Genomic DNA, 288358 nt, shown 5'->3' with positions numbered 1-288358 from the left:
TATCTTAGACAAAGTTCATTATAACTTTACCGTACTTCTACCTCCCCACAGCATTTAAAAAACGAATGCACTGAAATTATTGAGAAAGACAAGTAAAAGCAAAACAAAACAAAACAACTCTCTATTTCACACAAAAACTTCATGGAATATTCAATATTTAAAAATTTATATTAATTTTGATCTTTATATATTATTAAAATGTTATGAATTACAATTATTCCTCTCCTTAGCTGAGACCTAGGCAAGTAGCCTAAAACCCAACAGTAAAGAGTGGTTCCCAAGTCTCATTCAAAATATGAATGGAGAACACAAAGGTGTCGCATGGTCTCCCATGATTTATTCTCCTGCGTCTCAATTCTGAACAACCATGAGACTAAATAAATGTATTTTTTGATGCTCTTCTGATTATTTTAAGATTTCCAATACAAATTCAAGAAAAATGTCTTAGAAAGTTAATTCTGTTGTGAAATATATAATCTCTAAAATGAATCCTGTATTTGGGTTTCCCCAGAAAATTTGTATATGTGTCCAGTAAGATCTCATAAAGCAATATGTTTAACCAATCTATAAAATGTTAATTAATTGCATAAGCTGTAGAGTCAGACATACCTAAGTGGTTCCAATCCACCTTACTGACTCCTCTAACTCAAGTTCTCTGTGCTTAAATGTTCTCACCTGATAAATTGCTAATTCTAGTCCCTCCCTCAAGAGTTCTGGGGTGAATTAAATAAGATAAAATGAAGTGTTTGGCACAGTACCATAAATATAGTCAGTCTTGAATAACAATAATTGTTATTATACTTGGCTATATGGCAATACATAAAAAGGAAAAGGAATAAATGATTGTCCCTACCTTCAAGAATGTTATCCTCTCACTGAGATTTTGACATATGTACACGAAAAGTTAAATATACTGAAAATCAGAATATGATTCAATGAGTCTTGTAAAAGATTTAGACTTCCAAGGAGAGGAAGTTGCTGTGGAATGCACTGGCCTAATATGACTTTAAGGGAGAGAAAGGATTTGAGCTGGAGCATAAATGAAATGTAGGATTCAGATATTGAGAAAGGTGTGGTTCATTCCAAACATGAGCAGTGAAGGGAAACAGTTTTGGGGATAGTACTTTGGGGGACACTTTTAGACAAATGAATATGCATGCGTGTGTGTGTGTGTGTGTGTGTGTGTGTGTGTGTGTTTGGCTAGCACAGAGTCATTCTTGTAAGGGAGAGCATGAGAAGATTCAGAAAAACGGGTTTGAATGTGTTTAAGGTCCTAGGTATTTTTGAGTAATGGAATGAGACGATTCAACAACAATTAAGGAAGACTTATTTGATTGTTTCTTGTTGGATGGGCTGAAGGAAGGATCTGATAAAGGGATATAGGTTAAGAGGTAATTTATGTGTGGACCAGGATGGAAGTTGTATTAAGCCATTCTTGCATTGTAATAAAGAAATGCTCAAGACTGGGTAATTTATAAAGAAAAGAGGTTTAATTGACTTATGGTTCTGTAGGCTTTACAAGAAACATGACTCTGGCATCTGCTCAGCTTCTAAGGAGGCCTCAGGAAGCTTACAATCATGATGTAAGGCAAAGGTGCTAAATCATTCAGGAAGGACCCATCCCCATGATCAAATCACCTTCCACCAGGCCCCACCTCCAGCACTGGGGATTACATTTCCACATGAGATTTGGAAGGAACAAATAGCTAAACCATATAATTTTACCCAATGCTCCCTAAATTTCATGTCCTCTTATTTCAACATCAAGTTGAAAGTCTGAAATCTCATCTAAGACTCATCTCTTTCCACCTATGAGCCTACAAAATCAAAACAATTTATTTACCACCCAAATACAACGGTGGTACAGGCATTGGGTAAACATTCACATCCCAAGGGAAGAAATTGGCCAACAGAAAGGGGCGATAGGCCCCATGCACATCTGAACCCCAGCAGGGCAGTCATTAAATCTTAAAGCTCTAAAATCATCTCCTTTGACTGCATGTCCTTTGACTCCATCCAGGGAACATTGGTAAAAAGGATGGGTTCTCAAGGTCTTAGGCAGCTCCACTCCTGTGGTTTTTCAGAGTATAGACCGCACAGCTGCCTTCATGGGTTAGAGGTGAGTACCTGCAGCTTTTCTAGGTACAAGGTGCAGGCTGCTGGTGGATGTACCATTCTGGGGCCTGGAGGACATCAGCCTTCTTCCCACAGCTTCACAAGACAGTGCCCCATTGGAGACACTGTGTGGGGCTCCAAACCCACATTTCTCCTCCACATGGCTGTAGTAGAGGTTGTCTGTGGAAGCTCCACCCCTACAGCAGGCTTCTACCCAGGCACCCAGGCTCTGTCACACATCCTCTGAAATCTAGGCAGAGGCTGCCAAGCCATATTTACTCTTTCCCTCTGTGTACTTGCAGGCTTAACACCATGTGAGAACTGCCAAAGATTATGGCTTGCATTCTCTAAAGTGGCAGCCTGAGCTGTACAAGGGCCCCTTTGAGCCACAGCTGGAGCTGGAGCAGCCCGGATGCAGGGAGCTTGTCCCAATGGTGTGCAGGGCAGCAGGGACCTGGGCCTGGCCCACATAGCCATTCAGTCCTCCTAGGCCTCAGGGCCTGTGATAGGAGGGGCTGCATGGGAAATCTCCAAAATGCCTTTGAGGCCTTTTTCCCATTATCTTTGTTATTAGCACTTGGCTCATTTTTAGTCATGTAAATTTCTCTAGCAAGTGGTTGCTCCTCAGCCTGCTTGAAATCCTCTCCTGAAAAAGCTTTTTCTTTCTTTGCCACATGGCTAGGCTGCAAATTTTCCAAACTTTTATGCTCTGCTTCCCTTTTAAATATAAATTCCAACTTTAAGTCATTTCTTTGCTTCCACTGTCAGAAGCAGCCAGGCCACATCTTGAATGCTTTGTTGCTTAGAATTTTCTTCTGCCAGATACCCTAAATCATCACTATAAAGTTCAAACTTCCACAGATCCCTAGGGCAGGAACACAATGCAGCCAAGTTCTTTGCTAAGGCATAACACATGTGACCTTTGCTCCAATTTCCAATAAATTCCTCATTTCCATCTGAGACCTCAGCAGCCTGGACTTCACTTTCAGCATTTTGGTCACAACTATTTAGCTAGTCTCTAAGAAGTTCCAAACTTTCCCTCATCTTCCTGTATTCTTCTGAGCCCTCCAAACTCTTCCAACCTCTACCCATTGCCCAGTTCCAAAGCTGCTGTCACATTTTCAGGTATTTTTATAGCAATGTCCCATTCCTTGGTACCAATTTATTTTACTAAGCCATTCTTGCATTGATACAAAGAATTACCTAAGACTAGATAATTTATAAAGAAAAGAGATTTAATTGGTTCACAGTTTTGCAGGCTTTACAAGAAGCATGGTACTGGCATCTGCTCAGCTTCTAGGGAGGCCTCAGGAAGCTTCCAATCATGGCAGAAGGCAAAGGGGGAGCAGGCACATCACATGGCAAAAGCAGAAGCAAGAGAGAGAGAGTTGTGGGAAGGAGCCACTCACTTTTAAGTGACCAGATCTTGTGTGAACTCAGAATGAGAGCTCACTTCTCACTAAGGGGAAAGCCCAAGTCATTCATGAGGGATCCACCCCCATGATCCAAACACCTCACATCAGGCCCCACCTCCAACACTGGGGATTACATTTCAACATGAGATTTGGGCAAGGACAAATATCCAAACTATATCAGAGGTCATGAGGTTGGAAAGAGAAACTAATGATAATACTAAATTAGATAATGCAGTTAATCACCTACTTTAATCCTCCCCATAACCCTAAAGAATAGATATCATTATTTTACCCATTTTATTGATGAGAAAACCAAGGCTATCAAAGCTAAGCAATTAGTCTGATAAAACACAGCTAGAAAGTGAAAATGTTGGGATCTGAAGTCTGATTGCTTTTCTAATTCCAGAATTCAAGTACTTAACCACCATGGCATACTGCCTGCTATATATGAGAAAACAATGGTTTCAGGAAATAATGTCGTGTTTCCTTTACCAAATACAGCTTATTTTCAGATCAAATGCTAGCTTGATCAATAATGTGGGAATAAAAACCAAATTAGAAAAGCCAAAGCTATTTACTTTGAGCTTGCTATAGTAAAGAAGTTAGCCATCATTGCTTGCACTTTGGCAAAAACTCAAAGGCAGGCAGGAGAGTGGGAAAGCTTTGTAGTTGAAAAAGGGAAGGCTCTAGGTATGCCCTGATGGGAGGCTGTTTCATGGGGAAGCTGTAAGCAGGCTAACTAGGGGTGGGGCACCCTGTGTGATTGGTTAGGGGTCCATATTTAACTTTCTCTGATTGGTTATTAGTTGGAAATGAAGTGGGGAGGCAAAAAATTGGAAAACTGTCAGCTATTAATCAAGTCCTGGCCATTTGGGGCTGATGGTTACAAAAGTTATTGTTTAGCTTCCTGGATTGTCACTGGAGATAGTAATGTGGCTTCCTGTGAATTTGACTTTTAGCAGGCTAGCTTCCTGGGTTGTTTATTGCATGTTTATTGCATGTAAGGTTTATTACATGTAAGGTTGGTTACCTGAGCAGGTTGCTGCAGGTTATGGGTCAGAATTCTTATTTTGTATATGTTCTGGCCATTGGCTGTTTGAATATTCAGTCTCAATACTTTTTTAGGGCTTACTGACCTTCAAACTTCTTAAGATACTTTCTGATTCTGGTGAAAGAAACAATAACATCATTCAAGACATAAATGTTAGAAATGTAATTGAAAAATTTACTTGGGAGTACAAAATTGAAACTGAGTGTTTGAGGTTTACAGCCATACAATATTTTACCCCAGAGGCAAAAACATGACTAATATACAGGTATCTAGGTATATATTTCAACTTAGCCTGTGCCCACTCTCTATACTTTCCCTTGCCTTGCGCGGGAGAAGCCTGGGAACTACACTTTCCAGAACCCCTACCCAGCAGGTTGTAGGTTAGATTCTCTGATGAAATGGCCTCCCTTGAAATATAGAAAGAAGAAAAGCTATGACTAGTATCTTTTCTTATTTTTCTTTATCTTCCCAATGTTTAGCATAAAACCTAGCACAAATTAGTCACTCGATAATAATTGTAAAATGAAGTCAAATTAAATAAATTGATGAACAGATAAAGAAGCAGGAATTTTGAAGCAGACCAACACAGAAAAGTAGCTGATCAAAAATAAAAGTAAGTATAAGAAAGAAAATAAAATCATACGTGACAGTTAAAATACATAGCCTGCTAATAAGGCCCTTCCACAAAGAGAAACTGAGGACCAAAGTATTAATGAGGAGCATTCTTAGAATTATCTTACAGTTTATTTCTGTTGTAATTTGCCTTTTAATGCTGTTCCTCACATTCCTTCATTTCATTGCTCTTAATTCCCTTCAAACTAATCTCAAATCTGTTCACTTGCAGCCATCTCTATTGTTACTATCTTAATCCAAGCAGCCCTTATCTTTCTCAGGAACTTCTGAAGTAATTTCTGAACTGGGATCTGCTTCCACTGCAGTCCCCTCCACTTCATTCCAGTGAGCTTCTCTGTCTAGTATGGTGCTAGTGTGAACTAAGAAGTGCTGTAAGTATAAAATACATATTAAATTTCAAACACTTCATATGAAGAAAGAATGTAAGATGTCTTAATAAAATTTTATGTGGATTATATAATGATACAATAATACTTTGGATGTGTGGGGTCAAATAAACTATATTATCAAAATTAATTTGATTTGTTTTATTTTCCTTTTTAAAATGTAACCAATAGAAAATTTAAATTTTCAATGTGTCTTTCAATATATTTCTATGGGACAGCTCTGCTCTGACCAAAAATTAGTGATCTTTTAAAAAGGAAGAATAGCTGATATTACTACCCTGCTTTAAACCTTGCATTTAGGATAGAAACCACCCAAATGTTGGAGGTGGTGCCTGGTAGGAGGTGGCTGGATCATGAGAGTGAATGTTGATGCTATTTTCATTATAGTGAGTGAGTTCTCATGTGATCTGGTCATTTAAAAGTGTGTGGCACCTTCCCCCAATTTCTCTCTTGCTCCTGCTCTGGCCGTGTAAGTCATGCCTACTCCCTTTTGCTTTCTACCATGATTGTAAGTTTCCTGAGGCCTCCCCAGAAGCAGAAGTACTATGCTTCCTGTACAACCTGTGGAACCATGAGTTAATTAAATCTCTTTTCTTTACAAATTGCCTAGTCTCAGGTATTTCTTTATAACAATGCAAGAATGAACAAATATAGCATTTTTATTAGGCTCATGTGATTTCAGACAAACAAGGAACATTAGCTATCACCTAGACAAATATTCTTGTTTTAGATATGAGGAAACTGATACAGTATTAATTTCAGTAAGAAAGGGGGGAAATTCTTTTCTATGATTTGTATATTATGGAGGCAGTCACCTTTATATTGAGACACTGTAACATATGATACACGAGATGAGATGATCCTTCCACACTCCTACAAGGAATGCACAGGTTTGCCATCTACCACCGTGTTATATGGTATGAATCCACGCTAGGGCACTATGTGTGAGGAAAAGTCGGGGAGGATGAGGCTTTATATTTCAGAAAAGCCTGGGCATCCTTTGCTAATTCTAAGTAATGCAAGTATTTATTTGTTTTTTTTTTTTTCAAATAATTTAAATTATATCAAAGGAGTGAAGCCAATTGCAGATGTCTGTTATTTTTCATCTTTGTTTGTCTGAGAAAAGTCTTTTTTAAGCCCTGATTTCTGAAACATACTTTCACTGTTTATAGAACTCTACATTGACAAGTACTTGAAAGATGTCAATTGTTTTCTTTCTTATCTTTGTTTCTCTGTATGTTGTGTGTCTGTTTTTCTTTGGCTGCTTTTAAGATTGTTTATTGTTAGTTGTCAGAAACTTGATTATGATGTGACTTGCCATGGTGTTCTTTATGTTTATTCTTCTTTGGGTTTGTTGAGTGTCTTGGATCTGTGGGTTAATAGTTTTCGGCAAATTTGAAAAATCATTAGCCATTCTTTCTTCAAACAATTTTTTCTGTCCCTCTCTCTCTGATATCCTCTAGGACTCCAATTATGCATATATTAGGCTATTTTATACTGTCTCACTGGTCATTTTCAGTTTAAAAAAATCTTTATGCTTAATTTTGGATAATTTTGTTGCAATGTCTTGACATTGATTGATATTTTTCTTTAGCAAGCTCTAATCTACTGCTAAAACCATACAATAAAGTTTTTCATCTCAGATAATGCATTTTTTAATCTCCAGAAGTTCTATTTGAGTCCTTTTTATATTTGCCACTTCTCTCCTTATCATGATTATGTTTCACTCTACCATTTTCAACATATGGATCACATGTATACTAGCCATTTAAATATTCTTGGCTGCTGGTTTCATCATACCTGGGTCTGTTTTCTTGATTGATTTTTCTCCTGGTTAATTACCCTTTTTTGCTACTTCTTTGCATATTGGTAATTTTTAATCGAATGCTAGATACGGTGAATGTTACATTGTTGGTGCTGGATTTTGTTGTGGTTCTTTAAATAGCATTTGGTTTTTATCTGCATACAATTAACTTAGTTGGAATCAGTTAGTTCCTTTAGAAACTCAATTTTAAGCTTAGCTAGAGTAACTTCTGAGCAGCCTTCGGTCTTTGGTTAATTTAGCCCCACCACTAAGGCCTCCTGATAATTCTTCCCAATGCTCCATGTGTACGGCAATCTTTTTACTTGGCTGGTGGGAACACAAACTATTCCCAGCCCTGTGTAAGCTCTAGACATTGTTATGCCTATTCCTTTCCTTTCTTGTAGCTTGTGCTTTCCCTAGCCTTGGGTAGTGTTCTCCCATGCATGTGCTGATTAGCACAGAGCTGAAAGACTCAAAGGGAACCCTCTACAGATTTATTTTTCTTTCTCTTTTTTTTTTTTTTTTTTTTAGATGGAGTTTCACTCTTGTTGCCCAAGCTGGAGTGCAATGGTGCCATCTTGGCTTGCTGCAACCTCCGCCTCCCGGGTTCAAGCTATTCTCTTGCCTCAGCCTCCCCAGTAGTTGGGATTATAGGCGCTTACCATGATGCCTGGCTAATTTTTTGTATTTTTAGTAGAAACGGGGTTTCACCATGTTAGCAAGGCTGGTCTCAAACTCCTGACCTCATGTGATCCTCCCACCACCTCAGCCTCTCAAAGTGCTGGGATTACAGGTGTGAGCCACCATGCCCAGCCCCCTCTAGATTTCTAGAGCACTTCTTCTCTCTCTCTCTCTGCCTCTCCTTGTGTCTGTCTCTCTCTCTCTCTCTCTCCACTCTGGCACTCTGCCTCATAAATTCTAGTCATCTTAGTCACGTGGAACTCTGATCTCTGTATCGTCAACACAGCAAGACTACCATGCTATGTTAGATCTATCCCTGCTCTGTGTCCGGGACACCCTCCCAAGGCAGTAAGCTAGTGCAGTCCTAGGGCTCATCTGTGTCTCTTCTCACAGGGAACACAGTCCTTTGGTTTGGTCTGTTGTCCAATGTCTGAAAACTATTTTCTCACACATTTTACATTTCTTTCTTTTTTTTTTTTCTAGAGACAGTGTTTCACTCTATCACTCAGGCTGAAGTGCAGTAGCGCCATCTCAGCTCACTTCAACCTCCACCTCCTGAGTTCAAGCCCTTCTTGTGCCTCAGCCACTCGAATAGCTGGGATTAGGGATGTGCACCACCACGGCCTGCTAATTTTTGTGTTTTTAGTAGAGACGGGGTTTTGGCATGTTGGCCAGGCTTGTCTTGAACTCCTGGCCTCATGTGATCTGCCTGCCTTGGCCTCCAAAAGTGCTGGGATTATAGGCGTGAGCCACAGTCCAGCCTACATTTATTTCAAGTGAAGAAAATCAGTTCCCTGGTACTTCGTTTTGGCCAAAAACTGATATCTCCAGTTGTTTGTTTTCTATAAGAAGAAACCATGTCTTTTGCACCTCATAGACTCCAAGAATTTTGCAGCTCAAGGGACTCCTAGTCTAATTGATGTCATTATAGGTAGCTGGTAAGTGATACTCATGGAGGAACAAAATCACACAAAAATATGACTTTATGCTACACAGGGAGACATTTTACTCCAGCTGTGTAAATAACAACAGTCACACCACAATTATTAAATAGAATTGATCAATGATGACATTAAGGCAGAGTAAGAATGTTCTGGGCATTGTCACCAGTTGAATTGTCTTTGGGAGGTGCTAGTAATTATCTGTATAACAAAATGTTTCTCCTGAAAGGTTTAAAGAAGAACAAAATCACAATTTAGTTCTGTTGGCTACTAGTTTCCATTTCTATCCAATGGGCGTAGGACTCCTTTTCCTTTCCAGGTACCATTTAAGTAATTGGACAACTGCAGTACCTAATTGCATTCTTGCTTCTTTTTTCCTTTACAGAGGTGCTGGTGGTATTTCACTGATGCTTATCTGCCTGCTATCTTAAAAGTAACTTCAGTTTGGTTTAAAATGCACCTGAATCTAAAATCTCTTTACTGCTAGCCCTCCTTGTTCATTAACCAGTTTCTTACCAGATGGTATTCTCTTTAACACCAACATTTTTGAGAGTTTCGGAGTAGTCTGCTAAAGTGAAAACTTGAAACCTGAGGGTGTTGTCAAATGCTAGTACTAAAAGGGGACTTCAACTTGGGAGGGCCCTACTCTTTCTTTTTTAACATAGAAACACCATGATGGAAAATGGACTTCTATTGCAATCCCATAAAGATGTTAGTAGTAGTGTATATTTTCCATTACTAAAAAATATATATACACAATGGTTTAAGATGATTGCAAAGAATTCCAGCGGGTTTTCTAATTCTTTCCCAATCCCTGCCTTCTCCTTTCCAATATGCACGTGTTTTAGAGCAAGTTATTGTCCTGCTATCATTTTTTAAAAAAGAAATGAGGAAATTATACCTACATTGTTTTTCCTGTTTTTCAACCCCAACCCCTTTAAAAATTTTTTTTCAATTACTCAATTGATGGACTTTGGGGGAAATGCAATTAAATTGTTTATTAAGCCATTGTTATATTTAATAAGAACAGGTAGTTTAAACACGAACATTTCAAACAGTTTATATCTAGCAACAATGTCTGGATTCATGTGTTTTATTTAGAATGAGACTCTCTTGAACATTATGTACAGCTAATCTTGTTCAGCACCAGTGACTCACCTCTAATCAGACAAACAACATCTCCTTTTAGACCAAAATATAATGTTGGTAAAAGAAGTCTTGTCAGGTCCCTGATTGTCTGTAGTACATGGCATCAAATTTAGAGATTATGCTGTAATACAGAGTACCATCTGGGGTGCCTGAAAGATGACCATTGTATCTGCTAACACATAGCTATGATGCATATTTTAGTCTTCAGAGTTTCTGTGTATTATGAACACATATTTGTAGTCTGCTTATGTGCATGAATATGTTATAAATCAGAACTGCAAGTATATATATAACCCTGAAATTTTCAAAACCCCTGCATGGGGTTAAGTTTTAGCATGGGAGATTGCTCCTTTGTCACAACCTAAAATGCTGTCAGGGCTTGAGGCATGGAAATAAAATTCCTGTCCCTGGAAAAGGATAAAAGGATAAAAAGACCCCCATCTGTGGATCTGAAGCAGTCAGGAAGACTAAAATTTACTTGCATTATATCTTCTTCAAGTTGGGTATTATTTATAAGTAGCCCATCTTTTTAACAGAAAATTTCAGGCCAACTATTCTATTATGTCGTTTCTTTGCCATTTTTTTCCCCTTTCAATACAGTTGTGGTTTTGGCTTTTCCATGTAGTTTCTTAACTGAATTGTCAGCAAGATCTAGTCTCAATTACTTCACACCTAAGCACTGTTATAACTCTATTTCTCTTTATCCATCTCATCACAAAATCCTGTAATAGTGACCAAAGTCTGATTTCATCATTCATCATTTTATCAGCAGTCTTTTGATGACCTAAGGGTCTAACTGTACTACACTGATGTAGAGCCTAAGCTGTTGGTTCCACTGTGCAATCTGCATCAAAATATTCCAGGAGGCAGATATAACCTCAAGTTTAAATGGAGCCAGGACAAAGCTGTATATTATGCTCTCTCCTTTTAAATATACAGCCAAACAACTTGGTACAATCACTGTATAAATTATGTGCATACGTACCACCAAATAAAAAAAAGTGTCTGATTATTCTAAGAGTCAGAAAATTATAATATTTGGGCTTAAAAATAATATATATATATTTTTAGATGAGGTCTCACTCTGTCACCCAGGCTGCAGTGCAGTGGCGCAATCTCTGCTCACTGAAGCCTCAACCTCCTGGGCTCAAGTGATCTTTCCACCTCAGCCTCTTGAGTAGCTGGGACTACAGGTGGGAGCTGTGATGCCTGGCTAATTTTTGCATTGCTTTTAGAGACAGAGGTTTCTCCATGTTGCCCAGGCTGGGCTCGAACACCTGGTCTCAATCCATCCAGTCGCCTTGGCCTCCCAAACTGCTGGGATTACAGGCGTGAGCCACCATGCCCGGCCAGTGTTTGTTACCCTCGGTCCTCCTAGATGTAGATGCCAAGACAGTTTAAATGGTTAAACGATATATAATTCAGAAAATGCCTGCAACAGAACAAAGGAAGGGACCCAGAGAAGACTGAGCCTTCTGGCCACAATGTAAGCAGAATGAGTGAAAAGAAGGAGTGAAGAGTGGATGCAAGTATTCTAGATGACCGTGAAATCTAAGGAAGGTTCAGGGAGGCCAACAGGGAGTCCTCAAGGCAAAGTTGACTGTCAAAGGTGAGTCTTGAGTCTCTCAGGAGCGGGCTGTCTTAGTGCCCCTGCTGCACTCAGTCCTCACCTGGGAGCAGCCAGTGGGAAGGATGGCCTCAGTGCAGACACAGGAATGGATTTCAGTGAAAGGCAGCTGGGGCCCTTATCAATTTCAGTGTAGTCAGAGGTCTGCAAGGCACATCTTATAATCACCACAATTACTCTCTTAAAATACTAAATATAGTTCAGGATTCAGGAATTTGTTTCATATGAAATATGAACAAGTGCACCTAACTATAAGTTCTATCATAACAGGACTTCAATATAATTACTTTAAATAAGATTTGACACAATATGAAGTACAACTAGGTCTCAAAACAACATGTACTTCACAAACCTGGAGCAGAGGAATATTGTTGCCAAGGTCCCAATGACAATGCAATTTCATTTATACTTTGAATCTGATTATGCTTAGCAGCTTAGGCAAAAAGAGGAACACATTTCTTTTTATGACAAAAGAAAGTCAACTAATTTAACATTAAAGGCCATCTTTTTTTGCTAAAGCTAAACTCAAGCTGTAATGTATTACTCATCCTCCCTGTGCAAAGAACACTCGGTAACATAATGGGTCATATCTCCAATTACAGGTTTACAAAAGGATCAGAAATTCAGTTCAAGGAGATAATTCTTGCACTGACCTTCTCTAATGGTAGAGGACTCAACATTAAACTGTAACTCAGTCAAGGAATTTCTATGTCTGGCTTTAATAATATGACTCAAAACCTATCCCTTCAAATATAATACTTGGACAGAAATTAAAGAATGTAGAAGAGAAGCTTGCTCATTAGACTCAGCTAGACTTTCCCCATTATGTAATATTTTAGAGAAATCTTTGGCCAGTCGTTGAGGGTAGTCAATTTATAGCAGAATTTATAATCAGTGTGGTATGCATATCACTCATAGCCCAGGAGATGTTGGAAGATAAATGAAACTTTTTTATTTTCATAATTAAAATGTTACTTTACTATGTTTTAGAAAAAAATATAATTAGCTCATTGAGTTCACAGATAAGATTAAGTAAAAAACTTTTAAGACAAATATTAAGTAAATAGTATTAATAGTATATTGGTAAGCAAACACAGCAAAAATCAAATGGTGAAGGTGATGTGGTAGAGTAGATAATGGTCCCTGAAAATGTCCACAAACTAATCCTTATGTGGTGAAGGGAACATTGCTGATGTGATTAACTTAAGGATATTGAGATGGGGAGATTTTTCTGGATTATCTGGGTGGCCCAGTGGTGTAATCACAAGAGTCTTATAATAGGGAGGCAGGAAAGTCAAAGACAGAGGAGTGGGAGTTGCGATGAGGGAAGCAAGAAGCTTAGAGTGACTGGAGGAAGAGGCCACAAGCCAAGGCATGCAAGTGTCCTCTAGAAGCCGAAAAAGACAAATAATAATTTATCTCTTAAAGGTCCCAGAAGGAACAAGCCCTGCCAATGCCCTGATTTTAGCCCCATAAGACTGAACTTTAAGTAGCCATGTATGACAAGCAGCTACCCTATGGGACAGCATGCTGTAGATGATGCCATGAAACTGATCATTAGTGGGTTGCTTTGTGCAGCAGCCCCAAGGGACATGCACTAGATAGTAGTACGATTGCACTCTCGTATGACACTCAACCCAGCAGCTTTATATTCTGTATCTGTTGTTATACTGACAAGGCTGTATAATGAGGTTATCCAGGAATATTGATATGATCCATCTTTATCACACTCAGGAGGTCAAAGGATAGGATCCATGATGCATCTCAGAGAAATATGTTATTTAACTTGTGTTTTAAGTCTGAGTTTCAGGAGGCAGATAATCACATCCAAATGAAAACACTCTAGTAATTAGTTCTTTGTGGTGTTCCTACTGAGATGTAAGCAGCTGTGGGTTTTAGGTGTATAAAAAATAAGCCCTTTTGACCTAGCATGGTGTTTTAGTGAAGTTAGGGATGTTACATCAAATTAAGTTCCAACTTGGAATGAGAACTGCTGTAAAATTTTCCGCTTTAAGAGAAACCCAGGGAACTGAAGTTTGCTTTATTATATCAAAGTGAGCAGTCAGCAGAGAGAAAAACACATTACATCCTAAAGGAGAAAGAGAATTTTCTTGAATTGCAGAATGTTGACACCATACATCTGTCCGACATCAAAGCTGTTGGTTATAAATCTTGCAGATAACCGTTCATCCCAAATCCACAAAGGCAAAAGTTAAAAGAGAAGTTGGAACATCAGAAAAGGCACAAGAAACTCCGCAGCCCCTGAAGGAGTTGAAGCCGGTTCCAGTGTGACATATATCATGAGGTTTCTGCAGGACTTGGCTGTCCATTTAAATGCTAATGTGCAATTCTGGCATATCCTCAGAATGAAAGTGCTGAAGCAAGCAGCAACACTGGAAATTTCAGAACATTGTTGAATATTCAGTATCCATGCACTAAAGAGCTCAGGTAGACTTAAATATCAGACAACAAACCACAGTTCTCACTTCCATATGCTTGGCTAAGAATTCTTTGGCAACATGCTACTTTTTAAAGAAAGGTTCAGTGAAGTTTTGCATTTCCAAGTGATTTTTTTATGAAGTTAATCTGACGAGCAAAGCAAGAGGTCATCGGCTGCAATTCATACATAACGTATATATTAAAAGGCAAATTCAGAAGTTCTTCCTGGTTGTTTTCTCTGAAGTCTCAATTGTCTTCACCTGTGAGAACTGAAACTTGTCAGGCATTGAAGGGAAATTTCAAGGTTTTGCCTCATTTTCTTACTCTGTATTTATGAAGTGCATCAAGCCATATTAATATAACATCACTGAGCCAGCAATAAGCGGGCACACTGAGGGGCAGTAATAACTGTTATTGAAATTGGTGCCTTGAGAAAAAGAAGAAGCTATTCAAAGATGGAGAGTGAGTTTCTAGAAGGACAGTTATATAGGAAATTTTAACTGTTATACGGATACTTACTACAATCTCCAGAAACATTCCTAGTATTCATTAAACACATATGTAAAGATCATCTTCAATTGTTAGGCATTAAGATAGGTGCTGGGGATATAATAATAATAATAATAAAATAATAGTGAACACCAATATACTGATTTCCCTGTAAATAATACTATGTAACTGTTTTACATATACAGGAGTCCATAGTCTCCCCTTATTCACTGGGGATATGTTCAAGACCCTCAGTGGATGCCTGAAACAGCAGATAGTACTGAATCTTATATATATCATGCACAAATTTATTTATTTTTTCACAATTTTATGGATAAAAGATTCAGTCTTACTATAGATCACAGCAACCTCAGCATTGGAGAACTTTCACTTTTTCACTTAAAGGAAGTACGTGGACTACTGTATATGCATTTGTATTTATGTAGTGCATCAAAGTCATATTAATATAACATCACCAAACCAGCAATAAACAGGCACACTGAGGGGCAGTAATAACTGTTATTGAAATTGGTGTCTTGAGAAAGGAAGAAGCTATTCAAGGACAGGGAGTGGGTTTCCAGAAGGACAGTTATATACAAAATGTTAATTGCTATATGGATATTTACTACAATCTCTAGAAGAGAAATTTTACACCAGTGTACAGAAAGTGCAGTTTATACTTTGTCTTTGGCATATCTAAATTGCCAGCATCACTACTCTTGTGCTTTGGGGCCATTATGAAGTAACATAAGGGTTCCTTGAACACAAGCACTGCTTTACTGTGACAGTGGACCTGATAACCGAGACAGTGACTAATGACTAACGGGTGGGCAGTGCCTACAGCAGGGATACACTGGACAAAGGGATGATTCACGTCCTGGGAGGGATGGGGTGGGATAGCTCCAGATTTTATCACACTACTCAGAACAGAGTGCAATTGAAAACATGAATTGTTTATTTCTGGAATTTTCCATTTAATCTTTTCAGACTGTGATTGACCACGAGTGACTGAAACTGTAGAAAATGAAACCATGGATAAAGAGGAGTACTGTATTAACTCATTCAACCCTGTAAGGGTGTAATCCTGTAAGAGTGTAAATACCCTTATGAGATAAATATTTATGGATGGGGAAACTGAGGCACAGAGATTCTGTAACTTGACAAAGGTGACACAGATCATAAGTGATGGAGAAAGAATTCAGACTCGGAAGAGACTGAACCACAAGGTACGCTCTTAAAATCACTATACACGGTGCCTTAATCCCACTTTCCAGTGACATTTTGAACAATCTCCTATTTCAAATTTCTTTAGGTATTTACAAAAATAAAAGCCTGCTTCTCACCAGCTTATAAATACCTTGAGGTTTTCCTCGCCGTGTGGTGGCTTGCCCATATTCAATGTTCCACAAATGTTTGTGGTGTAGGCAGTATAAGAGCAAAGGTTTGGGGGCAGAGAAAGCTGAATTGGAAACTCCACCCTACTACTTCCTTAAGGTGTGAACTCAGCTTTTTCAACTACAAAATGGGAATCATGGAGTTATCGTGAGCACTAAACCTTACAGCTGAGGAAAGTGAGGGTCAGCCACACTAGAACTCTGGCCATCTAATATCTACTCAGATCTCTTTATCCAGGAGACCTCCTTCTCTCCTTTCCTTCATCCTTTCCCTCCTCCTGTTACTTTATTCACTCATTAAATATACTTTTTATTAAGTATCCACTTTGTACTGGGCCTTGTGATAAAAATAAAGTAAGTGGTGGGTTTCCAATCCTGACTCAATTTCTGCTATAGCAGTAACTCTCTGATCATGGACCCTGAACAAGCAGCATCAGCATCCCTTGGTGTGATGGTTCATTTTAATGTGCCAACTGGGCCACAGGGTGTCCAGACATTCGGCCAAATATTATTCTGAATGTGTCTGTGAGGACATTACTGGACGAGGTTAACATTTGAATTGGTAGACTGAGTAAAGTCCATTGCCCTCCCTCCTGTGGATGGGCCTTATCCAATCAAAGACCTGAATAGAACAAAAAGGGTGAGGAAGAGAGAATCCCTCCTGCTTGCCTAAGCCAGAACACTAGTCTTTTTCTGCCTTCAGACTCAAACTGAAAAGTTGGCTCTTGGGTCTTGAGCCTGCCAGCCTTCAGACTAGAATGTACACCATTGGCTGGCTCTCAGGACTTTGGACTTAGACTGGAACTACACTGTTGGCTCTCCTAGGCCTCCAGTGTGCTGACTGCAGATCTTGGGACTGCTCAGCTTCCATAATTGTGCAGGCCAATTCCTCAGAACGTATCTCTTTAATACTCTGTGTCTCTCCTATTAGTTCTGCTTCTCTGTAGAATCCTGACTAACACACTTGGGCAGTGAGTTCAGGCTCCACCCTGAGAGTGAGGCCCAGCAAGCTGTGTTTTAGCAAGCCCATCAGGTAACTCTGATGCCCCCTAAAGCTTGAGAACCACTCTACTTGAGATATTCTTGATTGACCTCACTAGTGGGAAGCACAGCATTTCATCATCAGCAGAGTTAAACTCCCGAGTCACGACTTCTTTTCAGATACCACAACTGAAGGTCAATTCTCTGAACGAGTTCACTTTGACATCAGACCTTTCCTACAAGAGCAAATAGGAGGCCCTTGTTGTCCAATCTCTTAATGAGCTTAGTTTATAAATATAAATGTAAATATGCTGGATATTTGTTGTTGCTCAGCATAAATATATTCTAAAGACTGACTGAATTAGGTAAGAAAGCTCCCCTCAAACTCTTAAAGGACTGTAATTACTTTACTTCCAGTGGATGATGGACCTTATCTAACGAAAGCAAGCTACAGGGACAATAAAACATTCTTACACTACATTGCATTGAGTGGAGTCTGCCAGAGTTCCTCGGCACTCCCTCCCCAGACATCTGATCTCTATTATTTTTTCTCCATGATTAAACATGCAGGTCTGCTTTCCAGCTCCTCAAGGACACCAAGAGGGGCTGCAGGAATTCGCATTCTGTTGTTCCACTGTGAAAACACACTGTCCTCGGGGGTATTCACGATTCCTGCGAACTGTGGGTGGTGAATGTTTGCCATTTTCATCCAAATCAAGATCAGTAATGAAAGTCACAGCCTTTTCTTTCTTTCTTTTTTTTTTTTGGGTGGGTTTTTTGCTTCAAGAAAGATCATCTAGAGTTTCATTTCTTTCCTATCAGTAGGGGAACAGGAACAGATAACAGATGTTTTGTTCCAAACACATTGTACCAGTACTTGATCCAGGTATGTTCTACCCATAGAAGTGAGACAGACCTCCAGTCAAAGAGCATGCTCTGGAATTCTTTGCGGGCAGAGCAGCAGTCTATTTTTTAGTAAAAAACACACAACAAATGGATTACTACATGTTATCAAGCAGTTCAAACATAAGTTTATCATCTACAAATATTCATTGAGTGCTACTGTTTACTAACCAGTGTCCGATTACATGGGACACAGATACACACAAAGATATTAAATAATCACCATAAACACTTGCTATATATTGAGGGCCTACCATGTACAAGCTAGTGCTAAGCTAGTGCCATAGGCAGTTGTGCACAGACACACAAAAAATAAAAAGTCACTTATTGAATACCCTTATACACTGAGTGCTTTTATTAAGACACTGTATTAACCCATTCTCACACTGCTCTAAAGAAATACCTGAGACTGGGTAATTTATAAAGAAAAGAAGGTTAATTGGCTCATTGTTCTGCAGGTTTTGCAGGAGTCATAGGGGCTTCCTCTTCTGGAGAGGCCTCAGGAAACTTACAATCATGGCAGAAGGCAATGGGGAAGCAGGCACTTCTTACATGGCAGAAGTGGGAGCAAGAGAGATGGGGGGAGATGCTACACACTCTTAAATGACCAGATCTCATGAAAACTCACTCACTATCACGAGAATAGCATCAAGGGGGTGCTAAACCATTCATGAGAAACCACCCACATGATCCAATCACCTCCCACCAGACCCCACCCCCAACATTTGGGATTACAATTTGACACGAGATTTGGTGGAGACACAGAGCCAAACCTTATCAGGTACTTTATATATACCTTACTCATTATATCCTCTCAACATCACTATGAGGCAGGCATTATTGTCATCATTCTAGAAGAGAAAGTAATGTACTGAGATGTTAAACAATTCACTCAAAATCACTTCGTTTGTGAAATGGAAGAATCAGATCTTAAATCTATTTCTTTCTAAATCCAAGCACTGTAACATGTTTTCTCTGTGCCTCCAGTTTTTCTCTAAAAGGAAAGTCAGAACTTATACATTTAAAAACCTCAATAGTAATGCAAATCTGCAAATACCAAGTGGCAGGGGTGGGGATATGAAGAGTAAGCATTAAGGAAGCAAAGATGGATACGGGCACTGTTCTACCAAAGTCCAGCCAGGAAAAACAGAAAGGATATTTTAACGAAGGTATTTTAGAAGAAAATGAAGAAATTAAGAAAGGTATTTTAATGAAGAGATTGGTCAAATGGGTATTTGAGCAGTGAAAGTATGAAAGGGAACCGTAGGTAACTGCAGGAAGCAGCTCCCTATCCTAGACTGTGGGAGCAAAGACAAGGGGTTGGAGTTACTAGGACTTAGCTCGGAGGAGGGGCCCTGCCAAGCTGGAAGCCAGTCTTGTAGGCGGGGCCATGACTGGCAGGTACTGGTCATTCTCAGATGGTGTGTTCAAACTTGTTCTGGGAAGGTGAAGGGGGAAACCTGAAAACTGCAGCCTCTGGAACAACTGCTGAGAGTGAAAAAATGTTTCCGATGAGACACTCAAAGGAATAGGAAGCCACTAGGATGCTAAATGGAAGCAGATGGAGGAACAAGTCCCCTTTTCCTCCGTCTGCCTTCCAGGCTGCCTCTTACGCCTGCTATTGGCAGAGCCTGGCATGGGTCCAGCTGGCAAAGCAGCAGTGTCTGCTCCTGAAATCCTCACTGCTCCTGGCTAAGTACATCCCTAAGGGGAGGTAAACCACATGCTGCCATGCCTCTGCACTGATCAGTTCATGAACTGGAGGAGAGGCCCCCTGGGTGCAGAATTCACTCTCACTTATACCCTTGGCTCCATTTGGCGCAACTGTACTCATGATCTTTGCTCATTTCACTCTTGTGGGATCAAGGAGCATTTTCCAGGTTGCCCACCTCATAGCTAGAAGTTTCTCAGGTTTTCCATGACTTAGTGTCTAGTATGTGAGTCCACTGACTTAACCCTTTTAATTTTACTAATTTCTCTGGATATATTTCCCCCTCTAATAGAATAGATTTCATCTCCATTTAGTACATCTCTCTGATTTTCATCTCTCTACAAAGAGAATCCCACTTCTGTTTATTTTTTCCTTTTCCCCATTATTACCTTCTGATAAGAACTACTCATTCTTATCCCAAGTTGTAGATGAAATTCCTGCGAGCTGAGATTTTAGAGAGAAAGTATTTATAGCAAAAATAATCCTCAAGTAAAATAAACCAGAGTTCCCCAGACTTTGGAACAGTGCTGGTCCAAGATGAAGTTTTCTCTAATGCAAAATAAAAGCGATGCCAACAACTATGAGAAGCAAATTTGAATTCTGTCTCCCGTGATTTTTGGGAAGTTACTTTACGTCTCTGTGCCCAAGTTTTCTCATATTCTGTTACTATTACAACTAATCTACAAATTAGTCATTAATAAGCACATAGACCTCTAAGTGCTCAATAAAGGCTAGATAATATTATTTTTGGACAGTTTAAGGATGCCAACTGTCCTTTCATGAGAAGGATTGACCTATATTCAGAGATGACATCAATCTTAATTTTTAAAATTTGGAAATGCTTTCTTGTATAAAATGCCATTAACAGTAAATGCAACGAAACCTAAAGGTCTGAAAACACTGCTATGAAAGACTCCTAAATTATATAAAGAAATGTTTTAAAAAAACAAACAAGTGTTTTATCAAAGCTTTTGAGGTTTTTGTTTTTGTTTTGTCTTGTTTTTGATATGGAGTTTCACTCTTTCACCCAGGGACTGCAGTGGTGTGATACTAGCTCACTGCAGCCTCCGCCTTTTGGTTTCAAGAGATTCTCCTGCCTCAGCCCCCAGAGTAGCTGGGATTATAGGCGTGTGCCACCACGCCCAACTAATTTTTTTATTTTTAGTAGAGACAGGGTTTCACCATGTTGGCCAGGCTGGTCTCGAACTCCTGACCTCGTGATCCGCTTGCCTTGGCCTCCCAAAGTCCTGGGCTTATAGGCGTGAGCCACCACGCCTGGCTGAGTTTATAAAATATTAATTTACTAGTTTCACAAAGATATATTAGGTGCCCGCCTTGTGTGGGACCCTGAGATGATGCTAGAAATGCCGTGATAAGTGAGACAGACACGGTGTCTGGCCTCAGAGAGGCGATACCTAGCAGGGCTTTTCATACAACTTATTTAATTTGATCCACATAATCAGCCTGGGAAAGGGTATCATTATTATTACCTCTGTTTTAAAGAGAAAATTGAAGTCTCATGAAGGGAAATAACATTCTTTGCATCACACAACAGGCAAAAGTGTGGGTTCTTTTCCCCGTAACACAATGATCGCAGGCCTAGCTCTTCTCTCAGGAATTGCATCTCTGTTCTTATAATGAAAACGGCTGGCAACATGTGCTTAATAAACGTGTACAAAGGCTCGCTTTTAGGAACACATCTAGTCTGTGAAACAAGACCGGGTATAGATTCAGAAGCCCCCCACCCCCCAGGTAGAATAATTGACTCAGGAATTTAGCAATCAGATCTCTAACCCTCTCACCTCTTCTCATTTGTTAAGTGAGCAGAGGGTGTGAACTGTACCTTTAATGCCTCTAGCCTATCCTTTCCACCCTCTCTGGGCCCTTTTTACCCATCTATTCCTCAAGGCGAGACTTCACTATGCTAATATGCCTTACGGGTCTCTGAGTAGGGAAACAAAGCAAACCGTGTTCCTGTTGTCTTTCTACCCATTTTTTCTCCCATTATCTTTGAAACAATGTATGCTAAGGGATCATTTGATACCCACTTAAGGTGACAAAAATGTTAAGTCTCAAAGGAAAGGAACTGTGAAAGGATAGGCAAGAGCATCAATGATTTTATGTACGTACCCTCCTCAAATCATAGCACAATACATTGGCCTCCTGATTTTAGTTTTAGTCTTGTTCTATTAATCTAGAGCCACTGAAGTGAGATTTTCACAATGATCTTTTGAGGTAGTATGGCATGTGCCTTTCATGCAGAAGCTTATAAATCCTTATAACAATGCTAACAGGTAGGTACTTGCTATACAAAAGAGGAAACATGGATGTGCACAATGGCTCACGCCTGTAATCCCTGTGTCCGAAATTGGTGGGTTCTTGCTCTCACTGACTTCAAGAATGAAGCCGCAGACCTTCCCAGTGAGTGTTAAAGATGGTGTGTCCAGAGTTTCTTCCTTCCAATGTTCGGACGTGTTCGGAGTTTCTTCTTTCTGGTGGGTTCATGGTCTCACTGGCTTCAGAAGTGAAGCTGCAGACCTTCACGGTGAGTGTTACAGCTCTTAAGGCACTGCGTCTACAGTTGTTCATTCCTCCCCGTGGGTTCATGGTCTCGTTGGCTTCAGGAGTAAAACTGCAGACCTTCTTGGTGAGTGTTACAGCTCATAAACGCAGTGCTAACCTGAAGAGTAAGCAGCAGCAAGATTTACTGCAAAAAGCAAAAGAACAAACCACCCACAGCATGAAAAAGGACCCAACCGGACTGGTGTTGCTGGCTCAGGCAGCCTGCTTTTATTCCCTTATCTGACCCCACCCACATCCTGCTGATTGGCCCATTTTACAGAGAGCTGATTGGTCCATTTTGACAGGGTGCTGATTCGTGTATTTACAATCCCTGAGCTAGACATAAAAGTTCTCCAAGTCCCCACCAGATTAGCTAGACACAGAGCACTGATTGGTGCATTTACAAACCTTTAGCTAGACACAGAGTGCTGATTGGTGCATTTACAAACCTTGAGCTAGACACAGAGTGCTGATTGGCGTGTTTACAAACCTTGAGCTAGACACAGAGTGCTGATTGGTGCGTTTACAAACCTTGAGCTAGACACAGGGTGCTGATTGGTGAATTTACAATCCTTTAGCTTGACCTAAAAGTTCTCCAAGTCCCCACCAGATTAGCTAGATACAGAGTGCTGATTGGTGCATCCACAAGCCTTCAGCTAGACACAGGGTGCTGAATGGTGCATTTACAAACCTTTAGCTAGACATAAAATTTCTCCAAGTCCCCACCAGATTAGCTAGATACAGAGTGCTGATTGGTGCATCTACGAACCCTGAGCTAGACACAGAGTGCTGATTGGTGCATATACAATTCTCTGGCTAGCCATAAAAGTTCTCCAAGTCCCCACCTGACTCAGGAGCCCAGCTGGCTTCGCCTAGTGAATCCTCTGCCAGGGCCGCGGGCAGAGCTGCCCGCCAGTCCTGCACCGCACCTGCACTCCTCAGCCCTTGGGCAGTCGATGGGACCGGGCACAGTGGAGCAGGGGGCAGCGCCCATCAGGTAGGTTCGGGCGTTGCAGGAGCCCACCGCGGGGAGGGGGGAGCTCAGGCATGGCAGGTTGCAGGTTCCCAAGCCCTGACCCGCAGGGAGGCGGCTGAGGCCCGGCGAGAATTCGGGCGTTGCGCAGGCGGGCCAGCAGTGCTGGGGGACCAGGAGCCCCCTCCGCAGCTGCTGGCCCGGGTGCTAAGCCCCTCACGCGAGTACCGCCCGCAGCCGTAGTTCCCAACTGCACCTCTCCCTCCACACTTCCTGGCAAGCAGAGGGAGCCCGCTCCAGCCTCGGCCAGCCAAGAGAAGGGATCCCACAGTGCAGCGGCGAGCTGAAGGGCTGCTCAAGCGTGGCCAGAGCGGACGCTGAGGCCGAGGAGGTGCTGAGAGCGAGCGAGGGCCACCAGTACGTTGTCACCTCTCACCAGCACTTGAGGAGGCTGAGGTGGGCAGATCGCCTGAGGTCAGTAGTTCGAGACCAGCCTGGCCAACATGGCAAAACCCTGTCTCTACTAAAAAATGCAAAAATTAGCTGGGCATAGTGGCGCGCACCTGTAATCCCAGCTACTGGGAAGGCTGAGGCAGGAGAATTACTTGAACCCAGGAGGTGGAGATGGTAGCGAGCCAAGAGCATGCCACTGCACTCCAGCTTGGGTGACAGAGTAGGACCCCGTCTCAAAAAAAAAAAAAAAAAAGAAAGAAAGGAAAGAATAAGAAATTGCCTCTAAATCTCCCATCTCTCCATTTTTTCAAAAAAGTTACATCATAGGAACTTCATTAAAGTATTACTGATAGGTTAAGTAAATTATCCAAGTCACTCAGCTAAGAAGCATTGGAGCTAAGATGTGAATCCAGAGCTCTCTGGCACCAAAGTCTGTGTTTTTCCGTTTACTAGCACTTCCCAAACTTTATATAGCTAGACGTGAATTCCACTAGGTATTAGTAATGTTATCCCTCCAAAGGCATCCATGATCAAGGATATCTGGGAAATAGTAAATGTACTTGATTCCTTTGGAGTTCACACTGTCTATATTTACCAAATTAAGACTCCAAGAAGCTCTGAAGAATAGGAAAAAACCCTGTTTATTTGGCTTAGCTTAGCATTTGGGTTTCTGCTCCTTTCCTGGGTTAAACACTTAAAACAATTGCTGTAGGATGGAGAAAATGAGACACTGCAGTGCATCAGTCAGAACAACGAGAAAATCATGACAACTACTAGACTTGGATACAAGACAGCCCATTGGAGCCATAGTTGCTGTCTGGGACAAAATGATCTGCTTGAATCTAGAAGGTAGTATTAAGAACAGTCTCAGGAATAGAAAATGTCATATGGGGAGCAGAAAAGATTTTTTTAAAAGGGAGAGAGGTCTAAATGGAAAAGAGCCCATTTAGCTGGAAATACTGTGTAGTTATGGTGTGTAAGTGGGCAAAAAGAAGCTAGTTAACAAAATATTATCAGGTTATAATTTTATATATAGTAATAATTGAGTCTTTTGTTATTTTGCAGATCAATACCAATGAGAGAGATTGACTCGTTTCCTAGGCTGACCACCCATCTCAGTTTGCAGGACTTTCAGTGCTAAAATTGAAAGATAATTTACTAAAAACTGATTATTTGCAAAGATTGTCACTAACACTCAGGTACCACATCTATGTGATCTTAACACGTTTTTAAAATTCATTCAATACATTAAAGGAAAGTTCATTACACAGATTATCGATAGTGTAGTTTTGATGTAGAGTGAAGCATTCTTGTGCATTAGATGTTAATGGTATGGTTTGGGATCTATCAGAGACACAACAAATATTTATTCTTAGCAAGTCAGAGCAGAGGGCAGTGTTGTTAATCTGATATTCACCCCTTAGTAATATAGGCCTGGCCCAAGAAGACCTGTGCCAATTCTACGGCTGATAGGATGGATCCACCAGGGAGGCAGAAAGCACCAAGATTCAAGGTTATAGCTGCCTCCAGCAAATGGGCAGCCACCAAAGTCCATGATGCAAGTCTAGAGAGATTAACAGTCTGCATCCAGTTGGCCTGTGTAGAGGAATTAAGGTGCGTGCAAAAGTAATTGTGGTTTTTGCGTTGTTGGAATTTGCCATTTTATATTAGAATACATTCTTAAATAAATGCGATTATGTTATACATCATTTTAATGGGCATGCCTCCCTTTATGACTTTTTGCTAATGACATATTACTTGCTGTTTATTTTATGTTTATTTTAGGCTATGGAAATAATGTTAGAGAAAAAGCAAATTCAAGCGATTTCCTTATTCGAATTCAAATGGGTCGTAAAGCAGCGGAGACAACTGGCAACATCAACAATGCATCTGGCCCAGGAACTGCGAATGAACATACAGGGCAGTGGTGCTTCAAGAAGTTTTGCAAAGGAGAGCCTTGAAGACCAGGGTAGTGACCAGCCATTGGAAGTTGACAACGACCAACTAAGAGCAATCATCAAAGCTGGTCCTCTTACAGCTACACAAGAAGTTGCTCAAGAACTCAAGTTTGACCATTCTACGGTCTTCTGGCATTTGAAGCAAATTGGAATGATGAAAAAGCTTGATAAGTGGGTGCCTCATGAGCTGACCTAAAAAAAAAAAAATCATCGTTTTGAAGTGTCATCTTCTCTTATTCTACGCAACAACGATGAACCATTTCTTGATCGGATTGCGACATGCAACGAAAAGTGGATTTTATATGACAACCAGCGATGACCAGCTCAGTGGTTGCACTGAGAAGCTTCAAAGTGCTTTCCAAAGCCAAAAAAAAAAAAAAATGTCATGGTCATTGTTTGGCTGTCTGCTGCCCATCTGATCCACTACAGTTTTCTGAATCTTGGCAAAACCATTATATCTGGGAAATATGCTCAGCAAATCGATGAGAAACACTGAAAACTGCAATGCCTGCAGCCGGCATTGGTCAACAGAAAGGACCCAATTCCTCTCCAAGACAATGCTCGACTGCACGTTGCACAGCCAGCGCTTCAAAAGTTGAACTAATTGGGATATGAAGTTTTGCCTCATCTGTCGTATTCACCTGACCACTCGCCAACCAACTACCAATTCTTCAAGCATCTCGACAACTTTTTGCAGGGAAAACACTTCCAAAACCAGCAGGATGCAGAAAAATGCTTTCCAAGAGATCGTCGAATCCCAAAGCATGGATTTTTATGCTACAGGAAAAAAGAAACTTATTTCTTATTGGCAAAAATGTGTTTGATTATAATGGTTCCTATTCTGATTAATAAAGATGTGTTTGAACCTAGTTATAACGTTTTAAAATTCACAGTCTGAAACAACAATTACTTTTGCACCAGTCTAATAGAAGGGACCTTGGCCCTGAATTGAAATGCAGAGCAAAGCTTTAGTTCTCAGGCAGCAGAGTCAGCAAGAGCAAAGGAAGACTGGTTCTCAAAGGCAAGGCAAGTACAAGAGGCCCATTGTCAGAATGGAGACATCACGGGGGAGTGAGAGGCAGAGTGTGGACCAGCATGCTGGAGCCTTGCACCCTGATGGAGGGCAGGCAGCGAGATGTTTACCAACATAACAACAAGCCAATGGACCACCTCCAAGGACATTTAGCATTACATTTTTCCTGAGTGTGACGAGATCAAGGGTCCCAGGTCCTTTAAATACTCTCTATCTGGGAAAGGTAGTACTGAACATCTATGTGGGAAGATCATCAGAACCAGACGGAGGAAGAGGGGAAGACAAGAAAAGGCAAAATGGGATTCACTAATTGCCAAGTGCAGCAAGTCCTCCTTCAGTTCCTGAGGGTTTGGGAGTTCTGAGAATGGAAGAGCAGAGAGGCCAATCCTGGAGTCACAGGAGGCTTCCACCCACTCACTCAGTGGGTTATGTATATGGAGTAAATGTAAAATATTGCATTGACACACGTCACCCTCTTCTGCTCCCCAATCTCAGTTCTGCTGGAGAACAGGTGCTGGGGGTGGGTAGGATTCCTCCTGGGACAAGGGCTTGGAGACTGTGGGACTTGGGCATAGAGCTCCATGTCACCTGACATGATGGAGGCAAATGCCAATAGGTGTTTAATCCCTAAAGGGAGAGGAAACGAAGGGACTTGGCAAGGCTGTCATCCTTTCTCGTCAAGTAGAATCCCCTTTACAATGAGGTCAGCAGTCTGTTTATTTTCTAGTTAACAAAACGTTTGGGGTGGGGAGGAAGGGAGCTGCGCTTTGTAAAATTTCAGTGTTGGGGTTCACAGTCCTGTATATTTTTTGAACCCACATAGAAACACATCTGATTTGAAGTAGGCTGGTGTGGAAATATGATGCTGTGAACCACACCACCACACACGAAAACCTTGTAGAATAAAAGGCCTTGTAAAGTCCCTGTTAAAATACTATGTTTTGTACAAGGGCATCTTATGAACGTTTCAAATGACTGGAGGAGAATTACAGAGATTAATCATCTTATAAGCACCAATTAATGTGACTTCATGTTATTGGTGTCTCACTGGACAATCAATTTTTAAAAAGAAATAAAAATTTCTGGGAGCTGCATTGCTTTGCCTCAGCTAGTGACTGTTTATTATTCCTTGGCTGAACTACTTGCTGATTTATATCCTTAAAACTGAATCCTTACAATTATTTCCTTTATTTGGAAATCCAGTTGTAGATTTAATACTCTGCAGTCAGTTTTCTTAAAGGGAAGATCTAGAAACAAAGAAATAATAGAATTTTCCAGAGTCGACTCTGTAGATAAAGTTTTAAGTGTACATTCTTTGGGCATCTACTTCCAGGTGTCCTTTCACCCCCAGGCTTCCCCTGTTACTCCAAAGTCCTGCACCGAGGTCACACTTTTTGCTACCCCTTTAAGGTAGATAATCCTGGAGTGTTACTATCTTTTTTACTCTCTTCATCTGTTTTCTCTGGACCATCTACTCAACAGCCATTGCTTCAGCTAACATCGCTAAACCGATTACTCCAAATTTATAGTTCTACCTCAGACTCTCTCTAAAGCTCTCAACTGCCTTCTTGATACCTTCCTGAGAAGTGTCATTGGCACCTGAAATTCAACATGCCAAGACCAGACTGGTCATCATCTATTTCTCTTTTATTCCCTATTTCAGGAAATGACATCACCATCAATTGGCTGGCCAGGCCAGAACTTTGTTAATTGTTTCAGACTTTGCTGTCCCTACAAAATTACCTTCCATAACAAGCATCTTTTTACAGTCCACAGTGAGGGTCTCATAAGAGGTCCTGCAAATTCCCTCCTGCCAAGTGTGGCCCCTGATACTCCTCATACTAAAGAACCAGTGTTCTTGCAGTGCTAAAGCACTCTCTGGGTCATGGTGTCTTAGAGAAAGTCCAAAGTGAAACCTTCCCCCACCTCATTTTCTCTTTTTCTTATCAAGATATGAGCTCATGAGGACAGAGGGACTTCTGAGGATAGCTACCAAACTGCATGCATAATCATTCCTCTCTTCTAACTGCAAATGTGTTTCTTGATCAAGCTGATCATTCTGACTCTTTAAAAGATGTTTTAGGCTGTCGCTTTCTCACACATGTGCAGAATGTCTGAACCACTTTGGGTTCAGGCTAGGATGTCAATCTTGGATGTAGATAAATGACAGGTGTACCTTGAGGCTCTAGACAGCACCTGGATATCCTTGTTTACCAGGTATGTAGCCATGATTCAGGGACTGGTTGGAAAATGATGTTTACCTGTCAAATAACAGCAGTTCAAGTAGATTTCCTCATACCAACAATGCTTTGACATCTCACATCAGAAACTCAGAAAGAGGCTCCTTTCCCAAGATGCCTGGAAGTACAGCTCTTTGCTAAGCAATCAAAGTCATTTTAGATACAGTTCTTTAGCGAGCTCTGCCAGAACTCTGCCCACTAGAAGAAAGGATTATGAACACTTACTTTGTATGATGTGGTCTTGAGGCAGCAGTAACTTATCCCTAAGGCTCTGTTGAACAAGGGCTGTGTCACCCACTAAATAGGGACATGTGAAAACATTTATTGCACATATTGTCTGGTGATTTCACTTTGAGTCGTTGCTGCATTTCAACCAACTTTCAAGTGACTTTTTTGTTCTTCAACAACTACCCTAAATGTTACATTATTATCATAAAGCGAAAGACCTGAGAATCCTTTCTGGCATTTTTGTATGAAAGTAATTTAAGCTTTGCAGAAATTTGTGGCCCTTTCGTATTAACAAATACATATCATCTTCAATGCCTCAGTCATTTCACAGCCATATATTGAAATATTCAACTTAAGATATTTCTAATTAAATGAATGAAAAACTATGGATACAGCTAACTAAAAATGGCTTTTCTCTGACAACTTTACTTGAATCACCATACTTTTAAACAAAGGCCATTTCATTTTTCCTCCCTGCTTCTTGTATCAAGTTTAAGAATCAATGCCAGCATTTTTTTCTTACCTTCGACCATTTCCTCCTCTTTAACTCAATATCTCTTCCTTTTGAAGTCCATGATGTCTGATTGTTTGACACCGCCCCACATCCTATCTCTGCCTCTGTTGGTCCTTCATCATCTCCATGTTTTTGAAGAACAAGAAGGCCATGTGCTCAGAGAATAGAGAGTGGATTATGCCAGGTAAATTGGAGATGTTAGAGGGCTAGCTCATAAGGACCTGGTGGGCTGTGTTGAGAAGTTTGGTCCTTATTTTAAAAGCAGTCAGAAACCTTTTAAGGTTCTTAAAAGGGTAAAATGATACCTGATATGATTTTTTTTTTTTTTTTTTTTTGGAGACAGGGTTTCACTCTGTCTCCCAAACTGGAGTGCAGTGGTGCGATCTCGGTTCACTGCAACCTCCACCTGCCAGACTCCAGCAATCCTCCCAACTCAGCCTCCTGAGTAGCTGGGACCACAGGCGCATGCCACCACACCTGGCTAATATTTGTATTTTTTGTAAAGATAGGGTTTCACCATGTTGCCCAGGCTGGTCCTGAACTCCTGGACTCAAGTGATCCACCTGCCTCTGCCTCCCAGAATGCTGGGATTACAGGCATGAGCCACTGTGCCCAGCCAAACTGATGTGATTTTTTAAAGACCACTCTAATTGCAACACAGAGTATGAATTGAGTCAGGTAGGAATGGATATGAGGGAGCAATTAGAGTTCAAGGCCATAAACAGAGCAAGAGGATGACAGTGGCTTTGACAAAGGTGGTAGCAGCAAAGGTGGGCAAAGAGTTCGGAGAAAAAATGGGCAGAAGTTGCAGATTATTTAGATGGGGTTCAACAAAGAGAAAGAAGGATCTAGGATGACTCCAGTGTTTCTGCAAGGAGCAACAGAGGGTGTGGTGGTGTCATTGCCTAAGATGGACAACACAAGAATGGAGCAGCTTCTCCTGGGAGTGAGGGCTAGCTCATATTTCCTCCCCATGAACTTTCCCAACACCTGCCTGGCAAGTTCTAACTGCTGCTACTGTTCTCAGACAGGTAAGTGTCACCATGGAAGATAATGCAGTAACTGGCTGCACTTCACATACATCATGTCCAATGCCCGCTGGTCCTCCAGGCTCTTTGGAAATGTTTTTATCGATTTCAAATTAAATCTTATTCTATTTTTTATGTTGTGTTTTTAAAATGTTTTCACTCTTCCCATACTTCCAGTCCTATCTTTCCTTCTCAGTTTTAGCCAACCACTTTGCCTCTTAGTTTACTGAAAATAATAATAATAATAATAATAATAATAATAATAATAGAGGCCAAATGATGTGATTTTCTCAAATTCTCTTATCCCTACTTTAAAATTTTTTGGAATCTTCCATCATTCTCTTTTCTTTCCTGTGAGAGATGCTTCCTTTTCTGCCTTTTAAGCCACATTCTCTACCTGTGTTTCTGATACTGCTCTCTTCCATTTTTCCAGCACATTGTTTCAGAGACCATCCCCAATTTCATATCTCGTATTGAAGAAAAATAGTTTTATTCAGAACCCAGTATTAATATACTACATGTAGAAAATTTGAAACGTACAGAAAGGAGCAAAGATGAAAAAAAACACCTATAATCACATAGAGAAAATAATTTTAAATTTCTAATTATTAAAAAATTTCTCTTTCCATTGGTTCCCTGTCTCCAGCCTGAAAACATGTTTAGGTCTTCTCTTTTCTGAAGAAGACTCCCCTCAGTTTTGCTTTCCTTTCAAGCTACGAGGAGAGCTCCTTCACAGCCCCCTACTCTCCTAGCACTTTACCTGGAGAGCTTTAAGATGCTTCTGGAGTGAAAAAAAACTGCTCCAGGCTCTGGAGTCTGGGCTATGACAATGAGCAAGAGACAGGTTAAACTATACCTATATCTCCTGGACCTGTCCTGTTTCCTCACTGCTCCAGCTGGTTCCTTCTGGATCTGGGATTTTGCCTCATATGTGTATGTGACTGTGCCTGTCCATTACCAGCCCGCTGTGTTCCCACTCCCTTTCTGCCACATCCAATCCATTCTCATAGCTTCATTTATATTTCTATATGGGCGATTTCAAGTTGATATCACTAGCCAAGACCTCTCACTGGAAGCCAGAAAAACATTTCCAACTGCACTCTGAATGCCTCAACAGGGTGTCTCACCAGGAAACTCAACACATCTAAAACTAACTTTACTATCTATTCCGCCAAACCTATTTCTCCTCTTGTATTTCCTATTTCCATTAGTGGTACTATATATTTTTTTCAACCAAAGTAGAAAATGTGGCGTCATCTTTGACTCTGCATTTTCCTCAATTCAAATCAAATGCTATAATACTTTCTTAATATCATATTAATTACTTATTTGTTTCAGGGACATTGCTAAGTATTCATGAGGTACATTTTCTCAATTGATTTTTCAACTACATGCTGCATTATTCTTATTTTGCAGATAAAAATAACAGAAACTTTGAGGTTCACAGCTAAGTGACAAGGTCAGTATTTGACTCAAGCCCATTTGTTTTCAAAGCTAGTGTCTTTATACGTCTTTTCAATTTATCCTTTCCTCTTTGTTTCCATTGCTGGTGCCCTAGTTCTGGTCACTATGGTAGAAGCTCTGTCAGCAATCCCCAGTTAGTCAAGTCACCTTATTAACTATACTCTCCCATCCTCTTTCACACTCGTCACTGGAGGCTGGTAGGGAGTGATACGTTGGGTTTTCCTGGTTCCATCAATTTAGCTGTGAGTTTGCAAAGAAACACTTGTATTTTGTTTAGAAACTGTTCTATGCAGTTGTGTTTATTATGTTACAAAATTTAATTAAGTACTATGTAAACCAGTGCATATGAATGTAAATGAGGGCTGTTCCTATGAAAATTAAATGGAAGACTTTGGAGAGACTTGAAGAGAGTGGGCGGCTTAAAATATTATAATCCAACTAAGTATTGGGAAAGAGAAACCAAAAATGGTTGAGAAAAATGGTTTAAAAATGTCTGGAAGATTCTGCACTCAGATTGCCTTTGGCTGCAATTTAACAAAACAGAAACAAAAATGTGAATGTAGCTTATACAAGAAAAATGGTAGAAAACTCTAATTAGCAGACCTGTATTCAAAGTAAGAGTCTCTGCATTCTATCATACAATTACTGGATGAATGTACCCACATATGTCTTAGGTGAAAGTATAATGTGTAAGAGAAGTGTGTATCATTTTATTCCCTGCTTTAACGATTTTTACAAATGATTGACCACATTCAGTTCCCAATTTCATTTAACAAGAGACCTTCTACCTTATCTCCCATTATCTTCCAGACAGTAACAGTACCTTTTATCTGAACCGCTAGTCTTGAGTCATCATTTCTCCATTCAGTTAACAAATATTTTTAGCAGCCTACTTTGCAGACATCATTAGCCAGAATTACCTGCTTAAAACTCAGATCTATGCCCATCACTCCCTTATTCACAAAAACCAAATGACTTCCCATTGTCTACAATGAAGCTGAAAGTACTCAGAATACTACAGACTGCAATGATCTGATTTCCCCCAACCTTTTTGGCCTCAGCTCTTAAGACAGCACTCCATACGCCCTGAGCTTCAGTCATTCATACTCTTGCTGGTGCCCACATACACCATGCCTTTCAGCATTCATTCAGAGAGCGCTTGTGGTGAACTCCACATTGGTATCTCACATACTTTAACTCACTGTTGAAAATAGTTGTTTATGGTGGGAAATATATTGTTCATAGAAATTATACCTTACAGAAAATGCTGAAATAACTGAATAAATTTAATTGAATAAATTTCAAGTTGTAATGTCAAGAATATTCCACAACATACAGGGTGGGGTGGGTGAGGAAGTGCTAACTTGTCTTCAATAATCAGAAGTTTAGATTTTCTTCATACTCAAGATAATTTAGCAAAGGTTTAAAAGTCTGCATGGAATGCTCCCTGGTGTCCAATCAGGAAAAGTGCCTGGGTCCTGGGTGACAGATATCAATGGACTGTTGTGTCATTGTCCTTATAAGTCTTCTCTTGCCCTCGTTCATTCTTACCCTAGGAAGCCTTTGCCTGTGGATTGTGTTAGCTGCTGCTGATGCAGTGAACTCTTTAAATGCCATTGAGCCAGAGCATCTTCGTTAGCCCTATTCTTCTCTTTTCAATTGCTTTTGTATATTTTCACTTGGCAAACTGTCATCTAACATTCCAAACTGAACTTCCCCCGACAAACTCATCGTCCTCTGCTTTCTGTCTGTGGAACCATCATCTCCAAGGTGTTGGATTTATCCATGGCTCTTGGGTGGGGGGCATGATTTGCTCTTTGCTCTTCCTTAGCCCACGACTAGTTGCCAACTATTTCTTCCCATAAAGACTGAATGTTTAAGGGCTTTGAACATTAAACATTTTGTTTAATGTTTAATGTTGAACATTAAACATTCAAAAGGTTGGACCCCTTTATGGTCCAACTACTCAAAATATTTGTCTACACTCATTGTATTCATTTTACCTCCTATTCACGTCTCAGCCAGAGTAATATGGCTCCTGTCCCATAAATTTTACTGAAGTTGTTCTCATTGAGGTCTCCAATCACTTTCTTAGTGCTAAATTTAGCAGCCGTCTTTCAGTTATTAACCTAACTTGTTGTGGAGTTAGATAGTTAGACCAGTCTTTCTACTTGAAATAAATTCTCAGCCTCTATGACACCTCTTTGCCTCTCAGGCTGCTTCAACATAGACTTCTTTTTAGGTTCCTGTCTTCTGCCCTTTCAAAATATCTGTCTGTTCTTCACAATTTTAATTCTTCTTGTCTTCTCCCTCTACACACTCCTCTAGCAATCTCCTCAGTTTCCCAGGTTTAATTACTACCACGATGACAATGAACACCAGCTCTGTATCTCCAGCCCTGTTATTCATCTGACCTGTGAAATGCAGCTATCTAACTGACTGTGGCCATCTCCTCTTGAATATTTCACAGGCACCTGGACTTCGATCTGCCTGAAACTGAATTTACAAAAATGTAAGAGTGCTCCTCCTCTCACTTTCCCTATCTTAGTGAATGCTACCATTGATTATCCATTTGTTCAAGCCTAAACCATAGATATCAGTCTTGACTCCCCGTCTTCCTCATCATCTTTCCAATCAATATCAAAGCTGTGTCAATGATACTTTTGAAAAATTTCTGAAATCTACCCACTGTCTGCATCACTTCTGCACTATTATGGTTCAACTCAGGGTAATATCTCCCATAGATTTCTGCAACAGTCTTCCAAATGGGCTCCCTGCCTCTGGCATGTTGCCTCCATGCTGGCATCTCTCCAAACTTTTCCACATGGCAGCAAAATACTTGCTTCTTTAACCACATCACTTCCCATCTTTTCTGTTGATGTCTCTGCGTTAATTCTAATCTCTCAGTGTTAATTCTAATCTCTTTCACACAGTTTAAGGAGCTCTTTGTGATCAAGGCTGCTCTCCTGCGGAGACCCTCTCTTGCCACTCCCTCACACTCTGTCATGCATCTTAAGTTTCCAGACTGCTCAACTTCTCTGCCTGTGAACTTTGACCGTCCCCATGAATCTGCTCCCCTCTATCAGGCTCTCCTCTCTGCCTATGATCTCTGACACTTCTCCCTGCAAATTATTTATTCAACATATTTTTGAGCACTGATTATGTCCCAGATGCTATTCCAGGCCCTAAGACCACCACAGGGAGCAAGGCAGGCCCATCACTGCACTCATAAGGCTCAGTGTCAACTGGACAGATGGACAAGCACACTTAGGTCATTGCAGATCTTTATGATAAGAGGAGACAGGGGGACCCCCACGAGCCTGGATGAAGTTGTCTCACTCAGGCTGGGAACAGAAGGCTGCTTCCTAAGGGCAATGTTATTTAGAGTGTTAGACTTGAGACAGAGAAGTAGAAAGGTAAGAAGCCAGCAACTTTAAGAAAGACTTTAAAATGTACATCATTATGATGACTTTAATTTTTTCATTTTCCTTCTCACTCTTCTTAACTCTTGTCCCCTTCACATCCCACTCCATTCTTTAAATAAACACTTTGGTTGATTCTTAATGTACTCCTAGAAATTAACTATTTTTTCTTCATTTGTGGCAACCATGTTCATACAAGCACACCCTGGCCTGTGGCAAGCCCACCAGCTCCCCTTCTTCAAGTCTCTCCTCAAGGTGAAAATGAAGAGACTTCATCATGTATAATAGTCACATCATCTTCCATCTCTTGGAGAAAGGTATCAGCTAAGTTGTAGCTAACTAGGGCCATGCACAGGTGTTCCTTTTCATCCTTCTGCTGTACCTATTTTCCAATTGCCCATCTGTATTTCCACATTTTCAAATTGTCTACAATGTCAAATTGTCCAAATCATTTATCTAAGAGGTAGACAACCCATGATATCCTTCCTTGGTCCAAAATGATACAGCATAGATCAGGTTTAAGAAGCCTTTGCTTATAGCTTTGAAATTCGTAGCAGACCTCAGGCTCTCCAGATTAGCATAATGGTGAGGTTTCTAGACTTTCTTTGAGCTTTATTCTAGGCCAAGCTTCTCTAACCTGTGGCCCGTGGGCTGCATGCAGCCCAAGATGGCTTTGAATGTGGCCCAACACAAATTTGTTAACATTATGAGACTTTTGTAGTTTTTTTTTTTCTCATCAGTTATCATTAGTGTTAGTGTATTTTATTTGTAGCCCAAGACAATTCTTCTTTCAATGTAGCCCAGGGAAGCCCAAACTGGACACCCCCGTACTAGGCCACAACAGTACCTTTTACATATAGTAAAAATTACTAATCAACTAATCTTGTCCCACAAATCTCTTACCTTTCTACTTTTAAAAATACATATCACATTAAAAAAAAAATTAGTTCCCTAAGGAATTGTTAGTTTACATAGCCCTCCCAGTCAGTCAAATAGTGGTCCCCATTTTAAAAGATTTTAATAAGATAAAAAATATACTAGAACAAATTTGTGGTTACTCAACCTCCCATTCTTCCTCTGGTGAAGAAGAGGGTGGCCTTGGCTGGATGCGGTGGCTCACGCCTGTAATCCTGGTACTTTGGGAACCTGAGCCGGGCGGATCACCTGAGGTCAGGAGTTCGAGACCAGCCTGGCCAAAATGGCGAAACTCCATCTCTACTAAAAGTACAAAAATTAGCCTGGAGTGTTGGCGGGCACCTGTAATCCCAGCTACTCAGGAGGCCGAGGCAGGAGAATTGCTTGAACCCCAGAGGCGGAGGTTGCAGTGAGCCAAGATCGCGCCACTGCACTCCAGCCTGGGTGACAAGAGTGAGACTCCATCAAAAAAAAAAAAGAGGGTGGCCTTACCTGTGATTGGTCAGTGGCTGCAGGTGACTCTGCCTTGCATGGAGAAGGTCATTATTTTCCTCAATCACTACTGCCTGAAGATTCTGAAGCAGTGAGGGTGCTTATGTATAGCAGGAAACTAATTACTTCATTTCATTCTTTTGTTGGATCGTTTTCCTACTCACTTACAAATAATCTTCCCTTTCCTTTAACAGCGTCTCTCTGAGGAGATCAACAATAGCACATTCATCAAAAGAGCTGCAGTAGGATCCCAGGAGACAATGGAAGGCTGGGACCAGGGGAGCCAGGCTAGAGGTCAGCCTCCATGGCTCCTGGGTAATTGGCCTCCCCACCTCTCCAAAGGGAGCTCTTAACCGATGCAGATGGAGACTTCCATTTAATTCCTTGTATGTAGAAAAAATAAATAATATGTAATTGTTTCACCCATAAAAGGAGCCATGTTTTTATAACAATGACAATTCAGGGCATTTGAGAGTCATTATTGGTAGTTCTTGGGGACTTTATGAGCAATCATTTCCTTGATCTGAAGCAAAAGAAGAAGAATCAGAACATAAGGCTGCTTTTAAAATTTTTGTTTCAGGGGATTAAAAAAACTGCACCTGAGTTTTTTCAGCCATAGGCACCTTTGTGATAACACTGGACACAAGATGCTCTATGCATCCGTGACCTGTAAGCCAATAACACTTTAGCCATTTTTGACACCCTTTCACAGAGAACTTAGTTAATAAAGACAAATCTTGGCAAAGGCAGTTAATAATACCAAGGGGTAAATACTTTTAAATACTATCTGGCAGCTGTTGATACTATAAAATGACTGGAAATTTCAAAAAAGGCTTATTCGTTCTGAGAGAGATTCTATGTGTATTGTTCTTTAACGTTTCTAGTATACATTTGGACATTTAAGAACAGAGCTGCCAAGGATGGGATCTGATCACAGAAGTGAGTAGGGGTGAATAGGGCCAAAATCCAGCTAGTGTCCCAGACAACAATTCCCATGGCCTGGCTTCCTCCAGTGCATATATATTGACTAGTGAAAACTACATTTAAGAGACTGAATAATAGAAAATTGACAAATAATCCAAACATCCAATAATAAGGTACTCATTGAAAAATATGCATAGAAACCATAAATGTAATCATTAAAACAAGGGCATATATGTATATAACTAAATGAAAAAGCAGGTAATAAAATAAAATATATACCGGGCGTGGTGAGTCACGCCTGTAATCCCAGCACTTTGGGAGGCCAAGGCAGGCAGATCACCAGAGGTCAGGAGTTTGAGACCAGCCTGTCCAACATGGTGAAACCCCGTCCCTTCTAAAAATACAAAAAAAATATTTAGCCAGGCATGGTGGTGTGCGCCTGTAATCCCAGCTAGTTGGGAGGCTGAGGCACAAGAATCGCTTGAACCTGGGAAGCAGAGGCTGCAGTGAGCCGAGATCACACCACTGCACTACAGCCTGGGTGACAGAATGAGACTCTGTCTCAAAAATAATAATAATAAAAAAATAAAACATATAACCCCATTTTGTTAAAGTATATGTAAATACACAGCAATATAAACACACACATATGTATACATGTCTGTGTGTATGTATACACACATACATTCTACCACCTGTCTATTCAGGGGAAAAACATGAAAGAATACATACGAAAACATTGACTGAATTTGCTCTGTCTGATTAGTTTGGAGTGACTTGACTTTTTAGTTCTTTTGATTAAAATGTACTATTTCATTTGTGTGTGTGTGTGTGTGTGTGTCTGTGTGTGTATGAGATACAGTTATTTTTTATGTAATAAAAAGTAACAACTAATAATTGTTATTTTAAAAGAGATAGATACTATGAGCTAAAAATCGGCAATAAGTTTTAAAATCATCTGGGCAAGTTATAAGGGAAGTCTAAACAATCCAAGGACAGAGTATTATTCACTGTTTGATTTGGCCAGTTTTCTAACTATAATTATTATAGCTTTATGATAACATTTTCATAAGCCAAGAATAGGTGTTAACGTGAATCATCAATTTATACAGGTAATTATAAAGTAATTCTACTCTGATATTGATTGCATTTAATGATCCCATTCAGAAGAGTAATACTATACTTCCTTCACTCTAAGTGATTTGTTACTACATTGTTCAAAGAAATATAGTATATAAAAGCATTAGGCATTTGGGACTCTACCTTAGTTTTGTTAGGAAAATTAGGGAAAAAAATGTGTTTACATGTGGCTTGTATTTCCTGACTTCTCCCTTTGGGATAATTACATTCTGGTTAATCCTTGAAGAAGAGGCCAAGGTTAATATTTACCGAGCACATATCACAGTATTTTTCTGGCATTGTACTGGTATATTTAGTATTCACACAATCCTGCGAGGCAGGTTTTTACATTTTAAGAGATTGAAGCTCAGAGAGATTTCTAACTTCTCTGTGGCCACAAAGCGAGTAAGGTGGTGATACCAAAATTCAAACTCAAGGCTTTCTGACTCCAAAGATTCTGTTCTTTCCAATCGGTCAGAGTTGTAACATCCTATGGTGATAGACTGTACTATTTTTCAGAATTATTCAATCTCCTTTTACCATAAGATCATATCTCCTGCCTCGTTTACTCTCGGCATGGCCGTGTAACTTGCTTTGACCCTTGGAGTGTGAGTGGATGTGATGAATACCACATCATTTTAGAGGCACCAGGGGCTTCTGTCAACTCACTTGCTCTTTTCCCTGTGCCATATGAATGTGGCAAAACATTAGAGGGAAGGAGGAGAAAGAGATTATGTTTATCCCCTGTACACACACTGCTCCCTTCCTGCCTCTTGGAGTTCTAGGCTGACTGCATTTCTCTAAGGCCACAGGTCCTCTGCAGCTGTAGCTCCAATAACACCTTTAAACCTAAGAATGATCATGATTTCTCATTCATTGATGCTCCACCATCCCTTGCGTTCTTAACCCAGTTTGTATCTCTGTAGGTAGTTCCTTTATGATACTCTCTTCAGGTTTAAGCCCTTTGAGTGGATCATCTTTTCTTGAGATGTCTCTGATGATAGAGAAAGAAGCCCAATCAGACTTTTAAACATGATGCAGAACAGAAATCAGTATCAAACACTGGAGGCCATAGAGAACCAGAATCAAAGAGATGAGAGGGAGGAATGATGAGTCATAGAGTCCTATGAACATTTTCTATGGATCAGGTACTAAGTGCTTCACATGCATGGCATTTAAACCTCATGATGACCCAGTGAGTTAATAGGATAACTACCAAATTTTATAGGTGAGAGAGTGGTTAAGTAATTTGTTATGGTCACTCTTTAGTCATTGGCAGAGCTAAGATTTGAATCCCAAGTCTTTTGCTTCCCAAACCCAGGCTCCTAACCATGTACTATACTTAACTTTCTACTACAGAAACAAGACCTATAGTTTACTGCTTGCTTTACATACTTGCAAGGCTTGGTATGTGTCACGGTTAGCTGTCTTTAAAGGGCAGATAGGGGGCAAGTATTTTGGCGATAGTCAGCAAATGTAACTGAGTGTTGATGAGTCCAGTGTTGAAAGGCTGCCATGGAAACACCTGACACCCTTCTCTGTGTCACTTCCTTCTTTCAAAGCTTAGGCAACTCCTCATTGGCCTCCAGATAAAATCCAGCCTTCTTTGCCTGTCATTTCCTGTTCTCTGCAAGTGTGCCACATCTACCTTTCCAGAATTGTCTTCTACCAGTCACGCACTCAACATGCTTCAATCAAACGGACTCACTCTTTGTGGTTCACTGGTTTCTTCATGAAGTTGCTTTTACCCCATTTTTTTCCCCTGCGAAGCCCTCTGGAGCCCGTCTGGCCCTTAAAGTCACTTAAAAGCTACTCCTTCCAAACCAATCTCTCCTTATTACCCAATCACAAGCCATCATCTCTCCCTACTCTTAATATCAGCAGCTTTGTTTAGCTACTTTTGCTGCACATATTATACACAATAATTTTAGTTGTCTGTGTTCTCTTTTACTTTCCTATCAGATATTAGGAGCTTAGACAATGGGGAAAGCTAAACTGTGTGAAACAGAACCCCTAACCCAAGAAGAACTGTCAACACAAAGATCTCTAAACACCAGTGCCTCTATGTACTTAATGTGGCAAATGATCAATACTTTGGGCATTTAAGAGAGTGAATGTTCACATTTAGGTGAGGGGACCGAAGAAGTTTTCTTGAAAAAAAAATGCCATTTGGGATATACCTGGAAGTCTGGCAGGGCTGTCAAATGGCATAAATTGGGAGGCTCATTCTTTGAGGATTCCATGGAGCATGAAATGGCTTTAAGAATATTGCCTCCATTGCGCTCAACCATGCCTCCAGTGTTTAATGATACTAATAATAGCATATTTCATTTACTGAGTGCTCAACACATGTCAGATTGTGTTAGACACTCCCTTTTATACATTACCTCATTTAATTCTCATAAGAGCATTTAAGATGACAAAAATCAATGCTTAAAGAGATTTAGCAACTTTTCCAAAGTGGACCAATAAGTCAGTGGTGGAGGTGAATCTTATACTCACGTCTAACTGATTACAAAGTCTAGATGACTAAATGAGGCCACGTTGCCTTTATTTTTCCAACCTGATATTTTACAAAATCCTTCTTTATGTATCTACAACTGACATTCCAGGGAAAATGCAATCCCTCAAAAGTCATATGGAGTCAATACAATCCTTAAATAATATTTATAAACTGACAAATTTTAAGGAATCTAGCTGTATACAATGCAACTCTGTAGAGTTTTGTGGGTTTTTTAAAAAAAACAACAACAACAGTATTCTGAAACAACATTCTAACTATCTTACGACTTTTATATTGGGGCATTAAAGTTGTGGCTCTTTAATCTGAGGTACACAACAAATTCCAAAATCTCTGAGTGATGATATAGCTCTTCACGTGAAATATTTTCTAAAACTAAAATATGGTCCCCCAGTAATTATGTGAGTCACCATTCAAACTGAGGTCTCCGTTTAAATTCAAACCTGTATCTAGTAAATGAGATTTTAAAAGTTGCTCTTTGCTATTTTTATCAGGATAAAAATGTGACACCACTTTCCAAGTCTACAATGAAATTAAGTTCAGGGATATGAAACTGTTATACATTGTAGAATATGAGAGACATTTACCAAAAACAATGAGCCTCTGTTTTCCAGGTGCTCAGACACTCCAGTAATAAGCATTAACACACCGGAGTTTCCTGGGTGTGAGTTATAAACTAGCATGAGCTGCAAAGGAGATGTCAGTATTTTTTCATTGTTGTTAAATCATAAAAACATTTATTTCCCAGATGTTATGAAATGTTTTCTGTGCCCTGTGTGAAAACAATAATGAATTTTCATACCAACAAAATATGACTTGAGGACAGATTGCTAGCAACATCTGTTAAAATGAGAGAGAGAGAGAGTGAGCACACAAGCACACACTTCCCAGGGGCAGAATCTTACCTACTGATAGGCAAAAGACTGGCAGGTGTCCTTCAATTACAGCACTGCCAAACAGAACATTCTCCATAGAACCTCTTGTTAGCTGCATTGTATTGGTGCAGAGCAGCAGCTCTGGAGAACTATAGGAAAATGTTAGTTTTAGCACACACTGCTAAAAATTTTGGGGGAAAAAAATCACATCTGAAAGACATAAAGTTTGGAATTATCCAGACTTTCACTCAGTTCAGAACTACCAGTAGCCAGAAGCAAAAGGGCAGTGGAAAACGAAGCATTTGCAAGTTTGTCAAATTGCTATTTATGTATGCATCAACATATGGACTTTTTGGCAATTCGCAGACATTTTTGAGATCATATATTTTTGTAAGAAATGGAGAGGGCTGAAAATGTTTCCCAGAATGACCACAATAGACTATTGTCACACTTGACAGACCATGAAGTGGGTAAAAGTATGATTTGTTTAAACTATTGTTCACGTTCTAGACAATGCCAACTAACATCATGAATGTTAGTAGCTTGGTAAATGTAGCTTATCTGACTGAACAATACCAACCATTCTGGTTTTCTTGGGACTGAGGGGTTTCCCCAGGACAAAAGACATTCAGTTCCACTGAAATTGCCACTAAAGTAGTATAGTCCCAGACAAATGGTGGTTGGTGACCACTATAATAAGACAAAATATTTTAGTTCCTGTCTTATATGCCAAATTCATATGAAATTTAAAAGTGCAAAGGAAAACAAAAACCTTGCTCTATTATTTTTAAGCCACAAACTTCTTATGTTCAATTTTTTAAATCACAAGTTTATTGAAATAATTTAAGTGATTGTTTTAAAAAGTAAAATAACACAATAAAATATTTCTTTAGTAAACTGAAGATGTTTTTATAGCTCATAAGAAACAGTGGAATCATTTCATCACCCTAAAGAGTTTCAAAACTTTTGCTTTAAAAATAAATAAACTAACAAAAAAAGCATGAAATAAAATGACTCCTGAAAATGAATAGAGCAAAGGAGAGGCTATAATGATATGAGCCACAGCCAATGCATTGGTGATGCTGGTGGTAATTTTGACTGGAGCTCTGACCCGGGATAAATTAAAAACAAGAGTTCAAAGAAGCTTTGAGGCACTGTTGTATTGGGGGATAGAGAAGATAGCTGCACATGTGAATTGCTGAAAGAAATGATGGGACTGGATGGGATGAGCCACTCTATGCCACTTCCTTAAACTGAAGCCTCCTTGACAAAAGGACAAGCCATAAATGAAGTGGAAAGAATAGGTCAATAGAACCTTAGCAGGATTCACCAAGACCTGAAGATCATCCTCTTTTTGTACTTCAGAGTACAGCTTCAGGCAATTCTGTTTATTGCATCAGAGCTTAATAATAGCTGAGTGGTTTGAAAAAATACATTTTAGAAGGAACAGTGCACATGTTTGTTATTAATTTTAATTTAAAATATAAGGTGTTCCATTTTAATTCTTTGCTTTTATATTGTGCCTGCTGTGGGAAAATGGAAAATGACTAACTCTTATCAAATGAAAGGAGGCGGATGCAAAGCAATATGGCTTTTGCAGCTTTTATTTTTTTAAGCATATTTTATATACACTGAGAAAAAACAAGTAAATTAAACATACTAAATGTTATTAATGTAAGTTATTTTTGGGTGGCAAAATAATAAATTTTTATTTTATTTTTTATTATGTCTAATTCCTCTAAATTTTTAGAGTAAGATAATAATTTATCAATGTAATAATAAAGTATTATAAGTAATAATTTACCAAACTTTATGTTCCAAGTAAAATAAACCACCATGATTACTTTCAATATCTATTAGAGAAAGTGAGCAATTAATAAGCGTTTTTTGACTATTGGGTACAAATAAAGAAGAAGGCATGACCCATGTTCTCAAAAAGTATAAAATACGGAAGGGAAAGAAAAAATCATAAACATTTATGATGATAAAGGCCAATGTGATTCATTTTGTGATTAAAAAGGATATTGTTACTCAAGTTTATGTATTAAAACATTAATTTTGATATTCTTTTGTGGCATATACTACTTTATACATACATTGAAAAATATCACTGATTATTAAAATCTGCCTAGAGTATGAAATATATTTAAGAACCCCACTTCCAAAAAAAGCTTTATGCATATTTTCAAAATAGCATTCAGGGGATCCTGTTCCAAGACGGCCAAATAGGAATAGCTCCAGTCTGCAGCTCCCAGCATGATCAACACAGAAGACAGGTGACTTCTGCATTTCCAGCTGAGGTACCTGGTTCGTCTCACTGGGACTGGTTGGACAGTGGGTGCAGCCCACGGAGGGTGAGCCGAATTAGGGCAGGGCGTCGCCTCACCTGAGAAGCTCAAGGGGTTGGGGGATTTCCCTTTCCTAGCCAAGGGAAGCCATGACAGACTGTACCTGGAAAAACGGGACACTCCCACTCAAATACTGCACTTTTCCAACTGTCTTAGCAGACAGCACAGCAGGAGATTATATCCCGCACCTGGCTCGGTGGAGTCTTGCTCACTGCTAGCCCAGCAGTATGAGATTGACCTGCAAGGCAGCAGCCTGACAGGGGGAGGGGTGTCCACCATTGCTGAGGCTTAGAGTATGTAAACAAAGAGGCCAGGAAGCTCGAACTGGGTGGAGCCCACCGCAGCACAACAAGGTTTGCTTCCTCTATAGACCCCACCTCTGAGGGCAGGACATAGCGGAACAAAAGGCAGCAGAAACTTCTGCAGACTTAAACATCCCTTTCTGACAGCTCTGAAGAGAGCAGTGGTTCCCACAGCATGGTGTTTGAGCTCTGGGAACAGGCAGACTGCCTCCTCAAGTGGGTCCCTGACCTCCATGTAGCTTGACTTGGAGACACGTCCCATTAGGGGCCGACTGACACCTCATGCAGGCAGGTGCTCCTCTGGGACAAAGCTTCCAGAGGAAGGATCAGGCAGCAATATTTGCTGTTCTGCAGCCTCTGTTGGTGATACCCAGGCAAACAGGGTCTGGAGTGGAGCTCCAGCAACCTTCAACAGATCTGCAGCTGAGGGGCCTGACTGTTAGAAGGAAACTAACAAACAGGAAGGAATAGCATCAACATCAACAAAAAGGACATCCACACCAAAACCCCATCTGTAGGTCACCATCATCAAAGACCAAAGGTAGATAAAACCACAAAGATGAGGAGAAACCAGATCAGAAAAGCAGAACATTCTAAAAACCAGAGCGCCTCTTCTCCTCCAAAGGATCGCAGCTCCTCACCAGCAACGGAACAAAGCTGGACAGAGAATGACTTTGACGAGTTGACAGAAGCAGGCTTCAGAAGGTTGGTAATAACAAACTTCTCCAAGCTAAAGGAGGATGATCGAACCCATCGCAAGGAAGCTAAAAATCTTGAACAAAGATTAGATGAATGGCTCACTAGAATAAACAGTGTAGAGAAGACCTTAAATGACTTGATGGAGCTGAAAACTATGGCACGAGAACTATGTGATGCATGCACAAGCTTCAATAGCCGATTAGATCAAGTGGAAGAAAGGGTATCAGTGATTGAAGATCAAATGAATCAAATAAAGTGAGAAGAAAAGAGAAAAAAGAGTAAAAAGAAATGAACAAAGCCTCCAAGAAATATGGGACTATGTGAAATGACCAAATCAACATTTGATTGGTGTACCTGATAGTGATGGGGAGAATGAAACCAACCTGAAAACAGTCTTCAGGATATTATCCAGGAGAACTTCCCCAACCTAACAAGGCAGGCCAACATTCAAATTCAGGAAATACAGAGAGCACCACAAAGATAGTTCTCGAGAATAGCAACCCAAAGACACATAATTGTCAGATTCACCAAAGTTGAAATGAAGGAAAAAATGTTAAGGGTAGCCAGAGAGAAAGGTTCGGTTGCCAAAAAAGGGAAGCCCATCAGCCTAACAGCAGATCTCTTGGCAGAAACTTTACAACCCAGAAGAGACTGGGGGCCAGTATTCAACATTCTTAATGAAAAGAATTTTCAACGCAGAATTTCATATCCAGCCAAACTAAGCTTCATAAGTGAAGGAGAAATAAAATCCTTTACAGACAAGCAAATGCTGAGAGATTTTGTCACCACCAGGCCTCCTTTACAAGAGCTCTTGAAGAAAGCACTAAACATGGAAAGGAAAAACTGTTACCAGCCACTGCAAAAACATGTCAAATTGTAAAGACCATCAATGCTAGGAAGAAACTACATCAATTAATGAGCAAAATAACCAGCTAACATCATAATGACAGGATCAAATTCACCCATAACAATATTAACCTTAAATGTAAATAGGCTAAATGTTCCAATTAAAAGGCAGAGACTGGCAAATTGGATAAAGAGTCAAGACCCATCAGTGTGCTGTATTCAGGAAACCCATCTCACGTGCAGAGACACACATAGGCTCAAAATAAAGGGATGGAGGAAGATCTACCAAGCAAATGGAAAACAAAAAACAGCAGGGGTAGCAATCCTAGTCTCTGATAAAACAGACTTTAAACCAACGAAGATCAAAGAGACAAAGAAGGGCATTACACAATGGTAAAGGGATCAATTCAACAAGAAGAGCTAACTATCCTAAATATATATGCACCCAAGACAGGAGCACCCAGATTCATAAAGCAAGTCCTGAGAGACCTACAGAGAGACTTAGACTCCCACACAATAATAATGGGAGACTTTAACACCCCACTGTCAACATTAGACAGATCAATGAGACAGAAAGTTAACAAGGATATCTAGGAATTGAACTCAGCTCTGCACCAAGCAGACCTAATGGACATCTACAGAACTCTCCACCCCAAATCAACAGAATATACATTCTTCCCAGCACCACACTGCACTTATTCCAAAATTGACCACATAGTTGGAAGTAAAGCTCTCCTCAGCAAATCTAAAAGAACAGAAATTATAAGAAACTGTCTCTCAGACCACAGTGCAATCAAACTAGACTCAGGATTAAGAAACTCACTCAAAATTGCTCAACTACATGGAAACTGAACAACCTTCTCCTGAATGACTACTGGGTACATAACGAAATGAAGGCAGAAATAAAGATGTTCTTTGAAACCAATGAGAACAAAGACACAATGAACCAGAACCTCTGGGACACATTTAAAGCAGTGTGTAGAGGGAAATTTATAGCACTAAATGCCCACAAGAGAAAGCAGGAAAGATCTAAAATTGACACCCTAACATCACAATTAAAACAACTAGAGAAGCAAGAGCAAACAAATTCAAAAGCTAGCGGAAGGCAAGAAATAACTAAGATCAGAGCAGAACTGAAGGAGATACAGACACAAAAAACCCTTCAAAAAATCAATGAATCCAGGAGCTGGTGTTTTGAAAAGATCAACAAAATTGATAGACCACTAGCAAGACTAATACAAAAGAAAAGAGAGAAGAATCAAATAAACACAATAAAAAATTATAAAGGGGATATCACCACTGATCCCACAGAAATACAAAATACCATCAGAGAATACTATAAACACCTCTATGCAAATAAACTAGAAAATCTAGAAGAAATGGATAAATTCCTAGACACATACACCCTCCCAAGACTAAACCAGGAAGAAGTTGAATCTTTGACTAGACCAATAACAGGCTCTGAAATTGAAGCAATAATTAATAGCTTACCAACCAAAAAAAAGTCCAGGACCAGACAGATTCACAGCTGAATTCTACCAGAGGTACAAAGAGAAGCTGGTACCATTCCTTCTGAAACTATTCCAATCAATAGAAAAAGAGAGAGTCCTCCCTAACTCATTTTATGAGGCCAGCATCATCCTGATACCAAAGTCAGGCAGAGACACAACAAAAAAAGAGAATTTTAGACCAATATCCCTGATGAACATCGATGCAAAAATCCTCAATAAAATACTGGCAAACTGAATCCAGCAGCACATGAAAAATCTTATCAACCACGATCAAGTCTGTGTCATCCCTGGCATGCAAGGCTGGTTCAACATATGCAAATCAATAAACTCAATCCATTACATAAACAGAACCAATGACAAAAACCACACGATTATCTCAATAGATGCAGAAAAGGCCTTTGACAAAATTCAGCAGCCCTTCATGCTAAAAACTGTCAATAAACTAGGTATTGATGGAACATATCTCAAAATAATAAGAGCTATTTATGACAAACCCACAGCCAATATCATACTTAATGGGCAAAAACTGGAAGCATTCCCTTTGAAAACTGGCACAAGAGAGGGATGCCCTCTCTCACCACTCCTCTTCAACATAGTGTTGGAAGTTCCTGCCAGGGCAATCAGGCAAGAGAAAGAAATAAAGGGTATTCAATTAGGAAAAGAGGAAGTCAAATTGTCCCTGTTTGCAGATGACATGATTGTATATTTAGAAAACCCCATCATCTCAGGCCAAAATCTGCTTAAGCTGATAAGCAACTTCAGCAAAGTCTCAGGATACAAAATCAATGTACAAAAATCACAAACATTCCTATACACCAATAACAGACAAACAGATAGCCAAATCATGAGTGAACTCCCATTCACAATTGCTACAAAGAGAATAAAATACCTAGGAATCCAACTTACAAGGGATGTGAAGGACCTCCTCAGGGAGAACTACAAACCACTGCTCAATGAAATAAAAGAGGACACAAACAAATGGAAGAACATTCCTTGCTTATGGATAGGAAGAATCAATATCATGAAAATGGCCATACTGCACAAGGTAATTTATAGACTCAATGCCTTCTCTATCAAGCTACCAATGACTTTTTTCACAGAATTGGAAAAAACCACTTTAAAGTTCATATGGAACCAAAAAAGAGCCTGCATTGCCAAGACAATCCTAAGCCAAAAGAACAAAGCGGGAGGCATCACGCTACCTGACTTCAAACTATACTACAAGGCTACAGTAACCAAAACAGCATGGTACTGGTACCAAAACAGAGATATAGACCAATGGAACAGAACAGAGCCCTCAGAAATAATGCTGCATATCTACAACCATCTGATCTTTGACAAAACTGACAAAAACAAGAAATGGGGAAAGGATTCCCTATTTAATAAATGGTGCTGGGAAAACTGGCTAGCCATAGGTAGAAAGCTGAAACTGGATCCCTTCTTTACACCTTATACAAAAATTAATTCAAGATGGATTAAAGACTTAAATGTTAGACCTAAAACCATAAAAACCCTAGAAGAAAACCTAGGCAATACCATTCAGGACATAGGTATGGGCAAGGACTTCATGACTAAAACACCAAAAACTTTGGTAACAAAAGCCAAAATAGACAAACGGGATCTAATTAAACTAAAGAGCTTCTGCCCAACAAAAGAAACTACCATCAGAGTGAACAGGCAACCTACAGAATGGGAGAAAATGTTTGCAATTTACCCATCTGACAAAGGGCTAATATCCAGAACCTACAAAGAACTTAAACAAATTTTCAAGAAAAAAACAACCCCATCAAAAAGTGGGCAAAGTATATGAACAGACACTTCTCAAAAGAAGACATTTATGCAGCCAACAGACACATGAAAAAATGCTCATCATCACCGCTCGTCAGAGAAATGCAAATCAAAACCACAATGAGATACCATTTCACACCAGCTAGAATGGCGATCATTAAAAGGTCAGGAAACAACAGATGCTGGAGAGGATGTGGAGAAATACAAACGCTTTTACACTATTGGTGGGAGTGTAAATTAGTTCAACCACTGTGGAAGACAGCGTGGCGATTCCTCAAGGATCTAGAACAAAAAATACTATTTGACCCAGCGATCCCATTATTGGGTATATACCCAAAGGATTATAAATCATAGTTCTATAAAGACACATGAACACGTATGTTTATTGCAGCACCATTCACAACAGCAAAGACTTGGAACCAACCCAAATGTCTATCAATGATAGATTGGATTAAGAAAATGTGGCACATATACACCCTGGAATACTATGCAGCCAGAAAAAGGATGAGTTCATGTCCTTTGCAGGGACACAGATGAAGCTGGAAACCATCATTCTGAGCAAACTATCACAAGGACAGAAAGCCAAACACCACAACTTCTCACCCATAGGTGGGAATTGAACAATGAGAACACTTGGACACAGGGAGGGGAACATCACACACCAGGGCCCATCGTGGGGTGGGGGGCTTGGGGAGGGATAGCATTAGGAGAAATAGCCAATGTAAATGAGGAGTTAATGGGTGCAGCAAACCAACATGGCACATGTATACCATGTAACAAACCTGCACATTGCACACATGTATCCTAGAACTTAAAGTATAATTTAAAAAAAAAAAGAAAAAGAAATCATTCAGTCCAAAAGAATCCAGTTTGCCCCAAACATTTACAAATGCTCACCCTCCCTTCAATCACTTTCACTCTCTTCATTTGTTACTCATCTTACTAATAGGCATCTATGTTGAGCCTACTTATTTTATGGAGTCATTGGAAAAACAAACCAAATGTGAAGAGAGAAAGTGATTATATGTGCAGAGCTTTAAAAATCACTTTTGAATTTTAACTGAATCCACTGTGACTACAATTCTGATCATTGGATTCAGTCATTTTCATTTTAGACTGAGATAGACCAACCATGTGACATTTTTCTTTCCCCTTCTTTAAAATGGGAAGAAAGTTGATTATGTTTCTTCCTTAAGGAGCTATCAAATGAAGGTGATGCTGTTTTCCACTTGCTGATAAAGGGTATATCCTCTAAAACAAGGCTTTGTTAAAATTAAACATCAAGGTGATTTATAATAATTGGACACTATGTCTTTTAAGGATAAGAGAGTCTTTTCTTCTGCCTGAAAAAAATACAAATATATAAAAAAAGAGATCATTCTCTCAGTTTTCAACTGAGAAAACTGAATTCTTGCCTTATTAGAAAGAAATCAAGCTTGCAATTGTTACTATGGCAACAAATTGTCAGTATGAACACTGGAGTTTCTCTGGCCTGGTTGATCACTAAACAGAAGGCAACAGAAGAACAATTTATTCATTATTTTTTTAATCAAAAACATTTTGCTTAAGAATCTATGTCTGTAAGCTCTCCAAGGTTGGGAATACAGGTGGAGTAATAAGAACCACATTACAAAAGCAAGTTAAGCCAGAGGATGTTAAGAAAGTGAATTAGACCTTGGGACAATGAGTTTGCCATTTGTAACCTGTTAGTGGCTGGCAGAGACCTCTTGATTGGCCTCACTGGACTCTGATTTCCTTTACTTGGCCTTGTTGCCCTCTCTCTGGTATTCATTTCTCAACTGGGAAATGCTGGGTTTGTGACAACATGTGGATAAAAATCTATTTATTCACCAATTAAAAAGTGTTTGTTGAGTGCATGCTATATACCAGGCACTATTCAGCATCAGGGGGCACAGTGTTTGAACAAAGAAACAAAAATAATGTCTTCATGGACTCACATTCTTATGAGAGAAACAGGCCAAAAAAAAACAAAAAAACCCAGAGAAACCCATACATAATGTCAGATAGTAATAGCTGCTATGAAAAAAAGTGAATTATATTAAAATAGTTGTAGAAAAATGTTTGAAAGAACAGGGAAACACTAAACCATACAATATTTTACCTTACCTATAACTAGGCCTGATAGACATAGATTACATGTGAATATATTCATTCATTCATCTTTCTAAATAAATATGGACTGGATGGGAGCCTTCTATTTGCCAGACATTGGGATCACTCCTGGGAAGAGGGAAATACTGACCTGGTTTCAGAGATTGAAATATCATGAGCCCTTAATAAGGCTAATGAAAGCCTTCAATTTGAGACCTTTGATTTTTTTCAACTCCATATTTTATATCTCTCTTGGGTAAATTCCTTGACATTTTCCAAATATGCTTTATTGCTCTAAAAAATGCCTTTGGAACATTTTAATGCAGTTTCTTACAGAGAAAAGAAGGCTTAAACATTTTGCTCTCCGGCTTACAAGTTCTCACAGCAAGTTCCTTAAACATAAATGGATTTGAAGAGAATCTGTTTATATTTTCATAAATGGCAGAGCCATTCCAACAACTAAGGGGAGTTTAAAGGTTTGGAGTGTGTATTCTGCTAAGGAGCCTACAAAACAGAGGCCCCGCCATGAGACTAAGAGAACTAAGAAAGGCCCTCCAGTTAGGAAGGACGACCAAGCCCGCCCTTCCCTGCCAAGGTTGGGCTGGCAACAGTGACTGAGTTGCATACCCTCTGGACCACCCAGTGTGGCAATTTCTGTGTTCTTCCCAGGTTGTAGTTATTCTTTATTGTCTCATAAAGAGCCTGGCACTGACTTGGCAACTTTGTGGGACAGCATGTTGGCATCATATTTTTGTGTTGCCAGAAGCAACTCCACTGATTGTGGTAGAGCAGGCCTGCTGCTTTTTTGATGATCAACATTTAGCATGGATTATAATTGAACTGTTCACTTTCTTTTCCTGGATTGAAGATCACATTCTGCAAATGATTCTAAAGTGCTTTATAAATACAAGGCAGCCATATTGAAATGTTGGTTTTTACAGTAGCTGGGGTTAAGTAAAACAGTGCAGGTTGATCACCAAGAAGTCTTCGGAAATCTGGATTCTAGACCACATAGATGAATTTTTAAGGATTACAAGCTGCTCTATCCTTCCTCTAAACGTTGTTTTGTTTTGTTTTTAGTTTTATTTTGTTTTAAGTGCTTGTTAAACTTCAGAATATCAGAGTTATGCCCTCTTGCCCTTGGGTTAATCTATCCCCAGTTGGAACTCAAGGCTGTTGTGTCAAATGACCTCGAGGACCTCATCAAGCTGAAAAGTTGACAAAGCGACACCCGTAGAAGTTCTGATGAAACACTAAAAAAACGATTCACCCATGAGCTTGTCAGGCTGTAGCCCAGTGCTCGGATGTCTCTTCCACTTCCATTTCACTTTCCCACCGCCGTTAATTCTCTTTATTCTGAAACCCTTTTGGTCCCTTCCAATTCACAGGATATTGGCAATGGGTCCACCATCACATTAGCATGAGCCCTTGGTGGTAGAGCACCTTGTTTCAGCCCATTTCTCTTGACAGTACAGCCTGCATCAAAACAGGCAGCAGGAGCCTTTTGGAAGGTCCCATTAGTGAGTTAATTAGTGGCAGAGCTCAGATGTGCTCCAGGGATTTTATGACATGTCCTTTCTGAAGGGTTATTTCCATTCACATTCTAAGCCTTAAAAAATTGAAGTCAAAATGTTAATAAGCTAATAAGCCTGACTGTAATTTTTTCAGGTTTAGAAACAGATTTTTCTTAAAACTGCAGAATTAACACATTCCTCCTTTTCTTTCAACATTAATTAGTTTATTCTGAAATACAGACCATTTTTAAAAGGACATAAGAGGGTCTTTGGAGTTCTAACTGCAGCGTGGAGATTGTGTAAGTTACAATTCACACCATCTCAGCATTGCCCTGTGCTTGCTGCGGGCTTACAGCGTTCATCTGCCTCTTTCAAGTTCTCTTTGCTTTCCTTAATTTCCAGCTTAGCTTACATATGGGCTAATTTGCCTTTCTCTTTTATTTATTCACCTTCTACAATCTACAATAGCTGACTAAGGATCAGCTATTTCCCTTAGCTGCCATCTCTTCCTCAGAAGAGCAAAATTCTACCTTCATTTTTGAAATATTTTGTCTGTCTTCAATACTTTACCAGTTTATATTATTGTGGTCAGGTTATCTTGACATACTGCATCATTTCTTAAGTTGTTTTCTTACATCCTTGCCTGCAATTCTATTTGATTAGATATAAATGACAAAGTAATTTGGGCTCACATTTGAACAAAAACCTGTGTGTGTATGTGTGTGTGTGTTTGGGTGTATTTATGGTAAAGGAGAGTGGTGGGCTGAAGGGGTAAAAGAGAGATGTTGGGGTGGAAATCTTCTCAAGCTGGTGGTATGAGCAGATTCTCCCAATCCAAGGAGGGATTTGAAATATTCCCTCAATCCCTTGAGAGACTCCATAATGGAACTGGACAATTTCCCATGGAGATTTCCCAGGAAACAGGGAGGTTTCCTTGGAAACTTCTATACAGGCCAGGCTAGGTTTCTTCCCAAATCCAGAGAATCTTGGGGCTGTGTGGCAAATAAAAGCAAAGAGAGTACTGGAAATAGGCATTTGGTTTGGTAAAGCCCAGTACTCATCCAGATTTATTTTTCAGTTTTCATGCTGGTAAAACTGGTTAATCTAAAAAAAAAAAAAAAAATCTCTACAGGACCCCATTCTGTGTGGGGAGGAGCGACCTAGTGAACCAACAGAAAAATTATATAGATATTCAACTGTTATTGACTTGAGACGTATGAAAGTGAGCAAGTCAAGATCTTTCTTTTCATTGAGAGCGTATTGAAACTAAATGAACTGTGCACAGTTCTGCAGTTCTCAGACAATGTTTATTTATTTATTTATTTATTTATTTATTTATTTATTTATTTATTTTCTTAGTAGAGACAAGGGTCTTGCTATGTTGCCCAAGCTGACCCTAGCTTTGAGTCATCTCAAACTCCTAGCTTTGAGTCATCCTCCCACCCGGGCCTCCCAGAGTACTGGGATTATAGGCATGAGCCAGTGCCCCAAGCCAGAAAATGTTCAATTTAAAAACATGTTTATTGCTTACTAAAAAGGCTTCTGGTGTGTATAAAAATATATAAGCTAAAATATTTTTGAAGTAGCCTCCAGAGCTCGGTAAGCAACAATTAGGCAGAGAGGTGCACTAACCAGTGTTCAGCAGGCCCCAATGAGAAACACAGGATTATCCTGTTTGGTGAGTTCTTCAGAGGTCACCAGCTGGCTGGTGAACTGGAATCTCCCATGTTCCTCTCTAATTTGGTTCTAGGACCCCAGGCTTTGAAAGATCACCATGAAAAGTGATCCAAGCCCCAGGTGCCAGGGTCACTGACCAGGCATGACCCTTCCCACACCCGCTTAAGCCCCTGAACAGTTCCAGGTCCCAGCAACTCAGTCCTGGCCAGGTTATGCCTACAGGCTATCATCCTTACTGAGCCACACCTAGCTGGAGTAAGAAGCTGGGCGGAAGCTATTTGTCTTCTGTCCACTCCTACGTTCCTTAGCCCCCCTCCTTTGTACTCACAGAAGCATTTCCCCTGAAGATGTAGCCTGGCCTATGCCAATCAAACCAGGACAGAGAGAAGCTGAGGAGTCTTCGCCCTGTCTGACTCCTCCCGCCCCAGCCTCAGCAGGTGAAGCTTGGAATTAGTCTTGCAGGTCTAAATAAGAGATGCAGAAATCTAGGACTAATCTCTAGGCTGTATTGTGCTGCACTGGCCCCTTCTGTATGACTGTGTTTATGTCCTGGACTTCCATTGAACACATCAGTTCCTGAAGTCTTCCTTTCTCTTATGGACTGAATTGCGGCCCTCCCCACCACCAAATTCATTTGTTGAAGCCCTAACCCACAGTGCGACTGTATTTGGAGATAGGGCCTTTAAAGAGGTCGTTATTAAGGCTGGGTGCAGTGACTCACGCCTGTAATCCCAGCATTTTGGGAGGTCGAGGTGGATGGATCACTTGAGCTCACAAGTTTGAGACCAGCCTGGAAACATGGCAAAACCCCATCTCTACAAAAAATACAAAAAATTAGCCAGGTGTGGTGACTCGCACCTGTAGTCTCACCTACTAGGGAGGCTGAGGTGGGAGAATCACTTGAGCCTGGGAGGCAGAGGCTGCTGTGAGCCGTGATCGCACCACTGCACTCCAGCCTGGGCAATAGAGCCAGTCCCTGTCTCAAAAACAAAAAAAGTAATTAAGGTTAAATGAAGTTATAAGGATGGGGCTCTAATCCCACTCGACTGCTGTCCTTGTAAGAAGAGGCAGGGACACCAGGAGTGTGCATGCACTGAGGGAAGGCCCAGAGAGGACACAGAGAAGGCATCACCTACAGGCCAGGAAGAGAGGCTTCACAAGAAACCAACCCTGCTGCACCTTGATCTTGGATTTCCAGCCTCTAGAACTGTGAGGAAATACATTTCTGTTGTTTACACCCCTTGGTCTGTGGCATTCTGTTATGGCAGCCCGAGCAGGCCAATACAATCACATCTCAGTTCAGGTGGCTACCTGGGCCCTGCCATCCTCCTAACTTTTTTTTCTTAGCCCTGTGGCTGTTGCTCAGCCCTGTTGCTTTGTCTGCAGTCTTTAAGCAGCCTGACTGATCCATTGCAACAGGAGGCTGCTCTTCACCTGACCTCAAGAGTCCTCCCTGCCTGGAATCCCACTGGGTACCTATGTACCCAAATCAGACTTGATTTGCCCACACCCACTTTTTTGGTATGAGGCATTATTTATTTTTTAATTATCTTTATTTTCTCAACCCTACAGTGTAAGGTCTGTGAAGACAGAGACCTCTTATTCCATTCACCATTATATTTCCAGTCCATTTTTTTAAGTTCAGGGGTACATGTGCAGGTTTGTCCTATAGATCAACTTGTATCACAGGGGTTTGTTGTACAGATTATTTCATCACCCAGGTGTTAAGCCTAATGCCCTTTAGTTATTTTTCCTGATCCTCTCCTTCCTCCCATCCTCCACTCTCAGGTAGACCCTAGTGTCTATTGCTCCCCTCTATGTGTTCACACACCCACTTTTGCCTGTGTATTTGGGCCATTGGCCACTTTCTTGCTGGGAGGCCAGAGCCACAGTTCTTGTTTCCTCTTCCTGCCAGCTGGCATGTGCAGGCAGGATGTACGCGTTCACCCCATCTGTGTCTAGGATGAGAGGACACTTCCTGCTTTTCTGCTTGTTAGTGCCATTACCCCGACCCACTGCCCAGACCTCAGGCTGCCTCTTCCCTGCGGCAGTACTCCCCAGACAGACCCCCACCCCGGCCTGGCTGGTCCCTGGTGCCAGCCCTCCTAGCTGAACCTTTCCTGGAACTAGTTATGTCCTGATGACGAAAAGTCCTTTCAGGCCATTGTTTTCTTAGTGATTTTTTTCATTTGCCATTAAATGTCCTGATACACTCCACCATCTTTACATAACCAGATGAATCTGGCCGAGCTGCAACAGGGATGTCAGTGCTCGATAAAGATCTGTTGCCACTGATTTGATTTGATTTGCCAAATTGTAGTGTCTTATTATAAGTCAGGCTGTCTCTAAGAAAATTCAATGAAAAAGAATTGAACTAAGACACATGAATTGCATGAGTTGATAGCTTTAAAATTGAATTATTTATGGAAAAAATCCAGGTGTTCCTTCATATAGAAGCTTCCTGGTGCATTTCTTATCTACTGACAGAGTGATGGAGGGGCAGCGGAACAGTGTTAAGAACATTACTAATTGAAAGTTATGCGGACGTAAGGACAAAGCATATTTAATCAGCAGAGTTTGATTTCCAAAGTTCATTCAGCCACAGCTATTCTGTAAGAGCTAGATTAAAGTAAAACTGCATGAGAGACTCATTTGTATATATCACAGATGAGAATTTCTACAGTCTTCTTAAACCTCCAGCTTCATGTCATCTGACTGCCAGGACAAAAGGAGGTCTCTGCCAATCTCACCCTCCATTTCTTTTTCTATCCCCACAGTCTCTCTCCACCAACTCCTCAGTCTTTTTGTCTGGAGACAGTGTAGCAAAATGGGGAAAAATCATGGGTTTGGGGTCAAAAAGACTGGGTCTGCCACTTATTAGCAGAATGGCATATTAATAAGTTATTTAGGCATAAAATAGATTTGTTTAAAGACTTCTATAAAATGAGGACTACCAACTAACTCACGGTGCTTGTAATGACCAGTTGATGAAATCTACGTACAGTACCATGCAGAGTGGCCAGCTCAATAATACACGTTTCTTATTCTTTCACTCCCTGCTTTGTACATTCTTTCAAAGGAAGGGGAGCCCATCACCAAGGCTGTTGTGCCTCTAGTGCTGACCTATTGCCCCCGGCTCTCCTACATCTGTTCCCTCACAGGTTTGCCCTGTCTTTAGTATGAGCAGTATCCCCTCTCCCCAGGCTTCTTCTTTTCTGCCTTTGATGGGCTCCATACATCAGATTCTAGAGAATAATTTCTACCTATTGTTTTTCACATTCTAATGATCTTCTCTTCAAAGCCAATATACAAAAATGAGTGGTGTGTTTTCACCACCAGTTTTCTTACCACCTGTCATCTCTTTTAATCTTAGCAGCTTGCAGATTCTTTCAAGTCCCTCCAGAGGGAAATTCCCAGAGTCTGAAATGCTGTGCTTCTGGCTTGGTGGGATTATCCATAACTGAGGCATCCTCCATGCTTATCCGGCTATAGGAGTGCTTTCACTGTGTAGGGAGTGAAGTATGTTAACACTATTGCACTGAAAAGGCTGCCCTCCAAAAAAAGGAAGATATAAGAAATTCAGGTCATAGAATGTTTAAATTATGTAATCATATATTTTCATCAGCACTAAAAAATAATTTTTGGCTGTAAGGTATCATTTCTAAATTGCCCAATATAATATCCCATAGGAAGGGAACTTTAGATATAGATAGATTATTCAATTGTGTTAGTACCCCTTGAAGAAACATCTGTTATTATTTTGACCTGTTTTGCATAGACTGAAACCCTTCCAGAAGCCTCATACATTATACATGTGGTAAATCACAGCACTTTTACCTAATTGCTCCTTTAGGAGCTAATGACCCCCTTTGCTGCTTTGTCTCAGACACCTGATGCAATCAGCATGGAGAGGGTGTGCTCAGTCTCATCTGTTGCCTTGTAAATTCATATTTAGTTCAAAATTAAGTGCAATTTCAAAGCGTTTAGTTTAATTTTAATCAATCTAGTGTACTGTAAGCATTGCTCAAACTTATAAGTTTATTCAAGTTTGTAAAGGTGACTTTGGTGAATGAATTTTGGCCTTTAAATAGATTCAGCTTGCTGTATATGCAGAATAACTTGCACAGAATCAACCATGGAAATTCACTGAATATGCCCTTTGCTCTCATAATATTGAAAATCACAGCATAACTTGAAGGACCTCGTTCAGGTAAGAAATCAGTGCAGGATTTATAAAGGTACCATATAGGAACCTGGTACCATGGGCTGGTATGTTTCTCTATTATTATTTGCAGAGGGAGATTTGTGGATTGAATTTTTTTTATTTCTGAATACATAATTGATTTCTTAGCCAATTAAAAATGTGTAAGGCTGGGCCCAGTGGCTCATGCCTATAATCCCAGCACTCTGAGAGGCTGAGGTGGGTGGATCATGAGGTCAGGAGTTCGAGACCAGCCTGACCAACATGGTGAAACCCCATCTCTACTAAAAATACAAAAATTAGCCAGGCGTGGTGGCATGTGCCTGTAGTCCCAGCTACTCGGGAGGCTGAAGCAGGAGAATCGCTTGAACCTGGGAGGGGGAGGTTGCAGTGAGCCGAGATCACGCCACTCCACTCCAGCCTGGGTGACAGAGCAAGACTCCGTCTCAGGGGAAAAAAATTAAAAAATTTAAAAAATTAACTAAAATAAAAATGTGTAAGCTTCATAGAGCTTAAAAATAATTTTCTATAAAAAGATGAATAATGTAGTTTAAAACTACTCTCTAGTCTTAAAAATTGAGAATGAAGAGTTGGAAAGCGACTAAAAAATAATATATTCCAATTTTCTTATTAGACAGGGGAGCAAAGAAAGGCCCAAGGCCCTTAGCAAGTGACGTGCTAAGGTCTGTTTTCCCCTGCAAGTTGATGACTAAACTAGGACAAATACTGAGTTATGAAAGACTTAATTTTATGGAGGAGAGGCACGGACACAATTATGACAGAATTTTTAAAGAGTTAAAAAATTATTTTGCCCACTTCATAGCAATATAATAAAGAAGAAAACAGATATAACATGGAAAAGCATTGTTCTAATTAGCTGATTTTCTGTATATATAAATCCATGTAGCATTCCTTTCTAACTGCATTTTGTATTTGTTGTCATATTTCTTTTAAATGAAAAGGAGTAAATCAATAATTCTGTTCATTTGGAGTTTCACAAATTAAGGACTGAATTAGTTCCATTGATAGAAAAGAAATTTGTGAAGCAAGTGTGATGTTTGAAATTTATAATGAGGCCGGGTGCGGTGGCTCACGCCTGTAATCCCAGCACTTTTGGGGGCTGAGGCGGGTGGATCACAAGGTCTGGAGATTGACGCCATCCTGGTCAACACGGTGAAACCCTGTCTCTACTAAAATACAAAAACTTAGCCGGGGGTGGTGGCGTGTGCCTGTAGTCCCAGCTTCTCAGGAGGCTGAGGCAGGGGAATTGCTTGAACCCGGGAGGCAGAGGTTGCAGTGAGCCGAGATCACGCCACTGCACTCCAGTGGCCACTGCACTCCACTCTGGCAACAGAGCAAGACTCCATCTCAAAACAAAAAAGAAAAAGAAATTTATAATGGGAAAGTTTACCTACTTAATCTAATCATTTGCAAGTGTTCTCTGTTTATATCTAAATATAGCCACAGCCATAGAAGTGGAAATCCAGCAGTGCTAAGGTGGCTTGTTGGTTTGCTAATTATGAACTACACTTATGTATTCATTATGAGAGATTTTCTAGTATGTTTGTTAAACCTAGTTTTGGTGGATGCGTATAACCGAAAATAATGAAAGTGGTACAATTGAATATAGACTATTCTGGATTCTAACTTTACACTCATACCAGTCTGTATCACAGACATATGATATGACCAGTAATTGGACTGAGATTCAAGATTATCAAGAAGATTATTGGAATATGGTTTTATATCAACTCTCATTAATGAGCCCTAAATATATATACTGTGCTTTGAAATATTAGCTGACAGTAGCACATATTAATTATTTTTTAATGCAAATACCGGTATTGGGAGTGATTGTTTTAAAATGCTTCCTATAATGGTGTACAATTATACAAAGTGTTGGGACCTTTGGAGACCTGCCTAGACAATGAGAATATGCTATTCACTACTCTCTTCCTAAAGCTTATCTCCTTAAGCTTCTTTGCAGAATAGTTTGTGTAATTACAAAACCATCACAAAGGAGAATCAGCAAAACATTTGGAAACAATTGGATGGATCCAATTGTATAGATTCAGAAACATAATTTGTTAACAGGCTCGATATTCTCTTAGTATCTCCACCAACACTGTCCAATGGAACAGTATGCAATGACAGAAATGTTCTGTGTCTGTGCTATCTGGTATAGTAGCCACTAGCTATGTTTGTCGAGCACTTGGAATGTGGCTAGTGTGGCTGAGAAAGTAAAGTTTTAATTGTATTTAATTAATTAAAAATTAATGGCTGGGCACGGTGGCTCACGCTTGTAATCCCAGCACTTTGGGAGACTGAGGCAGGCAGATCACGAGGTCAGGAGTTCAAGACCAGCCTGGCCAACACAGTGAAACCCTGTCTCTACTAAAAATACAAAAATTAGCTTGGTGTGGTGGCAGACACCTGTAATCCCAGCCCCTTGGGAGGCTGAGGCAAGAGAATCGCTTGAACCTGGGAGACGGAGGTTGCAGTGAGCCGAGATCACACCACTGCATTCCAGCCTGGGCGACACAGCTAGACTCCGATACAAAAAAAAAAAAGAAAAATAATTTAAATAGCCACATGTAGCTAATGCCTACAGTATTGGGCAACTCAGTTCTTGAGAGAGATTACAGAGTCCCTTCTAAGATCCCCTAGCATTGAGCACAGTGCCTGATACATATTAGCTAGATGAAATGAGAAATCAGGAAATGCAGCATATATACAGGAAGACAAAAACCCCCAGGCACACACACATATCGTTGAAATGACACAGAACTCATTAACCTAATATGGAATTTAAAAGGAATTCACTTAGGAAAATAATCATTGAAAGTTCTTTGCTTGCTGACTAATTCATATAGGATAAAAGTAAAAAAAATAAATTTTCTGTATGATTAAACTGGGTTACCAAGCAGATAAGATCCTATAAAACCCGTAAAAGCTTGTTAGATCCCTGCCAGGGCATGAGATCTGTAAGCCCATGGAGTGACTTCCTTTTAAGGCGACGGCCCCTCTGGGTGAGGCAGAAGCCATTCCCACCTCCCGCTGTGTGTTCTAAGCCTCCTCCCTGAGTCAGCGACAGGCACTTCAGGGCAGCGGCCTGTCCTGTCACTAGTGTGTATCTAAGGAAACCTGGCTGAACGCACTGTTACTATGGCTCTGTGTGCCAGATCTCCGGGGCTGAGTATAACAGAAGAAGCTTAAGGACACTACATGCAACAGCCAGCGAGAGCAGGAGACATCGGTGTTTCCAGAGTCCAGACCCACCATAGTAAGTGAGAAATGAATGCTGGATTTTCCCCATCAGGCAATTCACTGGCTTCCCTCATTTCCTTTTTATACTAACACCTGACACTTTAGAAAGTGGTCATATCTGTCATCACTGAGATATAAGAACAATATTTTTTCATAAACGTGAAATTTCTAAAGTAATAAAAATGGCGTGAATTGAGATGCTGTTTTTGAGTGAAACATTGTAGAGACTATTGTGAAGTGAAAAAAGAATGTTTAAGTGGTATGTGTAGCAGGAACCCATGACTATAGAAATGAATATGTACGTATAGAATAGACATGAATGACATATTAGTGTGTAAAAAGAGGTATCCTACAGAAGTAACATTTTCAGTGATTTTTATTGTTTCTTTTGGCTTGCCTATGTTTTCCAAATTTCCTCCAATAAATATGCATTACTTTTATGATGAAAAACTTTACATTTTTAAAAACTACATTCTCTGTCTTGACTAAATAATCCTTTGGTAATAATAATAGTAACATAGTAATATAGCAGGGAAGGAAGGAAGGAAGGAAGGAAGGAAGGAAAGGAAGAGAAAGCGAAAACATCCTCAGATAATTTGTCCTGAAGTCTCCACTTTTACCAATTTTGAAAGTTATTTGACAGTTCCTATGAAATTGGCTGTTTTTACCAATCTGTAATAGTCAAGAGGAACCATTTTGGTCAACTAGAGACAGATTACCCAGTTTCAAGATTTCAAATGAAATAAATTTAATGTAAAATAATAGCAAATTCTTTTTATGTATAATACTGAGAACTCAGAAGATGAATTAGTAATTGGTGTATTCATGTATTTATTCAACTGGTAAATGTTAGAAACCATGAGACATGCTAGAGATAAAAGAATGAATAAATGAACACAGATTTAACTATACATTTTATTTTTTAAACTTATATTTTAACTACTTCCAAAAATGATTTGTGCTAGATTGTAGAAATTTTATTTTTTCATTTTTTACTTTTATTATTATTTTTTAATACAGGATCTGGCTCTGTCACCCAGGCTGGAGAGCCGTGGCTCATTCTCAGCTCACTGCAACCTCTGCCCCCCAAGCTCAAGCCATCCTCCCACCTCAGCCTTCAGAGCAGCTAGGAAGGACTACAGGCACAGGTCACCAAGCCCAGCCAATTTTTTTGTATTTTTGGTAGAGATGGGTTTTGCCATGTTGGCCAGGCTGATCTTGAACTCCTGGGCTCAAAGCAATCCACCTGCCTTGGTGGGATTACAGGCATGAGCCACTGCACCCAGCCAGATTGTAGAAATTTTATAAGAAAAATATTTATTATTGTAGACAACACAACATTATTAAATAGTCAAATGATCTATTAGATATAAAGGCATCAAAAACCTATTCAATCATTTTAGAAAATGACATTGTAAGGATTTAAGAAGTCACCAGAAGAAAATCCAAATTATTTTCATCCCAGAATACTAGGAAAGACATTTTAAAAGTACGCCACTTTAATTCTGCTTTTTATTAGTTAATGGGTCTTAAATAAGGTATATCAACAACCTCTCAAATTTAATAGATCCATGTCATAGAGAAGTTTTCATGTTATTTGAATTTCAAAGTTGAAAGACTAAAATGCAAATACTCTGAAAGCAACACTGCTGGCAAACAGCTGGTTTGCATTTACATTTTCTAAGCTCCAATAGATCCCTACCTACCTTTTAAGGGTTTTCTAAGGCCACCAGGACATTATATTTTTAAACATTGGCAGCTTACTACCGTTCGAATTTTGTTTTGCCCACCTGTTCAATCGGTGGTGACCTATCTCTGAACTATGGTTGATGCTTCCTTTCTGCATACTTCCAGGCTACCTTTTACTCCAGCAATCATCAAAGCCAGGGAATACTGAAGAACCAGGGACTTTGGGTTAACACACATGAGTGGCAGACCTCACTCCTCTTGACCCAGCTGCCCCTCTAAGGGGCTTTGAGAAAAGCACAAGAGAAAAAGAATTGATCCTGGGGCTAGGTTGGATACTGGCAGTCCCTCAAGAGGAAAGCAGAAGACCATTGGAAAGAGAGATCAGATGCTGGAAACCAAGATGAATCTGAGAAGGCAGAACAATCAAATGACAAATCAGGGGCAGGTGAGGGGCCAGAGTGATGGGAGAGGCCCAGGAGAGATGAGAGGGAGCTGAGAGGAAGGTAAAGACTAGGATGGTTTTGGAACCCATTTAGGGACACTGAGCTCTACTTTCCATATGCTGTCTATGAACAACAGGCCTGTTCTTGGTGGGCAAGGGGTAGGTCTTCTACCCCATACCATCTTGAACAATGCCATCTCTCATAGCTTGGGGTTTACTATTTATTTTTTAAAAATTAACCCAGGTATTGTGATTTTATTTTTGACCTCTACACTGTCAATAGCCAGCAAACAGGACTTCAATCCTATCATCAGAATTATTAGATACAATGCAATAACCAACCCAGGATTTGTCCTCATCCGTGAGGGCCCTACAAGGAGAATCCTTTCATTGTCTTTCTGAGTGTCACATTCCTTCAACACCTACAAGCTTCCCAAAGTGACTCCAAAACTGCCATGCAGCAGTAGGGCCATGGCTCCTTATTTTCACAGTGATTAATATTTACTGAGAACCTGCTATTTACAGGCACTTTACATACATTATCCTTCTCCGTGTGCATAACAACCCTGTGAAGGAGGTAGCCATATCCCAGTTTAGAAGGACAATCTGAAATGCAGAAGGGTTCAGAAAGTCTGAAACACATACAGCTGCTACATGTCATGGCTGGGTTTGAAGCAGGCCCCAGTTCTTTTCCTTATGCTGTGATGTTGCTGTATTGTTCAGATCTAATGTTCTGTGGCCCATTTTTCCATGGCATCACTGAATTAGCACATTATCAATTCCCTAATCACATAGCTCTTCTTAGCCACACATAATTCTACTCTATGTTAGTGAGCTGGGCTCAGCAGTTACTTTGATCTTTTTTTAAAGGCTGCAGTGAACATCCAGTAATAATGTATGAGCAACCTAACCTTTCAAAGTGGAAATATGTCTAATGGTCACAACCACCTCTCCTTTCAACTCCCTTACCCTCACATCTCCATTGCAATTATTCCTTAATTATTGAAACCTCTAGTCCATTGATGCTGTCGCTCTTTCACCATTTTCACTACTCTTGAAACCTTGCTTCTCTTTTTGCCCAGTTTACAATTCGTGACCCATTTCTAAAATCATTTAATTGAAAACATGCTCAATTTTCTGGCCCCACTCTCCCTGTACTTACCTGGCTAGACTGCAACTCTTCATGAGCCTAACTAGCCATTTTCTCTATGCCCAGAGATTAATCACATCTGTTGTCCTGGCTGCACTGTAAATTTGCAATCTTGGGCCTCAAATAGGCCCTTAGTACTGCGAAAGAGTCCTACTAGTTTTCCCTAATAAAGTTCCCCTTTGAGTCTTTGAAATGACGATTTCACATTTCTTCTCTCCCAAAACCTCTCACACTGTCTCCCTCCCTATTCATAGCTGATGACTTAGACTCACACTTCATTGAAAAAAAAATCTAATATTGGACAAGAGTGCCTTCATCTCGTCAAATCTATGTACCTCAGTCTCTGTGCCCATATTGTCTCTGCCTTCCCTGTTTTCAAAACAGGAGAAATGTGTCTGCTCCTATCAGAGGTGAATCCTTCCAGTCCTACTCTGATCCTACCCACCCTTACCTTTCCAAGGATTCTTGTTCTTACAGTTAAACTCCTTCTATTCTGCAGCATCTATGGCTTTCTCCATATGGTGTCATTCCAGACAACATATATGCAAGGTCTGTGAACTTCCAAATTACAAAAACCAAAAAAACCTCAAAATACTTCCTTGGTTTTCTTCATTCTCTTTTTTGATTACTCTATCAAGATTCTGTTTTTGTTTGTTTGTTTGTTTTGGTGGTCGTTGTTTCTGTGTGTGTGGATTTTTTTTGTTGTTGTTTGTTTGTTTGTATGTTTGTTTGTTTTTGAGACAGGTCTTATTATGCTGCCCAGGCTGGAATGCAGTGGTGGCGCCCTGCAGCCTTAACCTCCTAGGCTTAAGCGATCTTCCCACCTCAGCCTCCTGAGTAGCTGAGACCACAGGCACATGCCACCATGCTTGGCTAATTTTTTTTTTTTTTTTTTTTTTTTTTTTTTTTTGTAGAGAAAGGGATATCACTATGTTGCCCATTCTGCTCTTGAACTCCTGGGGTCAAGTGATCCTCCTGCCTTGGCCTCCCAAAGTGCTGGGATTACAGGCATGAGCCATCACACCTGGCTTCAAGCTTCTACTTAACCATTCACTGAATCTGCTCTGTCAAGGCCACCACAATCTTAATATTGCTAGATCCTATGTGCACTTCTCCTGTTTTCATTATACTCACCTTCTTCACAGCCACAACTGATCCAGCTGTCCAATTCCTTCTTGGAAAACTTTTCTCTCTTGGCTTTTATGATGAACGCTTTCCCATATGTAGCTCTGGCCAATCCTTTCTTTATTTCTTTTACTTTATCTGATCTCAGTACTGGACTGACTTCTAAATCTATGTGCAGTCTCTCCAGGTGATCTTGTCTAGTTCCTGACCATAAATGTCAGCTATGTGCCATTTGCCATTCATCCAACACCCTGAATTTCGGACTCACAATCAACTGACTACCTGGTACCTCCATTTGATAACAAACATTGACTTCTCTGGCACTTGCCATCAGGATCCTGTCCAACAGCCACTCCTCCCTTCTTCTTTGCCATCAGAACCTTGATTTTATGCAGTTCCCAGGGGGCCATGGTCTTCAGGGTGACTGGTCATCCAAGTGACACTCGATTAGTCATGGCCCTATCTTGGTAGCTCAATTCCTATTGTCAGCAATTGGTTTAAAAATTGGAATGCACATGTGACACAATTCTGGCCAATGAGTTGAAAGGAAAATCTGCTACAGAACTTCCTGGGATATTTTCCTTGCTATTAAAAAGGAATATGTAAGTCTCTTCCTTGTTTATCCTATATTCTATTGTCTATAAAGCCCTCTATCATCGGGCCCTTGTTAATCTTTTTCATCTCATGTCATTCTTTCTTTGCTTACTCAGCACACTGGCCTCCTCTCTATTTTTCAAACCCACCAGGTGTCGGGGTCTCTGGCCTTGCTGGATGCTTCCCCTGAATGCCTTTCTTATAGTTCTTTGCATGCCTTGCTCCTTCTTGTCATGCAGGATTCAACTCAACTGTCATCTGTTTAGAAAGCCTTCCCCTGCTCATCCCATTATAATCATAAATGATAATGTAAGTTATATTTATATTTCTGTCATGACTTGCTGTATGACTCTTATTACAATCTAAAATTACAATGTTATATCTTTTTTCTGTCTCACTCAAGGATCATAAGATCCTAGAGAAGCTTATTCTTAAAGGACTATTCATCCTTCTTCAAGGCTATGATCTTGTGCTATATTTTCAGAGCCTAGAACAGTGCTTGGAATGTTGCATTAACTGAATTGTTGAATGCATACTGACCTCTAATATCAAAAATATATCATAGACATGGCATGACTAAATAGAAGATTTGAAAATACAGTCCTGAGAAATCTGACTTGTGGGACACATATAAAATTCCAATTGGCTGTATTGAGCTCAGGTTGGGGGTGTGGCACCAGAGTGAAGTTAATCCACTGAGCATCAGCTAAGGTAGCTCTGACTCAAAATAATTTCCTTAAAAACAGGCTCTCAATGCTTTTCTTTTCTGAAATGAGGAGAAAGAAGATTAAAAGAGATTAAAAGATTTTAAAAGCTTAAACAAGTTTAAATATTTTTTGAAAGGAAGAAAGTTATATTTGGAGAATAAAGCTAATGTCAATTTTTGGCACCTTCAGTACTAAAGCAGAGATGGCCAAAGAGAGAGGGAGTGTTGTAGTCCATTTGGATTACTTTAATAGAACATCACAGACCAGAAGGATTAAACAACAAACATTTCTTTCTTACAGTTCTGGAAGCTGGGAAGTCCAAGATCAGAGTGCAGCATGGTTGGGTTCTTAGTGAGGGCCCTCCTTCTGGTTCATAGATAGCTGTCTGTCTTCTCATGAGATCCTCACACAGCAGAGAGAGAGCCCCAGTTTTCTCATCCCCTTATAAAGACATATTTAATCACATTATGGGGGCTCAACCCTCACGACCTCATCTAAACCTAATTACCTCCCAAAGGCTCCACCTTCAGATACCCTCACAGTGGTGATTAGAGCTTCAACAAATGAATTTTGGGGGAAAGATCACAAACATTCGTTCATAAGCTTCCTTCTCTCAAGGCCCAAAACAAAAGTATAGTTCCTTACCTGGACTCTTTAACATATATTATTTTGTAAATGGCATCTAAATCATAAAATTCATTCCACTAACTTTGGGGAAATGTTTTTTAGAGATTCGGATGGAGTATGGTTGGGTTAATGAGGAGACTGTACAGTAAGGAAAACTCTTGGGTTGCTGAATTGAGTTTTTGAATTTCTGATTGCAAATTCGCAAATTTGTTTTAGTATAAATAATTTCAAGCTACTTTTTAAAAAGGGAAAAGTTCTACTATGGTTGTAAGTAATAGTACAAATAATAATGTTATATTTATTATTCAAGAGTAAAAAAAATTTCGGATGGGAAAGCAGAGAAGCCTAAATGGATAAGACCAGGTTTTCAGCAGTTGTTTAGTTTAATTTCCAAATTGTGTGTCTCTTATATTATATTCTGTGGAACCGCAGAGTTTCATAATGTTTCTTTTATTATTTACTACAAAGTTTGATGTGACATATGAAATATACATTTTAAATGTTTACCTTTGTGGATAAATAATAGTACAAGCAGTTATTATATTACTTTTATAAAAAGTATATCTATTTGAAGTTAAGCTTAATAATCATAACTTCCATTTATTGACCATTATGCTGGTTTCTAAATACACATTATTAATAATCTTACCAAGTAGGAAAGATGTTATATTATTCCCCTTTAACTGAACAAAGGCTTAAATACTTACCTCAGGTCACATTGATAGTAAGTGCCAGAGACAATATTTGAACCCATTATTTTTTTCCTGACAGTAAACCCCAGAACCTTTCCATGGCACGTAGCTTACTGTATCAGCCAATAATTTTGTTATTGCTGTTCATTTTTTTCAGCCAAACTGCTGGTTTATACATCCACCTTATAAAGGAGAGGAAATCAAGACATCAATATTACCTAGTCTTGGTAAAATTCAAATTTTGCTACATTAGTACAGCCTTATGAACATTAATAAAAACAGAACACTATTACCTTCTTGCACTTATCAGATCTATTCTATAGTCATCCATCCATCCATCCAAAACATACTGGTTGAGTACATACTATATGCCAAACACAGTATTAGTTGCAGAAATTATTTTTCATCTGAGTATTGCTAGTACCAAGCACTTCTTGATGTCCTGTAAATGTTTGTAGTATGAGTAAATGAACAGAAAAGAAAACTAAATATACTTCAAATTAAAAACACTTTTCTGGCCGGGCCCGGTGGCTCACACCTGTAATCCCAACACTTTGGGAGGCCGAGACAGGTGGATCACAAGGTCGGGAGATCGAGACCATCCTGGCTAACACAGTGAAACCCCGTCTCTACTAAAAAAATACAAAAAAAAAAATCCGGGCATGGTGACGGGCACCTGCAGTCCCAGCTACTCGGGAGGCTGAGGCAGGAAAACGGCGTGAACCCGGGAGGCAGAGCTTGCAGTGAGCCGAGTTTGCACCACTGCACTCCAGAGCCTGGGCGACAGAGCAAGACTCCGTTTCAAAACAAAACAAAATAAAACACTTTTCTTCAATAAGCTGACATTTTATTACAATTGTAATGTCATGGATAACTAATAAATTTTTAAATAACATTATTTAAAGTAATTAATGATTCTTAATATATACACAGAGTTGTGTGGTCACCATAATATAATTTTAGATTTTTTTTTTTTTTTTTTTTTTTTGAGACAGTCTCACTCTGTTACTCAGGCTGGAGTGCAGAGGTGCAATCTCAGCTCACTGCAACCTCCACCTCCTGGGCTCAAGTGATCCTCCAACCTCAGTCTCTTGAGTAGGTTAGGCCTATAGACATGCCATGCCTGGCTAATTTTTGTGTTTTTTGTAGAGACAGGGTTTTGCCACATTGCCCAGGTTGGTCTCGAACTCCTGGACTCAAGAAATCTGCCCGCCTTGGCCTCCCAAAGTGCTGGGATTATGGGTGTGAGAGCCACTGCACCCAATCTTAATTACCTATTCTATTTTCTATCACCTCTAAAAGAAACTTCACACTCATTAGCCGTCACTTCCCACTCCTGTCCCCGCAAGTCACCTAGCTTGAGGCAATCACTAATCTCTTTTCTGTCTCTGTAGATTTGCCTAATTTAGACTTTTCATATAAATGGAATCATATAATTGTGGTCTTTTGTGACTGTCTTCTTTCACTTAGCATGTTTTCAAGGTTCATCCATGTGGTAGTATGTATCAGTAGTTCATTTCTTTATTGCTGAATAATATCCCATTGGATGGATATGCCACATTTTGTTTATTCATTCATCAATTTGTGGACATTGGGTTGTTTACATTTTTTGGCTATTGTGACCACTGCTACTATGCCTGTTCACATATAGCTTTTGTGTGGATATGTGTTTTATATTTATTGTGTATAGATCTAGGGGTGGAATTGCCAAGTCATAAGGTAACTCTATGTTTAACACTTTCAGAATGCCAAACCGTTTCCCAAAGCAGCGACACCATTTTACATTCCCACAAACAATGTACAAAGCTTCCAATTTGTTCACATACTAAATAAGACTTGCTATTTTCTGTCTTTTAAAATTATACGCAGGCTAGTGTTTGTGAACAGGATCTTATTGTGGTTTTGATTTCCATTCCCCTAATGATTAATGATCTTTTTGTGTGCTTGTTGGCTATTCATATATCTTTTTTGAAAAAATGTCTATTCAACTTCTTTACCCATTTTTAAATTGCATTGTCTTTTTATTGTTGAGTTGGAAGAGTTCTTTATGTATTCTGGACACGTGATTGTTACCAGCTTTGGAAATATTTTAATTCTGTGAGTTGTCTCTTCACTTTCTTGATGGTGTTCCTTGTAGCAAAAAAGTTTTCAATTTTGATGAAGTCAAATTTATCTATTTTTTTATTTTGTCACTTGTACATTTAGTGTCGTATCTAAAAAGGCTTTGCCCAACTCAAAGCCACAACAATTTATTTCTACATTTTCTTCTCAAAGTTTCATAGTTCTAACTCTTACATATAGGTCTATGATCCATTTTGAGGTAATTTTTGTGTGTAATTTGAGGAAGGGTCCAACTTCATTCATTTGCATGTAGATATTTAGTTATCTGGGTATAATTTGTTGAAAACACCACTCTTTTTCCCTTGAATTGCCTTAGCACCCTTGTCAAAAATCAATTGACTATGAATATAGGAATTATTTTTGGAGTCTCAGTTATGTTCCACTGATCTATATGTATAACCCACTGCCAGAGGACCACGCTTCATTACTCTTTGTAGCAAGCTTTGAAATCCAGAATTGGAATCCTCCAACTTTGTTCTTTTTTTCTCCAGATTGTTTTGGTTATTTTGGCTCTCTTGCTTTTCTACATTAATTTTAAGATAAACTCTTCAGTTTCTGCAAAGAAAAAGGCAGTTGGAATTTTCCATTGACTTTGTAGATCAATGTAGGGAGTACTGCCATCTTAAAAATGTTATGTCTTCTTATCTATCAACATGCAATGTGTTCCATTTATTTAGGTCTTCTTTAATTGTCTTAATATTTTATAATTTCCAGAGCACAAGTTTTGCATTTATTTTTTTAAATTTAGTCCTAAGTACTTTATTCGTTTTGGTGCCATTGTAAATGGAATTATTTTCTTAATTTTGATTTTGGATTGCTCATTGAAATTGATATAAATACAATTATTTTTTGTATATTAATCTTTTATCCTATCATTTTGCTGAACTTATTTATTCTAATAGGCTTTTAGTAAGTTGTTTAATATTTTCTACATACAGGATCATGTTATTTGCAAATAGATAGTGCTACTTCTTTCTTTTCAATATGGATATTATTTAGTTTATTTTCTTGCCTAATTTTCCCTGACTATAACTTCTGGTCTGATATTGAATAGATGTGATGAGAGTGGACATCCTTGTCTTGTTCTTGATCTTAGAGGGAAACATTCTGTCTTTCACAGTTAAGTATGTTAGCTGTGAGTTTTTTTGTAGATGTTCTTTATCAGATTGAGGAAGTTCCTGTTTATTCATAGATTGTTAAGTCTTTTTGCCAGAAAAGGGTATTTGGTTTTATCAAGTTTTTTTTTCTATTTTTTTATTGAGGTGATCATGTGTTTTTTCTTTGTTTTATTAATGTGGTATATTAAATTAACTGATTTTTTAATGTGAAACAAATCCTGCATTCCTGGGATAAATCTCACTTAGTCATGGTGTATGTGTTGCTATGTTCAATTTGCTAGCATTTTGTTGAGTATTTTTGCATATATGTGAATATGGAATATTAGTCTGTGGTTTTCTTGTGATGTCTTTGGTTTTGTGTAATATGGCTTCTTAATGTGGTTTTGATTTCCATTCTCCTAATGATTAATGATCTTTTCATGTGCTTGTTGGCTATTTGTATATCTTTTTTGGAAAAAAAAAAGGGTATATTCAAATCCTTTACCTATCTTTAAATTGCATTATTTGTCTTTTTATTGTTGAATTGGAAGAGTTCTTTATATATTGAATGTAAAGAGTTCTTTATATATTGAATATAATATGACTTCTTAATGAAGTTGGTGTGCTTAATGAAGTTGGTGTGCTTAATGGTGTCCTACAGTTCTCTGAGGATACATTTTCTTCATTTTTTTTCTCTTTGTTCTATGTTGCATAATCTCTATCAATCTATCTTCAGGTTTACTGATTCTTCTGCCAGATTAAATCTATCGTTAAAGTTCTCTAGTGAATTTTTCATTTTAGTTACCATATTTTTAATGCCAGAATTTCCTTTTGGTTCTTTTAAAAATAATGTTATTTCTTAATGGGTATTCTCTATTTGATAAGACACTGTCATCATGCTTTCCTTTAATTCTGTAAACTTGGTTTACTTTATTTCTTTGAACATATTTATAATGACTAAAGTCATTGCCTACTAAGTCTGACATCTGGGTCCTCTAAAGGCATTTTCTGTTGCTTGCTTTCTTTTCCCACCTCCCCATGATGTATGGGTGACCTTTTCCTGTTTCTTTAAATGTCTCATAATTCTAAGATTGTAAATGGAACATTTTATTTTAATTAATTAATTTATTTTTCTATAAGTTATTGAGGTACAAGTAGTATTTGGTTACATGAGCAAGTTTTTTAGTGGTGATTTGTGAGATTTTGGTGCACCCATCACCTGAGCAGTATACACTGCACCATATCTGTAGTCTTTTATCCCTCACCCCCCTCCCATTCTCCCCCCAAGTCCCCAAAGTCCATTGTATCATTCTTATGCCTTTGTGTCCTCATAGCTCAGCTCCCACATATCAGTGAGAACATATGACTTTTGGTTTTCTATTCCTAAGTTACTTCACCAGAATAATAGTCTCCAATCTAAGTGAAGATTGCTGCAAATGCTCTTAATTCATTCCTTTTTATGGCTTAGTAGTATTCCATCATATATATATACCACAGTTTCTTTATCCACTGATTGATTGATGGGCATTTGAGTTGGTTCCACGATTTTGCAATTGTGAATTGTGCTGCTATTAACATGCATGTGCAAATGTCTTTTTCATATAATGTCTTCTTTTTCCCTGGGCAGATACCCAGTAGTGAGATTGCTAGATCAAATGGTAGTTCTCCTTTTAGTTCCTTAAGGAATCTCCACACTGTTTTCCATAGTGGTTGTACTAGTTTACATTCCCACCAGCAGTGTAGAAGTGTTCCCTGATCACTGCATCCATGCCAACATCTACTATTTTCTGATTTTTTTATTATGGCCATTCTTGCAGGAGTAAGGCAGTATTGCATTGTGATTTTGATTTGCATTTCCCTGTTCATTAGTGATGTTGAGCATTTTTTCATGTTTGTTGGTCATTTGTATATCTTCTTTTGCCTTAGCCCATTTTTTGATGGTTTTTTTTTTTTATCTTACTGATCTGTTTGAGTTTGTTGTAGATTCCGGATATTAGTCCTTTGTCAGATGTATACATTGTGCAGATTTTCTCCCAGTCTGTGGGTCATCTGTTTACTCTGCTGACTGTTCCTTTTGCTATGCAAAAGCTCTTTAGTTTAATTAGGTCCCTACTATTTATCTTTGTTTTCATTGCGTTTGCTTTTGGGTTCTTGGTCATAAAATCTTTGCCTAAGCCAATGTCTAGAAGGGGTTGTCCAATGTTATCTTTTAGAATTTTTACAGTTTCAGGTCTTAGATTTAACTCCTTGATCCATCTTGAGTTGATTTTTGTATAAGGTGGGAAATGAGGATCCAGTTTCATTCTCCTACATGTGGCTAGCCAATTATCCCAGCACCATTTGTTGATAAGGTGTCCTTTCTCCAATTTATGTTTTTGCTTGCTTTGCTGAAGATCAGTTGGCTGTAAGTATGTGAGTTTATTTCAGAGTTTTCTATTCTGTTCCATTGGTCTATGTGCCTATTTTTATACCAGTACCATGCTGTTTTGGTAGCTATGGCCTTATAGTATAGTTTGAAATCAGGTAGTGTGATGCTTCCAGATTTGTTCTTTTTTCTTAGTCTTCCTTTGGCTATGTGGGCTCTTTTTTGGTTCCATATGAATTTTAGAATTGTTTCTTCTAATTCTGTGAAGAATGATTGTGGTATTTTGATGGGAATTGCCTTGAATTTGTAGATTAATTTTGGCAGTATGGTATTTTCAAAATATTGATTCCATCCATCCATGAGCATGGAAGTGTTTCCATTTGTTTGTGTGTCATCTATGATTTCTTTCAGTAGTATTTTATAGTTTTTCTTGTAGAGGTCTTTCAATTCCTTGGTTAGGTATCTTCCTAAGTATTTTATTTTATTGCAGCTTTTGCAAAAGGGGTTGAATTCTTAGTTTGATTCTCCACTTGGTCACTGTTGGTGTATAAAAGAGCTACTGATATTTGTACATTAATCTTGTAACTAGAAAATTTGCTGAATTCTTTTTTTTTTTTTTTTTGAGACAGAGTTTCACTCTTGTTGCCCCGACTGGAGTGCAATGGTGTGATTTCGGCTCACCACAACCTCCACCTCCCGGGTTTAAGCGATTCTCCTGCCTCAGCCTCCAGAGTAGCTGGGATTACAAGCATGTGCCACCATGCCTGGCTAATTTTGTATTTTTAGTAGAGATGGGGTTTCTCCATGTTGATCAGGCTGGTCTCGAACTCCTGACCTAAAGTGAGCCATGGCCTCGGCCTCCCAAAGTGTTGAGAATACAGGCATGAGCCACCACACCCGGCCTGCTGAATTTTTTTTGTAAGTTCTAGGAGTTTTCTGGAGGAGTCTTGAGGGTTTTCGAGGTAAACGATCATATCATCAGCAAACAGTGACAGCTTGACTTCCTCTTTGCTGATTTGGATGCTCTTTTTTTTTCTTTCTCTTGTCTGATTGCTCAGGATAGGACTTCTAGTACTATGTCGAAGAGGAGTGGTGAGAGTGGGCATCCTTGTTTTGTGCCAATACTCGGAGGGAATATTTTCAATATTTCCTCATTCAGTATTATGCTGGCTGTGGGTTTGTTATAGATGGCTTTTATCACATTGAGCTATGTCCCTTGTATGCCAATTTTGCTGAGAGTTTTAATCATAAAAGGATGCTGGATTTTGTCGAATGCTTTTTCTGCATTTATTGAGATAATCGTGGGATTTTTGTTTTGAATTTTGTTTATGGGGTGTATCATATTTACTGACTTGCGTCTGTGAAATCATCCCTGTATCCCTAGTATGAAGCCCCCTTGATAATGTTGGATTATCTTTTTGATAAGTTGTTGGATTTGGTTAGCTAGTATTTAGGATTTTAGCATCTATGTTCATCAAGGATATCGGTCTGTAGTTTTCTTTTTTGGTTATGTCCTTTCCTGGTTTTGGTATTAGGGTGATGCTGGCTTCATAGAATGAATTAGGGAGGGTTCTTTCTTTCTCTACCTTGTGGAATAGTGTCAATAGGATTGGTACCAATTCTTCATTGAATGTCTGTCTAGTAGAATTTTGCTGCAAATCCATCTAGTCCTGGACTTTTTTTGTTGGTAATTTTTTAGTTACCATTTCAATCTCACTTCTTATTATTGATCTGTTCAGGGTATCTAATTCTTCCTAATTTAAGCTAGGAGGGTTGTATTTTTCCAAGAATTTATCCTCTCTTCTGGGTGTTCTAGTTTATGTGCATGAAGGTGTTCACAGTAGCCTTGAATGATCTTTTGTGTTTCTGTGGCATCAGTTGTCATATCTCCCGTTTCATTTCTAATTGAGCTTATCTGGATTTTTCTCTATTCTTTTCTTGGTTAATCTTGCTAATGGTCTATCAATTTTATTTATCTTTTCAAAGATAAATTTCAAAGCTTTTTGTTTCATTTATCTTTTGTAATTTTTTTGTTTCAGTTTCATTTAGTTCTGCTCTGGTCTTGGTTATTTCCTTTCTTCTGCTGGGTTTGGGTTTGGTTTGTTCTTGTTTCTCTAGTTTCTTGAGGTGTGACCTTCGAATGTCAGTTTGTGCTCTTTCAGTCTTTTTGATGTAGGCGTTTAGGGCTATGAAGTTTCCTCTTATCACTGCCTTTGCTGTATCCCAGGGATTTTGATAGGTTGTGTCATTATTGTTGTTTAGCTCAAATAATTTTTAGATTTACATCTTGATTTCATTTTTGACCCAATGCTCATTCAGGAGCAGGTTATTTAATTTCCTTGTGTTTGCATGGTTTTGAAGGTTCCTTTTGGAGTTGATTTCCAGTTGTATTCCACTGTGGTCTGACAGAGTGCTTGATATAATTTCAATTTTCTTAAATGTATTAAGGCTCCTTTTATGGCCTATCATATGGTCTGTCTTGGAGAAATTTCTATGTGCTGTTGAATAGAATGTGTGTTCTGTGGTTGTTTGATGAAATGTTCTATATATATCTGTTAAGTCCACCTGTTCCAAGACACAGTTTAAATCCATTGTTTCTTTGTTGACTTTCTGTCTTGATGATCTATCTAGTGCTGTCAGTGGAATATTGAAGACCCCCACTATTATTGTGTTGCTGTCTATATCATTTCTTAGGTCTATTATTAATTGTTTTATAATTTGGGAACTCCAGTCTTAGGTGGATATATGTTTAGGATCGTGATATTTTCCTGTTGGACAAGGCCTTTTACCATTATACGATGTCCCTCTTTGTCTCTTTTAACTGCTGTTGCTTTAAAGTTTGTTTTTTTTCTGATATAAGAATTGCTACTCCTGCTCACTTTTGGTGTCTATTTGCATGAAATGCCTTTTTCCACCCTTTTACTTTAAGTTTATGTGAGTCCTTATGTGTTAGGCAAGTCTCCTGAAGGCAACAGATAGTTGGGTGGTGAGTTCTTATCCATTCTGTAGTTCTGTATCTCTTAAGTGGAACATTTAGGCCATTTATATTCAATGTTAGTATTGAAATGTGAGGTACCATTGCATTCATTTTGCTATTTGTTGCCTTTGTACTTTAGGTTTTTTATTTTTTGTTTTTGCTTTTTAACCTGTATTTTTGTTTTATAGGTCCCATGTGACTTATGCTTTAAAGAGATTCTGTTTTGATGTGTTTCCAGGATTCATTTGAAGATTTAGAGCTCCCTTTAGCAGTCCTTGTAGTGGTAGCTAGATAGTGGTGAATTCTCTCAGCATTTGTTTGTCCAAAAAAGACTGTATCTTTCCTTCATATTTGATGCTTAGTTTCGCTGGATACAAAATCCTTGACTGATAATTGCTTTGTTTGGGTAGGCTGAAGATATGGTCTCAATCCCTTCTAGCTTGCAGGGTTTCTGCTGAGAAATCTGCTGTTAATCTGATTGATTTTCCTTTATGGGTTAGCTGGTGCTTCTGTTTCACAGCTCTTAAGATTCATTCCTTCATCTTAACTCTGGATAACCTGATGACAGTGTGTCCAGGCAGAGAGCTTTTTGCAATGAATTTTTCCAGGTGTTCTTTGTGCTTCTTGTATTTGGATATACTAGCAAGGCCAGGGAAGTTTTCCTTGATTATTCCCCCAAATATGTTTTCCAAGCTTTTGGAATTCTCTTCTTCCTCAGGAATACCAATTATTCTTAGGTTTGGTCATTTAACATAATCCCAGACTTCTTGGAGGCTTTGTTCATATTTTCTTATTCTTTTTTCTTTGTCTTTGTTTGATTGGGTTAATTTGAAGACCTCGTCTTCGAGCTCTGAATTTCTTTCTTTTATTTGTTCAATTCTACTGCTGAGACTTTGCAGAGCATTTTACATTTCTATAAGTGTGTCCAATGTTTCCTGAATTTTTTATTGTTTTTTCTTTAAGCTCTCTATTTCCTTGAATATTTTACCCTTCACTTTTTATATCTTTTTTTGGGTTTCCTTAGATTGGGCTTCGCCTTTCTCTGGTCCGTCCCTGATTAGCTTAATAACTAACCTCTTGAATTCTTTTTCAGGTAAATCAGGGATTTATTTTTGGTTTGGATGCATTGCTGGTGAACTAGTGTGATTTTTGGGGGGTGTCGAAGAGCCTTGTTTTGTCATATTACCATGGTTGGTTTTCTGCTCCTTTCTCATTTGGGTAGGCTCTGTCAGAGGGAAGGTCTAGGGCTGAAGGCTGTTGTTCAGATTCTTGTGTCCCATGGGATGTTCCCTTGATGTAGTACTCTTCCCCTGTTCTTATGGATTTGGCTTCCTGTGAGCCGAACTGCAATGATTGTTGCCTCTCTTCTGGGTCTAGCCACCCTTCAAGTCTACCTGGCTCTGGGCTGATACTGGGGGTTGTCTGCACAGAGTCCTGTGATGTGAACTGTCTATGGGTCTCTCAGCTGTGGATACTAGTGCTTGTTCTGGTGGAGGTGGCAAGGGGCAGGTGCAATGGACTCTGTGAAGGTCCTTAGCTTTGGTGGTTTAATGCTCTATTTTTGTGCTGGTTGGCCTCCTGCCAAGAGGTGGCGCTTTCCAGAGAGCATCAGCTGCGGTAGTGTGCGGAAGAACCAGCAGTGGGAAGGGCCCTAGAACTCCCAAGATTATATGCCCTTGGTCTTCTGCTACCAGGGTAGGCAGGGAAAGATCATCAGGTAGGGGTGGGGCTAGGCATGTCTGAGCTCAGAGTCTCCTTGGGCAGGTCTTGCTGTGGGGGATGGGGGTGAGATTCCCAGGCCAATGGAGTTATATTGCTAGGCGGATTATGGGTGCCTCTGTTAAGTCATGCAGGTTGTCAGGGAAGTGGGAGAAAGCCAGCAGTCACAGGCCTCACCCAGCTCCCACTCAAACTGAAGGGCTGGTCTTACTCCCACTGTGCCCCCACTAAGAGCCCTGAGTCTGTTCCTGGGCGGTGGGCGAGACAGGCTTGAGAACTTCGCTACCCAGGCTACCCGCCTCCCAGCTGCGAAAGATAAGAGCTTGTTTCTTCCTCTGCCTGTGAAGTCTACTCAATGGATTTGTGCCCTCCCCCGAGTTCTGGCCACGAGGCTTCTCGCCCCATTCAAATTGTTACAAAGTTCAGCTGGAGATTTCCTCCTCCCTGTGACGTTTTCTGCCTCCTCTTCCTGCTCCTCTGGTCACCCTCTCAATGGATCCCTGTGGTTCCAGGCAGGAATGGGCTGCTTGGGGACCCAGCAAGCTCACGGGGCCTTTCTGCTGCTTCCTCTACCCCTGTATTTCACTCAGCTCTCTAAATTGACTCAGCTCCAGGTAAGGTTGGAAACTTCTCCTGCAAACAGACCTTCAGTTTCTCCAGTGGGGGTGTGTGTTCGGGAGAGGAGGCTTTCTTTCCCACTTTTGCATTTGGGGCACTCACAGTATTTGGGGTGTCTCCCGGGTCCTGCAGGAGCAGTCCACTTCCTTCAGAGGGTCTGTGCGTCCTCTCGGGACTGCTGGTTTGTTCTTGCAATTGACCAGGAGCTAAAATTCACAATGCGAACCTCCACATGCTGCTCTGTCTGTCCGAGTCAGAGCTGCAATCTCGTCCTGCCTCCTGTCCACCATGATCCTCAAAAATGGAACATTTTAGATAATTTATTGTAGCAACTCCAGATACTGATCCTCTCCCAGGGCTTATTATTATTGTTGTGTACTTATTTGTTTGATTAGCTGGTTGGGTTAAGTTTCTTTCCTCCAGAGCATATAGCGTTGGATGCTCCATAATCTTGAGCATGTGCAGGCATCCTAACCACTACTCATTTCCTCCTCCCTCCAAAAGTGGCAATGGTTTTAGCCAGGATCTTTTTTACTGCTTATTTCCCTGATATCCCTATTAAGCATCTAGTTTGGTCAGCTTCCATTGGTTAGCATCCACGAATTGCTTGCTAATTACTCTATGGTTTATGACTATGTCCTGGGTCACAAATTAGTTCACAGTCTGATCTAATTAAAGTCATATCTCTTTGGGGTGAGTTTTGTGGCTTACTCCAACTCCATGAGGACTCTTTTCAACTGTCTCTCTCTATATATATATTTCTCTTTCTCTCTGTTAAGCTTCTACCTGGTCTGCCATTTTGTTTATTGCTCTCATGGAATTAGTAGCCGTGATAGCAATAAACTTAATTGCTCAATATCAAAATTTCCATTATTTTCAATAGTGCACTTAGGCTTGAAATTCCTCACACTCTGTTCCAAATAAAATCAATCCCCTTAGAGAGAGATATAGAGCTCTTTGTTTTTACGGTCTGCCTAATCCCCAGAGGCATAACCTCTGCATTACTGATTTGGAACTGTAGGAGGGACAGCATCTACTTCCCTTGGATTAACACCACAGTCTATGAATAGGGCACTTAGTGAGGGTGGTAGCCACTGGTCCTCTTGGATTGTTTCTCTTGGTATGAAACTTTTCATCCTAAAAGCAACTTGGATTGAGGCTGAATAGGACTCAGTAGTCTTGACTTATCAAGCCTGAAGTAAAACTTCCACTTTACGAGTTAGGGGCTTGGTGAAGAGCAGGAGCCCCAGACTTCTTGTTTGCACTTATCTAAAGTAGAGTTTCTGCGGTAAGGAGATAGGAGAAAGTAAGAAATATTGGTGACCTGGGCCACTCTGTGAGAAACTGTAACTCTACTATCGTTGAGAAGAAAAATGAACTCATGTTCTTGGCCTCCATCACACTGAAATTGGAGGTGGAGAGCAAGTTATGGCTCGAATCCCAGAGAGTCGCTTTTCTTAATAAGATTTAGTTATTTTTCTTTAATAAACATTTCTACATCTTCAGTATGTTGTTAGGATACCTTCCAGACACTTTAAATGGTTGCTGTTTTTACAATTTTCATTATTTATAGTTGTTTTGCTGGGAAGAGTGTCCACAGAGCTTCTTATACCACCTTTGGGAAGTGCTTCTCCCTAACATGATGAATTAGCCTCCTATGGCTGCTTTAACAAATTACCAAAAACTTGAAGCCTTAAAACAATACAGATTTATTCTCCCACAGTTCTGGAGTCCAGAAGCCCAGAATCAGTTTCACTAGGCTAAAGTCAAGGTGTTGGCAGGGCTGGTTCCTTCTGGTGATAAGGGGGGAATTCATCACTTGCCTCTTTTAGCTTCTAGAGGCTGCTGGCATACCTTAGCTTGTAGCCACATAACTCAAATCTTTGCTTCATTGTCTCATGGCCTTCTCTCTGACTCTGACCCTTGTGTCCCTCTCATAAGGACTCCTATGATTATGTCAGGCCCACCAGGGTAATTCAGGGGAGTCTCCCATTTTAAGATTTTTAACTTGATCACATCTGCAGTGTTCCCCTTGCCATATAAGGTACCATTCTCAGGTTCCAGGAATTAGTATGTAAACATCTTGGGAGAAGTGATTATTAGAATCTACAGTTTTAATGTTTGGAAAGTGATTTAGTCTTTTTAGATGACAAAACCATAGCTTGGATTTGTTACATACTGAAAATCATTTAGCTAGTGTGAGATGTAGCTAGAATTAGGCCTCTGAACTCGTGTTTTGGGATATAGTTGAATGATCCAAATAATAATAATAAAATCCATATTATTTATGAATTCTATTCTGAAATATAGATATAAAAATGGTGAATTATGGAGGCACAGATTGGTTTTTATCAAAACTAACTACCTGAAGTCAACTTCAAGTAATGTATGCAATTCAATCATTGCATTCAAATTTCACCTTTTATAACATCCTTTGCCTTTTAAAGAAAAGGATTGGCGGCAAGAAAGATGTTTTCCCAAAGTGAATTTAATTCATGTTCATGAATATGTGCAATAAAATGTAGTTATTACCACATGTGCTGTGGAATAAACATATGCACATTTAGTTAATTTATGGATAATGTGTCCTGTGGTGATATCAGATGAGAGAAAGCATCCACACGTTCAGAAGGAACCTGGAAAATTTAGGTGAATTAACTGTGTGTGACATGTGAGGATCTCTCTCCCAAAATATTTTCACCAATTCGAGTTTACAAAGCGTGATCCCTTCCAGCACTTTTCTCTAGGGTTGTTTTATCCCCCAGCACCTGAAGGACATTCAGGGCATGCTAACATTTCTCTTGTGACATAAAATGACCCGTGAGAAGAACTGATTAACGATTGAGCACAGTACTTTGGGGAAAAATGTCATCATGAAAGTTGGAACAGTTCCCTTTAACAACAATGTCTGCGCTTAGAGTTTTTCAAAGGTATTTCACTAAAAAAAGAAAAAAGAACTGAAAGAAAAAAAGAACAAACCTCCCTCCATGGATGCCTTTCAGAGGCTCATCCTCATCACTGAATAAGAAGATGAACAATAAGTTATTGTGAGTTATAAACAATAGTTACAGAGAAAGAATCTGGCCCTTGAAAGGGCTAGAATACACTGCCAGATTTGACCTAACCCTCTTGTTAGCGTGTGCAATTACCTTTGTGGTATCAGCTCAGAGAGTGGGGAGAAAAAGTTAGCATGATGGTGTTTTCTGGGTGCAGAACTAGTTTCTGTGGAATAGATCCTTTTTTATTGTAGAATGTTCTTTGTCTGACTTACTAATTTACTACGATTCTATAAAAACAGTGCAAGAGTGCATCAAACATTTCCTTAAACGATTGCATTTAAAGGCCTCCTTTAAAAAAATCACAAAATAAATCTTTTTAATCAAGGAAAAACATTATTTGATGTATTCTCAAGTGATGGTCAAGCTCATTGAGAACAGGTTTTTGAGGTTTCAGCTTGGGTGGGAGCGATCTTTATGTTTATTCTGCTGAAAGTTCTATCAACTGCCTAGAATTCCCCAGCCCAGAAATAAATATGTAGAAGTAGTAGGTGAAACACATGCTAAAAAATTATAGAACAAGGTTTCCAACCTCCATTGTATCCTATCTTTTAAATACTATGTGCATTCCCTTTTCAGGAAAGGACAAAACTTTTAGCTTTTACTGAGTACTGTTAGGAAATTCAGCCTAAAGTATCACTAGGTATATTAGTCAAATTATACTGAATTCAGTTCACAAAAAAGTCATAACAATCCCTACTCTTATGGAAGTAAGAGTTATAGTTACTGTTTGTAATGCATAAGGGAAAATATCCTTGATAGCATTTTCAAATCATGGTCTGTTCACTTAACTTTTAAGAATGTCTTTATTGAAGGATTATATATATGTATGTATATATATATGTGTGTATGTATATATACGTATATGTATGTGTGTATACACATATATATGTGTGTGTATATATATATACATACATACAACAAAATAGAGATATCATGAATATTCAGGTCTGTTAATTTTATCAAACTTAACACATCTGTGGAACCAGCACCTAGGTCTAGACACAGCATCTCAGGAACCTCCTTCATAAAATTTTTTAAAAAGGAATTTGATATTGCTTGTTTAGAAATGTGAAAGGCTAATCGAATTGCTGTTTTTCTGACACATTGTTTTAGACAGTTTAGAGAGACCCAAAATATTTGTCATACACTTTCAAACAGATGAAAATGTACAGCCCCATGCTACCTTATTTTTTCCCTGAAAGGGAAGAAGAGATAAATATAATGCTACTTTTCCATTCAGTAAAGGAGGAGGAATTTATAGAAAACCACAAGAGAAATAACCGATTTGTGAAGAGGCCTGAATCATTCGTTTTAAATTGAAAGCCCCTCTAAGTCTGTGACCTTGAGGAACAAGGGCTGTGCACAGCCCAGGCGGCAGGGGGCCGCCACAGGGGGAGGCAGAGGTGCCATCCCAGGCTCTGGGGCTGTCTCTCCAGCTGTCACTCAGGCCTGTCTTGGTGGTGGTGAGGCCAAGGCCCAGCAGTCATGGGTTTCAACAAACCCCAGCCAGGCAAAGCTCTGGCAACCACCACGTCAGACAAACTTTAGGGACAAAGGAAGTCCTCTACTTAGATGATGACAGAAAGATGAGTAGTAAGCCAGGGAGTCTGAAAAGAACTAGCTTAATAGGCTACACAGGACCTGAAGGCACTTGAGCGGGGGGCTCAATTGGAGAAGGCATGGAAGGTTCTAGAACCCCCCAGAGACAGCAGACCAGCTGTGAGGTGTAGGACATATGATTGTTCAGTGACCACCCTGACATCATAGATGCAGAAACACAGGCCTAAGGGATGTCCCCATTTGCAGGGGTGTCAGTGGTGAAACTCCACCCAGAATACCCATTTCCTGGCTTTCAGAGCTCATTCTGTTCTTTATTATTACTCAAGTGGAATCATTTTTACCATTTGGTACTAATTAGTTGTGGTGGAATGATGTTATATGTAATTTAGGGGCCTGAAAAATGCAAGTTGAAACCAAGGATGAGGCAGTGTTGAAAACTATTGGTTGAGGAAGTTTTGAAGGGTCAGTGTGAAATCATAGTCATATTATTACTTAGAGTTCATCATGCTCACTTTATCCTCAGTTGATAAGAAAAAATGAGGAGTAGGTGAAAACGAAAAGGACCTCGCTCCAGAGCTATGCCCATGAAAACTCTACTCTGACGTATGTGTGTGCGTGTATGTGTCTGGGATATGTGTGAATGTGTGCATGTGTATACATGTGTGCCCAACACTGTTAGCTCTATTGTGATTATTGTAATGCTATTATTCACTTTTGGTTTACAGGACTCAGTTTTTCCACATAGCAATGAAAAATAATAAAAAGTTTGCATTGCAAGGGCAATTTGTGAATGCTGGGATACTTGCTTTTGTATTTGCCTTTAGATGGAGGATACTAGTAACTTATTTGTAGAAGTGATTTTGTGGTCTGGAGGTATTTTAAAACCCAGGTCATATGGTTAAATGTAATTAATCCTAAGCTAATGAGTACACAACTAAATAATGCAAATAATAATAGTGCAATCCCCTTTTACCTTGAACAACAATTATAATAACTTCAGAAACTTATAAAACTTATGAAAACCTTATACTCTATTTGAATGTGCCCAGTTTACTCAAATGATAGGCAATGACTCCTAAAAGTCCTGTAACTGAGAAGTAGTACTTTATTTTCTAAGCGAAAATGGGTGATGTGGGCTGTTCATATAAATTCACACCGTCAGGCTCTATAGTTATGGCTGGTGAGCTCTTTTTTCTACTTTAACAGCCGAGGTCATTGGTTTAATCTTTATATTAATCCTTTAGCTTTGCTCTGTATCACAGTTATGGAATGGGTACCTTTTCCTAGTTATCTGTTTCATAAATGAGCATTTCTGAAAATAAGGGAAACCAGTGAAAATCAGGAGAGTTTGATAGCTTTGTAGGCAGTATTCGGATTAAGACTGATGGCAAATTTTAAGGATTATTTTAACTCAAAGATTTATGATTCTATGAGTTAACTACTTTTGAAAAGAACACATATTTGAGAACTGTTCATCTTGCATCCCTATTGACAGTACAATGGTTGTGTCTTTTTCATATGTGAAAGGTGTTTTCAGTACATGTTGAAGATAAGAACAGTCAATGAGCATTGCTGGAGGTCCAATCCAAGTATAAGTCAAGTTTATGCCAAAGATAGGTTGGGCTCTGAGGCACACAGGCCCAGGAGGAAAGGATGATTAATGCCTATGTGCACACATCATACTCAAGGGATGATGAATTCTGAGCACCCAAGTCAGAACCAGGGAAGCTGAATTCTGCCATCAAGTCCAACCTGTGAGTACAGGCAGCAAAGAGCAGGCCACGGCAGTCAGATCCAAAGCTGGCTAGACCCTGGAATGCAAATGGGAAAGACGAAGGAGGCAGGTGATATAAGAGGGTCTGCCACCATCTCTGTAAGCAGGAAGGCCTATCCAGGGGTGTGTTTTTAGCATCTGTTGGCCATGGGTGTTGCACACAGGCAAGAGTGTGGGATGGTAGCAGATATCCAATGTTATTGGAGAATGAGGCATTTCATTTGGGTGGACTTTCTAAATCCCAGAACAAAATTCTTTTAAATGCATACATTCAGCATTTTCAGGGATGCCTTTTGAGTGGATTGCATGCTTTCTCTCCTTTTTTTTTTTTTTTTTTTTTTTGAGACAGAGTCTCACTCTATCACCCAGGCTCGAGTGCAATGGTGCAATCTTGGCTCACTGCAATCTCCACCTCCTGGGTTCAAGTGATTCTCTCACCTCAGCCTCTGGAGTAGCTAGGATTACAGGTGCATGCCACCAGACCCAGATAATTTTTGTATTTTTTTTTTAGTAGTGACGGGGTTTTACCATGTTGGCTAGGCTGGTCTCGAACTCCTGACCTCAAGTGATCCACTCACCTTGGCCTCCTAAAGTGCTGGGATTATAGGCGTGAGCCACCACGCCCAACCTCTCTCCTTTTTAAGCAGTTTATGAGTTTAATGTAAGCTTTACTAGATGACCAGCCCTGACTGTACTGTGCTTTAAAATAGTAACACCTTCAGGTTTATTGAGCTCTGACAGGCTTCTTGGCCATACAGGAAACGATAGTTTTCTCAGACTGCCACATTAAAAAAAATTCTTGTGTTATTTGTGTGTCTAATTTTTTTTCCTCTGGCAGGGAGACAGCATTTCTTATTACATCTAACTCTTCTCAGTGTGCCCATCTCTATTAGAGCTTTTCTCCTTCCCCGTCGTCCGCCAGCTTATTTCTGATTTATCTGTTTGGGGCTAGAAAAACAGATGTTTAGGCTCATTAAAATGGTGTGTAAAATAAGAGAGGCCATCCTGGCAAAATGTCTTATGAATTCAGCACAGAAACTTAGTGTGTGGACACCAGACTTCAAACATCTATTTTACCTACTCAGGACCCTTTTTGCGCCTTTGTGTTTTGTTTTGTTTGTTTTCACAGTTGAGCTTCAGAGGGATCATCTCTGAATATGTGAGGTCAGAGTGTAATCTTAAATGTTGTTGGACACTATACATCTGCTGTCACGTCTTTTGTAGGACTCTGACTGGCATAGAGTAAAGGCTTATTAAATATTTGTTGTACAAATAATATAATGATGAATGAGGCAGAGTGTGCAGTTTCTGCTCTACTAAATTCAGCTGCATACACAGTTTAGTAGAAGGCAGAAAATATGTAAGTGTTAAGGACAATGTGGATAAAAGCCAATGATGTTGATATTATTTTGCAAGGAGGGGGTCACAAACTCAAGGTCAAGGGCAACAGTGACCAGTGCAACTTTTCATTTTATGTTAGTGCCTGTGGGTCATGCATGAACTCTCCAGTTCACAGGCTGCACCACTGCTTTGTTGTTTTACACTTGGCTAAGTCATACAGTGAAGTTAGCTGTTTGCTGTACCCTGAGGGTGTTTGGATTTTCAGGCCCCTGAGGAGCTAATAGAATCCTTATTGAGTGTTTTTATCATGCAAGGCAATACCAGATGATGAGAAGCATATTCGAAACCCAAATTCTTGACTCCCCTCCAATCCCAAGCTTGTTCCTCTGCAGCCTTCCCCGGGGATGCCCCCTTCTAGTGCCCAAAACCTTGGGGCTGTTCCTCTCTTTCTTTCATATCCAGCATTTGCTCCATCAGCAAATCATATCATTTTTGAAAGGTATAGAATTTAAATATTTCTCATTATCCCCATTGCTACTACCTTGATCCAACCCACTTGCCTCTGGCTCAGAATACTACAGTAACTTTGATTGTTCTAACAGCAGCCAGGGTGATCCTCTTACTATGGAGGCAATCACATCAGTTTTCTGTCCAGAACCCTCTGTTGATTTCCCATCTCATTCAGCATAAAAGCACAAGTCTTCTCCATGGCCCACTTCTCTTCCCTGTCTTTGCTGACCATATTTATTAGTCTGTCTCCTGCCTCAAGAGTGTAATCTTCTTAACAGAAGAGACTTTATTCATTTTTATATGTCAAGTGTGTAGAATAAAGCCATGTTTTAGGGGTTCAACCAACATTTGTTTAAGGTACAAACAAGTGAATAACTGAAAGGAAAAATAGGGAAACAGAATTATTCATTTAAGAAATATGAATAATTTCTTATTCATATTTCTTATGAATAAGAGGAGGTGTTGGTCAAATGATACAAACTTTCAGATATAATATAAACATGTTTTAGGGATCTAAGGCACAGCATGAATGGTGATGAATGTGTTTATTAATTTGATTGTGGTAATCATTGCACAATGTAAACATATATTATGCTATATACCTTGAATATATACAACCCTTATTTGTTAATCAAATATTTAAAATAAAATTTGTTTTAAAAATTACGTGGCTGTGTGCAGTGGCTCACATCTGTAATCCCAGCACTTTGGAAGGCTAAGGTGTGAGGATTGCTTGATCCCAGGGGTTCATGGTTGCAGTGAACCGTGATCACACCACTGCACTCCAGCCTGGGTGACAGAGCAAGACCCTGTCTCTCTTTCTCTCTAAATAAAAGAAGTTACCCCTGCCAATGTATTAACATGTTAATAGATGTAGTTATTAGTTAACATGTGTTAACTCTAAGCCAGGCACTGTTCTAGGCCCTTGGAATACTCCAGTGACCAACTCAGAAGAAACTTCCTCTTGTGAAGGTCAACAGGCAATGAATAGAGATGAAGACAGCAGATAAGGACAGTAGTTAGGAGCCCAGTGTCTGATGTCAGTTCACCTAGGTTTGAATCTCTTCCCTGCCACTTACCAGACTATGTTCAACAAGTTACTGAAGCCTTGATTGCTTTGGTTTCTCTCCATCTGTAAAGTTGGGGTAACACACCTATTGCATAGTGTTGGTGGGGATTATGATAGAATGATGGCAGAACGCATCTAACGCACTTGACATGTGGCAAGAATTCATAGATATTGACATTAATAGAGCAAATGAAGACATGGAAGCTAAACAGTAGTAGCTACAGAGTGGAGTACAATCCACAGGAGGCTTTAGGAGAGAAGCAAGGACCCAGTGCCTGAAGTTGCGGTGCTCAGTTTAGCACTTTCAAGTTCAACCTAAGGAAAGAAAATCAGCTCATAGAAAAGAAAACTGGCCTTGCTCTATGAGAAACTCATGTATACCTGGATCATAGACACGTGGAAGAGTCACATAATAGCAGCAGAGTTTTTGATGTGGCAAGAAAAGCTAGAAAATGTACTCCTATCTTGTTGAAGAAAAGAAGCATTTATATTGAAAAAGTATACTTTACCACCTTTCTCATCCTTCAGAGAAACAACAAAAAAGAAACTAGAAATTTATCATTTTAAAATTATAGAAATTATATATTTAAAATACTTGTATTTTAAAAGTATATTTTATAATTTTGTAAGTTATAAAATTTGTTTTGCTAACTGTAAAAATTGGAATTGAGAACAGACTTAAATGGAATTAGAAAATTGTGGAGTTCCATTAACATTAAAAAAGGCCTTTTTTGTTGAAGTGCCCTTTGAAAACATTGCATGGGGAATCACTGGTGGTGTTGCTATTCCATCTAAAACGCAATCACTTGTGGGAAAATACAGTTTCCTCTGGAAGAGCAGCTCTGTTGTAACTCAAACTATGACAGTAGCTAGTCCCTTTTTGTTCTTTTAGTGTAGTACACTTGAATTTAAAGCAGAGTTAAAAGAGAGTCTAAATTATGGAATAACATGGTCACATATGTATATATTGTGCATCTGAGTATTTATAAAGCTAAGGCTTTTGGAGATACTAAGTTCAAAGGATCCCCTTGAAGGGCTGGGCACTTCTATTCAAACTCTGAGTTATTAAAGCCAGAATTTACATGTAGGATAAAAGTCTTATAACCAACGTTTCAAAAAAGGAAGAACTGGCAAATCTGTGATCAGTCTTGGTGAGAATTCTTTCGCATTAGTTATGCCCAAGACAACTTGACTATCCATTTTGCCAAAACTAGTCCATCCCTGGGGGATGAGCAGGGAAGGGAGAGGCAGAGATGGCTGTGTGGGCTCCAGCCCCACCCACCATCCTGCCCACAGAGCACTGGGAATTGGCTTTGGGAAAATGGCAGAACAAGCACCTGCAGTGTTAGATCATTCTTTCCTGGATCACAGCCTGCCTACCAACAGCCAGGCTGCCCCAAGGAACCATCTGGAGATGGGAATACTCTCTTAAACTTCACAGAGCAAATGCAGACAAGAAAAGAGGGCCCAGGCCTCTCTCAACTGTCTTGTGAACTGATTACAAAAGGCAAACTTAGAAATTGAAGTTTGTTTATGGTGCATTTAACATGCACTGGAAAGAAGTGAAAAGGGCTATAATGTGTTTTAACTTTGTTGTATGTTTTGCATATAGAACTTTTACATTTTAAGTCAAATTGATAATCTCTTCCTTTAGGTTTTGCTTTTTGTTTTATTTGGAGTAGAAAGTTGAAAAACTAGTTAGCTATATATATATATAGTTGAAAAGCATGTAGCCCTTACCCAGCAATTCTACTTCTACAGATATATTCTAGAGAAACTCCTGTACAAGTACACAGGCAAGCACATACAAAGGTGCTCTTTGCAGTATTTTTTAATAGTAAAGAAATTGAAAATGATCTAAATGTCACTGAATGGGGAAATGAATAAATAAATTGAAGCAAATTATAGAATGCTCTTACAATGGCAGGGCAAAGACTGTTAACCCATTACCAGACCTGTTTCCTATTTTGGGGTAAATCGTTTCACATTGATTAAGTCAGTTAATGAATTTCACTCATTCAGTGAAATTCAGTGAATGGCTATTAGGTTTTAAGTACTGTGCCATGTGCCATGGATAAGGCAAGAAGCTCATCGCTTAGCCATCTTTGTACTTTACCAGCCAAAATATGATGTTGAAGCTTATTTAGGCTTATCATTAATCACATCATTTTAGCAGTTGGTTTGATCTTGGAGTCAATTATTAAATTATTAATATTCAAATTGATGTTAAATTCTTTTACCAAGTATAGAGTAAATTCTTGTTTTCTGTTCAACCTTGGCTTCTCTGATTCCTATGTTCTCTTTCCTTTCCAGGCCTAGGTGTGCTAATGCCAGCCCCTCCCACAGTCTCATCACAAGGAGAAAGGAGAGTTATAAAATCACTCCCACTAAGGTCTTTGTAGAGTCTTAACATGTTGCCCCAACCTAAAGAGCAATCTACATTTTAAGGAGAAAATTCTTAAAGCAATGGTATTGCAAGTATCACTAAGGGTACTGCAAGTATCAAATTCTTCTATCTGCCCCTTAAAACCCTTTTCTTTCACCTGAGTGAGTGGTTCTCACTTGCAGCTGCACAGTAGAATCACCTGGGGAATGATTCTAAGAAGACTGATGCCTGCTCTCCAATCAAGAGCAATTAAATCAGAATTCCCAAGGGTATAGCCTGGCGCTTGGAACTTTCTAAAAGCTCCCCTAGTGACTAATGGGCAGGCTTGGCTGAGATCAATCAAAATGTCCATTGTGAGTAAAATCCCACACTTCTCTGACACACACACAACCACAGAGAGACAAATAGGAAGTTACAAAAGCAGTTTTTAAATTTTGGGGATAATTGTCAGAAAAAGTAGAGATTGGGTAAATAATTGAGAGAGCATGCTCAGGGGTCAGATGAGATAAGTTTGTGTCAGCACTGCACACACTGGCTGTGTGAGCTTGTACATCAACCCCTTTCCTGTACAATGGGGACAAAAACGACACCTACCTCTCACAGGACCCTTATGAATATTAAATACATAGAACAGTGCATCTTCATTACTGTTGTATCCTTCAAGTACTGCTTCAAATTTCACCTGCTCTGTAAAATCTCTTGCCTCATGCAAGAAGAATAAACCACTCCTTTCTCTGGCCTCACACACCATCAATCAAGATTAATATTATTTACCTATGTATCACGTGGCATTGCAATTGATAGAGTTTCTTGTCTGTCTTCCCATCTTGATCATTTTCTGTTAAGCATGGTGAATTTTTGAAAGAAGGAAGATCATTTTATTATGTTAAGGAAATATCTATCAATTCTTACTGTTTCGAATATTTTTGTTTGTCCCCCCTTCCCCATTTTCACTCTCTAGAAAAATAGAAACCATCAGATGGGCTCTTCTGCAAGCTCCCACCACCTCTACCTGCCACCTGCCTCTGTGTCCGTGTACCCTGCCTTCCCTCTATTACCACGGGTAAGCTGCCCATTCTCCTGCTAAAGGCCAACCCCTCCACTTGTCCAAGAGATCACATCCCCCTCTTGTCTATAGTAGACACCTGCCTTATGGGGTTGACTGATGTCAGTGAAGTGTCTGGTTTTGGTGGCACCTCAGAACCAAGAGGCAGATAGTACCCAAGACTGCACAGGGACACTGGAGCTCTGTAAAATTTACCCATTACCTAGGCACTACCCACTAAAGTGAATAAACATAAACTCTGTGCCCATCAGGGCCTCAGCATAAAGTTAACATTAACATTAAATACTACAGCTAATTAAAGTCAATATTAGCAGCTAGGGAAAGAGCAAGGCTGACTCAGAGCTTGTGAGTCTTACTAGCCGTGTAAGTTATTGAGAAAGTTATTTTACCTCTCTGAGCCTCTGTTTCCTCCTTTGTGAAATAAATTAGTCCTTATTTTAAAACAGCTATATTGAGTTACATAATGTAAATTATATTGAGGTATAATTTACATACAGTATAGTTCATCCTTTTTAGTGTACAGTTCTGAGTTCTGATAATCCCATGTTCATGTAACTATCACTAGATTCAAGATACAGAACATTCCTGTCACTCCAAAGAATCACCTTGTGCCCCTTTGTAGTCAACTACAAGTCAACCTCACCACCAGCTCCTGGGAAACAGAAATCTGTTTTCTGTCCCTATAGTTTTGCTTTTTTCCAGAATGTTATTATATAAGGGAATCATAACATATGTGGCCTTTTTATTTTGAAATAATTGTAGATTAATATGCAATTTAAGAAATCACTCAGAGAGATCCCCCATACCCTTTACTCAGTTTTCTCCAATGGTAACATCTCACAAAACTGCAGTACAATATCACAACCAGGTTACAGATATTGATCTGGTCAAAATATAGAACATTCCCATCACCACCAGGATCCACTTCCCTTCTACTCTGCCCCCTCCTTAACCTCTGACAAACTTGAATCTTGTCTTCATTTCCATAATTTTGTCATTTCAAGAATGTTATGTAAGTGTAATCATACAGTATGTAACCTTTAGGGATTGGCTTTTTTTACTCAACATAATTCTTTGGAGATTTATCCAGGTTGTTGTGTGTGTCAATAGTTCATTCTTTTCTATTCTTGAGTTGTTGTAAAATAAGTTATTGCAGGGATTAAATGATACAAAGCTTAGCACAATGTCTGCCTAAATAAATATTGACTATTATTATTGATTCATCAATAATATTAATTAAATATTTTTCTTAGAGACTTCCCCTACCACCCTGTCTAAAAATAGTCAGCTATGTTACCCTCTTTCTCTTACCCTGCTTTATTGATTTACTTCATAAGCCTTCTCACTATCTCACATTGTGTGTGTGTGTGTGTGTGTGTATGTGTGTGTCAGGGTGGGAGGGTGAGGTGTAGTCTGTCTCCCCTACTAGAAGTAGACTTCATGAGGACAGGAACTTAATTGGTTCACCACTGGGTCTGGAATGGTGCCTGCTACCTGGTAGGCATTTAATAAATGTGTGTTGAATATGCATGAGTGAATAATGATCTTCCACATATAACTTTAAGCAGAATCATGCTAAAATCACTGAAATAAAGAATAATTTATTTTAAAAAAATCTACCTTAGTAAACTCCAGTTTTAACAACTTACACTGTTAATATTTTCTTACGACAACTCAAGTTCTAACATTAAGAAATAATTTATGACACTAGGCTGGGCGCCATGGCTCACACCTGTAGTCCCAGCACTTTAGGAGGCCAAGGCAGGCAGATCGCTTGAACTCAGAAGTTTGAGACCAGCCTGGGCAACATGTTGAAACCCTGTCTCTACCAAAAATAGAAAAATTAGCTGGGTGTGGTGGCACACACCTGAATCTCAGCTACTGAGGAGGCTGAGGCAGGAGGATCACGTCAGTCTGGAAGGCAAAGGTTGCAGTGAGCCCAGATCATGCCACTGTACTGCAGCCTGGGTGACAAGAGTAAAGAGTGAGACCATGTCTCAAAAAAAAAAAAATTTTTAAAAAAAAAGGATATGGTTCTACTATATGGCTCTCTTCTGAACATTGTCCAGAATCTTCACATCCTTTTCTGGCTTGGAATTCAGAATTGGAAAGGTGCTTCCAATTACTGCAAAGGGAACTGAATTACCTCACGCACTCTACTCTGTTTCTCCTATTTCTATATCCAGGAATTGTGCTCATGTGTTTTACCGCATCATGTTGCTGACTCATGGTCAGCATGTGACCCACAATGACCTCATCTTCTGCATTCACCCATCCCCATCTCTCATCTGGTGAGCAAGAAGCTTGTTCTGCTACCTAAATTTCTCCCTTTTAGCTGAGCCTCATTTTGTTTGGCCACTATTACGGGCTGGATTGTGCCCCCCTGTATTTATCGGTTGACATCCTTTCCCCCAGTACCTCAGAATGTGACGGTGATGCAGATAGGGTCTCCACAAAGGTAATTAATTAAAAATGATGTCATTAGATTGGGCCTTAATCCAATATGACTAATGACCTTATAAGAAGAGGCGATCAGAACCCAGACATCAACAGAGGGAAGACAGTGTGAAAACAGGGAGAAGATGGCCATCTTTAAGCCAAGAAGAGCCTCAGAAGAAACAAACCAAACCTAACAATACCTTGGTCTTGGACTTCCAGTTTCCAGAAGTATGAGAAAATAAATTTCTGTTGTTTAGGTCACCCAGTCTGTGATACTTTGTTGTGGCAGCCTTAGCAAACTAATATAGCCACTTTCCCTATTTGCCAAGCACACTTTCAAGTCTGATTCTGTCTCCCAAGGTGCTAGACTCTGCAATCTGCCAAGTCTGTTCTACTGCAGTTAACCTCTGTTAACAGAAGAGAAACACTGTTCTCTTCTGGGTTTCTGAAAATTAACTTTAGGAGGAAAACACCCCAAAAGGAATGGGCACAAAGCCTATTGCATGTGATAGTATCGTGGAGGGTAGATTAAACTCCAATCTTGAACTCAGTTCATGGATGACTACTCGGCAAGATGTCTGGAGAAGCAGCTTCTCCAGATGTGCTGAGCTGGAGGTCAGCATTTAAGGTGTCTCCCAGAGACCTGGTAATTGAGGATTTGGGATGTAGGGAGCTCATCAAGGGAATGTGTCTGTGCTCAGTACCAAGAACTGAGCTATAGAAATCCCCAGGGCTGGTGGAGGCAAGAGCAAGAGAAGTTGGAAATGGAGCAGAAGAAGCAACTGATGAGGCCAGAAGATAACTAGAAAAATGCATAGGAAGCTTAACAAGGAATAGACAGAAAAAAAAAGAGGACATCCCTCACCCCACCCTTCAATCAGTCTCCCTACTCCCACTGGCCACTGATGACTTGCCTTGATAAACCCAATGGACACTTTTTTAAGACACTTTTTTTTTAACCCACCAGCAGCAATTGACATTAATAATCATTCTCCTTCATTTTGGAAACCACTCTCTTCCTTTGTCCATGATACTCCTCTCTGCTTTTCCCCTTGTCCTTCCGTCTCCTCTCCCAATGCTTCCCCCTATCTTCTCCCTTAGTTGCCCCTCAGCTGCCAGCTCTATTTAGGAATCTGCTTGAATCCCATTTCTAAAGGAGCCCCATTAGACTCCACACCCTCCTCCCACATCATCCATCTCTTTCATAGGTGGGGTCCTGTGAAAAAAGTGAAAGTATTTCCAAATACTTTGTCTCTTTCCAGTGTTTACTTTTCCTATGACCTGTTGACAGCATGATTCTATTGATATTAAATATTTTTTCTAATAAGCTAATTTAATTTATGCATGCATTCAATCATCTGTTCATTCCCTTAACAAATATGCATAAGGTTTTATGTGCCAGACACTATTCAGAGCACTGCACTACAATGTTAATTATCAAATGAGGCTCATTTACATTTTGCCAGAAGCCTTCAATTCCCAGGTCCAAAGAAGTAAGTCAAGATCATAGAGTTAACATTTTTGTTGCAGTTTACATAATGCTTTTGTGTAATTTATGCCATATAATGCTCATAACAACTGCAAGAAGTAGATTGATCAGGTATTGTTTTAACCTCAGGAAACCAAGGCCCAGTGATTCCCACTAAAAGATCTAGCTAAAAAATGGTAGAGTCAAAACACACACAGGTCTTTTGGCTCCTAAGCTTATCTTGATTTCATTTCTACCCATCACAATGTCAGAACCAGCAGTAAGAGTGCTTTAAAGTCTAGAAGGAGAACAGGATTTGTGTGGTGCATTGACTTTCTGTTGCTACTATGACAAATTACCACCAACTTCATGCCTTAAAACAACAGACATTTATTCTCTTAAAGGTTTTGGATGTCAGAAGTCCAAAATGAGTGTCTCACTGGGTTGAAATCAAGGTGTCTTCAGGGCTGCACTTCCTCCAGAGCTTCCAGGGGACAATCCCTTTCACTGCATTCTCCTATATTCTGGAATCTTTCCTCATTCCATGGCTCATGACATTGCTCTTTCTCCTGCTGCTGCCGTCATCCCATCGCCTTCCTCCTCTTCCAGCAGATCTCCCTCTGTCTGCCTATGAGAACACTTGAGACTACATCACAGGACCCACTCAGGTAATGCAGGAAATCACCTTACCTCAAGATCCTTAATCTATTCACATCTGAAAGTCACTTTTTGCCATATAAGGTAACTTTCACAGGTTCCAGAAATTAAGACCTAGATGTCTTTGGGGCCCTTATTCAACCTACCACATATGGTAGCCTTTAAACTCTATACACGGGGGACATTTAAAAATATATATATATAAAGTCATTCCAGCTCTAGACTCCTTTTTCTGTTTCCCTGCATTTAGGTCAGTTCATCAGAGCTTCATTCATTCAGCCAAAGGGATTCAGGCACCATGCTAGATACTGGGCATACAACAAGCAGATAACAGTGGTGAAGATAAAAATAAGATCTGATTCAAGTTTACGTTACCTGAGTGACTCAGCAAAGGTTTCCTAGACATAAAATTGCTTGACCTAAGCCTTGAATAGCAGTAGGAGTTTGTTAGGCAGATATCAAAAGAAAGAAGTCTAGAAAAAGGGACAGAGATGGTCCAAAGCCTAAAAGTGTAAAATCCACAGTGAATTCCATCCAGGCTGTGAGTAGTGCTTCAGTGTTGTTGACAGTGGGAGATTGTGTGTGTGTGTGTGTGTGAGGGACCTTAGAGACTCAGATAGAACTGGTTAATCGTAGGAAATGATATACTTTTTTCCAGGTTGTTCATTCATTTGTTTTAACAAGAAGCATTTGAGTTAATCTAAAAATTTTTAATTTTGCTATCTCTCCATCTAAAGCCACAGTATTTTTCTTATTTCTTTAGTTGGCAGTGAAAAGAAAAGCCCTCTACTTCACTGAACACACACAAAAACCTTTGAATAGGTACGATTATGTTAGAGGCTAAGATGGTAAAACAAGCTTAATAAGCACTCTATCCCTGGATGGAAATTTTTTGCTGTTTCATGAAGAAAATACTCCAATGGATAGAAGTTTACTCTTAAATTCCACCACACACAATAAAGAGAAAGCAACCAAAGAGGAAATGTTAGGGATCAGAACTGGCAAGCAAAGGAAATCCAAATGTATAAAGAACCATTTAAATCAGACTGGCATAAAATGAGGTCCATTCTAATCTAACTTTTGAATGCATTGCTATTGCTCGCTAAGGAAATGGGATCGGGCTCATTTTCCAAGACCACTTGACTGGAAAAATAAAATCAAATAAATATTTTAGCAGTACTCATGGCTATGACTGTGTGTGTGTACATATGTGTATGAGAAAGAGAAAGGGAGTCAATCCTTTACTTCTCAATTATATTTTGGAAGCATTCTCATTATGTTTTTGTTCTTTAAGGCAATATACTGTAAATGTTCTGAAATGGAATACTGGAACACTGGAGCTAAACCATTATACCTGAGTAAAATGATGAGTGATATTAAACTTAACCATCTGAACTCAGCTACGTAGTCGAGGATTCCAGTGTGGACAAACTTCCTTCATCCTAGTCCCTCCTCATCACTGTATTCCTCACAGCCTGTGCTTAAATGTTCCCATCCTAAACAAAACAACCCCTCCTAAAACCATCAAAACACCAAAGGCTTCCTTTGATCCTGTTAATCCTCTTCTTGCCCTGATTAGTAATGTTTTTAAAAATTATTTATCTTCGTGGTCTCCTTGCCCTCATGATCTAATCATATCATAACACCTAAACATAGGATTTCTGTCTCCAGTACGCCACTAAAATTGCCCTTTAATAACATTTCTTCTTAATCACCAAATGCGATAGCTTTGCTACAATTTTGTCCTCTTTGACTTCCCTGGTATTTGAGGTTAAAACTTTGTCCTTCCCTTGACATCCTGCCCTGCTTTATACTGGTTCTCTTCATTCTCTTCACTTTCCTTCTCTGCTTCTTTGACTCCTCTATGCCCCTAGAAATAGGTGTTACTCAAGGGGTCTCTGCTCTCCTTAAAGACGTTACTTGAGAATCTCTCACCCCTGCAGTTGTGACTGTTAAAGACAAGTGGCTTCCCAATTTTCCTTCAGTCTGAGCCTCTGCTGTCCTCTCAAATTTCTTATGCCCAAACCAAACCCAACACCTTCTTCTGAAGCTAGCTGAGCTTTGAGACTTCCTTATATCTAATCAATGAGACCACTATTCTCCCAGTCCAAACTAATAACCTTGGAAGTTTCTGTGGTTTCTTCTTAACCCCTGATTAGTGAGATGCCAAGCCCCATGGTGTCTCCTTTACTCTACCCCTTGGGTCCCCTCCACTTCCATCTATATGATCACCACTTCAATTCAGCCTCTCATTGCCTTTCTCCTGGACCACAATCCTAGTTTCCTAATCATCTCCTCATCTTTCATTCTTCTCTTTCTTTGATCCATCCTTAACCCACTGCCAGCTGTAAAAAACATTAATAGCCTTGTGTTGTCCAATAAATTAAATCTAAATGAAGGTGCAGGGTCCGTTCCAAGATGGCCAAATAGGAACAGCTCCAGTCTGCAGCTCTCAGTGTGATTGATGCAGAAGACGGGTGATTTCTGCATTTCCAACTGAGGTACCTGGTTCATCTCATTGGGACTGGTCAGAAAGTGGGTGCAGCCCACAGAGGGCAAGCTGAAGCAGGACGGGATATTGCCTCACCCAGGAAGCACAAGGAGTCAGGGAATTTCCCTTTCCTAGCCAAGGGAAGCCGTGACAGACTGTACTGGGACACTGCCACCTAGACACTGCACTTTTCCAACAGTCTTAGCAAATGGCACACCAGGAGATTAAATCCCATGCATGGCTCAGCAGGTCCCATGCCCACAGAGCCTTGCTCACTGCTAGTCCAAGATAGAACTGCAAGGTGGCAAGCCTGGCTGGGGAAAGGGTGTCCGCCATTGCTGAGGCTTGAGTAGGTAAACAAAGTGGCCAGGAAGCTTGAATTCAGTGGGGCACACTGCAGCTCAACTAGGCCCACCTGCCTCTGTAAACTTCACCTCTGGGGGCAGGGCATAGCTGAAAAAAAGGCAACAGAAACTTCTGCAGACTTAAACTTCCCTGTCTGACAGCTCTGAAGAGAGCAGTGGTTCTCCCAGCATGGTGTTTGAGCTCTAAGAACGGACAGACTGCCTCTTCAAGTGGGTCCCTGACCCCCGTGTAGCCTAACTTGGAGACACCTCCCAGTAGGGGCTGACTGACACCTCATACAGCCAGGTGCCCCTCTGAGATGAAGCTTCCAGAGGAAGGATCAGGCAGCAATATTTTCTGTTCTACAATATTTGCTGTTCTGCAGCCTCCGCTGGTGATACCCAGGCAAACTGGGTCTGGAGTGGACCTTCAGCAAACCCCAACAGACCTGCAGCTGAGGGACCTGACTGTTAGAAGGAAAACTAACAAACAGGAAGGAATAGCATCAACATCAACAAAAAGGACATCCACACCAAAACCCCATCTGTAGGTCACCAACATCAAAGACCAAAGTTAGATAGAACCACAAAGAAGAGGAGAAACCAGAGCAGAAAAGCTGAAAATTCTAAAAACTGGAGCATCTCTTCTCTAAAGGATTGCAGCTCCTCACCAGCAATGGAACAAGGCTGGACAGAGAATGACTTTGACAAGTTGACAGAAGTAGGCTTCAGAAGGTCAGTATTAACAAACTTCTCCTAAAGGAGGATGTTCGAACCCATCGCAAAGAAGCTAAAAACCTTGAAAAAAGATTGGATGAATGGCTAACTAGAATAAACAGTATAGAGAAGCACTTAAATGACCTGATGGAGCTGAAAACCATGGCATGAGAACTATGTGATGCATGCACAAGCTTCAGTAGCCGATTCAATCAAATGGAAGGAAGGGTATCAGTGATTGAAGATCAAATGAATAAAATGAAATGAGAAGAGAAGTTTAGAGAAAAAATACTAAAAAGAAATGAACAAAGCCTCCAAGAAATATGGGACTATGTGAAAAGACCAAATCTACGTTTGATTGGTGTACCTGAAAGTGACACGGAGAATGGAACCAAGCTAGAAAACACTCTTCAGGATATTATCCAGGAGAACTTCCCCAACCTAACAAGGCAGGGCAACATTCAAATTCAGGAAATACAGAGAATGCCACAAAGATACTCCTCAAGAAGAGCAACCCCAAGACACATAATTGTTAGATTCACCAAGGTTGAAATGAAGGAAAAAATGCTAAGGGCAGCCAGAGAAAGGTCGGGTTTCTTTCCCATCAGCCTAACAGCAGATCTCTCGGCAGAACCCCTACAAGCCAGAAGAGAGTGGGGGCCAATATTCAACATTCTTAAAGAAAAGAATTTTCAACCCAGAATTTCACATCCAGCCAAACTAAGCTTCATAAGTGAAGGAGAAATGAAATCCTTTACAGACAAGCAAATGCTGAGAGATTTTGTCACCACCAGGCCTGCCTTACAAGAGCTCCTGAAGGAAGCACTAAACATGGAAAGGAACAACCAGTACCAGTCACTGCAAAAACATGCCAAATTGTAAAGACCATCGATACTAGGAAGAAGCTGCATAAAGTAACCGGCAAAATAACCAGCTAGCATCATAATGACAGGATCACATTCACAGATAACAATATTAACCTTAAATGTAAATGGGCTAAATGCCCCAGTTAAAAGACACAGACTGGCAAATTGGATTAAGAGTCAAGATCCATCAGTGTGCTGTGTTCAGGAGACCCATCTCACATGCAGAGACACACATAGGCTCAAAATAAAGGGATGGAGGAAGATCTACCAATCAAATGGAAAGCAAAAAAAGCAGGGGTTGCAATCCTAGTCTCTGATAAAACAGACTTTAAACCAACAAATATCAAAAGAGACAAAGAAGGCCATTACATAATGGTAAAGGGATCAATTCCACAAGAAGAATTAACTATCCTAAATATATATGCACCCAATACAGGAGCACCCAGATTCATAAAGCAAGTCCTGGGAGACCTACAAAGAGGCTTAGACTCCCACACAATAATAATGGGAGACTTTAACACCTCACTGTCAATATTAGACAGATCAACAAGACAGAAGGTTAACAAAGATATCGAGGACCTGAACTCAGCTCTGCACCAAGTGGACCTAATAGACATCTACAGAACTCTCCACCCCAAATCAACAGAATATACATTCTTCTCAGCACCACATCACACTTTTTCCAAAATTGACCACATAGTTGGAAGTAAAGCACTCTTCAGCCAATGTAAAAGAACAGAAATCACAACAAACTGTCTCTCAGACCACAGTGCAATCAAATTAGAACTCAGGATTAAGAAACTCACTCAAAACCACTCAACTACATGGAAACTGAACAACCTGCTCCTGAGTGACTACTGGGTACATAATAAAATGAAGGCAGAAATAAAGATGTTCTTTGAAACCAATGAGAACAAGGACACAATGAACCAGAACCTCTGGGACACATTTAAAGTAATGTGTAGAGGGAAATTTATAGCACTAAATTCCCACAAGAGAAAGCAGGAAAGATCTAAAATTGACACCTAACCTCACAATTAAAACAACTAGAGAAGCAAGAGCAAACAAATTCAAAAGCTAGCAGAAGACAAGAAATAACTAAGATCAGAGCAGAACTGAAGGAGATAGAGACACAAAAATCCCTTCAAAAAATCAATGAATCCAGGAGCGGGTTTTTTGAAAAGATCAATAAAGTTGATAGACCACTAGCAAGACTAATAAAGAAGAAAAGAGAGAAGAATCAAACAGATGCAATAAAAAAGATAAAGAGGATATCACCACCAATCCCACAGAAATACAAACTACCATCAGAGAATACTATAAACACCTCTATGCAAATAAACTAGAAAATCTAAAAGAAATGGATAAATTCCTGGAAACATACACTCTCCCAAGACTAAACCAGCAAGAAGTTGAATCTCTGAATAGACCAATAACAGGCTCCGAAATTGAGGCAATAATTAATAGCTTACCAACCAAAAAAAAGTCCAGGACCAGACAGATTCACAGCCGAATTCTACCAGAGGTACAAAGAGGAGCTGGTACCGTTCCTTCTGAAACTATTCCAATCAATAGGAAAAGAGGGAATCCTCCCTAACTCATTTTATGAGGCCAGCATCATCCTGATACCAAAGCCTGGCAGAGATACAGCAAAAAAAGAGAATTTTAGACCAATATCCTTGATGAACATTGATGCAAAAATCCTCAATAAAATACTGGCAAACCAAATCCAATAGCACATCAAAAAGCTTATCCACCACGATCAAGTGGGCTTCATCCCTGGGATGCAAGGCTGATTCAACATACGAAAATCAATAAACGTAATCCAGCATATAAACAGAACCAAAGACAAAAACCACATGATTATCTCAATACATGCAGAAAAGGCCTTTGACAAAATTCAACAACCTTTATGCTAAAAACTCTCAATAAAATGGTATTGATGGGACGTATCTCAAAATAATAAGAGCTATCTATGACAAACCCACAGCCAATATCATACTGAATGTACAAAAACTGGAAGCATTCCCTTTGAAAACTGGCACAAGAGAGGGATGCCCTCTCTCACCACTTCTATTCAACTTAGTGTTGGAAGTTCTGGCCAGGGCAATCAGTCAGGAGAAGGAAATAAAGGGCATTCAATTAGGAAAAGAGAAAGTCAAATTGTCCCTGTTTGCAGATGACATGATTGTATACCTAGAAAACCCCATCATCTCAGCCCAAAATCTCCTTAAGCTGATAAGCAACTTCAGCAAAGTCTCAGGATACAAAATCAATGTACAAAAATCACAAGCATTCTTACACACCAGTAACAGACAAACAGAGAGCCAAATCATGAGTGAACTCCCATTCACAACTGCTTCAAAGAGATTAAAATACCTAGGAATCCAACTTACAAGGGATGTGAAGGACCTCTTCAAAGAGAACTAAAACCACTGCTCAATGAAATAAAAGAGGATACAAACAAATGGAAGAACATTCCATGCTCATGGATAGAAGAATCAATATCGTGAAAATGGCCATACTGCCCAAGGTAATTTATAGATTCAATGCCATCCCCATCAAGCTACAAATGACTTTCTTCACAGAATTGGAAAAAACTACTTTAAAGTTCATATGGAACCAAAAAAGAGCCTGCATTTGCCTAAGCCAAAAGAACAAAGCTGGAGGCATCACACTACCTGACTTCAAACTATACTACAAGGCTATAGTAACCAAAACAGCATGGTACTGGTACCAAAACAGAGATATAGACCAATGGAACAGTACAGAGCTCTCAGAAATAATGCCACATATCTACAACTATCTGATCTTTGACAAACCTGACAAAAACAAGCAATGGGGAAAGGATTCCCTATTTAATAAATGATGCTGGGAAAACTGGCTGGCCATATGTAGAAAGCTGAAACTGGATCCCTTCCTTATACCTTATACAAAAATTAATTCAAGATGGATTAAAGACTTAAATGTTAGACCTAAAACCATCAAAACCCTAGAAGAAAACCTGGGCAATACCATTCAGGACATAGGCATGGGCAAGGACTTCGTGTCTAAAACACCAAAAGCAATGGCAACAAAAGCCAAAATTGACAAATAGGATCTAATTAAACTAAAGAGCTTCTGCACAGCAAAAGAAACTACCATCAGAGTAAACAGGCAACCTACAGAATGGGAGAAAATTTTTGCAACCTACTCATCTGACAAAGGCCTAATATCCAGAATCTACAATGAACTCAAACAAATTTACAAGAAAAAAACAACCCCATCAAAAAGTGGGTGAAGGATATGAACAGACATTTCTCAAAAGAAGACATTTATGCAGCCAAAAAACACATGAAAAAATGCTCGTCATCACTGGGCATCACAGAAATGCAAATCAAAACCACAATGGATACCATCTCACACCAGTTAGAATGGCGATCATTCAAAAGCCAGGAAACAACAGGTGCTGGAGAGGATGTGGAGACATAGGAACACTTTTACACTGTTGGTGGGACTGTAAACTAGTTCAACCATTGTGGAAGTCAGTGTGGCGATTCCTCAGGGATCTGGAACTAGAAATACCATTTGACCCAGTCATCCCATTACTGGGTGTATACCCAAAGGATTATAAATCTTACTTCTATAAAGACACATGCACACGTATGTTTATTGCGGCACTGTTCACAATAGCAAAGACTTGGAACCAACCCAAATGTCCATCAATGATAGACTGGATTAAGAAAATGTGGCACGTATACACCAAGGAATACTATGCAGCCATAAAAAATGATGAGTTCATGTCCTTTGTAGGGACATGGATGAAGCTGGAAACCATCATTCTCAGCAAACTATCGCAAAGACAAAAAAGCAAACACCGCATGTTCTCACTCATAGGTGGGAATTGAACAATGAAAACACATGGACACAGGAAGGGGAACATCACACCGGGGACTGTTGTGGGGTGTGGGGAATGGGGAGGGATAGCATTAGGAGATATACCTAATGCTAAATGACGAGTTAATGGGTACAGCACACCAACATGGCACATGTATACATATGTAACAAACCTGCACGTTGTGCACATGTACCCTAAAACTTAAAGTATAATAATAATAAAATTTTAAAAATAAATAAATAAAGAACCATGATTTTTAAAATGTTTAAAGCTGACTTCAATACTTGAGTAATTGTCCTTTGGAAAAGGACTTCTTTTGTCCCATGTGCCTCAAGAGGTAGAATTTAAACAAAGAAGTGAAAGCTGTAAGAAAAAGGATTTTAAGTCAATATAATGAAAAAATAGAACTAAACAAAGTTGGTGCAGGTACTCTTAAGAGGAAGCAGATTCTCTGCCACTAGAGGTGACCATTTAAACTAGATGGCTTTGTGGGAATGTGATAGGGTTGATTCACAAATATGACTCTTCGAATCATGCAGTTCTTTTTGTTTGTTTGCTTGTTTGCATAGCTCTTTATTAGCCTGACATGTAAGACTGATCCACTTGTCAACCTTCCCCCCCAATATTCGTATGTGTCCCTGGTATTTCTTATATCTACAATTTCCCTGACTTGCAGTTTCCCCTTTTAAAATTTCATGCCATTTTTCGGTGGTCAAATCATATGTCACTTTTTGAGAAAAATTTCCCTTCTCCCCACTTCAGATACCACCACAAATAGATGGGTTCTATTCCAAAACTGCAGACTTCATTTATGCATTTTAAGTCACTTATTATTCTGCCCTATGCTATTTATGTGTATTTATTATCTTACATACTAGCATGTCACCTTCATGAGGACAGGAATTGTCTCTGTATTGTTAATCCCCTATAAGACCTAGTATAATGGAATTTCTTTATTTTTTCAACAAATATTTCTTTTTCTTTAGAATGAACAGACTATACTTACCTCTTAGGGGCCTTCCAACTTAAAAAAGCTGTATTAATCTGGTTCTAGAACTTATTTCATAATTAATAATACAAGGACCTCTTTATTGACTATGTGTACAAACAGTCAGATATACCAATGAGAAACTGGTTCTGTAAGAAAGTGTTTAAAATCTGACTTCAAAAGGCAGATAACTCCCATGCTGATCAGTAGTAGGATTGCGCCTGTGAATAGCCACTGTGCTCCAGCCTGGGCAACACAGTGAGATCCCATCTTTTAAAAAAGGTAGATAACTATTTTTCAAACATTTTGCAACATTCCTATTGGGATATTCAACACACATGTTCCTGATAGAATTTTGAATATTAAAAGAATTGTACATCTGGTTATATTCTTACAAAATTAACTGACACTAAATCAAGTGCTCCACAAAGTTAAAGATAATATAATTAAGAACATCATCAATGAGGTAAGCAATGAATCCTGGCAAGACTTAAGAGGGGGAACACCTTATTGTGATGTATCAGAATTTTTTTACCACTCACCTCTACCATTTCTTCCTGAACTTTGTAGTCTTACAGAACATTTCCATTGCTGCAGGTTTCTGTTTGGCAAATTGCTGGCAATACTCCAGATGTTTTTCAGTGTGAATTTATAGAAACGTGCATTGTACAAAATTCAAAGGAAGGGCTGTTAGAATAGGTTAGATAAAACAAGAAGAAAACCAGAGCAACTAACATTGAAAAATAAGCCTGAATTCTTTGTTTGTTTCAGCTGATTTTTTTTTTCTCTCCTCTTCCCATCTGCCTTTAGTTCTCTATTGACTGAAATTAGCAGGGACTGAAAGTCATATCACAAGTTGACATGCTTAACTGTAGCCTCCAGAAAAATCCAAATGTATAGGAGTCTAAAGGCAGTTATATCAGATCAGGAGTAAGAGTTTTTACTCTTGGTATTTCTTGGGAAGTAAACTTCTGGATCTTTTGACTGTCAGCAATTAAAAGCCCTTTAGAAAAATTCCCAGAGAAAGCTCTTTCATGTGGGTCTGAGGCAGTTGTGGACCTGACAAGAAAAGGTAGTCCTATGACTTCCTGACCATATCAGCACCTGGGGAATTAACGAAAAATCGATTATTTCCCTCTAGGCACATTTTGGGCTTTCTGCTACTTTGCCCTTTTCTCAAATGTCCCCTTCTTTCTCCACCTAAACAGAAGAAAGTCAATACAATGTGGGTCAAGAACAGTCAGCAGGAAGGTTGAAGTTTTTTTTTTTTTTTCTTTCTTTTTTCTTTGGATGCATGCCCCCTAAAGAAAGAAAAGAAAGAAAAGAAAAATTTAGGATTAACAAGTTGCAACCAGAGTTATGCTGCCTAATTACAGGTCTGATTTCATGCTTTTCTGAGAGATTTATGAAGAGGCTAAAAGATACTAAATTATAGCCCAGTCCCCTTCTTTCTGGTATCATTAATTAATTAAGACAAATTTCTAAATATAAAAGAAGCATGGATAGATATAATCAAATTTTCTGACATTATTACCTAAAACATGGTTTCTAACATTATAAAGTAGGCATTGATACTTTGGTAAAAAAGTTATAATTAACAATAATTTATTGTACATTTAAAATAGCAGAAAATATTTGTAATATTTCCAACACAAAGAAATGATAAATGTTTAAGGTGATGGATTTACCAACTACCCTGATGTAATCATTACACATACAGGTGTCAAAATACCAAATATACCTCCAAAATATGTACAACTATTATATATTGATTAAAAAGTAAATGAATTAATAAATTAAATAAGTCAAAGAAAAGGATTAACTTATTTTGCAGCAATTGTGAAGCATAAGGTGATTGTTAAGTATTGATTTTCTTTCTTTATAAACTTCTATCTTGTGTTCCAAAAGCATTAGCTTTGTTTTAGAATGGAATCTTCTCTGGGATTAAAAAAAAATTTTATTTTAATTTTTATGGGTACATAGTAGGTAGATACATATATTTGTGGGGTACATGAGATGATTTGATACAGGCATGCAATGCTTAATAATCACGTCATGTAAAATGGGGTATCCATCCCCTCAAGCATTTATCCTCTGAGTTACAAATAATACAAATATACTCTTTAAATTATTTTAAAATGTATAATGAAATTATTATTGACTATAGTCACCCCGTTGTTAAGATTATATCATCTGCAAACCAGGATAATTTGATTTCTTCCTTTCAAATTTGGATACCCTTCATTTCTTTCTCTTATCTGATTGCTCTAGTTAGGACTTCCAGTACTATGTTAAATAACAGTGGTGAAATGCTTGTCGTGTTCCAGATCTTAGAGGAAGGGCTTTTTGATTTTCCCCATTCAGAATGATAGCAGCTGTGGGTCTGTCATATTTGGCTTTTATTATGTGTAGATATGTCCCTTCTGTACTCAGCTTTTTTAGGGTTTTCATCACGAAGGGATGTTGAATTTTATGAAATTTTTCTTGAGCATCATTGAAATGATCATTTTTTTCCCTTCATTCTGTTGATATGATGTATCACATTGATTGATATACAAGTGTTGAACCATCCTTGTATCCTAGGGATAAATCCCACTTGGTTATGAAGAATGATCTTTTAAATGTATTGTTGAAGTTTGTTTGCTGGCATTTTGTTGAGGACTTTTGCGTCAATATTCATCAGAGATATTGGCCTGTAGTTTTCAATAATACTGGCCTTGTAGAATAAGTTTGGAAGTTTTCCATCCTCCATTTTTCAGAATAGTTTGGATAGGATTGGTCTTAGTTCTTCTTTAAATTTTTGATAGAATTCATCAATGAAGCCATTGTGTTCTGGGCTTTTCTTTACTGGGAGACATTTTTTTTATGGCTTCAATTTTGTTACTTGTTATTGGTCTGTTCAGGTTTTGGATTTCTTTCTGGTTCAGTCCTGGAAGGTTACATGTGTCCAGTAACTTGTCCATTTCTTCTAGATATTTCAATTTATTAGCATATAGTTGCTCATAGTAGCTACTCATGATTTTTTTTTTATTTCTGCAGTATCAATTGTAATGTCTCCTTTTTCATCTCTGACTTAATTAATTTGGATCTTCTCTTTTTTTCTTAGTCTGGCTAAAAGCCTGTCAATTTTGTTTAACTTTTCAAAAAAAAAAACTTATTGTTTTATTGATCCCTTGTATTGTTTTCATTTCAATTTTATTTGTTTCTGCTCTGATCTTTATTATTTCTTTTCTTGTACTAATTTTGGGTTGGGTTTGCTCTTACTTTTCTAGTTCTTTAAGATGCATCATTGGACTGGTTATTTGAAATTTTTCTTCTTTTTTTGATGTAGGCACTTATAGCTAAAAAGTTCCTTCTTAGTGCTGCTTTTGCTATATTCCATAGGTTTTGGTATATGTGTTTCCATTATTTGTTTCAAGAAATTTTTCAATTTTCTTTTTAATTTTTTCATTGACCCACTGGTCATTCAGGAGCATATTGTTTAATTTCTATGTTGTATTAGTCTGTTCTCATGCTGCTAATAAAGACATACCTGACACTGGGTAATTTATAAAGGAAAGATGTTTCATGGCCTCACATTTCCACATGGCTGGGGAGGCCTCACAATCATAGCAGAAGACGAAGGAATGGCAATGGGTTGTCTTACGTGGTGGCAGGCAAGAGAGCATGTGCAGGGGAACTCCCTTAATAAAACCATCAGATCTCATGAGATTTATTCACTATCACAAGAACAGAATGGTAAAAACCCACCTCCATGATTCAATTACTTCCCACCGAGTTCCTCCCATGACAAGTGGGGATTATTACAATTCAAGGTGAGACTTGGGTGGGGACACACAGCCAAACCATATCACATGTATTTGTATAATTTCCAAAAATTCTCTTATTATTAATTTATAGTTTTATTCCATTGTGATCAGAGAAGATGCTAGACATTGTTTCAATTTTTTTGAAAGTTAAGATTTGCCTTGTGACTTAACATATGATTTATCCGTGAGAATGATCCATGTGCTGAAGAAAATAATGTGTATTCTGCAGCCATTGGGTGAAAAGTTCTGTAAATATTTATTAGATCCTTTTGGTCTATAGTGTATATCAAGTCTGATGTTTCTTTGTTGATTTTATGTCTGGAAGGTCTGTCCAGTATTGAAAGTGGGGTGAAGTCTCCAGCTATTACTGAATTGGAGTCTATCTCTCTCTTTAATAATATTTGCTTTGTATATCTGGATGCTTCAGTTTTGAGTGAATATATGTTTTAAATTGTTATAACCACTTGCTGAATTTACAACTTTATCATTATATAGTGACCTTCTTTGTCTCTTCTTACAGATTTTGTCTTGAAATCTATTTTTTCTGATATAAATATAGCTCTGCCTGCTCTTCTCTTGGTTTCCATTGGCATGGAATGTCTTTTTCCATCCCTTCATTTTTAGTCTATGTGTGTTTTTATACATGAAGTGTGTTTCAGCCACTCTATGTCTTTTGATTGGAGAGTTTAGTCCATTTACATTCAATATGATTATTTATAACTAAGAACTGACTTGTGCCATTTTATGTGGTTTTTTTTTTTTTGGTCTTTTCGTTCTTTTTAGTGAAGATTATTTTCTCTGGTGATATGATTTAGTTTCTTGCTTTTTATTTTTTGTGTATCCATTATCTGTTTTTGTTTTGAGATTATCATGAGGCCTGTAAATACTATCTTATAACCTATTATTTTAAGCTGATAACAACTTAATGCTGTTGTGTAAACAACCTAACAAGCAAAAAGAAAACTAATAGACTGTGCCTTAACTATGTCCCCAATTTTTTTCACATTTTGTTGTTTCTATTTACATTTATTGTACTGTCTATGTCTTGAAAAGTTGTAGTTATTATTTTGAATTGGTTTGTCCTTTAGTCCTTCTATGTTAAGAGTAGCTTAAACACCACTGCTACAGTGTTACAATGTTCTGTGTTTTTCTGTATATTTGCTATTACCAATAAGTTTTGCATCTTCAGATGATTTCTTTTTGATCATCAAAATCCTTTTTCTTTCTACTGAAGTACTCCCTTTAGCATTTCTTGTAGGACAGATCTGGTGTTGAAATCCCTCAGCTTTTGATTGTCGGGAACAGCATTTATTTCTCCTTCACGTTTGAAGAATATTTTTGCTGGATATACCATTCTACTGTAAACGTGGCATAAAGGAATGCTGGCTTTTGTTGAATGCTTTTACTGGGTCTATTGAGACGATCATGTAATTTTTGTTTTTAATTCTGCTTATGTGGTGTATCATATTTATTGACTTGAAAATGTTAGATCATCCCTGTATCCCTGTTATGAAACCCCTCTTGATCATGGTGGGTTATCTTTTCGATATGTTGTTGGATTTGGTTAGCTAGTATTTTGTTAAGGATTTTAGCACCTATATTCATCAGGGATATTGGTCTGTAGTTTTCTTTTTTGGTTATATCCTTTCCTGGTTCTGTTATTAGGGTAATACTGCTTCATAGAATGATTTAGGGAGGATTCCCTCTTTTTCTGTCTTGTGGAATAGTGTCAACAGGATTGGTACCAATTCTTCTTTGAGTGTCTGGTAGAATTCTGCTGTAAATCCATCTGGTCCAGGATCTTTTTTTGTGGGTAATTTTTAAATTACCATTTCAATCTCACTGCTTGTTATTGGTCTGTTCAGGGTATCTAATTCTTCCAGATGGAAGCTAGGAGGGTTTTATATGTCCAGGAAATTATCCATCTCCTCTAGGTTTTCTAGGTTTATGCATGTAAAGATATTCATAGTAGCCTTGAATGATCTTTTGTATTTCTGTGGTGTAAGTTATAATATCTCCCATTTCCTTTCTAATTGAGCTTATTTGGATTTTCTCTCTTCTTGGTTAATCTTGCTAATGGTCTATCAATTTTTGTTTTTCTTTTCAAAGAACCAGCTTTTTGTTTCATTTATCTTTTGTAATTCTTTGTTGCTGTTGCTGTTTCAGTTTCATTCAGTTCTGCTCTGATCTTGGTTATTTCCTTTCTTCTGCTGGGTTTGGGTTTGGCTTGTTCTTGTTTCTCTAGTTCCTTGAGGTGTGACCTTAGATTGTCTGTTTGTGCTCTTTCAGACCTTTGATGTAGGCATTTAAGGCTATGAACTTTCCTCTTAGCACTGCCTTTGCTATATCCCAGAGATTTTGATAGGTTGTATCACAATTGTCATTCAGTTCAAAGAATTTTTTAATTTCCATCTTTATTTCATTTTTGACCCAATGATCATTAAGGAACAGATTATTTAATTTCCATGTGTTTGCATGGTTTTGAAGGTTCCATTTGGAGTTGATTTCCAGTTGTATTTCACTGTGGTCTGAGATAGTGCTTGATATAATTTTAATTTTCTTAAATTTATTGAGGCTCATTTTGTGGCCTATCATATAGTCTGTCTTGGAGAAAGTTTCATGTGCTGTTGAATGGAATGTATATTCTGTGGTTGTTGGGTAAAATATTCTCTATACATCTGTTAAGTTCATTTGTTTCAGGGTATAGTTTAAATCAATTGTTTCTTTGTTGACTTTCTGTTTTGATGTCTAGTGCTGTCAGCAGAGTATTGAAGTCCCCCACTATTATTGTGTTGTCGTCTATCTCATTTCTTAGGTCTCTTAGTAATTGTTTTATAAGTTTGGGAGCTCCAGTTTTAGATGCATATATATATTTAGGATTATGATATTTTCCTGTTGGACAAGGCCTTTTATCATTATATAATGTCCCTGTTTGTCTTTTTTAACTGCTGTTGCTTTAAAGTTTGTTTTGTCTGATATAAGAATAGTACACCTGCTGGCTTTTGGTGTCTATTTGCATGGAATGTCTTTTTCTACCTTTTTACCTTGAGTTTATGTGCATCCTTATGTGTTAGGCGAGTCTCTTGAAGGCAGCAGATAGTTGTTTGGTGAATTTTTATCCATTCTGCAATTCTGAGTCTTTTAAGTGGAGCATTTAGGCCATTTACATTCAACGTGAGTATGAGATGTGAGGTGCCATTCCATTCACCATGCTATTTGTTGCCTGTATGCCTTGTTTTTTTTGTTTGTTTGTTTGTTTGTTTTTGTTTTTTTGTTTTATAGGTCCTGTGAGCTTTATGCTTTAAAGACATGCTGTTTGGATGTGTTTCCAGGATTTGTTTCAAGAGTTAGAGCTTTTTTAAAATCAGTTCTTGTAGTGTTAGCTTGGTAGTGGCGAATTCTGTCAACATTTGGTTGTCTGAAAAAGACTATGTTTCCTTCATATACAATCCTTAGTTTCACTGGATACAAAATTCTTGGCTGATAATTGTTTTGTTTGAGGATGCTGAAGATAGGGCCCCAATCCCTTCTAGCTCATAGGGTTTCTGCTGAGAAATCTACTGTTAATTGGATAGGTTGTCCTTTATAGGATACCTAGTGCTTTTGCCTCACAGCTCTTAAGATTCTTTCCTTTATCTTAAACTTTAGATAACCTGATGACAATGTGCCTAGGCAATTATCTTTTTGCAATGAATTTCCCAGGTGTTCTTTGAGCTTCTTGTATTTGGACGTCTAGGTCCTAGCAAGGCTGGGGACATTTTCCTTGATTATTCCCCAAGTATGTTTTCCAAACTTTTAGATTTCTCTTCTTCCTCAGAAACACCAATTATTGTTAGGTTTGGTCGTTTAACGTAATCCCAGACTTCTTGGAAGTGTTGTTCATATTTTCTTATTCTTTTTTCTTTGTCTTTGTTAGATTGGGTTAATTCAAAGACCTTGTCTTTGAGCTCTGAAATTCTTTCTTTGGCTTGTTCAATTATATTTCAGAGACTTTCCACAGCATTTTGCATTTCTATAAGTGTGTCCATTGTTTCCTGAAGTTTTGATTGTTTTTTGTTTATGCTATTTATTTCATCAAATATTTCTCCCTTCACTTCTTGTATCTTTCTTTTTTTTTATTTCCTTAGATTGGGCTATGCCTTTCTCTGGTGCCTCCCTGATTGACTTAATAATTAACCTTCTGAATTCTTTTCCAGGTAAATCATGGATTTCTTCTTGGTTTGGACCCATTGCTGGTGAGCTAGAGTAATTTTTAGGTGGTGTTAAAGAACCTCATTTTGTCATATTACCAGAGTTGGTTTTCCAGTTCCTTCTCATTTGTGTAGGCTGTGTCTTTGGGAAGGCCTAGGGCTCAAGGCTGTTCAGATATTTTTGTCCCATGGGATGGTCCCCTGATGTAGTACTCTCCCCCTTTTCTTAGGGATGTGGCTTCCTGAGAGCTGATCTGTAGTGATTGTTATCTCTCTTCTGGATCTAGCCACCCAGCAAATCTACAAGGCTCCAGGCTGGTACTGGGGGTTGTCTGCACAGAGTCCTGTGATGTAAACCATCTGTGGATCTCTCAGCCATGGATGCCAGCACCTGTTCTGGTGGAGGTGGCAGGGGAGGAAAATGTACTCTGTGAGGGTCCTTGGCTTTGGTTGCTTAATGCACTATTTTTGTGATAGTTGGCCTCTTGCCAGGATTGGAGCTTTCAGTAGAGCATTAGCTATGGTAGTATGGCGGTGAGTGGGGCCCTAGAATTCCCAGGAGTATATGCCCTTTGTCTTCAGTTACCAGGGTGGGTAGGGAAGGACCATTAGGTGGGGGCAGGGTGAGGCATGTCTGAGCTCAGACTCTTCTTGGGCGAGTCTTGCTGCAGCTGCTGTGAGGGGTGGGGGTGAGATTCTCAGGTTAATGGAGTTGTGTTCCTAGGCGGATTATGACTGCCTTTACTGTGTCATGCAGGTTGTCATGGAAGTAGGGAAAAGCTGGCAGTCACAGGCCTCACTAAGCTCCCACACAACCCAAAGGGCTGGTTTCACTCCCACTGTGGCCCACCCCCTACAACAGCACCAAGTCTGTTTTCAGGCAGTGGGAGAGCAGGGCTGAGAACTTGCCCCAGGCTACCCACTTACCAGCTGCAAAACCAAGTAGGATGTTTGTTCTTCCCAGGCCTGTGGAGTCTGCACACTGGATTCATATCTTTCTCCGAGTCCTGGCCAGGAGACTTCTCAATCAGTTCAAACTGTTACAAAGTTCAGCTGGAGATTTCCTTCTCCCTGTGGCCTTTTTCCAGTGCCTCTGACTGCCCCCCACAAGGAGCCCTGTGAGGCAGGGCAGAAATGGCTTGCCAGGGGACCCAGTGAGTCCACAGAGCTTTTCCTGCTGCTTCCTCTACCCTGTATTTTGCTTGGCTCTCTAAATTGATTCAACTTCAGGTAAGGTCAGAATTTTCTGCCATAATCTAGACCTTCAGGTTCCCTAGTGCGGGGATGTGTTCCAGGGTAAATGATCTCCCTTTCCCACTTCCAAAGTTTGGGCACTCACAGTATTTTGGGTGTCTCCCGAGTCCTGCAGGAGCAATCTGCTTCCTTCAGAGGGTCTGTGGGTTCTCTTGGCTTTCCTAATGTACGCCTGCAGTCATTCTGGAGCAATAGTTCACGATGCGAGCCTCCACGTGCTGCTCTGTCCATTCAAGTGGGAGCTGCAATCTAGTTCTGCCTCCTGTCCACCATGATCCTCTCCTTCTGATATCATGTTTTTCTGCATGATGTTGATCCTTGTAGATATTCTTCAGTGTGTGGGCACTGAAGACTTAGGTGTTCCTTGTAATCCTCTCACTCTGGGCTTGTTTGTACCTGTCCTTCTTGGGAAGGCTTTCTAGATATTCAGGAGAACTTAGGTGTTATAATTTAAGTTGTATCTGCTTTAGAAGGCACCACAAACCCAATAACTCTGTGGTTGTTGCAGACTCATAGAGGTACTACTTTAATGGCCTTGGACAAGATCTGGAAGAATTATCTGGATTACCAAGCAGATTATTGTTCTCTTCCCTCACTTTCTCCCAAATAAATAGAGTCTCTCTCTCTCTCTCTCTCTCTCTCTCTCTCTCTCTCTCTCTCTCTCTGTTCTGAGCTATTAGGAGCTGGAGGTTGTGTGACAGAAGCACACCTGGAGTGTGCTGGGTCAGACCTGAAGCCAGTACACAGCTGGGTCTTGCCTAAGGCTTGCTGTAACCACTCCCTGGCTATGCCCTATGTTTGCTAAAGGCCCTGGAGCTTTATAAAAGCAGGTGGTAAGGCCAGCCAGGCCTGTGTCCTTCCCTTCAGGGTGACAAGTTCCCCCAGGCCCTGGGCATGTCCAGAGGTGCCATCCAGAAACCAGGGACTAGAATCAAAAATCTTAGAAGTCTATCCAGTGTTTTGTTATATTGTTCTGCAGCTGAGCTGGCACTCAAACCACAAGACACCGTCCTTCCCCCTCTTCCATCCCCTTTCCAAAGGCAGAGGAGCCTCACCCTGTGGCCACCATCACCACAGGCCCACATGGAGTACTGCTGTTAAAGCCCAAGGGCTCTTCAGCCACCTTGTGGTGAATGCTGCCTGCCAGTGCAGTGCTAGTGATGGTAGCCACAGGGGTGCTTATGTCACATCACTCCCAGCTCCAGGTGGCTCAGAACAGAGTGAGAGACTCCATTCATTTGGGAAAAGTAAGAGAAGAAAACAAAGATCTTTGCCTGGCAACCCACTCTGGCCTAGGGCAGGTCCAGAAATGCCATCCAAGAGCCATGTCCTGAAATCTGGGACCCCAAGAGCCTGCTTCATACTCTACCCTGCTGTGGCTGAGCTGGTACCTAAGGTACAAGACAAAGTCTCCTTTGCTTTTCCCTTCACTTTTCTCAAGTAAAGGAGTCTCACTCTGTAGCCATTGCAGCATGTGCTAAGCCTTAACTGTAGCCAGCCAGTGTTAGAGTCTTACTCAAGGCCCTCAACATAGTACCTGGGTATTGCTGCTGGTTATTCAGGACCCAAGGGCTCTTCAGTTAGCAAACGATGAATTTTTCCAGAATTAGGTCCCTCCCTTCAAGACAGCAGATTCCCTTCTGGTCCAGGGTCCTCCCTTTCCTGGAGCTAAGTCCTGGAAAGGGGGCCTCACAACTCTGACTGGTGCTCTTTCCTGCTGTGGGCTGAGCTGCCTATCACAGCTCTATCCTGCTGTGGCTGATGTTCAAGATGCCAGACAAAGTCCTCCATACTCTTCCCTCTCCTCTCCTCAAGCTGAGGCAAGGGGTCTGTTTTTAAGCCACAAGCTATGCAGCCTGGGCTAAGGAAGGGGTGATGCTAGCACTCCCTTAGACACCTGGCTGGTGTCTCAGTAGGTCACATGACCCCCTAGTCCACTGGCTCTGGGCCCAATCCAGCACTAGGCCTCACCTAGGAGTTGCAGTCCTTGTGGCCTAGACTGTCTTTCAAGTTTATTAAGGGCCCCAGAGCACTTTAGCCTGCAGTGGCAAGGCTTTTGGGAACTCAAGTTTGGACTGCTGAGACGGGAAATTCCTCTCTGGCTAGGGCTACTTTAAATGCTTTCTCCACGGGTGGGCATCAATAGGGTAGGTCCTTTTTTTTCTGTTATAACAAGGCAGCACTGAGTTCAATGCCTCACAAATGCTGTGATATCCTTCTCCCACGCACACTGAAACACTCTCCTCACCACACTGCTGCTGCCAGGAAGTGGGGGACGGTTGGTGTCAGCGATTAAAGACTGTTTTTCCTACCTTTTCAGGGGCTCTTTCAGCAATATGAAGTTAGAACCAAGTACTGTGTGTACTCAGCTGATTTTTGGTTCTTATAGAGGTGCTTCTTTTGTGTATAGCATGTAGATAGTTGTTAAACTGGTGTCTTTGTAGGGGGCATGTTTGGTGGAGACTTCTCTTCCACTGTCTTGCTCTGCCTCTTCTCTGGGTTTGTAATTCCCACAAATGTGCCAACTCCCTGTACCTAGTAAACTGGGTGAGACAGGTGGTGGCTACTTCAAGCTCAGCCTTGGTGGATAATTCTTTTTCTGCAAATGCAGATACTCACAGAGAAACTGGTTCTAGGAGATCTACACAATGAATAATTTTTACCATCTGCACTCTCTTCAGCCTAGTTTATAGACAAGAAAACATATTTATAGTTATTCTGTGGAGAATATTTGTGCCGTGAAGATTTTAAATCTCATCATCCCTTCCTGGAAATTTGGCTGGTCTGGAGCATCAAAACAATAATCAAATTCCTAATTTTTAATGTAAAAAATATAAAATGAAATAGATAACATATTGAGAAAAGTATACATAAAGTATATGTAATTTAAAAATAAGTAAAATGAACAAACTCATGCCTACCACCCAGCTTAAGAAACAAAACAGATACAGCATTAACTACGTCTTGAAGTCACCTGTGTCTCCCTCATCCCCAATCCCAGCCCCTATAAAAGGCAATCTCAGCCATTATCCTGAATTTTCTATTTATCAATTCCTTGCTTTCCTTTGCAGTTTTACCATAGTTGTATGTATCCCTAACATATGCATATATATGTGTGCCTATAATTTTGTAAGTTTTTAACTTTATGTAAAATACATCACATTTTTCCCAATGATTTGTTTTCTTTAACATGTTTATGAGATTCACTCACGTAGGTGTGTGCAGCTCTAATTAATTGATTTCTGACTGTTATATACATAGACATTTTATTATTTTTCCTGTTGATGAACATTTGTGTTGTTTCCAGAACTTTGCTATAATAAATGATGTTGCTATGAACGTCATTGTACATGTACCTTGGACAGTAATGGCTGAGTTATGAGTACCTATGTCTCCAGCTCTGTTAGATAATCCCTAGTTGTTTTCTAATTTGGTTTCTAGCAATGTAAGAATTTCTGTTCCTCTATACCCTTACTAAGACTTAATGTTGTCTTATTGTGACTTTTAAAACATATTTTATGAGTATTAAATAGTATCTCATTGTGATTTTAATTTGAATTTCCCTGGATACTAATAATGTTGAGCATATTTCTTATATTTAATGAGCATTGAGTTCTGATTTTTTTTCCTATTTTCTTCTGAGTATTTGACTTTTACTTATTGATATATAGGCTTTCCTCCCTTTTTAATTGTGAAATAATTTGCAAAAATACATAAAACGTCTATGTACAGTTTAATAAATAATTTAAAGGAAATAGCTGTGTAAGGACAACCTAAGACAAGAAATAAATATTTCCAGGACCTCAGAAACCCCACATGTTTTGCTAATTCAATCCCATCTTTTGCTCTAGAAGGAATCATTACCTTGATTTTTTTTGACAATCAATTCTTTGCTTTTTTGATAGTTTTACTATGTATGCATCCCTGAACAATATAGTTTAATGTGGTCTATTTTGAACTGTATGTTATTTTTATACTTTTGGTTTTTACTTCTTTACATCAATATTATACTTGTGAAACTTAGCATGATTTCATAGCTCATCTTGAAGTGTCCAGAATTTGTGGTCCACCTTATTTTAGCCCTACAGCTTGGCCTGTAACTCAGATTTACATGGGATTATCTGAGTTGAAATTTAAATAAACTTAAAACAAACTAATACTCATCTAATTCCACTTACGTCTCCCATTTTACCCAAATTTACAAATCTCTCCATGTTAATTCCAGATGAGTCAGGAGATTTGATTAAATTTCTAGTTAGTTGCTATAGTAGCAGATTTATTTTTGTTTTATTGCTACCTTATTCCTGAACATTTTCCATTTAGTATAATCAGTAATTAACTTTTATACACCCAAGTTCACATTTACTATCTCTGAGGCATGGCCAGTTCTTTCATTTTCTTTTTTCCTTAATACCAGTAGCCTAACTATGTACCTTAGAAGAACTTCTGGTTCTTAGCATGAAACAGCCAGATAAGTTATAAGTAAACAAATTTGCTGCCCAAGACCATGGTGCTTGGTAAATATTAATAATTAGGGCCCAAGGATGTTGCCAATTATACATAAGTAAGTTAACTTTTTAAAAAAATGTACTGATATTCACCTAGCTTTCTTGTTTCTGATCTTCTTTCCTAAAATACCCTCTGAATTTAATTCATATTACTTCAGTTCAACAAACAATTATTGAGGGCCTAGGCAATATGCCCTCCCTTAACCATTAAAAAGGAAGAAAGAAAAAAATAGTGATTTCTTCTTCGATGGATTCGTAGTCGCTATAGTTGGATGCCCTCTCCAAATCTCTTGTTGGCATGTAATCCCCAGTGTTGAAGGTGGGGCCCATTGGGAGGTGACTGGATCATGGGGGGCAGATTTCTCATGAACGGTTTAGCACCATCCCGTTGGTGCTGTCCTCACAAGAGTGAGTGAGTTCTCATGAGATCTGGTTGCTTAAAAGTGTGTGGCACGCTCCCACCTCTCTCTTGCTTCTGCTCTCACCATATGACGTGCCCTGCTTCCCTTTCTGCCGTGAGCAAAAGCTCCCTGAGGCCTCCCTGGATGCTGAGCAGATACTGGCACCATGCTTCATGCACAGCTTGCAGAACAGTGAGCCAATTAGACCTCTTTTCCTTATAAATTACCCAGCCTCCAGTATTTCTTTATAGCAATAATAGAACGAACTGACACAGAAAATAGTCCAGGAAAAGAGACATATGTACAGACAACATAGAGTACAGGGGCAATAATAGAAGCAAGAACAGGTGAAAATCACATAAAGGAGAGAGAAATTCACTCTGTTAGAGGTCAGTGTGTTAAGAAATGACATCACAGAAGAAGGAGCCATCCAAGATGGTTTTAAAAGGTTGAATAGAAACTTTCCAGCTGAAAGAAACAGGATGGGCAAAAGCCAGAGCTTACAAAGGGTTAAGTGAACAACATGTGGTTCAGTGCTGCTGGATCTTTAATCACAAGCGGAAGCCTGAAGAGAGATGAAGCTACAGAGAAGTCTTAAGTCAGGTCACAAAGGGCATGCTATGTGGTTTGTCAAGGAGTTTGTGTTTTAGAAATATAACCTCCAAGATGTTGTGGAATTTAGATCATCAGCTATACACTAAGTGTTAGGATTGGCTTGACTGACAGTAACTCATCACTTAAAAAAGCTAGTCCAGAGATCCAGTTCACCATCATATCAGAGACTCAGTCCCTTCCTATATTGTTGCTTGTTATGTCGGCCCTAATCTAATGTCTAGGAGGGCATCCACAGTCCATGCAGCAAGCTTAAGCAGGGACAAAGCAAAAGAGGGCAAAGTGTGCCTGCCAATGGTCTTTCTGAGAAGATCCTCAGAAAGTGCCGCATGACTTTTCAACCTACCTCCCATTGGCCAGCACTTAGACACATGGTCACACCCAAATGCAAGGTAAACTGGGAAGAGGAAAAAAAGAAAGTGGAGGACAACTGGCAGTTTTTGCTGCTAAGAAATAAGACATTGGAAACAAGGGAGACCAATAAAAAGATTACTGCAGTATTTCAGTGGGAGATAACAAGGGCTGCACGAAGGCAGTGTTGGTGAGAATGGAAAGGGAAGCAGGACCTGAGAGCTATTTAGGCAGCAGTGTGGTTAAGAGTTGGTGATCTAGTGGATGGGGTGATGGCTTTTGGTTTTTGGCTTGAGTAGCTGAGTAGGTAGAGGTATCACCAAGGGGAATTTTCATCATAAAACAAACGGAAGGCGAAAAAAAAACAAATATTAAAACAAGAAAAAAAATCAAAATAGTACTTTTATTGTATAAAGTCTACTTGCCTTTGATACTACCCTTCCCCTAGTGCTTCCTCCAAAGGTTTAGATAATCCTTACCAGCAGAAGGGAAGACACCAACATCCAAATGACATAGAACACTGGGCTTTTTCTTTCTACTCAAGACAGTGAGATGGGAAAACTGAATTCCAGACCTAACTGTCACCAACAGGACCAATGACTTGAGGGCAAGTGAGTTCATCCTTTGCAACTCAGTTTCTTCATCTGTAAAATATGAAAGTTGAACTAGCTAATGTTTGTGATCTCATTCAGCTATAGGATTCTTGGATTCACTAATCATAGCAATCACCCACGCTAATCAACATCACAAAAAAATGATCAACCTTGTGTCACCCCAGCCATGCATAACTCATCAATGAAAAAAGATAACTGAGGCAATAACTTAAAGGTCAGGTAAAACACAGTTTCCTAATTAGACATCACATCTCTTCAGCTGGCTGTTGGAAACCTAGTTTAGTGTGGTCTGTTGGTATTAAACTTTGGCAAATTTACAAAGTATTTTATTAAAGTGAAGAGGGTTTTGCCAATTGCATTTCAAAATCACTTTAAAAGATTTTACCTGGGGGGAAAAGGATTACTTTTCCTATTATGTGCATAAGCCTACATGTGGTTGCTGAAAATATCTCCCTTGAGTTAAGAAGTTTTTTCCTTTTGGTTGGTCAAGTACATAATGTTCCACCTACTACAAAGGATTAAAATGACCTGTTTCATCACAGAGTAAGGTAATCGCAGCAGCATGTGATTTTTGGCAGAAAGAACACTTTGTAATTGCTAATTTCCTACATCTAAATTCAGCTGAAGGTTGCAGCCCCAGTGCGTAGTATTTCACAAGTCTTAACAAGCAGAACCCAAGGATGCTGCCAGGTTTTTAGACTGCCAGTGAAACTGGAAGAGCAGAGAGTTTGCTGAGGGTGAGCCTTTATGAAGGAATGTTCAAATCCAAGACGCTGAATGTCTTACAGACACACATGAAAGAGTCCACAGGACACAACTGTCAGACTCGGGTGTTTATTTTGGCCCCAGACTCTCTTCTCATCTCCTCTGTGCTTTCTGCCAACTGGCAGCTGTCCTCAAGGTCAGACCCTTTATTAAAAAATCAGCAACTTAAATAAAAACCAGTAATGCTTTCAGCAAGTATAATCCGCTTTACTTGAGAGGTGTTTCAACTAGTATTTCTTTTGATGCAAAGAAAGTTTGAAAATATGATATAAATAAAATATTTTAGAACTCACATCTGAGACCAAATTTGTATTTTTCAGCCAAAGAAAAATACTCCTTACTGAATAAGTATTAGACCCCAGTCTATGATGAAAATATACATTTTCCAGGTGGCCAAAAGAAAACAAATGCAAATAATACCATCATTATATAATCGACTTTGAAGCTATGATTTTATGTTCCTTAAGTCTCCAAATAAGTTTTAACCCTGTTAGTTGTATTTTAAAAGGAATCATTCTTTGCAGATGTCAACCCAGATGTTAAAATGCATTTCTTTACTATTTGTCAAAGCATTACATGTAGTCACGTTTGCAAGATAGGAGACCTGGAGTTCTGGAGTTCTGGACTAGAGCTGGCAACCTGGATTCTGCATACCTGATTAGGTCTATAAAATGACCTCAAGCATATAAAATCCGTGCATTAGAAGTCAATTCTCGAAAGTAAAAACATCATATAGGACTTTTGCTGACCGAAAACTAAAGGTGTGTGTAGGAGCTGATGTGCCCTAGCTTAAAGAGAACAGGTTCAGTGGTTACACTGAGCAGTGCTCAAGGCCAAGCTTGTCCCTTCTTAGCAAGACAACCTTGGGTAAACCACTTAGCCTACCTCAAAGTTAATTTTTGATTGTTTCAATTGTACTTTAAGTGAGAAAAATCCTAAATATATTGTATACATCATATATATTCATCCCATATATTATTGATATATATAAATTGGCAGCTCAATTCCTCTCATTGCTCAGGTCTAAATCCCTGGAGTCATCTTGTCTTCTCTTTTCCTCTTACATTTCCTATTTAATCTGCCAGAAAATTCTGCCAGCTTTGCTTTCAAACTATATCCAGAGTCTGAACACATCTCATCACCTCCATTGCCACCATTCTGGAGGTTGGTGCCATAGGCTCTGCCTGGATGATGGAAGCAGTCTCATTTTCTCTGGTCTCTCTGCTTCTTATTCTCTTAATTTCAACACAGAAGCCAAAGTAGTCCTTTAAAGACACAAGCCAGATCATGACACTCATTGGCTCAAGGTTCCCTGGCTTGTGATTTTCCTTCTCTCTCAGAGGAAAGCCAAAGTCCTCCCCCTGTACTGATAAGACCCTGAGGCTCTGGCCTCTCCATCGCCTCTCACTCATCTCTTATCACTGTCTAAGCCCATCCCCATCACTCTCTGCTCCCTCTCCCAGCCTTACTAGGCTCTTTGCCAGGTCCTATCTCAGATCGCTGCACTTGTGGCTCCCTCTACCAGTGGAGGCTGGTGCATTAACCCAGGTACAAGATTACAAGGACAAAATATTAGAATTGAATCATTGAGATTCAAAAAGATACGGGGAAATCCAAGGCACATTTAAGAATGAGATATGATATCTCAAATAGGAGCAAGGGGATTAAAAAGGGTAAAAATAAAATCTGTGTTCCTATATTGGCTAAAGATATTTTTGGCCAGGTGTGGTTGCCTGGTAATCCCAGCACTATGGGAGGCAGAAGGAATGAGGATTGCTTGAGCTCAGCAGTTCAAGACCAGCCTGGGCAACATAGTGAGACCTCGGCTCTACTAAAATTTTTTTTAAAAAATTATCCACGCATGGTGGCATGAACCTGTAGTCTCAGCTACTCAGGAGGCTGAGGCGGGAGGATCATTTGAGCCCTGGAGGTCAACGTTGCAGTGAGCCATGATCGTGCCACTGCACTCCAGCCTGGACAACAGAGTGAGACCTACTCTCAAATAAATAAATAAACTGTTTAAATAACTTATTATATATTATGTGACAAAGGTTTTCAGGTATAGGTTTCATGCGCCTTTCAAAGTTAGCATTGCAAACTATCTCCTAAATCTAAAATTCTATAATTAGCAGATACTATAAAAATGATTGTGTAAATCAAATACAGATGATTTCTCACATAACTCTGCTTATAGAATATTGACACAGTCTTATTTAAATATCAAATTTAGGTTGTCATATTTTTAAAAATTTTTTCCAGATGTATGGTTTCATGAGAAGCCATCTGCGACTTCCAAAAATTTATTCGGAGCCCATTAAGTTTTAATGTTTCTGCACTTTGAGGTCTCCTATTGAATATTCCACTTTTCTCATGATCTAAGCGTTTTGTTTGATTCTTTATAGGCTTCTGAGCAAGATCACCATTTGGAGACAGACTTATCTAAAGTGAGTTATAAATTTGTATGCAATTTACTGATTAACAGGTATGAAAAATAACAGCTGATTTAATTATTACATCATAGGATGATAAGCTTGGAAGTGAGCTTTGCATAATATTCCCTGTCACAACCGTCCTCTGTTGACACAGATTCATAGACAGGGTTATTTGTGGCTGTAGAAAATGTGAAGCAGACAGTACTTGGAAGTGAAGAGAAGAAACCACACCAAGATCTTGCCTGGAATTCTTCTTTTGGTCACTCTGGCATCCTAGTTAGATCTTGAAAATCCATATGGAGCTACCATATAATCTTCCTCTTCCTTAGTGAAGAAACATTTCAGACCTGTTGGCTGTGGGACCCATGATACCAGGCTTTTGTCCCTTCACATGGATGAGGATGAGATAGAAGTTGAGGAATAAAGGAAGCCAGGTGTAAATAAAAGTAAATACAGCCAAGTCCTGCATAAAGATCTTTCAATCAATGACGGACTTCAAATATGACAGTGGTCTCATAACATTTTATTGCATTTTTACTGTAGTCTTTCTATGTTTAGATACACAAATACTTAGATTGTGTTACAATTGCCTGCAGTGTTCAGTACAGTAACATGTTATACAGGTTTGTAGCCTAGGGGCAATAGACTATCCCATATAACCTAGGTGTGTAGTAGGCCATACCATCTAGGTTCGCATAAGTACACTTTGTGATGTTTGCACAACCAAAATCACCTAATGATGCATCTCTCAGAACTAGAACATATACCCATCATTAAGCAACACACAACTGTATATTTTGTAATCTATATTTAACTCTTTATAATATCAATTATATTTGTCAGTTTTTATGTCAGAATTTGATACCTATGATGATAAAGTTTAATCAAAAGAGTAATATATTTGAAACATAATGGCTTCATTATTAAATTCTGTGATTTAGAGGTGCTCAACTTCTTGTCTTAGAATCGCCTTTCCTAATCTTAATAGGTTCATAGAGTCAGAGAAACAACATAACTATGATAACATTACCCATCTTGACAGCTGACCAGCCAACTACATTACCTTGTTGCTCCTCATATTTTATCAGCAAAAGAGATGCCTCCATTGAAAATGAATCCCGATGTTTTAAACGTAGATGCTTTGGAGATAAAACAACAGTAGTTCTGTTTGACAAATGAAGCACTGCCCGGGGCCTTTAGTTTATCCCTAATACATAACCCTGGCCGTATGACCATTTCTCAGCAGCACAGTCAGCACTGGCTCATAATAATAGGCATGCAGTCCATTGTGATGTCTTATGTATGTTGCTACAGGATGCTTCCAGGAAATATGCGCCTTATCTGCCTTTTCCTCCTCTCTTTTGATTGGAGAGATTGCTGTTCAGAATAGAAAGCTTCTCTACTAACTTAAATTAGTTCCAAGTAGGCTAAAGCTCACTGTTCATGGGGGATTATATGCCATGTCCTTAAATACATGGTCTTACTTGTTCTCATAACAACCTGATAAGGGAGGTATCCATTTCCCCATTTTGAAAAAGAAGAAATAGATCTCAGGGAGGTTAAATAGCTTACCAAAGTCTCATAGGTTTAAGAGATTGCTCTCGATTCAATTTCAGGTTTGTCTGATTTCAAAGTCCAGGCTTTTCCCACCCAGGTTCAAAGAAGGAAAAGTCATGAAATTACCCAAACTAGAGGTTACTATATCTGACCTCTGAACTTACCAAATCCATAGTGTAGCTTTGATCATTAAACAGGTTGATGATAATTTTGGTATAGATCAGGCAAATTTCACAATTATTTAGATAAAAGTAATTCTGTTTTAGAATTACTACAAAGACTGTCTATATTTTGTTCATTTTATCAAACATATAAGGGCACAACTATATAAGGATATTATGCCAGTCTCTGGAAATAGGATGAATAAAGCACAGCCCTTGCCCTTAATCTCATAGCATCAGGGTAAAGATAGATTTAAAATAATGGCAGCAACTGGGAGTGTTATGCATAATATTTAATACTTGTGCTGAACAAGTACCCACCAATCAGAATGGAGACTGGCTATACAGAGCTAGTATGGATGGCCACAGTGCAAATGATTGCATATGAGCTTTGCCTTAATAATGGAATCAATACTGAAATAGAGATACATGAAAACATCGATGGAAAGGTGGATGGAAGAAGGGGCCAGAGGGGATCATGAAAAACTACAAAACAGAGATGATGCATGATCTGAACCTTAACAGATAAGTGGGAGTTTTCCATTGGATAAAAGAGGACATGGCATTCTAGGCAGAGGACACAACTAAATTGAACAAAGCCTGGGTGGCATAGGGAAGTGTCTAGTAGCCTACTGTGGTTAGATCACAGGGCTTGCAGAGAGTAGTGGCAGATGATAATGAAATTTGTCTTAGGCCCAATCATGAAGGGCCTTAGCAAATGTAATAAGTTTTTACTTTCTTCTCTGGGTATCAGAGAACCCAAACAATTACATCTATGCTTGAGATAATTTGGGGGATACGATAGAGAATGCACTGGCAGGGGAAAACCACTCAGAGTCTCCTTGGGTAGTTCAGGAGAGATGCAATTGGAGTCTATACTGGTATTGTTGAAAAGAGAAGGGGATGGATGCAAGAGGCATTTGATAATATGCAGTGGTTGGTTGAGTATATTGAGAGAGGGAAAGGAAGAATCAAGAATGAGTCCAAAGCTCTTGGCTTGAGCAGTTTAGTTGGTTTTTACTGAGATAGTGCAGGAAGATGGAGATAACATCTCCAGGATGTTTGGAAATTGAGCAAGATAATAAGCTTGGTTTGGGGCATAGTGTGCCATACAGAACACCTAGATAGAGAAGTCAAAGAGGCAATTAGTATTATTATAGACAACTGATATCACCTGCCCTATTTATTAGTTGATGCCTTGTATAGTCATCTTTTGGTATCCATGGGGGATTGGTTCCAGGACCTTCTGAAGATGCCAAAATCCTTAAATGCTAAAGTCCCTGATATAAAATGGTGTGATATTTGCATATAACCTACATATACCACCTGTATACTTTAAATTATCTCTAGATTACTTACAACAGCTAATACAATGTAAATGCTGTATATATAGTTGTTATACTGTGTTGTTTAGGGAATAATAGTAAGAAAAAAGTCTGTACATGTTCAGTACAGATGCAACCATTCATTTTAAAATATATATATTTTTGATCTGCTGTTGGGTGAATCCACAGATGCGAAATGCACAGAAATAGAGGGCTGACTGTGTATATTTACACTTACTTGACAGATAACTCATAGCCTGGGAAGGAGAAACTTGAAAACTAAAATATGTAATTACTCCTCCTTTAGGAGAAGTTATGTTGAAAATAACATGTATCAGGTTAGTGCTTTGAGCATAATGCTATCTTTTTCCACCATGTTTTCATTTGTCTAAGAACGGAATCGGGATGCTGAACAGATCTGCCTAAATTAGATCAGCTTAATTTGGTTAGATGGTTTGGGTCAATTTATAGATTGCACATCATATTTTATAAATATCAACATGTATTTTAAAACTTAATTTTGCTTATTTGGATTTCATTGTACTGTTAAGGCCAAAGTTAGATTTTGACTGCTTTACAGGTGAGTTTGATTTGCAAAGATCCCTGAGACAGGTCTTTGAAGGATGTTTTCATTATTTTGCTTTAGTGAATTTCAAGATTGCATATGCTGTGATATAGTAACAGGCTGTACATGAAAATTCAATGCTGACTTGGCAAATGGCAACTGTGGGAATTGCCGAGTTTTGGTTCATAGTCTGAATCTGCACTAGTCTACACAGTGGTAGTGAGTCTTCATATCAAGGAGCAGTATAGTATTAAACAGATCCCTCATTTACATGGTTTTGCATTAAACTGATTCACATACATATGTAACACATTGTGTGACTGTATCTCAAATCACATTGAAATCATATTTTACTTTTATTTGGTTACTTGCTCCTACGAGGATCCCCAGGAAAAAAAAAGCTATGGAGTTGAGTAATTTATTTTTGGCACATTCTCACCTACTGGTGCCACTATTTTCCAACCTACAGCCCTTAAACTAGCTCTACTTACCCAGTAACCATCACTGCAGTATTTCACCTACGTACACAGATCACCTTTGCTCCTCCTCCCTAGGTGTCATTTAAACTCATATTTAGGGTAAATGCTATATTTTAGGGATTTCAGTTTATTCACAGTAGTGTAAACATGATTGGACAATCTTCCTAAAATGTGTGTTTGTGTGCACATGTGCACCCCATAACATAGAATGCCTTCTTAGATGAATGAGCTGCTTCCTGTTGTGTTCTGCAAAATGGGAGAAAGGAGGACAAATAAGCATGTGGACAACTAGGCAGGTGAACAAGGGAAGAAGCCTGTCCATGGAGTGAAGTCAAGGTGCTAGTAGGTAGGAGGATTCAATCCAATGGGATTAGAGAAACCCATTCTCACCACCTGCTACCAACCCCACATATGCTCCCACCTTGGACATGATAGGACAGGGCAGTGTGATCAGCACAGACCCTGATGCCTCACATGCTCAGAATCTATTTACTGAACTTAGAAAATAGAGCTGGGCAATCTCATACTGAATGGGCAAAAACTGGAAGCATTCCCTTTGAAAACTGGCACAAGACAGGGATGCCCTGTCTCACCACTCCTATTCAGCATAGTGTTGGAAGTTCTGGTCAGGGCAATCAGGCAGGAGAAAGAAATAAAGGGTATTCAATTAGGAAAAGAGGAAGTCGAATTGTCCCTGTTTGCAGATGACATGATTGTATATTTAGAAAACCCCATTCTCTCAGCCCAAAATCTCCTTAAGCTGATAAGCAACTTCAGCAAAGTCTCAGGATACAAAATCAATGTGCAAAAATCACAAGCATTCTTATACACCAATAACAAACAGAGAGACAAATCATGACTGAATTCCCATTAACAACTGCTTCAAAGAGAATAAAATGCCTAGGAATCCAACTTACAAGGGATGTGAAGGACCTCTTCAAGGAGGACTACAAACCACTGCTCAATGAAATAAAACAGGATACAAACAAATGGAAGAACATTCCATGCTCATGGGGAAGAATCAATATTGTGAAAATGGCCATACTGCCCAAGGTAATTTATAGATTCAATGCCATCTCCATCAAGCTACCAATGGCTTTCTTCACAGAATTGGAAAAAAATACTTTAAAGTTCATAGGGAACCAAAAAAGAGCCCGCATTGCCAAGACAATCCTAAGCCAAAAGAACAAAGCTGGAGGCATCATGCTACCTGACTTCAAACTATACTACAAGGCTACAGTAACCAAAACAGCATGGCACTGGTACCAAAACAGAGATATAGACCAATGGAACAGAATAGAGGCCTCAGAAATAACACCACACATCTACAATCATCTGATATTTGACAAACCTGAGAAAAACAAGCAATGGGGAAAGGATTCCCTATTTAATAAATGGTGCTGGGAAAACTGGCTAGCCATATGTAGAAAGCTGAAACTGGATCCCTTCCTTATACCTTATACAAAAATTAATTCAGGATGGATTAAAGACTTAAATGTTAGACCTGAAAGCATAAAAACCCTTGAAGAAAGCCTAGGCAATACCATTCAGGACATAGGCATGGGCAAGGACTTCATGACTAAAACACCAAAAGCAATGGCAACAAAAGCCAAAATAGACAAATGGGATCTAATTGAACCAAAGAGCTTCTGCACAGCAAAAAAAACTACCATCAGAGTGAACAGGCAACCTACAGAATGGGAGAAAATTTTTACAATCTACCCATCTGACAAAGGGCTAATATCCAGAATCTACAAAGAACTTAAACAAATTTACAAGAAAAAATCAAACAACCCCATCAAAAAGTGGGCAAAGGATATGAACAGACACTTTTCAAAAGAAGACATTTATGCAGCCAACAGACACATGAAAAAATGCTCATCATCACTGGGCATCAGAGAAATGCAAATCAAAACCACAGTGATATACCATCTCACACCAGTTAGAATGGCGATCATTAAAAAGTCAGGAAACAACAGGTGCTGGAGAGGATGTGGAGACATAGGAACACTTATACACTGTTGGTGGGACTGTAAACTAGTTCAACCATTGTGGAAGACAGTGTGGCGATTCCTCAAGGATCTAGAACTAGAAATACCATTTGACCCAGTCATCCCATTACTGTGTATATACCCAAAGGATTATAAATCATGCTACTATAAAGACACATGCACACGTATGTTTATTGCGGCACTATTCACAATAGCAAAGACTTGGAACCAACCCAAATGTCCATCAATGATAGACTGGATTAAGAAAATGTGGCACATATACACCAAGGAATACTATGCAGCCATAAAAAAGGATGAGTTCATGTCCTTTGTAGGGACATGGATGAAGCTGGAAACCATCATTCTCAGCAAACTATCGCAAGGACAGAAAACCAAACACCACATGTTCTCACTCATAGGTGGGAACTGAACAATTCGAATGCTTGGACGCAGGGTGGAGAACATTACACACTGGGGCCTGTCGTGGGGTGAGGGGAGGGGGCAGGGATAGCATTAGGAGATATACCTAATGTAAATGACAAGTTAATGGGTGCAGCACACCAACATGGCACATGCATACATGTGTAACAAACCTGCACATTGTGCACATGTGCCCTAGAACTTAAAATATAATTATTAAAAAAAAAAACAACAGAAGAAAATAGGGCTGGGGTTCTTGCCTCACTTGTTGCTGGAAAAGAGGCAATTGACCTGGTTAAAATGTCAAAGAAGCAGAGGTTTGTTTTTATTTTATATCTTCCCTATTGAGCTATTTGCAGAACTTTCTTTGTCCTTAATAGAAGCAACATACAGCATTAATTCTAAGATGACATTTTTTCACAATTTAACACCTCTGACATTGGGTTGCATGGTACAATCAATGGCATTTTGTGGCATTGTTGTTGCCCTGCATTGGATTTTTTATGGAAGCATTTATTTCTAACAGTTAACTAGGGATACTACCAGTCACAGACCAGTTCAAATTAAATTCTCTTCTAGAGGTTTTTAATCACACCAATAGCGTGTATTCAGACTTCATGCTTATGTGACTAATGGCTTGAGGTTCAAAATCTCAGAGGAGATTTTTATTTTCTCCGTCTTCTCATTGCAAAGGTTGAGAAATAAAAATCCCTTGGGGTGCGGGGTGTCCCAGCTTCATGCCAGAGTTTCCTATTAGACTCCCTATTTTGGGGCTTTTTTTCTTGGTAGCTGATAGAATAATGGTGCATCTTATAGTCAAAAGAATGGAAGAAATTCAATATAAGAAGTGAAGAAGTTCACCAGGGACAAAAAGCCTTGCCATTTTCTTACTTCTGAGCAGCAGCAACGCCTTCTTCAGGTCTTTGCCTGTCTTTTAGAGCCTGCCAGCACCTCTCAAAGAGCCAGGTAATCACCCTCCAGATGAATGATTCACTATGTAATTTGTAAGTATAATGGGATTTGTTAATTTGTAATTTCATCAAGATGTAATTTGTGAGTAAAGATTGTACCAAAGCTATAATTACCACTGTGGTGATTTTGTTCCTTCTTTTTGCAAATACTTACAAGGTGTCTATTCTGTGGCACTGGAGGAGGAACAAAGATGCTCAATAAACGATCCATGACCACAGGGAGCTTAGGACCCATTATGATTAGATAAGGCATACACAAAAACAACGGTAATGAAATATAGAATTTTTTCATTATGGGGGGGATGGAATAGCAAGTGTGCCCCCATGGATATTCAGGAGAGAGGAATTATTTCTAGTTTGGGGAGAATCAGAAAACACTTTAGGAAAGAGATGAGTGATAATCATATTAACATTAATAATAATAATTATATTTCAAGTGCGTTACTCACATTATTTAATCTTTCATGACACAGGTGTTAATTTCATTTTACGGATTAGAAAACTGGCTTTGAAAACTGAATACAACTTTGGAGTCAGAAGCAATGTGGGAAAAATGTTGTCATCCATGAGAACAGTCAGAATAAAGGCCTAGATGGGGGAGGGCAAGGGTCACTGACAAAGACACCACACAGATGCATTTGGTTAGAGGATGAGCCGGGTCAGTAACAAGAGAGATAAAAATGAATATTTTGTTTGAGCTAGGTAATGGAGGAACAGATGGGAGTTGTCATGGAGATGGAATAAAATAAGGTGGCAAAGGGTTGGTTCTAGAGTTGCAAAGAAGATAGTTTGTCAAAGACAAATGATTTGGAGATTGGGTGTCTGGGAAAAAGTGATATGAGGAGAAGAACTAGTAAACACAAGAGAATATGGGACATTGAGTTCTGTCCTAAAGAGCTGAACTATAAATGTCCTGATACTGGCTGTGCTAGTTGAGAAAAGGCTTGAGGGGAGAGGCAAGCAAGGTCTGAGTAATAATCAACAGTGGTAGGTTTATAAAAGTTCTGAACATTAAGGATAGAGTCTCCCTAGAGGGATATCTAGGGCAGGGTGAGGCTAACTCAAGTCCAGTTAGGCAGGTCCCACGATGTTCCCAAAGCGAGCCTCATAGCATGAGACATGGAGAGTCATGTGGTAGGTGAAGATTAACTCATCAGGGAAGATTTTCAGGGCCTGATGAAAAAAGTGAAAGTTCAAAATCGAGCCGCAAGGAAAAGGATTGATTTAGGCTAAGAAGTCAGTTTTATCCTCCCCATTACAAGTTGCCAATTTCCTAGGGAACAAAGATACTCCCAATTCTGTTCCTAGTGAACTGGCAAAAAATAAAATGGGCATCATGGACCTGGGCAAAAGGACCAGCTAAACACCCTTCAGGCATGATTTTGCCCATCTTTTTCATCTTTCCCTGGCATGTTTTTTCATCTTTCCCTGGCATGTTTTTTCATCTTTCCCTGGCATGTTATGTTATTGGCCAACTTAGGGCTCTGTCTGTTTCAGAGTGCTCAGACTTTAGGCATGGGGAAGTTGAAAGACACATTATTTCTAGATCCTCTTTGTTCATAGGCAAAGTAGCTGACATCTCCTGCCAGCCTGAATTCTCATTAATTCTAGGACTGGACTGGGCTCTGCTGCCTCTAGTGAGGTACCTAATAATTAGAGACAGCTGAGAAGGGTTGGAAAAATCTGGAACTTGTAGTAGGCAATTGGAATTGTTAGACTAGAGCTTAGGAGCCACGTATCATCAGAGACTTTAGAGTCAAAAAGATGTAATGGTTGAAGATATGAAAAGGAGTGAAGTTACTGAAATAAGAAAGGAAAACAAACAGAGAAAAGGCCAAGGACTGACCAGATGGATTCTCTGAATTTGGAGAAAGACAGGAGGTTGGGGAATTGGACGAGAATTTAGAGGAGAAAAACAAGAAAGAGTGATATACACAAACAGAGGAGAAAGTGCAAACAGAAGAGGGATTAATCATGTCAGTGCTGTAGGAGACTGAGGATTAAAGCCATTGGATGGATCTACTAGGAGGACACTGGGACCCTGAGAGCAGGCGTGACTTACCTCCAAGGGAAGAAAGCATAGCACAATGGGAAATGTGGGTGAGCAGTAAGGAAATAAAGCAGTGTAGCTGTTTTTTTTCCCTAAAGTTATCTGGCAGAAGGAAGGGAGGGAGGGAGGGAGGGAGGGATGGAATGGGAGAGGGAGGAAGAGAGGAAGGAAATATGCTAGCACAGTAGCTCTGAGGGGTTTTTTGCTTTTTGATTTTCAGGTCTTTGTTCTAAGTCTGCAACCTCTAATTTTCCATTGTCTTACTGCCTCTACTTCATGTCACGTGGCAAATTTTTGTTAGTACTCTCAACTCTCTCCCTTTTTCATTCCTTCCCCTCCTCCCCAGTGTAACCCTGCAGGTTTCAATGTTGTGAGTTTGGATTGTTTGCTGATTGGAATTATCTGTATATGGTCTTCATTTGACTAGTGACACTATGAAAATGATGGATTTCTGTACACACATAGGTTTCTCCAACAGGATTTTAATTTATATTGATGCTTTGGAAAGAATATAAAAACATTCTTGTATGCCATCAAATCATTTGAACAGTCTCACAAATAGACACAACTTAGCCATTTGCATCAAATAAAATTAAATCACAATACTCTGAATATAATGGAAGGGGAAATACTTTTTCCTTTTAGCACTAAAGGACCTTCCCCATAATGTTCAAATGGTTAAAGTTAATAAGATGGATGATTAAATAATAGGTATGTTTTTGAGTACCTAATTTATGTCATATTCTTATGACAATGCTCTTTCTATCCCCGTTTTACAGAAGAAGAGATTGAAACCTATGAAGTTATTTTACATAAGTTCTCATAGCAAATCAATGGAGGATCCCTGATTTGCACTGGAAGGTATCTGGCTCCAAAACCTAGGGCAGGAACCTCTGGTCTCCATTCATGCCACCTCCACCTTTCCTACCTTTATAGAAATCCACTTGGTTGAGCTGGGTGTGGTGACTTATTCCTCTCATCCCAGCACTTTGAGAGGCTGAGGCAGGTGGATCAACTTGAGGCCAGGAGTTTGAGACCAGCCTGGCTAACACAGTGAAACCCCTTCTCTACTAAAAATACAAAAAATTAGCTGGGCATGGTGGTGGTCACCTGTAATCCCAGCTACTTGGGAGGCTGAGGCACGAGAATTGCTTGAACCCAGGAGGCGGAGCTTGCAGTAAGCCATGATTGCACTACTGCACTCCAGCCTGGGCAACAGAGCAAGACTCTGTCTCTAAATAAATAAATATTTTTTGAAAAGGTTGGGCATGGTAGCTCATGCCTGTAATCCCAGCACTTTGGGAGGCCAAGGCAGGTGGATCACGAGGTCAGGAGATCGAGATCATCCTGGCTAACACGGTGAAACCCCGTCTCTACTAAAAATATAAAACATTAGCCGGGTGTGGTAGTGGGCGCCTGTAGTCCCAGCTACTCATGAGGCTAAGGCAGGAGAATGGCGTGAACCTGGCAGGCAGAGCTTGCAGTGAGCCAATATCGCACCACTGCACTCCAGCCTGGGTGATAGAGCGAGACTCCCATCTCAAAAAATAAAAAAGTAAATAAAAATAAATAAATAAATAAAAATATTTTTTTGAAAAAAGAAATCCCCATGGTGACTGAAGCTAAAAATCATTTCACATTGATACGAGAACAAAATCTTTCAGATCTTTTATTTTTCAGGAATATCATTTACCTTAATTTCCTAAATAACTAAATTTATTTTTCATTTGCTGAGGTAATTTGTCTCCTATCCAAAGGGGCCAATTTTAAAACTGGTCTACTCAGAACTAGTTATAGAATTTACGGGACCCCTTGTTAAAAATTACTAAGGATTTCAAGGCAGCAACAACAGATCATTAAACCAAGCATGGGGCTCTGCTGAGCACTGAGCCACCCATGACTGTACAGGTCACAGGCCCATAAAGTGGGCCCTGGGTGTACTTTTAAACATGATTTGTTAAGGCTGCTCAGCATTTACTCCATCCTATCTATTCCTAATAACAGCAGAATGAATTTTACTCCTACTGAACTAACAAAGAGGACCTTTCCCATAATGTGCAAATGATTGCTTGTAGTATTAATGCACTGCAGAGCCTTTTAAAGAGATTGCCTCTAGAGCCACCAACCGAAGAATGGAGTGGGCTAGCAAAAGTTTCTTTTAGTATCCTATAATTCATCTAATTATTGATCCACTAGGAACAAACACATGGTTACATAATGCATACTGGGAATGCATTCAACTCCTAGGCCTGGTGTTCAAGGCTCTCCACAGTCTGGTCTTCCGTGTCTCTCTGGCTCTACTTGGCACTCCCCACCCACACCATCTCTTGCCTCAGCCAATTAATTCATCTTTGCTGTATCTGCTTGTACTTTCATCCCTGCATTTTGATGCATGCCAGAAAAGTACAAAAAACACTGCCTAGCCACTGCACACACTTAATACGTGTATTTGTTGATTGAATGCATGCATAAAGAAATTAGTTAACAAATGCTTTCCTTCCTGTTCTCTACCTTTCAAAATTCTATCCAACCTTTGAGGGCCAATCGTATGTCACCTCTTCTATAAAGTCTTTCTAACTACAACAGTCAAAGTAATTGCTTCCCTGAGTTATTTGAGCCTTTGAAAAAACTATTCCTTTCATTCTTATCACATTCTGTCATGCACTATATTTATTTTTTATTCACAGATACCATAGTTTCATATAAATAATAAATTCCAGAAGACCAAGGTGCATGCTTGAAACATGTTTATATATTATAGAGTATCTATTCAACTGCCTTGTAAATGATGGCGCTCAGTATTTTGCAGGAAATGGTATAATATAATGATTGAGAATGCAGCCTCTGAAGTCAGACAAAACTGAACTCTGGTCCTGGTTCTGCTACTTTACAGCTGTGTGGCTTTGGGCAATTATCTGACTGCTAAAGGCATCAATTGCCTCATTTGTGAAAGGCAGACAATAATACATCATATATTAGGCTGTTCTTGCATTGCTATAAATAAATATCAGAGACTGGGTAATTTATAAATAAAAGAGGTTGAATTGGTTCACGGTTTTGCAGGCTGCACAGAAAGCATGGCACCAGTATCTGCTTCTGGTGAGGGCCTCAGGGAACTTACAATCATGGTGGAAGGCAAAGAGGGAGCAGGCATCTCCCATGGCGAGAGTGGGAGCAAGAGAGCAAGGTGGGCGGGGGGTGCTATACACTTTTAAACAACCAGATATCATGTGAAATAACTGAATGAGAACTTATCACCAAGGAGATGGTGCTAAACCAATCATGAGCGATCTGTCCTTGTGATCCAATCATCTTCTACCAGTCCCCACCTCTTGCACCAGGGTGGGGACAAATATCCAAACCATATCATTCTGCCCCTGAACTCCCAAATTTCATGTGCATCTCACATTGCAAAACACGATAATCTCTTCCCAACAGTCCCCCAAAGTCTTAACTCATTCCAACATCAAGTTTAAAGTCCTAAGTCTCATCTGAGACTTGTCTCCTTCCACCTATGAGCCTACAAAATCAAAACAAGTTATTTAGTTCCCAGATACAATGGTGGAACAGGCATTGGGTAAACATTCCCATCCCCAAAGGGAGAAGTTGGCCAAAAGAAAGTGCCAATAGCCCCATGCAAGTCTGAAACCCAGCAGGGCAGTCATTAAATTTTAAAGCTCCAGAATAATCTCCTTTGACACCATGTCCTCCATCCAGGGCACACTGTATAATGGGTAGACTCCTAAGGCCTTGAGCAGCTCTGCCTCCATTGCTTTGTGGGGTGTGGCCCCTGCAGCTGCCTTCATGGGTTGGAGTTGAGTGCTTGTGGCTTTTCTAGGCACAGAGTGCAAGCTGCCAGTAGCTCTACCATTCTAGGGTCTAGAGGGCATCAGCCCCCTTCCCACAGCTCCACCAGGCAGTGCTTCAGTTGGAACTCTGTGTCAGGGTTCCAACTTCACATTTCCCCTCAGTGTTGCCCTAGTAGAGGTTCCCGTAGAAGCTTCTCCCATGTGGCAGGCTTCTACCTGAGTTAGGGGTTAGGCATAAGCCTAGGAGGCTTTCTGATACATCCTCTGAAATCTAGGTGGAAGTTGCCAAGCCTCCTTTACTTTTGGATTCTGTACCCCTGCAGGCTTAACATCATGTGGAAGCTGCCAAGGCATATAGCTTGTGCCCTCTGGAGCAGTGGCCTAAGCTGTATCTGGGGCACTTTGAGCCATGGCTGAAGCTGGAGCTGCAGAAATGAGGGGAGCAGCACCCCCAGGTGATGCAGGGCTTTGGCATTCCAAGCCTGGCCCATTAAACCATTCTTTTCTCTAGGTCTCTGGGTCTGTGATAGGAAGAGCTGTCTCATAGGTCTCTGAAATGCCTTCCAGGCCTTTTCCCTGTTGTCTTGACTATCAGTACCTGGCTATCTTTTAGTCATACAAATCTCTCTAGCAAGTTGTTGTTCTGTAGTCCACTTGGATTCTTCCCCTGAAAATGGGCCTTTCTTTTCTGCCACGTGGCTAGGCTGTGAATTTTCCAAACTTCTAGGCTCTGCTTCTTTTTAAAATATATGTTCCAATTTTAAGTAATTTCTTTGCTCTCACATCTGAAAGTAGGATGTTAGAAGCAGCCAGGCAACATATTGACTGTTTTGCTAGTTAGAAATTTCTTCCAACAGATACTCTAAGCCATCACTCTTAAGTTCAAACTTCCACGGATCCCTAGGGCATGGACACCACGCAGTCAAGTTCTTTGCTAAGGCGTAACAAAGGTCCCTTCCTTCCCTTCCTTCCTTCCTTCCTTCCTTTCGACGGTCTCCCTCTGTTGCCGAGGCTGGACTGTACTGCTGTGATCTTGGTTCACTGCAACCTCCCTTCCTCAGGCTCCCGTGATTCTCCTGCCTTGGCCTGCCAAGTGCCTGGGATTGCAGGCATGCGCCGCCATGCCTGACTGGTTTTTGTATTTTTGGTGGAGACAGGATTTCGCCATGTTGGCCAGGCTGGTCTCCAGCTCCTGACCTCGAGTGATCTGCCCACCTCGGCCACCCAAGGTGCTGGGATTGCAGACAGAGTCTCGCTCACTCAGTGCTCAATGTTGCCCAGGCTGGAGTGCAGTGGCATGATCTCGGCTCACTACAACCTCCACCCCCCAGCCGCCTGCCTTGGCCTCTCAAAGTGCTAAGATTACAGTCTCTGCCTGGCCGCCCATCGTCTGGGATGTGAGGAGCCCCTCTGCCCGGCCGCCCCGTCTGGGAAGTGAGGAGCGCCTCTGCCCGGCTGCCATCCCGTCTGGGAGGTGAGGAGCGTCTTTTCCCAGCCGCCTGGTCTGGGAAGTGAGGAGCGCCTCTGCCCAGCCGCCCCGTCTGGGAAGTGAGGAGCACCTCTGCCCGGCTGCCCATCGTCTGGGATGTGAGGAGCACCTCTGCCTGGCCGCCCTTCATCTGGGAGGTGAGGAGCGCCTCTGCCCTGCCGCCCCGTCTAGGAAGTGAGGAGCGCCTCTGCCCGGCTGCCCCGTCTGGGAGGTGAGGAGCGTCTCTGCCCAGCCGCCCCGTCTGGGAATTGAGGAGCGTCTCAGCCCGGCCGCCCCATCTGGGAAGTGAGGAGCGCCTCTGCCTGGCCGCCCATCGTCTTGGAAGTGAGGAGTGCCTCTGCCTGGCCACTGTGCAGTCTTCCAAGTGTGAAGTCACAGCCTTTCTTCAGGTGTACCCAACAGCTCCGAAGAGACAGCAGCCATCGAGAACGGGCCATGATGACGATGGTGGTTTTGTCGAAAAGAAAAGGGGGAAATGTGGGGAAAAGAAAGAGAAATCAGATTGTTACTGTGTCTGTGTAGAAAGAAGTAGACATAGGAGACTCCATTTTGTTCTGTACTAAGAAAAATTCTTCTGCCTTGGGATGCTGTTAATCTATAACCTTACCGCCAACCCCGTGCTGTCTGAAACATGTGCTGTGTCAACTCAGGGTTAAATGGATTAAGGGCTGTGCAAGATGTGCTTTGTTAAACAGATGCTTGAAGGCAGCATGCTCGTTAAGAGTCATCACCACTCCCTAATCTCAAGTACCCAGGGACACAAACACTGCAGAAGGCCGCAGGGACCTCTGCCTAGGAAAACCAGAGACCTTTGTTCACGTGTTTATCTGCTGACCTTCTCTCCACTATTATCCTATGACCCTGCCACATCCCCCTCTCCGAGAAACACCCAAGAATGATCAATAAATACTCAAAAAAAAAAAAAAAAAAAAAGCTTAAAGAGGGCTTAGAGAAAATACCAGTGCAGCCTGCATGCCAAGTCAGAGATTACCGGACACTGAATGTCACCGGCACCCACATTTGTCCCCACAAGAACAGCCATTCTCAGTCTTTGAAATGGCCATAGTTGGGAACCAGTTGGCCATGCCCTCCAGCACGACATTAAGGTACAGGAAGATGCAGGGCCGTGCACTGATTTGTGTTTCTGTGGGTGCTTGTTTATCACCACCTTGGCATCCAGCCAGGCGTTACTGCTGGGATTTCCCATGGCCTCATTTTTCTGAGTGTGTTTCTTGCCCCAGGCCCCAGCACACTTTCAGCTCCATTGAGCCTGGTCTACTGAGTCACATCCCCTCAATCCTCCTTTGTAATGAAAAACCACTCCCACTACTACTAGTTGTGTTTTTCTGAAGCATTTCACAAACCTCTTCCTTCGTCTCATCCAAACATTTATGTTCTATGATCAACCAGAACTTCACATTAAAACCATTATAACAACAACAAAAAAAAGGTGACCTTTGCTGCAGTTCCTGTTAAGTCCCTCATTTCCATCTGAGACCTTTTCAGACTAGACTTCACTGTCCATGTCACTATGGACAGTATTTTGTGAAGTAAAATACAGTGAAGTATTTTGGTCACAACCATTTAAGTGGTCTCTAAGAAGTTCCAAACTTTCCCTCATCTTTCTGTCTTCTGAGCCCTCCAAACCCCTCTAACCTCTGCCCGTTACCCAGTTCCGCAGTTGCTTCTACATTTTCAGGTATCTTTATAGAAACACCCCACTTCTCAGTACCCATTTTCTGTATTAAGCCACTCTTACATTGCTATAAAGAAATACTTAAGACTGGGTAGTTTATAAATAAAAGAGATTTAAGTGGGCTCACAATTCTGCAGCCTGTACAGGAAGCATGGTATTGGCATCTGCTTCTGGTGAGGGCTTCAGGGAACTTACAATCATGGTGGAAGGTGCTGCAGAGTCAGCATGTCACACAGTGACAGTGGAAGCAAGATGGCAAGGGAGGAGGTGCCACTCTCTTTTAAACAACCAGATGTCACGTGAACTAACTAAGCAAGAACTAACTTATCACCAAGGGGATGCTGCTAAACCATTCACGAGGGACCAATCCCCATGATCCCATCACCTCCCACTAGACCCCTCATCCAGCACTGGGGATTACAATTCGACACATTTGGAGGGGACAAATATCCAAGCCATATCACATCATTATAAGAATAAAATGAGATAATATATGTAGAGTATTTAACACATATAGGAATCATGGTAAATAATAGCCATATAGTAGTGGTGGTAATAGTATTTATTCACTATTGAGTATGGCTGGCTCTGAATTGTAGAAGTATTTACTCAGAAAACTAAGGGAGAAACAGAAGCAAACAGTACAACAATGAACACTAAGAATAATAGAACAGCTGAAGAAAATTTCAAGAAAATAAAGATGTCTGAGTTGTCTTTCTTCTACTGCAGACTAGTCCATATCTGACCATAGGGTTCTTAGAGTTCAGTTTCCTAACAATGCATGAATTTTCTTATTCTATCTCAGATGTCTGGTTTTTCACATCTTTCTCACACACGGTCTCAAACAAACAACCAGGGTCATTTCAGACACTATGTTATCCACTCTAGTGCTCTTTTTTCTGTTCCTAGTGAAAGTTGGAGGTGTCCTACACTTACAAAAGACATAACTCGAACCTCAGGGCCTTAGTATCCTTAGAATTCTCCCAATTTCTTCCATTCTCTCATTTGCACACAGGGGAGATGTTTCTATTTACCAACCTAAATTTGTTTACACTTCAAATTGTCAAGAGAATAACTAAAATAGCTTCATTTAGTAAATAGCATCATGGAATTCTCAAGAATAATCTGCCTTTGGTGAACTGTATCCTTCATTGACACCCATTGCTATCGTCAAACAATGACAGGATTGTTCATCAACAGTGAGCAACCCTAACAGCAAATCCTAACTTCAAATTTGTTATATGCATGGTTACCAGGGAGGAAGAAAAGACAGGGTTGAGGCCTCTCCCTGCCTGTGTTTTCACACTGGCATTGGTTGGGCTCAACACAGTCTTATATTTGTGCCTAAAGCCATTGATAGAGCTCATGCTGGTGGGAATGTAAACTAGTACAACCACTATGGAAAATAGTGTGGAGATTTCTAAAGAACTAAAACTAGAACTACCATTTGATCTAGCAATCCCACTACTGGGTACCTACCAAGAGGAAAAGAAGTTGTTATACAAACAAGATACTTGCACACGCGTATTTATAGCAGCACAATTGGCAGTTGCAAAAACGTGGCGCCAACCCAAATGGCCGTCAATCAACGAGTCGATAAAGAAACTGAAGCCAAGCTATTTGAAAATACACTGTCAGAAGAGACAGAAGAAAAAAGAATAAAAAACAATGAAGCACACTTATAGGAACTAGAAAATAGACTTGAAAGGGCAATTCTAAGAGTTATTGGCCTCAAAGAGGAGGTAGAGAAAGAGATAGGGGTAGAAAGTTTATTCAAAGGGATAATTAAAAAGGACTTCCCAAACCTAAAAAAGATAGCAATATGCAAGTATAAGAAGGTTATAGAACACCAAGCAGATTTAACCCAAAGAAGACTACCTGAAGATATTTAATAATCAAATTCCCAAAGATCAAGGACAAAGAAAGAATTCTAAAAGCAGTAAGAGAAAAGAAATAACCTACAATGGAGCTCCAATATGCCTGGCAGCAGACTTTTCAGTGAAAACCTTACAGGCCAGGATAGAGTGGCATAACATATTTAAAGTGCTGAAGAGAAAAAAAACAACAAAAATGTTTACACTAGAATAGTATAACCAGCAAAAATATTCTTCAAACATGAAGGAGAAATAAAGACTTTTTCAGACAATCAGAAGCTGAGGGATTTCAATGCCAGATCTGTCCTACGAGAAATGCTAAAAGGAGAACTTCAATCAGAAAGAAAAAGGATGTTGATGAGCAAAAAGAAGTCATCTGAAGATACAAAATTTACTGGTAATAGTAAATATACAGAAAAACACAGAACATTATAACACTGTAACAGTGGTGTTTAAGCTACTCTTACGTAGAAGGACTAAAGGATGAACCAATCCAAAATAATAACTACAACAACTTTTCATGACACAGACAGTACAGTAAGATATAAATAGAAACAACAAAATGTGAAAAAGTTGGGGACAAAGTTAAGGCACAGAGTCTTTATTAGTTTTCTTTTTGCTTGTTAGGTTGTTTATACAACAATGTTAAGTTGTTATCATCTTAAAATAATAGGTTATAAGATAGTATTTGCAAGCCTCATGATAACCTCAAAATAAGAAAACAGATAATGGATACACAAAAAATAAAAAGCAAGAAACTAAATCATATCAGCAGAGAAAATAATCTTCACTAAAAGGAAGACAGAAAAGAACAAAAAGACCACACACAAAAAAACGAAAAACACATAAAATGGCAGAAGTCAGTTCTTAGTTATAAATAATAATATTGAATGCAAATGGACTAAACTCTCCAATCAAAAGACAGAGTGGCTGAAACACACTTCGTGAATAAAAACATACATAGACTAAAAATAAAGGGATGGAAAAAGATATATGCCAATGGAAACCAAGAGAAGAGCAGGCAGAGCTATACTTATATCAGACAAAATAGACTTCAAGAGAAAATCTATAAGAAGAGACAAAGAAGGTCACTATATAATGAGCCAATTCAGCAAGAGGTTATAACAGTTTAAAATATATATGCGCCCAACACTGAAGCACTCATATATATAAAGCAAATATTATTAGAGATAAAGAGATACACTCCAATACAATAATAGCTGGAGACTTCACCCCACTTTCAACACTGGACAGAACTTCCAGACATAAAATCAACAAATAAACATCAGACTTAATATACACTTAGACCAGAAGGATCTAATATTTACAGAACATTTCACCCAGTGGCTGCAGAATACACATTCTTTTCCTCAGCACATGGATCATTCTGAAGGATAGATCATATGTTGAGTCACAAAACAAATCTTAAAACATTAAAAAAATTGAAATAATGTCTAGCATCTTCTCTGATCACAACAGAATAAAACTATAAATCAAGCCGGGCATGGTGGCTCATGCCTGTAATCCCAGCACTTTGGGAGGCTGAGGTAGGTGGATCACGAGGTCAGGAGTTCTAGATCAGCCTGGCCAAGAGGGTGAAACCATGTCTCTACTAAAAATACAAAAATTAGTCGGGCGTGGTGGTGGGCACCTGTAATCCCAGTTACTTGGGAGGCCGAGGCAGGAGAATTTCTTGAACCCAGAAGGCAGTGGTTGCAGTCAGCCAAGATTGTGCCACTGCCCTCCAGCCTGGGTGACAGAGCAAGACTCTGTCTGAAGGAGGAGGTTCCAAGATGGCCAAATAGGAACAGCTCGTCTGCAGCTCCCAGCATGAGCGACACAGAAGATGGGTGATTTCTGCATTTCCAGCTGAGGTACCGGGTTCATCTCATTGGGCTTGTCAGACAGTGGGTGCAGCCCATGGAGCAGGGCAGGGCATCGCCTCACCCGGGAAGTACAAGGGGTCGGGGAATTCCCTTTCCTAGCAAAGGGAAGCCGTGAAGGGTGGTACCTGGGAAATCGGGACACTCCCACCCTAATACCTAATACTGCGCTTTTCCAATGGCCTTAGCAAACGGCACACCAGGAGATTATATCCCATGACTGGCTCGGAGGGTCCCATACCCACTGAGCCTAGCTCACTGCTAGCACAGTAGTCTGAGATTGAACTGCAAGGCGGCAGCGAGGCTTGGGGAGGAGCGTCCACCATTGCTGAGGCTTGAGTAGGTAAACAAAGTGGTCCAAAAGCTCAAACTGGGTGGAGCCCACTGCAGCTCAAGGAGGCCTGCCTGCCTCTGTAGACTCCACCTCCGGGGGCAGGGCATAGCTGAACAAAAGGCCGCAGAAACTTCTGCAGACTTCAACATCCCTGTCTGACAGCTTTAAGAGAGTAGTGGTTCTCCCAGCACAGAGTTTAAGATCTGAGAACGGACGGACTGCCTCCTCAAGTGGGTTCCTGATCCCTGAGTAGCGTAACTGGGAGACATCTCCCAGTAGGGGCCGATTGACACCTCATACAGCCGGGTGCCCCTCTGAGAGGAAGCTTCCTGAGTAAGGATCAGGCAGCAACATCTGCCATTCTGCAATATTTGCTGTTCTGCAACCTCCGCTGGTGATACCCAGGCAAACAGGGTCTGAGTGGACCTCCAGCAAACTCCAACAGACCTGCAGCTGAGGGTCCTGACTGTTAGAAGGAAAACTAACAAACAGAAAGGACATCCACACCAAAACCCCATCTGTACATCACCATCATCAAAGACCAAAGGTAGATAAAACCACAAAGATAGGGAAAAACCAGAGCAGAAAAGCTGAAAATTCTAAAAATCAGAGCACCTCTTCTCCTCCAAAGGAACGCACCTCCTTGCCAGCAATGGAACAAAGCTGGATGTAGAATGACTTTGACAAGTTGAAAGAAGAAGGCTTCAGATGATCAGTAATAACAAACTTCTCTGAGCTAAAGGAGGATGTTCAAACCCATCGCAAAGAAGCTAAAAACCTTGAGAAAAGATTAGACAAATGGCTAACTGGAATAAACAGTGTAGAGAAGTCCTTAAATGACCTGATGGAGCTGAAAACCATGTCATGAGAACTACGTGATGCATACACAAGCTTTAGTAGCCAATTTGATCAAGTGGAAGAAAGGGTATTAGCAATTGAAGATCAAATGAATGAAATGAAGCGAGAAGAGAAGTTTAGAGAAAAAAGAGTAAAAAGAAATGAACAAAGTCTCCAAGAAATATGGGACTATTGAAAAGACCAAATCTACGTCTGATTGGTGTACCTTAAAGTGATGGGGAGAATGGAACCAAGTTAGAAAACACTCTTCGGGATATTATCCAGGAGAACTTTCTCAACCTAGCGAGGCAGGCCAACATTCAAATTCAGGAAATATAGAGAATGCCACAAAGATACTCCTCGAGAAGAGCAACTCCAAGACACATAATTGTCAGATTCACCAAAGTTGAAATGAAGGAAAAAATGTTAAGGGCAGCCAGAGAGAAAGGTCAGGTTACCCACAAAGGGAGGCCCATCAGACAAACAGCGGATCTGTCAGCAGAAATTCTACAAGCCAGAAGAGACTGGGGGCCAATATTCAACATTATTAAAGAAAACAATTTTTAATCCAGAATTTCACACCCAGCCAAACTAAGCTTCATAAGTGAAGGAGAAATAAAATGCGTTACAGACAAACAAATGCTGAGAGATTTTGTCACCACCAGGCCTCCCTTACAAGAGCTCTTGAAGGAAGCACTGAACATGGAAAGGAACAACCATTACCAGCCACTGCAAAAACATGCCAAATTGTAAAGACCATCAATGCTAGGAAGAAACTACATCAATTAATGAGAAAAATAACCGGCTAACATCATAATGACAGGATCAAATTCACACTTAACAATAATAACCTTAAATGTAAATGGGCTAAATGCTCCAATTAAAAGACACAGACTGGCAAATTGGGTAAAGAGTCAAGACCCATCAGTGTGCTGTATTCAGCAGACCCATCTCACATGCAGAGACACACATAGGCTCAAAATAAAAGGATGGAGGAAGATCTACCAAGCAAATGGAAAACAAAAAAAAGCAGGGGTAGCAATCCTAGTCCCTAATAAAACAGACTTTAAACCAACAAAGATCAAAGAGACAAAGAAGGGCATTACATAATGGTAAAGGGATCAATTCAAAAGAAGAGCTAACTATCCTAAATATATATGCACCCAATACAGGAGCACCCACATTCATAAAGCAAGTCCTGAGAGACCTACAAAGAGACTTAGACTTCCACACAATAATAATGGGAGTCTTTAACACCCCACTGCCAACATTAGACAGATCAATGAGACAGAAAGTTAAGAAGGATATCTAGGAATTGAACTCAGCTCTGCACCAAGCAGACCTAATAGACATCTACAGAACTCTCCACCCCAAATCAACAGAATATACATTCTTCTCAGCACCACATCACACTTTTTCCAAAATTGACCACATATTTGGAAGTAAAGCTCTCCTCAGCAAATCTAAAAGAACAGAAATTATAAGAAACTGTCTCTCAGACCACAGTGCAATCAAACTAGAACTCAGGATTAAGAAACTCACTCAAAACTGCTCAACTACATGGAAACTGAACAACCTGCTCCTGAATGACTACTGGGTACATAACGAAATGAAGGCAGAAAAAAAGATGTTCTTTGAAACCAATGAGAACAAGGACACAACGAACCAGAACCTCTGGGACACATTTAAAGCAGTGTGTAGAGGGAAATTTATAGCACTAAATGCCCACAAGAGAAAGCAGGAAAGATCTAAAATTGGCACTCTAACATCACAATTAAAAGAACTAGAGAAGCAAGAGCAAACAAATTCAAAAGCTAGCGGAAGCCAAGAAATAACTAAGATCAGAGCAGAACTGAAGGAGACAGAGACACAAAAAACCCTTCAAAAAATCAGTGAATCCAGGAGGTGGTTTTTTGAAAAGATCAACAAAATTGATAGACCACTAGCAAGACTAATACGAAAGAAAAGAGAGAAGAATCAAATAAACACAATAAAAAATTATAAAGGGGATATCACCACTGATCCCACAGAAATACAAACTACCATCAGAGAATACTATAAACACCTCTATGCAAGTAAACTAGAAAATCTAGAAGAAATGGATAAATTCCTAGACACATACACCCTCCCAAGACTAAACCAGGAAGAAGTTGAATCTTTGAATAGACCAATAACAGGCTCTGAAATTGAAGCAATAATTAATAGCTTACCAACCAAAAAAAAGTCCAGGACCAGGTGGATTCACAGCCGAATTCTACCAGAGGTACAAAGAGGAGCTGGTACCATTCCTTCTGAAACTATTTCAATCAATAGAAAAAGAGGGAATCCTCTCTAATTCATTTTATGAGGTCAACATCATCTTGATACCAAAGCCTGGCAGAGACACAACAAAAAAGGAATTTTAGACCAATATCCCTGATGAACATTGATGCAAAAATCCTCAATAAAATACTGGCAAACCGAATCCAGCAGCACATCAAAAAGCTTATCCACCATGATCAAGTTGGCTTATGCCTGGGATGCAAGGCTGGTTCAACATACACAAATCAATAAACGTTATCCATCGTATAAACAGAACCAAAGACAAAAACCACATGGTTATCTCAATAGATGCAGAAAAGGCCGTTGACAAAATTCAACAGCCCTTCATGCTAAAAACTTTCAATAAACTAGGTATTGATGGGATGTATCTCAAAATAATAAGAGCTCTTTATGACAAACCCACAGCTAATGTCATACTGAATGGGCAAAAACTGGAAGCATTCCCTTTGAAAACTGGCACAAGACAGGGATGCCCTGTCTCACCCCTCCTATTCAACATAGTGTTGGAAGTTCTGGCCAAGGCAATCAGGAAAGACAAAGAAATAAAGGGCATTCAATTAGGAAAAGAGGAAGTCAAATTGTCCCTGTTTGCAGATGACATGATTGTATATCTAGAAAACCTCATCGTCTCAGCCCAAAATCTGCTTAAGCTGATAAGCAACTTCAGCAAAGTCTCAGCATACAAAATCAATGTTCAGAAATCACAAGCATTCCTATACACCAATAACAGACAAACAGAGAGCCAAACCATTAGTGAACTCCCATTCACAATTGCTTCAAAGAGAATAAAATACCTAGGAATCCAACTTACAAGGGATGTGAAGGACCTCTTCAAGGAGAACTACAAACCACTGCTCAATGAAATAAAAGAGGACATAAACAAATGGAAGAACATTCCATGCTCGTGGATAGGAAGAATCAGTATTGTGAAAATGGCCATACTGCCCAAGGTAATTTATAGATTCAATGCCATCCCCATCAAACTACCAATGACTTTCTTCACAGAATTGGAAAAAACTACTTTAAAGATCATATGGAACCAAAAAAGCACCCTCATTGCCAAGACGATCCTATGCCAAAAGAGCAAAGCTGGAGGCATCACACTACCTGACTTCAAACTATACTACAAGGCTACAGTAACCAAAACAGCATGGTACTGGTACCAAAACAGAGATATAGACCAACGGAACAGAATAGAGGCCTCAGAAATAACACCACACATCTACAATCATCTGATATTTGACAAACCTGACAAAAACAAGAAATGGGGAAAGGATTCCCTGTTTAATAAATGGTGCTGGGAAAACTGGCTAGCCATATGTAGAAAGCTGAAACTGGATCCCTTCCTTACACCTTATACAAAAATTAATTCAAGATGGATTGAAGACTTAAATATTAGACCTAAAACCATAAACACCCTAGAAGAAAGCCTAGGCAATACCATTCAGGTCATAGGCATAGGCAAGGACTTCATGACTAAAACACCAAAAGCAATGGCAACAAAAGCCAAATTTGGCAAATGGGATCTAATTAAAGAGCTTCTGCACAGCAAAAGAAACTACCATCAGAGTGAACAGGCAACCTACAGAATGGGAGAAAATTTTTACAATCTACCCATCTGACAAAAGGCTAATATCCAGAATCTACAAAGAACTTAAACAAATTTACAAGAAAAAATCAACCCCATCAATAAGTGGGCAAAGGATATGAACAGATACTTCTCAAAAGAAGACATTTATGCAGCCAACAGACACATGAAAAAATGCTCATCATCACTGGTCATCAGAGAAATGCAAATCAAAACCACAATGAGATACCATCTCATACCAGTTAGAATGGCAATCATTAAAAAGTCAGGAAACAACAGGTGCTGAAGAGGATGTGGAGACATAGGAACATTTTTACACTATTGGTGGGATTATAAACTAGTTCAACCATTGTGGAAGACAGTGTGGCGATTCCTAAAGGATCTAGAACTAGAAATACCATTTGACCCAGCCATCCCATTACTAGACATATACCCAAAGGATTATAAATCATGCTGCTATAATGACACATGCACACGTATGTTTATTGCGGCACTATTCACAATAGCAAAGACTTGGAACCAACCCAAATGTCCATCAATGATAGACTGGATTAAGAAAACGTGGCACATATACACCATGGAATACTATGCAGCCATAAAAATGGATGAGTTCCTGTCCTTTGTAGGGACATGGATGAAGCTGGAAACCATCATTCTGAGCAAACTATCACAAGGACAGAAAACCAGACACCCCATGTTCTCAAGGGTGGGAACTGAACAATGAGAACACTTGGACACAGGGTGGGGAACATCACACACCGGGGCCTGTCGTGGGGTGGGGGCGGGGGGAGGGATAGCATTAGGAGACATACCTAATGTAAATGACGAGTTAACGGGTGCAGCACACCAACATGGCACGTGTATACATATGTAACAAACCTGCACATTGTGCACGTATACCCTAGAACTTAAAGTATAATAAAATCATTATAATAATTATGCAGGAAGTATAGTGATTAAATAAAATTGGGGGATTAGCATCTAAAAAAAAGACTGTCTCAAAAAAAAAAAACTGTAAGTCAATGACAAGAGAAATTTTGGAAATTATACAAATACACGTGATATTGTTTGGCTCTGTGTTCCCACCCAAATCTCACTTTGAATTGTAATAACCCCCACATGTCATGGGAGGGACTCAATGGGAAGTAATTGAATCTTGGAGGTGGGTTTTTCTCATGCTGTTCTTATGATAGCGACTAAGTCTCATGACATCTGATGGTTTTATAAAGGGAGTTCCCCTGCACATGCTCTCTTGCCTGCCGCCATGTGAGACAACCCTTTGCTCTTCCTTTGTCTTCCGCTATGATTGTGAGGCCTCCCCGGCCATGTGGAAATGTGAGGCCATTAAATGTCTTTTCTTTATAAATTACCCAGTGTCGAGTATGTCTTTATTAGCAGCATGAGAACAGACAATACAACACAGAAATTAAACAATATGCTCCTGAATGACCAGTGAGTCAATGAGGAAATTAAAAAGAAAATTGAAAATTTCTTGAAACAAATAATGGAAACACATATACCAAAACCTATGGAATATAGCAAAAGCAGTACTAAGAGGGAATTTTATAGCTATAAGTGCCTACGTCCAAAAAAGAAGAAAAATTTCAAATAACAGGTCTGATAATGCATCTTAATAACTAGAAAAATAAGAGCAAACCAAACCCAAAATTAGTAGAAGAAATAATAAAGGTCAGAGGAGAAACAAATGAAATTGAAATGAAAACAATTCAAGAGATCAATAAAACAAAAAGCTGGTTTTTTGAAAAGTTAAACAAAATTGACAAACCTTTAGCCAGACTAAGAATAAAAGAGAACATCCAAATAAATAAAGTCAGAGATGAAAAAGGAGACATTACAACTGACACTGATCTTTCTTACTCCTTTAATCCAGTGCTTCTCTCATAGGTTAAAATTTTTACATATTTTAAACAGGGTTCCTAGGGGGCGCTAGTGTTCCATAAGCTCGAGAATCAATATTTGGCTGTTATGTTGAATAATGACTGCCTTTATCCTGTTTGCAGAGGGAATAAAAGCTAATGAATAGAATTTCTCAATTCAAATTGTTCTCCAATAACGTTTTACAGGCTTTGGCTCCAGACTACTTTTCTGCTAGAGATTGCCCATATATGACAGAAGAAAATGAAACTGCAAATATATATCAATAGGAAACCTCAAAATTATCCATTTGCTCTTGGTTCAGTCATTTGTTGGGTGTTATTTTAAGACACATGGGCTAGTGGTTGTGATTTCATAAGGTAGATTAAAAGTGTATAGGTGAAATAAAAAATGTATTGGTTTGCATTTTTTTAAAAATTACTATAGAGGATATAGTATTCTGCAAATAAGAGCAAATGTTATGAATCTTTGTCCCCTGAACAAGTCCGAGGTGTCCTGACTTGACTTGGAAAAATAAGTGCTATATTCCTCTAAAGAGTATGAATAGAAAAGATTTGCGGACAAAGACTACTCCTAAAATACATGTAATGTGTCGAGTAATTAGACAGTTATTTTGAACTATTGCTAAAATTGGTATGTCTGAGGATTCAAACCAGTGTTTGAGACTCAGCCTCAGAAATGCAGATCTGAGACCTTAGTGTTGTTTTTCAACAGGATTTTGTGATTGGGAAGCTCCATTAAGATTACTTTGAAGAAACTGTCTGAAACTTGAGACTTCCAATGCACGTCCTCTAGCCTGTCTTTAAATACCCCTAGTAAGAGTTTAATGTGACTCTAACTTCAAGGTAAAATAATAGCATCTGTGTCTCAGGCTATTATTACACGTGGATCCGTGTGAAAGAAATGAATTGACTGAGTACATTTTTGGACTAGCAAAAGGCTTTATAATAGGAATTTATACTATTTTTATGTGGGTGTAAATATGAAATTGAATTCCTACAATTGTATTCCAAACTCTTTGAATCTTAGATAATGGAACATGTCATAGTGTTTAAAATTGTAGTCCTGAACTGATTATTACTCAACTGCATATTACCCATGGCCTGAGAAGGGAAGAAAATTATCTTTATATATGCTGCCTCCATTCACACAAGACATTTTATTTGTATTACCAATTTAATAAAATCTCTTGCTGTGCAAATCTTCTCCACATGTGGAGGCAGAGAACTAAAGTATATAAAGCCAGTTCTTTGTGTTCTTCAAATCTTTAAAAATTATGTATATGTAATATTTTGTCTGTTTTTTAAACTTAAGAATATGGAATTTTGCCACTTTTAATTTTTTCTTAAGGTAGAAATCTCACAACGTGAAACTCAGTTTTCATTACCCTATTTTGACCCATGTCTACTCTTATGGGTCTTCAATTCCCCAGCAAAATTCTGGTATTTTCCCAACGCGGGGTAAAGGCAAAAAGAATTGACAGAGGGCCAAGAAGACAGAGGAGAGAGTGATTTGAGATGATTTGAGACCAGACCAGAAAAAGCAGGGTAAAGCTGGTTCAGGAATGGACAAGCATTTAGGCAGATACCACAGAAAAAGGAAGATATGGGACAAGAGTAAAGCAGAAACAGCAAGTACAGTGAGGAGGTCTCTCTAACAGATGGTTGAGACTAAATCTTGGCTCTGCCATTTACTGGCTGTATAACCTTGGAAGAGGTATTTCATCTCTTGGAACTTCCACTTCCTCATTTGGAAAATGGGGAAATTCTCATCTTCCAGAGCTGTGGTGAAAGAACTCTATAAAGATTATTGCACTGGCACAATGGCTCACACCTGTAATCCCAACACTTTGCAAGGCTGACGCAGAGAAATCACTTGAGGTCGGCAGTTCAAGACCAGCCCGGCCAACATGGCGAAATCTCGTCTCTACTAAAAATACAAAAATTAGCTGGGTGTGGTGGCGCATGTCTGTAGTCCTAGCTACTTGGGAGGCTCAGGCAGTAGAATCACTTGAACCTGGGAGGCAGAGGTTGCAGTGAGCCAAGATTGCACCATTGCACTCCAGCCTGGATGACAGAGCGACATCCATCTCAAAAAAAAAAAAAGATTATTGCACCTCATACAGTGTTTCTACTTCTTCCTTTCAGTTCTTGCCGACCCTCTCCTTCCTGAGCAGAGACAGCCATGTTGATGACACCATTAACATTTGAGTCTGTGCATCCCAAACTGAGCCTTCTATTTTAGTCTTTTTGCTATGGAGAACTTCAGATATTTACAGTCAAAAATAATCATAATCTATAATGAATCTTCATATAACTATTACTCAGCTTTAATAATTACACGTCATGGTCCAATTTTTTCATCTACATTCTCATCTGCTTCCTACTGTCTGTATTAATTAGAAACAGAGGATGTCATATCATTTTATCTATAAATGTTTTAGTATGTATCACTAAAAGATAAGGACCCTTTTCAAAAAACATAATCATGACACCATATCACACCTAAAATATTTACCAGTTATTCCTTAATATCATTAAGTACCATGTGCTTAAGTTTCTACTGTCTTAAAAATTTCTACAGTTTGCTTGAATTAGGATATGTTATATTTGCAAATTTCAAAAAGTGTCTTTTAAATTTCTTAATTGATTAGCTAATGTGCTCTTCTGTTTCTTGAATTACATTTAAAGTAGGGGATTCATCATATTCAGGTTGATTTTGTTGCTGCTGATGGTATTATTGCTACTGTTATTCTCTGTCCAATAAGTTGTATCAACCACATGAATACTACCAAGTTGTATTGCTATTGGTGATGTAATTTTTTCAAAACTGATTGGAAACTCTTGGAAACGTCTGAAGAAATCAATATACAGTCTTTCCTGAATTTAAACAATAAATAGTTACATCCTAAAGACTTTGGTATATATTAAAACTGTAAAAATATTTTGTATTTATATAACATATAGAGCTAGGCTTTAGGCTCATATAATTCTAATCTTTTTTTTTTTTTTTTTTTTTTTTTTTTTTTAATGACGGAGTCTGGTTCTGTCACCCAAGCTGGAATGCAGTGGCACAATCTCAGCTCACTGCAACTCCACCTCCCCGGTTCAAGCGATTCTCCTGCCTCAGCCTCCAGAGTAGCTGGGATTACAGGCACCCACCACCACGCCCAGCTGATTTTTGTATTTTTTTTTTAGTAGAGACGGGGTTTCATCATGTTGGCCAGACTGGTCTTGAACTCCTGACCTCAAGTGATTCACTCCCTTTGGCCTCCCAAAGTGCTGGGATTACAGGTGGGAACCACTGCACCTGGCCAGATAATTGTAATCTATTTTTCACCTGCATGAATGCCTAGAAAGGCATGTGTCATGTGGGAACGTTATTTACTAAGTAGGATTATCTGCCACATTGTGGAAAGTCTAGCATCTCTGGGTTCTGCCTACCAAATGCCACTAATACCCGACCCAAATCTTTAATGACTACTATCAACATCCTCTTACATTTACAAAATGCTCTCTGTGGTTCACTTTGTCCCCTGTTGAAAACCACTAAATTAGTTTAAGCAACAACGAAAGAGGAAATTGGTTTTCATTGCATGTATGCAGTAATTTAAGAAAAGGAAATAAGAAAAATGTCTAGTATGGGGAATGAATATTGAAACACTCACAAATTTAAAGCCTTCAAAAGTTTTTCTCAGCTGACAGAATTTTATTTCTCCAAAATATGTTGGAAAATATGAGCAGGCTCTCTGATAAAACCAATGAGGTCATAATGACTTTATGCTAATATATGCAGTTCAAGTACAGAAATTTTTAACAGCTAGAAAGCCATCCAGACTGGTACAGGTAGGGAGACTGGGAGAGTGACAAGAAATGACAAGCCCATTTTTAATTCTTTACTAAGTGTAAGTAAAAATTTATAAACCTTCTGATGCTATATTTACATAATTGGCCCATAATGGTCATAAGGAATTGCACTTCATCTCTGAGAGGGAGGAAATTCAGTCAAACGTTTACTTCCCTTTAACTTACCTTATTATGTGTTATACGTCTTGACTTTTTCTTTTCAGTTTTTTAAAACAGTTACTTTATTGTCTTTAAAAATCATTTTCAAATCTATATTAGAAGATATTTTAGTATTATTTCTGAAAGCAGGTATTGTTTATTCATGGTACCTAGCCAGTTTTTAAGAAATAGTAGAATCTTATTAACTATTTTTAATAAGCTCACTCATCCAGTAATCATCATTTATATATCTTATTACTGTATATAATCATGTACTTTCATATTTATTATTTTTATTGTCATACTATCATTATCATGAAACATTAAGTGTGAGTGTTTTACACAGAGGAGAAACTGAATTAAGTGATTTCTTCTAAATCATACTGCTGGCATAACTAGGAGAAGAATTTAGGTGTTCTGGCTTTGATTTGATGATTTCTACCAATAGACTTCGTTTTGCATTGAAGTTTTATGGTTTCTATTCTTGCTGCCTAGCTGTTTCCATGTGCTCAAAGTATTTGTCGAGAGAGAGACAAAGAAAAAAAGAAGAAAAGAGTTGTGATTAATTTCCCCAGTATGTACATACTGGCCTTGACTCTTAGAAATACAAAACAAGATATCAATAATTTTGGTGGCAAAGTCTAGTGGAAGATATGGCTTTCCTAAGAGCAAATTATTTAATGTCTGCAAACTGCAAAGAAGGTACAGCATCAACATAGTAATTGTTCAGAAGCTGGAATTTGGTTACTATGGAGCCATTACCTCATAGTTCTAAGAGGCGGTGTCGGCCAGATGCAACAATTGTAGTCACAAAGGTCTCTTTGCCAAGTTACTGCCCTCTCAAGCTGCTTCCAGTGAATGCTACACACCTTCACCATGGTTTGTCCGATATCCTTAGCCAGGATCAGGATTGGCTATGTTGGTACTTACATATCCTCATTAGAATTCTGGTTCTGGTACTAGTTTGGTAAAGAAATTATTAAACCTGGCTGACGCTTGAAGGTAGTTGGATTAACAGGTGAGATCACTTTGAAAAGAAAAATCTGCCTTGAACCTCAGCGATATTCATCGTCTGATGTCATGATCTGCTTTCCTAGGAAAGAAAAGAGACTTCTTTTCTAGCCAAGATGAAAGATACACAAGACATTCAGGAAGCTTCGGAGGCAATGCAGAATAAAGTCCGTGAGGAGGAAGATAAGAATGAGAAACAAAAACAGTGAGCATGCGTAGATGCGACGAAAGCAGAGTTAGAGCTGAGTTATAGAGGAGGAGTGATGGCATGTTTGACCTCTTTTGTTTTAATACTCTTATGAACCAGTCAGAACTAGAATACATCTCATAAATTTTCTAGAAATAATGGACTGTAGCATACAACTACTTCCACAACGACTGTTTTATAAGGTTCTAGTCCTTGGGAAGTATAAAAATCCACCTGGACAGATCTCCATAGTGTAAGACCTAGCTGAGATTCCATCCAAAGTTTCCTTTTTTTTTTTTTTTTTTTTTTTGAGACGGAGTGCAGTGGCGCGGTCTTGGCTCACTGTAAGCTCCGCCTCCCGGTTTCACGCCATTCTCCTGCCTCAGCCTCTCCGAGTAGCTAGGACTACAGGCGCCCGCCACCACGCCCGGCTAAGTTTTTGTATTTTTGGTAGAGACGGGGTTTCACTGTGGTCTTGATCTCCTGACCTCGTGATCCACCCGCCTCGGCCTTCCAAAGTGCTGGGATTACAAGCATGAGCCACCGCGCCCAGCCTCCAAAGTTCCCATTTAATATGTTAAGGCAATTTACAGAAATAGTTTCTTTCTAGAACTGTTTTACAGAACTGGGGACAAAAAAATTATCAGAATGTTGGTTTTAGAAATGTCTGTGAGAATGTTATATAAAATTATAATCCCTATTTTTACATTTAATATAAATCATTCATCAACTAAAGCATTAACATTAGTTTTCCAGTGTTTTCTTTAAAATTGACTTATTGAGTATACATAATTTAAAGCTATTGTTACTTTGGACCTAGAAGTCCTATGTTTATTGTTCAGTCCAAGTCCATTTTTAAATATTTGTTCTTAGAGGTCCTCTGAGAAATGATTGTCAATATTATCAGTGCAGCGTCTCCCCAAGTAACATTGAAATGCTAGACTTGAGCTTTTGTAACTGCCCCTGGTTTAATGTTAATCACTTACGGAGGGAGTGAGATACCAAGAAGGGGCTTAGAAAATTACTTATGCTTAAGGGAAAGTTAACTAAGCACTGAGAAAAATCTCTCATCTTCCAAAAGAAAACTAATAGGTAGGCAAGTGGAAGGTTCAGATGAAGGGCTGTATCACACGAATTTGTTCCTGAAATGTTTCAGCTCTTCCAAAGATGTGTGCAGCCATTAGAAATTTCTTATTCGGCCAGGCATAGTGGCTCATGCCTGTAATTCCAGCAATTTGGGAGGCCAAGGCAAAAGAATCACTTGAGGCCAGGAGTATTAGAGACAGCCCGGGCAACATAGCAACACAACATGTCTACAAAATTTTTTTCAAAATTAGCAGGCATGGTGCCATGTGCCTGTAGTCTCAGCTACTTGGGAGGCTGAGGTGGGAGGATCACTTGAACCCAGGAGTTGGTGGTTGCAGTAAACTATGATTGTACCACTGTACTCCAGTCTGGATGACAGAGAAAGACCCTGTCTCATAAAAAAAAAAAGAAAAGAAAAAAAAAGAAATTTCTTATTCACCTACCAAAATAAGAACACCCTATAGCTCCAGGACAGGTTTCTGTGATTGCAAAGATTTTGTTAAGGCTTCTTGGGAATCTTTTGTGGAATTAAATTTATTTTAAAGTGCTATTGTTTTACCAGAGGAAAAAAGTTGAGATCTTATAAAATGAACATGCTGAAAAGAATAGCCAGTCTGTTATGACGCCCAGATATAAGGAATGTTGAAAGAGAAAAGCATTTCTCTGCTGTTGTAGTCAATGTCAGGGAGAAGTCCTATCTTACAATCCTGTCTCATGTTGAACAAAGATGAAATATCTGTAATCTGACAATTTACCTCCAAAGTCTCCTTCCCACTACCTCTACGGTCATACTCAATAGTGTATCTTCATAGGTTAGAGCTTTTCTGACAAATATGAATGCTTGGAGTGTCAGCAGGATGTTAAGTGCACATGCTTATTAAGCACTGGGCTAGTAATCATGACATTTTCAAAGCCAATGCCATTTAATTATTTTAAAAATTTGCCTGAGATGTCTGTGTCTGCTGAGAGGCACATTAAGAGCAGTCTAGTTTTGAATACAAAACTCTCCAGGTGTAAGATTTCTGATAAAGGAACTTTCACATTGTAGAACAAAATGATTGTGAATACCTCTTGGTAAACAAAGAGATATTGAGGGTGACAGCAGCAGGATGGCAGAGTAGGAAACTCCAGGCCCTCATTCTCCTGTAAGAACCTGAAAGAACAAGTAGAGGTTGGCTAAAATAACTTTATAAGAGCTCTGGGAAATAGATCAAAACAGAGATAATTCATGGAGGCAAAATAATTAGCTCCTGACTTATAGTGGATAGATATGTGGACCCCCAGAAAGGGGATGGTTGAACTGGCCATTTGTCTCATTTTTCGGAGAAATAAAAGGTTTAGATTTGAGGACTTTGTTCACAATTTAAGCACTGAACACGTGTGCATACACACATGCACCCAAAAAAATTGCTTTGGGGTCACTGGTAAGAGCCTCAATGTGACTCATAAAATGAAATGTCCTAAGTCTCTTCAGGATTCATGTCAATGAAGTGTTGTTTAACTTGTAAAATAATTGTACTGAAGCTTATGAACCTTGTTCAAATGATTGTGCACTAGTTAACAAATGTTTTTATAGTTATAAAAAAGAAAGGAAATCTTTGTTCATAATAAGATTCACTTATAAAAATAGTACGTGAAAATGATCTTTCTTCTCCCTCTTTTCTGTCATTCCCTCCAATACATATACACATGCACAAACATGTACAGTTTATTTGAAGGCAGACATTCACTAAACAATCTTAATATAGAAAAGTTAGTTAAGCAGCAACAGGAATTAAAGGAAAACCATATAGGAAACAATGATATATTAAACCAGAATTATAATCATGATTTTATGATAATGGAAAGGGGAAATATGATAAGTGATCAAAGTGGAGGTATAAATGGCTTATAAAGTCTCCACTTAGAGTAAAAAATACATTTAAAAGCCTGGAAGGAGATGGTAAAATGTCTTGTTGGTGGCATTGTAATGATTAGTATTATCTTTTTTCTACTTACACGTTTTCAGAACTATCTACAATAGAAATTTGTTAATTTTCAAATATTTTTAAAGCATATAATAAATTGATAATGAAGTGTTTTATTTAGATTGTTAAAACTAGAAATACAAGATGTTATTGTGCTTGTGTTGGATGCATATTACCTTTGAAAAGCAGAATTCTGGGTAATAATGATAGCCCATGTTTCTTTTATTCACAGCCACTTTTACTTTCTTATTTATTTATTTTATTTATTTTATTTTTTGTACACAGAAGAGAAGACAAACTTGGAGTATATTCTTTAGTACATTTTTCCCCAAAGATGTTGGGTTCAGTTGCCACAACACTGCCATTGTCATCTTCAAATTCCAGTGGAATGCCTCTTGGTTACTATCTGTCTAGTCCTCAGATTAGTAGAGTAACTATATCAACAACTGGACAATTGATTTCTAAAGCTACTGTAGGTAGCTGTTCCCGAGTGGAAAACAGCTTGGGTAAGCAAAATATAGACCCCATATTTTTAGAGTACTTTTAAAGCTTATATTTCAATAGATTGCATATATGACTCTCAGCCAGAATGATGTTTTATTATTACTCCCCCAAAATGCTAACTTCCTAGCATCTTATGAAAAGTTACTTAACTATGGTCATCACTGATCCTAGAACTGGGGTATTAAATTCAGGCCACATACATGCATGTGCCAGATATATCATCCTTATAATTAAGATATCTTGAGTTATGTTGGTTCATGAGTTGACTGCTAACATACATTAGAATTGCTAGAGAATTAAAAATTCCAATGTATAGCATTAACTGCCCTTCGTCTGAACACTACCAGAAGGGTTAAATACCAGAAGGATTGTGTATTTTGTGCCTTTAGGAGATGTATGGCTTAAGTAACGAATAGACAGATAGATGAGACAAAGAAGTAACATAAAGTAGGTATAAAATAATGGAGAGAAAATGGTAAAACAATAAAAAGAACTTGAAGGAGAGGAAAATGAAAACAGTACTATGATGAGAAAAAGTAAAGTTTTGACTATTATCAACAATGTGCTCAGCAATACCCATGCTCTAGGGTGTTTGTTTCTCACCATGTTTAGGGAACTTTGAGGGTATGTTTCCGTGGTTTACTGAAAACACTATCATCCTTTGAAACACAGGACCTACTGTTTTTCTATAATGTTAGGCATCAGGCAGAGTACTTAACATCTCTGCATCTCATTTTCCACAAATGCAAAATGGGGATTAAAATAGAAATGTCACAGGGCTATCCTAAAGATTAAATATTTATGAAAATTACCTAGCACATAATAAATACTCAATAAACATTAGTTATGAATCTGAACGTACCTGTAATCACCTTCTTTTAAAATAGACGAGATTTGGGGTTTGTGTTTCAATTGCCAATCAACTAACAAGTTTCAAAACTGGTAGCACAAATAGTCCAGTGACTATCTGATGCCTCCATTATCCTCTACCATTCTGTGCCCATTTACAGCCTGGCTGCCCCTCATCTATATTTCATTTTGTTTCTAATATATTTCATTTTGTTTCTGATATTTTAAAAAAAATTTTGACACGGGTTATATAGGGGTTTTTTTCTCCTGCCATTATGGCCATATTCCCTATGTTTCTTTTTGTATGACGAGTATAAAATTTCCCAAGAAACCTCTTAAGTTTGCATTGACCTTTAGGATGACCAAAACTCATATACTGAAAATGAAAATAAAAACTTTAGATCTGGGAAGAAAAGATTTTCTATCATTCATCATTATATCATCATGGCATATGTTCTATATTTGGGTTAAACTTGGCTCCTTGAAATACAGTGGCTTCCCCTTACAGTATGGGAGCTGAATTGGGATGTAGTCTTCCCCTTCCATTACTGTAGATTCCACTTCTCTAGATAGATGTATAGGTTCACTGAGATTTGTTGCACTTGGTTCATTGCCATCTTTTGTTCTGGACAAAATAACAACTGAGACCAAAGTTAATGTGTCTTCTTTTCTTTGGGAATACCAAGGCTTTTATTTCTCGAGATGAGCTGTTAAGAAAGATGCTGTATATTATCCTTCCCCAAAGGAATTTAAGGATTAAGGAAGTACTTGACTGAGAATGAACTAATGTAATTCCAAATGTTTTTTTTTTTTTTTCTCAACAAAATACTTTCAGGAATCTTCTTTAAGAACGATGATTTTATTCCTTTATATCTTTCACCTTGTTTTGGTTTTGCTAAAGATGTAAGATTTAAATTGTAGATTGTCTTAATCCTTTGAGGATTTTGGACCGAGAGTCATATTAACCAAAACTCTGTACTGTAATAATAGCTATCATTTATTGGCAGATAAATATTAAATATTATGCTGACACCTACATGATCTCCAGCTCTCTTATCTCCTTACACAAGGTAGTGATATCTTTATTTTATGTTCAGGAAAACGGAAATTTGGAAAATTTACATCACTTGGCTTAGTAAATTGCAGAACTGAAACATAATTACAAGTCTGTCTAAATGCAAGACACGTTGTTCTTTCCACTTCATCACGATGCATCTTTGTAGTGTAACTCTCTCTTTGTGGATATATTATTAGATTTGACCAGAATGGCTCTTTATGTTTAAAATTATGAAACTTATTTTGTATTTGAATCAAAGTAGTGAGGATTTAAAAAAGCAAACTTCTAATAGGACTCTAGAATCTGATTAAGCATTACTTTATCTTTCTAATAAACTATTTTAATTAAATAGAGGAAGTTTAAGTCTTTACCTGGCAAGAGTACTAACCATTGTAGGAAAGGATTCATATGAGGCTTTAACTTATGGGTAGCCATTTGGGAATTTTAGCATACATGAAGTAGAGTAAGGCTATATTTATATGTAACATATCTAAATTTGACAGACTCAAACATTTTCCCTATTTCAAAATTGATGATGCTTCTAGTACAACTAAATAATCAGTCATTATTCTAATGATATAATTTATTGTTTAAGATAACTGAAATACTCTCTAGGAACTGAAGATGTCACTATAAATATCCACTTACTGATTATTTTATAGACTTTTGTTTAAAGCTTCTAACTATTCTCATTACGTTTGCTAGTGATATTAAAATGTAAAAATATAATTTTGTAGAAGCAGAGAATAAAGATAATGGCTTTAGGTCCTTTTAATGTCATTTTATTTACTTCTCTCCTGGTTACTTCTTTCTTTTGTTTACTTGAAAGATGCCAGCCCCTTCTCGGTTCCAAAGAAACAGGATGAATCACCCATGATTGGGGATGGAGAAGATTATTTTCTTTCTTTGTTTGGTGATTCAAAGAAACTTATAGCACACTCAAACTACACTCAGAAAACTTTAAAATACTTTTCTATGATTCTTGAAGAAGTTGGCCAATTTACCTCCAGGTACATATTTTATTTGAACTACTTAGTATCTTCTGTCGGGGTAGGACCAATAAATCAGCAGAAAACAAAGTTCTAATCTGTAGTTATATGCATTATTTTATCTAAAACACTAATCAGTTCATTGAAATATAACTGTTTCATCTTCTGAGCAATTAAAATAAATTGATATAATGGTCTAAAGAACCAAACAAGAAATGTGAATTCTTCAAAGATGCCAGAGTAAACAGCGCTACATAATCTTTACTAATAGGGTCAACTCAATTATTCAAGACACTTTTTTATTGTTGTTGAATTATTTAGATGGATCTAATATATATATTTTCTTCTAGTAGCTCTTGAGTTCAAGACAGAAGGAGAAAGATAAATTTTTACTTCATTGATCCATTTTTATGACTGTTAGTATCTATGCAAAAAGAAATTGATCAGGAAGAAAGTTGATATTAGGACTAAAATAAAAGAGTTATGATCTATTCATTTATATTAATATAACCATGCCTTATTACATGAACAACATATTGAATTTGAAATGCTAGTAATAAGCACATGTTGATAGAAGTCGTTAGATGGCTAAAAGAAATCAGAGTTGAGGGTCAGATATGAAGGAAATTTTCTCTCCCTTTATGCCATGTTTCCTAAAATCAATCACCCATGCCCTATTACAATTTAACAGTGGAGAATACCTAAGCATTTGCTCTACTGTCTAAAAACACCTCATCAGATCCTTCATTCAGTACCTACTATGTTAAAATGATGAGCAGTTTGGAACAAAATAAAATGTTCAAAGCTTTTGTTAAAATGCAATCCTATTAAAAATGGTGGTGTAGAAGCAAGCTGTCTTCAATCCCTATCCAGCCACCCCAGAAAACAAAAACAAATATACAATGCCAAGATTATCATTATCATCAGCAGTATCTAAAAACTCAAATATGAGGATGAGACAATTCCTGAGGCCACAGAGAAGTGAAAAACACTCATATAATAATTAAGGTCTCCAGAGGTCAAGGACAAAGAGAAGAACCTAAAAGCTGTGAGAGAAAAGAATTTGTCTAGCAACAGACTTCTCAGTGGAAACCATGTAGGTCAGGAGGGAATGAGACAATGTTTTTAATGTGTTAAAACCCTGCTATCCAAGAATAGTGTGTCCAGCCAAGCTATTTTTCAAATATGAAGAGATAAAATCTTTCCCAAACAAAAGCTAAGAGAATTCACCACCATGAGACCTATCTTATAAGAAATGCTAAAGAGCGTTCTTCAATCTGAAAGAAAAAAACACCAATGTTCTGGATGAAATTGGAAATCATCATTCTCAGTAAACTATCGCAAGAACAAAAAACCAAACACCGCATATTCTCACTCATAGGTGGGAATTGAACAATGAGAACATATGGACACAGGAAGGGGAACATCACACTTTGGGGACTGTTGTGGGGTGGGGGGAGGGGGGAGGGATAGCACTGGGAGATATACCTAATGCTAGATGACGAGTTGGTGGGTGCAGCGCACCAGCATGGCACATGTATACATATGTAACTTACCTGCACGTTGCGCACATGTACCATAGAGCCTAAAGTATAATAATAATAATAATAATAATAATAATAATAATAATAATAATAATAATAAAAAGAAAAAGAAAAAAGCACCAATGTTCAAAAAGAAAACACTTGAAAGCATAAAACCTCTGGTGAAATTAAGTACATGGAAAAACCCAGAATTGTAATTGTGGTATACAATCCACTCATTACTCTAGCGTGAATCCCAAAAGACAAATCTATCAAAAACAGTAATAGCTACAGCAATCTGCTAAGAGATAGGCAGTATAAAAATATGTAAATTGAGAAAACTAACAGTCAAAATATGGAAGGATGGAGTTCCAGTCTAGAGATTTTTTCTTTGTTTCTATTCTTTCTTTTTTTTCTATCCTTTCCTTTGTGATTTAAGATAAGTATTCATCTCTTTGAAATAATTTGTTATAGCTGTAAGATGTTTTTTGTAAGCCTCATGTAACCACAATGCAAAAACCTATAATAGATTCACAAAAAATAAAAAGCAGTGAATTAAAATATACTACCAAAGAAAATAACCACAAAAGAATATAGTAATAAAGGACAAAAGGAAGAGACAAATTATAAAACAACCCAAAAACAAGAAATAAGTTCTTCTTTTCAATAATAATACTTAATGTAAATGGACTCGATACTCAATTTAAAGGCATAGAGTGGCTTAGGGATCAGGAAACAAAATCCAGCTATATGCTGCCTAGAAGAAACCCACTTCACCTACAAAGGCACACAGACTGAAAGTGAAGGGATGGAAAAACGATTCCGTTCAACTGGAAACCAAAAAAGAGTAGGAGTAGCTATACTTATATCAGATAAAATAGACTACAAATCAATGACTATAAAAAGAGACAAAGAAGGTCACTATATAATGATAAAGGGGTCAATTCAGCAAGAAGATATAATAATTATAAATATCTGTACACCCAACACCAAAGCTCCCAAGTATATAAAGCAAACATGAATAGATTTAAACAGAGATATAGACTGCAGTACAGTAGTAGGGCACTTTAACATCCTATTCTCAGTAATGGACAGATGAACCAGACAAAAAAATCACAAAGAAACATCAGAGTTAAATTGCACATTAGACCAACTAGGCCTGACATGTGCAGAACATTTCACCCAATTGCCGCAGAACATACATTCTTTTCATCAGCACGTGGAACATTTTCCTGAATAGACTCTCTCTTAAGCCACAAAACAAATATCAAAAAAGTAAAAATTATGTCAAGTACTTTTGTGACCACATTGGAATAAAACCAGAAATCAATTCTTGGAACCTAGGAAAATACACAAACACATGGAAATTAAGAAACACACTTCCAAGCAACCAATGGATCAGTGAGGAAACTGAGAAGAAAATTTAAAAATGTCTTGAAACAAATGGAAATGGAAACACAACATACCAAAATCTCTGGGATACAAAAAAAAGCAGTACTAAAAGGGAAGTTTATGGCAATAAATACCTATATCAAAAAAGTAGAAAAGCTTCAAGTAAACAATCTAACAATGCATGTCAAGGAACTAGGAAAGCAAGAAAAAAAACAAACTGAAAATTAGTATAAGAAAAGAAACAATAAAGATCAGAGAAAAATAAATTAAATTGAGACCAAAAAAATATATCAACAAACAAAAAGTTGGTTTTTTTCCATGATGTTGGATTGTATCAAATACTTTTTATGCATCTAGTGAGATGATCACATAGTTTTTCTTTTTTAATGTTAAACATCCCTTCACTTTTACAGTAAACATTTGGTCACAATGTTTATGTTTTATTATAATGTTTGAATTCCATTTGTTAAAATATTGCTTCAAACTTTTGCGTCAATGTTTGTAAAGATTATTGGTCTGTAGTTTTCTTTTCCTGTAGTGTCCTTGTCTGTTTTGGTATCAGGAACCACTCTTTATGGAATGAGATGGGATATAGTCTCTCCTTTATCTTTTTCTAGAAGAGATTGTGTAGAAGTAATTTTTTTTCATAAATATCTTATAGAACTTATTGGTGAAGCCACCTGGGCCTAGAATTTCTTTTTGGTAAAGTTTTAAAATTATAAATTGTTTTTAAATAGATATTAGGCTATTCTAATTATTTCTTCTTGAATAAGCTTAAGTAGTTTGTGTCTTTCAAGAAATGTGTCCATTTTAATCTAAGTTGTCAAAATTTTTTGCATAATGTCATTTATAATATTCTCATCCTTTTAAGAACTGTAGAATCTTTATTGGTGTCACCTTTCTCATTTCTCATATGGTCATCTGTATCTTCTCTTTTTCCTGATCATATCACTAGAGATTTAGTTTTATTGAGCTCCTCAAAGAACATGTGTTTGGTTATATTGGTTTCCCCTATTTTTTGTTTTTTATTTAATTGATTTTCATTCTGGGCTACATTCCCTTTCTTCTGTCTCCTTTGGGCTTTATTTGCTTTTTTTTCTCCCCTAATTTTTTAAGGTGAAATTTGAGGTCATTGATTTGATACCTTCTTCTCTTTTGATACTACAGGTATTTGGTGTTATAAACTTTCCTCTAAGTACAGCTTAGTGGCATCCCACAAATTTTAATATGTTGTATTTTTATTTTCATTCAGTTCAAAATACTTTCTAATTTTCATTTTCTTTTTTATCCTTGAGTAATTAAAAAGTGTGTTATTTAGTTTCAAAGTGTTTTACAGATTTTTCAGTTCCAGTGATTTTCCAGATATCTTCTTGTTATTGATTTCTAATTAAATTCCATTGTGGTCAAAGAACATACTTTGTATGACTTGAATCTTTTTATATTTACTGAGACTTCTTTTATAGCCAGGATAGTAATTATTCTGGTAAATGTTCTAGGTGCACTTGAAAAGAATATGTATTCTGCTGTTGTTTAGTAGAGTGTTTCATGTCAACCATGTCATGTTAGTTGATAGTGTTGTCTACTGCCTTTTTGCTGATTTTTTTGTCTACTTGTTGTATCAATTATTGAGAGAGGGGTATTAATATCTACCAAAGTTGTGGATTTGTTGATTTCTCCCTTGCAATTCAATCACTTTTGTTTCATGTATTCTAAAGCTTTGTTATTAGATGTAGAAACAGAAACATTTAGGAATGTTATATCCTTCTGATGAATTGATCCTTGTATCATTATGAAATGACTTTCTTTATCTGGCAATATTCTTTATTCTGAAATATATTTTGTCTGATATTAATATAGCCACAGGAGCTTTCTTTTTACTGGTGTTAGCATGGTATATATTTTTCCATACTTTAACTTTTGAATTATTTGTGTCTTTAGAGTGCATGTTTTATAGGTAGCATATAGTTGAGACTTGCTCTTTTAGCCAATCTGAAAAATCTCTGTCTTTTCATTGGGGCATTTAAACTATTTACATTTAAGGTTATCATTAATATGATTAGGTTAAGTCTACCCTCTTGTTATTTGTTTTCTCTTTGTCCCAGTTTTTCTCATTTCTTCAATATTTTCAAGATCTTGCTCTACTACCTTTTGTCTAAATTGTTTCTAATAAATTTTCTGTCATTCTTACATTTGCTCCTCTGCACACATATGTCTCTTTTTTCCCCCTCATTCTGCTTTTAAGATGTTCTCATTATCATTGTTTTTGGGAGATTTGATTATGATGTGCCTGGTGTAACTTTCTTCAAACTTCTTATGCTTGGTGTTGTTATACTTTTTTTATTTGCATATTTATAGATTTTGAATTTTAAAAATTTGGAAAATTTTTTACCATTACTTCTTCAAATATTTTTTGTCCCTGCTTCCTCTCTCCTTTTAAGGGACTCCAATTTCACATATATTAGGCCACTTGAAGTTGTACCATAGTTTACTAATGCTCTGTTATTTTTTATCTTTTTATGTACTTTTTCCTCTGATTGTTTCTTTGTGGATGGTATATATTATTATGTCTTCATGTTCACTGATCTTTTCACCTGCAATGACTACTATTATGTTAATCCCATCCAGTGTATTTTTAAATTACAGTCATGTCTCTACATTTTGAACATGCAAATACAGTTATAAGGATTTTTCCTTTTCTACTATTTCTAACATCTGTGTCAGTTCTGCATCATTTTTGATTGATTTTGCCCCTTGTTATGGGTTGTATTTTTCCATTTATTTGCATGCCTGGTAATTTTTTATTGTATGCCAGAAATTGTAGATTTTACCTTGTTTGGGGGCTAGAATATTTTTGTATTTCTATGAATTTTCATTTCTTGAGTTTTGTTCTGGGACCCACTTAAGTTACTTGGAAATAGTTTGAGGCTTTAAAAACTAGCTTTTACAGTTTGTTAGGTGGAAACAAAGCAATGTCTTTACTTTGTTATTAATTATTCTCCACTACTGAGGCAAAAGTCTCCTTAGTACTCTATGCAAGGCCCCATTAATTATGAGGTTTTTCAGTCTGGCTAGTGGGAACTTCCTTACCCTGTGAGAGCTTCAAGTACTGTTCCTTCTAATCTTTTCAAAATAGTCTTTTTCTACAGTCTTGGGGCATTTACTCAAATACATGTGCTGATCAATCTTCTGCTAAATACTCAAAGGGGACCATCTGAAAATCGCCAGCACTCTTTTTGCAGCTTCCCGTCTCTGATACTCTGCTTGTGACCTCCAGCCACCTTGGTCTCCCCAGACTCTCAGCTCCATCTCCTCAGGTCAGAGAGAACGCACCCTCCATGATGCAGCCTGGAAATTTTCTCGAGAAATAATCTGGGGAAATTTTAAGTCTCACTACATTTCTCTTCTGTCTCTCAAGTATCACTATTATTTGTTGACCAGTATCAAATATCTTCAAAAATATTGTTTCATATATTTTTCCAGATTTTTAGTTGTTTCAGATGGAAGGCTAAAGTCACTTCTTGTAACTTCATCTAGGCTGGAAACAGAAGGTGATTCTCAATTTGGTTGTTTTCAATCAAAGCTGTTGTTTCTTTCCTACTACCACCCACTATCTCTAGGGATTTGTTTAATATCTGCCAGCAGAAGGAAAAAAAAGGAGTTGTAGGCAAACAGGAAACAAAGTAGAGACACTATTAGGATTTTCACTAGTTACACATGCTCCCTGTCCCTATATCCAAGATTTTACCTTGGCTTCAAGTTTAGTTCTAGATGTCTCAGGTGTGATCAAACTATATTAAGAAGGCTAACTTCTCATTCATCCTCCATCTCAACCCCCAAGAAATTCTGCATCCTACAAGTCTAGAGTCAAAATGATAGTAAGCTCTGGATTCAGATGGACCTCACTGAGATCATGATAAACACACGAATGGTTCTGGTTTAAAACAATTTTGAGGCTGCAAATATCCTCATCTTCCCAAAGGATTCTTGTTCAGACTAAACCCCATTTATTCTTCCCTTGGATGATTTAGAACCTTGTAGTAGTGATGTACAAATTTACATCTCCATTACATTAAGGATCTACCTTCAAAACTTTTAGGCATGAGGGCTCTTATAGTACCAATGAACTGAATTAAGTTCCCTGAGTCTTTCTAACTTTGTCCTTTAAAAATTTAAGGACTCTTAAATGCTGTATCCCCTCATCAGCCCATATGCCCCCAACTATAAACACCTATATAGGAAATGTTAGGTACATACAGGTTGGAAGAACTGGAACTTCAAAGATAATTTTAGCAAACTGCAGAATATCAGAAACCTAAAAGCAGACGAATAGCATGGAGCTATCAAGGAGAGCCCAACAAATAGATAAATTAGTGCTTAAATAATGGAAAGTAATTTTGTTTAAAAAGTGACATAGCCATGTTTCTCCTCAATCTCTTTACAAATAGAGACTGTGCAAAGGCTACTGATGGTGATTGCAACATCACTCTCCACTCTCAGCCAATCACAAATTATAAGTAGAGGTCTCAGGTCACTTTCCTATTAAAGATAAATGGGAAGGCTGGCAGGGAAGAGAAAAAGATAACTACTAAAGGCTGTGTGACAGCAGATTAACAGCCTGCCTCTGTGAATTTCCATGCATTGATCTTATATCAAAAAGAAGGCAAATAAAGTGCTCTGATATGGACAATGTTGTTTTTTCCTTCAGACAAGAACATTTATTCTATGTATATGCATCAAATAAAAATTTAAGGTTAATGAATAAGCACTTCGCTTGTATAATGAAGGATTTTTGAAAAGCAACTGTAAATATCCAGCTATATGTGTAATAACAAAGGAATAGCTGAGCTATTCCAGGGTCTTATCTGTTTAAAAACAAAAGTCAAATTAGTGCTCATCTTCCCAGGCAAAAAAAGCAAGTCTGAAAAACAAAAGAATGTTCTGTCAAAAAATAAAAACATCCTGTAGAGAATTTAGTAACAGTAAGATGAGGATGACACAGAGGAGTTCCAGGGATGTCAAAGAGTAAAATGTTACATCCAAAATTTGGTAAGAACCATAATGATAATGCAAAAGAAAAAGAAGAAAAGAAATTATGACATAAATTGTTCAAAAGTGAACCTCTATAAAAAAGGCATTCTCATACAATGCAGGTGAGACCACTATTTTGAAGGGAATTTGATAATGTATATCAAGAGATTTCATAGAAGGTTACACCCATTATTTTCATAATTCCTCTTGAGAGACAAAATCCAGAGTGATAGCCTGACATTTAGAGCCACTTTTCTCCTCAAAACAGCTGCCAATTTTGAAAGCCGCAACTAAGAGACTGAGAAGTTAGAAGTTTTTCTCAAGATTCATATGACTGGGCGAATAAAAGTTGGCATTTAGAGCCTATAAAAAAAGTGGAGGGTCACTTGAGGCTTTCAGTTGGAACTTCAAGGAAAGATGGAAGAGTAAGGCTATATGCAAAACAGACCAGTACAGTGTCCAGTTATTTCACATTTAATTTAAAGTGATTTGTTCCCAGCTTAGATGCCTACCAGAAGCAAAAGTAAATCTTGAGTGAAAAAATATACAGAACCTTAAGTTATCTCTGCAGTTTTTTCTCTGTAATACTAGGCACTAAACAAAAACAAACAAACAAACAAAAAGTATACAAAAGAAAAGAGCTGACCAAACACGAAGATTAAAAATGGACACCAGAAACAGGCCTAGAAGGTCCAGACATTGTAGTCATCTGACCAGGATTTCAAACTAACAATGACTAAAATATTCAAGTAATTAAATGACAAGATAAAAATTTTAACGTAAACCTGGGAACTAAAAAAATCATAAACAATTTCTAGAAGTAAAAAAAATCCAGTAACGGAAATTATTATTTCAATAGGTGGGTTTAACATTACATTTGATATAGCAGAAGAGAGAATTACTGAACTGGAATATTCTCAGAAGTAAATATCTAGACTGAATCACAGATAGCAAGGTTATAAATAAGTATAAGAGACAAATAAGGCAAGATTTTGTTTTAATCTACTTCTAATTAAAGTCACTGAAGGAGAAGAAAGATTGAGGTAGAATGGTATTGATGGAAATACAAAAGAAGATTTTCCCAGACTAATGAAAGACATCAAGCCAAATATTCAAAAAGTACTACCAACATCTAGCAGGCTAAAAGACAGAAAAAAAGCCAGCAAACAAACCAGGTACATTGTTTAAAAAAAAAAAATGAAAACAAAAACAAAAACAAAAAACACTTTTTAAAACAGAAGACACAAAAAACGTCTTAAAGTCAGCCAGAGAAAAAGGACATTTACCTTCAAACAAACAACAAAAATATCGGCTGGCAGTTGGTTTATCAACAGAAAAATAGAATAACGAGACACTAGACTAAATATCCAATGAAAACATTGGGACTGAAACTGTAGGCCAACAGGGCAACATTTCTGACAAACTGACTCTAAAAATCACAAGAAATATATATTAGTGTCCTATTGCTGCCATAACAAATTACCACCAACTTACTGACTTAAAATAACATGAATAGCACCCACTTATTAACACATAGTTCCCTAGGCCATAAATCTGGGTTGTCTCAGCTGATTTCTCAGAGTTTTACAAGGTCAAAATTAAGATGTCAAATAGGCTTTTATCTAGACACTGAAACAAATATGCTTCCAAGCTCTTTGAGGTTGTTGGCCAAATTCAGTTCCTTGCGGTGATAGTACTTCCTTATTGTCAGCATGCAGTCACCCTTAGCTTCAAAAGGCCTCTCCCCAGTCCTTGCAGATGAGCCGTTACATCTCAGAACCAGCAAGTGCATCAAATCCTTCTCGTGCTTGGATTCTCTCTGACTTCCCTCCCGCTGCAGCTCTCTTCTGCTTCCAGTTGGAGTAAATTCTCTAATTTTAAGGTTCATTTGATTAGATTAATTCCACCTGAATAACCTAGGATACTCTCCCTATCTTAACATCCATAACTTTAGTTATATCTACAAAGTCCTTTTTGCCATCTAACATAACATATTCACAGGATCCAGAGATTAGAGATAGACATCTTTGGACAGCTATTTTGCTTACCACAAACGGTTAAAATCTAAAAAGAGTTAACACAATATTGGAAAAGAAAATGAGAGGGGACTTGTCCAACCAAAATCAAGACTTCATCTAAAACAATATAAATTAAAACCATTTGGCATAGACACAGGTTGAACAGCTAGATCAACGGAACAGCTAGGAAGCCTTACAATATTCAGAAACTGGCTGTTTGACTAAGGTGACATTACAAATCAGCAGGGAGATGATGGACAATCTAATTAAGTAGGAAAATTAGCTCCTTATGTGAAATACACTCTCACACACATATATACATACAAACAAAGCTGTTCAAAGCAAATTATTGAAACATTTAAAAGAAAATATGACATAAGAGCAGGGAAATATTTCTTATATAGGACACAAAAAGCAGAAACTATAAAGAAAAAGATTGATAAATTTTATCACAGTAAAAATTTTAGAAATGTAAACTATACCATAAGAAACATTATAGACGAAGTATTTTTTAAAGTCTCTTCTTCCAGAAAATATGTGCATATAATTAAGTACTATGCTACGAATACCATAAATCAATTACAAAAATGTGAATTCAGAAAAGTGAATGAAATGATATGAACATGCAATTCATCAAGAGGAAAACTGTGTAGCCAATAAGCAGCTTGTGCAACTGCACTATAATCAGGGAAAAACAAATTTAAATACAATGAGATTCCATTTTGTACCTATGATAGGAAAAAAAATAAGAAGGCTGAAAATTTGAAGTGTTTGTAAGGATATGGGAAACAAGAAGAGGAAATAGTATTGTGCATATGGTGAGTGAAGCCTGCAGCAGCATGAATTATGCTCTTACAAAGAATTCTTTATGGTTGCAATTTCAGCATAAGGTAGGAAGTAAGGAAAAAGGGGTTAAAGAAGCTGACAGATAAGGTAGGGCTTTGTTTGAGTGCTGTGATGTTTGTGTTTTCTATAGAAGGAAATGGTAAGATATTGAAGGATTTCCAGGAGGGAAGCAGAAATAGGTTTGGATTGTACAAAGATTGCTCTGGAAGCAAAGTGGAGAATGTTTAGAAGGGGGTAAGACTGAAGACAATAGTTAGGATGCCGATTCAATGTCTCACAGAGATGATGAGAGCACTATAAAGGCAGCAGTCATAGGGATGGAGAGCAAATGTAAACAGATGCCACTAAAGAGGAAGAATCAGCAGAACCTGGTCATGAATAAGGAATGAAGGATAAGAAACTGGAACAGTAATGGAAGTTTCAGGCTTGGCCAACAGGGTAAATGATGCAATTCACTGGAATAGTTTCCTGGTTGGGAGAGTAAATTTACAACAGGCCAAAGTGATGAGATCAGAGGTACCTTTTAGGATCTTGTGGTCAGTTGTTTCTGTGGATCTGAAGCTCAGTAGGTAGGTCTAGGCAAGAGATTTAGTTTTAGCAGTCATGAGTGTATTAATGGTTAGTAAACACTGTTCATGGATAAGATCACCTATAAGGATAAATGGGGAAAATAAAAGAGAGCTAAGAACAGAATCCCAGAGATCAACATCTGGGAGATGTGTGAAGGGGCTGGGTGAAATCTGAAAAAGGGGTTGAAAAGTAACAAGACTGATAGAGGCAAAACAGTTGACTTCAACAAGCAAAGGGAAGAGTTTCCTAAAACAGGGCATATCTGGCAGAGGCCAATACTGAAGAGGCATGAAGATATAGACTAACAGTTGCCACTCAATTTACTGATTGTGAGGGACACTGGTCATCTAGGTCTTTGGCAGAGGTAGGTGGTTGTGAAGTAAATAGAGGTGATTAATTAGTGACATAGCCTTTTCCAAAAGCTACATTGTGATGGCAGTAGGAATTGTAAGCTGGAGAAGGCCTGTTCTCGTTTTTCTTTTTTAAGGTAGCAGCCCCTCAAGGATATGTACCTTTCTGGGGGAAACAGGTAGTCCAGAGGGAGAAGTTGATGTTAAAGGAGAAAGGAAGGACAATGAGGGGACTGAGTTGCTGAAGCATCAGGAGGAGTTAGTGACCAGAGGGCTTCACTGCAGATGGGAGAAGGGGCCTCTTCCACGGAAATGGGGTGGGCTACAGAGAAAAGGTAGGCTCTGCTATACGATAGCCTAGTAGAGCCTGTTTCTAAGTGGGAAGCAGGGAAATGCACTAGTCTCTCTGATGGCCGTGTTTTCTTAGTGAGATAATTTGCCAAGAGTGAGAATAGAGATATGGGGCAGGGATTTAAACATTGTTGAAGGATGGCAGAAGCTGCTGACTTGGCTCATGAAGATGACAACTTGCTGTCAATCAGCAAGGGCCCAGGTGTGGTTGGAGACCACTAAGTTTTTGGTAGCAGCAATCTGTGTGTGTGCGTTTTCTAGCAGAGTTCAACCACCGTGGTGTGTACAGAATTTAAACAACCTGAATGGTTAGGTCAAACCTATTTGAGATTTTACTCGTTGAGTGACGCAGAAGGACAAGGATTAACATTTATTGATTGACCTTGTACATGGGAATTAATTTCTCTAAACCTCAGTTTCTCTATCTATAAAATGGGGCTAAAAATACTACCTGTCTGAGTTGTTTTAAGAGTTAAATGAGATAATACAGTGTTCCTCACATTTTTTTAATATGACCTTCAGTAAGAAATATGTAGAAGTATTTTAATGAGAAATTTGTATGTTATTGTGAGAATTATATGAGTTACCATGAGTCCACAATGCCTTCACCAAAATACTTGGGGACTTACATATTTCCAAATTCAGAATTTTGACAATTTTAGGAAAGGAAATTTTAGAACACATATCATATAACACCCTGTCAGGGATTACAGAAGTATCAAAAATCAAACATTAATCTTTTCACAGAAAAATATATAAATATTCACATAAACCATGAACAAAGACTATAAATAGCCTCACCTCAGTTTTGGACCAGGCTTTGCTTCAAATATGTTTTAACAATTTTTTTTTTTTGGTTTTTCAGAGCTTTTTGGATTTTGGAACTGTGATAAGAAATTGTGGAGAACTATATATAGAGATAGGTAGATAGATAAATAAATAGAAACATAGACATAGATATACATATAGAGATATTAGATATATAGTGTTTTTAAGTGCCTGGCATATAAGTAGTATTGTTATTATTATTGGTACAAATATATCTTATTTTTAAGATGAGGGGCCCCACTTACCAAAGTGATTTTTGAGCTACTAATAAGTTGTGACACACAATCTGAAAAACACTGATATATAATGATATATAAATGATTAGCCTGGTCCCTGGATCATATATACTTAGCTCTCAACACAAGTTAAAAGGTGAAAAATACCATCTTATGTTTATACAATGTTTTTACCTTTCAAAAATCTTGTAATCACATAGTTGCTATTTATCTTCAGTCACTTTATCAGAAATAAAGTAAATGATTTGTCTCTTGATCTACTTTTGAGAGTTTCATGTCTCAATGATTTTATCTTGAACAGTAGGAAATTTAAACTATTATAATTCACAACTTCCTGTGGCTTTTATACCTTGACACCTAAAATACTTTTTAAGTTTTCTTTATTTTAAGTGACATAGATTATTTTATTGCACAGATAAAGAAATAGAACTAAAAACTCAAGCCATTTGTCTGAGGTTACAAAATATACTATTTCTATATAGAATTTGCCCAATAGAATATACAGTTTAAGAACAACTTTCAAGCAGTTTATTATTCACTTCTTAAAGTGAGTCAAAGACACTCTTATCCGAAGGCACCTTACAATCTTTGTGTTTTATTTTCTAGTTCTCTTGGAGATGTTGAAATAGCTGAAGTGAATGTCAAGGGTTTGTTTGTGAAGCTCATTAACTCTTCCCTTGACAAAGAAATGGCAATTGGAGATCATATTCTCCAGCAAAATGTGAATGGACAAACCATTTCTTTGTACCGATTCCTTCCAAATATGGTAATGCAGGCAAATTCCACAGTAACAGTGAGTATAAGAGTATAAATACTGTACATTAGAATTGTACAGGACAAACTTGTTGACACTGTCAGTCTGTGGCTCAGCACTGTCTCGTTATCACTCTATCTGGATCTGTACATAAGATGTGATTTTGTTGTTGTTGGTTAATTACCACACTTTGTCCATCTTCTGGATGTTAATTAATACCCACAGTTAAATTTCCACAGCTGTCTTCAATTTTGTGTGCAATATCTTTTGTTTTTATAATTTAAAATGAAATTCTTAATGAATTTCATTAAGAATTCATTCTATTAAATTCATTCAGAATTTAATAGAAATTCTGAATTAATTTCTATTAAAATGAAATTCTTAATGAATTTCTATTAAAATGAAATTCTTAATGAATTTCTATTAAAATGAAATTCTTAATTTCCTGAAACCAAGTAAATATAAACCTGAAAAGACAAACAAAGAGATTATTTGCTTAGAGAACAGGTAATTAGCTCATGCAGGAGGGGGTCCTCTCTTTCTTGTTTTTTCCTTTAATCCCTGTAGAGTAGCTGTTCGGTGTTGCATAGCTTGACATTGTATATGATATAGTCATTATATTTTAAAACCTCATCTGTTCAGAAAGATTATGTTGGAGTAACCCTATGACATTTACAAAATTGTGTTCAACTCCAGTGGCATTTGTCATTAACAATTTTATTACAGGTATGGGCAGCAGCATCTGAAGCAAAGCATCAACCTCCATCAGATTTTCTTTGGAAGGAACAAGACAAGTTTAGAGCAAGTCCTGATTGTATAACAATCCTGTGCAAACCGAATGGTCAAGTTAGTTTCTGGTTCTTAACAATAGTTTTTTAAAAAATATTGTGCTTATTGAGCATATCTGTATTTTTTATTCTTTTTATTTTATACAATGTGTCTAAGTGCATAAATGTCAGTAAAATCGACTTTATGCCTAAAAGATTATTTTATTGTCAGGTTCTTATAAATTTATTATTTATTTAATTTCAGTAGTTTTGGGGGAGCATGTGGTGTTTGGTTACATGGATAACCATGTTGTCAAATGGAAGAGCACTCATTAGTTCTTAAGTGGTGGTATTCCATGGTATGTATATACCACATTTTCTTTATCCACTTGTTGCTTGATGGGCATTTGGGCTAGTTTTTCATAGAATGGATAGTTATCCTTATGTTCCCCATCCTCTTAGCACACTTGATTTTTTTTTTATCCGTAAAGCTTGGGAAGAACCATCACTAAATGCCACAACACATCAGGCAAATCAACAGCATTCTCTTCCCAATGTCAAAGGGCCCAAGAGTTACTTACAATTTGGCAAAAATAATTTTGATATCTCATATTCCTAAGAAACCTCTTCAACTTTCAAAGTCAAGGGAAGATTTAATTTGTGATATTTAGCCTGAAAAGTGGGGTAAGGAAGGTACTCGATACAGGTCTTTTCTATTTATCAATAAATATTTGAGATGTGAAAAAATACTCTTCTCTATTTTAGAGCTATGCTAAGTACTGGGAGTATAACAGATTAAGACCTGCACCAAGGAACTAATATTCTAATGAAAGAGCTTACAGTATTAATTTGAAATGACTACACTTTACTCCTTATAAAATTAAGGGTATTAGCAATAGCTTTGTGTAATTTGTTCCCAGTATTTGACAGTTTTATATTTTCACTCAACCTTTCTCTTGGTATGATATTAGCATAAATATATACCCATGGACCTACCATTAAGGTTCAAAGGTATTTCTTTTTACAACAACAAAAAAGTTAATCCTTTTTCAAAATGATTTTTAGATCACTTTTACATACCTGTGTCTCTTTCTTACCCTCAGTCTAATTTACTATGTCATATAACTACTAACAAAATATGTTAAGCAGAATCTATCTCTGAGTTTCTTTTTTGCTGCATTATAATATATGTTGAGACTGAATTTCCCTTTAAAATAGACTTGGCTGATTTCTTAAGAGCCATTTACTCTCTTTCTGCGGGAACAGTTGTTGTTAGATGAGGAGAGCACCCATGAGATATAACTTAGCAGCCTTCACCTACTCAGCTTTAGATTTCCTTGTGGGCTCGAACTGAATTTTATAATACTTCTCTGATGGGAAAAGTAAAGCTACACAATCTAAGTTATTTACTTAGATTAATTTTCACTGATGGGGAAAATAAGGATACACAATGTGAGTTATTTACTCAGCCTCATAAGAAATCATTAGCAAAACCAAGCTTAGGATTAAGGCATTCTTATCTCAGAACTTTCATCATAGTTATCCACTCTGTAAACCAGTTTGTGATTTCTACTTTGTATGTACATTGCTCCAGGCACTGAGCGTTGAACCAGACAGACCAGGTCCCTGAGCTCCTGGAATGCAGATTTTAATAAGTTTTCATTTGTTGCAACTGAATTAGGCTTTGTACTTAGACTGTTCTTTTTACCCAGTGATTTTAATGACTTTGCACATATAGAATCAGACCGTTTCTCTGGGGTGATGTAAGCACAAATAACTGTGCCTGCTAATGAAAGACTGAACCTAACTGATTGATCCATATGGAAAATATTTAAATATATTTCACATCTGTCAGGAATGGCGCTAGGTGCTAGAAAAAGGAACATAAGTATTGCACACTTCTTGTCCTCAAGAAACTCAGAGTCTGCTAGTAGAAACTGATATGTAATAATAAGTAATTGCAATACAGTGAAACAATGCTTTAATAAAGTATGGGCAGCCCAGGTCAGAAATATCAACTCTGTAAAGGAGAGCATGAAAAAAAACATTGAGAGGAAGAGCCATGTGTTGTGAATCTGTAGTGGAGAGGAGTTTGCCCACCTAACTTGAACCATGGTGATCTTGCCCCTTTTCACCTTCTGGACTCTCCTCTCTCCATCCTTCTTCATGCACTCTGTTCTAGCCACACTGCCCTTCTTCTCATACTACTTTAACTTTCCAGTGCTTGACTCCTCCTTCATGCCACAGGGCCTTTGCACATGCTCTTGCCTCTCAATAGACTCTCTTCCCTCCCTTTTTACCTATTAAATCCTACCTGCCCTTCAGAACTCAGCTCAAGCCTTTTTTTTTTTTTTCCTGAGTCACATCCTATTGGAAATTCTACCTTATGGTAAAGCCATATGCATTATTTAATTCGACTAGAAAATATTTCCCTTAAGTAGGTGGAAATGTGACTTTAAAATCGGCTTGAAACCCTAAAGTAAGTATAGAGTTCTTTTTCTAATAAATTCATTTTCATTCTCACTTTAATAGCACTGGATATTACTATCTGCAACCACCAGGTAAATTTTCCTTAAAAAGACAATTTACTCCCTTCCCATAGACATGCTGAAACACAGACTCATAGTGTCATCATGACCCTGCAATTGCTTTCTATTTGTATGTAGAAAATAATCCATATCTTGTGGAAAAAGTCACAAAGCCTGTAATCTACTGTCTAAAATAATAGCCAGCTATACAGATCAGAATAGACCCTGTTTCTGGACTTGAATAATATTTTATATTTATAAGATGGGGCAAAGAGAAGTTATATTATGGGTCATTTTTAAAAAGAAGCCTAGGGCGGTGCAATGGCTCACGCCTGTAATCCCAGCACTTTGGGAGGCCGAGGCGGGCGGATCACAAGGTCGGGAGTTCGATACCAGCCTGGCCAACATGGTGAAACCCCGTCTCTACTAAAAATACAAACATTAGCCGGGCGTGGTGGTGCCCGCCTATAGTCCCAGCTGCTCGGGAGGCTGAGGCAGGAGAATTGCTTGAACCTGGGAGGCAGAGGTTGCAGTGAGCCACTGCACTCCAGCCTGGGTGAAGAGCAAGACTCTGTCTCAAAAAAAATAAAAATAAAAATAAATTTAAAAAATTAAAAGGAGGCTAAGATAAAGTGTGTCTTAGACTACTTTTTGAGTCATCTTATCACTGACATGGCAGTGGTTAATATTTGATACACCTACAAATCTTATGGCTTAATATAAAGGTGGCTTTTAGTTTTGCTTTGCCATGTATTAACTATATAACTGTTATTCTACTTTCTCATCTGTAAAGTAAGAGTTTGTATAACATAATCACTAAGACTCCATGAGTCTATGGATCTTTAAAGCAGGGATAGGTTTTGTTTTACCAGTCATGTTGTTGTCTCATTGGGATTTGGAGCCTCTAAATTACACGTCAAATAATTAATAAATGTCTTATGTTTATCAATGCCTGGTACTTTCCCAATACATTGTTTTGCATTAGAGATCCAGATGTAGAACAGACCAGTCCTATACAATAGGAACTTATTGAAGGGCTGTTTATATATGCCTTATTACATTTGATTCTCAGTAATGTTTCAGTATTTTGGGGAAAAAAATGGGGCTTGGAAAGTTAAATGGCTTGCTTAAGGTCACATGATAAGTAATGTGATAGAACTAAAATAAAACAATATCTTCTCTCAATAATTTTTCTATTTTGCACTAAAATTAGTTTGCAAGGTTCATGTGGCCAACTTTCTAGAGCTGAGGCTAAATTTTATCACATTATCATCATTGTCATCGAAAATGTTCTCAAGTTCCTACAATACAGGGAAAAATAAAATATTGCCTTGTCTAGGAAAGGCACACATCTCAATAATGGAGATCATACTAAGAAGATCATGAACATATTTTCAAAATATAATATGTTTGAGCTACTAAAAAGGGAGGATTCATAACTAATGATCTATAGCAAAAGTCCAGTTTTTTGCTGTAATTTATGAAAATAAACTTTTTAAAAAAGAATTCATCTTTCTTCCTCTGCTAGAAGCTTAGCCTAGCTGAAATGACCTTGTGTTGTCTTTATGTCTATGTTATTTGTCAAGCCAAGCATAGGGATGTTCGAAGGTTACAGTGTGAAGTCCAAACCTCTAATTTGGTAAACTAAAAACAGATCACTAGAACAAGTAGAATGTTAGGGCACGTTTTTCATGTTGAATAGAAATATAACTGTTAGTGTCTATACAGGATTTTCCTGAATAATTTTTGCACGTGTATGTTGTGCGCATGTCATATATTCAGAAAATCCAAACAAACTCCGGCTTCAGTGCTTATGGGTCTCCTTAATACTCTTACCTAGGAATGTAGCCTGAAGAACATGTTTTCTTGTCCATGTCTCTAGCTCTACTGTCCATTTTCCCATCTCAAATAAGACACACTCACACACACAGTGTCTTAAATGTTTAAAATCTTAACTTATTCATGTTACCATTACTTTTTGCACGGTTCTTTAGAGTTGTGAAATTCAGTAGCTGGATGAATTTTACAACACTTCGATAGAGCAGTTCCACCACTGCCCTCTCAGTTTTACACATGAAGTCACAGTTCAAGTTAGAAAGTAACTTACCTATCTGAGATTATGCTGCTTGTAATTTTCAGAACAGGAAACTAAGGCCAAGATACCTTACTCTATATCCTCATCATGTAGTTCGCTAAGCCACACACACAGGTAAATGGCATTATATAGTTCAGTTTTTAAATTCTGTTGTACCATATTTTACATGGTAAATAAAAAACAACTCAAAATGGATAAAAGACCTAAACATAAGACCTGAAACCATAATACTGCTGGGAAAGAACATAGGGGAAAAGCTCCTTGACGTAGTCCTTTGCAATGATTTCTTGGTATCACACCAAAGCTCAGGCTACAAAAACAAAAATAAAAGTGGGTATGGAGTATGTCAAGCTAAAAAGCTTCTGCACAGCAAAGGAAACAATTAACAAAATAAAATAGCAACCTACCGACTGGGAAAAAAAAAGTTTGCAAACCTCGTATCTGAGAAGGAGCTAATATTCAAAATATATGAGGAACTCTTACAACTCAATGGCAGAAAAGCAAATAACCTGATTTAGAAAACAGCCAAAAGACCTGAATAGACATTTCTCCAAAGATATTTAAAAAATGGCCAACAGATATATTAAAAGATGCTCAACATCAGTAAGCATCAAATAAAAGCAAATTAAAATCGCTATGAGCTATCACTTCACACTTCATAAGGATGGTTATTCCGAAAAGACAGGAGATATAATGCCAAATGTTGGTGAGAGTATGGAGAAAAGGGAACCCCAGTACATGGTTGGCAGGAATGTAGATTGGTGCAGCCTTTATGGAAGACAATATGAAAGTCCCTAAAGAAATTACAAGTAGAGCTACCATACAACCCAGCAATCCCTCTTCTGGGTACATACCCAAAAAAGATGAAATCACCACCTTGGAAAGGTATCTGCACAGCCACCTTCATTGCAGCATTATTCACAATAGCCAAGATACGGAAACAACCAAAGTATCAGTCAACAGACAAATGGATAAAGAAAATGTAGCTATACACAATGGAATATTATTCAGCCTTAAAAAAGAACATGGAGGGACCTGGAGGACATTATGCTGAGTGAAATAAGTCAGACACAGAAAGAAAAATGTTGCATGATCACACTTATATGTGGAATTTTTGAAAATGTCAAACATACAGAGAAAGAGAATAAAACTGGTTCACAGGGATGGGAGCAGGGGAGGAAATAGGGAGATGTAGGTCAAAGGATACAAAGTAGCAGAGATTTGTAGGATGAAGTCTAGGGATCTGGTGTACAACATAAGGACTATAGTTAATGAAATTGTGTTGGGGATTTTTGTGAAGTAGATTTTACCTGCTCTTGTCATAAAAAAGTAACTACGTAAGACAATAAATACCTTAATTTGCTCCACCATAGTAACCATTTTACTATCTATCTATCTATCTATATATATATATATCTCATAACAGCATGTTGTAAACCTCAAATATACATAGCCAACATTAATAAATCATTTTCATTAGGCCATTGCCTGGTACACCCCTATCCACTGGAAGCAAGCATGGGAAAAATTAGATACTGACATTGAATTTAACAGATGTTCAGTAGTATCTCCAACATTCCGAAAGCATGTGTTTCAGTGGACAGCATCTACAACTACAATAACTAAAGAAAAACAAGATCAACCTAAGAAAGATATCTCAAATTATCAGGTGGAACAAGCTCAAGTTCTTCTTAAGAGGTAAGGGTTGTTTGGTTTGTTTGTTTTAATGGGTCCTTCCCACAATTAGTAACTGAGCATGTGGGAACGACTAGATGACAAATGGATGTGTGATGTATAAATTAAATCAATAGTGATTTTTGGAAACTACTATTTTGAATAGAACTCATAGGAACAGCATAAAAACAGAATGAGCAGGTAAATACTTATAGGGCAATGAAGGCTGGCGATCTTCACTAGGTAGTATTGAGACCCCTCTGGCCATTTCACTTTTTTTTTTTTTTTTTTTTTTTTTGAGACAGAGTCTTGCTCTGTCGCCCAGGCTGGAGTGAGTGGCGCGATCTCGGTTCACTGCAGGCTCCGCCCCCCGGGTTCACACCATTCTCCTGCCTCAGCCTCAGGAGTAGCTGGGACTACAGGTGCCCGCCACCACGCCCGGCTAATTTTTTTTGTATTTTTAGTAGAGACGGGGTTTCACCCTGTTAGCCAGGATGGTCTCGATCTCCTGACCTCGTGATCCGCCCGCCTCGGCCTCCCAAAGTGCTGGGATTACAGGCGTGAGCCACCGCGCCCGGCCGCCATTTCGCTTTTCCTGGGCGCTGTTATTAGAGGCAAGGCTGCTGCAGAGAGGTGAAGAGGTGAGGTATCCCCAAGTCTTTAGCAGTGCTTAGGTGGAGGGAGAGGTGCATTATCCAGGAATTTTATCTTGGATCAAGAGCTGCCTGTGGACAGAGGTGCAGAATATATTATTCATTTGTAGGCAAATGCTTCAGAAGTTATAACAAAACTTCTGCTCACAACGTTTAAAAAGTCATATTCTCTTGGTCTTGAAATATGCTTCCAATTTAATTGTGCCTTCAACATTAACACCACAGCATAAAATGGCTTTTGAGTTCCATTTAGGCTTTTTTCTTTTACAGAGAGAAGGAAATCCCACCAACCGTTTTCCCCAATCGCAGCCCTTGGTGCCAGAATCCCTATGTCTCTGCACATCCTTACTGTCCTTTGATTGAACCACACAGTATATCCACCGCTGGAGGCAGCTTGGATAGACAGCCCAGGTCTCGGTCAACCAGACCTAATCGAGCCTCAGGTCAGTTAAAAGAGTACTTGTTCCAGTGGAGAGTGCGTGTGTGTGCATACACATGTGTTAAGTAGTGGGTTAAGTGGTTAAAATGTGCTAAGTGTTAAAGATGATTCATATTCTCAAGAATAGATGGCTCTTAAAGGAAGTATTGTTAACCATTCCCTTACATTTCCCCTAGCACAGTGTCTTCCACTGTGCTAGATAAATATCTGTCCTTGATAAATACCTGTTGAATGAATCAATGAATCAAAAAGAACAGCGTGGCTAGCAAGAGTATGTATGATTCTTGAAGTTCAGTGAAAAACACTTTTTGTTTTTTCATCAGGCAGCAAAAACTGTTCTTACAAGTTATGCTGTGTTGAAAAAAATTCCATCTTTTCCAAACACACTCTAATGTTAATCTCCAATTCTTTCTCCGTCAGAAGTTTCTTAAGTCCTCTAAATAAAGCTTTTAGAGTTAGTATGATTAACACAGCCTCTGTGAATGGATTTTAGGAAGTCCATGCGCTTGCTACATTTGGCACAAGATTGTGTGTGTCTATATGATTTTTTCTGGGGAGAGAGTCCATGAAGTTCACCAGATGTCCGCAAGTATTTAACAAGAACTGGAATAGAAGAACATAAAGCCAAGAAGGAACCAGACTCAACTATTGGAGAAAGCCTGTTTAATACACCAGCAATATCCTGGTGAAGCTGTGATAATTCACAAACTTTGACTTAGGAAAAAAGAGCTTGTTTTTTTAAAAATGAAATCTTAAGCGAGATCCCAATGTATGAAATGCATAAAAACAGATCAGCCCAAGGTGAGGAGGATGTAGCAATTTCCACTGCTCATGACCCCCTTATTCTTCCATTTCTCTTTGCCTGTGATCTTTAAGACACCGCGAAATCACAAGATTCTCCATGAAACAATATGACAACCATTGTGTTAATATGCTAGCACATCATTGGGAAATGACACCCCCAAAATAGTACCTTTTAGAAGTGGAATGATGGAAATTTTGTAAATTACTGAATGTATTTCTTTTTCATAAAATTGTGTACCATGTAGCAATATGTCTGAGTTTCCTCGTCTGTAAAGATATGGGTCTGAAATTGAAGGCCTCTTTAGCAATAAACTCTGTACATGCGTGTGAGCTTTAGATATAGATGTAGATATATTAGATAGATGTAAACAACTTTAGCCCTTTATAATCTTTAGTACTTTATGACTTAAATTTGAGGCTTTCAAGAAGTACATTAATTTATGTTTTTCTTTAATTAATGATAACGTTCACTAGTTTACTTATTCAGAACAATTTATTTTCCAAAGAAATTTGATTTCAAAATTTTTGAGGCACTTTTCTATAATATAATGGTGGCAACTCATCTTGATTGTTCAATAACATTTGCTATTCAACACAAAACACTTCACTGTATGTGCATATTTTGTAGTAGTAATTCAAAGATGGTTGCTTTGATACCTCTACAGTCTTTATATATCGTTATATAACTTTTTTTCCATTCACTTAATTTTCAGTATGAACAGATATACATCAGAATTGTATGATTTTTTCTTTGATTTCTACCACAAAAGATGGCCACAAAGAAACAGATGTTATGAATGTGGTTGCTGATTGATTGAATCAAGTAATCCCTGAATTACCAGTTCATCTCCTTGAAAGGATTTGTAACATGATTCTTCCAAGGGAAAGTTACATGGTTTGTTAATTATCCACTATCTTTTAAATTTGCCTGCTACTGGAAAATTTGCCACCGTTAGCACACACTTAATAGTTGGCAAAGAAAAAAAACAGACAAAACAAAAAATAATTATACTTGGAAGTTGTTCAATCCTGCTCCATTTACCCTAAAATAATAAATAGGCTAGTTTGCTGAGTTACAGAAGAATCTTAGATAGAAAGAAATCTATCTTCTGTCTGAAAATTGTTGCCTTGTTTTAAACTGTGTCTCTCAAATATGCTACAGAGGAGCCTAGAGACTAATAAAGAGGATAATTTTAAAGAAACATCTACATACTGTACTTCCAACTTACGCTAAACCCATTTTGTTTTTAAAAACGTTAAAATACAGCAAGTATAATGTTAAAAGTACCCATATATTAATCATGCAGAATGAATGCATGTTAACATTTTGTTGTATTGTTTCACATTACCAAAAAGCAAAATTCATAAATTTGAAGTTCCCTTTAATTGTATTTGCAGTTCTGATCTGATATTGGAATAAATCATTCTGGTTCTCATTTTATACTTTGTTTACATGCATATGGATCCATATACTTATATTTAAAATAGTTTGTGTGTTTTTAATTTACATAAATAGCATCATGCTAAATGTGCCAGCTCTTTTTGACTTACTATAATTTGGGGGATTTAACTATAGTAATATAGAGAGACCTAATTCAGTCACTTTAACTATTATGTAGTATTTCATTATACAAATTTACTGTATCTTATTTATTCCCCTATTAATGTTTTTCTCATCAACAATGTAGGTGAAAAAATTTTTAATTTTTTTAATTTTCTTTTTTACTTTAAAAAAAATTTACCAAGTCTTTGAATGCATCCAAGAAAATGTTATGTCTATGGCAATGATTATCCTTGTGCAAGTCTACTTGTGCATACATACAAAGGTTCCTTTGGGGTTCATACCTAAACTTTTAAAATCTTCTAAAATTCCTACATGTACTTATTCAGTTGTATGGTACCTGTATCTTCAACTTTATTAGATTTTGCTTAACTGCTCTAGGAAGAATTTTGCTAATTTATACTCCCACCAACGTAGTAAAATATTTCCCGTTCCCCTTATTCTCACCTAACTTTATATTGCCAGAATCTTAAATTATGTGCCAATCTGATGGACATTAACTAGTAACTCATTATCTTAATGTGAAGTTCTTCTTTAATAGTGGTGTTGTGCATCTTTTCGTATGTAAAAAAATCTTTCCCTATCTCATAATAATTCTCATAATAATAAAGTTATGTGCTTATATTTATTAATTTTGGGGAGTATCCATTCCCTCAAGCATTTATCCTCTGAGTTACAAACAATCCAATTACACCCTTCAAGTTAGTTTAAAATGTACAATTAAGTTATTATTGACTGTAGTCACCCTATTGTACTATCAAATAGTAGGTCTTATTCATTCTTCTTTTTTTGTATCCGTTAACCATCCTTACCTCCCTGCCCCGCAAAGACTCCCCACTACCCTTCCCAGCCTCTGGCAACCATCCTTCTACTCTCTATGTCCATGAGTTCAATTGTTTTACTTTTTAGATCCTACAAATAAGTGAGAACATTGTGTGTTTATATTTATTTCTGATAGTTTTTCCAATTTGCTTTTTGTATATGTCTTTAATATATTTGAAGTTGTTTTTATGTATGGTATGAAATAGTGACCTCAGATTTCTTCCATATGGGAAACCATTTGTCTCAACACCAGAGAGTGTGTCCATCACGTGCACACTGATTTCTAGTACCACCTCCCTCCTATGCTTGGGTCTGGGTCTGTGCTCTCTAGAGTGTTCTATTGATCTATCGCTGTGCCAATAACATTGTTCCTGTTGTTATCGGTACGTAATCATTCTTTTGCTCTCTTCTTGCTCTTCCCTTTCAGTGTGATTTGGCTTTTCTTAAGCTTTTTACTCCTCTTTACAAGAATCATTTTTATCAAGTTTCACGTAATAAAACCATCTTGTTGGCAGTGTGATTAAAATGAAAAGTATTTTAAAGGTCATGTTGAGAGAAAGTTGATACTTTTATGATACTGAGTCATGGTATATGAAATCAATTGTCAGTTCATTCAGATTTCTTTCATGGCTTTCATTGATATTTTGTCATTTTTTCCATAAAATTCTTGTATATCTTTTGTTAGATTTCTCACCCGGGCAGGTGTATTGATTTGTTATTATTGTTGCTACTGCTTTTGAAAATGCTATCTCTTTCTATAACATTATTTTCACTTTTTTAAAGAAGAGGAAAATTATCTTTGTATATTGCTCTTGTTTCAACAAATTTTCTGAACTTTTTGGTTTTAATAGCTTGTAGTCTCATGGGTTTGTTTGCTTGTTTGTTTGTTTGCTTGTTTTTGAAACAGAGTCTCACTCTCTCACCATAGCTGGAGTGCAGTGGCACGGTATCAGCTCACTGCAACTTTTGCTTCCCTAGTTCCAGTGATTCTGGTGCCTCAGCCTCCTGAGTAGCTGAAATCACAGGTGTACGCCACCACACCCAGCTAATTTTTGTATTTTTAGTAGAGACAGGGCTTTGCCATGTTGGCCAGGCTGGTCTCAAATTCCTGACCTGACCTCAAGTGTTGGCCTTCCAAAGTGCTGAGATTACAGGCATGAGCCACTGTGCCTGGCCACATGGGTTGTTTTTTCCCCCTCTGTATTGTACAAATATGTACAAATGACATCCTTTCTTTCCAATGCTTATAAATTTATATCATGTTCTTGCATTATTGCATTGGCAATAATGTGAGATAGTTCCAATGAGCATGGCCAACTTTCTCTTATTCATATTTTTAATCGGGATGCATCTAAAGTGATGTTATTTAGTGGAAGGTTTGCTGAAAGTCACCACTGAGCATTCATTTTGCTGAGAATTTGTTCCTGTGGGAATTAGCACAAATTTGGGGGAATGTTCTGAATTCTACAATGTATGGGGTTAGGAATTTTATTCAATATAATGAAGATCAAATGCACAGTGCCTCTAGCTAACTTTGTGACTATGGATTATTAAAGGATTAAATATGATGTGACACTCATCCTGCCCCTTGGGGTTCACAACAAACTAAAATGCCGGAAACCACTCATGGGCAATAAATGTTTCTGATGATTTGGGAGTCATGAGAAGAGGTTTCATTAAAGCCCCCTCCCCACACACACACGAAAAATTGTGAGTAGATTCTCCTACGAGTCTTTTCAACTGGCCCCAAGAGGGATTACCCTTGGTCCCTCATGCCATGCACTACCGAAGCTCTTGCCATAATTGCCCTCTTTGTCTCTTTCAGAAGAGCTCTCACTCCCATAACTTCAGGAGTCACCACATCTTCTACCAAAAGCCTGGTAAGGTATCCTCCCCCTATCCTAAGAGGAATCTGATAGCAGATATCAAGAGGAAACATTTTTCACCTCCTTATAAATTCCACTATTATTTTGACTTCACAAATAAGAATTTAGTAAGTGATGGAGCTAGAAAAATTCTGCCTTTGAATCTTTTTTTAATGTTATAAAATACAGAAAGAACAAAAAAGACACTTCTCTACCCACTTCCCCAAATGAAAATATTAATATATTGTCATATTTGCATTAATTATTTTAAAAATAAGCATTACGTGTCAAAAGTCTCCTAGATTTCTTTTTCTAGTCCTAGTCCTATTCCCCTCCTTTGCTCCCTAAAGCAACATCCATGACCTAGGGATATTTTTTCTTTTTGCTATTGTCTCGTTTTTTGCTGCTTAATGCAAATCTAACTTCAAATTCAAACATTTTTCCACTATCAACTGTTGAAGCTCAAAAAACTCATCTGTAGCTGCAAATATGTATTTCAAACCTACATAACCAAAGCAAATGTTGCAAAAGACAATATTGATCTTTCTAAGTATAACAGATTCTGATATTTCCTACTCTTTTATTTCATTTTAAAATACTTGCCATGACCTTCTAAATTTATATCATAACCAATAGAGAGGGCAAGATTTGCTGTTTAAGAAACATTGCTTTAGAAATATTTATGAAAAGATGAGAGCAATGGAAAAGGCTCAGGGGAGATAGTATTGGAACTAAGGTATTGAAGGTCAAATAGGAGTTATTCAGGTTGAAAAGAGGGTGGGCAAAGCATTCTGAGTAGAAGAAACAGTACATATTAAAAGCACAAGGAGGCAAGAATAAACTTTGGGTTCAGTGAAGAGAGAGAAATTGTATCCGACTGAAATATAAGTAGAAATTGAGGTGTTAGTCCAGAAAGTTTGGTAAGGACTAGATGTTAGAGGTATTGTACACCACCATGTTAGAGTTTCGACTGTATTATGAAAATACTGAAGAGGCAACAATTGGATTTTAAATAGGTGTTATAGTTAATAGTTATAGTTAATAGTCTCATATAGTTAGATCTGTGTTTAAAAGAGAATTTTAAAAGCAATGTGAAAAATGCAATGGAGTAGGAAAGATTCCAAACTCTTTATCTCCAGCCCAACATTCTATTCTGAACTTCTGATTTATGAGGCTAATTACTTATAATCTCTAGCTGGATGCCCTACAATTGTCGCATTCTCAGAATGTTCAAAACAACTCATCATTGTCTTTCCCTCAAAATCTGTCATTCCACTGATTTTCCTTATATAAGTGAATGCCAATCAGAAACCCGAGGTATCCTAATGGCCTTTCTCTACTCCTTTTCCTTCCTCAACTCCGAAGTATAATCAATCTTGTTTATGTATCCTAAACATTTCTTCTCTTACTTAAAAATCTTCATTTTCTCCTCATTGTCCTCATGGTGGAGTCCAAACCCATAAAATCGTTTAAGTATCTTTGAGCCTGGGCTGTCCTATCTCATCATGCATTCGCCTTCTTGCATTCCATGCTTTAGTCATCTTGAAGTTCTTTCAGTTCTTCAAACACACCTGACTACCTCCAGGCCTTCACACATTCTCTCACCCATCCTCTTCTCATGGATAATTATTTTTCATCCTTAAAGTTTCACTTATATGTCACTATCTCCAAAGAACCCTTCTCTGGTCCCCACCAAATGAGTTTTTTGCTCCTAATATGTGTTCTCAGTAATATCTTACACTCACCAAGCAAAGCGTTTATTCCACTGTATTGTAAATTCTCTTTTATCTCTGGACTATAAGTGTTAAATTGCTTTTATTTTGCTCGTCTTTTTGTCACTTGCACCAAACTCAGTACATGACACATAGGAGTTAATATGTGTATACTGAAGGACAGACTGAAAAAAAGACGCTGAAGATTTTTAAATGACATCTCATAGAGTTAGACTGGTATTTTAATGAGAATTTTAGAAGGAATATAAAAAATAAAATGGAATACAAAATATCCCCAAATCTAGAAAAAAAAAAGCAGTAAGGGAGCAAAGGATAAGGAAAGAAAGGAACAGCAAAAAAAGATTAGAGAGAAAGACTGAGCACAAGTAAGTCTAGTAGAGTTGTAATTTGAATCCCAAAAGGAGATAATGGAGAGGTTGGGACAGAAACAATATTTAAATAAATAATGGCAAAAATTCTCAAAAACTGATACAAAGACATCAAGCCGCAGAATTAAGAACAATAATAAATCCCAAGCAGCATAAATACAAAGGAAACCACATCTATGTACATCATAATAAAACTTCAGAAAACAAAATATGGAAGTCATAAGATAATGGAATGATAGCCTCAATGTGCTAGCAGAACTTCTAATCTTGAATTCTATATTGAGGAAAAATATACCTGAAAGGATGAAGGTAAAATAAGGACATTTTCTGACAAAAAAAGAAAAAAAAAAAAAAACTGGAAGGATTCATTAATGGCAAATCCACACTAAGGAAATACAAATGGAAATACTTAAAATAGAAAGAAAATTATCCCACATGAATGCGCACAGCTATAGGGAGAAGTAAAAAAAAAAAATGGAAACAATCAAAACATGAACAAACATAAATATTTACTACACAAAATAATACTTATGTTGTCTTATAGGGTTTTAAATTTAGATAGAATTTAAATACATGACAACTGTATAGTTTCCTAGGGAGGGCTACTTTCACAAAGCACCACAAACTTGATGTCTTAAAACAAAAGAAATTTATTCTCTCACAATACTGAGGCAGAAGTCTAAAAGCAAGGTGTTGGCAAGGCCATGCTCACTTTGAAGACTTTAGAAAATTATCTTTCCTTTCATCTTCTTAGTTTCTAGTCATTGCCAGCATTGCTTGATACTCCTTGACTTGTTGATCCATCGCTGTAATTTCTGCCTCTGTCTTCATATGGCCTTTACTTCCTGTGTGTCTGTGTCCAATTTCTCTCTTCTTTATAAGAACATCAGTCATTGGGTTAGGGCCTATACTAATCCACCACGACCTCATCTTAACTTTATTACATCTCCAAATACCCTATGTCCAAATAAAGTCATGTTCGCAGGTTCCAAGGGTTAGGACATATCTTTTAGGGAGACACAATTCAATCCATTACAACAGAAATAGAACAAAAGTTGGGAGATGACTAAATGAAGTTAAAGTATTCTAAATTTTATGTTTTTCCAATAAGTTGTAAAAATAGCAACTTATATTAGACTTTAATAAATCAAAAATACATGTTGTAATATAGGATGGAAACTAAAAGAATAGTATAAGAATGTCAGCCTGGCACAGTGGCTCATGCCAGTAATCCCAGCACTTTAGGAGGTCGAGGCAGGCAGATCACCTGAGGTCAGGAGTTCGAGACCAGCCTGGCCAATGTGGTGAAACCCCATCTCTACTAAAAATACAAAAATTAGCTGAGCATGGTGGTGTGCACCTGTAATCCCAACTACTCCGGAGGCTGAGGCAGGAGAATCGCTTGAACCTGGGAGGCGGAGGTTGCAGTGAGCCGAGATCGCGCCATTGCACTCCAGCCTGGGTGACAAGAGTGAAACTGTCTCAAAAAACAAAAAGATATATGTCATAGTTTCATTATCATTCAGTTAAAACTATATAATTTCCAACGTAATATCTTCTTTGATACACGGGATATTTGGGGATAATATATCACCAAGAAATTGAGTTTATTTCAGGAATGCAAGGCTGGTTATAAAGAGGAAAATTATATAATCATCCCAATAGTAAAAGCATTTGATAAAATATTCACTCCATACCCACGAGAGGAGAACCTTAGAATATTAGGACTAGAAAGAACTTTCTTAATCTGACAAATGATATTTGCAAAACTCCTAAAGCAAACGATATCATACTTAACGGTGAAGTAGGTGCAGTGGTGAAAGTTTTTTCCTTGAGGTCCTGAGCAAGACAAGAATTCACTTTATGATGACTTTTATTCAACATTGTACTAGAAGTCTAAGTGAAATAAGGCAAGAAAAATGAATATGCACATACTAATTACCCCATAAACCAGCAGTTTCATTCCCAAGAACTATATATATATCTAACAAATATATACATATATGCACCAAAATATACATACAATAATGGTCTGAGTGACTGTATTTGTAGTAGCCAAGAACTAGAAGCAATCCAGGTGTTCATCAATTATTTAATGGATAAATAAATTATAATATGTTCATACAATCCCATAGGCAATGAAAATGAATGAACTACTGCTACATGCAATAATATCAATGAATCTCATAAGCATACTATTGAACAAGAAGTGTCAGACAAAAAGGAATGTGTATTGAATGATTTTGTGTATATAAAATTCAAAAACATACAATATTGAACCATGGTGTCAAAGGTCAGAATAATAGTTATCTTTGGGAGAAGAAAGGAGTAATATTTAGAGGTTACCAAAAATGCTTCTAGAACACTGACATGTTCCATTTCTTGATCCAAGTGGTGTTCACAAGTATGGTTTACTGGTTTCACCATGCGGTAAATTGTGATTTGTGAACTTTCCTTCATGTATATTACACTTAAATACATTTTATTTTTAAAAACTTAATGAGCAATAAAAACTGGTAAGGGAAGAAAGCATGGTTCCATTAATGAGCATGGACAGCTTATATACTGACAAGGAAGGACAAAGAAAATCTAAAAAAAAAACACATTGATGAACTCAAAATGAATATTAATAACATGAAGCTTATTCAGTGTAAGAGAAAAACAGTCTTAACCATTAATAAGCTTAAACCCATCATTATGTTGCAGTGTCTTGGGAATTAATTTTAATATAGTTTGTCATAGCTCAGTCATTTCCAGAATACCTCATAGCAGAGAAAGCTAATTGCAGCCCTTAAAATATTCTTCCTTTGTACATAAGATTCACAGGTCCAGGGAAATCTAGACACATGGCCACCAATAATAAGGCCTATTTTTCTCAGCCTCTGCTGCAAATAGTAGGATTATGTGTCAACATCCTGTATAATGGAATGTGAACAGAAATTGTGTCTACAACATCTGGATCATGCCCCGGGAGTGTGTGCTCCCCTGTGCCTTCTCTATGGCATGACCATGGGGCTAGAGCTGCCATATTTCAACTGAGAGATGAAGCCATGACCTGAGGATGGAAGAGCCACCCAAAGTGCCCTGTACTGGCACATCTCCAGACTGTTAAATGAGAGAGTAATACTTTTGTTTATGCCATTTTTAAGTTGGATCTTTGTGTCTGAGCCAGATGGCCCATAGAATAATGCTACCATTTCAAGATTTAGTTTCCCTTAATGGGCTATTGGTTAAAAAGAAAACAAAAATCACAGCCAGAACAGACATTTTTTAAGATAATTAGGTGAATTTGAATACAGAATAAATATTAGACATGAAGTCATTGTTCATTTCTTAGGTGTGTTAATTGTGTTGTGGTTATATTGGTTGTTCTTAGGAGATTCATACTGAAATCTTACTCTCTAATGGTCTGGTCATGTAGGCATATATGATAGATATAAGATAATGTGTCTGGGCACAGTAGCTCACACCTGTAATCCCAGCACTTTCGGAGGCCGATGTGGGTGCATCACTTAAGGTCAGGAGTTTGAGACCAGCCTGGCCAACATGGTGAAACCCCATCTCTACTAAAAATACAAAATTAGCAAGGTGTGGTGGAGCGTGCCTGTAATCCCAGCTACTCGGGAGGCCGAGGCACAAGAATTGCTTGAACCCGGGAGTTGGAGGTTGCAGTGAGCCAAGATCATGCCATTACACTCCAGCCTGGGCAACAACAGCAAAACTCCATTTCAAAAAATAAATGAATAAATAAGATAATGCAAATATGGCAAGTATTAATGATTAAATTGGGGTGATAAGTATACAAATTTGGTTGTATTATTCATTGACATTTTCTTTATGTTTAAATTTTTCACAATAAAAATTTGAAATAGTAAAATAAATAAGACAGATTTTTTGATAGAATCTAGTATGTACCCGGAGCTGTTAGAGCACAAAGGCAAGGCCCTGAGTACAGCACGAAGGAGTCGTCAGAATGAAGGCTAACGGCCCTTTAACACAGCAGATAGGTTTACACTGTGTTGCCATTATTCATCCTACACCTGGAGAGAATGTGCTTTCTTCTTGCTCTGATTAGCTTGTAGATTATCGACAATTTTGCCAGTGTTCTTCTGTAATTCAGGTTAAATGACAGAAACTAGTCTGAAGATAGTATTTTGTATTGTTTCGAGTTGATATTGTGAGCATGTTCAATTTAATGTACTTTATTTGTTCATGGTTGAATGCACTTTGCCTATCTTCTGCAATCCATCTCATATACTGCAGTGGAATTCATCTTCATTGTGGACTGTGCACCTGCTACCTGCTACTGTCTTCTATGTAAATGTTATCATAGTAATAATAATGATGATGTTTCTTTGTTTGTGAGTGTGGCAAAGCCACACTGTGAAAAACTAACTGCTAGAAAATAAATAAAAGCAGAACATAGATAACCTTATGCAGGAATGAAACACTTAAAATCTCATCAATGTGAGCTCCATATTAAGATCACATCCACAGAATTTTACTTAAGCTGGACTATGGGCTCATTATAATTTAATAGATCTGACTTACCTGTCTTAGGATCAAAGTATATTTTTCCCATAAGAAATTGCCTCCAATACAAGTTTGAGATTTTTGAGTTTTTCTTTATATATTCCTCAGATTAGTATCTGTTCTGTTTATTGATGTTTGCATGTATTGCATGGTTTAAATTTGTCAGACTAGGAATTTGGAATAACATCATGTTTCTGTGAATAGGCAGAGTATTAGTCAATATTATATACATATAAACATATATGGCTAAATTAGTCAATGACATAACTAGAAATTATATGAGCTAATGTATAAAAAATGTTAAATGAAAAAAATCTGACTATCCAGAGGGATAGAAAAAAATAATTAATGTATTGGGCCACTTATCATCAGACTGAGTAGAAAACAATAATTTGAAGGAACATTGCAAAATACTAAGGGGTCCTGTGCATATTCTATTATCAAATAATTGTTCCAAAAAATTAGAAACTTTTATATAAAGGAAAATTTTACTACATCATGTATTCAAAAGTAATAATTTTTCTCTTCTCTTGCTTACTTTCAGAAAATTTAGATTAAAAAGTCACCATATTTCTGCAGGACTTTTTAAAAAAAGAATAGACAAGTGAGAACAATTTATGTGCTGCTGCTTACAGTTGAAACAAACGTTTCTTCAATGGCTGAATAATGAATTCCAAAGTATTAGTCTTAGTGACAGAATAATTAGGTAACATTATGACCAGATATTTTATTTCAAAACATTTCAATATTACAAAACAAATGTTTTAAATTGTCTTTTAGTTATGAAAGAGTGTAACCTTCTTTACAGAAATAGATGTCCATTTCTTTACACAAGTGTACCCTAAAACCTAAAGTATAATAATAATAAATAAATAAATAAATAAAAATATGATTTCAGAAATTCAGGGGATTCAGATTAAAGTTACTAGGTGCTAAATGCTTGAGGCTCAAAAAAACCCCCAAAATTGCCATTACCCACTGACATGGAAACAGACAGACACCACCACTGCTGACAGTCCTGTCATTCAATTTCAAAAACTTGTAGATGGGAATTTTCTACAAATGTTCGTAGCTCTAAAATATAGAGTACAGCATTTCTTGAGGATAAACTTTCAGGGTACAATTGAAAACCTTCATTCTCAGATTAGTCAGTCTGGAAGGACATACATAAAATATTTACAAGGTCTATTTCATGCCAACAAACTGCTCTAGAAGATTAGCCAGAGTCTTCTTATATCTAAGCCACTGCTTATAGTAAGGAAAAGATCTTAGAAGCCTATTTATATTCTAGGTTCATAACTTACTATTTAGCAAGTTTATACTGTGATGTGCCAAACAGCATCCTGATTCTTTAGATTCAGAATCCTATTTGTGGCTAAGAAAATTACCGTGATAACCAGAAACACTCTTCATTTTTGTTAATCTTCTTTGCAGATCACATTTTCACTTCCAGCTTTGGATATTGTTTCTCTGTAATAAAATACCAGCAATTTAACTTGATAATTTTTCTGAGCTCGCAGAGAAAAAGAAAGGCTTAGGTATGACTAAGGAGATTTTCCTGTTTTGTTTTGTTTTTTGCCAAAGGAGCTCATTATCGTCTATACCTAGGATATTATTTCGTTTTCTTCTCTTTTGTATTACAGGAATAAAAATAACATTCATCTTTGGTCTAGAAGTAATTTGTACTTGGTATCATTCAATTCAACACTATTTCAGTTTGATACACTTGCTTCATATCTGGAAGTTATATTTAAACAAAGTGACTTTCAATTCCTGCTTAAGTAGTTGAGAGTGAGGAAGGCCACCATATCTGTCATCTCATTCATCACCAGGCTGGAGTTGACTGACATAGCAGGCGAAGCATCATCCCCTTCTGTCACATCCCTCCTGATGCAGCCGATTGCTGGACCTCCCTCCCCTAGCTACTTTGTCATTATGGCAGTTCTACGTATAGAAGGCATTTGAGGAATTTTACAGGCTGGTAAAATTATTCTGCAAACCTCCATTTTAAAAAATATATCTTCCAAATGGATATTTTCTGTCTCAAAGTTTTGACTAATTATGTCCTGAAATATATGCTTCCTTTTAGAATGATTCATTGGAAACTTGAACTTCATAAGAATCAAATAATACTTTTCAGGTGGTTTTTAAACCACTTTGTTCAAGTCTCCACTAAATACTATCCATAAGCCACAAATTTCTTCTTCAAGTGAAAGAAAATCCTTTTGTTGTTAGCTTATTCCAGGATTTGTTTTGACATGGAAAAATCAATACTTGGAATACTGGACTGAACTCTTGCCCTTCCCTACCTATCCTCTCTCCTTTTTTTTTTTTTTTTTTTTTTTTTAATTTTCAGGGACTAAGAAAAAGAAGACATCTGAGTCACAAAAGCAATAAGCAGTCAACTCAACCTTTAAAGGTAAGTAACAGTATTGCAAATTTGCTTTCTCCACGGAAAAATAATATGACTAAAGTAATTGGCAGAAATGTCTTTGAAAGTCATCAGTACACGGGTTGTCCTAATATATTCCATAGTCACTAATTTTCTGTTAAATATTTATGTTGCCTTTAGAGCCATCAGTTTTTGTCTTCATGTTGAATGATAAACTTTCTAAGAATGGGAAATTGGAAATGTCACATCTTTACTTTTTGCCCCATATCCTCAATTTATCATTGTTGATGGCTAAGTAATGAGCCCTTGAACTCCAGAGTCACTTCAAACACTCAAAAAACAACTCTGCCACTACACCAGTACATTTTAATTCCTATGAGCAAGAGAGTATTAATTATATCACAGAAATCATTCTGGCTAATGAGACTGCAGCGGTTCTCACTTGCAGTCTCATTTAACGAGTATCATTTAACGAGTCCATTCCTATGTTGCGTCATCTCTTTTTCACGATGATATCAACTAAGTAATTGAGGAATATCTCAACAAAGTTGGTTTTCTGTCTCTTAAGTGGTTGAGTTTAAATGCTTCCCTAAATAGCTAATGACAAGGTGGTGTTTTGATGAAGATTCCTTTTAGTTGGTGTCTTTCTCTAGTTCACATTCTTTGCTGCCCTCATTCACTGCTAGTCTATTTATATGTTTTCTTGTTTTTGTTTTTGTTTTTTTTCTGCCTAGTCTTCCTATTCATTCCTTGACTTAAGATGAAAACTACAGCCACGTGAACCCTAACTTGTTGGTATTCTGTACTCTTCTGGTAGAAATGACTTAATTTTACTACTCCATGCAGCCTACTGGCTCTCCGGGTTTCTCCAGCTCCCCTCATGTATGTGCAAGCCTTTCAGGTTCTGTCTGATTGCTCAGCTGTCCAGTTTCTTTCAGCCTCTCTCCCTAGATTTTCCCTAATTGTCATCTTCTATTTTTCTGAAAGTCAACTGCTCTTTGTGAAGCCCACTCTCTCCATTCCTATAGCATCATATCCTTGAACTGCCAACTTCCTAAAAATGTGATAGCCACAACTTCTCTATTCAAAGCCTCCTTCACAGACATTTCTAGGACATTGGGACTGAAAAGGGACTTATCCAACCATTTTCCTTTAGGGCAAAAGAAACTGCAGTCTGAAGAGGTTAGTTACCAAAATTAACCAGTAATTAACCACAAAGCCAGAACTAATCCCAAGGTATTTTAATGGCAAAGAATTGTATTACTGGGAGCCAAGAATTCAGACTTGGCTCCTAGTAATATAGTTATTGCTCTCAAAGATCCTGAGTTATGTCTACCCGGTGATCAATTTCCTTCAGTTGTCATAAGCTTTAGTAGTGTGCAATTGAAATGCAAAGAATGAGGTCTGAAATCTGCCCAGGCATTTAGCAACAGCACTTCCATAATTTGGTTACGTTTCACTCCCTGTAGCCAGAGAGAATTCTACTGAATTTGCATATGAGTTGGAAAGGGGACATTTTATTGTATACAAAAAAAAATGGGAATTTTTTTGTTTTGGTTGGAAAAAATGTTCTGAATCGTCCCATTGGATATTAAATAACAATTTGGCAGAGGTTTTTAGCCTTTGTTGATCTTCCTCGGTTATTATTTTGCTTAACTACCATGGTAAAAGACTTGTTCATTGATCCTCTCTGTGGCATATTCTTTGGTAGCTTTGATTTTTTTAAAAAAATCTACCCACCCTGTTTTGAAAAGTTCTGGGCCTCCTAAGACGCCATACTTCTGTTTTCTCAGAGCTCCCACCCCCATCTGGTGGTATCTTCAGGTTGATCATCAATGTGCCCTTCACTGTGCCCTTCTGAAGCCTTACTGGGAGCAAAATTTTACTTATTCAGTTTAAGTGTTCATGAGTGGATAACTTATCTATTGCTATCAGCTCCTGAGTTGGACTTGTCAGTTTGTGGAAAATTGTTCAGAGATGAAGCAATTGTTTGTTTGGTTCTTACTGGTATCCATGAGCATCCTTGGCAACCTGTAATGCTGTACATTGGGATAGCATTTCATGGCTTTACATTATGTCACTTGAGCCTTTGAGGTAGGCAGGGCTGATACTATCTCCAGTTTATAGCTAAAGAACCTTTAGATCAGAGAGATTAAGTGACTCGCCCAAAGTCACTTAGATAGTGAGTAGCAAAGTTAAGACTAGAATCTCAATCTGATGTCATTGCTCTTCCACACCACTGTGCTAATTAACCTTTAAGATTGTCTTTGTCTTTTTTCCCCACTCAAATTTGTCTGAAAGAAAGAGACACCACACATTTAGAAGCAGGACCAGAAGAAACATTTTCATTCACAAAAGGAGGAGTGGGCTACCACTGTTCCAAACTGCAAGAAAGATTTAGGTTCTACTTCTAAAATTGCTAATTTAACAGAATGCCAATTACAGAGACAAACAAGCAAATGAAAGTTCGATCTCATGGCTGGTCACAGTGGCTCACACCTGTGAGGCGGATTACTTGAGGTCAGGAGTTCAAAAGCAGCCTGGTCAACATAGTTGAAACCCCATCTCTACTAAAAATACAAAAATTAGCTGGGCATTGTTGCACATTCCTGTAGTCCCAGCTACTTGAGAGGCTGAGGCAAGAGAAATGCTTGAACCCGGGAGGCAGAGGCTGCAGTGAGCTGAGATCGTACCACTGCACTCCAGCCTGGGCAACAGAGTGAGCCTCTGTCTCAAAACAACAACAAAAACAAACAAACAAAAACAAAGTTCAATCTCAAGTTTATTTGACCACTAATCACATTTCTAGGCAACAACTGATTAAAAGCATGCAGTGTGCTCAGAGTCAGGCTCTTAAATGCTCTCCTTACTCAGTACCTTACAAAGAACGTGTGGGCATTCTGTTGTGTGACTAATGAACAGTGTCTGTGGGCGATGCCACAGAATGCCACAGAAACAGAACTTTTTGCAAGTTAGAGAATTCTGGAAAGGCCAGGTAATTTTCCTGTGTGGCTGCCACCTGTCATGTGAACTTTTAGACTTGCTAGGAAATACTGAGGATTCTCGAAAAAAGTATAAAAATGGAAGAAAGAGCAGGGGAACAAATGGGTCTTGTTACAATTCACCAGAACTGTCCTCAAGAGTATGCAATTGCTTAGGACCCATAGAAAGCACCAACATTGCAAACACAGCATATAAACTCAAAACCAGTAAACGCCCTTACACATAGGAGGCATTCCTAATAAAAGTGCTGGTGATGGAGTCTTTTTGTGAACTGAGCTATGTTCACGTATCTCTTACTGTCCTCAGGGTCTAAACTAGACAGTCCAAACATGGGATGTCCTTCTAGCCCTCCAAGGAGTGTTCCTTGGGACCAGACAAGAAGTTTTTATAACAGTTTATCTTGGGGCCACTTTTTGTGAATGGGGAGTTGGTATTTAACAGCCCAGAGAGAGGGACTAATATTTAATGCTCTTTAACGTGAAACCTGCCCTAAAGGAGTTTTGAAAGTCTAATAGTTACATTTTCTGATATTAGTGTTTTCTATCTCTACTTTGTGGCATATTCCTTCAATCTCTGCACTGATAATGTTTCTCCTTTCAGCCCCAAACTGATCTATCAATTTCCAAAATTTTTCATTCAGTTGAAATTTCATGAATTTTTTTTTTTCCCACAACCTCCTTCTTTCAAAGAAGTATACTATGCACTTCTTGTTAGTTACCCTGTTCTCGTTTTCCCAGCTTTACCTTTATGGTGTCATGGTTCAGTTGTATGGAAGAGTAAAAAGACCTGCAATCTAGGCTCCCTGCCATGCTGGTCAAAGACATTCCACAACTTAAAGAAAATCAAATGCCTGAGCAAATGTAGCGGGTTCCGCTTTCGTAGAGGAGGCATAGAACACAAACATCTCAGGCTGTAATGCCTCCTACTAAGACTTCTCCAGAAAATTCAAGCCTGCTGCACACAGGAAAACAAAGCTTGTGTTTTGTTTTGTTTTGTTTTCTATCACATTTTAAGTATGTTACCTGGTTTCTTTCAAGTCTGGGGCACACCTGAAATATTTAAAGGAAAAGATAATTAGGCACTACTCAAGTACCACCAAGAAGAAAATGAAGGGTGTGAACATTTAAAAATGGGTCAGTAAACTGGCTGCCTCAAAACCATTTTGATCCCCATATTCAAAACCAGAAGTAAATAGTATCCATACCCAGATAATGAAATATAATAGCTAAGCTGTTTAGGCATAAAAGAGCCCTGAACATCATAAATCACCATTAAACTGTAAACTAAACAAGTGCACATTACAGAGTTGAGTTCACAGGGAAAAAAAATGAATAATCCTTTCACCTTGGCAAAAGTTGAGTTCTCATAATTTCCTCCCATGGCTGGGCACTGTGGCTCATGCCTGTAATCCCAACACTTTGGGAGGCCAAAGTAGGAGTTCAAGACCAGCCTGGGAAACATAGTGAAACTCTGTCACTACAAAAAAAATTTAAAAAATAGCCAGGTGTGTTGGCACATGGCTGTAGTCCCAGTTACTTGAGAGGCTGAGGCTAGAGGATCTTTTGAGCTCAGGAGGTTAAGGCTGCAGTGAGCTAAGATCATGCCACTGCACTCCAGCCTGTACAGCAGAGCGAGACCCTGACTGAAAAGACAACAAAAAAGAATTTCTTTCCTGCTGTTACTGTCATGCATCTGTGAGTATGATCAAGACCTGATGATTCTGGGTCTTAATTTAAGGTTAATATGAATGGAAAGACTCTGAACACCTCTACTTCATATTGCTATAACAACTGAAGCATTCCGGTCAGAATTACATTTCACCATGCATTGCCTTTTATTTTTTTGCTCAGGACAATAATATCCAAGTCTAGAGAAAATGAAGATGCTTAGCATGTTGCAACCAACCTTCATCACACAGGAGGAAGCCAGCAGCAAGCAAGCAAGAAAATAGTTTCTTTTAGAAAAAAAAAAATAATTTCTTAGGACTTTACTGTCACCATTTCTGAAAGAAAAAGCTAGAGTTAGTGGACAAGTTAAAGTATTTGTTTTCTAAGCAGTTGAGAAAAAAACATTGGTCAAAAGCAAAACCAGCACAGTCTTTATTTTGTTCACATGAAGTGCCCTTGTGACTTCAGTCTTTTATAACCCACCCAACTATCAGGTCTACAACTTCCACGGTTTCTACAGATGCATTTTCCAAAAGCGTATGTGTCAGGAATTATGAATCTTGGAGTCTGTCTGATTCTCTACAGTTGGAATCTGTCTCCTTGAAGTATGGGGTTAATTCAGCTTCCTAATGAAGTAATGAGTTAAATTTCTACGGAGTAACCAGCCGGGAGTTTTTAAACCTGCCTACACTTATCTAAAATTTGCCAAAAGAGTCTCACCTTTCAGCTTGTGATACTTACTATGTGCAAAATCACATGGACAGAACAGGAAATGACAAAGGAACAAAAATATTTTAATTAAATAATGTAATGGAGCTACCTTTTAAAAATGCCATCCTCAATCCTTATTCTACAGCTATCTTATTCTATACCTATCAACAGTCTAAAAGTTTAAAAAATGAAATATGCCAATTATTAATGTTGACCCTATTTGTAGTGAGAAAGTATGATTGCTTCAGATTCTGTGACAATATCCTGCCTATACCTTGTAGCTCTATTTAAATTGATTTATGTATATTTATATAGCATATACAGGAAGATATGGTGCATACTTTCTTGGAGTTTGAGGGGAAGGAAAGAAGTGAGAATTTTTCCCCAATATCTTCTTTTAAAAGATTAAAAGTAAAATAACCCAAAAATTTTATCAGTGGTGACCATGAAGAGAAATTCATTGAGTTTTGTTGGTTTATTACACCCAAGCACCAAGAGCTAAAAATATATTTTTAAAAATATGCCAAGGGATTCAAACATATGCTTTTTTTTTTTTTTTTTTTTTTTTTGAGATGGAGTCTCGCTCTGTTGCCCAGGCTGGAGTGCAGTGGTGTGATCTCCACTAACTGCAGCCTCCGCCTCCCAGGTTCAAGTGAGTCTCCTGCGTCAGCCTCCCGAGTAGCTGGGATTACAGGCATCCGCCACCCTGCGTGGCTAATTTTTGTATTTTTAGTAGCAACGAGGTTTCACCATGTTGGCCAGGCTGGTCTCGAATTCCTGACCTCAGGTGATCTGCCGGCCTCGGCCTCCCAAAGTGCTGGGATTACAGGCGTGAGCCACCGTGCCCGGCCCAAACATATGCTTTTGTTGCAGGACTTTTCCTTAGTTTAGCTAAAGACGGGGTTCTTGTCCGTTCCACAGCCATGAAAATTTAGGCTCGCAGATGGTTAAAGGGTGAATAAAGCAGGGTTTTATTGGGTGAAAGGGGGGTTAAATGGGGGAAACAGGGATCCTCTGCAAGGCCAGTCCCCTGCTACAGTGCTTCCCGCCAGCTGTTGAAATACCAGGTTCCACACAGGAAGAGGCGGGGCCAGTCTCGTCCTGGCTGCAAAGGGCAGGAAGGAACCCAAGGCTCCACCTCGGTGGCAGGCTGATTGGAGTTTTTCCAGGGAACCCTTCCCACCTGGCTGACTCACTTTTGTACTGGTGTTCATAGAATATTATTCACAAAAGCCCAAAAATAGAAACAACACGTGTCCATCGACAGATGAATGGATTTTTTAAAATCTGGTGCATAATACAATGAAATGTTATTCAGTTATTTAAAAAATTAAGTTCTAATACATGCTACAACGTGGATAAACTTTGAAACATTATGTTAAATGAGATAAGCCATACACAAAAGGATAAATATTATGTAATTTCACTTATCTGAAAAAAAATAGAGATGGAAAGTTTAACAGAGTTTACTAGGGGCTGTGCTGGCAAGGGGAGAATGGAAAGCTGCTATTTAATGGGTACAGAGTCTCTGTTGGGGATGATGAAAAATGTTCAGGAAATGGATAGAGGTGATAGCCGCACAACATTGTGAATGTACTTAATGCCACTGAATTATACACTAAAATGGTTAAAATGGTTTACAAAGTACTTCTAATAAAATATAACTAGTATTTCCAAGATGGAAGAAAATCATATTCTAGTCTCAAACCTCTGAGAAGATATCCATTGCTCAACAAAACAACTTTACGTATACTTTCTGGTTATACTGCAGCATAAATATTTTCTAGTTGCTGGGCCACATCGTTCACATTATTCCCTCATTTTTGGACACTCCGGAACAGACTTGTACATTTTCAGAAAACTGTCAATAACACTTTTTGCCACTTTGCACCATTAAGTGTTGTTTTTGAATCAGGTGTTGGCCAAATCGTGTAGACTGCTGTTTTTGGTTCATGGTTACTATGGAAACTGCGCAGTCATAATGTTTTGCGAAGACTAGCAGGAAATTTAAGAGTGTACAATAAAAGTTAACTTATTTCATGGTTTAAAATTTCTTCCAGCTGTCTCCATTTGTGATGATTATCATGTTCACATTGGGAGTATAAACATACAACCAAAAGGGCTCTGGTGACTATGGCCCATAAGCCATCTCACCCCTAACAGACTTCCCTCCCAACCTCTTTTCCTCAAAGATTTGTAATAGGAACACGTGAAACAAGTGGTATGTAAGGCTCAGGTGTTTTCAATTATTTTCCTCCTATGAACAGAGGTTTCCTGGATCCAAAACATGTTTCAGCTCAAAGGGTTTTCCTTATTTTTGAAGATGGTGTCATCTCAGGAAAATTCCATCTACGTATCTCTGATTCACTGATCTTCATCAATAAAGCATCTCCTTGGAGCTCTTCTACACAATTATTTCCTCCATGAGTGGCCAAAAATGTGGTATATTTAAGTATTTATTTTGTAAAATGTGCTCTTAGAAAGTATATAACCTTTGCCCTTGCAAGAAAGAGAGAAATGAATGCTCAGCACTGGGATTTGTGGTAGATTCCTTGTCAGTTACATCACCACAGAGCATTCCAGCACAATGCCTCCACTATCTTGCTGCTCAGGAACTGTCTAGTATGGCATAGGTGAGGGAAGATAGACTCATTTCTGATGGTATAAATAATTAACTGCCTAAATGTTGATGGTCATGCAGGACTATTCAGGCATTATAAAGAAAGAATGTGTTTTTGCAGCATTTTATTTTCCTAAGTTTCTATGAATAAAAGCTAAAAGATTGATTTTTAGATTTCAACAGACTTAGATAGCAATGGGCTTTATCTTATGGTGTCAGAAATTTGCCACTTCATCATCGCCCTCTGCAAGTTAGCAACAGCACTCTGTTTATAAATATCTTGCAGGAATTGTGAGCATTACTTCATTAACATTTGAATGAGTAGCATTAATAATACTCATTTTAGGGAAACAAATTCATCTACAGATGGATGAACTAGATGAATACAATGAAAAATAAATCCAAAACTTTACCTACTGCTTTATACCCCCAAATAGATAAACATTTTAAACTATCCTGCCTACACACACACACACACACACACACACACACACACACACACACACGCACACACACACACACGCACACACACACTTCATGATTTTGGCAGGAAATAATAAAAGAAAATATGAAATGGTAAGCAGCACTGGTCCTATGATAATGTTTTTGATTAATTACCAATGAGCTTTGAAGAGAAATCCAAATTTTCAGATAAGTATCAGGGCTAGAGTTCTTTTAAAGGGCGAACTTTTGCTATTCTTGGCCCTTACTCCTGTGTCTAAGTAGAGGGGACATTAGCACTTAACCAATCTAAGTTTTACATTCGTAATAACAATACAACTTTGCAGCAGTTGTTGCTCAAAGGGTACAAAGCTTCAGTTAAACAGGATGAATAAGTTCTAGAAATCTATTTTACACCCCGGTGACAGTTAATAATGATGTATCGTATACTTGAAAGTTGCTAAAAGAGTAGATCTTATATGTTTTTGCCACAAAACAAATGTTAAGTATGTGAGCATAAATGTTATTTTGATTGAATTAATCATTTCACAATATATAATTAATCATTTCACAATATATACATACCTCAAAATATCATGTTGTACACTGTAAATATATACTATTTTTATTTTTCAATCCTATCTTAATAAAGCTGGGGGAAAAAACTAATATGACTTTGTGCTTAGACAATATAGATGGTTGCCACTTAATTATCTATGCTTATGAGAGTACTGACTTAAAATATATCTATATAAATTTATTCATAATCATATTCTTTGGAATACATTATAGAGACAAACCAGAGACAAGTAGAAATTTTGTTTTATTTTTGAGGTTTTGCTTTCCTAAACTTTTACTTTTCGTAGGCTGACGATAGTTTCAGTATATTCAATGCCATAAGATTATCAGCCTGTTATTTAAATTTTACAGCAATATGAAAAAATGTAAAACTTCTGGAATTGTTTGAGAACAGTATTATTCTGTCCTAAATAAGTTATGTATGTATCTGGATTGTGGTCCTGAAAATGAGGGGAAAAGTTCTCTAAATAAGAAGTCAATATGATTACAAAGTGACCAAATTTTATCTTAATACCAATGGATTGCAAAGGTCAGTAATAAAACTCTTCTCTACCTTCTATCTGCATAGCACATTGTATTTTATATTAGTCAATGAATAGAGTTCAGACAGAAGGAGGAACGTAGTCACAGGAGCATAACTACCACGAGAAGTGGTTTTCAAGTTTACGTCTTATGCCTCCTACTATGCAGAAAACAAGGAGCCTCCTGGATAGGTTGGGATGGGGAAGGAATCCACTTCCAAGACTCCCCATTCACATGGTTGGCAAAGCGGTCCTGACAGCACATTCCTATCCACAACATCCTCTCCTTAAGGCAGCTGGGGCTTCCTCACACCTGGTCCCTAAGTTCCAAGGGTGAGTGATCTAAGAAACAGGAAGTGAGAGCTGCCTATTTCTTAGGGTGTGGATGCAGAAACCAACAGCATCCCTCAGACATGTTCTATTAGTCAAGCAGTTACAGAGCCTAGGTTCAAAGGGAGGGAATATAGACCTCACCTCTCTGTAGAAGGCCTGTCAAAGGATTGTGTGCCATTTTGAACCCATTATTATTTGTAAATTGCCAATCAATTACACACTACTTTTCAACTTGATCTTGCCTTTCTAAATGCATTGGGAATGGGAATGTCTGCCCCAATCACTGACAATAAAATATATTCCAAGTCCACCCCAAATTCAGTTGGTGGACCCATTGAATCCTGATGTTTCAAAGAATCAGAACAGGGAAGAAACTATGGCCTTTTATGTTTTGGGTGGCTATATTGTGAATTTAATTGAAACAAGGAGAATCTGTTTGAATATTTCTCTGAAGCAACAATTGGTTCTACAGATTATAAATTAACTCTTAATTCCTTGCACCACCTTTCCAGGGCCCCTCAACACCTTTCCCTCTTCCTTTAGTCACTAAAATCCACTGGGATTAGCTGCAGATATACTGTGAAGGGCTTGTAGTTTTGTTTAGTTTTTACCTTTCAAGCTTATTTTTCCCTGTTATGCATTGTAATCACCAGATATTTTTTGATCATCTATTATACACTAAGCATGAAAATAATGTGTAAGAATAATACATTGTTCATGCCTTTAAAGAAGTCACAGACCAGAGGGAAAGATACTTGTAACCAAATATTTAAAGAATCATAGAAGTACTACAACAAAACTAAATACAAAATCCTGAGGGTTCTTTGAAGAACAATAATTGCAAATAGGTGCCAAGGAGCTGATTTTAAGAGACAGGCTAGATGTTTCAGGCTAATGGAGAAAAGGAAGGCTGATCAGGACATGCAGCAAATACATGGAACACACTGGGCAGCTTTAAGGAATGGTCATTTATATTGGTACATTTAGAATATGGAATAAAAGAAGGAACAAGGAGATGAGTCCAGAAAGGTAGATTGTGAGCTTTGTGTTCTGGGGCCAAGTGTTTGAACATGCTCCCATAAGTTACAGAAGAGAAAGAGTAATCCTAGCTTCTCCTTTGGAATCCAGCAGCACGTAGGATAGTGAGAGATGAAGATAGAATTTGTTCCACTATAAAACAGTGGTTATTTTTCTAAGAAACCTCAACTATTTCAATCTTGCTTTTTATGACTTGCTTGGAAAAAGGTTTAATAAAAAAAATATGGATCATAGCATTTCTAGCTCACATGTATAGATATAAAACCTAAAAATTATTGATTGATCAAATACAGTGATGACATCTAGCTTTGGCTTCAGAGTAAATGTCTGCCTTTGTTATCAGCATAGACTTCTTAAAATTCTTCTCTCCTTTATCATCTACCATCAGAATGAACAAAGCATAAAATATTCATGACAGGTTTTTTTCCCCTAAAAATTCAGTGTTAAGCCAATATCAATCTATACAATGCAACTCATGATCCCTAATTAATAAATTACACATTGTTCCATCTCCACTATGAAAATATGCTATAGGGAAATTGACATGTGCAAGGAGCTGTCTCAGGAAGTAAGAAGGACATCCTTTGAGAGTATCAACCTAAATTGAAAAGTTGGTTTGAATTATTATGCTAAGCCTATGCTATAACATTTTCAGGTAAAAACTTGATGGAGGATGGGGTAGTATTCCAGTCTTAAGACTTGAAAAAATGTGTTCATAAGATTGACTGATATGCTCTTCTAAACTTGTTCTACTGGTTTTGCCAAAATGCTGCACCATTTAGTTCACATTACTGTTCAAGATCCCACAATGATTCTTACTTTCCCATAGTTTGAAATCTAAAGTAAACTCTAATGTTTGCTAAGTTTTCTGGTTGATTTCTGGATGTATATCTCTCCCTTCCGTATTTAGTTGTGCGATCACTGCCTCAATTAGCACCTTATTTTATGTGAATTATCAACTCCCTAAATGTTCCCAAGGATTCCAGCTTGCTAAAGTTACCTTATCCTTTTAAAAGGCTAACAAAAAATTGGCTTGTAACCTGCCCCCACAATGGGAAACCTATTGTCTCTCCTAATAACTCTGAGGAATGTTGATTGTTTAGGGGTTAAGCTTCCCTGGTCACTAATGACCTCCTGGTGAATTCCTCATGGTCTATCCTTGTGTTGCCTTCTGTGCATGCTGTTCTTTCCCAGCAGCACATCACCATCAGGCTGGCAGCCCCTCAAATCCTCCAGCACCAAACTACTTTCTACACAAGACTGTATGTGTCCAGCCCACATTGCCTTGGGGCAATAGAGAGAATTTATGTTACTTGGTCTATAACCCAGCAAATAACTTAGAACTGAATGTTTATTGTCTCTGAAATCTTTGGGCATTCCCATCTCTAGCAATTTCTCAAGGACTTTCTCCCCATACAGGCACGTTACGTTGCTCCATCAACCTTCCTTTCTCGGCTCATTTCCTTAGCTTCATAGTCCAGTTCTAGCTCCTCCCCACCACCCCTCTGTAGACTTTCCTGTTACTTCTCTTATAGAAAATTTCTCTTTCAAGCTTCTTTGGTTAAATAAGGTTAGTCTTGTTCCAAAAGAAACACATTTCAAATATAATGTCTGCTTCATACTGCATTATACCCATTGCCCCACTCTCTTGATCAACATTTGATTTTCTCCGTATAAAATGCTAAGTTTCCTTTGGTAATTATTTTATAGAAAAAGGGGGAAAAATGATCAAGCACCTACGTGGTAATCAGCCACTGAACTGGATACTTTTAACTAGTTCTCATTTCATCCTCAGGCGGCACTGGGCCCCAACACCAGTAGCCAGCTAGAGCCAGCTAGCTGCTCCATCTCTATCTGGCAAGGGCCATATGGTTTGCCTCAGTCAATCGTTGATTTCACTTTTATAAAGGCATGCCACTTTGCCTTTTGTCACCCTGGAATTGTGTTTGTCAAAGACTAGTCCTTACAGCAGTTGCATTGCATTAGGTGGGAGTTTGTTAGAACTCCAACATCTTAGAACCCACCCAGACCTACCAAATTAGAATCCACATTTTAACTCTTTCCCTGGGTGGTTAGTGTGCACATCAGATTTAGAGAAGCATGAATCTCCATATATTACTAGGTTCACAGTATCTTTATAGATTCTTGTTGATTAACGTCTGTATTCAATTAGGATTGCTGGCTCAGCATTAGAGGACATTGATGACCCTATATTTCCAGAAGAAGAGGCAAAATAACTGTGCAAAAATAAACGGAAGGCTTTAGTTCTGAATTTAAACTATTTGCAAAAACTTAAAAACTGATTTTCATGTTTATAGTTCCCTTCCGCACCTCTGTAAAATGAGGTTTCCTTTTTCCATACCTTAAATGTAAGAAGATAAGGGCTTCACTTCTAACTTTTATAGAATGATCCATTCCACCTAGATAATAGATTTACTACTTTTGCTCATTGGCAACTAAAGAGTATATACCTTGTTCGGATTTGTAATTGCCAAGTGTTTCAGAAATGAGGCCCTTGAAAAAGGATATTATAGTTTAAACTTCACTTAATGTTAAAAAAATGTTGTGGTCAATAGACCCTCTTTGAACTTCCCAAGTGGAGTTTTGCTAGTTTTTGCTAGTTCTTTTGCAACTAGCAAAAAACCCACTATGAATATCTGTCATTTTCCATAGTTTCTTTGCTAGCTGTAGGTTTGTTTGCTTGCTTATTTCTTGCTAACTTTTTAAACGGGAGGGATTAGAGAAAAGTAAGGGATAGTGTAACAGAAGAATACATTACACATTATAGGCTTATCCAAAGCCTTCAGATACTGAACAAATTGTGGGGTGGAGAAGCAGAGAGTTAAAAAGGGTATTTGCTGAACTGGTTCTTATTTAAAGTCAAATAGTTTAAAAAGAAACTAAGCCTTCTGGTTTCCTTTAGATTTTTATCAGTACCATTTTTACAGTTTCTCTTTGGCATCAAAATAAATCTTTCTGATATATTACTTCAAGTGAAACCAATAAATTTATAGCCACAACATAAAGATTTTGGAAGCTTTTTCAACATAAAGATTTTGGAAGTGCTTTCAAATACTTGAAATCAGTACATACAATCCTTATATCCTGAATCCTCATTCACCTTTTTATTTTTCAATAATATCGTCAGGTTTTCTTTTGTAATTTCATTTCTTTTGCAATTTCATTACAAGCGTGTCTCTTCATAACTACTTAAAATGGCTATTGGGTCAATTCTCTCATAATGTACTCACCCATTCACCTACGAGATATTTAAATTCCTTACCAAATGTTTCTTATTACAAACAATGCTGGGCCAGGTGCAGTGGCTTACACCTGTTATCCCAGCACTTTGCAAGGCTAAGGCCAGAGGTTCATTTGAACTCCGGAGTTCAAGACCAGCCTGGGCAACATAGTGAGTCCCTGTCTCTTAACACAACAACAACAACAAAAAAAACAATGCTTCAAGAAGCATATTCATGCAAATTATTTTTCTACGTAAACACTTATTTTAAAAACAAAAACAATTTAGAAAGTTGACTTTAATCGAAAACTCTAATTGGATAAAATATATTTTCTAAATATGTCTCTTTCATTCTCAACTCCCAACATTTTTTTTTAATTTACAAAAGAAAAACACAAAAGTTAACTATTCAGGTGACTTAGATACACTTGCTTCTCAATCATCTGTCAAGTTTGAGGTTAATTGCTTTTTGGCTGAACTTTGTGTAAATAGACATAACCAATAAAGGTTAGTCAGCAAGTTAAAGCTCTTGGTCCTCTGTCATATTTAGCTCTTCAGACTATTTATGTCCAAGTGTTTTAACCAAGGAGTTAAATGGTTAGATTTCTCATTCATAGATTGTTTGGGGTTATTACCCGAGGAACTTAAGCTTTAACCATCAACTATGCATTCTTTTTTTTTTTTTTTTTTGAGATGGAATGTTGCTGTCACCCTGGCTGGAGTACAGTGGCGCAATCTTGGCTCACTGCAACTTCCGCCTCCTGAGTTCAAATGATGCTTCAACCTCAGCCTCTTGAGTAGCTGGGACTACAGGCATGCGCCACCATGCCCAGCTAATTTTTGTATTTTTAGTAGAGGCGGGGTTTCACCATGTTGGCCAGCCTGGTCTGGAACTCCTGACCTCAAATGATCCACCCACCTCGGCCTCCCAAAGTGCTAGGATTACAGGCATGAGCCACCATGCCCAACCTAACTACTCATTCTTAAAGGCCCACATTGATATTTCCTTTTTAAAATAATTGTTTAATATAAATTTTTTGAGACAGGATCTCCCTTTGTCACCAAGCTGGAGTGCAGTGGCATGATCATAGCTCACTGCAGCCTCGACCCCTGAACTCAAGCGATCCTCCCTCCTCAGCCTCCCGAGTAGCTGGAACTACAGGTGCACACAACCACGCCTGGCTAATTTTTGTATTTTTTTAGAGACAGGGTTTTGCCATGTTGCCAAGGCTGGTCTCCAACTTCTGAGTTCAGGCAATCCTCCCATCTCAGTCTCCCAAAGTGCTGAGATTACAGGCATGAGCCACCACGCCCAGCCCACGTTAAGACTTCTTATATCCATTTTAGTCTCTGCTCTTTGTCCTTCATTTTTAAGGGTTGTGTTAAAATGCAAGGTAAACACAAATGCTGAAATAAGTGATAAGCAAATACCCTAAAGTTAGGAGGCAGAGATTACTGAACTGTGTGGCAGTTGTTTTATCTAGTTATTGTCACTGCTTTGAAAACCTTAATCTTAAAGATACTTTACCAAACTAGATGGCTCCTGTAAGTGAACACATGCTCTGAAGTGCACTGTGGCCCGACAGCATTCTTTTCCGTAAACACAGACTTTCTGGGCCTCAGAATGCTGTTGACAAATGATAATTAATTTAATTGTGAACAGCTGTTTCCTAAGTGTGTGCCTCTTCAAGTGAGAGGCAGGACATAAACACACCAACTCAGCACCAGGAGGATTAGAGAAGGGTCCTGCAGACATTCTGTGCTTGCTCTGGACACACAAGAGAGGCTTCTGGAAAAATTGAAAATAAGATGGATACCACTTCCTGTTTCTTCATTTTAGGAGCAGCCACTTGTTTCTAACTCTTGAATTTTATGACTGATTGACACTTGGAAACATTTTCAAAGATATATTCAAAATTTAGCTGATTTTGTTCAAAGGAAAAGAGACATCCCCAAGTCATTGTCAAAAAGCATAATGGGTCAACAGATCTGTATTAATAATCCCTTATTGTAGCACTTAGATTTGTGTTAAATCCAAGGCTCCAGTTTCTTTTTTTTCTTCATTAAAGTAGATGGACTATCTTAGAACTTTAAGATTAACTGTCTCTGACAACTATAAAAAAATATAGTTACTGGGGGATGTAAAATTAAAGCTGATGGGGACTGCTGAAGTTAATGTGGTTCTGAGATTAACACGCAGGGTTAAGTTATTTGTTCTTAACATGTTATCTTCTATTGATTCCAATCAAACACAGCCAGTTCATCACTTTACCTCATAACTTTCAAATGTGTACATGCTGATGACAGCAATTGTATAGCCTGAAGTTTAAAGCAGAATATGAGAAATTACTTCTTCATTTTTTGCCTCCATTTTATTCTCATACTTATTGTGAAATGTTTTCCAAATTATTTCACTTATTTCTATAGTCAGCTATTTTCCATTACCAGAAGGGAAGGAAAATACTGCTGAAGAGACTTGGGTTTCAAAGAAACATTATTGCTTGACTGAGCATCTTTAAATACAAACCTAGAGAAATTTTTCAACCTTCTTTCACTATGTGTGTGTGTGTGTGTGTATGTGTGTGTGTGTGAAGAGACAATATATTACTATATGTTGATGACCTCACTTAAGTAAACTAGGTAGTTAGGTTGTGATTTGAAAGAACCTAAGTGCTCAAGAATCTCTCTACAGCCACAGCCATCACACAGGATACCCTCTTCAGAGATTTAAAGAATTTCTATTGGGATTTAGCCTGTTGTCTATCCAGCCACAGTTTAGCAGTGATAAGTTCTATATTTTACAGAACAATCCTGATTTCAAATCACCATTTTATTGTCTTTGAATCCTCAAAATTATCCCAAAATATGGTAGCATTAGTGCCCAAAGTCTATGTTGAGGCTGCACAGAAATCTGGAGGTGACTTTAAAATGTCAGACGCATGTATCAAATTTTGGTTTAGAAAATACTTTGGTGGTTGTACACACAATCTAGGAGAGTAATATATGAAGTTATTTGCAAACAATTTAAATATAGAATGACTTGCCTGCTGTGTTCTCTGTGCTTGGGAGATCCTGGACTGGTGCCAAGGGCAAGAAACAGACAAAATTATCTGTCTTCATGAAGCTTATGCTTTAGTGATGGGAAACGAACAATATACAAAATAAATACTTTAAGATAGCATGTTAGAAGGCAGTGATATGCTGGAAAATAAACAGAGAAGGATGATAAGGAACTGCTGAAGGAGGTTTACTGTGATTCAAACAGGATGGACAAGGAAGGTGTCACTAAGAAGGTGACATGTCAGCCAGTACTGAAGAAGGCAAGGGAACAAGCCACGTGGGATGTGGAGTGAAGAGTTCAGCAGTAGACATGGCAGGCCAAAGACTCTGTGGTGGGAGGAATAAGAGTGGTGTATAGCTGGGACCAGTGAGTATGGGAGGAGAGTAGATCAGAGAGGCAAGCAGTGGAGCAGGCCTTGTAGAGCCTTGTGAAATAAATTACCTTGATGCCTAAGGATTCTTGACTTTACGGAATAGTATAGGCCTCAGTTATTTGGACAGCAAGCTAGACAGGCCCACCTGTGAGATAGGGTATCTTTACCTCATGGTTGACCCACATGGATCAATAGTGCCTTGATGGCTCAACTAGCTTTGCTGTTATCTGTGGATTTCAAATTATTTAGGGACTATAAAGACATATGCATCTGAAAATATAGTAATATTAATACAAGGTAGTGCCTTGTTAGAAGCAGATAAGGTGCTGGTGAATAAACTTAGCAGAGAAAAATAATCAGGCATTCAATTCTGGAAAGGATTTTAGGATAAAGGGAGAACGGGGCTAGGTTTTTAACCATCCTTGGTATTTGGAAAGAGCAGCACAAAGTAAGACGATCTGCATTAGCCAAGACAGAAAAGCACAGGTATATTGAGCAGACAGAGGATTGACCTTTTTGACTACAGCATAGGATCAGGAGCTGCCTTGCATCCTTCCACCCACTGCATTATTTCTGCTATCCCTCTGCACCTAGGGCTGCCACTAGGCCATAGAACACCTTCCTGCAAGTTTGAGAAAGGCTCAAGTGTCCCTTCAAGAAACTATTTTCATCACTGGAAAGCTGTGGCATACTGATGTTGTGAGAACAAGATGCTTTACTGCCATCTGCCAGAAAATCATGATAAAATACAAATGCACCATGCCTACAATGGGAGTGCATGCCCTCAAGTTGCACATCGCACAAACCATACAACCATGTGTGGCAGCCCCATGTGTAGAAGGTGTGAATAAGTCTGGATAGGAACTATTTAATTTGAATATGAAGGTATTTGTATTGCATGTGAGTGCTCACCATTGGGTGACCTCAGCAGAAGAGGATTTTAATAATCAAGTAGATAGGATGACTCGCTCTGTGGACACCACTCAGCCTCTTTCCCCAGCCACCCCTGTCATTGCCCAATGGTCCTATGAACAAAGTGGTCATGGTGGCAGGGATGGAGGTTATGCATGGGCTCAGCAACATGGACTTCCACTCACCAAGGCTGACCTGGCTACGGCCACTGCTGAGTGCCCAATTTGCCAGCAGCAGAGACCAACATTGAGCCCTTGATATGGCAACATTCCTCAGGGGATCAGCCAGCAACCTGGTGATAAGTTGATTATATTGGACCTCTTCTATCATGAAAAGGACAGAGATTTGTCTTCACTGGAATAGACACTTACTCCAGATATGAGTTTGCCTATCCTGCACATAACACTTCTGCCAAGACTACCATCTGTGGACTCATGGAAGGCCTTATCCACCGTCATGGCATTCCACACAGCATTGCCTCTCACCAAGGCACTCACTTTACGGCTGAAGAAGTGCGGCAGTGGGCTCATGCTCATGGAATTCACTGGTCTTACCATGTTCCCCATCATCCTGAAGCAGCTGGATTGATAAAACAGTGGAATGGCCTTTTGAAGTCACAGTCACAATGCCAACTAGGTGACGATACTTTGCAGGGCTAGGGCAAAGTTCTCCAGAAGGCCATGTATGTTCTAAATCAGCATCCAATATATGGTACTGTTTCTCCCATAGCCAGGATTCATGGGTCTAGGAATCAAGGGGTGGAAGTAGAATTAGCACCACTCACCATCACCCCTAGTGATCCACTAGCAAAATTTTTTATTCCTATTCCCATGACAATACATTCTGCAGGCCTAGAGGTCTTAGTTCCAGAAGGAGGGACACTTCCACCAGTAGACACAACAGCAATTCCATTAAACTGGAAGTTAAGATTGCCACCTGGACACTTTGGGCTCCTCCTACCTTTAAGTCAACAGGCTAAGAAGGGAGTTACAGTGTTGGCTGGGGTGATTGACTCGAACTATCAAAATGAAATCAGTTTACTACTCCACAACAGAGGTAGGGAAGAGTACTCATGGAATACAGGAGATCCCTTAGGGCGTCTCTTAGTATTACCATGCCCTGTGATTAAGGTCAATGGGAAACCACAACAGCTCAATCCAGGTAGGACTACAAATGGCCCAGACCCTTCAGGAATGAAAGTTTGGGTCACTCCACCAAGAAAAAAAGAAAAAAAAAAAATCATGACCTGCTGAGATGTTTGCTGAAGGCAAAGGGAATACAGAAGGGGTAGTAGAAGAAGGTAGTCATCAATACCAGCTTTTTTTTTTTTCTTGAGACAGAGTTTCACTCTTGTTGCCCAGGCTGGAGTGCAATGGCACGGTCTTGGCTCACTGCAACCTCCGCCTCCCAGGTTGAAGTGATTCTCCTGCCTCAGCCTCCCAAGTAGCTGGGATTACAGGTGCCCAGGAACACACCAGGCTAATTTTTGTACTTTTTAGTGGAGACAGAGTTTCACCATGTTGGCCAGGATGGTCTCGAACTCCTGACCTCAGGTGATTCGCCTGCCTCGGCCTCCCAAAGTGCTAGGATTACTGGCATGAGCCGCCTTCTTTTGTTAAAAACTTGTTTGTGCATGTATATACTTGTACTAAGAAAATATCTTCATTTTATTTTCTTTTATCATGATCATGTAAGATTTATTGACTTCACATCAGCATTTAAGTATTGTTAACTTTATGTAATAGTATTTGGGTTAGGGATTGGTGCGTTTCCAGTTGTATGAAGGATAGTTATGTTAGGTGTAATTACGACCTTATTATTGTCTTTATTTGAAGATTATGATCTCAGGAGATGTGTATGGGTTCAAGTTGACAAAGGGTGGACTTGTGATGGTTAATACTGAATGTCAACTTGATTGAAGTATTGATCCTGGTTATGTCTGTGAGGGTGTTGCCAAAGGAGAGTAACATTTGAGTCAGTGGGCTAGGAAAGGCAGACCCACCCTTAATCTGGGCGGGTGGGCGCAATCTAATCAGCTGCCAGTACGGCTAGAACATAAGCAGGCAGAAAAATGCTAAAAGAGAGACTGGCCTAGCCTCCCAGCCTACATCTTTATCCTGCGCTGGATGCTTCCTGCCCTCAAATATCGGACTCCAAGTTCTTCAGTTTTGGAACTCAGACTGGCTTTCCTTGCTCGTCAGCCTCCGGACAGCCTATATTATGGGACCTTGTGATTGTGTGACTTAAAACTTAATAAGTTTTAATAATAATAAGAGTCCTACCACTCTTGCCTTCCAAATCCCTGCATATATATATGGCATCTCTCAGTATTACCATGCCCTGTGATAAAGGTCAATGGGAAACTACAACTGCCCAATCCAGGCAGAATTACAAATGACCCAGGCCCTTCAGGAATGAAAGTTTGGGTCACTCCACCAGGAAAAAAAACAAATCTTTGTTCTTCTATCCCAGCTGGCTTCTCATGCTGGTGGCATCCCTCAAGACAGCTTTTCCAAACTTGTCTACTTTTCTCCTGATTTTAATCTCATCCCTGATCTCTTACTTTTAAACAGTAACTTACGTTTCAATTTTTCTTCCTTCCAACTATTATCCTCTATCTTCACCATCCTCTCCTTTCTCTCAGGAGAAAGAGTTGCCCCTGTTGCTTTCTACGACCAATTTTATCCCCACCAATCCCCACTAGAACAATGTTCTATTGACTCTTTTCCTGTTATTTCTTCACTTTCTCTCTCTCTCTCTCTCTCCCTCTCTCTGTCGCCTTTTTCCCCTGAAGTCAAAGATGTCCCCAGCTCCTTTGTATGTTAAAATGAACTTTCTGTCAGCCCCACTTTCCCTTCAAGATATCTTAACCATGTTATTCTCTCTTCATTGACAAACTTCTTTTAAAAAATAATAATAATGTAGTAGTTCTCCATAGAAAAGCTGTCAGTTTCCTCTCAGAAAGACGTTCATATAGCCTACATTCAAATGTCTCATCTGCTTTCAGGAGGTTAATGGATTCCGTGAGGCCCATGTGTTGATTCTCCAAGGGTCTGGGGACGGGCATAGAGGGAATATAGGTCACGCTGCCTCAGGAAACTCGGTGCGGTGATAATGGCCCTGGATTACCCTGGCCATGGCAGTAGCTGCACCTCGGCTACCTATTCGATTTGCCCTGGAGACCCTGGGAGATTTTTTAAAAATTATTTCTGTAAATAATTCCAACAACGTAAACACTGAGGACATTATTCCATTAGTCAGTTCTCCAGGGGTGTGTTTCCTGCTTTCAGTCAGGAGTTCTGCCCAGCGTGCTCATAGATGACTTTCCAACATGGTTTAAATATCCACATTAAAAAAACTCTAGAAGTCAAGGTCAAAACTGGGGAAAATCATAGAAATCCTTTAGTCTAGAGCCCTCAGTTCTACCAGTTCAACGCACGCATCCATGCAACCGTTGGTCAGTGTCAATCTCTTTCTTCTTTGATTTCTTTATCTGTAAAATGAAGAGAGTAAGCACATGTACCTCATAGAACTATGGTATGGATTAAATTAATTGAGACAGTAGTGTAAAGAATTTAGCATAGAGTCTGACACATAGAGCTCAATAACAGATCACTCTCATTTTGTATAATTACTAGTAATCTAGTCCACCCTCAACCAGCTACTAGAAAAGCAAAAGAGAACTCAAATCCCCGAGGCCTGCTCTGCAACCTCCCTGCTATTCCATGAGAGGGTGAAGACATCACATTTCTATATGGAAAAAGGATCCAAAATTTGTATTGCTGTAGAATTGGTGAATTATAGATGCTTGATGAAATAACGAGTCCTACCGTTCTTGCCTTCCAAATCCCTGCAGAAAACAAGCAGATGGTTAGTATTATTCAATGGATAAAATTGCTATTTGCCTTAGATTTCTCTTTTTGTAAACAAAGTTATTTTGGGTACAGACCTCACAAAAGAAGAGCATGTGCAATTGTTTAACCATTTTACATTGACTGATAAATCTCTTTTTTCCATAACTGTGCCACATTTCATTAAATATTCAGTGGAGGTTTTGATTCCATTATGGGATCCGGATCCATGCATATTCCCAAAGCTGGAGTGAGTAATGTTGTTCCCAATTTTTTCAGATTGTTCTCGACCTACATGCTCATTTTTACTTAAAGGGTAACACGATTTTATTATTGTTTTTGTTCCTGTTGTTGTTGTTGTTATAAGTACACCAAACAAATTATATAAGAAATGAATAGTACAGAATTCCCAAGCCAGTTTAGAGAAAATATTCAAAAATTGTTTTCTGGATATACATACAGTGAGAGCTATATTTCAAATAAATTTAAATGTTTTGTTTTTTTTAAGTTTTTAAAATGTGAGAACACTATATAATACTAATAAATAATAGTCATTTGCTAAATATTTTAAAAATCCAGTAAGAGCTATTTAAACTTAATTTCTTTTCTCCTACTAGATTTAAAAATCCATTACAATGTAATCTAGTTAATACTCCTTCCTTCAGAAAGGACCATATTTAACACCAACTTAGCCAGATATATATTTTTTCATTAATAAAAGTCCCCAGAGGAGATTCTGTTGTCTTTCTTTGCCTCACTGGCAAAAGCAAAACCAACCTACAAACAAAAACACATTGTCTCTTCATGCTCTTAATCAAAGTAAGGTATTTCTTTTCCTTTCACTTATCTTTTGTATTTTGAAAGAGCATGGCACTAAGGAAGGTGCCCCTACAGGAGTAATCTAGAGTTCCTTATGCCAGGTAAGGCCTGTCTAACACCTAGTATTTCTCAGATACAGTTTTATCTCTACAGTCTTCTGTGTCTTTCTCTGGTATCTATCACATTGCTACACAGCATTGGCCCAACACGCCTGAGCAAAATCCAGAATTTTCCTAGGGCCTTGAAAGATGTGGCAAACCTTTTTAATGCCTACTTCTACCAATTTTCCCATTCCTTAATATAGCCACAATTCCTATGGGGTGGCCATATTTCCCAATAAAATCCTGGCCTGTGAGATGTAAATGGAAGTACATGTGACTTTCAGGAAATCTTTCTAGACAGAGGTGGCATGCCCTTCTTTCTTCCCTCCTGCTTCTAGCTTGTAACGTGAACATGCTGTCAGCTAGATCATTAACAACCATGCCGAGCCACAAAGTGGCCACAGAAATGGAAGCCATGTGCTTAAGATGACAGATAGGAAAGATAAAAGCTTGTATCTCTGATATTACCTTTAAGATATCATGTTATATCCCTAGACTGCTTAAGAAACATACATTTCTGTTGTGTTTAAACCAGTTATTTTTTTGTTTGCTTCATATTGACATTTTGTCATGTGGAGCTGAGCTTAACCCTGAGACACGGAGATCACCTGCAAGTTATAGAGAATGGGGAGAAAGCAGCAGTGAGTTAGTACTCATTCATTATGTGCTTATAAAGACAAGAGCAGAATTAGAACACATACATAGGGAAATAACAGTTTTGAATGAAACTTTAAGATATAGTTATAGGCCAGGCACGGTGGCTCACGCCTGTGATCCCAGCATTTTGGGAGGCCAAGGTGGGTGGGTTGCCTGAGGTCAGGAGTTCGAGATCAGCCTGGCTAACATGGTGAAACCCCAACTCTACTAAAAATACACACAAAAAAATTTAGCTGGGCATGGTGGTGGGTGGCTGTAATCCCAGATACTCGGGGGGCTGAGGCAGGAGAATCGCTTGAACCCGGGAGGCAGAGGTTGCACTCCAGCATGGGCAACAAGAGCGAAACTCCATCTCAAAAAATATATATATATACAGTTATAACGTATTATGAATTGGTTTAAGAATTTCCTATCATGAAAAGATTACTGAGATTATAGACAATAATGAAAGCAGAAAACTACATTATAAATTTATCTTCTCAACTAAAGAAGCTCCACCCATAAATGTAATTTTATTGCCACTTAATACTTTCTGAGTCCCTTAATCATGTGTTTGTGGGTTTCTACCACTATTTCAAATGTAAAAAAGAAGATCTTGATTAATCAATAATATGTATGCTAATTATATTTTATTATTATAGAAAAAATAGTATTGCTGAAATGTGGCTCCTAGTTCTAAGAAAATATTTTGCTGTTCTACATTTTCTCCTTCAATAAAAATAGTTGAATTCTTTTTATCATAACATAAAGGATAAAAGTTATTTTAAAAATGCATAAGTTTATAGTAGCATTATCTGTGATAGAAAAGAATTGAGAATAGCTAAATGGTCTGACAACAGAATAGAGGATGTGTGGTGTGTTCATATGTTGGAACACTCTACGGTAATGAAAATGAACAGCTGCACACAAATACATAGATGAATGACAGTATAATGCTAAAGAAGATTTTTAAAGTATATGCTGTCTGGATCCATTTATATAAAGTTCAAAATAAACAAAATGAATTTGTTGTGTTAGTAATTAGGAGTCTCCTTCCTGCGAAGCAGTGATCAGAAGGCAAGATGGGGCCTCTGAGGAACTGTGAATGTCCTGTCTCATCATCTTGTAAAAGGACAAGTTTGTAAAATGACAAGTTTGCTTTATCACTTGTAAAATGTAAAATGACATTTTGCTCACTTTGTAAAATGACAAGTTTGCTTTATCAAAATTCACCTAGCCATTCATTCATGATTTAGTACTTTCATGTGTGTACAATATTCTTCAATAAGAAGTCCACTTTGGAGCTGGATGTGGTGGTTCACACCTGTAATCCCAGCACTTTGAGAGGCTGAAGAGGGAGAATTGCTTGAGACCAGCGGTTTGACGCCAGCCTGGGCAACAAGGTGAGGCTTTGCCTCAACAAAAACTAAAAAAAAATTAGCCAGGCATGGTTAGTCCCAGCTACTCAAGAGGCTAAGATGGGAGGGGCTTGAGCCCAGGAGGTCAAGACTGCAGTGAGCTGCGTTTGAGCTACTGCACCCCAGCCTGGGTGAAAAAGCAAGACCATGTCTCAAAAAAAACCACCGAAGTTTACTTGGAAAAAAGAAAATTTAAAAACAAAACACCACCTGATTCTGATTTTCCTATCCTTGCTTCTTAAATCCAGTTGAGAGGTTAGAATGTTCCTCATCTGCTATAGTCCAAATGTGTCCCTCAGAATTCATGTGCTGGAAATTTAATCCCCAATACAACAGAGTTGGCAAATGGAGCCTAATGGTAGGTGTTTAGGTGATGAGGGCTCTGCCCTCATGAATAGAGTAAAGACATTATTTTAAAAAGCTTTTGAAAATGGGTTTACTCTCTTGCACTCTCACATTTTTGCCTTCCACTATGTTCTGATGCAGCAAGAAGGCCCTAGCAAGACGCTGACACCTTAGTATTGGACTTTCCAACCTTCAGAACTGTAAGCCAATAAATTTCTATTAATTATAAATTACCTAGTCCCAGGTATTCTGTTATACCAGCACAAAACAGACTAAGACACCATCTTACCCTACAGCCAGTACCAGGATTTTGAATGACAGAATGATAACCTCATCATCCTTTGTTTTTGCTGGCCAGTTCCATATTTTGAATGAAAATCACCTGGCTCCTGTGAGTTATTTTGTATCCTCTCTAACTTATCCTTCAGTATCAAATTTGAAGGATTGTTTTGAGGGGTCTGAAATTCTCAGTTTTTGCTCTATCTTGTTTCTCCTTTTTCCGTTTACTCCCATTGACACACAGGGAGTCTCAATTGTACTTTCATCCCAGTCAGCAGCTGCCCTAAACAAGAAGACGTGCACCATCATTAGTGGTGCCAGGTGCTGGCTTTAGCAGAACATATTCTAAATGTAACTGATCAATGGCTTATATATTATCCGAACAGTTTATTGCAGTTGGAGTTCTCACTTTAGATTAGCTCCCCTAGAGGGGTTTAAAAAAAATTATACATACAGCTCTGTTATAACTGTGGCTTTTAAAGGTCTTTTTTTAATTGTAAATGTTCTCTGGACCCTTACTACATTTTTAATAATTGACAACAGAATTCTAAAAGCCTCCACATCCATGCTTAGGGGACCTTGTAATCAAAGGACATAATCTAATCCGTGACAGCATCTCTTAGGAGCCTCAGGAGGCCTGAAGATGCTGGTATGGTGCTAAAAAGAAGAGATCAGCAGTATCAGAGCTGATACTGCTGATCTTCTTCAGGGAATAAGAGAGGACTTTAGCCTACAAAGCGGGTGCCCTTATCCTCACATAAATTCCTCTGCTGATAAAACAAATGACAGAGCAAAAGGTGTGGTTGATAATGGTTGGTATTGTGGCATAGAGAGTGATTTGAAAACCTCTCTTGACCTTGGAATCCTTCCTGCAAGTATCATTAGGTAGGAGGGACTGGTCTGGTTGAATGAGAGGCAGGTAAGGAGCCTTACCATCTGAGCTTCTCTCCTCCCACCAACACCTTCTCCTTTCCTCCCATCAACATCAGATGGGATCTGCTGGGTCACTTGGACAGCACTGCACTGAATCTTTGTCCTCATACAATGATACAGTTCATAGGCCATAGGGAAGAGCCATCCCAAATCTAACCCTCCAATGGATGCCAGACTGGTGTATAATAATCACTTAGGGAGTTGGTGAATATTCTGATTGCCAGGCCTGATAAAAGTCAGTAGCTGGTCCTAGGAATCTGTTTTTAATAAGATCCTCAGGTAATTCTGATGTACAGACAAGCTTGAGAACCATGGTCATGGCATGGACAAAAACCTATACTTAACATTTCTGCAAGTGAGGACCAAGGACCGTCTGCATCAGAGTCACCTGCATGTCTGAGATGTGCACATTAGGACATGGAAGGCTTCATTGAGAAATGGAGCACTGGGGGCTGCTCTGGATGAATTGAACAAGAGTTCAGGCCTTCACCGTGTTGAAGTAGGAAGATTTGGAAATATTTCCATATGCATCAAAATTCATATCCACAGCTTCTCTTACAGAATCTCTGAACTTAAAGCAGGACCAATGGCACTTCTGGGAGACTCACCAATGTCTATGCACCATTTCCTTATTGTCTTCTCTCTTCCCCCTCAATAAGAATCCTTTATCAAGATTTAAGGTTCAAAATATCAGCTCAAACTGATTCATGTTCTTCCAAATCCCTTGGCTTATTCTTAGATTTCTGTCAAAAACTAAAGCTCTTTTTTTCTACACCTGCTAGTGTCTCCTTTTCCCAAGGCATGAAGGTGGAAAATCCTACATGCTTGAGGTGAAGAAAGGGCCTTGGGGTACAAGTAAATTCAGAGGAGATACACACCAGTGCTGGTAATGTTTTGTTTCTTAAGCTGGGTATTAGGCACACAAGTGTGTTCAGCTTACAGAAACACACTTAGTACACTTGTGATTTATGTACGTTTCTGTCTATATACGATACTTCAATAAAATGCATAATAAAAAGTGATTAATATCTCAAAATGTTATTGTGCTCATCGATCAATTGGTAGCTCAATAGAGACAAAGATAAGAATACAGAAAAAATCTGAACAAAATTTGTTAATGGGGTACGGTGGCTCTCGCCTGTAATCCCAGCACTTTGGGAAGTGGAGGTGGGCAGATCGCTTGAGCCCAGGAGTTTGAGACCAGCCTGGGCAACAAGGTAAAACCCCGTCTCTACAAAAAAAAAAAATTAGCTGGGCGTGGCGGTACGTGCCTGTGGTCCCAGCTACTCTGGAGGTGGAAGTGGGAGGATAGCTTGAGCCGGGACACCATTTTATCAAGAACATTTTAAATCAAGAAAAACAGTTCTTGAAGTTTCTCTTCTAAATGAGGACAATAATTTATAGCAAAAGAAATTTCCCAATCATGTTACCTGGTGATGATCCTCCAGACGGCTTCCAGTAGTGAATTTTGAGCATTATCTTTTGTCCTAACTTTGTGATTGTGAAGTTAATTTGCACAGGAACAATTTCCATCTCTGGATATATCTGTATACACTTGGTGGAGCCAAAAGAAAATTTCAAAGAACTTAGAAGGAATAGAATGCTTTTCAGAGATGCTTGCAAAGTCAGAACTCTGTAAGTATTTATATAAGAAACCACTTAATGTCTACTTGACTGATGGGTACTCAAATTGCAATAAGACAGCTGCTGAATAGAAACTAAAGTGGTTTTAAAGATGAAAGAAACAATACTCCTCTTCCAAGGTCAGTGTTGTACAACTCACATGCCAAAAAATCACGAGGTCCTCCTGAATGCCATTTCCAAGGCTGCTTAAGAGAAATTGGAAGCCAGCAGTATTGTCTTTGGTGCTCAACCAATTTCCCTCTCAGATTTCCTCCTTCCCCATCCCCATCCTTTCTCTCATGCCACCCCATCCCCAACCACAAACACCCTTTGGTTTCCCATTCTTGTTACCTTTCTTGTCCTCAGCTGGATGACATTAAATTTGATGTTTTCAACAAATATACATAAAGCAGCTACTCTGAGGGATTAACTGAAGGTAGTTAAACATGGCCCCTGTGTCCTGCCCTTTGTAACAGGGAATTCTGGAAATAGAGAGGTTTTTAGATACGATGGTTTAAGATGGATATTTCTGGGCAGAAACAGCCATCACTGACTCATCTCAGTGTTGTACTGGGAGGCATGTTACTCTAGGAAACATGATCCATCCCTTTCTCCCTTGATTTTTTTCAGTTCACCCTATGGCCAGGTACCCACAGTTTGGGAAAGACTTCCTCTGGTATCTCCTTAGCTAATACGCTCCGTGAGGTGGCCTCTTCAGACAGTGGCTTCTCAGCGAATGGGTAAGAAATGTGCCCGCAGACCGTCACCACCACATCTGGCCCTCTCTGCTAACAAACAAATGAATTTGCAAGGGCTTAGCATGCCCTCTCGCCTCCAAGACCAGGCTGCTGCCTCCTGATCAACGGCCCAGGATTGAGCATGTGAACACTATCACTGAGTGAGCTCTGTACCCTGTACCCTAAACCACATTTGTTTGGCCCTTCAGTGTAATGAGTCATGCTGACTGCTTGGAGTAATGGATGCTTAACCACTCTGTGCCTCAGTTTCCTCATCTGTAAAATAGGAAGAACAATAGTGCCTATCATACAGCATTAGTATGAAGATTAAATAAAATGGGTAAACTGCTAACATGATGCCTTGCAAATAATACATGCTGGCTCTTTAAACACCCAAACCCATTCTTATCAAAGACTTCTCTACATGATAATGGTGAGAACTCCGGGTCTCATGCCTTGTTAATATTTGTATTAGGATCTACTCAAATGCTGTTCATCGAGGTGTCATAACTACCATTTATAAGTGCTCATTACATGCCAGGCACACTTTACATGCACTGTTTGCTTTCATCCTCATGACCATCCTCTGAAATTTGTACTTGTTCTCTCCATTTTACAAAAACTGAGGCACAGGAAGTTTAAGTAAATGCCGAAGGTTACACAGCTACTAAATGGCCAGCAATCTGGCTCCACAGTCCTTGTCTTAGCCACTGTGCTAGCCCAGATACTGCACTGCCTACCCTGGGCCGTGGGCCAGAAAACACAACACACCTTTGTGGTCTGAGAGATGACCTAGCTGTAACAGGTACCGATCCAAGCTTGTGCTCAAATAATGGCCAAGTGATGAAATGTTTAACATTTTGAGTGCTTTAAAAATTTCAAGTATTTTTAATATCTGTAAACACTTCCCGTGAATAGTCAGGAATAAAATTAGTGTAGCTTTTTATTGCTAATGTTTTTAGCAATTAATGTGTACTAGGAACTGGGTGACGTGCTTCACATTGATTCTGTCCCTTTGTTTTCACAAGAACTTCAATGAGATGGGTACTGTGACTCCACCCATTTTATAGATGGGGCCCAGAGAAGTTAAGTAACAGTGATACCACCTATCTTGTAGGGTTTTATGGGGACTAAATGGGTTGACACGTGTAAGCAAGTGCTTAGCATAGAGCCTGGTGTATTATTTGTATGGTTCCCAGACTGTTCAATGAATATTAGAAGAATTCTCTCTCATTATCTTAGGAAAGACCATTCTTAGTCAAGGTGAAAGAAGATCTTTGCCAGCTGAGACAATTACACATCTTACCAGCTAGCAGGAAAACCATAAATTCAGCTACCTATGAAAAATTCCTAGATCCATCTAAAATTCTCCTTTTAACTGAAATTATTCAATCAAACGTGTCTAAAACTAGGAATTTTATGAGGAAATACACTATAGACAGAAACATCATATTTTTTAATTTAATTATATTCTTATTATTTATATATTTGGTAAAAATTATATTTTATACCCCTAAATATATCAGTTCCAATAGGACAGATGCTGTACTGATACTTCTGTTTTTCCCTCCCTTTTCTCACCCAAAGACTCTGGCTCCATCCCTCCTACCTACTAGCTCTTCAAGACAACCAGACCATTGTTTCTGATTCTATTTTGGGATGTAACAGTGGATTCCAATATTCCTATTGGGGGCCTTGACCAAAGAGGTCATTAAACAAGCAAGGTTTCTTCTTCCCAATTACTTATGCCACATCTCACAGCATAACTTGGATATATAATGGGGTTTAAAGACTCCTTCCCCCGATGGGTGCGAATGAAGAGAAGAATAGAGTGAAGAGGAAGAGCATCCTGTCTGCCACACTTCAGGTTATCCTCTCCCAACATGTGGCAAAGCCAGAGCAAGAGAAGCCAGGTCTCACTTCTTATTCCGTCCTCCCTGATCTCTTATAGGAACCTATCTTTAAACCTCCAGAGTTTTCAAAGTATTAGCAAGCACATTTTTAAATGCCATATTTCTTCCTACCCATTCCTCCCCTTCACACTCTTTAACCTAAATTTTGTGTTCAATGGAGTGAATCTGGAGGCACTGCCTTGACATTTCACCACAAGAACTGAAAGGCGGGGAGCAGCAATGCAAGTAGGAGGCATAGTGGGTTCGAATGGGTTTCTATTCATCCTATAGGTGACAGAGAGATTCCCCCTTAGGATTAGGAAGATGGCCAAACATATGACACTAAGCACTGGACAGATGAGACCAACAGCGGTTCATTAGTCACATATACCCCAGCCTAGGGGAGGAGGACACAGCACACCATTCAAGGCAACACAGGGGTTGCAATCGAGAACAGAATGAATAACTGGGGGGGCTTTGTAGTGTCAAGAGGGTGTGGTGCCTCCTGGTTCCCACAGGAGGATGTAATTGGCTTGTTTGAAAAACTGCTTAGGAGGAAATTAAAACCCACTACTCAGGGATAAATAGGAACTGCACCTGGTCCCCTCAAAAAGGAGGGTTGTTTGGCTGGGGGGACGTCATCTGTGAGAGGAGAGTAGGGAGGAGAATTTGCAGTTAGGCCATTCAAGGCCTTCCCAATTTTACCAGATGCCAAGACAGCACATACTATTAACTTTAGGCCTCACATTATAAAAGGTGAGTACAAAGGAGAGTGTGTGAGAAATAGTTTTTGGCACACACAACTAGATGAGAAAGAACAGGTAGAAAACTTGAGAGACAAGGTCTATCATGCAAGCTCAGATGTTCTTCTTGAAAACCAGAAATAGAGGTGGTGTTTAAGAGACCTCCACATAAGCAAGCTCTGTTGTCAAGTCTCCAAATATTCCAATTTTAGCCAGTTTTTTTTTTATTATTCTGGAAGATTCTGTGGACTTTCATTTGGTTTATGACAATGCTGATTAATTATTTGGGGGAAATAAATTGTTAGGATTATATAAGATACATATATAAAAAGCATATGAATGATAAAATCTCTGTATCAATGTACGGTCATTATTTCAGCACACCAAGAACAGCAAGAACTCCCAGTTTCACTGAGAACTTACCGTGTGCTTTGTGTACACCCCATCTCCTTTAACTTTCATGCCTACCTTACAAGGTACATGTCATTCTAGGAAGGGAAAAGATGCAGGATCAGAGAGTTGCTGTGGCAGGGCAGGAATTTTTAACCCAACCCTACATAGATCTCAATAGAGTTTTTTGAAGCTTTGATAGTGTCTAGTCTGGTGAATAAAAAATAATACCGTATCTTTAACTTCACAGTAAAGTTAAGGACACCAGTTATTTATTTATTTTGTTATTCAACAGATAATGTTTGACTACCTACTATGTGCGAAGCATTGACCCTAGTGACGAGAAATCCAAACCTTTAATGTTTCAAAGAATAGCATGAAAGTATAGACATTCACAATGGCCATACTGACCAAGGTAATTTATAGATTCAATGCCATCCCCATCAAGCTACCAATGACTTTCTTCACAGAATTGGAAAAAACTACTTTAAAATTCATATGGAACCAAAAAAGAGCCCACATCGCCAAGTCAATCCTAAGCCAAAAGAACAAAGCTGGAGGCATCATGCTACCTGACTTCAAACTATACTACAAAGCTACAGTAACCAAAACAGCATGGTACTGGTACCAAAACAGAGATGTAGACCAATGGAACAGAACAGAGCCCTTAGAAATAATGCCGCATATCTACAACCATCTGATCTTTGACAAACCTGACAAAAACAAGAAATGGGGAAAGGATTCCCTCTTTAATAAATGGTGCTGGGAAAACTGGCTAGCCATATGTAGAAAGCTGAAACTGGATTCCCTTCCTTACACCTTATACAAAAATTAATTCAAGATGGATTAAAGACTTAAATGTTAGACCTAAAACCATCAAAACCCTAGAAGAAAACCTAGGCAATACCATTCAGGACATAGGCATGGGCAAGGACTTCATGTCTAAGACACCAAAAGCAATGGCAACAAAAGCCAAAATTGACAAATGGGATCTAATTAAACTAGAGAGCTTCTGCACAGCAAAAGAAACTACCATCAGAGTGAACAGGCAACCTACAGAATGGGAGAAAATTTTCGCAACCTACTCATCTGACAAAGGGCTAATATCCAGAATCTACAATGAACTCCAACAAATTTACAAGAAAAAAACAAACAACCCTATCAAAAAGTGGGCAAAGGATATGAACAGACACTTCTCAAAAGAAGACATTTATGCAGCCAAAAGACACATGAAAAAATGCTCATCATCACTGGCCATCAGAGAAATGCAAATCAAAACCACAATGAGATACCATCTCACACCAGTTAGAATGGCAATCATTCAAAAGTCAGGAAACAACAGGTGCTGAAGAGGATGTGGAGAAATAGGAACACTTTTACACTGTTGGTGGGACTGTAAACTAGTTCAACCATTGTGGAAGTCAGTGTGGCGATTCCTCAGGGATCTAGAACTAGAAATACCATTTGACCCAGCCATCCCATTACTGGGTATATACGCAAAGGATTATAAATCATGCTGCTATAAAGACACATGCACACGTATGTTTATTGCGGCACTATTCACAATAGCAAAGACTTGGAACCAACCCAAATGTCCAACAATGATAGACTGGATTAAGAAAATGTGACACATATACACCGTGGAATACTATGCAGCCGTAAAAAATGATGAGTTTCATGTCCTTTGTAGGGACATGGATGAAGCTGGAAACCATCATTCTCAGCAAACTATCGCAAGGACAAAAAACCAAACACCGCATGTTCTCACTCATAGGTGAGAATTGAACAATGAGAACACATGGACACAGGAACGGGAACATCACACACTGGGGCCTGTTGTGGGGTAGGGGGAGGGGGGAGGGATAGCATTAGGAGATATACCTAATGTTAAATGACAAGTTAATGGGTGCAGCACACCAACATGGCACATGTATACATATGTAACTAACCTGCACATTGTGCATGTGTACCCTAAAACTTAAAGTATAATTAAAAAAAAAGAAAAAAAATTGCATCACAAGCCATACTATTTTTAAAATTTAAAAAAAAAAAAAAAGAAAGTATAGACATTCACTTCTGACCATGACAGAGAAACACGACTGGGCTTACCCTCCCAGCTTAAATAACAAAAAAGAAATGAAGGAAATGCATGTTCATTAACAAGTTCATAAAATAATGAGTTGTAGACATTGGACAACAGGTAGTAGAGAATAGTGATCCCTTAGAGAAGAGAAACAGACAAGGTGAGCCCTGGGGGTGCCTTACTCGCTGTCTGGTTTCCAGGCCTCAGCATAAGGAAGGAGAACACACACAAAGCCCAGCAGTCTCCCTGATTTGAGGAGCTACAGTTGAGCATCAGGGGAGGTCAATCCATCTAGAAGTTGGAGGAGGAGAGTACCAGAGAAGAGAGAAAGAAGCTGCACAGAGAGAAATTTCTGGAGATTTCCTGAGTTCCCCTTGAGTCTTGATACCTGAGACTAAGGAAAGAACCACCTGAAACAGGTAGGACAATCCCTTGGACTTACAAAGGGCTGGGAGCAGGTTGCGTTCCCACCAGTCAAAATGGGAAAACCTCATAATACACAGGGCATAAGATGGAGAACACAGAAGAGGATTGCCTCAGTGCTGGAACCACAGTCTGCTCTAGCTGTCCCTAACAAGACTTAAAAGCAAGACTCGAGGGTCAGACTATTTCCAAGTAACTTAATTGCCAACCAAAAAAAAAAAAGGCCTAAGAATATTTAAAGGAATATTCTTCCAATATATAACAAAGTAAAATTCGTCATGTCTGGCATCCAATCAAAAATTACTAGGTATGCCAAAAGGCAGGAAAATACAACCTCTTATGAGGAGTAAAATAAATCATTCAAGAGAAACAATCCCAGAAATGACACACAGTGTAGAATTGGTAGACATGGACATTAAAACAATTCTGATAAATATATTCCATATGCCCAAGAAAGTGGAGAAAATATTGAGCTTGTTAAAAAAAAGACATGGATAATATTTGGCTTTTTGTTTGTTTTTGAGACAGAGTCTCGCTCTGTCAACCAAGCTGGAGTGCAGTGGTATGATCTTGCCTCACTGCAACCTCCACCTCTGGGGCTCAAGCAATTCTCCTGCCTCAGCCACCCGAGTAGCTGGGATTACAAGCCTGCACCATCATGCCAGCTATTTTTTTTTATTTTTAGTACAGATGGGGTTTCAGCATGTTGGCCAGGCTGGTCTCAAACTCCTGATCTCAAGTGATCTCCTGCTTCAGCCTCCCAAAGTGCTGGGATTACAGGCCTGAGCCATCACGCCCAGCTGGATGATATTTTAAAACACTCAAACTTCTAGGCATTAAAAATTCAATGGATGGTGCTTTGGATGTCTCACAACTACCACCCACACATTTAAGACTCACTAGAAGGGCTCATAGGGCTCAGAGGCAAGATGATCCCAGCTATGGTTTATCAAGCATAAGATATACAGCCAGCCTTGCAAGGGAAAAAGACAAACCAGGTGAAGCCTGGAGGAATTTAGGCACTGGCTTCCAAAGTTCTCCCTCTGGGGCTGAAGAGAGATGGGGTGGCCACATAGAACACACTCTTTTAGCCAACAAAATGCAGTGTTCCTGCTTAAGACTCAAAGTTCAGAGTTTTCACTGGGGGCTGATTATTTTGGCAGTCTCTGCCTCCGATAAGCCACAGCTACCAAATTTAGACATCTGGTAGAAAAGCTGGCATTCACCATTAATTACATTGTTTGCACAAATAATCTAGGCAAGCTGGTATATAAGAGTTCGGTGTCTCAGGTCAGCAAATCATCCTTATCAGTGGAGGGAACATCCCAAAGCCAAGTTCCCAGATGGTAGTCTAGGGCCAGCCCCCCAAGCAAATCATTCTAAAGGTAGCAACATCAAGCCTGCTATATTATGTCCTTTCTGCACAGATGGAATTAACAGCAAATTAGATACTGCCAAAGAAAAGATTAGTGAACATGGAAGAAATAGCAATAGAAGTAATCTAAAATGAAAGAAAACTGATATAAAGACTCAAGTTTCTGCCTTGGATAGTGGTGCTATTATGTACGTAAAAAGAACAGACGTTCTATTAAAACTTTTTAAAACATAATTATTGAGCAAGCAAGCACTAAACTGACCCATTGTACAGTTTTGTATGGTTACCAAAGACTAGCAAGGACTTCATTTGTATGTTAATTTCTGAAATATCTATAACTAAAGCTTGATAATATTTCCATATAACCAAGAAACAAAAAACTTTTAAGCTATTAAAGATTTTAGTAAATGGATTATATGAGAAGTAATCAAAGGAAAAACAATATGCAAGGATACAATCTGTTGGTGAATATGAGACAGTAAAGGAGAGAACATTTGTCTTTTGTATGCAAAGGACTTCATTCACAATTACCTGACTTAATTTCACAACAATTTAAGAAGTAAGAATTATTTTCTCATTTTACGGATGAGAACATTGAGGGTAAGAAAGGTCGAGTAACCATTCTAGAAGAACACACGGTTAATTTGATGGAACCAGAAAAAGGAAGCCCATATGTCTACATCTCCAAACTCTTTGTGTTTTCATTGTTCTTTGCTTTTATATCTACCAAGGACAGACAGAATGCAACAGGCTCTTTTTAAAAACAATTGTAAAAATGGAGGTCCTGAAATGCATATGGAGTCATTTGCACTAACAGAGGTAGCACAGGCTAAAATAGCCCAAACCTCTGCCCCTCATCTCCCTCCTGCAAAAATAATAAATATGTAAACCCTATTCCACCTACACTTTTTTTAATCTCTAGAGTTTTATCTTTTTGAACTTAAATAATTCTAGGGTAACTAAGATTATAGGGCAAAAATGGCAAATATGCAATCACTCTCCTCTTTCAAACACGGGAAATATTATTCATATATCATGGCTCTTTTCCCCTCTAAGCTCAGATACAGCATCAGAATCCTTCTGAACATATTGTTCCAGGCAGCCATTTCCAGTGATTGAAATTAGAATTCAGAATGAAACCTCTTTGCATCTTTATTTTAGGAGTCATCCATTAGAGCATAGTAATTAGAATTCAGATTCTGGAACTTGATTGTCCAGGCTCAAACTCTAGTTCTACCACTTACTAACTGTATGAATTTAAATAAGTAAGTTAATCTCTCTGTGTTTTCATCTCTAATTTGGGGATAGTTATGGGTATCTACTTCAGAAGGCTTTGCAAGAATTAAATGAGTTGAAATATATGTAATACTTAGACTAGAACCCGGAACATGGTAAGCATTATATGCCTAGCTGTTATTACTGTTATTACTATTACCAAAATCATACAGATGAAGTTTTGACAATCATTTTTTGCAAGAAACAAAGCAATAGGAGGCTGAAGGTATTGGGCACCTAAACAGAAAGAACAAAAGAAAATGGAATTAAATGTCCTGCTTATAGACATGATTAAAGGATAGTACTGGAGGAGTAAACTAGACCATCTTTAGAAGATTTCTTTTTTCCCTCTGAATTCTACATTTCTGAAAAGAAAAAAGTAAAGGTATATAGGGACTCTTAACCAAGCATCTCAAATGTCCAACAACAGTATTTGGTTAAGTATAAACTCTGACCTACCCATACCGTGAAATACTGAATATCCCCTTTAAAATGCATGTCTTAGAACATCTGGTAACTTAGGAAATATCTCATAATATATTAAGTTAAACAATAAAACTTTAAATCATATATACAATATATTCAGGTTTTATAAATTACATACAAATATTAACATAGCACATGTGAAAAATATTCTACATATATACGTGGTACATATATTACCATATTATATCCATTAATGTAAAATATATAAATAAATCTGTAGATATGTAAAATATATACATTCTATTCATAGAAAACGTGGGCAAACATCTACCAAAATGTTAACGTGGCTGTATTTGGATGATAAGATTATAGGTGGTTGTTAATTTTCATACATTCATTTATTTAAACTTCTAAATAAGCATATGTTACTTTTATTTGGATTTATTTTATTTTAACTATATATTTAGTGGTCAAAATACAAAATATTTGTTGGATAAAGCTACCATTTTTTACTTGGACATAATAGATGGTTAATTCAAAGAATATAACACTATTAGTGAAGACACACAATACAATTTTTAAAAACAAGGTATTTAAACATTCACAACATACTGCTCTGCAAAAAATCCTAAGTTAATTCTTTTCTATGTAATTTAAATAAAATTTATTTTCCAGAATAATTATGTCTAGCCTACATTTTCTTGTATCAAACAAAGAAAAATTTTTAAATTTCAACTTCTATTTTAGATACGGGGGTACATGTGCAGGTTTGTTACATGGGCATATTGCATGATGCTGAGGTTTGGGGTACAGATCCCATCACCCAGATAGTGAGCATAGTATCCTTCCCAAAGCCTATCAGTCATGTGCTTGAACTTCAAACAGTGCTTCCCAATTTTCAACCTAAAGACTATTTATAACATCAGATATTAACGTTTCTAAAACCTGGATATCTCACTATGCCTTCACCCTGGGCCCCTACAAGATGAAGCCTAATGAAAGTTAACCTGCTACTGCTGACTCTTGGCTCCCAGGACCGCAAGATTGAGAGCAAAATGCGAAGGGAGCAGTGAAGGAGAGAAAGCAAAGACAAGGCAGTGCATTACAGAGCAGCTCTGGCTTCACGAGAAGACCTAGTCTGCTGCTTGGTCAACGGACATCTCTGCAAAGGCTATGTGGAAGCAGTGGGCCTCAGAAGACGTGTTTGAGGGAGGATGAGAGAGAGGTTGACGCTCTGGCTCTTTTCCATTTCCTGCCAAGCCTGCGGCACAGAGCATGACCTCCCTGGTGCTTCCAGATTGTGTCCCCAGTCCCTTGGGGCCGCTGCTGGGGAAGCCAGATCGCCTGTCCCGCAGCAAGTCCTTCCTCTGAACCCAGACATGGCAGCAGGAGCCAAAGCCTTTGTGAGATGCTCCATCAGATGCGGATGACTGAGGAGGTCTTCACCCAGGACAGGCTGAGATGGCAGGTGTGGGCAGCGATCAAGTCGCCCAGGCCTGAGGGGCAATGGGGCGAAGCGAGCCTGGGGAGAAGAATATGTGACTATGTAATACACCACTAGGCCTAGTCCTCTGGTTTCACTGCAACTTCCTCATTTCCTACAGTGCTTCCTGTTAAGAATGAAACTACTGCTTCTTGTACGAGGGTATCAAGGAAACTGCTTTGAACGAAGCTGACTTTGCCTGCTTGCTCCAGGTGTGACTTGGAGAGTCATCTTCTCTGGGATTTCTCCCTAGAATTTCAGTTTATTAGTCTTCAATAAATTTTTCTTTATTAAATTCCTCTTCAAATATTCAGAGTGACGTTGCCACTGAAACCAATGAAATAATGCAAAAGAAAAAAAAATAACACCTCCCACTGTAGTGACCTTCCATACCATAACTGATATTTACAGCCTGATCAACAGGTATGTGTTTTGTAAGCAAGGAGAAAGATGTGAAAGGAAGAAGTGTAAGCTGTATAAGCCTTCTACTATTTTCTTCTTATTCACAAGGAATCACTACAAAATTACTCTACAATTTGGTTTTCTTAACGATACATCATAGACTTCCCTTCAGGCAAAAAGGTATAGCTCTACCTCATTCAAAAATAGCTTTCAGGTTAATCCTGAGACACTGTCTTTTGGTGATGGCAATTTTTATTTTTCTATGTAAAATTATTTATCCTGTCCATTAAAATTGTCTTTAGATTCTTTTCTTAAGGAAAAAAATAGATGCCATACAGCACATTGCTTAAGTATGTAGCTTCGGATGTCAGACTGCTTGAGTACAATTCCTAACTCCACCACCAAGTAGCGGTGTGACTTAGGACAAGTTACTTTAACTCTCTGTGCTTCAGTTTTCTTATCTCTGAAGAGGAGTGTAGTATTTACCTCCTGGATGATGTTGGGAGAGTTAAATGAGTTAATACACTGAAGGCACTCCAGACAGTGCCTAGTATGTAAGAAGCACTCAGTAAATGTTAACTATTACTGTTCTTATAATTGTTAGTATCTCATAATGCCCACATAAATAGAAACACATCCACTTAAAGAAACAAAAATGAATTGAGCCCTGTTATGTGTCATTTACTAAGTACATAGGGACAACTAAGACAGGGTTTTTATTCCAGAGAATGGGAGAAAAGATAAACATAGGAACAGGTAAATTGCAGTATCACTTGATAGATGGTTTAATAACATGAGAAACCAGCAGCTATGGGCTCAGTGATGGGAGTGAGTAATTGTGGCTCAGGAAATGCTTCCGGTCTGAGATGGGTCCTGAATAACAGGAATTTGCCTATCAGAGTTGGTGGCATTAGAGTGGGTGTTCCAAGTCTAGGGAGCAGTATGTGTAAGAATTAAAATATTCCTCTAGGCAACTGACAAACATCTTCCATGAGGAGATACCAAGATATGACGATTTTCTTCCCATTTTCTAAAATGTCACATCTCGGTAGCTCAAGCTAGAGCATTTGGTCATCTGCCAAACGCTTTGCAAAATGTTTTGGTTCCTGTGACTCATCATCACCAAAAGCTAATTGGCTACTATGACTCATTTTCATCCCTATTGGAATTGTATCTCTGCATAAACTCATGTTTCTGCACAAAGCATGCCATCGAGTGGATTGACTAAATACTCTTGTTAAGGACAATACCAGAGAGTCACTAAGGATGATTGTCACATTTTAGATACTGTGCTCCAACATCGATTTCTGTACTGCCAGGGAAACCGTCAGGGAGTAATAAACTGGGATTGAGCATAAGCAAAATATAGATAAACAAAGTCCAAATGAGGCAAAGAGCTTCATGCAGCTGCTTTTTTATATAAACCCAAGAAGGTACTATTAAAGCAAATACACAATGATGCACTTTAAAAGCTAAGGGTCCACAATTAATTAGTAACACTGATAATTCCTTTCTGTCTTCACGACTTCATAGAATCAAAAGGAATGGAGTTTGAGAAAAAAAAAAAAAGCCTGTTTATCTAAACTGTCTCTTTTGTTTGATCATTTAAAAAACTATTTTCAGTTTTCAGGTAAAAGACCATGTCACTGTTAAGCAAAAGTCTTATAAGAAAAAACAAGGGGTGAGAAGATACTTTTAAAAATATATGTATTATCTTAGCTTCCCTAAAATGTAAGTCTCAAACAGCATTGAAAACAACAGGAGCTCATTATACTGTTGTTTTAATGACAGCATAAAAATTGTAAACTACCTAAATGCCATCAATAGGGGATCACATTAATGAAATGTGGAATAGTCATCAGGAAACACAATGAAGCAGTTGAAACAAAACTAAATCCACATACATTAACATGGATCCAAAATTTGATGTTGAAGGGAAAATGCAAGATGGAAAATATGTGCACATGATATTATTTTTAAAAATATAAAATATTACTACATATTACTTATACATAAAAATGGATTGGAAGAATATAAACGAACTCAGTGATTACTCTGGGGAAGGGAGAAGGGAATGAGAGGTGACAGTGTAGGGGATGTGGTGAAGATTAAAGTAGATTTAGCTTTATATTTATGGTTAGAAAAGGACAAAGCAAAATATTGAGTTATGACTTTGCTGTTCTTTTTGCATTTAAAGTAAAAATGGGATTCTTTTTTCTGCTTCATAACTTGCTTTGTGTCTTCCCATTTTCTTTGTCATCAGAGATTTAAACTGGTCTTCTCATTTCAACTTAAGACAGAGACACTCTATTAACAATTTTTTTCTTTTGTTTTGTTTAATTTCAACTTTTATTTTAGATTCAGAGCATACATGTGCAGGTTTATTACATGTTGCATGATGCTGAGGTTTGAAGTATGACTGATCCTATCACCCAGGTAGTGAGCATAGTACCTAATGGGTAGTTTTTCAGTCATTGTTCTCCTCCATTCCTCCCCACTTTTGTAGTCTCCAGTGTCTATTCCCATCTTTGTGTCCACGTGTACACAAGGTTTAGTTCCCACTTATAGATGAGAATATGGAGTATTTGGTTTTCTGTTCCCACGTTAGTTCACTTAGGAAAATGGCTTCCAGCTACATACATGTTGCTGCAAAGAACATGATTTCATTCTTTTTAGGGCTGCATAGTATTCCATGACGTATATGCACCACATTTTCTTTGTCCAATCCACCATGGATGGGCACCGAGGTTGATTTCATGTCTTTGATATTGTGAATAGTCCTGCAAGGAACATATGTGTACATGTGTGTATTTGGTAGAATTATTTATTTTCCTTTGGGTATAAACCCAGTAATGGGATTGCTGGATTGAATGATTAGTTCTGTATTAAGTTATCTGAGATATTTCCAAACAGTTCTCCACAGTGGCTGAACTAATTACATTGCCAACAAAGTATAAGCATTCCTTTTTCTCCACAGCCTCACTGGCATCTTCTCTTTTTTGATTTTTTAATAATAGACATTCTGAGAGGTGTGAGATGGTATTTCACTGCAGTTTTAATTTGCATTTCTCTGATGATTAGTGACATTGAGCATTATTTCATGTTTGTTGGCTGCTTGTATGTCTTCTTTTGAGAAGTGTCTGCTCATGTCATTTGCCCACTTTTTAATGGGGTGGTTTTTATTTGTTGATTTGTTTATTTTTTATTTGTTGATTTGTTTAAGTTCTTTATAGATTCCGGATATTAGCCCTTTGTTGGATGAACACTTTGTGAATATTTTCTCCTATTCTGTAGGGTGTCTTTTTATTCTGTGATAGTTTCTTTTGCTGTGTAGAAGCTCTTTAGTTTAATTAGGTCTGACTTGTCAATTTTTGTTTTCGGCATGATTGCTTTTAAGGTCTTAGTCATAAATTCTTTGCCAAAGCAGATGTCCAGAATGGCATTTCCTATGTTTTCTTCCAGGATTTTTATAGTTTGAGGTCTTACATTTAAAACGTTGATTCATCTTGAATTAATTTTTGTGTATGGTGAAAGGTAGAGGTCTACTTTCATTCTTCTGCATGTGACTAAGCCAGTTATCCCAGCATCATTTATTGAACCAGGAGTCCTTTCCTCATTGCTTAGTTTTGTCAATATTGTCAAAGATTAAATGGTTGTAGGTGTGTGGTTTTATTTCTGGGTTCTCTATTCTGTTCCATTGATCTATGTGTCTGTTTTTGTACCAGTACCATGCTGTTTTTGTTACTGTAGCCTTATGGTATAGTTTGAAATCCAGTAATCTGATACCTCCAGCTTTCTTCCGTTTGCTTAAGATTGCTTTCACTATTTAGGCTCTTTTTTAGTTTCATATGAATTTGAAAATTGTTTTTCTAATTCTGTGAAAAATGTCATTTGTAGTCTGATAGGAATAGTATTGAATCTGTAGATTGCTTTGGGCAATATGACCATTTTAACAATATTGATTCTTCTAATCCACGAGCATGGAATGTTTTTCCATTTGTTTGTGTCATCTATGATTTCTTTCAGCAGTGTTTTGTAATTTCCCTTGTAGAAATCTTTCATCTCCTTGGTTCAATGTATTCCCAAGTCGTTTATTTTATTTTTGTGGCTACTGTAAATGAGATTGTGTTCTTGATTTGGCACTCAGCTTGAACATTATTGCTGTATAGAAATGCTATTGATTTTGCACATTGGTTTTGTATCCTGAAGCTTTACTGATGCCATTTATCAGTTTTAGGCTTTTGGCGAAGTCTTTAGGGTTTTCTAGGTATAGAATCATATCATCAGTGAAAACAGATAATTTGACCTCTTCTTTTCTAATTTTGGATGCCTTTTCTTTCTTTCTCTTGCCTGATTGCCCTGGTTAGAACTTCTAGAACAATGTTGAATGGGAGTGGTGAAAGTGGGCATCCTTGTCTTGTTTCAGGTCTTAAGGGGAATGATTCCAGCTTTTTCCTGTTCAGAAAGATGTTGGCTGTGGGTTTGTCATAGATGGCTTTTATTATTTTCAGGTATGTTCCTTATATGCTGAGTTTGTTGAGGGTTTTTATTATGAAGGGATGTTGGATTTTATTGAAAACTTTTTCTGTATCTATTGAGATAATCATATGGTTTTTGTTTTTAGTTATGTTTATGTGGTGAATCAGATTTATTGACTTAGGTATGTTGAACCAACCTTGCATCCCAGGAATAAAGCCTACTTGATCATAGTGAATTAACTTTTTGATATGCTGCTGAATTCAGTTTGCTAGTATTTTTCGAGGATTTTTGCATCTATGTTCATCAAAAATATTGGCCTGGCTGGGCGTGGTGGCTCATGCCTGTAATTCCAGCACTTTGGGAGGCCGAAGCGGGCAGATCACCTGAGGTCAGGAGTTTGAGACCAGCCTGACCAATATGGTGAAACCCTGTCTCTACTAAAAATACAAAAATTAGCTGGGCCTGGTGGTGAGCGCCTGTAGTCCCAGCTACTCGGGAAGCTGAGACAGGAGAATTGCTTGAACCTGGGAGGCGGAGGTTGCAGTGAGCCAAGATCATGCCTGGGCAACAGAGTGAGACTCCATCTCAGAAAAATTAAATAAATAAAACTGGCCTATAGTTTTCTTTTTTGTTGTATCTTTGCCAGATTTTAGTATCAGTGTGATAATTAGCTTTGTAGAATAAGTTAGGGAGAAGTTCCTCTTCCTCAGCTTTTTGGAACAGTTTTAGTAGAATTGGTACCAACTCTTTTCTATGCACACAGACTAGAAAATCTAGTAGATAGACAGGAATTTGAACTGCTGCCCTATCACATCTCTGCTCCAGAGCTCATGAATCCTAGATCAGATGTACGCTGTAGCCTTTTTCTGAACCACAATGTAGTTGAGAGCCTCAGGGATTGCTTAATTTGCGATTCTCCGTGGCAGTGGTTTTGGGGCAGAACTTCATCACTCAGCCTAATTAATACAGATGGCGTTGTGGCTCACCGTTCTCCAATGTGATAGCACTATATCTTCATGTAAAAGGGGTTAGGGGGCCTCCGCCTTTGGGCCTGTGCAGGGGTATCTTGGTTGTGGTGATATTGGCTGGGTGGGTGGGTCCAATCTCAGGCCCTGGGAGAAATGGTCAGGTGTCAGCAGAATTGGAATGGGGTTCTCCAACTCCCCAGCCCCTAAATGGCCAGCTGAACAGTGTGTATGAGTCTTGACGGGGCTGGATCGGATGGAGCCTGAGTTGCTGGTTGTGATAGGGAGGGGCAGGCTGGTCCCTGAGTCACCAGCTGAACCTCATATAGGGTCAGGTGGTGGGATCTTGAGGGAAGATCAGAGGCCTGTGAAGGTAAGGTTTTCACAGTTGCAGTGTTCATACATGGGCGGTGTTGGTGCACTGGAAGTCAGAAAGCAGCAAGCCCTGTTGGGAAGGCGCAGTGGGGTCATGGCCTCTCTGCAGGGCAGCTGCTGGCTTGCTGGAGACTCCCCAAAGCACTCAGCCTTTTCGTTCCCTCACCAGCCTGGGGGCAGCAGCGGGAGGGCACTGCAATGGCAGCCAGTGGCAGAGGGCCTGTTAGCTGCCTCTGGGAGCTCCACCGCAGAGAAATGCAGAGCCCTGGCCATAGGACTGACTGCACTTCCAAGCCCAGGGGCCTTGCCTGGAAATGCGCAGAGTGGGCAGGAGCTTGCAGGAAAGACAGTCTGACCTCCTGTCTGTTGGGTGGCTGCGGTGTGCTACAGGTGCCTGTGAAAGCAATCAGGCTCCATGTTCCTCCTCCCTAGTCTGGGGGCAACAGGAGAAGGTACCACAGAGTGGCAGAGGGGCTGTTGGTTACCTCTGGGAGTTGCACTGCAAAGAAATGCAGAGCCCTAATGGGCCAAAGTGCTCAAGTGGGGTGCGGTGGCTGCGCTGGGAGCCTAGGCCAGGGGACCTTTGCTGGGGAGGAGCAGCAGAGACAGGGCCTGCAGTCTGACCCCTTATCAACACTTATCCTGGGAGCGTGTGAAGGAGCCTGCCCTTCTTTTTTGGTGGAAGTAGGGCAGCTGGCAACAGGGTGCTCAAGGATCCAAGGTCTGTGGGGCTCCACTTGGGCTTCAGCAGTGGCTCTGCCCTGACTCCAGGCAGCTGTCTGTGTCAGTCTGGAGGCCCAGGGTGGGAGGTTAACAGGGGCAGGGCGAGCGCTTAGGAGGAATCTCTCACACCCAGGATTGCAAAGGAGCATGGGGGAAGTGTGGGTCCCTGGGAATCTCGCTCACTCACCCTTTACCCTTGGTGGGGAGTCTCCCCAGCTCCACAGCCATCCCAGGTAGTCAGCAGCCCTGCTTTACTCTTCTCTGTTCTCCGTGGGTCCCGTTGCTTCCTTGATGAATCTCAGCGTGGCCTCCTGGACAATCCACTTGAAGAGCTAGGATTTACTCTCCACTCTCCTCTCCGTGAGAGCCGTGTGCATCAGCTGCTTCCAGTCAGCCATCTTGAATTCTCCCCTACAACGTTTTTAATCAGTCAGAGTTCAACCAGAAAAGTAGAAATTGCTTTCAAAACTGTACAGAAAACCATTAGCACTGTAAACCAGAGAGTATCTGAGACAAGTCTCAATCAATTTAGGAAGTTTATTTTGCAAGGTTAAGGACAGGCCTGTGGCAGCCTCAGGAAGTCCTGACAACATGTGGCCCAAGGTGGTCAGGGCACAGCTTGCTTTTATACATTTTAGGGAGACATGAGACATCAATCAACACATGTGAGATTTATATTTGTTCCCTCGGGAAAGGCAGGACAACTCAAAGCAGGAAGGGGGCTTCCAGGTTATTGGTAGATAAGAGAAAAACAGTTGCATTCTTTTGAGTTTCTGACTAGCTCTTCATTGAATTTGCAATTTACAGGAATAGTCACTTATGCCTTAGTCTGGCCTAGTGAAATGATAGGGCAAAAGAAGCAATGAGATATGCAATTTGTCTCACATGAGCAGAGGGATGATTTTGAGTTCCGTGTGTTCTTTGTCCACAAGGAATTTCCTTGTGGCCAAATTGTGAGGGAGGAGGGAGGTATGTGGCTTTTTTTTTTTTTTTTTTATCTTAGTAGCTATCTTTTTTAGGAATAGAATGGGAGGCAGGTTTGCCCTAGGCAGTTCCGAGCTTGACTTTCCCCTTTGGCTTAGTGATGTTAAGGTCCTGAGATTTATTGTCCTTTCACAGTACATAAAATTGGATGCTTGCAAAACCCTTGGAAGAATTGGGAGTAAAAGTTCTAGGGGGTGGAGGACCACTAGCTTTCATTTTTAGCTGTAGATTTGCTCAAGAGAACCAGGATGTTCCTGTTCCTGTCCAGCAGTCAGGACACCAGGGACTAGCATTGAAAGGGGTGAAAATAACGTCAAGTGCTAAGACAACATCTTCAACACCCCTTAGTATCTAAAGGTCAGACATGCAGTTCTCTTTAGTCATTTTTTTCTTAGCTGGGATTAAAAAACAAATTAGGTGTTCCACTGGCCTTTCATCCTGTGCGATGGAATTGAGCAAGGAGGAATCCAAGGACCCCTAGCTAGAGCAGAAACTTTTTTCTTAGCAGAGGTTGTAGACCACCTCTTCTCTCTATGAGGCAAAGCTGCTTGCTAATTACATAAGCTCTTCTCTCTCTTAAATAGGCAGATGCTGCATCTTTTGAGACTGCCAAATAGATGAGTTGATTGTGTCTCCTAGCTCAATGCTGAAGGGCACAAGCAGATGGCGTCAGGGTTTGGTGGAAAGAGCCCCAAATCCATAGTTCAGAGACTGTTAGTTTCCTCTGGGAGCTCTACTCCAGAGAAATGCAGAGCCATGGCCCAATCAGAGTGGCACAGAGACGTAGATCCTATCTCTGGCCTTATCATTCCCTAGCTGTAGGACTTCAGGAAAATCAAAATCACTTAATCTTTCCGGAAACTTGAAGTTCATCATGATTCAGTGCTTCCCACCCAGCTCTCAAATTTAAGTTGTACTGTGAGAGCATCGTAGCAAGACTAAATGTCACTCTTATCAGCCATTATTCTCAGCTTATGAAATTTAATTCAGATTTTCCTGTAGAGAATGAATAATTAAATATTAGTTATTCTGGACACTTGTAAACTGAATACATCAGATTGTGCCTACCTCCACAGAGAACCTCCACACTATACTGAACTATACATGTAAACAATGTTTCTTCACTTTCTAGAACTTCAGATCCTAACTGTTTTCATTTTTTAAGGGTTCAAAGAAGGGAACAGGTTTCAAATGTTGACAGCTCTTCCTTTAAAAAATCAGCAAATATTTTTCTGAACTCTTCATTTCCTGTATAATATCCTTTTCTGATTTAAAAAACAAAACAAAACTAGAGTGTTTGTTATGTTTCACTGAATTATTACTAATTTCCCCCACTTTATTCTGTAAAAACATGTGTCATAGCGTCCTCAATCCATATTGTATGGGTTGATTTAGATGAGTATTACCATCTAAAGCCCCACTGCCCTCTTCTCACAGGCAATATCCCAACTTACTCATCTCTATACTCCCTGTGCCTAGACCAGTGCCTCGCACACAGGAGGACCTCAGTGAAGGTTTATTGAATGAATAAATAAATGATGAACAAATTATGTCTCCCAGGCTACAGAGATGCTTTCTCTTCACTGATTACTGTTACCATCTTTCAATTCAACACTGCACCTGGCTTGGGCCTGGAGGCTCATGTCGGAGGAGGACACAGACTACTTTAGCTACAACTTCTCGGAAGAAATCAGGAGGCATGATTTTGTCCATCTGTTTGTTTTTGGATTTTCTTTTCTTACTTTATTTTTGAATTTAAGAAATATAATGATGCAGGGCAGGCAAGCTCTAAATTGGAGCTTAGCCAGGGAGGGTTCTTGGCTTCACTCAGGAAAGAATTCAAGGGCAAGCAGATGGATAGAAGAAAGCAGCTGTATTGAGGCAGTGGTGGTACAGCTCCATGACTGCTCCTGCAGAGCAGGGCTACCCCACAGACAGTGTGCTGACAGCAGCAGCTCAGGGGAGCTCTGCAGTCACATTTATACCCACTTTTAATTGCATGCAAAGTAAGGGGCAGATTATGCAGAAATTTCTAGAAAAGTGGTGATAACTTCTGAGTTGGATTCTTGTCTTGCAAATGGACAGTAACTTCCAGACATTGTCATGGCAATGGTAAACTTCATGGCCCACTGATGGGGGTGTGTTATGGAAAGATACTTCTGGCCCATTTCTGTTTTAGCTAGTCTTCAGTTTGGTCCAGTGGTCCAGGCCCCACCTCCAGAGGTGATTCTCACCTCCTCCCTCAACAGGACAGAGAGAAAAAGTCATGAAACATAAATGAGGCATTTAAGGACTATTATAAGCCAGGCATCGTGCCATGGACCTGTAATCCCAGCTACTCAGTAGGCTGAGGCAGGAGGATCGTTTGACATCAGGAATTCAAGATCAGCCTGGGCAACATAGTAAGACCCCATATATATATATATATATATATATATATATATATATATATAGAACTATTATAAAATGGACACCCACATAGTTACCACCTGAGTAAAGAAGCAACACATTGCCAAAATGCCCAGAACTCCTCAAGTGCTGCTTCCAATCACAATCCTTTCTCTTCCTCTAAATGTAGCTACTATCCTGACTCTATGGCAATCACTCTTTCCTTATAATGTTTCCTCCTAAGCATTAATCTCTGCATATTATAAGTTTCTGTTGCCTGTTTTTTGAACTTTGTGTAAATGGAATCACAGAGTAGGTTTTCTTTTGTATCTGTCTCCTTTCAAATAATAAATTAGGTCATTGTTACTTGGAATCAAGATTTTCAGCATAAGCAATACAATTGTAAAATAGAAGCTGAGTAAAAAGCATGTGATACTAAATTCAAATTGGAAATATCAGTATAAAGTCATGAGTGTTGCTTCCTTTTAAAATATACATTTTGTAGCTCTAGCATGAAAAAGGCCTAAAAGTAATGATCAGCATAGGAGCAACACACTATCCTAGAACCCAAATTGTAGTCTCTAAAAGGAACCAGGAATCCTTAAAAAAATGGCTCATTCCAGGTCTGAGGCACGAAATGTGTGAAGTAAACTTGGAACCAGACAGCAAAGAAACTGTTAAAGACTACTGGGTTTAAGTCTTCATTGCCGATTGAAGAGTACCATGGATCCAAAAAAAAAAAAGAAAAGAAAAGAAAACTTGATGCTCAAGATTAATAATAATAATAGCAATTGACTAAAACATATAAAATTAGGTGAAAATCCATGAGCTCATAATGATACTTAAAAATACTGAAAGACTGGCCGGGCACGGTGGCTCACGCCTGTAATCCCAGCACTTTGGGAGGCTGAGGCAGGCGGTTCACAAGGTCAGGAGATCGAGACCATCCTGGCTAACACAGTGAAACCTCATCTCTACTAAAAATACAAAAAATTAGCCAGGCGTGGTGGTGGGTGCCTATAGTCCCAGCTACTCGGGAGGCTAAGGCAGGAGAATGCCGAGATCGCACCACTGCACTCCAGCCTGGGCGACAGAGCAAGACTCCGTCTCAAAAAAAAAAAAAAAAAAAAAAACTGAAAAAAACTAATTGGCCGCCTTTAAGGAATGTTAGAGTGTCAATTTATTATGCTGAAAACTAAAATATAAAGAGAAAAATCAAGTCTTCCTGTACAAATTGTTTTTCATGGAAACCAAATAGTTGAATAGGTAAAGTTCTTTATGAAAGAAGTGCAAGTCATAAATGCCTAAAAATAACAAAATTAAAATATCACCTTTTTTTAATTTAACTTTTATTTTAAGTTCAGGGGCGTATGTGCAAGTTCGTTATATAGACAAGCTTTTGTCATGGGGGTTTGTCGTACAGATTATTTCATCACCCAGGTATTAAGCTTGGTACTTATTATTTATTTTTCCTGATCCTCTCCCTCCTGCAATCTCCACCCTCTGATAGGCCCCAGTGTTTGTTGTTCCCTATATGTGTTCATGTGTTCTCATCATTTAGCTCCCATATAAGTGAGAACTGCAGTATTTGGTTTCCCCTTGCTGCGTTAGTTTGCTAAGGATAACGGCTTGCAGCTCTATCCATGTCATTCTTTTTATGATGGCTGCATAGTATTCTATGGTGTATATGTACCATGTTTTCTTTATCCAGTCTACCATTGGTGAGCATTTCAGTTGATTCCATGTTTTACTATTGTGAATATGCTGCAGTGCTGCAATGAACATATGTGAGTTTGTTTCTTTATAATAGAATGATTTATATTCCTCTGGGTATATACCCAGTAACACAATTGCTGGGTTAAATGGTATTTCTGTTTTTAGGTCTTCATGGAATTGCCACACTGTCTTCCACAATGGTTGAACTAATTTATACTCCCAGCAGCAGTGTGTAAGTGTTTCTTTTTCTCTGCAACCTCGCCAGCATCTACTATTTTTTGACTTTTTAAAGTAGCCATTCTGACTGGTGTGAGATGATATCTCATTATGGTTTTGATTTGCATTTCTTTAATGATCAGTCATGTTGAGCTTTTGTCATACGCTGGTTGGCCACATGTATGTCTTCTTTTGAAAAGTGTCTGATTATGTCCTTTTCCCACTTTTTAATGGGGTTGTTTGTTTGTTTGTTTGTTTCTTGTAAATTTAAGTTACTTATAGATGCTGGATATATTAGACCGTTTTCAGATGTGTAATGTATTAGTCCATTTTCATGCTGCTGATAAAGACATACCTAAGACTGGGAAGAAAAAGAGGTTTAATTGGACTTAACGTTTCACATGGCTGGGGAGGCCTCAGAATCACGACAGGAGGTGAAAGGCACTTCTTACATGGCAGCGGCAAGAGAAAAATGAGGAAAATGCAAAAGCAGAAACTCCTGATAAAACCATCATATCTTGTGAGACTTATTCACTGCAGTGAGAACAGTATGGGGGAAACCGCCCCATGATTCAAATTATCTCCCACCAGGTCCCTCACACAATATGTGGGAATTGTGGGAGTACAATTTAAGATGAGATTTGGGTGGGGACACAGAGCCAAACCATATCATTCCACCCTGGCCCCTCCAAGTCTTATGTCTTCACATTTGAAAACCAATCATGCCTTCCCAACAGTCCTCCAAAGTCTTAACTCATTTCAGCATTAAATCCAAAAGTCCACAGTCCAAAGTTTCATCTGACACAAGGCAAGTCCCTTCCACCTGTGAGTCCGTAAAAACAGTCCCTCTCCCTCTCCCTCTCCCTCTCCCTCTCCCTCTTTTTTCGGTCTCCCTCTCCTTCTTTTTTCGGTCTCCCTCTCCTTCTTTTTTCGGTCTCCCTCTGTTGCCGAAGCTGGACTGTACTGCCGGGATCTCGGCTTGCTGCAACCTCCCTGCCTCGGGCTCCTGTGACTCTCCTGTCTTGGCCTGCCGAGTGCCTGGGATTGCAGGCGCGCGCCGCCACGCCTGAATGGTTTTTGTATTTTTGGTGGAGACGGGGTTTCGCCGTGTTGACCGGGCTGGTCTCCAGCTCCTGGCCTCGAGTGATCTGCCTGCCGCGGCCTCCCGAGGTGCTGGGATTGCAGACGGAGTCTCGCTAACTCAATGCTCAATGGTGCTCAGGCTGGAGTGCAGTGGTGTGATCTCGGCTCTCTGCAACCTCCACCTACCAGCCTCCTGCCTTGGCCTCTTAAAGTGCTAAGATTACAGCCTCTGCCCCACCGCCACCCCGTCTAGGAAGTGAGGAGCGTCTCTGCCTGGCCGCCCATCGTCTGGGATGTGAGGAGCCCCTCTGCCCGGCCGCCCTATCTGGGAGGTGAGGAGCGCCTCTGCCCGGCCGCCCATCATCTGGGATGTGAGGAGCGCCTCTGCCCGGCTGCCACCCCGTCTGGGAGGAAGTGAGGAGCGCCTCTGCCCGGCTGCCCCGTCTGGGAGATGAGGAGCACCTCTGCCCGGCCGCCCCGTCTGGGAGGAAGTGAGGAGCGCCTCTGCCCTGTTGCCCTATCTGGGAAGTGAGGAGCGCCTCTGCCTGGCCGCCACCCCGTCTGGTAAGTGAGGAGCGCCTCTGCCCGGCTGCCACCCCATATGGGAAGTGAGGAGCGCCTCTGCCCAGCCGCCCCTTCTGGGAGGTGAGGAGCGCCTCTGCCTGGCCGCCACCCCGTCTGGGAGGAAGTGAGGAGCACCTCTGCCCAGCTGCCCCATCTGGGAAGTGAGGAGCGCCTCTGCCCGGCTGCCACCCCCTATGGGAAGTGAGGAGCGCCTCTGCCCGGCCGCCCACTCTGGGAAGTGAGGAGCGCCTCTGCCCGGCCGCCCACTCTGGGAGGTGAGGAGCGCCTCTGCCTGGCCGCCACCCCGTCTGGGAGGAAGTGAGGAGCGCCTCTGCCTGGCCGCCACCCCGTCTGGGAGGAAGTGAGGAGCACCTCTGCCCAGCTGCCCCATCTGGGAAGTGAGGAGCGCCTCTGCCCGGCTGCCACCCCCTATGGGAAGTGAGGAGCGCCTCTGCCCGGCCGCCCCGTCTGGGAGGTGAGGAGCGCCTCTGCCTGGCCGCCACCCCGTCTGGGAGGAAGTGAGGAGCGCCTCTGCCTGGCCGCCACCCCGTCTGGGAGGAAGTGAGGAGCACCTCTGCCCAGCTGCCCCATCTGGGAAGTGAGGAGCGCCTCTGCCCGGCTGCCACCCCCTATGGGAAGTGAGGAGCGCCTCTGCCCGGCCGCCCACTCTGGGAAGTGAGGAGCGCCTCTGCCCGGCCGCCCACTCTGGGAAGTGAGGAGCGCCTCTGCCCGGCCGCCCACTCTGGGAGGTGAGGAGCGCCTCTGCCCGGCCGCCCCGTCTGGGAGGTGAGGAGCGCCTCTGCCTGGCCACTCCGTCTGGGAAGGGAGGAGCGCCTCTGCCCGGCCACCCCGTCTGGGAGGTGAGGAGCACCTCTGCCCGGCTGCCACCCCGTCTGGGAGGAAGTGAGGAGCGCCTCTGCCCGGCTGCCCCATCTGGGAAGTGAGGAGCGCCTCTGCCCGGCCGCCACCCCATATGGGAAGTGAGGAGCGCCTCTGCCTGACCACTCCGTCTGGGAGGTGAGGAGCGCCTCTGCCCGGCCGCCCCGTCTGGGAGGTGAGGAGTGCCTCTGCCCGGCCGTCACCCCGTCTGGGAGGAAGTGAGGAGCACCTCTGCCCGGCTGCCCCGTCTGGGAGATGAGGAGCACCTCTGCCCGGCCGCCCCGTCTGGGAGATGAGGAGCACCTCTGCCCGGCCGCCCCGTCTGGGAGGTGAGGAGTGCCTCTGCCCGGCTGCCACCCCGTCTGGGAGGAAGTGAGGAGCACCTCTGCCCGGCCGCCCCCTCTGGGAAGTGAGGAGCGCCTCTGCCTGGCCGCCACCCCGTCTGGGAGGAAGTGAGGAGCGCCTCTGCCTGGCTGCCCCATCTGGGAAGGGAGGAGCACCTCTGCCCGGCCGCCACACCGTCTGGGAAGTGAGGAGCGCCTCTGCCTGGCTGCCCCATCTGGGAAGGGAGGAGCACCTCTGCCCAGCCGCCACACCGTCTGGGAAGTGAGGAGCGCCTCTGCCTGGTCGCCCCGTCTAGGAGGTGAGGAGCGCCTCTGCCCGGCCGCCCTGTCTGGGAGGTGAGGAGCGCCTCTGCCTGGCCGCCACCCCATCTGGGAGGAAGTGAGGAGCGTCTCTGCCCGGCCGCCCCGTCTGGGAAGTGAGGAGCGCCTCTGCCCGGCCGCCCCCTCTGGGAAGTGAGGAGCGCCTCGGCTCGGCCGCCCCCTCTGGGAAGTGAGGAGCGCCTCTGCTCGGCCGCCCCGTCGGGGAAGGGAGGAGCGCCTCTGCCCGGCCGCCCCGTCTGGGAGGTGAGGAGCGCCTCTGCCCGGCTGCCACCCAGTCTGAGAGGAACTGAGGAGCGCCTCTGCCCGGGCGGCCCCGTCTGGGAAGCGAGGAGCGCCTCTGCCCGGGCGGCCCCGTCGGGGAAGTGAGGAGCGCCTCTGCCCGGCCGCCCCGTCTGGGAGGAGAGGAGCGCCTCTGCCCGGGCGGCCCCGTCTGGGAAGCGAGGGGCGCCTCTGCCCAGCCGCCCTGTCTGGGAGGTGAGGAGCGCCTCTGCCCGGCTGCCCTGTCTGGGAGGTGTACCCAACAGCTCCGAAGAGACAGCGACCATCGGGAGCCGGCCATGAGGACGATGGCGGTTTTGTTGAAGAGAAGGGGAGGAAGTGTGGGGAAAGGAAGGAGAGATCAGATTGTTGCTGTGTCTGTGTAGAAAGGGGTGGGCATAGGAGACTCCATTTTGTTCTGACTAGGAGAAATTCTTCTGCCTTGGGATGCTGTTGATCTATGGCCTTTCCCCCAGCCCCCTGCTCTCTGAAACATGTGCTGTGTCAACTCAGGGTTAAATGGATTAAGGGTGGTGCAAGATGTGCTTTGTTAAACAGATGCTTGAAGGCAGCATGCTCTTTAAGAGTCATCACCACTCCCTAATCTCAAGTACTCAGGGGCACAAACACTGCAGAAGGCCGCAGGGTCCTCTGCCTAGGAAAACCAGAGACCTTTGTTCATGTGTTTATCTCCTGACCTTCTCTCCACTATTATCCTATGACCCTGCCATATCCCCCTCTCCGAGAAACACCCAAGAATGATCAATAAATACTTCAGAAATTAAAAAAAAAAAAAAAAAAAAAAAAAAAAAAAAAAAAAACACAAAAGCAAGCTAGTTACTTTCTAGATACAATGGGGGTGCAGGTATTAGGTAAATATAACCATTCCAAATGGGAGAAATTAGCCAAAACAAAGTGTTATAGGGCCCGTGCAAGTCCAAAATCCAGCGGGGCAGAAATCCTTACAGATATGTGGATATAAGCATATGTTTCCCTGCTCTGTCAGCTGAGAAGTCCTTGAAGCAGTGATATCCCAGCAGCAATGAGCAAACCTAGAGGAGCCCAGATCATAGTTTCTAGTATCATTTTCCAATAAAGGACCCAGAAATGACTGATTCCAGAACTGGGTGAGAAGTAATATATAAGATGGGCCTGAAGCACAGTTACGGAAATGCTCAAAAGATGAACAAATAAACAAAAACTCCCAATGATAGCAGTATGTCAAAGGGACACAGGAATCAACTGCAGGTGCTCCTAATGGCCAAAGAAGGAACAATTTAAGCAACGGAATAAATAAGTATTTATAATCCAAGATATAAGATAACTATCCATGAGTACATACTGATATAAATAAATGATTGAATAAATAAGTAGATAAATGCAGGAGAATAGACAAATTTCTTGGCAGAAGAATTCTAAATAATTTATCTTGAGAGTTCACCTTAAAGAAGGTGAGGCTTTATTTCTCACTCTTTTAGTGTGGACTGCACATAATGATTTCCTTCCAAAGAGTACTGTATGGAAATAGGGTGGAAAGGACAGCTTTGCAGTGAAGAAACTGACAAGCGATCAAGGTTAACATCAACAGTGACAAATCATGCTGATAGTATGTACCATTGATATGATGTGAGGGGAATGGCACTTCTGTAATCTTCCTTTCCAAACCCCCAAGCCTCAATCTGAACATGAGAAAAATATCAGAAAAGTTCCAATTAAGGGATATTTTACAAAAATACCTGACCAGTGTTCCTCAAAACTGTCAAGATTATAAAAAACAGAGAAAGTCTGAGAAAACCCACAGCCAAGATGAGTTTAAGGGTACATGACAACTAGATAGAATGTGGTATCCTGGATCTGTTCCCAGGACAAAACATGGATATTAGATTTTTTTAAAACTAAGGAAATCTGTATGAATCATAGACTGTAATTATAATAATGTATTAACATTAACATTCATCAATTGTGGCAAATATACCATACTAATTTAAAGTGTTAATCATAGGGGAAACTGGCTATGGAGTATATGGGAACTCTCTATGCGCTCTTTGTAATTTTTCTGTAAACCTAAAATGCTTCCAGAATAAGAGGTTTATTAAACAAGAAAGTGATGTATAGGCAACAAAAAGGTGGGGTTTTTTTTGTTTTTTTTTTTCTGAAACGGAGTCTGGCTCTGTCGCCCAGACTGGAGTGCAGTGCCGCAATCTTGGCTCACTGCAAGCTCTGCCCTCCCAGGTTCCTGTCATTCTCCTGCCTCAGCCTCCCGAGTAGCTGGGACTAGAGGTGCCCACCAGCACACCAGGCTAAGTTTTTGTATTTTTAGTAGAGATGGGGTTTCACCATGTTAGCCAGGACAGTCTCCATCTCCTGACCTCGTGAACCGCCCGCCTCAGCCTCCCAAAGTGCTAGGATTACAGGCGTGAGCCACCGCTCCTGGCCAACAAAAAGTTTTTAGGGAATCATTCTGAATCCTTTTCGGATGGAAAGGCTACGGCTGATGGAAAGTGGAAAGAGGTATGGATGAAACAAGATTGACCAAGACTTGACGAGCGATTAAACTGAGATTGTGGGTATGTGAGAGATGACTATATTTTTCTAAGGTAGAAGTTGTGTTTTTATATTCCCTGTAACGGGCACCGTTTATCAGCATTTATAGATTTAACATGGGGGAGATAAATGTAATGAGGCTTCTTAGTCAAGGACAGTCACACGTTCCTCAGCAAACATCTGGTATTTGGGATCAGGGAGTATGTCACCATGTTATGGGACATAGCAATTGCTTGGTACATCTGTGTTCAATACAGCGAACTTTACCACTAAGCAGATTATAGCCATGATGCCTTCAAATCACACAAAAGACTCCTTCTGCCTCAAAGAAGATCATGGTTCTTCATTTACTTTAAAATTTAGTCGAAATTCCAGAAGATCCAGTAGAGGCCAGCTTAATTGTTAGTTCATAAGAAACTTCACTCCATGAGTCTTAACCAAATGAACATATTCTAACACATTTCCTGCAAAATAAATATTTTACAGGTTTTACTTTAACCTTGATAGTCAAATCCAGGTAAAAACTTCAGGGCAAGCTAGTGATATCTAATGCATCTACCCTATGGTGAAAATACTTCTGTTTTTATGACTTCTATATGAACAATTATAAATTTCTCCGTTCCTGACCTTCCTTGCCATTTTGATATGAAAATACTTTTAAAATAGCATTTTTACGTGCAATAAAATGATTCATTACTGATATGGGTACAGCAACTCATTTCGTAATTTAGGTAAGAGAATATATTTGAAATAAGGATGAACCTTATTATGCTAACGGTTTATTCTCTCTTACATTTACTATTTTCTTTTTTTTTAAGTCATGGCTTAACATATATTTATTTTAAATATTCAGTTAAATGTGTGTTTCTTCCATAGAGAATGATAAAATTAATAAAATTGAGCACTGAAGTTTTTGTCAAATGCCTTGGTGAATTATTATTATTAAATAATGCAGAGATGACCTTTTAGAATATTATAACCAGTAGTATCTGGGAGGTAGAATAATGTAGTGCTGCTTTTTTACAAATTTACTCCACATAACTCTAGTTCTGTGGACTGTTAATAGGTTTTATTTGCTGAGGTTGGGGGAAGTCCTGAGGTCAAATAAGTTTAGAAAGCATTCTATTAAAGTTGTTTACCATAGGACTTTTAACATGCTGATGGATATTGTGAATCTTAAGGAGGGGAAATAGCCTACAACATTTCTTAGATTGATTTGACCACAAAGTACCTCATATTTTCTGAATCACCTTGCAGCACCACACTTACAATAGAAAGAGTAAAGAGGGCAGGCTGGGGAAAAGAGGTGTGTATACATTCTAGAGGCATAGAGAGTTCAACCTGCACTGAAATTCTCACTCTGTTGCTAACAAGTAGGATGTTGTTTGGCAAGTGGCCCTCAGTAAGATTAATTTTAATCTGTAAGTAAAGATGATAACATCTAATTTGCATTGTTTTCGTAAGAATTACAAATAATTTAGATGAGTTCTGTTATAGATTTTGATATAAAAGAGTGTGGTAGACCATAGCTCTCACTGTAACAAGTAGTGGGGGTGAGGGGAGATGGATAAACTGAAAAAAAAAAAAAAGAAAAAGAAAAAGTTTAATGGTGTGAAGAAGTCTGAAAGTCTGGAAGACTTAAATTCCAGATACGGAAGAGCCTTTTCCTCTCTGGTGACATTTGCCGAGTTTGGGATGGGTAAACGATTGTGTCATAAGAAGAGGGTTTCTTCTTCCAAGACAAAGGAAAATCCAGCAGAGTTTCTAATAGCCACATTAGCATGACTGATACATTGGAATCCAGAGGATCTCCCAAAAGCATATCCAGTCCTCTGCACCAATCAGCCTTTACCCAGAAGACTTTTGATAACTGCTGGGCTATAGGTAAAGTTGGGGTACTCTTGGAAAGGTAGAAGGAGATCTCCATAGTCTCTGAAGAATTATATCCCAAAGTCAAATGGAGAGAACAGCTGTAATGAAAAGCAAACCTATTTTATTATCAATATATTGGAAAATAGATGAGAACTGAAACCACCTAAAACTGTAACCCACCCTCATCCCAACTCAATTTCTGATGAGACTGAAGCAATTGGCCTTCAAACATACTGCCTGGTAGAGGGAAAAATGTGCCCTTTCTAGAGGGAAATACATGTATTTCCGTATCTACACATCTTTTTACATAATGCCCAGCATAAAGTTAAAAAATAAAAAATAATTTATGCAAAGAAGCCAGTAAATGTGATTTGTAATCAAGAAAATAATAGAAGCAGACCTATAGATGACCCAGAGGTTGGAATTCACAGACATATTAAGATTGCTATTATAAATATGTTAAATAAAATAGAGGAAAAGATGAACAAAATGGATAAAACTATGAAGAATTTAAGCAGATAAATGGAATTTCCTAAAAGAAGCAAATTAGCTTTCTAAAACTCTACAGTATATGAAATTAAGATATCATGGAATGAGTCAGTGAATTTAAAGACAGCTCAAAGTAAACGATTTAAACTGAAGCACATAGAGAATTTTTTTAAAAAAGAAGAGAACAAGACATGGAAGACACTGGCAAATGGTCTAATATTAATATATGTGTAATTAGAGTTCTAGAAAAAGAGAAGAAAAAGAATGGGGTAAAAGAAAGTCCTGGCAGAGCAATGAGGCAAATATAAATAAATGAATAAATAAAGGGCATTCAGACTGGAAAAGAGGAAGTCAAACTCTCTGTTTGCCAACAATATGGCCTTATATGTAAAAAACCCTAGCGTCTCCTTCAAAAGATTCTGAGATTTGATAAACGAATTCAGTAAAGTCTCAGGTTACAAAAATCAATGAACAAAAATCAGTATGACTGCTATACACCAATGATGTCCAAGCCGAGAATCAAATCAAGAACTCAATCCCTTTGACAATAGCTACCAAAAAAAAAAAAATCAAGAATATATTGTGTTGGTACAAAAGTAATTGCACTTTTTGCTATTGAATGCAATGGTAATACTTAACCTAAGGAGGTGAAAGATCTCTACAAAGATAACTATAAAACACTGCTGAAAGAAATCATAGATGACACAAACAAATGAAAATCCATTCCATGTTCACAGATTAGAATAATCAATACCATGAAAATGACCATACTGACCAAAGAAATCTACAGACTCAGTGCAATTTTTTGTCAAAATACCAATGCCATTCTTCACAGAATGAGAAAAAGACAACCCTAAAATTCAGATAGAACCCAAGAAAGAGCCCAAATAGCCAAAGCAATCGTAAGAAAAATAAACAAACCTGGAGGCATCACATTACCTGACTTTGAATATTACTACAAGGCTATAGGAACCAAAACAGTATGATACTGGTATAAAAGTAGACACATAGACTAATGATACAGAATAGAGAACCCAGAAATAAAGCCAAATACTTACAACCAGTTGATCTTCAATAAAGCACACAAAAACATAAACAGGGGAAAGGACACCCTATTCAATAAATGGTGCTGGGAAAATTGGACAGCCACATGTAGAAGAATGAAACAGGATTCCTGTTTCACCATATACAGAAATTAACTTAAGATGTATTAAAGATTTCAATCTAAGAACTGAAACCATAAAAATTCTGGAAGAAAATCTAGGAAAAACTGTTCTGGACATTGATGTACACAAAGAATTTATGATGAAGAACCCAAAAGCAAATGCAACAAAAACAAAAATAAATAAATGAGACCTAATTAAACTAAAAAGCTTCTGCACTCCAAAAGGAATAATCATCGGAGTAAACAGATAACCTACAGAATGGGAGAAAATATTTGTAAACCATGCATCTGGCTAGGAACTAATATCCAGAATCTACAAGGAACTCAAACAAATCAGCAAGAAAAAAACAAATCATCCCATTTTGAAGGTGGGCAAATGACATGAATAGACATTTCTGAAGAAAAGATATACAAAAGGCCAAAAAAAAAGAAAAAAATGCCAACATCGCTAATCATCAGAAAGATGCAAATTAAAACCACAAGGAGATACCACCTTAACCCAGCCAGGATGGCCATTATTAAGAAGTCAAAAAACAATATATGTTGGCATGGATGTGGTGAAAAGTGAACACTTATACACTGCTGGTGGAAATGTAAATGAGTACAACCTCTTTGGAAAACAGTACAGAGATTTCTGAAAGAACTAAAAATAGATCTACCATTTGATCCAGTAATCCCACAACTGGATATCTACCCAAAGGAAAAAAAATCATTATATCAAATCACTATATCAAAAAGACATCTGCACATGTATGTTTATCACAGCACAATTCACAGTTGCAAAGATATGGAATCAACCTAAGTGCCCATCAACCAATGAATGGATAAAGAAAATGAGATATATATATACCATGGAATACTTACTCAGCCATATGAAAGAATAAAATAATGTCTTTTGCAGCAACTTGTATGGAAATGGAGGCCATTATTCTAAGTGAAGTAACTCAGAAATGGAAAAGCACATACCACGTGTTCCCACATATAAGTGGGAGCTAAGCTATGGGTACACAAAGGCATGCAAAGTGATATAATGGACATTGGAGACTCAGAAGGGGGAAGGATGGGAGGGAGATGAAGGATGAAAAACTACTTATTGGGATACAATGTACCCTACCTCAGGTGACTAAAATCCCAGACTTCATCACTATACAATTCATTCATGTAGCCAAAAACCACTTGGACCCCTAAAGCTACTGAAATTTAAAAAATTAAAAATAATAAAAAGTAAAGTTCATCTTCCTTTAGTAGGGCATTGTCTCAATAAATCTTTTTTTGATAATAAAAAGGGAGGAAAAAGCAATATTTGAAAAGATAATGTCTGTGAATTTTCCAAAACTGATGAAAGACGTCACTCACATATTTAAGAAGCTCAGTGAACCCCAAATAGGACAATACAAGAAAACATTCCTAAGAACATCATAGTTATTTACTTCAAACTAAAAATAAAATAAAATCTTTAAAGTGACGGGGAAAAAAGATATACTCAAAGAAATGATTATAAGAATGGTGGAAGTCAAAAGACAATTAAATGACATCTCTAAAGTGTGGGAAAAAAGATAAAACTGCCAACCTAGGACTTTTGAGCTAATGAAAATTTTTTTCAGCAAAAGTGAAATAAAGACATTTTCAAACATACTGAAATTGAAGAAATTTATCACCAGCAGATATGCTCTATAAAAAAAAAAGAAGTTTTTTGGGCTAAAGGGAAATGTGGGATTTTAAAAAAAAAAAAAAGAAAAGCTCCAGGAACAATAAACACATGGGCAAATCTAAAAGACTAATTCTTTTTAAACATTCCTTTTAAAACTAAAGTAATAAAAAATTTTGATTCATCCCAAAGACAGCAGGAAAGAAGAAACAAAAATAGAAATAGATCAAAAAAAGTTTAATAAGTTTGTAGATTTATACCCAACCATATCAGTAATTGTTTTAAATGTAAACATACTAAATGCTTCAATTAGAAAGTCAGATATTATAAGACTGGATTTTTTTAAAAAGGCTCATTATAGACGGTCCCTCACTTACATTCCTTTGACTTACAGTTTTTTGACTTTACAATGGTGCAAAAGCAACATGCGTTCTTTAGACTTACAATGGGCTTCCACTCAGATAAGCCCACTGTAAATTGACAATATTGTAAATCAAACATGTACTTTCAACTTACAATATTTTTAACTTACATGGGTTTATCATGATGTAACCCCATCAAGGAGATTTGTAAGTGCCATTTATAAGAGACCAAACTTTAAATATAAGGTCACAGAAATATTGAAAGTAAAAGGATAGAATAAGTTCTGGAGATCTATTGTAACAGCATGGTGACTATAGTCAATAATAATATATTGTGTATTTGAAAATTGCCAACAGAGTAGGTCTTAAACATTCTCACTACACATAAAAAATGATTATTATGTGAGCTAATGAGTAAGTTAACTAGCTTGGTTGTGATAATCATTTCACAATTTATACCTATATCAAGACATCATGTTGAACCTGTAAACACATGCAATTTTTATTTATAATGTATATCAATAAAACTGATAAAAAATAAAACAAAGTAAAAGTATGGAGAAAATTGTAACATGCACACACTAACTATAGGAATGTGGTGCATTAATATCCAGGGAGACGATGAGGCCCTGAAGTAATAGAGGCCAGGTGGCTATACTTAACCCCCAGAAGCCAGGAGGCCACAACTAATATAAGAACTAGCAAGACCATGGGAACAGTCAAGGAGACTTTATGCTCAAGGAGTTGTGAAGATGGTTAATAGTACACACTGTCTCTCAGGGAAAACAGATGGGCAGTCAACAAGGATGTTGCTCAATATATATAATTTTTTTAAAAAAGCAAGAATGAAGGAGCAGGAGCATGAGGGCAATCACCCCAATATAAGTCACAATTGTTTGCTCAGTTCCCAGAGCTGAGTCAAACTTGCATATTTAGACCCATTGATTAAAGATGTATCCAGGTTCCTAGGAGAAAGGACCCTACAATACCATGAAAAATATATACCATAATGATTCCTCTGGCCCTTCTTCAAAGGGATATACAACCACTTACTCAATGGACTGTACACCGTGGAAAGGATTATTAGACACAAGACCTGAGATGATGATATTAATGCCTGGAGATGTCATCACAACTCCTCCCTGTTAGAATGAGGGCCTATAGGGGACAGGTAGCAAATGGAGTCCTATCTAAAATCAGATTCTCAATGGAGCCACTGAGTCTGCCCACTCACACTGTGGTCATTTCCCCAGTCTACAAGTGCATAATTGGAATCGATAGATTTTCCACTTACAAAAAGCCTCATATTGAAGAGTCATTGCTCTGTGGAGCAAGAGCTGTCACAGTGGGGAAGGTAATATGGAAACCTCTGAAAATTCCCTCCATACCCCTGGCCAAGATAATGAATCAAAAATAATATTGTGTCCCAGGAGGAATGACAGAGATTAGGATACTATTAAAGACCCAGTGAATGCAAGGATAATGACCCCTCTTATATCTCCACTTAAGCAAGCAATCTCACTCCTTCAGAAGCCAGATAGATCCTTGAGACTGACTATAGCCTACTGTAGATTTAACCAAGAAGTACTTGAATTGTACTTGTGGTGCTGGAAGAGGTAACATGACTAGATTAATTAAACCTCAGGTACATGGTATGTGCTCACTGACTTGGCACATGCACTCTTTTTCCATCCCTAACAGAAAACAGGATAATAAATCTTTCACATTCACATGGGATACAGGGTAGTATTCTCCTATATTTTTGCCTTTATGTTACGCGAATTCTTCTGCCCTTGTTCACAATACAGTAGTCCCACCTTATCTGTGGTTTTGCTTTCCAGTTTCGGTTAACCATGGTCAACCATGGTATGAACGTATTACATGGAAAATTCAGGAAATAAACAATCCAAGCTGAGAGCTGTGACTGCCTACAGGATTTCCAGATGGCTCACTCTTTGGGTCGGGGGACTGGGTCTGGGATGGGTACTTTCCTCATCAGCAAGATACAGGAAGAGTACCCAGACAGGATCAAGAACACGTTTAGTGTGGTGCCCTCGCCCAAAGTTTTAAACTGCATACCATTCTGAGTAGCAGAATGAAATCTCAAGCTGTCCTGCTCTAGCCCACCCTGGATGTGAATCCTCCCTTTGTCCAGCATCTCTCTACTGTGTACACTACCCACCCTCACTTAGAAGCCATCTCTGTTATCAGATCGACTGTCACAGTATCACAGTGCTTCCTCAAATAACCCTTATTTCATTTAATAATGGCCTCAAAATGCAAGAGTAGTGATGCTGGCAATTCGATATGCCAAAGAAAAGCTGTAAATTGCTTCCTTTAAGTTGAAACTAAAAGTTTTCATATGCTGAGGTTGTTAAGACCTGTGGTTAGAATGAATCTTCTATCTGTTAAATTGAGAAGGAAAAAGAAACTCATGCATAGTATGTATGGGGTTCACTACAATCCACAGTTTCAGGCACACACTGAGAATCTTGCAACATATTTCCTATGGATAATAAGGGACTACTATATGGTCCTAAAAGGTCTGGGCCACCTGGACATCCTATAGAATATCACACTCATCTACTACATCATGACATCATATGCTTTGGACAGGCCAAGCAGGAGGTAGCTAGTATACTGGTGGCCTTGGTAAGACATTCTGTGCTGTTTTTACTTACAACACTTATGACATCTATGTGTAGGGTCTTTCCCTTAAACAAGAAAGTCTGCAACTCTCCAATCCTCTGACACCAATTGAGTGTCCTATGATTCAATCCAATTCTGGCACTAACTATCTGGGATTCGAATTGGGCCCCACAGATTTAAGGACTCAGTTCCACAAGGCTGCTCTTACTTTAGACTCCAGTTGTAAGTATTGGGTCTCCAGTGAACATGTACTTCTGTCTGACGTGGCTACAAAATGGGGCTCCCACAATCCCCACCTCAGGTTTGATAATTTGCTACAAGGCCTCACAGAACTTAGGAAAACAGTTTACTTACTGCTTTGCTATAAAGGATACAATTTAGCAACAGCCAAATGGAAGAGATGCAAAGGGCAAGGTATGGGAGAGGGAATGTAGAGCTTCCATGCCCTCTCTGGGAGGACCACTATCCCAGTGCCTGGATGTGTTCGTCAACCCAGAAGCTCTCTGAATCCCATCGTTTAGGGGTTATGATGGAGGTTTGACTATGTAGCCATGATTGATTAAACCATTGGTCATTGGTGATTAAACTCAATCTCCAGTTTCTTTCTTCTCCCTGGAGGTTCAGAGGTGAAGTTGAAAGTTTCAACCCACTAATTACAATGGTCGACTCCTCTGGCAACTAGCTCCCCTTCTGAAGCTATTTAGGGGCCCATCAAGAGTCACTTTGCTAGCATAAACTCAGGTATGGTTGAAAGATACTTGTTATGAATACCAAAAGATGATTCTATTACCCCTATCACTAAGGAAATCCCAAGAATTTTAGAAGATCTGTGTCAGAAACCAGGGACAAGGGGCAAATCTATATTTTTTATTATCACTGACATGTGTTCCAAGAGATGAGAGATAAAATCTGTGAAGATTCATGACTAGCTACTTCAGTGAAGTTTTGGGGAGTCCAGTAGGTGAGTGGTGTGTAGGGTTAGCTCTTCCAAACTAAAGACAAATTGCTGCATCTTGCATCTACATCTCCTACCACAAAGAAAGGCCACCACTTGTCAGCTTCCTTGAGCTCTGGAGGTAATACATTTCATGCCTGGTAATATTTCTACAGCCCATGTATCAGGTGATATGGGAAGCTTCCAGCTTTTAGTGGGGCCTTGAGCATGAAAAGGCGTCAAAGCAGGACCAGGCCACAGTGCAATCAGCCCTGTCACTTGGTCTATATGATTCAACAGGCCCCATGGTAAGAGGTGTCATCTGGTGGGAAAAGATGTAGTAAAGAGTGTTTGGCAAGCTCAAGTGAAAGAATCACAACTCAGACCCCTGAGATTATGGAGCAAAACCATGCCATCAACAGCAAATTATGAGTGCTTTGAAAAACAGCTCTTATTTTTGGTGTGTTTGGGTCCTAGAAGTGATGGAACAATTGACCACGAGAGACCAAATGACCATCTGGAAATGCTTATTATGCACTGAATTCTGTAGGATCCAGTAAACCATAAAGCCACATGATGCTTACTCATGCCTTCCAGTCCTGCTAGTAGCAGTCCATTGTAAGAGAGTGCTGATATATGCGGGATTAAAACTGAACAGGGCTGGAAGGGGTGAGTAAGTTTCATGAGTAGGAAACCAAGACCCCATATCACCAAGCACAGCTATACCAGTCAATGCCCCAACCCTTGCACTTATGAACATATTTGAGCAGGAATGAGGGACGGTGGGCCAGAGGGATCCTGTATGACCAGATGAAAGAAAGAGAGAAGCCAAAGCTTGGTTTATGGATGGATTGGCTCAGTAGGTGGATGAAAACCAAAAAATAGACAGAGGCTTCATTACAACCACATTCAGGGAAAGAGAGTAAAGAGGAAATCTTCCCAATGGCAGATCTATGAGCAGTATAACTGGTCATCCACTTTGGATAGAAGGAGAAATGACCGAAGGTGAAAATACATATAAATTCCTAGGAAATGGCCAATGGCCTAGTTGTGCAGGCAGGGAACTGGAAGGAAAAGGACTGGAAGATCAGAGACAAGGAGTCTGAGGAAAAGCCATGTGGGTAGACAAATGGGTGAATGTATAAAGTGTCAAGACTTGTGTCTTACATGTGGATACCCACCAGAAAGCATCTACCATGGAAAAAGCACTGAACAACCAAGTAAAATGAGATGACTCAGCCTCTTGACATTAACTAGTCTTTGTCATTGGTCACCCAGAGCAGGCATGATGAACACATGAACAGGGTGGACATGGTGGCAGAAATGGAGGCTATGTGTGAGCCTGACAGCATGAACCTCACTTACCAATGCCTGTCTACCTACTGTTACCTCTGAACATCCAACAGAGATAAACATTGAATCTTCAATATGGCATATTCCTTGAGGGAATCAACCAGCCACTTAGTAGCAAGTTGACCACATGGAACCCTTCCATCCTGGAAAGACCAGTCAGCCATTCATCCTCACAGGGACAGATACCGGTCCTAAGCGTGTGTTTTCCTTTCCTGCCTGCACAGCCTTAGCCAGCACCATTACCAAGGGCTTATGGAGTGCCTCATCCACAGACCTGGAAACCCACACGACAAAGCATCCAACCAAGAGACCTACTTCACCATGAAGGCAGTGTGAGAGTGGGCCCGTGACCCTGGGAAGAACCGATCAAATCATATACTGCACCATCCCGAGGTGGCCAGCTTCATAGAATGCTGAAACAGCCTACTCCAGCTAGGTAACAAAAGTTATTTGTCATTTTTATCATTCAAATGGCATATTTCACAATGGGGATGCAAGAAGCAGAAAATCCTGATGTGCAGAGAGAAATGAATGAAGTATTACATAGAAGGAAGCAGATGCAGCAGACTGAGAGAGACTGAGTACCGACAGATCTCAGGTGTCCAGTTACCCACAGCCCACAAGACACCTCTGTTTTCTTTTTCTTCTTTAAGTTCTGGGATACATGTGCAGAATGTGCAGGTTTTTTATGTAGGCATAATGTGCCATGGTGGTTTGCTGTACCCATCAACCCGTCATCTAGGTTTTAAGCCCCACATGCATTAGGTATTTGTCCTAATGCTCTCCCTCCCCCTGCCCCCCACCCCCCAAAAGGCCCCGGACACCTCTGTTTTCTAACAATTAATCTACCCCCCTTTTTCATAAGCAAGCTTGATTTGGTTCCTGTTATCTGCAACTAAAAGATCTTATCTAATACAACAAATTTCAAAGAGGCAAACTTCTGCCTTCACCTGATGAACTTTCCAATAAATAATAGAGTTGTCCCAAAATGGAAAACGCTTCTCTTATCATTTTGAGGTTTAGACAACCCTTCATCACTGTGTAGAAGAAATTCTGTCTATTATAAATAGTTGAACTAGATAAACTGAAGGTCCCTTGCTAGTTTGAGATCCTCTGACAAATATCAGGAAAGGCATGACATGGAAAATAGAATAGTTTCACTCTTTTGGGAAATAAAAAATAATGAGTCTCCAAGTGCTCGATAACATTCCAAGAGAGGATGTGTGAGAGTGTATTACATTGCAGGGGGAAAACTGACAGATTCTAGATTTAGAGTTTGTTAGAAAACTGGAACCAAAGTTTACAATGATTTCTCTTTTATTAAATTAATACACACAAAAAGCCTAGAAGCTCAGTATTTGGGATGCATAAAATATAAAAATAAAATATTAAATGAAGTAGCTTTTAAATGTATGTTTTTATTTACTGGCTGAAATGAAAATTGAAAAAGATTGTACGAAATTTTTTGGCAAAATGCTCTAGTATTCTCTTGATATCACTGCCAACAATGCCCTCTAGTGGTAAACCAAGTAGGCACTGAATAATGGGGAGAAAAATGAAACAAGCAAGCCTGCTAAACACATTGGTAAGATTTTCATGAAAATATTAACTTTTAGTGCAGAAGGACCTGCAGGCCTACTTCAGCTGCCTTCCGAGCCAGGTTTCCCTTGGTGGGTGACTGTGTCCCTTGATGAGTGACTGTGCGCTCACTCGGGCACCAAGGAGAAGCAGGACCATCGGGTAGCCTACGTGAATCCAACAGCAATGGCCAGATCAAGGGGTCCAATCCAGTCTTAAGGGCCAACAATCCAGGATTCTCTCAGTCAACCAAGGCCTATCTGGGAAGAAGTGCAAGAGCAACTAGAAAATAAAAAGGCGCCAAGGCTTTGTATGAATTTGAAGAAAAAACTAGAAAAATACAGGAAGAAATTAAGTGAAAGTAAGAGCTCATCCAAAAAAAGAGAAAAAAAAGAAAAAGAAGAAGAAATCTAGTAGGTATTCGTCATCTTCATCATGCTCTGATTCTTCCAGCAGTTCTTCTGATTCTGAGGATGAGGATAAGAAACAAGGAAAAGGGAGAAAGGAAAAGAACCATTGACATAAATCTTCTGAAAGCTCCATGTCAGAAACTGAATCAGACAGTAAGGATAGAAAGACGGTAAGGAAAAAAAGACTTCTTTTTAAAGAAAAAGAAGGAACCAACTGAGAAAGAAAAAGGCTATTAAAGGACTCAGCAAAAAGAAACCCATATTCTGAAGATAAATCTTTATCACCTGAGTCCTTGTCAGAATCAGAGTATATTGAGGAGATAAGAGAAAAAAAGAAAAAAAGCAGTGAAGAAAGAGAAAAAAAACACAAAAAAAGGAAAAAGGAGCAAGAGAAAAACAGCAAGAAGAGAAAGAAGGCTGCTAGTTCAAGCCCTGACTTATCATAATATTAAGAAAAATCAGGATTCCCTTATAGAGAAAGTACAATGTCTAAGGAAATTTCAGCTGTGAAAATTACAACATATTTACTATAATGCATGAATTTTCTTGTTTTTAGAATTATCCTTGGACTGGCCAGATGCAGTGGCTCACGCCTGTAATCCCAGCACTTTGGGAGGCCAAGGCGGGTGAATCACCTGAAGTCAGGAGTTTGAGACCAGCCTGACCAACATGGTGAAACCCCATCTCTACTAAAAGTACAAAAATTAGCTGGGCGTGGTGGCTGGTGCCTGTAATCCCAGCTACTTGGAAGGCTGAGGCAGGAGAATCACTTGAACCCGGGAGGCAGAGGTTGCAGTGAACTGAGATGGTGCCACTGCGCTCCAGATGGGGCAACAGAGCAAGACTCCATCTCAAAAAAAAAAAAAAAAAAAAAAAAAGAATTATCCCTGGACTACCCAGTAGCTATTCAGATGCTGCTGTGTGCAAGGGCCATAAATGTTGCCTGCTGCTTGAGCATCTATTCTTTTCTCTTCCAGTGCTTGATAACTCTGGGAGATAATACATTGCAGTAGCACTAGTGGTTATGATATTTGGGAATAAAATTAATATTTTTGACTAGAAAAGTACAATGATAAATCAACAAAAATCCAACCTGAATACATCTTTAAGATGGAATCAGAAATGGCCAGATGTTAAAAATTTTAAAGTAGTTAAAATTTTTGAAGTAAGGATTACATTGACATTTCAAAATCCGTACTCTGTAGATAAGTATATTTTAATTTTTAACCCGTGTAGACTTTTATTTACCTGGGAAAGGTGCTTTTTAGGATGGAGGGAGGAGGTGGTTTGCTGTCTCTTTAGCTAGCAGAACAACATGCCTTTGATCCTCACACATCCTGTATTTGAGGAAAGAGTAGCCAGGCTTTATGGAGAGGTCAGAGCTGGGTGCCAGGAATCTTGCCCTTTACTGAGCTTAGGGACATCCTTGGATTCTGTCATACGCTTCTTTGAATGAACCAGAGAAACAGCCCTTTGCAGCATGAGAAAGCCCCAAAACCCCTGGGATTTACCTCCACTTCAATAATACTGAATATTTTTTAGCATTAGAATATGCTGGGTCATTTGAATTAATTTTGATGACACTTTAGCTTTGGAGAGAAATGGTTTCAAATAGACACTGGTACACTGGTGCTTTTTGAACTTGAAAACTAAATATTCTAAAATGCACGTTTTATACTGTAAAGTTTTAATTAGTCAGGAAAATTCCATGTAACCAGTGATAGCTCCTTTATTTTTTGTATGAACTTTGTTTAGGTTGCAATGTTTAGCTTTTGTTAACTCCTTCCTCTTGCTGTCTTAAGTTCACTACTGTGTTTAATGGCACACTTGCCAAGATATTGAGCATATAAAAAGCAGGGTGTTGATTTTTTAAAAAAATGCAGCTTCATATTGAGGCTGAGACTTACCATAAACAAGTTGAGTAGCAAGCCTGGTATGCTGTGTCTTGTTACATAAAGCTATCGCCAGAATCTTAGTAAATATAATGTCTTAAAAGTTAAAAAACAAACAGAAAAAAGAAAATATGAACTTTTACACTTCCAGTTGGTAACCGAATGTTATATTTGGCAATAAAATGAACCTTTACAAGGTACTGCAGCATATACCTTAAAGCATAAGCATGTCAAAGCCAATTTTCCCCTGTGGTTTTCCTGAACATATGCCAAACAGCACAGGAAAATAGCCATCTGTAAGGTCTCATTGGGGCATTTCTGGGTCACAACTTCCACTGGTATCTTAAAAGAAATTAAAATCTGCTTTGATGGAGGATGACATCATTCACCAAAAAAACTGCTTTTAAACCTGATTACCTTCAAGAATTATAGCATCAGGCACTAACAGTGACTCGTTCCCACTTTCAAGATTTTATCTGAATTCTGAACTCATCAACCAGATAAAGTCCCTTTGCTTGAGAATTCTTCAAACTATAGCTCTCAAATGGTGGGAAAAGCTGGTCAAAACAAGTTACAGTTATAGGAATAAAATTTCTCTAATCCTGGCTCAGCAAAGAGCTTCCCAAAGGAACTGCGGGTGAAGTAAAAGAAAGAAGACAACTTACACAGCTTATTCCCCTCTAATTCAAACCAGCTCTAGTACTCTTATCTAAATCTGGCTTAAGATTTCTTTGTCTTTGCAAATTGTTCTCCTTTCTCTCCCCTCCAAGCCTCCTTCCTTCATACTTTCTAATCATTCTCTCTTCCCTTCAGTAGCTGACTGAATATGTGTGTGGTATTGAGAGGCACTTGGAGCCTCTTATGACAACTATATTTGTATGAGAATATTTGCTCTGGATGACTTTGTGTAAAGTATTAACCTACTAGCCTGTTCCAGGAATTCTTTTATTTAAACAGAAAGAAACACATCCTCAGAGAACTATGCTGTGAGTTGACAAGGATTGTTAATATTAATATTAATTCCTTTAGGAAGACTGAATGACCACATTCTGTGAATGCTAAATGTTTCCTAGTTTTGCATTGGTAGAAAGGAATTCACAGACTAAATAATAACTCTTGCCTGTATCAACCTTAAACAAAGGCTCATGAGGTAACCTAAGCTTCAATATCGTTTTCTCCATTGCCATTTCTGCTGTACCAGAAACAGTCTTTGGAGTCAGGTGGCTGGCCTAGGTGTAAATCCCACCATTGCCAGACTTGGCTGTGCTGTTGAGCAAGTCATTTACACAAGCTAATTAAGGAGCTGTTTGGAGACTCACAGAGCAATTGTCTGACAATTTTACCTGCACCTAGCACTAGGCCAAGTGAAAACACAAAGATGTGTACATGCCAAGATGGCAGGTCAGTCCCACTAGCCTCCTTTATTTTATATTTTATTTTATTTTATTTTATTTTGAGATAGGATCTCATTGTGTTGCCCAGGCTAAAGCACAGTGGCACAGTCACAGCTCACTGTAACCTCAACCTCCCAGGCTGAAGTGATCCTCCCACCTCAGCCTCCTGAGCAGCTGGGACTACAGACGCATGACATCATGCTTGGTTCATTTTTTATTATTTTTTGTAAAGACAGGGTCTTGCTATGTTGCCCAGACTGGTCTTGAACTCCTGGCCTCAAGCGATCCTCCTACCTTGGCTTCCCAAAGTGCTGAACCACCGCACTCAGATACACTAGCCTCATTTCAAATGCTCAGTAGCCGCATGTGGCAATGGCTACCATATTGAACAGTGCCAGAATGAACATCCCATCATGGCAAAGAGTTCTACTGGACAGCACTAGTCTAAAGTTTTCCTCATAGCAATGTAATTATATTCAAACTCTACTCCTTAAGAAACTCACAAAAATAGTAACTTTAGAGTAGAGAAAACTGCAAAGCAGCAGCTTAGCCAAGTATCAAAGATAACATTTCTAGTAATGGGACAAACAGACATCATGTACCTCCTGTTATGCTATCCTAGGAAGAACACAACATCTCATGTGTGATATTTCTGCCAAAAACACATAACCTGAAACTAATCATTAGAAAACATCAAACACAAGTGGAAAGGTATTCTACAAAATAACCGACCTGTACTCTTTAAAATGTCAAGATCGCCAGGCACTGTGGCTCATGCCTATAATCCCAGCACTTTGGGAGGCCGAGGCGGGCAGATCACCTGAGCTCAGGAGTTCGAGACCAGCCTGGCCAACATGGTGAAACCCCGTCTCTACTAAAAATACAAAAATTAGCCGGACATGGTGGTGTGTGCCTGTAATCCCAGCTACTTTGGAGGGTGAGACAGGAGAATCACTTGAACCCAGGAGACGGAGGTTGCAGTGAGCTCAGATGGTGCCACTGCACTCCAGCCTGGGCAACAGAGCAAGAATCCATCTCAAAATAAATAAATAAATAAATAAATAGAAAATAAAATGTCAAGATCATAAAAGACAAAGAAAGGCTAAGAAACTGTACCAGATTAAAGGAGACTAAAGAGACATGGTAACTCAATGTAATTCATGATCCTTAATTAGATCTTGACCAGGGAAAGAATAACCATAAAGGAAATCACTGGAATAATTGATCAAATGGACTGTGGGTTATATAATAGTATTACTAAAATGTTAAGTTTCTTGATTTTGATCATTATGGTGTGGTCATGTAAGAGAAAGTCCTTCATCTTAGCAAATATACATTGAAGTATTGAAAAGTAAAGGAGCACTCTCTGGGTTCCAATTAAGATGGAGATAGCGTACCCCACCCTGTCTCTCTTCCTGAATGCAACTGGAAACCTTGGAAAGGATGTATCACGTAAACCATCTGAGGACTTTGAAAAAGAGAATGGTAGAAAGCAGGTTAGGAAAGGCAAACAGATCTCTGAGAACTATTAAAGTAAGGGGTGAATCCTCCTTTTTTAAATCTGATTTCTCCCAGCCTGGACTCAAAGGCAACCTGAAACCCAGAAGTACATACAAGGTGCAGACAAAAATTGTTCTAAGAGGCATTCCCTCTTTCTTGCCTGAGGAGCAGGAAAAGGGTCTCTTATGGGTTAGAGGTAGTAGAAGAAATATTCTGGGGTTTTATTTCCTTTCTTGTCCCAGCTCCTAGGCAATCCCACTCTGGCACAGAAGCAGCAATAGCTGGACAAATGCTTAAAAATGAGAGAGAGGAGAATCCTTCTGTCTGACCAGAGGAACCATGGATTCAAGAGTGTGAGACACATCGGTCCTATTACTCATTTCTGTCTGTCCTCTCACCACTTGGTCCCTGAGGCAGACACAGTTGTGGAAAGTGTATAACAGACCAGGGAAACTAAGGCAATGGCTATCTAGTCAGAATACCGAATACCAGGAAGATGTTACCCGGAAGCAGGAAAGATCTCCCTGGGGAAATTACGGAAAGAAAGAAGCTCTAGAAAGTGAGATGGGATCCAAGATGTATGAATCACTGGGACCATCTTTGAGCTGTGCATTTAGGTCTGACCCTAAACAGCATGCAAAAGACATTGAGAACTGATCTACAGGGTGGACCACTGCCCAAGTCCCAGAATAGCCACTGAGTGTCACACACACACACAGGATGGATATAAGTAGCACTGCAAAGCCTTTGAAAATTGAACTGAGATCGGAACCAGAGCCAACAGAAGGTGGGATAGGAATTTACAACCTAAACTGAAATGTGTCAATTTCCTGCTAAAACAAGCAAAATGCCCTATAGGATTGAACAAAACCCAGAGTCCCATAATATCATATTCAAAATGTCCAGAATCAAATCCATAATTATTCAACATATGAAGAACCAGGAAAATCTTCACATCTCTTAAGGAAAAAGATAACCAACAGCCGTGAACACAGATGTTAAAATTAGACAAAGCCTTCCCAGCTATTAAAATCATTCTCAAATAAGTGTGAACACTCTTGAAACAAATGGAAAGACAGAAATTCTCAGAAGAGAAATAGAAAATATAAAAAAGAAGCAGAAGAAAATTTTAGAACTGAAAAAAATATAATAGCTGAAATTGAAAATTTACTGGATTGGGTGACTAAATGAACTTGAAGACAGATCAATAAAATTACCCAGTCTGCACAATAGAGATTAAAAAAAAGATTTTTAAAACATGAGCAGAGCCTAATACATCTGTGTGACAATACTAAAAGATTTAATATTTGTGTTACTGGAATTTCAAAAGAAAAAGAGATTCATGCAGAAAGACAATTGAAGAAATAAAGGACTAAAATATTCCCCAATTTGGCAAAAGACATAAACGTGCATATTAAAAAGGTTTAGTAAACCCCAAACGAACAAATTTGAAGAAATACACACCCAAATAATATAATCAAACTACTGAAAACTAAAGACAAAAGAAAATACCGTGAAAACAGCCAGAGAAAAATGATACGGTGTTTTTGTTTTTGGTTTTGGTTTTGGTTTTGTTTTTTTGAGACGGAGTCTCACTCTGTGGCCAGGCTGGAGTGCAATGGCACGATCTTGGCTCACTGCAACCTCCGCCTCCCGGGTTCAAGTGATTCTCCTGCCTCAGCCTCCCTAGTAGCTGGAACTACAGGCACACGTCACCACACCCAGCTAATTTTTTGTATTTTTAGTACAGATGGGGTTTCACCATGTTGGCCAGGATGGCCTCGATCTCTTGGCCTCGTGATCTGCCCTCCTCGGCCTCTCAAAGTGCTGAGATTACAGATATGAGCCAATGCGCCTGGGCAGCAATGATGATTTTTACATGACTTCGTATTTCTCATCAGAAACCATGAAAACAAGTAAGCAGTGAAACATTTTTTAAATGCTGAAATAAAATAGCATTTAACCCAGAATTCTATATCCAGTTAAAATATCCTTCAGGAATGTAGGCAAAATGAAGACATTCTCAGAAAAAGGAAGACTGAGAGAATACATCATTAGCAGATCTGCTCTTAAAAAAAAAATGCCAAATAAAGTTTTTCAGACAGAAAAGAAATAATAAGAGTGGAAATGCTTATGAATAAATCAAAGAAGACCTAAATAAATGGAGTGGCAAACTATGTTCAGGGACTGGAAGATTCTGTATAATTACCTTGTCATTTCTCTTCAAATTTATCTGTAGATTTAAAGCAATTCCAGTTAAATCCCAGAATAATTTTTTGTAGATATAAACAAGCTGATTCTAAAATTTACATAGAAAAGTAAAGGAGCTAGAATAGTCAGAAAATTTTTTTAAGCAAGAATAAAGTTAGAGGATTCACAGTAGACAATTTTAACACTTATTATAAAGCTACAATAGTAAATGCAGTGTAGTATTGCCAAAGTGATAGACAAACAGATCAATGGAAAAGAATTTTAAAATCCAAAAATAGATTCACGCAAATATGGCCAATTGATTTTGAACAAAAGTAGAACAGCAATTCAATGGAGAAAGGGTAGCTTTTTTAGCAAGTGGTTTTAAAACAACTGAATGTTCAGCTGCAAAAAAAAAAAAAAGTATCTCAACCTAAACCTTGCACTTTATATAAAAATTACTCAAAACAGCTCATAGGCCCAAAGTTGAAACATAAAATTATCACACTTTTAGAAGACAAATAAAACCTTCATAAACTTGCATAAAGCAAAGCATTCTTAAACATGACACCATAAGAACAATACATAAAAGAAAAAATCAATAAATTGGACTTCATTAATAACAAACTACAATACAATATTTGTAAATCCCCCATCTAACAAAGGACCTCAATATTGAAAAAAAAAACCTCTTGATAATCAACAATGGGAAAATGAACAACCCAATTTAAAAATAAGTAAAAGATTTGAATGAATGCTTTATTACATACAATAGACAGATGGCAAACAAACACATGAAAATATGCTTAACATCACTAACCATTGAGAAAATACTAATTAAATCCACAATGTGATACTACTACACGTTTATTAGAATGGCTAAAAAAATGTTTAAACTGAAAATATCAATAAAGATAAAACCAGAAATGAAAAAGAAGACATTACAACTGATGCCACAGAAAATCAAAGGAGCATTAGAGACTATTACGAGTCTATATGCCAATAAATTGGAAAACTTACAAGGAATGGATAAATTCCTAGACACATACAACCTACTAAGATTGAACTATGAAGAAATCCAAATAGATCAATAACAAGCAACAAAATATAAGCCATATATCAATAACAAGCAACAAAATATAATCTAAATAGATCAATAACAAGCAACAAAATATAAGCCGTAATAATAAAAGTCTCCAATTAAAGAAAAGTCCAAGGCCTGATTACTTCACTGTTGAATTCAAACAATCATTTAAAGAACTAATACCAATCCTACTCAAAGCATTCCAAACAAATGAGGTGGGAATACTTGCAAAAACCAGCAATATCAAGTGCTGATAAGAATGCAGAACACCTGGAGCTTCCATACATTGCTGGTGGTAATGCAAAAGAGTAAAGCTGCTTTGCAAAATAGTTTGGTAGTTTCTTATAAATTTAAATATACACTTACCATATGACCCAGCAACCCCATTCATAGGTATTTACACTAGAAAAATGCAAATTTATGTTCACATAAAAACCTGTACATGAATGTTTATAGCAACTCTAGTCATAATTGCTTGAAAATTGAAATGGTAATTTGAATGTTTATCAATGAGTGAATAAGCAAACCTATGACACATCCATATAATGCAATATTGCTCAGCAGCAATATAAACAGTGAATGATTTATACACAGAACATGAATAAATCTCAGAAGCATGATACTGAGTGAAAGAAGACAATCTTAAAAGTTTACATTCTGCATGATTGTATTTCTATGATATTCTGGAAAAGACAAAACTATGGAGAAGGATAAGAGATCAGTGATGACCAGGGCTTAAGAGCAGGGGTAGGGTTTGAGTATAGAAGGGCAGCATGAGGAAGGGTTTTGTGGCAATGGAACTGTTTGGTATCCTGGCTGTAGTGATGGTTACATGGCTCTATCTGTGTGCTAAAAATACACCAAAAACAGATGGTCGATTTTACACTAGGTAAAGTTTTTAAAATTTAATAACAATAATGCTTTAAGTAAAAGAGTAAAGGAGTGTGATGACTACAATTTTCTCTTAAATGGTTTAGAAAAATATGTATGTAGGTAGGTAGGTAGGTTGATGTAGATAGGTAGGTAGGTAGATAGATGTATATAGTGGATAGATAGAATGAAATAGGAAATGGAGAAAATATATACAATTGGTGAACCTAGGTAAAGGGTGTAAAGGAATTCCTTGTACCATTGTTATAACTTTTCTGAAAGTTTGAAAGTATATCAAAACAAAAAGTTACCACACAAGTGCATTTGTTTGTTTGACAGAGTCTCATTCTGTCGCCCAGGCTAGAGGGCAGTGGCGCGATCTTGGCTCACTGCAACCTCCGCCTCCTGGGTTCAAGCAATTCTCCTGTCTCAGCCTTCGGAGTAGCTAGGATTACAGGCAGGCGCCACCACGCCCAGCTATTTTGTATTTTTAGTAGAAATGGGGTTTCACCATGTTGGTCAGGCTGGTCTCCAACTCCTAACCCAAATGATCCACCCTTCTCGGCCTCCCAAAGTGCTGGGATTCCAAGCGTGGGCCACCGGGCCCAGCCAGAAGTGCATTTTTTTTTTTTTTTTTAGACGGAGTTTCGCTCTTGTTGCCCAGGCTGGAGTGCAATTGTGTGATCTCAGCTCACCGCAACCTCCGCCTCCTGGGTTCAAGTGATTCTCCTGCCTCAGCTTCCCGAGTAGCTGGGATTACAGGCATGCGCCACCATGCCCGGCTAATTTTACATTTTTAGTAGAGACGGTGTTTCTCCATGTTGGTCAGGCTGGTCTCGAACTCCCAACCTCAGGTGATCCACCCGCCTCGGCCTCCCAAAGTGCTGGCATTACAGGCTTGAGCCACAGCGCCCAGCTGGAAATGCACTTCGTGGTGGCTCAAGCCTGTAATCCCAGCACTTTGAGAGGATCACTTGATCCTGGAAGTTCCAAGCAAGCCTGGGCAACATGACAAGACCTCGTCTCCACAAAAAAATACAAAAATTAGCCAAGCGTGATGAAGCTTACCTGTAATCCCAGCTATTCAGGAGACTGAGGTGGGAGGATCACTCGGGCCCAGGAAGTCGAGGCTGCAGTGAACCGTGATTGCGCCACTGCACTGCAGCCTGGGCAACAGAACAAGACCCTGTCTCCAAAAATAAAAATAAAAATAAAAATAAAAAAGTGGCCGGATGCAGTGGCTCACGCCTGTAATCTCAGCACTTTCGGAGGCCGAAGCAGGTGGTTCACGAGGTCAGGAGATCGAGACCATCCTGGCTAACATGGTAAATCCCCGTCTCTACTAAAAATACAAAAAATTAGCTGGGCATGGTGGCGGGCGCCTGTAGTCCCAGCTACTCGGGAGGCTGAAGCAGGAAAATGGCGTGAACCCGGGAGAGGGAGCTTGCAGTGAGCTGAGATCGCGCCACTGCACTCCAGCCTGGGCAACAGAGCAAGACTCCGTCTCAAAGAAATAAAAAATTAAAAAGTGCATTTCCAATAAAATATGTTTAAAAAAAATCTTCAAGAATATCATAACACATATGCTGTGTCAGCCTTTTTGTTATTCTTCACATCGAGTGTGGTCTCTCTCCTGTGTCTGAGCTTCAGAAGTTCCACACAATAACCCTAGAATAGTAGTAGTCCTCAATGTCTCCTTTGTGGGAACCAGGAGTACTGAGTTGAGGAGGACTCCCAGGCCGCCAAGTCCAGGCTTACTGAGGAAGAGTTCTATTGTTGATTAGTGATGCTTCTCATAGGTGCAGGATAGGTTTCTGGCAGGATGCATGCCAAGAATATCCTAATGCAGCTTATATCATCCTGTTACTGTTTACCAGGTTTCTTCTTCAAATCGCTACTTAAAGCTCTAACACCCAATGAAATTTGTATTTATTGGGGACTTCTCAGTAAAGAAGTGTGGGACTTCTCAAGCTCAGACGTAGGACAGAGATCAAACTGAGTGTGAAAAATAACAAAAAGTTAACACAACATACATTTTATGATATTCTTGAAGGTATTCTTAAAATAAAATATACATGTTCTTTATCTCATCAACATAGTTCTAAATATTAATAGTCTTATTAGAGATGGCTTACTTTGTTGCTCTTAGTTAAAATCTTGTATCACTAATTATTTATCTTTTCATGTTCCCTTTTCTTTTTTACTTTTTTATCCAAATATAAACACATATTTTATTTTGCCTAAACAATTGAAATAGTCTCAGCTCTTTCCTCACCTCATCTTTCCACACTTTCATCCTACACATGGTGATTTTCTGAAGTACAGATTAGATCAGATTTATTGATCTGGTGCTGCTACGAACCAGAGTCTATGCTAAGCATGGGAGACAGATGCTATAGTGATTGAATCCCTACTTTCACCAATTCAGATCCAGAGGAAAAGACCAATATGCAAATAGATTGTTACAATACACTGAAAAACTCCTACTACAATTTTCTTTCTTTTTGTTTTTGAGATGGAGTCTCACTCTGTCGTCTAGGCTGGAGTGCAGTGGCACAATCTCGGCTCACTGCAACCTCCTCCTTCTGGGTTCAAACAATTCTTCTGCCTCAGCCTCCCTAGAAGCTGGGATTACAGGTGCCCATCCCACGTCCAGCTAATTTTTATATTTTTAGTAGAGACGGAGTTTCACCATGTTGGTCAGGCTGGTCTTGAACTCCTGACCTCATGTGATCCGCCGCCTGCCTTGGCCTCCCAAAGTGCTGGAATTACTGGCGTGAGCCACCGCGCCCGGCCCTACAATTTTCTCACATGTGAAATAAGAGCAAGAATGGTACACGCTTCCCAGAGGATGTAGAGTTACGGCTTGTAACGTGCTTGGCATATGATTTGACACATAGTAATCATACATACACACTAGCCATTAATATTATTACACCCAATGCCAAGTACAGTGTTATAAATTATCATTACTCTATCTTGCACGATAGTGGATTTAAATCATTTTTTCAAGCCACCCAATGAGTCAGGGAATTTTGAACAGAGCCAAAATTTTGAAGTCTGTTATCCCAAATCTCCCACAAGGGAATACCATTTTCCAAATAAAATAAACTGTGTCCTTTTAATGTTGTCATCTGTTTCTAATATGCTTTTGAGAATCTTTCCACGATGAATTTCAGCAGAAGATGATCCCCATCTTTTTCTCAATCATGAGGTTTACAGTCAATGACGTTATCCCCACATTCTATTTAATGGTACTGTCCTCTATAATTCTCACCAGCCCTCACAGCTCAGGTATGTTCCTCCCAACACTCATACATATTTATTGACATTAAACAAAATCTCCTCTTCAACAAAATGAATTATGAATATTATATATCAAAAAAAATAGCTACAATGAAAGGTCAGACTAGGAAATAAGACCCAAAACTTCTAGCACTCTGAGGATTTGAAAAATAAAATGACATGATGCTTTCCTAAATCCCAAAGATAATCTCTTAAGTGTCCCAAAGAAAGCCTGGAGCACAAGGATAAGAATCAAAAACTATGGTACATTTCCAAACATGTCCAAAAAACATGTTCTCTCCCAGCTTCCAGGATAAATCCAAAACAGAGATTTTATTTTTTTTCTTATCTCATATTATGGCTTTTTAGATGTGTCCCAGAATATTTTTTTAATAGGCTGCTCTTATAAACAGGAGTGTATAAGATTCTTGCAGTGCAGTGGTGCAGAAATAAGAGAATGGAAAGATCTGTGCTCTGAACTGAGCCCCGCCACGTAACTGCTGGCATGATTCTGTGCCAGGAACTTAATCATTTTGGACTTTGGTTCTGAAGCTATAAACCTTAGAGATAAGAATATCTGACTGGGCGCAGTGGCTCATGCCTATAATCGCAGCACTTTGGGAGGCCGAGGTGGGTGGATCGCCTGAGGTCAGGAGTTCAAGACCAGCCTGGCCAAAGTGGTGAAACCCTATCTCTACTAAAACTACAAACATAAGCTGGGCACGGTGGTGGACGCCTGTGATCTCAGCTACTCGGGAGGCTGAGACAGCAAAATCGCTTCAACCCGGGAGGCTGAGGTTGCAGTGAGCCAAGATCACACCACTGCACTCCAGCCTGGGCGACATATCTATTCTTATCTATCTCAATAAGTTGTTCTTGAGAACAACAACTAGCATTTTTGTGGCAATGTAAAAACTAACTTTTTCCTCATAAGCAGTATTTTATGTAGTTACTATTACTGTTGAACTGAGTATTATTATTATTACAGTCATTATATTCTTCTGACAAATAGGGAAGCTGAGGCTCAAAGGATTTTAAACTAACCCGCCTAAGATCAGAGAAAGTGGTAAATTACATCTCCTAACTACACCTTTGCTTGCCCCGCTGGGTGGTAAATGCTTTGACTACAGGGATTTCCTTTTAAAGTCATAGTCTCTAGGCTGAGCATCAGCCCTGTGCATAGTAGGTACTCGGTAAATATCTGATGAGCTGGGGAGAACCAAAGTAGCAGAGTGGGAGTCTGGTTCACCAAGAGTCAACGAGAAGAGACATTAAATTTTATAGGATATGAGGAAAAGCTCTCAACAGAAGATATATATACTACTTAAATTTAAAATAAAAACCGTACTGCAGGGTTATTTATCTTTGGAACACATTTACGCCTTATATTTTAGGGCACATTTAATTGGGTGCAAGTGATAGAAACCTACTTGGTGAGGGAAAGAGACAAATCTTCCTTACAGAAGAATTCCACGTAATAGCTAGAGATACTTCCTTCTTCAAGAGGTAGAGCTTAATCCTCCAGCCCCTACTTTGGCAGTGCGTGTGATGATTAATTTTATGTGTCGACTGGGCCACAGGTTGCCCAGATATTTGCTCAAACATTGTTTTGGGTGTTTCTGTGAAATGTTTTTGGAGGATATTAACATTAAATCAGTTGACTGAGTAAAGCAGATTGTTTTCCCTAATGTGGGTGGGCCTCATTCAATCAGTTGAGGGCCTGAATAGAACAAAAAGGCTGACCCTCCCTTGAATAAGAGGGAACTCCTCCTGCCTGACTGCCTTTGAGCTGGGACTTTGGTTTTTTCCTGCCTTCAGACTCAAAATAAAATGTTGGCTCTTCCTGGGTCTTGAGCCTACCAGTCTTCAGATTGGAACTACACCATGGGTTCTCCAGCATCTCCTGCTTGGTGACTCACTCTGCAGATACTGGGACTTGTCAGCCACCATAATTATGTGAGCCAATTACATATAATAAATCTCTTTTACACAGATATATATGGGTGTACTATATATATATATAGTACACACACACAAGTACATATACATATGTGTATATATACATATATTTATATGTGTGTGTATATATGTATGGGTATATACAGATATATATACACCATATATATGTACACACCATACACACACACACACACACACACACACATATAGGGTTTGTGTATATTTACAAACCTATTGGTTTGGTTTCTCTGGAGAACTATGAATAATACATTGAACTGATGACTCACTTACAAAGAATAGAGCAGCGAAAGAGAAAAATAGTAACACTGAATTAGAAAAATCTGGCAAACACCATTTAATCCAAGTGATGAAGGTTAACCTCACCAGTGATGTCATGTGGATATCAGGTACCCCTGACGTGCTGTAATGTATTGAGGAGGGTACTTTGCTTCTGTGGCATTCTTTTCCAAAACCCATAACCCACATCTAATCATGAGAGAACAGACAAACCTAGATTGGGGATATTCTACAAAATACTGTCAAGGTCATGAAAAACAAGAAAAGTCTGAGAGACTGTTGTTGACTAAAAGAGATTAAGGAGACATAGCAACTAGACATGGTGTCTGGAGTGGCTCCTGAAGCAGAAGGAAGACATTAATGGAAAAACTGGTGAAATCCAAATAAAGGCTGGAATTGTAACAATAGTAATGGCGTGATGTTGGTTTCCTAGTTTTGACAAACATCCCAATGAAATGTAATATGTTAACAATGGAAAAATTGGATGAGAAATATACAGGAATTCTCTGTACTATTTTCACCACTTTTCTGCAAAGTTAAAATTATTTCAAAATTAAAAGTTTATTTTTTTAAACCGAATCAAATGTAAGTCTCAAGTGTACTGAATAATGCATACCTCCATAGGAAGGAATTACTTTCGGCTTTCACATGAGGCTTGGAGCTGGATAAATAAGCTCTGAAGCTCCTCCTCTGTTTCCCTCTCTGGACTCTCATTGATGCTCATCTCGGTTTTTTTTCTTCACCACTGCTACGTTTTTCTCTCTGAAGACTGACTTCCTTTGCCAAATTATTTAGTTACATTTGCCCACAAGAGAAACCTGCATGTGGCTCTGTCTTGTCTTGTGTCAACCCTAATCCTAGCTCTACATGACCTTGAATTTGCAGTTCCCTACACCATCTAACTGTACTTCTCTGCCTTTGGGTGTAAATTATTGAGGAAGGGAACTAAGTTTGTTCAACCCAGTCAATGGCCTGGTTCCCCTTGAGTTTGATGACCATTCCTGTTTTAATCAAGTGGAGTCTCTTGGTAGAAATATGACTCGATAGTCCCACCATAGTATCTGATTTTCGAAGGCTGAGAATAAGGAATAATTCTAAAAATACGGTCACGGTCACCCAGGGTATGTCTGATATATTATCTCTGCTCAACAGCATCTAAATCAGCACTGTAAATCCAAATTATTTTTAAAGACTTTCATGATTATGATAATAAATACTTGGACCTGAATGAAGGACAGAAAAAAAAATCTTTTTTTATTATCTCTGTCAAAATGATTGGGGAAAAAAAATCCTCTTTGGGATAAATAGGTTGTTTGGAAGAAAAAAGTTTATATTGTTTGAATTACAAATGACAGATGCCCTCTAAGATGAAAGAATAGAATCATAAAGGATTTTTTATTAACTTACTAAAGAATTAATATATTTTGACCCCTGACTCTGAGTTGTTCTTATTGTCAAGAAAACATATTTTGCAAGAATATAATGAGATACTATGATTCTGTAAAATTCTAAAGATCATAAATTCTTGGGCCTACCTTCCTATCAGTGCAAGAATACTTTCCACAGCATTCTTTACAAAGGAATCACCCCACCCTCTGCTGAAACATGCTCAGTGAGAGAAAGCTCACTGCCTCATCTAGGAGTCTACTCTCGTCCTAATCAGTTTGCATTGTTACAATTTTCTTCATATATTCAGCCATGATCTGTTCTCCTGATATAGAGGACTGGTGCTAGTTATACCCTGTAGATTTATTAAAAGAAAGTGTACATGATCATCCCACCTTCTCAGATACCTAAAACATGTGTACAAGAATGTATATTGTGACATTATTTGCAATAAGAAAAGATTGAAAACAGCCTAGATATTCATCAACTGTTTAAATAAAGTTTGTTTTGTCTAAAATAAAAGTTTGTATTAGAGACTGTTAGAGAGCCCCAAATAGCCCATGCCTACTCCCACTTCCAAAATCCAAATCCTTTCATGGTAAAAACATACAAAAAAAAGCAAGGAAAGAAGGAAGGAAGGAGGGAGGGAGGTAGGGAGGGAGAGAGAGAGGGAGGGAAGGAAGGGAGAGAAGAAAGAAAGAACGAAAGAAAGAGAGAAAGAAAGAAGGAAAGGAAGGAAGGAAGGACAGAAGGAAGGAAGGAAAGCACTCAACAAATCAGGACTAGTTTGGGGAAATTTCATTAACATGATAAAGGGAATCAATGGAAAACTCACAGCTAATATCATACTTAATGCTGAAAGGTTGGAAACTTTAGCCCTAAAATGATGAACAATGAAGAAGAAAAGGATTTCTGCTCTTTCTACTTTTATTCAACATTACACTGAGGTTTTAACAAGGACAATTAGTTAGGAAAAGAAAATAAAGCATGTCCGGATTGGTAGGAAGTAAAACAAACTCTATTTGCAGATGACATAATCTTGTATACAGAAAATCCTAAGTAATGCACTAAAATGCTATGCAACCTAATAAGCAAATCCAAAAAATTTGCAGGATACAAGATTAATATACAAAAAACAATGAATTTCTGTACAATATGAATAAACAGTCATAATAAAATTAAAAAACCAATTCCATTTGCAATCGTGTCAAAATACTTAGGAATAAATTTAACAGCGAGGCATGGTGGCTTGCGCCTGTAA

At 39.0% G+C, this 288358-nt stretch overlaps 1 protein-coding gene and 1 pseudogene across 13 annotated transcripts; both read left to right on the top strand.

Moving 5' to 3' along the window:
* The first annotated feature begins 116071 nt into the window (after positions 1 to 116071).
* LMNTD1 (lamin tail domain containing 1) lies at positions 116072 to 229318 on the top strand. Of its 13 annotated transcripts, XM_054443171.1 has the most exons (11): positions 116103 to 116469; positions 126147 to 126188; positions 158525 to 158643; positions 161964 to 162184; positions 164918 to 165098; positions 178826 to 179012; positions 179700 to 179819; positions 185844 to 186061; positions 186961 to 187133; positions 201172 to 201234; positions 206061 to 206702. In XM_054443171.1, exons 3-10 carry the CDS (start codon positions 158555 to 158557, stop codon positions 201210 to 201212), a joined length of 1230 nt encoding a protein of 409 aa, XP_054299146.1. In that variant the 5' UTR covers positions 116103 to 116469; positions 126147 to 126188; positions 158525 to 158554; the 3' UTR covers positions 201213 to 201234; positions 206061 to 206702. The 13 variants fall into 13 exon arrangements, with proteins under 13 accessions (XP_054299151.1, XP_054299141.1, XP_054299146.1 ...); XM_054443164.1 differs by lacking the exons at positions 201172 to 201234; positions 206061 to 206702 and adding an exon at positions 187623 to 188173 and having other exon boundaries at positions 116126 to 116469; XM_054443173.1 differs by lacking the exons at positions 116103 to 116469; positions 126147 to 126188; positions 206061 to 206702 and adding exons at positions 157238 to 157327; positions 223346 to 223461.
* Positions 229319 to 265523: 36205 nt separating this feature from the next.
* On the top strand, positions 265524 to 271686 carry LOC129010682 (protein FAM133B-like; annotated as a pseudogene).
* The last annotated feature ends 16672 nt before the right edge of the window (positions 271687 to 288358 follow it).

Source organism: Pongo pygmaeus, chromosome 10 (assembly GCF_028885625.2).
Source record: "Pongo pygmaeus isolate AG05252 chromosome 10, NHGRI_mPonPyg2-v2.0_pri, whole genome shotgun sequence".
In the NCBI taxonomy this organism is placed as follows: domain Eukaryota; kingdom Metazoa; phylum Chordata; class Mammalia; order Primates; family Hominidae; genus Pongo; species Pongo pygmaeus.
This window is presented reverse-complemented; position numbering and strand designations above follow the sequence as displayed.

Coding starts and splice junctions, on each gene's coding strand:
- LMNTD1 (XM_054443165.1), top strand. CDS start 158,555: ATGAAAGATACACAAGACATTCAGGAAGCTTCGGAGGCAATGCAGAAT. Junction 162,185..164,917: donor CCGAGTGGAAAACAGCTTGG/GTAAGCAAAATA, acceptor TTTACTTGAAAG/ATGCCAGCCCCTTCTCGGTT. Junction 186,062..186,960: donor GCTCAAGTTCTTCTTAAGAG/GTAAGGGTTGTT, acceptor TTTCTTTTACAG/AGAGAAGGAAATCCCACCAA.